Source organism: Coptis chinensis, chromosome 3, assembly GCF_015680905.1.
Source record: "Coptis chinensis isolate HL-2020 chromosome 3, ASM1568090v1, whole genome shotgun sequence".
In the NCBI taxonomy this organism is placed as follows: Eukaryota; Viridiplantae; Streptophyta; class Magnoliopsida; order Ranunculales; family Ranunculaceae; genus Coptis; species Coptis chinensis.
The window spans coordinates 2,032,497-2,303,530 of record NC_141458.1 but is presented as its reverse complement, the minus strand read 5'-3'; the positions used below and the strand labels follow the sequence as shown (position 1 = coordinate 2,303,530).

General features: G+C 36.7%; 22 protein-coding genes, 8 long non-coding RNA genes, 2 other non-coding genes and 1 pseudogene across 67 annotated transcripts; 17 read left to right on the top strand and 16 right to left on the bottom strand.

The window, feature by feature from the left end:
• Positions 1-24,684: 24,684 nt before the first annotated feature.
• Positions 24,685-25,549, top strand: LOC147507208 (uncharacterized). Its single transcript, XR_015217581.1, has 2 exons — positions 24,685-24,995; positions 25,181-25,549. It is a non-coding gene; the product is annotated as an uncharacterized LOC147507208 (long non-coding RNA).
• LOC147507207 (uncharacterized) lies at positions 24,850-31,219 on the bottom strand. Of its 2 annotated transcripts, XR_015217583.1 has the most exons (4): positions 30,750-31,219; positions 29,335-29,404; positions 28,201-28,397; positions 24,850-26,400 (listed from the first exon to the last, which is right to left on the bottom strand). It is a non-coding gene; the product is annotated as an uncharacterized LOC147507207 (long non-coding RNA). The 2 variants fall into 2 exon arrangements; XR_015217582.1 differs by lacking the exons at positions 29,335-29,404; positions 30,750-31,219 and having other exon boundaries at positions 28,201-29,320.
• An 11,958-nt stretch (positions 31,220-43,177) lies between these two features.
• LOC147507206 (uncharacterized) lies at positions 43,178-49,528 on the bottom strand. 5 transcript variants are annotated; one of them, XM_086599934.1, is made up of 15 exons: positions 49,396-49,528; positions 48,529-48,658; positions 48,299-48,448; positions 46,623-48,117; positions 46,352-46,549; positions 45,932-46,177; positions 45,748-45,843; positions 45,585-45,645; positions 45,447-45,505; positions 45,258-45,348; positions 45,085-45,161; positions 44,747-44,968; positions 44,591-44,664; positions 43,646-43,698; positions 43,178-43,466 (listed from the first exon to the last, which is right to left on the bottom strand). In XM_086599934.1, exons 5-14 carry the CDS (start codon positions 46,511-46,513, stop codon positions 43,695-43,697), a joined length of 1,092 nt encoding a protein of 363 aa, XP_086456060.1. In that variant the 5' UTR covers positions 46,514-46,549; positions 46,623-48,117; positions 48,299-48,448; positions 48,529-48,658; positions 49,396-49,528; the 3' UTR covers positions 43,178-43,466; positions 43,646-43,694. The 5 variants fall into 5 exon arrangements, with proteins under 5 accessions (XP_086456060.1, XP_086456057.1, XP_086456061.1 ...); XM_086599931.1 differs by lacking the exons at positions 48,299-48,448; positions 48,529-48,658; positions 49,396-49,528 and having other exon boundaries at positions 45,447-45,526; positions 46,623-47,478; XM_086599935.1 differs by lacking the exons at positions 48,299-48,448; positions 48,529-48,658; positions 49,396-49,528 and having other exon boundaries at positions 45,085-45,158; positions 46,623-47,470.
• Positions 49,529-52,190: 2,662 nt separating this feature from the next.
• Positions 52,191-54,991, top strand: LOC147507204 (GDSL esterase/lipase APG-like). Its single transcript, XM_086599929.1, has 5 exons — positions 52,191-52,575; positions 53,434-53,564; positions 53,871-54,104; positions 54,218-54,473; positions 54,588-54,991. The coding sequence occupies exons 1-5, from the start codon at positions 52,305-52,307 to the stop codon at positions 54,782-54,784; spliced, it is 1,089 nt and encodes a 362-aa protein (XP_086456055.1). The 5' UTR covers positions 52,191-52,304; the 3' UTR covers positions 54,785-54,991.
• TRNAW-CCA (transfer RNA tryptophan (anticodon CCA)) lies at positions 53,204-53,275 on the bottom strand. Its single transcript has one exon. It is a non-coding gene; the product is annotated as a tRNA-Trp (tRNA).
• Positions 54,992-55,444: 453 nt separating the features above from the next.
• Positions 55,445-58,872, bottom strand: AR791 (actin binding protein family). Its single transcript, XM_086599928.1, has 5 exons — positions 58,616-58,872; positions 58,164-58,441; positions 57,976-58,055; positions 56,761-57,522; positions 55,445-56,662 (listed from the first exon to the last, which is right to left on the bottom strand). The coding sequence occupies exons 2-5, from the start codon at positions 58,312-58,314 to the stop codon at positions 55,742-55,744; spliced, it is 1,914 nt and encodes a 637-aa protein (XP_086456054.1). The 5' UTR covers positions 58,315-58,441; positions 58,616-58,872; the 3' UTR covers positions 55,445-55,741.
• Positions 58,873-65,945: 7,073 nt separating this feature from the next.
• Positions 65,946-68,194, top strand: LOC147507202 (uncharacterized). 3 transcript variants are annotated; one of them, XR_015217577.1, is made up of 4 exons: positions 65,946-66,043; positions 66,185-66,251; positions 66,366-66,472; positions 67,494-68,194. It is a non-coding gene; the product is annotated as an uncharacterized LOC147507202 (long non-coding RNA). The 3 variants fall into 3 exon arrangements; XR_015217575.1 differs by having other exon boundaries at positions 66,360-66,472; XR_015217576.1 differs by having other exon boundaries at positions 66,360-66,472; positions 67,463-68,194.
• A 1,222-nt stretch (positions 68,195-69,416) lies between these two features.
• Positions 69,417-70,601, top strand: LOC147507201 (uncharacterized). 3 transcript variants are annotated; one of them, XR_015217579.1, is made up of 6 exons: positions 69,417-69,552; positions 69,606-69,656; positions 69,873-69,949; positions 70,073-70,180; positions 70,309-70,394; positions 70,460-70,601. It is a non-coding gene; the product is annotated as an uncharacterized LOC147507201 (long non-coding RNA). The 3 variants fall into 3 exon arrangements; XR_015217580.1 differs by lacking the exon at positions 69,417-69,552 and having other exon boundaries at positions 69,585-69,656; positions 70,469-70,601; XR_015217578.1 differs by lacking the exon at positions 69,417-69,552 and having other exon boundaries at positions 69,585-69,656.
• Positions 70,602-86,460: 15,859 nt separating this feature from the next.
• Positions 86,461-95,702, bottom strand: LOC147507200 (uncharacterized). 2 transcript variants are annotated; one of them, XM_086599927.1, is made up of 4 exons: positions 95,547-95,694; positions 94,990-95,470; positions 87,207-87,383; positions 86,461-87,111 (listed from the first exon to the last, which is right to left on the bottom strand). In XM_086599927.1, exons 2-4 carry the CDS (start codon positions 95,194-95,196, stop codon positions 86,572-86,574), a joined length of 924 nt encoding a protein of 307 aa, XP_086456053.1. In that variant the 5' UTR covers positions 95,197-95,470; positions 95,547-95,694; the 3' UTR covers positions 86,461-86,571. The 2 variants fall into 2 exon arrangements, 1 of the variants encoding a protein (XP_086456053.1); XR_015217574.1 differs by lacking the exons at positions 86,461-87,111; positions 87,207-87,383 and adding an exon at positions 94,288-94,900 and having other exon boundaries at positions 94,990-95,702.
• A 22,851-nt stretch (positions 95,703-118,553) lies between these two features.
• Positions 118,554-126,279, top strand: LOC147507199 (protein TRIGALACTOSYLDIACYLGLYCEROL 4, chloroplastic-like). 16 transcript variants are annotated; one of them, XM_086599914.1, is made up of 11 exons: positions 118,554-118,867; positions 118,979-119,101; positions 120,946-121,202; positions 121,399-121,836; positions 124,002-124,137; positions 124,262-124,463; positions 124,622-124,666; positions 125,051-125,112; positions 125,229-125,317; positions 125,644-125,746; positions 126,009-126,279. In XM_086599914.1, exons 4-5 carry the CDS (start codon positions 121,449-121,451, stop codon positions 124,007-124,009), a joined length of 396 nt encoding a protein of 131 aa, XP_086456040.1. In that variant the 5' UTR covers positions 118,554-118,867; positions 118,979-119,101; positions 120,946-121,202; positions 121,399-121,448; the 3' UTR covers positions 124,010-124,137; positions 124,262-124,463; positions 124,622-124,666; positions 125,051-125,112; positions 125,229-125,317; positions 125,644-125,746; positions 126,009-126,279. The 16 variants fall into 16 exon arrangements, 15 of the variants coding, with proteins under 15 accessions (XP_086456040.1, XP_086456042.1, XP_086456038.1 ...); XM_086599916.1 differs by lacking the exon at positions 124,622-124,666 and having other exon boundaries at positions 124,002-124,067; positions 125,051-125,317; XM_086599912.1 differs by lacking the exon at positions 124,622-124,666 and having other exon boundaries at positions 125,051-125,317.
• A 1,908-nt stretch (positions 126,280-128,187) lies between these two features.
• LOC147507198 (protein JINGUBANG-like) lies at positions 128,188-136,413 on the bottom strand (annotated as a pseudogene).
• Positions 136,414-137,807: 1,394 nt separating this feature from the next.
• LOC147507197 (uncharacterized) lies at positions 137,808-139,050 on the top strand. Of its 2 annotated transcripts, XR_015216155.1 has the most exons (4): positions 137,810-137,887; positions 138,384-138,506; positions 138,615-138,754; positions 138,850-139,050. It is a non-coding gene; the product is annotated as an uncharacterized LOC147507197 (long non-coding RNA). The 2 variants fall into 2 exon arrangements; XR_015216154.1 differs by having other exon boundaries at positions 137,808-138,506.
• A 2,108-nt stretch (positions 139,051-141,158) lies between these two features.
• Positions 141,159-142,083, top strand: LOC147507196 (uncharacterized). Its single transcript, XR_015216153.1, has 2 exons — positions 141,159-141,370; positions 141,491-142,083. It is a non-coding gene; the product is annotated as an uncharacterized LOC147507196 (long non-coding RNA).
• A 2,693-nt stretch (positions 142,084-144,776) lies between these two features.
• On the bottom strand, positions 144,777-154,662 carry LOC147507195 (Tetratricopeptide repeat (TPR)-like superfamily protein). Its single transcript, XM_086599673.1, has 19 exons — positions 154,598-154,662; positions 154,243-154,312; positions 153,902-154,021; positions 153,728-153,768; positions 153,249-153,460; positions 151,082-153,138; positions 150,244-150,456; positions 149,457-150,122; positions 149,058-149,293; positions 148,715-148,925; positions 148,428-148,583; positions 148,157-148,314; positions 147,872-148,064; positions 147,365-147,759; positions 147,073-147,253; positions 146,748-146,968; positions 146,008-146,668; positions 145,836-145,914; positions 144,777-145,759 (listed from the first exon to the last, which is right to left on the bottom strand). Exons 1-19 carry the CDS (start codon positions 154,660-154,662, stop codon positions 145,518-145,520), a joined length of 6,177 nt encoding a protein of 2,058 aa, XP_086455799.1. The 3' UTR covers positions 144,777-145,517.
• Positions 154,663-160,601: 5,939 nt separating this feature from the next.
• LOC147507194 (uncharacterized) lies at positions 160,602-161,201 on the top strand. Its single transcript, XM_086599672.1, has one exon. It carries the CDS (start codon positions 160,602-160,604, stop codon positions 161,199-161,201), a length of 600 nt encoding a protein of 199 aa, XP_086455798.1.
• A 1,970-nt stretch (positions 161,202-163,171) lies between these two features.
• On the bottom strand, positions 163,172-163,564 carry LOC147507193 (uncharacterized). The gene has a single exon (XM_086599671.1). The coding sequence runs from the start codon at positions 163,562-163,564 to the stop codon at positions 163,172-163,174; it is 393 nt and encodes a 130-aa protein (XP_086455797.1).
• Positions 163,565-166,578: 3,014 nt separating this feature from the next.
• On the bottom strand, positions 166,579-175,115 carry LOC147507192 (uncharacterized). 5 transcript variants are annotated; one of them, XR_015217570.1, is made up of 4 exons: positions 174,157-175,115; positions 173,236-173,956; positions 167,030-167,113; positions 166,579-166,954 (listed from the first exon to the last, which is right to left on the bottom strand). It is a non-coding gene; the product is annotated as an uncharacterized LOC147507192 (long non-coding RNA). The 5 variants fall into 5 exon arrangements; XR_015217572.1 differs by having other exon boundaries at positions 173,236-174,263; positions 174,445-175,115; XR_015217571.1 differs by having other exon boundaries at positions 173,236-173,513; positions 173,823-175,112.
• Positions 175,116-177,524: 2,409 nt separating this feature from the next.
• LOC147507191 (glutathione hydrolase 3-like) lies at positions 177,525-185,705 on the top strand. Its single transcript, XM_086599906.1, has 8 exons — positions 177,525-177,726; positions 177,903-178,073; positions 181,685-182,028; positions 182,371-182,889; positions 183,565-183,800; positions 183,919-184,183; positions 184,657-184,794; positions 185,198-185,705. The coding sequence occupies exons 2-8, from the start codon at positions 177,974-177,976 to the stop codon at positions 185,468-185,470; spliced, it is 1,875 nt and encodes a 624-aa protein (XP_086456032.1). The 5' UTR covers positions 177,525-177,726; positions 177,903-177,973; the 3' UTR covers positions 185,471-185,705.
• Positions 185,706-185,879: 174 nt separating this feature from the next.
• Positions 185,880-197,445, top strand: LOC147507190 (DNA repair protein RadA-like protein). Of its 2 annotated transcripts, none has more exons than XM_086599907.1 (15): positions 185,880-186,628; positions 186,978-187,033; positions 188,042-188,100; positions 188,348-188,419; positions 188,822-188,905; positions 189,915-190,022; positions 190,185-190,247; positions 191,348-191,428; positions 192,748-192,813; positions 193,291-193,446; positions 193,538-193,615; positions 194,907-194,945; positions 195,048-195,130; positions 195,648-195,735; positions 197,004-197,445. In XM_086599907.1, the coding sequence occupies exons 1-15, from the start codon at positions 185,985-185,987 to the stop codon at positions 197,169-197,171; spliced, it is 1,845 nt and encodes a 614-aa protein (XP_086456033.1). In that variant the 5' UTR covers positions 185,880-185,984; the 3' UTR covers positions 197,172-197,445. The 2 variants fall into 2 exon arrangements, with proteins under 2 accessions (XP_086456033.1, XP_086456035.1); XM_086599909.1 differs by having other exon boundaries at positions 185,884-186,628; positions 195,648-195,720.
• A 6,697-nt stretch (positions 197,446-204,142) lies between these two features.
• On the top strand, positions 204,143-206,557 carry LOC147507189 (uncharacterized). The gene has a single exon (XM_086599905.1). It carries the CDS (start codon positions 204,491-204,493, stop codon positions 206,426-206,428), a length of 1,938 nt encoding a protein of 645 aa, XP_086456031.1. The 5' UTR covers positions 204,143-204,490; the 3' UTR covers positions 206,429-206,557.
• A 4,973-nt stretch (positions 206,558-211,530) lies between these two features.
• LOC147507188 (acid phosphatase 1-like) lies at positions 211,531-212,660 on the bottom strand. The gene is made up of 3 exons (XM_086599904.1): positions 212,228-212,660; positions 211,948-212,157; positions 211,531-211,863 (listed from the first exon to the last, which is right to left on the bottom strand). The coding sequence occupies exons 1-3, from the start codon at positions 212,605-212,607 to the stop codon at positions 211,686-211,688; spliced, it is 768 nt and encodes a 255-aa protein (XP_086456030.1). The 5' UTR covers positions 212,608-212,660; the 3' UTR covers positions 211,531-211,685.
• Positions 212,661-213,519: 859 nt separating this feature from the next.
• On the top strand, positions 213,520-215,378 carry DER1 (DERLIN-1). The gene is made up of 6 exons (XM_086599899.1): positions 213,520-213,639; positions 213,744-213,879; positions 213,957-214,030; positions 214,150-214,243; positions 214,475-214,603; positions 214,762-215,378. The coding sequence occupies exons 1-6, from the start codon at positions 213,623-213,625 to the stop codon at positions 215,035-215,037; spliced, it is 726 nt and encodes a 241-aa protein (XP_086456025.1). The 5' UTR covers positions 213,520-213,622; the 3' UTR covers positions 215,038-215,378.
• A 2,171-nt stretch (positions 215,379-217,549) lies between these two features.
• Positions 217,550-219,502, top strand: LOC147507186 (PPR superfamily protein). Its single transcript, XM_086599894.1, has one exon. It carries the CDS (start codon positions 217,550-217,552, stop codon positions 219,356-219,358), a length of 1,809 nt encoding a protein of 602 aa, XP_086456020.1. The 3' UTR covers positions 219,359-219,502.
• A 162-nt stretch (positions 219,503-219,664) lies between these two features.
• On the bottom strand, positions 219,665-221,641 carry LOC147507185 (Integrase-type DNA-binding superfamily protein). The gene has a single exon (XM_086599900.1). It carries the CDS (start codon positions 220,873-220,875, stop codon positions 220,315-220,317), a length of 561 nt encoding a protein of 186 aa, XP_086456026.1. The 5' UTR covers positions 220,876-221,641; the 3' UTR covers positions 219,665-220,314.
• A 131-nt stretch (positions 221,642-221,772) lies between these two features.
• On the bottom strand, positions 221,773-223,855 carry LOC147507184 (uncharacterized). Of its 3 annotated transcripts, none has more exons than XM_086599901.1 (4): positions 223,710-223,855; positions 223,193-223,381; positions 222,811-222,958; positions 221,773-221,998 (listed from the first exon to the last, which is right to left on the bottom strand). In XM_086599901.1, exons 2-3 carry the CDS (start codon positions 223,352-223,354, stop codon positions 222,812-222,814), a joined length of 309 nt encoding a protein of 102 aa, XP_086456027.1. In that variant the 5' UTR covers positions 223,355-223,381; positions 223,710-223,855; the 3' UTR covers positions 221,773-221,998; position 222,811. The 3 variants fall into 3 exon arrangements, with proteins under 3 accessions (XP_086456027.1, XP_086456028.1, XP_086456029.1); XM_086599902.1 differs by having other exon boundaries at positions 223,193-223,405; positions 223,710-223,839; XM_086599903.1 differs by having other exon boundaries at positions 223,193-223,367; positions 223,710-223,793.
• Positions 223,856-224,345: 490 nt separating this feature from the next.
• RIP4 (ROP interactive partner 2) lies at positions 224,346-233,258 on the bottom strand. Of its 3 annotated transcripts, none has more exons than XM_086599897.1 (3): positions 233,041-233,258; positions 232,328-232,391; positions 224,346-225,730 (listed from the first exon to the last, which is right to left on the bottom strand). In XM_086599897.1, the coding sequence occupies exons 2-3, from the start codon at positions 232,339-232,341 to the stop codon at positions 224,569-224,571; spliced, it is 1,176 nt and encodes a 391-aa protein (XP_086456023.1). In that variant the 5' UTR covers positions 232,342-232,391; positions 233,041-233,258; the 3' UTR covers positions 224,346-224,568. The 3 variants fall into 3 exon arrangements, with proteins under 3 accessions (XP_086456023.1, XP_086456022.1, XP_086456024.1); XM_086599896.1 differs by having other exon boundaries at positions 233,045-233,257; XM_086599898.1 differs by lacking the exon at positions 233,041-233,258 and adding an exon at positions 232,538-232,587.
• On the top strand, positions 232,739-232,811 carry TRNAA-UGC (transfer RNA alanine (anticodon UGC)). The gene has a single exon. It is a non-coding gene; the product is annotated as a tRNA-Ala (tRNA).
• Positions 233,259-243,829: 10,571 nt separating the features above from the next.
• On the top strand, positions 243,830-246,148 carry LOC147507181 (gibberellin 2-beta-dioxygenase 1-like). The gene is made up of 3 exons (XM_086599028.1): positions 243,830-244,362; positions 245,172-245,520; positions 245,662-246,148. Exons 1-3 carry the CDS (start codon positions 243,965-243,967, stop codon positions 245,899-245,901), a joined length of 987 nt encoding a protein of 328 aa, XP_086455154.1. The 5' UTR covers positions 243,830-243,964; the 3' UTR covers positions 245,902-246,148.
• Positions 246,149-246,297: 149 nt separating this feature from the next.
• On the bottom strand, positions 246,298-248,675 carry LOC147507180 (transmembrane protein (DUF616)). Its single transcript, XM_086599027.1, has 4 exons — positions 248,341-248,675; positions 247,893-248,090; positions 247,129-247,689; positions 246,298-246,662 (listed from the first exon to the last, which is right to left on the bottom strand). Exons 1-4 carry the CDS (start codon positions 248,585-248,587, stop codon positions 246,322-246,324), a joined length of 1,347 nt encoding a protein of 448 aa, XP_086455153.1. The 5' UTR covers positions 248,588-248,675; the 3' UTR covers positions 246,298-246,321.
• Positions 248,676-250,628: 1,953 nt separating this feature from the next.
• Positions 250,629-255,117, bottom strand: LOC147507179 (O-Glycosyl hydrolases family 17 protein). Its single transcript, XM_086599890.1, has 4 exons — positions 254,890-255,117; positions 251,463-252,734; positions 251,173-251,203; positions 250,629-251,055 (listed from the first exon to the last, which is right to left on the bottom strand). Exons 1-4 carry the CDS (start codon positions 254,972-254,974, stop codon positions 250,935-250,937), a joined length of 1,509 nt encoding a protein of 502 aa, XP_086456016.1. The 5' UTR covers positions 254,975-255,117; the 3' UTR covers positions 250,629-250,934.
• A 4,625-nt stretch (positions 255,118-259,742) lies between these two features.
• On the bottom strand, positions 259,743-262,249 carry LOC147507178 (uncharacterized). Its single transcript, XR_015216152.1, has 3 exons — positions 261,492-262,249; positions 261,124-261,285; positions 259,743-259,911 (listed from the first exon to the last, which is right to left on the bottom strand). It is a non-coding gene; the product is annotated as an uncharacterized LOC147507178 (long non-coding RNA).
• A 4,312-nt stretch (positions 262,250-266,561) lies between these two features.
• On the top strand, positions 266,562-267,897 carry LOC147507177 (uncharacterized). Its single transcript, XM_086599670.1, has 4 exons — positions 266,562-266,790; positions 266,883-266,938; positions 267,017-267,457; positions 267,838-267,897. Exons 1-4 carry the CDS (start codon positions 266,562-266,564, stop codon positions 267,895-267,897), a joined length of 786 nt encoding a protein of 261 aa, XP_086455796.1.
• Positions 267,898-267,942: 45 nt separating this feature from the next.
• LOC147507176 (uncharacterized) lies at positions 267,943-268,530 on the top strand. Its single transcript, XM_086599668.1, has one exon. It carries the CDS (start codon positions 267,943-267,945, stop codon positions 268,528-268,530), a length of 588 nt encoding a protein of 195 aa, XP_086455794.1.
• The last annotated feature ends 2,504 nt before the right edge of the window (positions 268,531-271,034 follow it).

Genomic DNA, 271,034 nt, shown 5'->3' with positions numbered 1-271,034 from the left:
TGCAACATCAATGTTGTACCATGAAAAATCAATGGAATGGATGGTTTGCTATGAAGAAAAGATGATAATGGCAAAATAAAAATGAAAAATTGATAATGGAAAGAGACGAAGTGTTTTGAGTGAGAGAAAATAGATTTTTGGCTCTTATTTTCACCACAATGTTGCAACATGTCACGTCACTGTGTCTTGACTGCGTCATTTTTCCTGTGTCAGTGTAGTATTACTTAAATTTTTTCTTGTATAATTACTAGGGTGTGCCCGTGCCGTACGACACTGTAACCCAGCACCTCTGACCCATTCATATAACCAAATAGCCCATCAAAGTGTTGTCCCATCAAAAAGTGGATGCAAACTGGATGCACTCCTCTTCAAACACCTAGATTCTGCCACATCATATTTTGCTGAAAATGAATAACAACCATTGGATGGGGCCCTTCAGGCCCCCACACAGTTCTATTTTATTAGATAGATGTGATGGGCCTTTGGGTCAAGTGAGCCTTCGGGCTAGAGACAGGTGCTGCTACGATAGCTTGACCAAGGAGCGCAAGCAAGTCTTCATGGACAAGGTCGATGCGGTTGGGTCTGCTCAAAAGTGGCGTATTGGCGAGAGCTTTCGAGCTGGGTTCCCTTCGGGGTTGACGAGTCTCAGGCAATGTAAGTCATCGGGCAATGGTCCTTCAATGTACAAGTAATTGGGCTGGGAGCCCAATTTTCCAAAAAAATTCACCCTAAGTCCACTTGAATTTTAATTTCGCCCTAAGTCCAAAAACACGGGCCGAGGACTGACGTTAGTAATGTAAATTTAAATTTACATAGATAAAGAAAACTATGTAAATTTAAATGTTCATATGCAAATTTTAATTTACATATGATAACGTCAACCCAGTTTGTCCTTGAGCCGAAATTATTATTGAGAATGTGTCATTGAGCCAAAATTATAAGTAAAAAATGATGAAGTCAGCCTAATTTTCTTTAAATTTGAAATTAAAAATCAAAGTGGACTTGGGGCGAAATTATTATTGGGCTTTGTCCTTGGGCCGTACTCATTGTTCAATGTAACAGGTGTGTCGTGTGGGTCTGCATTAACTCTCAAAAAAAAAAACAAAACAAAAAAAACAACAACAACAACAACAACTTTTTGGTTCCACACTTCCGCTAAAAAGGCTTTAACTTTCAAATCCAAAATAGGCTAAACTAGATTTTGAGCCCGGGCATACGCCCAGGATCTTTTAAATATATTGCCTCTTAAAACTGGAATGTTCGGTCAATGCTTTTGTTAAAAAAAAACCATATTATATGCTAACTCCAAGTGCTTAAAAAACTTCAATGTTGTTTCCATGATCATGTAGTTGTGTGCTAAAAAAAAACATTATATACTTATTCTTGTGATTTGTATTGGTTTTCAGCTTGATATGTCATCCCTCTTTGTATGCTGAACCCCAAACACAATATGCTCTGAAATGAACTCATACACGTGATTATTATCATTTATGATACTCAGTGCTCTAAGAGAGTCATCTAATTCTCAATAGTTCCTGTTGTAAATTAAGTTAGATTATTTGTATTGTTATGAATACAGTTAAACAATAAATATAAATCACAAATACTTGCGTAAATATGAGTTTATTTACCTCTCTCTTGAATCTGCTAAGACGCAAGTAGCGTTCCTTATCCTCCATTATCTTGCGATTTGTATTGTCTAAGAGAATACTTCTTTGTTATGAAATGTCTAGACCACAATAAGCAATGTGGTATAATATCTTTAAATATTATAATACCTAAAAGATATATTATACATATCTTGATATTTATACAAATTCATCTCAATTTTGATATTGTAGGTTCTTGGAGGCTAATAAAATTGAAACTTTCCGTATAGAGAGTTTTGTAACTTCTGTATGAGAATGCAATTTGATTTTAGAAAGGATTATGCAGAGAATGCTCTTTCGTAGTAGTGATTTCTCGAGTACGTCTTCCTAAAGATGCAAACACCGCCCCTCGTGTTGATCTTTGACAATTAATCAACTACCCCGTTAAAAGCTAGCATTTGTCTCTATTCCTTCACTTCAGGTAGTTAATTGAATAAAAAAAATTATTCGCAAAAAGAGAATTTAATAAAAGAAACTCTCACCTGATCGCTTACCATAGACTCCTCCCGAATTTTTTTTGTTAAGGAATCAGGTAAGACAACATATAAAATTGTTGTTTTGTCCATTACAAATACTGGTGAGAATGGTTTCTACCTTTGTATTAATACACTAGATTTTGGACCCGGACATACGCCCGGGATCTATTAAATATTTTGTGTGCTGAAAAAGCTTTACAAAATGTCTCACACAAATTTTCGAATCAGAATATATTTTTATTAAAAATAAATCAAAATACGTTAATGAGCAGCGATTATGGTGCATAAGTACTTGGGAACTAAGGGATCAAATTGAGATAGCATATTCACTTTGTGGTTTAGGATATTAATCCGTAATTTTTAAATAGAATTATCTTAAACTCGGTCTAGCTTGTAGAATAGTTTTCTTAGATTTATAGTGATTTAGCGCAAATTTTGAATCGAGAATATATTTTTATTGAAAATAAACCGAAATATGTTAATGAGCAGCGATTATGGTGTATAAGTACTTGGAAACTAAGGGATTAAATTGAGATAACCTTTTCACTTTATGGTTTAGAATATTAATCCATAATTTTCAAATAGAATTATCTTAAACTTAATCTAGCTTGTATAATAGTTTTATTAGATTTATGATGATTTAGCTGTAAATCATCACCATTCAGGTTATGTACTAATGTGTACAAATCACTAAAACAGATTGATTATTTTCATATCATCAAAAAATACACTACTCTTATTTGAAAAGATTTATCACATGAACGTGTCCTATGAACGGGTGTCATTATATTAAATTATTCTAAAAAATATTAGCAACTATGCATAACTATGAAAAAATAAAAATTATATTAATTACTCATTTAAATTTCTTGCACCATTCTCTATAAAAAAGGAAGCACCAAACCTTGATAAAACTCATCGACTTCTTTTTATTGTTAGGTTTAATAATATAAGTTTGATTAAAGTTTTGTGAGAATGTCCAATGTGGCCAAAATAATATTGAAGCTGCTTGAATAGCAAGACATTTCCAATCACAATAAAAAAAATTATAATAAATACTATTTAAAATGTAAAACTATATTTGTCGAGACATTTATTCTCTCTACATATAATACAAATATGTTTTAGGGTTATTAGTTCAATGCATTTGCATCAAGTTTTTTATTTTCCATTAATTATATATTCTTTGAGATTAGTTTAATATAGTACGTTGCATCCAGTTTCTAATTTTTCATTAATTATTCTTTAAGGCTAGTTCAATGCAGTTGCATCAAGTTTCCAATTTTCTGTTAATTATTATTTGAGGTTAGTTCAGTGCAATTGTATTCACTTTATGATTTCCAGTTAGTTATTCATTAAGGTTAATTCAGTACAGTTGCATCCAATTTTCGATGTTTCGTTAATTAGTCTTTGAGATTAGTTCATTGTATTTGCATCCATGTTCCAATCTCCCGTTAATTACTCTTTGAGGTTAGTTTAATACATCTGTATCCAGTTTCTGATTTCCTATTAATTGTTTTTCTAGGTTAGTTCGATAGTTTACAATTTCTATACAGTTTACATATATGTAAGGGTCTGTTTTTATAAATTCACTTTCGTTTTGGGTTCCTAATTACTCGTAATTATTCATGTGAGAAGGCTAAAAAAGTGGACATTTATGCTTTGAGGTCAGTGCGATGCAGTTACATCCGACTTCCGATTTCTAGTTAACTATTTTTTGAGGTTATTTCAATGCATTTGCATTCAATTTTTTATTTTCCATTAGTTAATCTCTGATTTTAGTTTAATGTAATTGCATCCAGTTTTTGGTTTTCCGTTAATTATTCTTTGAGGTTAGTTCAATGCAATTGCATCCGATTTCCGATTTTATGTTAATTGTTTTTTGAGATTAGTTCAATGCATTTGCATCAAGTTTTCGATTTCCCATTAATTATTTTTTGAGGTTAGTTCAATGCAGTTACATCAAATTTATAATTTCCCGTTAATTATTCATTAAGGTTAGTTCAGTGCGGTTTCATCCATTTTTCAATGTTTCGTTAATTAGTCTTTGAGATTACTTCATTGCATTTGGATCCAGTTTTCAATTTCCCGTTAATAACTCTTTAAGGTTAGTTCAATGCATCTGCATCTAGTTTATGATTATTTATGCTTTGAGGTTAGTTCGATACAATTATATCCAGTTTCTGATTTCCCGTTAACTATTCTTTGAGGTTATTTCAATGCATTTGCATTTAGTTTCCAATTTCCCACCAATTATTCTATGAGGTTAGTTCAATGCAGTTGCATTCAGTTTTTTATTTTTTGTTTATTATTTTTTGAGTTAAGTTCAATGCATTTGCATCAAGTTTTTGGTTTCCCATTAATTATTATTTGAGGTTTGTTTGATATATTTGCATACTATTTCCGATTTTTCATTAAATATTTTTCAAAGATTTGCATCCAATTTCTAATTTCCCATTAATTATTCTCTGTCGTTAGTTTAATGCAATTTGTATAAAGTTTCTAATTTTCCGTTAATTACTCTTTGAGCTCAGTTATGTATTTGAATCCAGTTTTCGATTTCCTTATAATTATCTAATATGGTGTGTAATACCAAGTTCTACTGATCCATCTGTAGTGTCATTGCAAACATGACATAAAAAGTAAATTATGCTTAATTTACTATGTGGGATCATCGAAGATTATTCAGTTTTCGATTTCCAATTAATTATTCTTTAAATTATGCATGACTCACTATATGGAATCGATCTTCAAAGATTATCTACGAACGGGTGTTGTTATATTAATTATTCTGAAAAATATTTGCAAATATGCAGAACTATTATATATTAATATTATATTTATCACTAAACCAAATTTCTTATAACGTGAAAACCTCACTCTCCATTAAAAAAAAAACTTGCATTTAATAAAATCCTTCAACTTCATTTTGTTGTTTAATAATAGAAGTTTGATTGATGTTTTGTGAGGTTGCCTAATAAAGCGAAGTTCATATATATTGAAGCTACTTGAATACGAAAAGAGATAAGATAAACACCATTTTAAATACAAAACGATATTTATCGAGACATTCCCACAACATATAACCCAACTATGTTTTGAGGTTAGTTCAATGCATTTGCATCCAGTTTCTGATTTTCCGTTATTTATATTTTGAGGTTAGTTTAATGCAGTTGCATCCAATTTCCAATTCTCGTTATTTATTTTTTGAGATCAATTCAATGCCGTTGCATCCAGTTTCTGATTTATCGTTAATTATTTTTTTTGGTTAGTTTAATACATTTGCATCCAATTTCCAATTTCCTCAAGGTCAGTTCGATGCATTTGCATCCAGTTTTTGATTTTCCGTTAATTATTTTGTGAGATTAATTTAATGTATTTGCATCCAGTTTCTGATTTCTCGTTTATTATTTGATAAAGTTGTATTTGCATATAGTTTCCGATTTCCCGTTAATTATTTTTTAAGATTAGTTCCACGCATTTGCATTATGTTTCTAATTTATAATTAATTTTTCTTTGAGGTTAGTTCAATGCAGTTGTATTCAATTTTCGATTTCCTGTTAATTTAATCTTTGAGGGTTAGCTCAATGTATTTGCATCCAGTTTCCGATTTTATGACAATTATTTTTTAATATTAGTTTGATGTATTTGCATCCAAGTTTTGATTTTCTGTTAATTATTCTTTGAGGTTAGTTTAATGTAGTTGTATCCATATTCCGATTTTCTATTAATTAATTTTTAAGATTAGTTTAATGCTTGTATTTGCATCCAGTTTCCGATTTTCCATTAAATATTATTTGAGGTTAGTTTAATACATTTGCATCCAGTTTTTGGTTCCCCATTAATTGTTTTTTTTACGTTAGTTTCATTCAATATTATACATATTTTAAAATATTTGTCATTATTGCTTTGTCGTTATTATTTTTTTTTTTCATTTTCTATTATATATTTTGTGATGTTATTTTTAGTATAATTGTTACGCGTTAAAGATATATTCGAAATAAGTCGGTGTTTTATAATAGTCTCATAGACACTAAAATTGTATGATTTGTAATATAGAATTAGTTTCTACAAATCACTTATTTTTTAGCAATTTTTTTATTTGATCAAATATATAAAAATTAGAACAATAAAAGTGTTTGATTCGTAATATGAAATTACATTCTACAAATCACCTATTTTTTAGCAATTTTTTTTTATTTATTTTATCAAATATATAAGAATTGACAATACACTCAAACTCTCCAAATATAAGAATTAGAAATACACTCAAACTCTCCAAAGAGGTTCAATGTAGGTAGGATTGTAGGCTATTAGAAAATACTATCTTTCATATTATAGTGCCACATAGGATAGAGAAAAATCTAACTCTCATATTAGAGTGACACATAGGAGAGAGAAAATCCTCCTTTAAAGGTCTCTGTTTTAGTATATAGATAGTAGATACCTAATGGTACTATGATGTATGAACCTCATGAGCCTCATAAATCCAATTAGTATGTCCTTGGCAATTGGTGGATGGCCAAATTTAAGCCATCATAGTTTAGGTCCCGTCAAGGCTAACATATTGAATCCAATTAGAGCATGTGAATGGCGCCTAGCTATTATATTGCAAATCTAGCTCCAACCTTCCTATTGCAAGTCACCAACATACTACAAATTGGAAATTGTCAACCTTCCTATTGCAAACATTCCACAACTTTCAATGATAAAAAATTTGATTCCTAAGTTCATCCTAATTTGGTATGGAGGTGTAGATTGAAGAAACATAGATTTAAACACCTTATTTCATATATCCATGAATTCACTTTCTCTTTGTCTAATAACTTCACATTTGATATGCTCTAAAAACCTATCAACACTAGTAGAAAAAAGGCTTTTATGACTGTTTTAAAATGTTATTTGTGACTGTTCTATTTAAAACGGTAACAAATGGCATAAAAGAGTTTTTGTGACTGTTTTAGAATTTTTTTTGTCACGCGCGTTGTCTAAAGCGGGACAAATAGTATTTTCCTTTTGCGCTCAAGCACAAACAATGACCCGGGCCACAATTTGTCACTGTTTGTACTAAACATAAATGACTGGTGGTATTTCTCATCACTATTACGAAGGCTAGTGTAGTCATTTTGCCTAATAGTCCCGTGAAAGTCAGTTTCTTCAACTAAACCGACCACTCTCTCCACACTTCTCATCTTCTTCATTCAAATCGCCTTTCGAAGCACCTACGGTACAAAGCATTATCTTCTCTCTCTTCAATTCCAATTCTTAGTGGTTGTTCGATAATAATAATAAAAAAAAAAAAAACCCCTCTCTCCAGCTATTCGTTATAATTCTTTAATTTCCATTTCGGGGACAATAGTCTAAAGGTTTGAGCCACCTCGCTACTGATTCGAATCTCAACTTATCTAAATACGGAGAGTATTTATACGACAAACTATTTTTATTCTCACCAACTGTTCAAAATTTTGGTGGGTCTTTAGATTTGAATTCTGTTTTGGGGTTTGTTGATTCGGGTAGGGATTTGATTCTTGCGGTTGATGGGTCGGCCCCGAGTTGGTTAGAGATTGCTCTTGAATGTGGTGTTGATTTCGATGAGGATTCGTGGTGTGGTGATTGATCATGGGAGTTTTGCGAATGGAGATCATATGTTGATTGCCGATTGATGATTTTATTGATTTTATGATGTCATTTTGGGGAAGGAAAAATCGAAGCTCTCTGTACTATTCCAAGGGATTGGTCATGCATTCAATCTCGTTAATAGCCAAGTAAGATGTCATTAGCAAGTTTTAAGTACTTTATACTCTATATATACTTTGATTTGATTTCTTATGGTATGCTTGGTTTTTTTTAGGTTTTGAAAGTTCTACATGCTTCTCCTTCTGCATATTCTGCTAATCCAGAAAGCAAATTGTCTAGTCCTCCATCACTTACAGGATCTATAACTTCTTTGGTTTCAGGTGTGTCAGGTATGTACATGTCTCTCTCTGGTTCATATATACAGTGTTTAACTGGAAGCTTTTGTGGTGATATGACTACTCGACTAGAATATTGCAACGTCAATCCCACAGAGTGACTACTTTTTGGGTGGTTGACGACTTATTTGGGTTTTGCTACCTATATTTCATGTTAACTGAAATTAGTGTTAACATTAATCTCTTTGTTTCAATCAAGAATCCTTTAAGAAGTAAAGTTGTTTCATGTTTGAAAGAATGGTTCTATGCTTTCGTAGGACACACAACATTTTGAATCGAATAGTTAATTTTTGTTTTTAGTTATAGACTTGCAGCATCTTAAGTCCTTGATGGAATTTTCATTTGTATAGTTATATCAAATAGTGGGGCTTTCAAGTTATACCAATGCTTAACAGGTTGCCTTGCATTACATTCAATATAACACACCCGGAATGAGCTGTTACAAATTTTTCTTAGTGTATAAAATGAAGATATTGGTGCAGTTTCTTATTGAGACGTGTGTTATATATTAGTTGTTATATAGCACTAACTAGATGCCACTCACCCAATACATTATGTTCAATTTTCAGTTTCAGTTTTATTCAATCTATGATCACATACTGGGTGTGCAAAACGGAGGGGACTTTGTGTGTTGGAGTTGATTTGGGGTGGAATTGACGTTGGAGCTTATCTCTCGATGATGTAGTTATACAAGGTGTTAGCTCATTCATGATGTAGTTACTTATTTTATACAAGTTGTTAGCTCATTCATCTTTGTAATAACTTATTTTAGGAACACTGCTACCTGATCTACTTGATTTGGATGTCGAATTGAATGTTCAAATTCCGGTCCAGTTCTTAGAAGTTGTACATACCACTTCTTTTGCCACGTTGGATCTTTGCTTATTGGTTAGTATGTATTTTTATGTCAAGAGCAATTCACTCTTTTTTTAGTAGTCAAGATAACTTAATAGCTTAAGCCTAGTTTGGAATTTTATTTACCAAAATAGAAACTAAGAACTAACTTCTTCCACTACTATTCAAGCACTAGGTCTCATCGTCTTCACACTCCAGTTTCAGTTGAAGGTATTGAAGCTTCTCCCGAGTTCGGATCGAATGGCAAAGCATTTATTTGTCGCTCTCCTTTCTCTCTCTCGAGTTCACGAGTATCCTACAGTATGTATCTTGGTCCAAGTTATGCATTCAGGTATTTGTATCTTAGATGCATAGCCAATTAGTGGCATTTTCTGATAAATTTGTTCAGATGAAGAATGGTACCCGATGCAAGTGCTTCAATACCAGAATGGTATCATCTACCATTTTTGTTGTAGGTATTACAACTGCATGTTGCTTGTGTTGGTGCAGCCAAGTTTGTTGCACTCTCTTGCACTACAACTAGATTATTCGCTAAATGCAGTTTCCGAAGGCACCAAGTTTGTACTTAAGTTTACCAGTGTCTAAAAGGGTTTCTGGGATCTTGTTTAATGCTGATTTGAATGGTTTGTTCTTGTTATCAAGTTATTTCTTTGATGATCAGATTGGATGCTTGCATAGACAGGATAAAATTTCTTCATACTTAATGGTTGCTGATTTGAGGTGATTCTTTTTATATTAAATTGTTTAATGAATGAGTGTGGTGTATAAGATTTAGTTATTAGTACTAGTGATTATCAAGCGTTAGTTGCATTCAATAATTGCTTTACAAGTCCAATCTACGTAAAAGAAAGGAAGAGACGTATATGCTCTTTTGGGCTGACCATATCAGCTAGGAAGACCAAGTGAATCTGATGATCAAAGAACCAATCTCTCGCAGATGGATGAGCCATAGTAGGAGGTGGAAAGGATCCTTCACACAAATAGATAGGACTGATAGAGATGCTAGTGTCAGATAAGCTAGGAATCTCTGTGTCAGTTAAGACTAAGTCAGCCTTATACGCTAGGAAGCAAGTTATGATATGAACCTAGAGTCAATAGTGGCATTACGTGTAGGTGACCAAGATCTCGGAAGAAATAAAGGGGAGTCAATAGGCGCTGATGGAATACCTGTTATAGATAGAATTTTAAGTCAACTCGGTATATGAGAAGTGCAATCTACTGAGCCTGCCTATTGCGGTGTTTTGCAATCCCCATGGAACTAAAATTGGTTTCAATATGGGGTTACCTATTTTTTTTGTTTTCTTTATTTGGTTTGGGTATTTGCCCATAGGATATAAATAACTGAGATTGTCAATCTGGGCTTTTTCTCTTGATTGCTAGCATGAACTTTAAGATTCACTAGCCCTATTTTGCTAATATCGATGTTTCCTTTGTTGCTTTTCATTGACTTGTTTGCCTCATTTAAGTTCTACCCAAATGATTGAACTTTTATTATCCTCTCTTAATTTCATATTTTTGTAGGGCCCTATGCAACTAGAAAGTAAACAATATGGTATTCATGCAATGCGCTTCATGCGAGACATAATGCACATCATTCTTCTCCGTTGCCATTGAAAGTAAATAAACTATCTCTCTCATTTTAAATTAATTTATGTGTGATATCTTTACTCTTTAGCGATCATGTTTTATATTTCTTTTTCTCTATTTTGCAAAATATTAATGATGTTGTTTCTTATATTTCAGATAAAAAATCTTAGCAATAAAAAGGTTTTCACCGACAAAGAGGTAGATGAAGTTCGAATGAACTTTGTTAAGTTTATCCAAGAATGTATTATGAACCATCCTTAAGATGAAGATGAACGATAAAACTGAAAACATTCATGTGGGTGATCGACTTTGGCGAGATTAGGTTCTTTTGTTTTTTCATTTGGATTTGGATTTGGATTTGGATTTGGATTAAGCTGATTAAATTTTTATGTATTAGATTGGAAACGTGTTATTTATTTTATTATGTTCTATGATTAAGTACAAATATATATTGGTTATCCAAGATAATGGAATTAGTACTTTATGAATGCTACTTGAAGTTTAATTTATTATATTAAGGTGTGTAGTTTATTACTGGGAAATGTTTTTATATATTAGCACTATTTTATTATTTTTTTAAAAAAAATAAAAATAAAAACATAGTTCACGGTTTTGACAAAACCGTTATGAATAGTTAACCTATTTATGACTGTTATCAAATGAATACTTCACTGTTTTGTCAAAAGCGTCACAAAAGAGTTGATTTTTTGTGATGGTTTTTATATATTTGTCACTGTTTTATATGGTAGAAATAGGTAATCCATAAGAAATATTTGTCACGGTTTTGGGAAAAAAATAAATGACTCCCACTCCGTCACGGTTTTAGAAAAAAAAAAACAGTGACAAAAGACTTTTTGTCACTGTTTTTAACAGTGATATAAAGCCTTTTTTTCTTGTAGTGCAAATATTGAACTCTTCATCAGTTCCTCATATTTACTCACTGCAGCCAATGTGATCTAGGGGTGGGAATTTGGCCCTAACGACCCTAACTCGGCCCTGACCGACCCGACCCTAAGCCCTACAAAGCCCTTACAACTAAAGCCCTCACAGAGTTTTAGGGGCCGGCCGCCCTAATGTTTTAAAAGGCGGGGGTCGGGGGCTAAGGTTTCAAACATAGGCCCGACCCTAACTAAGCCCTAGTTATAATTTCACTATAAAATACACAACTAAAACTATCCAACTCCTTGTTACATATTTTCAATTAAAATAACACTGTCCTTTGTAATTTATCACTTACCGTATGGGTACTTCTAATAACTTGTCTTATATCATAAAAACTTGTAAACCTAATTGTTTCTATCTCACAACTCACGTACACCTCACAACTCCCCGTCTAACCTAGTCGCCAAGAACAATAATGAGCACTGGCCACTAGCCTAATGAAAAATAGGTTGACGTCAGTAAAAACTCATTCCATACTCTTATTTGTCTTTGTGTTCTTCAATGTTAAATGTAATTTTAGTGAGATTTGAGTACAAGAAATAACGGATTTATGTCAGTGAAGGCTCATTCCAAAATGTGTCTTGTGCATTTTAACTGTAATTTTGAAATATAAATATGAGTCTCTATGTACTTCAGTTTATTATATTGTGGATATGCATTTTAAATTGTTGGACTTATCAAGAATTATTACTAGATTGGTTGTTATTCAAATTTCAAAGTGGTGGGACTTTGAGTTTGCAAATCTTTGAAATTTTTTTGTAATATAAATGAGTTTTAAAACTGATGCAGTAAAAAGAAGAAAATATATAGGCCCGGCCCGACCCGACCCTAAACTGTTAAAGAGGGCTTAGGGTAGAGTCAGGGCTTGAAATTTAGACTTATGACCCGGCCCGACCCGGACTTTAGGGCCGGGCTGGCCCGGCCCTAATAACTGAAAGGCTTTAAATGTTTAGGGCCGGGCTAGCCCGACCCGGCCCATTGCCCACCCCTATTGTGATCAAACACCTTATCATAGAGACAAATGTAATTTTTCTGCAACCTAAACTACCAAACCATATAGAAAAAAGAAAATTGAACATTAATTTGGGAGTTTAGCAAACCATATAGGAAGGGATATTATCAACCAATTCTTCAATCAATATGCTTCCAACTCAAATCTTACATGAAGCTACAAACAAACAAATTTGCAATTGCACACATAATTAACTATAAGTTTTGTGACAATTAACATTTAGTTAAAAGGTGCAATATATACCTACTTGCCATATCCTATATAAAATTTGCGGAACGTGCGTCTCATAGATCACAGTGTACCATGGTCGATGTGGATTCTCTAAAACTCCTTAATCCTCACGGAGAATCATGCAGCCGTTGGTTTCATTCTTCTTTGTTGCGTTACCATAATAAAGGACTCGAGATCAACATTGTCCGATACTTAGCTTCAATCACAATGAGTATAGTATTAATATGTTTCCTTATCAGCAACAGTACCTTGAATTTCAACATACTTGTTATAATACATGATGTAGACCAGGCCAATTCCTAGAATGAATATAGAACACTCTCTAATCCACGTTCTCGTTGAAGATCATATCGAACAAAAAAAATATAAAAATTGACTGTGATCTTAGTCATATGTGCATACCTCATTGCCATTGAACATACATAGATAACGTACAATAGAAGTAAAGTCCGATATATTTATGAAGCGCAGTTGATGGAAGTTGCAAGCTAATTACCTAACACAACTTTTTTTAGTGTAGGCTCAAGGATGAGTCTAGTTGGTTTTTCAACCTCTTCCATCTTCAAATTGTTGCAAATACTATTGATGGAGGGATTTAGCAATTCGAATTCATCGTGCTTCTTTAGTTGGTGTGACTCAGGTTCTTCAGAAAAATCAATAGCATATTATGGCTTAATGCTCCATCCACAAAGAAGAACTTGGTTTATATATGCCCGGGTTGCAATGGTGTTTTAGGTTTTGTAAATTTGTTACGTGTTGGATATTGAAGTGTTGACCCCCGTCCTTTTTATTCAACTTGAGTTTTCCTTTATACTAGGCTAACTGGGGGATGCCAATAGTAGAGCTGACGACAGCGGGTTAGACTTGAACATCTTGCGTATGTCCAGGCCTAGCCCAAATAAGATTTAACTTAATTAGGTCCAAGTCCCTTTAATCTTGTTCTCATTACTTGACCTCCAAGATAATACTGATCTACCTGAATCTCAAGCTCAATGTAGCACGGGAACGACTGCGACATGACATTTTTAGTTAAAATAGATTTTGGACCTAGGCATATGCCCGGGATCTTTTAGATATTCTAAGTTTTAGAAGGCAAATAAGATTGAGTTTGGTAACTTCTGTATGAGAATGATTTTAGAAAGGATTATACAGAGAACGCTTTTTAAAAGCTAGCATTTGTATCTCTTCCTTCACTTCTGGTAGTTAATTGAATAAAAAAATTATTCGCAAAAATAAAAAGAAAAATAAAATGAATAAAAGAAACTCTCGCTTGATCGCTTACCAAAAACTCTTTTGGGAAATTTTTTGTTCAAGAATCAGGTAAGACAGCCGTATAAAATTGTTGTTTTGTCCGTTATAAATATTGGAGAGAATGGTTTCTACCTTTATATTAATACATACCTGATGGTACTATGAAGTATGAACCTCATGAGCCTGATAAATCCAATTAATTAGTATGTCTTTGGCACTCGGTGGCTAGATCGAATCCATCATAGTTTAGGTCCAGTCAAGACTAACAGATTGAATCCAATTAGTGCATGTAAATGGCACCTATTATATTACAAATCTCCAACCGTCCTATTGCAAGTCATCGCCAACATACTACAAACTGCCAACATACTACAAATTGCAAATTATCAACCTTCCTATTGCAAACATACTATAACTTTTGATGATCAAAAATTTGATTTCTTTCATCCTAATCTGGTATGGAGGCGTAGATTGAAGATACATAAATTTAAACACCTTATTTCCTCTATCCATGAATTCACTTTCTATGTGTCTAATAACTTCATAATATGCTCTGAAAATGTATCAAATATTGAACTCTTCATCATTTTCGCATATTTCCTCACTACTGCAGCCAATGTGACCACCTTATCATAGATACAAATGCAATTTTTCTGCAACCTAAGCTACCAAACCATATAGAAAAAGGACATTTGAGCATTAATTTAGGAGTTTAGCAAACCATATAGGAATAGGAAGGGACATTATCAACTAATTCTTCGATCAATATGCTTCCAATTCAAATCTTACATGAAGCTACAAACAAACAAATTTGCAGTTGCACACAGAATTAACTTTAAGTTTTGTGACAATTAACATTTAATTAAAAGGTGTGATATATACCTGCTTGTCATTTCCTCTATAAAATTTGTGTAACACGCATCTCACGGATCACAATGTACCGTGGTAGATGTGGATTCTCTAAAACTCCCGATCCTCATGGAGAAACATGCAGTCACCGCCTGGGATCTTTCATATAGTTTGCATGGTTAAAATGGATTCATTTTTGTGTTACACCCGTTTTATCCATTGGTGTTGACATAACTCATGTTATTTTGACAAAATGCGCTTTTCTAGTTGTGATTTCTCAAGTCTTCAATTCTTGAAGAAGAAAACACCGCCCTCATGAATTTCGATCTGGTGGTTAAACGAAACATATGACACACATTAGTGTTGGCCAGTCAGGTTTATTCCCATGAGCTATCAGCTAGAGGGAAGCGACCCATGTAACATCTCCTGGAGATCCATCACACCCGCTTGCTTGCAATTAAGTTATCAGAGTCAAACCTCTTAGGGCTCATGTATGCACTAACGCACAAGTCCGCGGCAGGAGTCACTTGCATCTACTATGCCTGCTATAAGTCGTCTAACCCTAAAGTCTGTAGTTTTTACGTCCCCTTGAGCATTGATTAGAAAATTTGATGGCTTAATGTCTCCGTGCATAATGTGGCAAAGCATGCATGTATTTGAGCCCTTCCAAGACTTGCTTCGCCATACCAGTAAGATCATTTTCCGGGAGTCTTCCATAAAAAAGCACAGATCCCCCTCTCTGCCACTATCAAACACGTGATAACATTTCACTACAATGATCTCTTGCTTTGCAACCAAGATAGATCCATATGAAAATGCTAGTGCCCATTTTGAGTATGTGACCAAGTAGATTATCTCCATTCCAGCACCATACCCTTAGCGAACCCAAGCTTAGTTCCAACGACACTGACTTTTCCAATAAATCAGCATATTTTGCAGCCAAATTACCCTTCGAAACGAAAGAAAAAACAGTTCTAATTGAACCAATAGCTTGTTGTGCAACACCGCCCGCTTCTCTATATGCAGCCTTTAAATGTACTCACCAGTAATCTCCACATGAACAATTCCCATTCCTAAAGTGATGGAACCTTGTCGTATCTCTAACAATGATTTCCCATCTTTCGATATTTGAGATGCACTTTATGGCATTGTTGCAGTCCCCGCAGATTCTAAGATTCTTAAACACTAGAATTCGAGTCCCTGGAGGTGAACTGATCAATCCAATCTCACTGTGCCTCATAAGTAGCATCTCTTTCTATTCCTCCCCAACATCGTGCAACGCAAAATCAAGATCTGGTTTGTACCATGCCAGCTTCATACTCTTCTCCAACTCATTTAACTTCTCGTGTATTAAAGCTAATTCAGGATGTAACTTGTCTCCTGATCTGAACTCATGAACCACACTCTTTATTTCTATCCAACTATACCCGGGACTTTTCACCACCATGTTGGGCAGTCTCATGCATGCTACTGTGCTACAGACCAAGTATTGTTATCGTTCTTTTGGCACTGCACAATGTTGGGCAGTCTCATAGATACCGAGCATAGAGATATACTAATAGAGGAAACAATTTCTAATAGAGTTGTAATTGTAATAGGAAACTACTTAACTCGCACTTACTCACACTTTTCTAATAGAGTTGTAATTGTAATAGGAAACTACTTAACTCCACTTACTCCACTCGCACTCAAATAGTAAGAAGAGTTTTAATTAGACTCAAAAGCTTTAATTACACGTGGCATAGTAGATTCAAAAACTTTAATAGTAGAGAGCCACCTAAGATAGAGAAAAATATGTCTTTCATAATAGAGTGCCACCTAGGAGAGAGAAAAATCTCTCTTAGAAGTCTCTGTTTTAGTATATAGATAGTAGATAACTTAATGTGGCTTTTACTAAGAATGTATCCTCAATACTTTATGTGTTTCTAGGCACCCAGCACCATTGCCGTGAAAAAAAAACACCAACATTGAGTTCTATGCTTCAATGTATGTATTTTACTGCACTATACTATTACTGCACTATACTATGCAAACAATTAAGTTGACAATCCGAAGGTTAATAGAGAAAAAAAAAATTAAAAATCTCTACTACTTATAAGTGGTGTGGTTGAGTTAGCCATTTGAGTTTTGTATCGGTTCAAATATTGTGAACGTGTATGTTATGGCTAGCCATGCGAGCCTATTTTAGTGTTCAGTTTTTTTTTTTTTTGGGCTATCAGAGAGAGAGAGGAAAAAAAATAAAATAAAAAAGGAGAGCGAGAGATAGAGTCGAGTTTTGCTATACTCAAGCTCAACTCACACATGGAGAAGCTCAACTCGAACTCGACTAGAACTTGCATTCGAGCTTAATATTGAAGCTCAAGCTCGACTCGTCTAGTTCTACTAATAGCTCGAGCTCGACTCGTTTTACATTTCGAGCTCGAGCTCATGTTTGAGCTCGAGTTCAGTTATGCTCGTTTCAACTCGAACTCGAGCTCAAACTCGAAAAAAAAGTATATAAAACATTAAAACTAGTATAAATTGTAAATTATAGTTGAGTATAAAGTATAAAATGACGTATAAATTATAAATTATATACTACATATGGGCTTATAAAACGAGTAGCTCGCGAACTACTCGAGCTCGAGCTCAACTCGAGTAGCTCATGAGTAGCTCGCGAGCTACTCGAACTTGAATTCGATCTACTCGCTATCTAGAATGAGCTTTAAATTAAGCTCAAACTCGACTCATACTTTTGTGCGGACGAGTTTGAGTCGAGCCGAGCTCAAGTTACTCACGAATAGCTCGACTCGATAACCAGCCCTAGCAAGAGAGACACTACCTGCGTGAACCACGTGTTAAGGCTAGTTAGTGTAAGGAAGGACGGCAATACAGAACTGCAAAGTCAAAGTCAACTCTTATGACTTTTGTCATACGTAAATGTGAAAGGCGCGATTGTGGACAACAGATCTGGGCGATTGCCATATCGTATATGTCACTCTCAAGAATTGGCAAGGGGTCTATAGCTGTGACTTAACTCTAATGCCCCAATGCTCGATCAGGACTCTATAAATGCAGGACTTATTCACCATTGGTAGAATCATATTAACAACCCCAAGGTACTGTTTGGTTGAATTCAATTCATTTTTATGAGAATGGAAATTAAATCTAAAGCCATTGCCATGGCTAGCCTACTCATTTTATGTCTTGTTCTATGTTCAATCTTCTCATGTGATGCAGCTCCGTCCACTCTACCTTATAAACCTGTATATTGTCCCCAATGTGTATGCTGCGAACCACCTCCAGCGAGAAGCTGTTGCAGATGTTGTGCTTCAGGTTCATCTCCATTGGTCGAAATTCAATCGAATTCTCTATAGCATCTGCTTTTTATGGTCGCATAAATAAAGACTATTATTTTAGATATATGTAATATTGAGCTGGTTCCATACCTCTGTATTAAGGGTGTTGATGGTACCAGTTTAATCGGAACCGAAACCGTAGAAAAAAATCATAATTCCGGTTCCTATTTTTAAAGAACCGTTTAAAAATGGCTACTAAAAAAACCATACCATAGAACTAGAATCGAATAGTTTTTTAAACAAAAAACCCATACCAAAACCGGAACGGAACGTTATGTACTTTTAACATAAAAAATATTGAAATAAAAAATATAAAAACTAAAAACGTTTATTTATATATTACTAAATTTTATTTATTAGTGTAATATATAGTTTTCATAGTACTTAATGTTATAAATAATATAAAAATATAGTTTACAATCTTAAATATATGATTTCATTTAACTTAACTTATTATTGAATGACATCATTACTTATATTAGTACTAAAAAAACTCATTCATGCAGTATTTTTGTATTTTTAGTACACTTTTTTTAATAAGACTAATAAAAAATGTGTATAAATAGTGAATCTCTTAAAAACTCAAATAAAGAACAGGAACCGGGAATATACCCGCTAGGAACCGATAGTTATGGGTATGGTTCCACAATTTTAATTACCGGAACCGTAAAATTAAATGGTTTTTAATTTTTACAACACTAAGAACCGGACCAGATCTAGACCGTTGACACCCTACTATGTATATGATTGTTTTCTTCTAATAGTAAGGGTATAATAATGAAAGTGTGCAACTTAATTTATTGATTTTTCTCCCCTATATAGTACTGAAATCATCACTTTTTATACCAACTATAACAACCATATCTCTACACCAACTACATTGTTTAGTCATATCTCGATCATGAGTCATCTTTTGTCATCATGACTCAAATCCGTACACCAGACTTTAAATATATATTTTACTTACATAGTTCACACAATGTTTAACCTAAGATATTATACCATAAATAATTTTTTTAAAAGAGTACGTTCTTATAGTACTTGTGACCTCAAAAGTTCATAATGCCAATGTTTCGAATGGTTGATTGAATAATTTGAGAGAGTTCAGCTTATGAGGGAATATTTGATGATGTTGTAAAATATAATAAGCTTGAAAGTGAAAGGAGTTTATAACTATTTAGTACTACGATTTTTTTTTTTTTTTTTTTTTTAAATGGTACTCGAATTTTGTTTCTCGTCTATAAGTATCACGTATTCTCAATTTGCTTCAATTTAGTACCTCAGTTGACTTGTTGTCTCAATCTATTTGATTTCCATAATGGCGAGCTCATGTAAAAGAGTTTTTAACTATTTAGTATCACAAATTTTCATTTTTTTTTTGCCTAAATGGTACACAAACGTTTTTTCTCGCCTATTAATACCATAAACTTCCAATTTCTTATGATTTGGTACTCATACAATTTTTCTGACTAAAATGTCATTATGTTTTTAATTTCTAAATTGTTAATCCATCACTTAAGCTACTAGAGTACGTCATCTAACTCGTCCCAATATAGTGAATCCGATGGTGATTATATATCTTATCTTCTTCATCCACCACCACACCTTCTTTTAGATGAAAAACGTTTTAGTTGGTGGTGGCAGAGGTGGAGGCGGTGGCATGGGTGGATGAAGAAGATACACTTAGTTGCAAATTAGAAAAAAAATCCGTGTACCATTCAGGAAAAAAAATGTAAGTTTATGGTACTAAATAGTTAAAAACTCTTTCACGTGCTTAAGCACGTGAAAGAGGCTTAAGCACGTGATCTCGCCATTATAGAAATCAAACAAATTGAGACAAGTTCAGGTACCATTTAGGAAAAAACAAATGAAAATTCATAGTACTAAATAGTTATAAATTCTGTGAAAGAATCGGATCAACTTATTGGATTGATTACTGCACTCCATAACTAAATTTAGCCATCAAGCTAGCCAAAACAAGTGGTATTGCAAACCCCACCTCCTCTAGTGTAAGGAACATCGTCTCAAACTAAAGTCAATGTCAAGAAGTTCAAATAAGAAGGCATGGTGTCCACCTCTATACACGAAAAACAAAAAAAAAAAAAACAAATTACAACTAATTCTATCCAATTAACTATAATTTGAAGAAGATTATTAAGAAAAAGATGAATATAGACTGGACAGCAGTGCAACTCCTCCGAATTTCAACTATAGCTATTCTGTCAAAAACAATGTGAACAATAGTCATACAATTTCCAAGAAGTGGACTCTGAAGTCTGAACCGACCACTTCGAGTACGTGGTCCATATATCTACTTAACATAACATTGATGACTTGATAATATGGAAGTGACACAACTACTATACAACTTTATTATCAACATTTTATCCTAGTTAAAACACAAAAACAAGAATGAAAAAAGTCATGGCGTTGAGTGTTAAATTGCCAATTTCTCCATAAATTTGAACTTATGTGAATGGTTAACTATATTAATATATTAGAGGCTCATATATGTCAATACTCCCCCTCAGCAGCACACGCTGAAAATACACAGGTAGAAAGATTGGACATCTTCACCTGATAGGAGTTGAACCCGAGACCTCTCAGAAATCAATGGCTCCGATAACATGGTATCATAGCGTCAGGTTCAAATCAAAGTTTAGCAGTATGCTAGGAGAGGAATCCTTCACCAACAATCAAAATCAAAATCATTTTTTTTTTCAATTTTTAGTATTCAATTCAAGTTTCAATCTTTCTCACAAGAAGAAGTATTCAAGATTCCGCAATTTCTCGTCTCATTATTCTCCATGGTTCAAAGTAAGTATTCAAGGATTCACAATATCTCTGTTTCATTATTCTCCATGGTTCAAAGTCAGTATTCAAGTTCTGCAATCTCTCTCTCTGTAATCTTTTTGTTTAGAAGTAAGTGAAATAGGGCGTGCACACCCTTTAGAGTGCCTTCGTCAAGGTGCGCATGCCCTCTTCAATATTCAAAGTTCATTTTATCTCGCAATTTCTAGTGGAAGGCACGCGACACGCTTTCGGTTAAAATATACGCTGGCGACGCCAGCTCTGGGTGAAATTCATCTCGTATCTCACGGTTTACGGTTTTCGTTTTGATATAGGGGCTCCCGCTCTCCAGAGTATATCGCGAATCATTATCTTTCCTCTGTTTCCAATACTGTTTCAGAAGTTCTCCACCTTGTTATCTTTGATTGGAGGTTTCTATTTCATCTTAGTTTTCTCGACAATTTGCACATTTCAGAAACTTTCCTTTATAAGGGTTTGACTCCCTTTCATGTCATGGTTCTGAGTTCTATAGTGTTTCACTAGCTTTATGTTTTAGCCTTCTTATTGAGGAGCTTATTATATGTTGCTGTCATTGATGGTTCAACTTTTCAAATTTTGATTTCTTTTATGCTGCAATGGTGCTCGGTACTCAGGTATTTCATTGACTCTTACTATCTCTTGTTGAGCTTTTTGGCTGAATAACACAAGCTTTCTATTCATCTCTCGGGTTGCAGTCACATCATCACTGCACTATTCATATTCATCTCTCAGGTTGCAGTCACATCATCACTGCCCTATTCAAATTCATCTCTTAGGTTGCAGTCCTATTACCACTGCACTATTCAATATTAATCTCTCAGGTTGCAGTCACATCATCACTGCACTATTCATATTCATCTCTCAGGTTGCAGTCACATCATCACTGCACTATTCAAATTCATCTCTCAGGTTGCAGTCACCTCACAGGTGTGTTATGTTTCCAGTTTGTGCCTGTGGTACAACTTCAGTATTCAGGTTAGGCCATTGTCTACACCGACAATTTCACTTTCCCAAAACATCTCGTCTCAACAATTGTTTGAGTTTTTCAACTAAAGGTAGTTCCATGCGAAAGGGGGAGATGTATTCTTATCTTTTCTTTCTGTCATTCAAGTTGTAATTTGTATAGTTTGCGGCATTACAGCTTGAGGGGGAGTATTAGAATATGTCCTATATGTAAAGTCTCACGTTTCTATAAGTGTGGACATCCATATCTAGTAGTTTCTATTCTCATGTGCTGGGTTACTTCACACTCAAGGTAGGTTAGTATAAATATGTAACTCTGGGTAAAGAACTCAATACTCAATCTCTCTAACCCTAATCAATCTCCAACCCAACTCTCTCAATCAATCAATCAATCTCTATTCTTCTCCATTGCTCTTCTTCTTGGTTTCTCTCAATATATCAATGTCAACTTTCCTAGTAGCACCACTAACACGAATTTAACATTGAGCTTAAACTCCATAAATATAATGTTCACCATTCTCACTATATATGATAATCATATCTCACTCCTTAGGATATACTCTTCAGTAAACTCGTACAAGATAGAAACCAAAACATTTATGACCATATTGCTTATCTTTTCATTTCTTCATCTATCCCATACATTACTATTAAAATATCAATTTCTCTATAAGCTCGAATTTATGTAAATGGTCAATTCTATTAATATATTAGAGATTCATATATATCAACACTCCCCCTCAGCGGGACACGCTGGAAATACACAGATAGAAGGAGTGGACATTTTCATATGGTAGGAGTTAAACCCAAGACCTCTCAGAAACTAGTGGCTCTGATACTATGTTAAATTGTCGATTTCTCCATAAGCTCGAACTTATGTAAATGGTACCATTATATATATAATAATAATAACTTATGTAAATGGGCAACTCTATTAATATATTAAAGGCTCATATATGTCAACAATTACCATGAAATATTGGTCGATCGGTTCAATTAAATAGGTTAGCTGTTAATTAGCTCATAATCTTTTCTACAATAAATCAGCCAACTCAAGAACGAAACCAAGATTCAATGTTTGGGGTGCAAGAGTATATGCAATCTAGTCATTTAATTAGGGGTTGCAGTAGTAGAGTTTCTGTAAAAAATTTGGGGGTGTGAATCTTTATTGTCTAGCCATTTTTATAACAAATTATTAACACATTAGAGCAAGTCTAATGGAATGTTATATGGGCTGCTAAAGGCCATATAACACCCCAAAAACCAAATAATTATTCCAATGGGACTATTAAAAGGGTCCTAAATTTGGCTCGTGTTATATATCCAACTAAATTTGTGGTCTTATTTAACCGCTGTCAAAATTATGTGTCGGGAGATGGGCAATACAATTTTTACCGTGTGTGCGTTAAATTTCGACGGGCAGTAGAAATTGTGTGGTATGTCTAATAAAATTTGACTTAAACTGGCAACTAATTGATGGTATGTATGTCTTTAGCACTTCAAATTAAGAAACCACATTAGAAAGGTTTTTGTGTTTTGCAGCTGCCAAATTTAAAACTCCTACCAAAAGGCAAAAAAAACACTTACCGTCGCTAAAAAACACTGACGGTCGCATCCTTTAGCAGCTTATTTTGAGAGTTGTTAATTGGACTCTTATGTGACTTTTACAAATCTTTAGGGATGGGAGCGCCCCCACACTCCTACCAAAAGGCCAAAAAAATTCTGACTAGCTCCTAATTTTGGCAGTTGTTGATTGGACCTTTATAAATCTTTGGGGGATGCGAGCGCCCCACAGGTCCCCTAGATCCAACTATTTGCCAACTTCATCACAAGTTATTTTATCACAACTAAGGGGTGGAGAGCGTTTGGCTGTTAGTGTGACTAAAATGGCAGCTAGAAGACGAAATCATAATCACAACACACCTAAATGAAGCACCTAAATAGTTTCTTAAAGATTTTTTAATTTTTTGTCAATCACAATTTTTATCTTGTAACTTTGTATCTTCGTTCCTATTGTTATTTATATTTTCCCATGGTGTTATACTGTTAGTGCAGAGCTTCTCGAGTCTTCTAAGTATGCATGCCCGGTTTGTTTGTGTTGCGTTGGCACCATGTTGTCAGCCCCAAGATCATGTTAAAAATATTGCAGTTCGAATTCTCCCGTCTCTACTGAAAAGACTTCTCCAAAATAAACAGTCCCAGATGTGGAATCAAACTATCAGTAATTAAATTTTAAAACTGAAATTACTTTAAGGAGCTCTGCAATGTTATGTTATAACATAAATAAAAGTATGATCGCCCCTATCTTAATGTTTCTCTGATCTTATTAGCAGTTTAGTACTTGCGACCTTTTCCAATGGAAAAAAATGTTTAGAAAAACGAGTGTTCCTTCCCATCTTATTTTAAATTGAGCTTGGCAAAGTTACCACAAAATTTTCATCCAATAAAATCACTCGCACTTTGAACGAGAAATGTGTGAAACAACTAAGGGGTACGTTCAAAAATTGCTATTGAATTGAAGTAGAAAAGCTGTCGCGTGGATTAATTCAAACAAAAAACACAAGAGGTTGACTACAACATATGGCCCAATTGTGATTGTCTGGTTAAGAGAGAGTTTGATTAGTTATTTTATTGCAAGCAGCCAATCAGCCCATCAGAATCGACTTAGGCCGTTTGGTTTTTTGTGCTAGACCATTTGTTCTATTAAGTTGGTGGATTAAGACATTAAAACTGAAGTATATTTGACAAATGCCGCCCATGTGGATATTAGATGCCACTGATTCTACCTAAATTGAAGGGTTGAAGACTGCTGTGACATTTGATTATTGGACTTATCACAAAATCAAGACAGTAACATCTCAACGTCTATAAGTACAGGATTCATCGTGTATTACCACCATCATCACACCAAGTCCTTCAGGCTTCAACAGTTCACTATACTTGCTACACCATGGAAATCAAATTTTTTGTGGCCACCATTTTCATCTTCTGCCTTGTTCTCTCTCCAGCACCATCTGATGCTGATAGGTTTAACCAACGAGGTGAGCTATGACGAACATTTTTATGAATATTTCACATGAATTCTCGAAAGTGAATAAGAGGACGGATACAATTTACACGCAAGAATTTAAGTCAAAATTAGATTTCGCATATTATTTTCAGCTTATAATTGTTTTGTTTGATGTTGTTGTTACTTATTATTTGACAAATGATGTTTCTTACACAGATCTCCTTCAGCGTAGACCCACATGTCCTGCCTGTGTGTGTTGCCCTGGGGTAGTAACTCCAGTTGGATCATGTTGTCGGTGTTGTAAAGGACCAATTGAAGACAAGGGCGGCCCTGAGAAGTTCGAACGCCAAGGCGATCTCTGAAATTCGGGGCCTTGTTTATATATTATATAAAAGTATCGCATTTTGATCAGTAATTGTGGAATAGCATTATACAAACCTTGTATTTTCCATAAACAGGTCCCTATACTGTCTTTGTTGTATTTTTCCTACTCTTGGCTGGAGCTAAAATATCAATTTTAGGGTGAAAGATACCACCAAAGAGGTTTCAACCCATGTCAATGCAAAGGCAGTATACATTACATTACTACAACCAGCTACAGTAAGATATATATATATATTGTTATAAATGACTAGCTTTGTGCACGTTTTTTAATGTTGAGTGGAGCGGAGCCCATAGATTGACAAACTTGTTTTGTTTTTTTGTTTGTTTGTTTTTATTTTTTTTAAAAAAAAACTAGCATCATGCACGTGCTACACACGTATTAGCAATACAGACAGACATCACATAGTTTTAATTGACACTAATTTGTTCAGTACATGGAAGGTCAACTTACTGACTTGACATGGTTATACATCAAATTATGTATTACTTGTTACAAACCTAAATTTAAATCAAATAATATTTTGGTGTTTACAACTAAGAGACACTGCCGAAATGAGAACAAATGCTTTTTTTCATTTTACATAAATGACTGATTACATATTCCTCTACTCTGCAAAACTATCAAAACTCAAGGAACACTAAACCTTAAGGCTTAGACCCATCCAACATGGATTTTCTTTTCTTCTGAAGCTTTCTTCATTTCAAATATATATGGTATGAAAGCCAAGGAAGACAATTATGACACTACTCTATTGCTTTGCTGACAGAGAAGCACTGAAGACTCTACGGTGCTCACAAATTTCCAAATAGTTGTGATGGTGGTGTTGGCAAGGGAGCCAAATCGGCATATGGTCAAAAAGATAAAGTTCTGCCCAACTGCCCCACACAAACAAAAGAGAAAAACATTCCATGCTGACTTTGGATGATCTCTACAAAACTGGACTGCCTCAAATCCACTTACACGTGGCCAGCTGAACATGTAGATAATGTTGTATATGGTATCTCATAAATTCATCCCTAGTATTATATCTCAAGCGCTCGTCTTAAGATACCTGTGTAACAGATTGCAAATTGGTTGAAATTTGGAGAGCATGAAAAAAAATATATGCACCGATGTATTAGATGATTGTGTTTCAAGAGAGTAATCAAATTGCATGAAAATCGATTTGCTAATAATGATCTATAACCCAAAGTTGGCAACTGTTTCTCGTTACCTAAAGCCATGGAAATCAATCTTGAAGTCTTTATAGGCAATAGGATTTCCTTAATCATAAAAAACAGTCTCTAGCAAAGTTACTGAAGATCCTAGCATAGCCTATTGGTACCTGTAACATAGAAAATGACAGTGCCTATAACATCTATGTGGATTCCGGATTCTAACCATTTTCCGTAACTTTGCTCGTATAAGTTCAATGAAGTTGGCTACTCATATGGAAAAACTCCATCCAAGGCCCAAGGCAACCTTGGTTCAAATGGAAAAAACCAAATAAGGCATGGTGGTCATCTCGAAGTAACTTGTTCAAATTATATACATGAACACAGGAATTAAGTAAGTACATAGAACCAACAATTTAATCCAAAGGCAGAGTTATCCCAAAAACTAATGTACGACAATCTACTTGATGCAATCTATGAAGTGAAACAATGAAAATTTTAATATAATGACCAAAACCATAACATAAAAGCCACGCATTTAAAAACCCTATCTATGACATTTTGAAATTCAATTATGCGATCTCATTGTTTGTTTTTCGGTGAAATTCCTCTTCTTACTTGTGCAGAAATAAAATGATGACCAACTCAAGTTACAATGACTAACGACAAATAATTGTAAGAATCCAAGTGGATAAACAGTATTATTAATAAAATTTATTGTAAGAAAAGCATACCTTGCAATATGGTAATCATGTGTGAAAGATTATGCAAACAACGAATGCCACTTTTGCATGATTATTTGTACTGAGGTCGAAACTCGAAAAACAATGAATTGAAATAATTATGTTTTTAACATAAACAAAGGGGAAAACTATAACTCCGCAAGTTTGCAGGAGATATATAGTCTAATTAATTCCATTGCAACAAACCCAAAGCTAAACTATTACTTCGTAACCTATTAGTGAATTATTTTTTCATCATCACAATCTCCATTGTCAAGCAATGGTTTTCTACTCAGACAAAAAATAAATTGAACATCTAAACAAATCAATAAACGTGGAAAAAAAATAGATTTAAAATTATCAATTTAGATAAATAAATCAATTGGAAAAAATATAAAAGCCATGAATTCAAGAAGCGCCAATAACGCATTGTAAGAGAATATATCTTGATCAATTCCTCTATTAACCATCTCATTCAGTGTTCATTATTCCGAATGGAATATAGGAATTCCGCCTAATATTTCGATTTTTCAAAAAACTGAAACCGAAAAAAATAGTATATAGTTGAAATATTGATAATTCCAAAATTAGTTGAAATTCCGAATATAGCATGGGTCGAAATATTATGAGTTTTGGGTTTTAAATTTGTTGGAATTACGATAATTCCGAAATCCCGAACTATGATCTCCTTTGCTTACTCCCACAACCCACTACGACTACACACATCAAAGACTCCTTATGAATATAAAATTTGGGATACTGAAATCCATCAAACGTCTCTCGACACACAAATGACTCAAATACAAAAAAAAATGGTGATTTGGTTTCGAATAAACAACATCAGGTTCAATCGAACTGGCTGCCAACATCAATATTCCACCCCGAGGCTTCCATCTCATTGGTCATTAACTTCAAAACTCTGAATTGACTTAATGACATGCCTTTGAACTGTAACAAAATGAGTGGGATTCAAACCTGAAATATGAAGATTGTTGAAAGCAGACAAAGTTGCATGCTGATAAAATCTCTTTGTTAGACTCCTCTGCCTTTACCCTTACAAAGTCAATCTCAGAGTCCTTGATCTTGAGCTAATTCCCCAATTTCTGACCGCACACTATTAGCTACCATTTCATAAAAAATAATCTCCACAGCTAAACTAAAATCCACGCCCCCTTTGCCAAAAGCATCAATGACAACATTATAAGTTGCCAAATAAGGAATCAACACAAACATTTCATCGAATTGAAAACCATAAGCGAGCTTGAGAAGAGAGAGTTTTAGAGATAAAAATAGTGAAAAGACTAAAATACCCCCACAATAGAAAGCGAAAATACAAAAATACCTCTGTGATGTGATGTGAATTGAAGTTCGTGAAAATATTGTTTATCGACCCCCATATTTTTCTAATATAGTAAGATATACAATCATTCTACGAAATCAAAACTTAAAACAAAACAAAAAACGTGGAGCTCATGTTTAACTTCAAGCTCCCCAACTAACCATTCGCCCCTCATAAATTACTTCTACTAACGTCGCTCACACTCAGGTGGAGACGTGGAGCAACAGAGAATATTAGCTACTCGCCTCCCTCTGCATGTACTTATCTTCAATAAAACTATACTTGTTTTCATTCATACGGATGGGGTATCCACGTCCACCCATGAGACACAAATTATGTATTTGCTTGATATTTTGTGGAAAAACTACTTGGTGTTGACTGGTTCTGGAGAATGGAGATACAAAAGACTTAATTTACTTTCCCTTTAACGAACAACATAGAAAAAGGTTCGGTTGTTTTGTTCCCAAAAAAAAAAAAAAAGGCTTATATATTTAAAGAAGCCATCTAATCTCTAGCGCTAACCCGTCTAATGGTAGTACCATTCAAGCACCATGATACAAAATTCAAGACCCAAAAGCAAACAATATATTTCATCGTAAGATGACAAAAGTAAAAGAATGCACATAAACAATTTAATAGACAGTCATGCCCAAAAGGTCAAATCTATAATCCTAAGAGTTTAAACATGAATATTGAATATCTTGAACAGTTAAAATAATTTTGATTACAAAAACCATACATATGCAAAGAAGAGAAAAGAACATTCATACCGAATTATTGGGTATATTTTTTTGAACAAAGATCCCCCGAGAACAGATGGCTTAAGTAGGTAATATCATACTGTAAATGCAATAAGGAAAAGATAGTCAGAAAAACACAAGAAATTCTAGGAAAGACAATGTGTAATGCCTATGAATTGACACAAATTCATTTATTTAACTTCAAAGATATAAACATATAACCCATCCAATTGCTTCCCTTGAAGTTACTTGCTACTGATCACGGAAAGGTTTAATTACCAATGCAGCTAATAACAGATGTATCCCAAAAACATACTTCAATGGCTCCAAGTATATAGCAACATGTATTATGCCTAGATGTATACTGTGATTTTTGAAAGAACATACAAAATGGGCATACCATTTTATATATAGCCTGAATCTAACTAATAGATAAAAAAAATACAACTAATCGTTATAATAAATTCAACCTTAAATTGTAGCAATGATTAAGAAATAAATAACAAAGAACTTATTCAACTAATACCCGCAACAAATTTCTCCAAAAAGGGCGGAGTTCTTAATCGAATGGCTATACATACAATATGGAAAGATTGTATTACCTATATAATAATCTGGAAGAATACAATCCTAATTAATTCATTAATTAAAAACTGTGATTAGGCTAATATGAAAACCCAAATAGTGGATAATCGATTAACCCAATCATATGGTCAACTGGCGCACCAACACAAAAACATTATCCATTTTAGTAAACACGATTTCATTGTAAAATTTAATCACCAATCCAATAAAACTCGGACCATAGAAACTTGGAACTAACACAACAACAAACATCATATGGATGAAAAGAAAACAAATCAACAAACGTGGAGAATGATCGACAGGACGAACCTTCGATTAATTAACTTATCGGATTTGAACCAATCTTTTGTTGAAGTTTTGAATAATAGTCTCACTACCAATATCTTCCATTTATTTGGATTATTTTTTCTCAGATAATGAAAGCTTCGTATTGATCTTCTCTACGAATCAGGACTGGAACAAAAAAATCATGAGGGATTGAATTTTGTGTAAGTCTTAATCTAGAAGATGAGGGGATAATCATTTGTAAAATTTCAAATGTATATGTCAATTATTAAATCCACGCATATCCTTTGCAAACACACAACGTGCAGTAATTCATCAAACTTCAAATAAAGTCAGCTACTTTGTTTAACGATCTACAACTACAACTCAACTACATTAAAAACAAAACAGATCTCGTACAAATACAAACAAATCCACATAAAAATTAACTAAATTTCCACTACACAGAGTTCAAATAAACACAAATCAAACTGATCCATCAATAAAAACAACAATCAAACATTTCTTAACAAAATATCGTGAATTAATCTAGAAATGAGAATCAATACGATAATTTACGTAGATTATATGTATACCTCTTGTTCAGATAAGGGTTTGCACTGCATGAGCTGAGAAATCTGTTCATCAATATGTCCATTGGAGTGTGTTGATACCGGATCCCCACTCTTTTGCTTCTTCTTTGGATTTGAATTATAAATAAAAACCCTAACCTTAGATTCGACCTTGTTTCTTTGAATTCGATCTCTCTTCTATTTTGTCAAGAAATGTTGTGTGTAGGTCTTAATCTAGAAGATGAGGGGCTAGTTAAGAAAACTGATCTCTCTTCTATTTTGTTAAGAAATGTTGTGTGTAGGTTTTATTTTAGACAAAGTCAAATTTCCCTTCCCTTCCCTTCCCTTCGTACTCTTTCTCTCTCTCTCTCTCTTCGTAATTTTTTTTTTTTTTTCTATCCTCTTGTGAATTGACGATTTTGGACCCACAATAGATAGCAAAAAGACAAAAATACCCATGTGACGTACGTGAAAATACTGTTCATCGACCCCCATATTTTTCTATATAGTAAGATAATACTTACAACTTTTTGAAATTGATGATATTAATAATTTGAAATTACTGTAAATATTTTCCGTTCCACACTACAGTGCACGTGTCCATATATCAGGTCGTCCACCTTCAGCTCGTCTCACACCATCAGATCGTATCCATGACCCAACACCCAGGTCATCCACAGCATCAGTTACAACCATTTATGGAAGCAAATCCATTAGCACAATCTCAGAGCTCAATCAACGCCACAATCAAGGAGACATTAACTTTGTAACAGCATAATAATGGCAAATTATCAAAATAGCACACAAGGTGGACCTACATTTCATAACGGTCAAAAGCAAATATGAAATGTCAGCTCAAACACCTATAAATAGAGAGAGATGAACTACGTAAGGCTTGATTCAAGTTTACCCCAAGAAACTTGATACGTAGGCAACTCTTATCCCAAAGAGAGTGCAGTCATTCCCTACCAATCAGATCATCAGGTCGTTGTCTAGTAAACACAATATCTACATTGGCGCCGTCTACCGGTTCGTTTTCTTGAGAAAACAACAAAAATGACACTTACTCTTTTCTCAAGCCCACGAAGCTGAAAGCCACCATGGATACATCTCTTCAAATATTGGCAGAAAAGATGAAAACGCTACAAGACGCTTTCACCACCTTACAACAAGAGAATCAAACGATGTGCGACCAGGCCACCTCCAACGCCAACAATGGCACCACAGAAGCAGTGGAGAACAACGCCGTCGCAGCCCTCACCAACACCATCAGCCAACACTTAGAAGACTTCGCCCAAAGATTAGAGAAGTCAAACGAAAAAGCTAGCGCAATTCAGATCGCCCAAAAGATGCTATAAACGTACAAGGCATCACCATTCACCACAGAAATCAGAGACAACCAGCCTCCTTCAGAGTTCATCCAGCCAAAGTTCCCGTTGTACGACGGTAGCTCCTGCCCAGGCGAGCACATAGCTCACTCCAGTAAAATCCTTGCACTCTACAGCCATCCAGACTACGACTACCTGAAGTGCAAACTTTTTCCAACCAGTTTGAAGGACGGAGCAATAGACTGGTTTTACACACTCCCTCCTTATTCGATCAACAACTTCGACAAACTAGCTGAGACGTTCGCAGCAGAGTTCGTCCACAACAGAAAGAAGTGAGCCGACCTAGATTATTTGTTCCAGCTCAAGCAAGCTCATGGTGAAACGATCCGCGTCTTCTTAAGACATTTTAAGAAGGACCTCATCTCGCTAGAATCAAGACTCAGTGACGGCTTTGCAATTTCTGCGTCACAAACGCCCTTTTAGACAACTCCGACCTAGCAGGGTCCCTCATGCGCAACAAGCTAGAAATCTCAGACAACCTGTATCACAGAGTCGACAAGTATATCCAGTACGAAGAATGGATGGCCTAGCACAAAGGCAAAGAGGTCATCACAGTTAGCAACGAGCAAGACCCCAAGGAAACCAAGGAATATTCAGCCAACAACAACAACAACAACAACAACAACAACAACAAGAGATCTAGCTCCAGCAAGCCTTCGTACACAAAGAGAGAATTCTCCAACTTCTCCAAGATGCCGAATCAGATCCTGAAGAAGATATATACAGCACCATACTTCAAACCCAACATCAACAAAGTGATCGCCATCCCAGAACGTCCATACTACCATTTCCACAAGCTCTACCACCATGACACCAATGATTGTTGGAGCATCAAGCACTACCTCCAAGACCTAGTGGAGGAAGGCAAATTGAAAGAGTTCTTGCCAGAAAGCTACCTAAGGCACAAGCTGGATGCCAAACGCCACAGAAGCAGGAGCCGCAGCAACGAACAACCTGCCAACAACAGAAGCAGGAGTAGAACAGCCCGATAATCTAAATCTCCAGGTCGGTCGAGGCACAACAGGAGACAACGCTCCTCTTACCATGATGAGGAGAAAGTAATCAAAATGATTACAGACACCTCAAACGACGAAACCTCAGGTCGGGAGAAGCGCATAAGAGTAGGAGCGCTTCAAGAAATCTACCACCTCTCACACAAAGCTGAGGTGATCAATGAGGACTCTTTTGATTGCGGATTGAGGTGATCAATCCCACCAATCCGCAAACAATAATAGCAATTTCATTCACTGAAGAGGATCTAGACAAGGTGTGCCTACCCCACAATGATTCCCTGGTAGTGCACGTCAAAATCAACGGATGGACAATCAAAAGAGTCCTTATCAATCCAGACAGCTCGTGCGACATACTTTTCTATCAAACTTACAAGGACATGCACTTGCCAGACTCGGTGATGATAGAATCAAATGCACCGCTCTACGGGTTCAACGGAGATCGCACAGATGCCATTGGAGATGTCATCCTACCAGTCTCCATTGGAGAAAAGGAAGGCATGGTCAAAACTTAAACACGCTTCAGTGTGATCGATGTCAGGTCGTTCTACACTGCCATTCTAGGACGCCGGTGGATTCACAAGATCCAAGCAATCCCATCAACCCTACATCAGGTACTGCAATTTCCCGGTCCCCGAGGCATCATGGAGCTCAGAAACAACCAACTAGAAGCTCACCGGTGCAATCACGTCAGCACAACGACCTCACCCAAGCCTCAGGTCTTTGAAGACAAAGATGTCCAAAAGAAGCAAGATCCTCAAACATCCATCCCTTCAGCAACTGCAGCAGACAAACTCAAAGGGACACAAGCTCAAATAGAACCAGGAGAAAAAAGTCAATTTGGGCACAACTGATGACCCAAAATTTGTCTATATAGGGGCTGATTTAAACCCCAAGCTCAAGGAGCAACTTGTCAAATTTCTATCTCTCAATAAAGATGTTTTTGTTTGGTCGTATATCGATATGCCAGGAATCGACCCTCAGGTCGCTTGCCACAAGTTAAATGTTGATCCAGCCGTCAAGCCTATCAAACAACGACCTAGGAAACTAGCACTCAAGTTTCAGAAAGCCATCAATGAAGAGATAGAAAAGCTCAAAAATGTTGGATTCATCAGAGAAGTCGAGTATCCGACCTGGCTAGCCAACATAGTAGCCATTCCAAAGAAAAATGGTCAGGTACGACTTTGCATAGACTTCACCAACGTCAACAAGCACTTCCCAAAGGACAATTTCCCCCTACCAAGGATTGACATACTGGTAGATCAAACTTGCGGCCATGAGCTCTTATCATTTATGGACGCATACAATGGATACAACCAAATACTGCTTGCAGAAGAAGACTAGGAAAAGATGTCCTTCATAACCGAGAAAGGTACGTTCTGCTATAACGTCCTACCATTCGGCTTGAAGAACGCAGGTGCGACATACCAAAGATTGGTCACCAAAATGTTCAAAAACGTGATATGAGATACTATGGAGGTCTACATAGACGACATGGTGGTCAAAAGCGAAAAGGCGGGCGATCACATCTCCTACCTGCAAGAGGCCTTTGAACGACTTTGCCAAAATAAGATGAAGCTCAACCCAGCTAAATGTGTATTTGGAGTAGCCTCAGGGAAATTCTTAGGTTACCTCATTTCACAAAGACACATTGAAGCAAACCCAGAATAGATACGAGCTCTCCTTGAAATGCCAGAACCAACTACAAAGCAACAAATCCAAAAATTATCTGGCATGGTTTCAGCCCTCAACAGGTTCATCTCAAGAGCATCTGACAAGTGCAGGACATTCCTGCAAATACTCAAAAAGGGCGCAACATTCACATGGACAAACGAGTGCCAGCAAACCTTCAACGACCTGAAAGCTTATTTTTCAACCCTACCCGTCCTGTCCAAACTAGAAGAAGGCAAAACACTGGGGCTGTACCTTGCAACTACCGACTTTGCAATTAGCTCAGTTCTTTTTTGCGAACATGAAGGAGTCGAAAAGCCGGTCTACTTCATCAACAAGACGTTGGCAGATTCAGAAAAGCACTACTCTCCGATGGAGAAAACAATGCTTTCATTACTCTACTCAGCTCGGAAGTTCCGACCTTACTTCCAATCCCACAGCATCAAGGTCATCACCGATGTACCCATCAAACAAATATTGAGTTCCAACAACAAAACAGCCCGCATGACCAAATGGGCTGAAGAACTCGGAGAACATCACATCGACTTCGTGCCCAGAACGCCTTGCAAAGGTCAGGTCGTTGCTGATTTCTTGGCAGATTTCCCCGTCGAGGACATCAACTGGGAACCCGAGACCATCACTTCACTCCATCAACAAGCCACCCCAGACACACGACACCTCTATGTAGATGGAGCGTGCAACAACAATGGCAGTGGACTAGGGGTTGTGTTAACTTTACCAGAAGGAACCAAGCTACAAAAATCAATCAAGATCGATTTCGCAACGTCCAACAATGAAGCGGAATACGAAGCATTAATCACAGGCCTCCGCATGGGACAGCAGCTACAAGTCCCGAAGCTTAAAGCTTACAACGACTCCCAGCTAATCGTCAAGCAGATCACCAAAGAATATGTCATTAATGGAGCAAACCTGGCAAAGTACGCTCAGGTCGTTAATGACCTCATCAGATCGTTCAAAACGTTCTCATTGGAGCACATTCCCAGGGAGGATAACAAACATGTTGACAGTCTGGCTTTCCTAGCCTCAAAGACACAAGAAACATGTCTGACCATAGTCTACATTGACATCCTGGAAAGACCCGCATACCAAAAAGAAAGTGTCAACAGCCTCACTGACTTTCATCCTTCATCCGAAGAAGAAATCATTCAATCTTGGATAGGCCCATTCCTGAAGTACATCTTACATGGCGAACTCCCATCAGAGACAAAGAACACTCGTGCCATATAATTTCGAACTCCTAGATACACCATAATCAACGGACAATTATTCCGCAAATCCACAGGAGGGCCCCACCTAAGGTGCATAACGCCACGCGAAGGCCAGCTCATTTTCGATGAAATCCACAAAGGTGAATGCGGCAACCATGCAGGTGCAAGATCTCTGGCACATAAAGCAATAGCCCAAGGGTATTATTGGCCAGGCATGCATATAGAGGCAAAAAAGTATGTTCTTAAATGCCTCCAATGTCAAACATTTGGCCACAACCACCTAAGTCCAGCAAGGGAGTTGATCAACATAGCCAGCACATGGCCTTTCCACATGTGGGGGCTAGACATCATGGGACCATTCATCCCACAAAAGAAAACAGGTCTCAAATACGTCCTAGCAGCCACAGATTACTTCACCAAATGGGTTAAAGCAATCCCACTAGTCCAGTTAAGTCAAGAAGGTCAACGTCATCAACTTCATATGGACCAATATCATCACAAGATTTGGTATACCCCACACCCTTGTCATGGACAACGGAACCCAATTTGCTAGCACACAAGTCAAGGCCTTTCTACAAAAATGGCGCATCACTCAAGCATTTTCTACACCTAGATATGCACAAAGCAATGGCCAAGCAGAAGCCACAAACAAGGCCATCAAAGAAAACCTCCAAAAGAAGTTGGAGAGCAAGAAAAGCCAATGCCAGAGTAGCTCGAGAACATTCTATGGGCATACAGAACAACAGCCAGAGCCAGTACAAATGAGTCTCCTTTCACACTTTGCTTCGGAACAGAAGCAGTAATACCATCAGAACTCACACTCACAACCACACGTTCTGACATCGTCGAATCAGAAGATAATGACACCATCTTGGCAAAAGAAGTTGATCTCCTAGAGGAATGAAGAGAAACAACTGCAATTTCCCTAGCTCGGTACCACCAAATGATCCAACGATCTTACAACAAGAAGGTCGTCCCAAGATCTTTTCAAGCTGGAGACCTAGTTCTCAAAAAGACACTAGCTCCATCCAAGCTCGATCCAACATGGGAAGGCCCCTACATTGTTAACAAAGTCGTTGGAAATGGCGTATACTGGATCAAAACTCAGCTCGGTGATACACTTCCCCGACCTTGGAATACAGCTCTCCTAAAGCGATTTTATCAATAAGTTTTTTTTCTCTCTCTCCAGTTCACAATCGATATGAATAAAATTTCATCAACATTTCAAATACTAATGTCATTTTTGAATTACATGAGTACAATGCATCTCACACTGTGCAACCTGACCTAAGCTAGGCATCACAATGTCAGGTCGTACATCAAAGGCGGAGTCTACAACGACCCAACTACAACCACACAGTGGTTAAATATCAATCAATTCAAACAAGGTCCCCCCAAAGGACCCTAAATCAACTTAACACCAACACCATGGTTAAGTATGATTCAACTGTAATTGCCACTCAAAGGCCAATTATCAGACAAATACAATCTAGGGGACCCCCAAAAGGACCCCAAGTCAACTTACGACCTTAAAAAGGGTTTAAGTTAGACTCAACTATAATGGTCATTCAAAGACTAATTATATCAATCAGAAGTTCCCCCAAAAAGAACAACTCAGGGCATACACCTTAGGACAAGACGAAGCCTAGATGCCAACTACGCAAATATATAAGGTCGTACACAAACATTTTACGACCTATACCAATCAGATGACCTAACAAAGTCAAGCAGTTCATCAGTACGACTACTATGCAACATATGTCGTCAAACAACAAATCCAAAGCAACAAAAGCAATCACATGCATGCTTCAAGCCAATTCAAACAAGTAAGTAATTTAAATATTTCTATTTATATACAATTTCGGTTAGATACATGAGGCCCCCAGGTTATCCCAGGAAAACGACCTCAGTATCCCCATCGTAAAAATGTATAGTATCAGTATCAACTCAGCCAAAAAGAAAATATTGTTCCAACACTTTACCACATCATAAACAACCAACAAACATAAGAAGATCAGTTAACAAACGAAAGATTCTCCACATTCAAAGGCTCCAGTGGTCCACCATCTTCACCTACTGGGCTACTAGCCGGATCAACAACAACTTCAGAAGCGTCCGAGACAGGAACAACAGGAGGAATAGCTAGAGCAGCACCTAGATCGGATGGCAGGTCAGATCGTCTACTAGCATCTGCACCAGTATCTTCAACAGACACTGTTGCAGCCCCACTTTCAACTGACATCTTCAGGAGCTCATACCTACGATCTAGCTCCAGATAATCATCTACTAGAACGTAAGTATCACCACCCTCCACCAAATCAAGCAGGATGTTATACTTTCAGTCTCAGCTCGTTCAGCAACTGCCCGACCTTCTTGCACTCGGCGACCCACTACTGAACCTCCAGCTTTGCAGAATCAATAGAGGGTTGCAACAGAGCCATTTTCCCACCCAGCTCTTGCACCTGAGTCCTCAACCCGCCTACCTCAGCCTTCTCCACCTGTTGCTCAGCCATCAGCTTGCCATAAGCCTTCTTGCTGGCATCCAACTCCTTTTTGTACATATCGGAGATAGATGCCATCTCCCTCAACTTTCTGTACATGGCCAGAACCTGACAAATTACAAATTAAGATCAGAACGGTTCAATATTGACAAAGCACACAGAAAACAGGCTTAGAACAAAAGAACACTCACATAGCACAACGACCGATCCATTTCCTTCAGGTTCACTTCCAGACTCTTCCCATCCAGCTTATGCCTATCTCCATCAAGAGCAATGCTATCCAGCAAGCCTCCAGCAACCAAGGTGGACTTGAAACTGTAATCCCCATTCTTCACAAACTTCTTCAGACAACTAATAGGGTCCTCAAACATGGCGAGCCTGCTCAGAACGTCATCATCACTCTTCACACTTGGGGCCACACTTCCTGACCCCTTGTACTGTTCAGCAGCAGGCTCAACATCATCAACCTTCTTCTTTCCACGGGCCTCAGCCACCCTAGCATCATCAGCAGCCAGATCAATCAGGTTCATCTTCTTCAGAGGTACCCAACCTGAAGAAGTACGACCCTCAACAGTACTAGGTCGTTCCTCAGACTCAGTTCGGGCCCTCTTAGCCCCCTCCGACTCAACCACTTCGGAGCGCCTCTTCAGAATAGGCCTCTGGAACAAAGTGGGAGCACCACCCTCTCCACCAAAGACTTCCACCAAAGAATAACACCACCAAGACTTCCAAAGACCCGTGATCTCCAGAGGAGAAGCAGGTGGATGCAGAGCGATCTGCATCATCAGAGGAGAAGCGGTTGGATGCAGAACATCCTCCGTCCCCTAGCTCAGAGCGTTGGGATGCCAAACCATTTGTGTCACCCAACTCAGAGTGTTTGGATGTAGAACGGCCTTCAGCAACTCCTCCAGCCATCCTAGCAGCCCCAGAACGGCTATCACCAACCCCTCCAGCCCTTTTTCCCTCTAGAAACAGGTGCTTTCTTTTGGCTCTCCCTCTCCATGACAAAATCCGAGCTAGAATCAGAAAGATCAACCACTACTTTGCGAGCCTTCGCCTTTTGCTCCAGCCTCTTATGGTTGATTTCCTTTCCTCCATGCCTCTTAAAATAATGAGCTAGCTCCCCCAACAAAGCTCGTTTCTCCTCCAAACTCAAACAAGCAAACCTTTCAATAACCCCGGCCTTAGTACAAAAACGAATGGAGATCTCTGCAAAAACAAAACAAATAAATCAGAACTAACGTCCAAACTATAACATACCATACACACATTACGATCTAAAACCAACGACCTACCAGCCAACTTTACAGCATGATTTTCAATCTCCAAACCACGAGGACAATATCTACCAACAGCCAACATCGGCCTACGCCCCCATTCCTCCTTACTTACCCCCACAATAACAGGAGATTTCCTCTTACCGACCTGAAAACTAAAATTCAGGGCACCCGATCTCCTCACAACAAAGTGCTCCAACACATCTGATAAACAGATGTTATAGCCCCTATCATTCAGCAAATCCAACACATGGAAAATCCTCCAACTATTCCCTACGAACTGATAAGAGCCGGGATTTTCCCAAAATATTCAACACCTCCACAGTAAAACGGGAAAAAGGCAACCTCATCCCAGCCTTCAACTGTCCATAACAAACAACTACTCCTCCACCATAAGGAACGTAGTCAATTACTATACAAATTCCTTCCTCATGCAGGTCGTACATGGCCAGGTCGGTCTCCACCCAACCGAACTCCTCCATCATAGAAGCATAACAATCTTTCGATCTAGGCCTCCTCTCATCCTTAGCCCTCGTCTGCAACGATGAAGACGATGAGGCCCCTGCACCACTACTGACCCTATCATCAATCTCTTCATCACTTATCGTTCTCTCTCTTCATTCATCAACTTCAACCTCACCACTCAAACTATCACTAGTCATAGACATTTAAAGTTCAAAGAAAGATTAAAGGATCAAATTTTTAAGTTGAAAAGACGCACCTGATAACAAAGGAAGAGAAAGTTCTTTCTTTTCTTTCTTTCTTTTTTTCTTTCTGTCGCTCTGGTTTTTCTTTTTTCCTTTTCTTGAAAAGTGAACAGACAAAAAACCTTTTACAAGTTAAAAACCCCTCAACTGCCAAATCCTTGAGAATATAAAAACATTTCGTTTTCCCAAAACCTAAATCATTACTCGCCCACAAAACGCCGTAATTTTGGGCCCACGAATCCAGCCCAATAGTTTCCGCACATTCTCCAAAACCTAAATTCAAAACAAAACAGCTGTCAGACACGTGCTTCCTAACTTTACTTTTTAACCGTTCTTTTACCACGCTACAGCTGTCCAAAGAACGAATAAAAAATAAAAGGGGCTGTGTAAGTACCCTCCGTTCCACACTACAGTGCACGTGTCCATACATCAGGTCGTCCACCTTCAGCTCGTCTCACACCATCAGATCGTATCCACGACCCAACACCCAGGTCGTCCGCATCATCAGTTACAGCCATTTATAGAAGCAAATCAACTAGCACAACCTCGGAGCTCAATCAACGCCACAATTAATGAGACATTAACTTTGTAACAGCATAATAATGACGAATCATCAAGATAGCACACAAGGTGGATCTACATTTCATAACGATCCAAAGCAAATATGGAAGGTCAGCTCAAACACCTATAAATAGAGAGAGATGAACTACGTAAGACTTGATTCAAATTTACCCCAAGAAACTTGATACGTAGGCAACTCTTATCCCAAGGAGAGTGCAGTCATTCCCTACCAATCAAATTATCAGGTCGTTGTCCAGTAAACACAACATTTACAATTGCCATGGGTAAGCTTTTCTACTGACACAGGGCTCACTTACACGACTCTTTTGACAAATAAAAACAAATTTTAGAATTGAAAAATTACATTTATGTCTTTAAAAACTCCAAAAAAATAAATAAATAAATAAAAACCAAAACAAACTGCGAAATTATACTTCTACCAGTTTGACAGAAATAGAATCTATTTTTGTTTGCACCCCAGATTTTCTATACTGTTTAGATTTCTACGTAATATCCATGCAATACGACTACTTAAGTTTCAGATGGATGGGACCCTAAAATGGGACAAAAGTTTGGGGGCCCTAGGCGACCGCCTAGCCTAGATGGTCTATGCCAGAGCCGACCACTGATGAATCGGCAAATTCCCCATGATACTTGCTTCAGTTCAGGGGACGACAAGTTCATCTTTCAGACTATTACCTTATACGTTCAGCATTGTTAAAACCAAAAATGCAATGTTTGAAATCAGTTCCCTCAACTTCCTAAACTCGTAAGCATTATATTTACCAAGTTTAAGTGCTCCACTGCTCCCGAGTTGACTTATACTACCAAGTACTGCCCATAACATTCTGGCTCTCTCACACACAACTTGGTCCTAAGTTCAATGTCGTACACCTTTGAGGCTCACCATCCACTTTAAGAACCCAGCCTGCCCAGAGGTTGAGAAAATTTACCTTGCAAGTAAATAGGCACTTAAAATAGTACCATTTGGACCTTCAAAGTGACTTTAGCCAAGCCAAATCAGTACCATTTCTCCTGATTTATATTACTGAAAACAAATGTGTGTAATCAATTAAATAGTCCCATACTCCCATTTATGCAAGCAATGAATGAAGTTTAGTGACAATTGTTCAGTTGTACTAACAATTAGCAAACCCTTCGAGGTAGGATCACGGATCACCTAACAAAAATAGGAATAGATAAAGCTAACCAAGCAATGAATTTGTGAATGTACATTACAATTTTGCTTTCGTTCATTAAGTATTTGCTTCGACCCCACCTACGTGGCAAACGTCTATTAGTAGGGGTTTCTATTTTATTTGTTTAATCGACAGAGCTAAAGCCCAATTTGCAATATTAGGGATTAATGTACAGGTCTATTAACTCATGTGTCTAAGGCTGAACTTTAGCCACATGGTTTGTCACTAATATACATTAATTTATGTCCAGATTCGTTTCTTATCAAAGAGATAATTATCAGTTGAGAGTTATATTCAATCACACACTACTACAAATATGATTTTTTGCCGCAGTCAATTGTGGTGGCAAAAAGCCCAAAATTCGTGGCAACATGTGTTTTTTTTGAAAAATTTTTAGCCTTTTCGAGGCAAAAAGGGTGTGGAAAGAAGTTTGTTGCCACGACTTTTGCCACCGCTGCAAGAGAATGAACATTTAGCCGCGACCATGTCGTGGCAAGACATTGTTTTTTATTTGAATTAGTTTAATTGTCAAAATAAATTAATTTCTTTTTGTCACAGGCACAGCCGCTTCGAAAAGTATTTATTGCCACAAGTCGTGGCAATAAATGTTTCTCCCGCCATTATTTTTGGTTCTTTTTTGCAGCAAATGTCCGCGACAAGACATTACTTTTGGTTTTTTTTGCAGCAAATGGCCGTGGCAAGATATTACTTTTGGTTTTTTTTTTGCAGCAAATGGCCGCAACAAGACATTACTTTTGGGTTTTGTTTTACAGCAAATGGCTGCGGCAAAAAGTGTTGTATATATATAATAATAATAATATTATTAATAATATTAATAATATTAATAATAATAATAATAATAATAATAATAATAATAATTTGTGTACTAAAACCACATAGAGATATGAATGAGAATCTAAACTGAAATTTCATTTTATATGGAAGCTACATAAACCAATTCCAATCACTACCAAAAATAAGAGAAATTAAACAACAATCCATCTTTGGAGTATTTTGGTATCATACAAACAAAAGTATCAAAATATCTACACAAAAAATCCTTATGATGGAAGTTCAAAATCCAGCAGTACGCATGCGCAGTAGTACCATATTCCGCCTATCAGCGCCAAAATCGCAAAAACCACGAAGTTCGGAATTGATCATGCATGTACAAGAAGCCATCGATGTGCATTTATTTCTGCATAAACAAACAACAAGAAAAGTTTAGAAATAACAAGAAAGACATAAACCGAAGACAATAATTAAAGGTTTATCACTCCAACAGTGCCTAGTCATCTACCAAGCTTAACATATGCTTCATTAGTGTCGACTCTATAAACCAAAATGTTCACTATAAGTTTTGTAGCTATTTCATACCTAAGACCCGAAAGACCAAGGATGATAACCACTCCCTACCATTTTTTACTCACCTGCCCAAAGGAAAAAGGAACAAGTCAAGACCGATCACTACTTGTAACATATATAGAATTCTAGATTCTAGATTCTATACAAAACAGAATAGATGTAGATGCAATTCCATTATTAGAAACTGAATAATAGAGATGGATAATATTATAATGTAGCAAACACATGGATTATGACGTAGTTGATAATACCCAATAATCGGCCTTGAACCCCATCAGTTATTCTACTTTAAGTAATTGAAAACAAGATACTACACAAAATAATCTCCGCAAATGAAACAAGATAATCTTTTTGCATGCGACTTCCGTAAATGAAAAACAAAAAGGTGATTTATACAAAAAAAGATCAAACTTCTTCTTTAGCCAAAGAGGCAAATGAGAATGGTCCGACTCTAGCCATAATAGTGGTAAAATGTTCCAGCCAATGAAACACGAGGCATGGAGGAAAGCACTTAGGGTCTCCATCATTAGTAATATAAAAGGTGTAGCAACTGCAAATACTACAACCCCCACCAATGATATGATTAGTTATCTTTTATACACATCTTTCACATCCCCAAAAATAATCAGTCCACAATCATTCCGGCAGTGGACCTACACATAAAAAGATTTTAAATGTATAGCTCTCAGAATTAGAGCCATAGGAAACATGGTACAAGCTGGTCTGGGAGACTGTTGGGGGTTCCCACCCGTGTTCATCATAATATTACTATGTTACATGGACACACCACGTGCCTGTGTCAGACACATTGTATGTGATATACCTCACTTTTTGATATTTTGTTGTGTCATGCATGGACACACCTAGCCGTGTCAATGTAACTTGACAATATTATGGTCAAAACAAATATTCAACGTGCTACCCATGAAAAAAATGAAGTACTTGAAGTATCCTTACCAAGTCATATCTTCCAACTTTAAAGTCTCATTCAGAAATAAGTTGCTCAATGCATGGCAGACATTCCATTGGACCTGTTATTTGATCTCGAATTTCAAATAAGCAAGAGATAGATAAAAGAAGACAAGCACAAATATATCGAGAACCAGAGATTACCTTCACATTTCTAGTCGTCACACATGAAACAAATGCTTGGACCATTTTTCCCAACCAATGAGGATCTCCCATAACTTCTTTTGAAGTTTGTGCATTGTGACTATCACTATAGATTCTCAGAGATGAACCTCCAAAATATGCTTCAGAATGTGAAGTTGGTAGACTAGTAAATCTGACAAATCTTGAAAGATTTCCAAGGGCTCTCACAACATTTGATTTTATCTAAAAGATAGATTTTCAGTGTTCGTGTGTATGCACAAGGGAGACAACAACAAATTATACTGGACAGTGAAGAAGGGCGTGAGCTAGGATGAAAAGAATAATAATAATAAATTTACCTTGTCACCATCCTTGCTCAATCTCAGAGCACATTCAGCTAAAAGAGCTATCCAAAGAGAATATGCCTTCGAATCTACTGAAAAGTAAAAGGAAGGAAAGGAAAGTAAGACGGAAAAACACAAAAACAAGATACAAATTGAATATTCACGAAGCTTTGTGACAATGAACCCACCAGTGGAAACCATATCCAAATTGAAATCACTTGCTCTGTGGCGTAGTAAATCACATATATTTGCTAAAGCCCAGGATGTTGTTATCCGAACCTGGAGAAAACCTATTTATATTCACATGGTCCAGAGATGCAGAGACAAAAAAAGTCATTTTGAATATTATTGCAAATTGGATATCACAAAACAATTACCGAGACCAAAGGATCGCGTGTGTTCATTTCAACAGCATGGATAAACTTGTCCAAAGTTTCTGCTCTAAAAGAACAAACATCTTTCGTAAGTGGCAAATAGATCAAGTTCAATAGATCTCATAACAAAATCAAATTTACCTACGAGAGATTTTTGGAAAACATGCAATGACACCAATGGCCCTACAAGCAGCTGACCTGACTGAAGGAACCTCATCGTTTAGTACAGTGCTGCACTGATCTACAAATGAAAAATATCCAAAGCATGCATTGACTAATGAGGAACATTATTATTCACACTTACAGAAGATGACAGCACAAAATCCCGCTTTTCTTTTGCTAGGGAGAAGAAAACATAGGAAGTTATACTTGCAAAGCAAGTTACAGACGCTGCTCTTACCTTCCAGGGAAAAAAAAGACTCAAATTTAATAATTAACATTGAATAGAAAAAATTGTATCAAAGATTAACAGACATTAGCAAACATACCATCGCAGAATTATGCCTTAAAATCAGTGGTAGATGCTTCTCAATAGCCTCACACCACTGCTCGCTTCCTGAAGAATCTTGTGTTGGGGTTCCTTCCTCTGGACCAACAAGTCCATATGATGGAGCAGATGAAATTCTTTTTGTTCTGGTACATTCAGATGTAAATGGGGTGTCCAGGGACCTATCATCTAGAACACCTTCGGTTCCTTTAAATCCAGATATTGCACGGAGACATTCATCTAATACCTAAATCAACATTTGTTTACAACCTTAGGTATGCAATAATAGTAGTAAAATTGTAGTTTACAGAACTTGACAGATGCAAAATATTTTGGAAGAGCACCTTGCCCATGTAGTGTAAATGTATCTATTTAAATATATATTGTTCAATGAGGAAAATGAAAGGCCAAAGTATTTTACCTTCACAGCAGCCGTTACGCATCTCTCTCCAAGTGAACCTACAGAATTTACAATATCATTCTTCAACAGCTTGGTTGAACACTCAGAGCTAGGGAATCCAGCAGTAGTTGCCCTCAGTACTCCAAACGAAATACTAGAAACTTGCCCCCAACAAGCTGCCATTATGCTTGGGTAATTATGTGATACTGCCCGAAGGACCTGCAAGAAACTATAGATGACATGTACCGTTCTCCATAAATAAACATGAGCACACAAACTAATGATGGATTACCTGAAGGTAAAGCAAGCGGTGGAGAAGGAGGCAGAAGCAGTGAAGAAGAAGGCGGCAACCGGTGAAGAAGAAGGCAATAACTGGTGTGGCAGCCGGTGAAAAATATTTGGGCTTTCTGTTTCTTCTTTTTCTTTTTGTTATTTGAGATTCAATTTTCACCAAAATAAACGAGGGAAACAACCCGCTGGAACGTTAACATCTATTTTCTGCCCTTTTTTTTTTTAATGAAAATAATTATTTAATGTTTTAAATAGCCTATTTGCCGCCATCGACGCCAAACACTTACCTAAAGCCACGGGCAAAACTTGTTCGCTACGAAAGGTGCGACTTAAAGCCACGACGACATTGAAACGGTTACAAAAAATGCACCTTTTGCTACAAAAAGATAAACACGAGGCAAAAAGGTACTTCTTGCCACATATTTGGTTTGTCATGGCAACAAGTAAGATATAGCCACCAAACCCCTGGCCGCGACAAAATGTCCGAGGCTAAAAGTCACTTTTTTTGTAGTGACAATTACTTAAACTACAAGAATACTTGAGCTACAAGGAGTCTCTACTCTACCTATATAAATATCAAACTATTTTTCATACAGAACTACGTTCTTGAGACTTGATCTCATCGATAATTTGGGTACGTAGGCAACCGAAAGGTACAGTCTCATCATTCACTCAATCACCATCACTTTTCTCATTACTTTTCTACGTTATTCATCTCTTTCGTCATCACTTAGTGTTTTGATCATATTTGGTCGAAACAATATCACAAGAGAAGAGTGTTAGGGAAGGATAGCCCATAGTCCCATGCAACTATTAGAAAACTTGCATATGTATACGATCTCAATAACAATTGGAGATCAAACAGTTTATACAAGAGGCCTGATTTTCTAATTTGTCAGTTCAACATGACCAGATACTGATTCTCTATCAATTTCACTTTCTGTTTGTTACGGTTCATATAAGTTTCTTTGTAGAGTAAAGGATCCATTTCTTCTATTAACTTACTAGTATACTGCATTGCAATGGGGGCATGAGCGGAGTAGTGCATTTCATTAATAATGCGTGTTTTTTATTATTTTTTCAGGCAAACTAAACACCCATTAATAAATAAAAACAATGTGTTTTGTCAACCAAGGAAAAAAATACTTGGTATTGGTGTTTCAAGGGAATGGTTCAATTCCCTTATATTAGGAATGTCTCTCTGTAAATTAGCCTACAAAAATAAGGGAAGCCACATCGACACTTGGGTAGACTAATCATCATACTACATGCAAAGGAGCTTGATATCAAAGCATAACCAACAAACAAGAAGTTAGATATTGTATGCACAACAGACTGAATATACCCCACAATAAATGTCAATCAAGTTTAACACAGGTAAATCAATTGTAAGGTAAGATGAACTCAATTTTTACTGACTTGCTAAGTACCAATATTCACAACTTTCACCAGCTCCTTTTCTAGTGGATAATGCTAGTTTAAATTGCTACTCTGTCCTACAAAAACCAACACAAGGAGATAACTAGATAAGGCTATGAATTAACCTAGATCACGACTGCTTCAATGTAAATACACAAGTTGACATACTCATATGAGGCATTGGAAGAAGTAATATTGCTGAAAAAAAATATATGTGCAAAGAATATATTGCAATGCAATGCACCTGCCTACCCATACCAATTCAATTGCTGCTCAAACCACATGCATTCATTTTGTAGTGCCCAATCTTTTTCCACACTAGCTTCAGCTCTTGCATAGCTTTATCATTTCCACGAGGATGGGCTCGAGAATATCAAATCAGCCACACAACACCGTACGTATATGAATCTATAGAATTATTATCAGATAAGATTGTCACCTAACATGTTTTTACCAAACTTCTAAAATTCAATTTACATGTTGCTTACCATATTCCTTTTATGAACCAACCACATTGAATTAGCAGCAAACACGAACAACGGTTTCATCACCATAACCCAATCATTCTTACGCTCATCCAACCCCCAAACAACGTGAACAACACCAAGATAACAATGTCTAACAAAACTAAACATCAATACCCACAGATTGACTTGAGAAAAACGCTGGACCTCTAAGATGTACTATGAAGTTCAAAAACAAAATCAAAATGTAAAAAATAAATAAATAAAATCATAGATTAGTTCTCTTGGTCGCACAATACCTTAACCACCGGATGCATGATACTTTCCATATGTCTTACAAGAGAAAACTCAAGAGTCCCCACTTCCAAAGAAACCCACCACCGTTACTACTAGTATACTACATTGCAATGGGGGCGTGACTAGTATACTACATTGCAATGAGAGAGACCTACATTTTGGGCCACATACCCCATTGCTGAAACGTTCGCTCCGCTCACTTGACCACTACCCCCACCCTCTATCCTTCTAGCTAGATAATTCAGTTTTGATGTTATTTTCGTACGCCGGGAAACTAGTGGTTGGTGATCATTGAAACATTCGTAGATTTGTAGTGGTGGCCGTGACTATTGCTGCTGTCGTTGCAATTTGAGAGTGTTGTTATTGAATTATAATTGTGGTTCTGTAGCGATGACGTTGGCTCCATTGAACTCATACTCGTATTCTAAAGTGAACAAATGAGTTCGATCAATTACCACCGAAATTTGAAGCCCCAATCACAATACTAATAATTCGAATCCACAATAGAGAGGGAGAAATGGGGGTTTTTTTATTATTATTATTGAACAACCAATAAGAAGTGGAAGTGAAGATAGAGAAGATAAAGATATGTACCCTAGCTAGGTGCGCAAGCGAACAATTTTCAATGAAGAAGATGAGGATTGTGAGAGAGTGGTGGGTTTAGTGGAAGAAATTGATTTTCACGGGCCTATTTTTCTTTTTTCGGTAAATTGACTTTACCAGCCTTGTAACAGTGATGAAAACGAAAATGCTATTTGTCACAGTTTCGACAACGCGCTTGACAAAAACCAAAATTTGTATTTTCGGATTTCTACTTAATTTTGGTATCAATGGCGCTTACAATTTAAATGATGTGTGGATTTGTTTTTTTTATTCACCAATACATGAAATGACTAGTTGCTCCTAAACCATATTTTAATTTAAAGACAATATGGGTATTAGAAATTTACAAATTTACAAAAGTGAAAAATACAAATTAGTCTTTCTAAATAGTATTTGGGTGTTTTTATTTAATTATTAATTTAGAGGTATTATGCATAAGAAAAATACTCGGATGAATTTAAGAGGTCATATTAATTATAGAAGAAACTATTAATAGAGATAGAAAATGAATAATCGTAACACCCACAAAATAAAAGAAAATTAAGCACAAAATTGAAGATCCATGAAACTTGGGTAAAACGGTTCGGTAGAAAACATATGACATCTACCACCCATTTGATTATTCACTGCGCCACGCTTTGTTAGTGGTGAATCAGTGAGTGTATGAGAGTGTCAACCTCCTTATCCTGAAGAAGTCTATGGGCCGAAAGATCCCACTGATGCAGGGGATCGCGAGGTGTGGGACTTCGGTGTTGTAGCCCTGCGGGGGACAATCTAATCCAACATACCAACCTAAGCCATTTTGATGGGGTTGAAGGGTAGTAAGCCAGTAAGGGCTTAAGAAAATTTGCATTCCCCCGCCGGCTCCAGCCTCAATACATGTGTAGGCCTCTTTACCAAAAAAAATACATGTGTAGGCCTTCCTGGTCCATTTGCCACCCCATGTCATCCTTAGGTCATTACTTTTTTCGTACACCCAGAATCCGTTTAAGCAAAGAAACACAAAACAAAGCAGCCACACTGTGGACTGATTCGTTTCAATCAAACTTTGAACTGATACATTTTGGGGTTTCTAAACCTGATCAAATCTAAATTTGGCACTGCCTTCGTGTATGCCCTATAACCCAATTTTAAGATCAACACCCCATCCATAAAAAGTCAATAATAAAAGTAAGTGATTTGAAGTTATAGTCAATGCGCGACGCACCGGCATGTGAGTATGTGACCAACATCTTGAATGCACTGTCTGCATAGCCGTGTGGCCCGATATCCCATTTGAAAAAGTCAGAGTTCGCTGATAAGTTCCAAAACTGTTGATCATTTTATTTTTCTCGTGATCCCGTTAAATGATATGATATGTATTCATATAAAGTATATATCGACAATGATTTCAAAAAGCCTGCAGAAAGGCTTGCATGATTTTGTTAAAGTACTAATAATAAGGAGCGTCCAAAGAAGTAAAAATATCTTCAGAAAATGTACTTTCACGATTAAATAGTTCACCCAATTGAGATCACTCTTAAATGTGGTAATGGGCTCACATGCACTACTAGTAAATTTGGCCCACATTAAAACAAATCCATTTCCTCAATCCTGAGTTCCACAGTGATATTCCAAGTTCCAACTATACTCTTGGGTTGGGGTGTGCATGGGTATCTGATAGTGGTTATGAGTTTTAAAATGTTAGACTATTAAAAGTGGATCTTCAAGAACTGAACCGATAAAAATCTCAATCCGTTGGAACCGAATAGTAAAAAATTGGAAATCCAAACCGAAACTGGAACCAATTAATATAATTTTGATATATAAAATTTAGTGTTATGTTACACTAATAAATAAATACAACCCCAAACATTATAATATATAGTTTTTTTTAAGTGTAAAAATTTACTAAATATATAGGGATAACATAATAATATAATAGTAAATGTATAATATGTTATTAAATGTATGTTTTGTAACATTACATTGAACACGTGTATTATAAATATTAATAATAATGTCAATGACTACACGCACATATACTGTGAATTAATTAACACACTGTATATATTAACTAATAAACGTGGACATGCATGATAATATTTATATAAGTGCACGTGTTTGATATATTACACGTGTATACGTGTATATATATTATGATAATAAATGCATGCAATGCTAACAACTATAGTACATGTACTTATTCTATATGTTAAAATTTAGTGTGTTATATATATTTATATAAGACATATATATGTATGTATAGTAATGTACATGTGTTCGATTTGAAATTCAAGTTAATACATACGTATATATAATTTATGAGATGTATTTAAAGTTTTTAGAAAATTTTCAAAGATTATTGAATTTAGGACCAATACAAGTGTTATTGTCGCACTAAAAACTAACTTTTAATTATATTATGTAATTAAAAATGTAATTTTAGTAATAATATATAACCCGAAAAGAAACCGAAACCCAAACTAGAACCGACTTAATTAATGGGTATGGTTTTAGGTTTTCTAAATATAAGAAAAAAACCAAAAAAATCAAACCCAATAGAAACCGTTATAAATATAACCGAATCCAAAACCAGTAAAAACCAAACCAGAACCGACCCATGAACACTCCTTACTCTTGAACACCCCTTCTCTTGGGATCCTTACTTCAAAGCAATCAAAACTTTCCAACTACCATGTGGCTTTAGTAGTTGAATGAATTCAATTCAGTGAGTGAAACAAAGCTAATTAGCAGAAAAAGCTGGTTTCTATAACAGGCTATAAATGCTATCAAGCAACTTCAAGGCTTATAGGTTCATCTATCTCCCAACACATTATTCAATACTCTGGGTCTTTTTGAGTCTCTTGTTTATAAGCGCTCTAGAGTTCTATTTTCAACCAGCAGCATTTTGAGCGAGGATGGTTTCTAAGCTTCGAAGCATGGGTTTTGTTTCAACATTGTGTTTGATGGTCTATTTGTCTATGTTTTTCGACAATGGATATGCGCAAGATTCAACAAGGTTGGTTCCAGCTATTATAACCTTTGGTGATTCTGTGGTTGATGTGGGAAACAATGACTATCTTCCATCTACCATCTTCAAGGCTAATTATCCTCCTTATGGAAGAGACTTTGCAAACAAAAGTCCTACAGGAAGGTTTTGTAATGGAAAACTTGCTACTGATTTCACTGGTATGTTTACATGCTTCTGCTTTCTGTACATAGAAAAACTTGAGACTTTCAAAATTGTGTAGTTCTAGCCTTTTGAGGTACCACTGTACCAGTGCGCTGCCACATGCATGCACTATGCCAAGTTAGCACATACACGTGGTCTGGTGGGCTTGTTTCTTTGTTTCTTAGGCCCACAGTGTCCAAAAGAGCAGTTAACAGTAGTTGGATACATCCTTGCAAACTCGATTTAGGTAATAGTACAATCTTTTGCACGTTCGATGAATGTCGTATGCTTGTGCCATCATTGAATTACAGTCCCTGGAAAGGAGCGGATTGCAATTACATCCAACGGGACTTGAATTCAAAAGTAGGTTTGTAGGGCAATCCAACGGTTGTTACTCCTAAATTGAACTAGAAACATTTAACAATAACAAATATAAAACATTCTTCTAATTGTCCATCCGAGGTACTAATCTATCGAAAAAAAATAATAAATAAATAAAATGTGTCCATCCGAGGATTAATTTTTAACATTATTAGAACCTTAGGGGAATTTGGCAGACTGAAAAAAACACAGTAGGGATTAGGGAACAAAGGAACCAAAAATGAACAAAAACATGCTTAATGACCAAAGGAACCTTAATGAACTTGAACCCGACGTGAATCGAACACGCAACCTTCTGATCTGGAGTCAGACGCGCTACCATTGCGCCACGGATCCAATGTTGACAATTAACGTTTGTTGACATATTAGATCTCAATCGATAAATGTATCTCAAAGTAATTTTTTATAGACAGAAGTAACATCTGCCTTCTACTATATACCATCTATTTCTAACCAGTTAACTAATTCGTCCATCATTAACTTATTTTTTGCAGCTGAGACTCTAGGCTTCACCACATACCCTCCAGCTTATCTTAGTCCCCAGGCATCAGGGAAGAACCTTCTCATAGGAACCAACTTTGCTTCTGCTGGTTCTGGTTACTACGATCAGACCGCTATCAACTCTGTAAGACTCTATCGTAATATTCTGCACGAATTAATTCATAGTCTATCCAGTTAAAGGCGCAAGCTCCGGCTAGATGCATGCTGGGGTGAGCCTAGGCAACAATAGTAGGCACCCATAAGCCGATAAGCGCAATCCTAGGCGGCCTTAGGTGTAAGTCTCTATATGGCTGCTGCTAGGCTCAGAATTGACTGCAAAGCTCATAGTCATTGTGTAGTCTATAGATGGTAGTCATGTTTAGACTCATAAGGCCATTATCAAATTTGTGATTCTGTTTCTAATTAATATTTCCTTTTTTATCTCGTACAGCATGTGATTTCATTGTCGCAACAACTTCAGTACTACAAGGAATACCAAAGGAAACTAGTCCAGGTTGCTGGGAATGCAAAAGCAGCGAGTATCATAAAGGATGCATTGTACATTGTTAGCTTTGGCGCTAGCGATTTTGTTCAGAATTATTACGTCAATCCTTTGCTTAATGGAGCCTATACTCCAGACCAGTTCTCATCATTCCTAGTTAGCATCTTCACCAACTTCATTAAGGTTTGTTCTGTTTCAAGTTTTCGTGTATTTCAGTTTTATTTTGTGGGCTAAGGCTACACTCTGATTTTTTTTTTTCAAGTCTGATTATGTTCTTACACTTCATTTTTTTAAAGAACTTGCATGGATTAGGAGCCCGAAGAATCGGAGCTACATCACTCCCACCAACTGGTTGTCTTCCTGCAGCAATCACATTGTTTGGATTAGGAAATAATGGATGCGTCTCAAGGCTCAACACTGACGCTCAAGGGTTCAATAAGAAGATTAATGCAGCCGCAACACAGCTTAAAAAGCAATTTCCTGACCTGAAGCTAGCTATATTTGATATCTACAAGCCTCTCTTGGACGTCGTTCAAAGTCCTTCAAAATATGGTACTGATGCTACTATATTGCTTTCTAGTCCTTACATAACAGCATGTATAACGCTTTTCAGTGCCCTCTTACTTAGTCCTCGATCTGTTGTAAAATATATTTTTTTGGATACAGGATTCTTCGAGGCTAGAAGAGGCTGCTGTGGAACAGGAACAGTAGAGACTACAGTGTACTTGTGCAATCCTCGTTCACCTGGAACATGTTCCAATGCCACACAATACATATTCTGGGACAGCGTCCATCCATCCGAAGCTACGAATCAGGTTCTTGCAGACGCATTGATCCTTGAAGGCATCTCCCTTATCGGATGATTTACATGGATTTATCACAAAAAAATGTACTCTAATGTATTACTGTTGTTTGCATCTCACATATTAGACGATTTTATCCTGTTTTTTTTTATCACAAGCAAATTTACTCATTTATGTACTACTATTATTTTCTGGCTTCGTGGTTTGAAATGTGATCACCACATTATATTCTATACATGAGAAAACTTGGTGAATTTTGTTGAAGCACGTCTATGTCCAATCATCTGGTGTTAGACAAATTTTAATTGGGTGTAAGCTTTTCGACAAGGGACTATTTTTGTTTGTTAAATAAGTGTTTGTTGAATTGTTGATTCTATTTTTCGGAAAGGCATGCTTTGGATGATGATAGAGCATACTGTAAGATCTCTGAACACTCAGGACAACGAGTACTTCACCAATTATGAAAGTTTAGGACTGATGTAGTCATTAAGCAACTTTATATAGCATGCAGCTGCCACATGGCCGCCAACTTCAGAGTTTGGGGTTATTTATAAAGTAAAATGGTAATAAGGAGAGACTTTCTAGTATTTGAGAATTCCCCAGATATGTCAGTTTCTAGCTTATTGTGCTTGAACTGTGGAAGGCAACATATTTGTGTTGCATAGATGAGATTTCCAGAAGCAGGTATTGATTTGTTTAATTAAGACCAATGCCCACATGTCCACAACGATGTAAATTTTCCTTCCTCAACAGTTATACCTTTACAGAAGGGATTTCTACAAAAAAATCAAATCGCTGTGGCAAAGGACAAGTTATCGTCATAATCAATTTACGCTACATTTGCAGAGTAATTTTCTATCATCTATGTAATAGGTAATACATAAAATAAGAATCTAATGACTAAATTTTGAATTCTCTAACCAGCGCGCCCCTTCTGTGAGATAAAATGCAGATTAGTGTGGAGAGAATTTGGACGGTGTAGTGTAAAGATGGATACGACGAGAACTTTGCTGCATGTTAAAAGTCATGAGAAACTATATTCTGGCTTCTGTGAGCTCTTGGGGATTTACTTGAGCCCTTCAAAACTTCTGCAAATTTCATTAACTCCAACTTCTCAGATGCTAGATCCTGTTCGACTGTATTATCCTTCCCTAGACCACTATGCCTTCCACCTTCTTTCAAAGACATTCTTTTGTAAAAAGACGAGGATCCCAAATCGCTGTTTCTCCGTTTTCCTTCCACCTCTTTTATACTTTCTAGGGTAAAGGCCCTTGGTCTATGATCAAAGGAAGTTCTCGACAAACTCTGGCATCGACGAGCGCACTTATTACTATGTTCATCAAACCTTACTTCACACACTGTGCTATCAATTGAGGACATACTTGAATTGTGGTGGGAAGAAACTGTACTGCCAGAATATGTCCCCATTTCTTCGAATGAGTTGGTGGACATTGATCTTCTCCCTGAAGAATGATGATGTTTTGGACTTTCTTTTCCGTGTACTAGTTTTCTAAGCTTGCTGAAGAATCTTGATTTTGAAGAACTATGGGTTCTTGTGGCATGTGAAACATCAATGGGTGAATCATCAAGGTCAAAAGATTCTGTGTTACTAGAATCCTGCGAGGATGACCAAAACTCAGAATCAAAATCCAACAGACCTTTATCACCATTACCTTCAGAGTTTGCATATTCGAGTATAAGTTGCTTGGCTTTCTCTTCTGACTTGGGGCTCAAGGTCTTACTTAGGTCCCTTGCTACAGTTTTACCACGCGGAGGTTGGTAGTTCCTCAGCTCATATCGTAAACAGGCATTCACCCACCTGAGATAGACCAGCTCCTCAACATCAGAACAGCGGTTTGCTTGGAGCTGCTCAACTTCCTTTGTCAAATCTTCATTTTCTTTTTTTAACCACTGATTTGCTTCCTGCAATGCTTCACACTACAATAGAACAACCAAACAGACAGTCATTCTAAGAGCACACGTAAAAGAAAAGTAGAACAGGCAAAATAACATTTCTTTTTTGCTTTTTTCTTTACCTCTGGAAGCTCCAAAACAGAAGTAGCAAGGACTTGAGTGGATTCGAGCCTCCTTAAAAGCTCAGAATTTTCACCCTGCAATCTTGAATTGGCCATTCTAAGCCCAGATGATTCTTCCTCCAACTCTTTTAATCTCTGTAAGCCTTTTCCAATGTCTACATCCCTCCCAACAGTGCCGTATTCCTGATCTTTTAAGTCGGAAACCTTGTGCTGAAGCATGGAGAGTTGTTCCTTGGTCTGCTCTTCATCTAACCTAATCTTTTTCTTCAGCATCTTTAGCTTCGTTCTTACTGACTCAAGTTCAGCTAAGACTTTTGAATGATCAGCCACTTGTGCCTCCAGTCTTTTCTTATCGGCCTGCAATGACTCAATCTTGAGAGTGAAAAGTTTAGCTTCCATAGAGTTTATCTTTATCCTGTTCCGGAGCTCCATAACAGCAGTCTCTTGCTCTTTGAGACCATAATACTCAAGCAGCTGCATCTCAAGGCTCCTCTCCCTTTCTTGAAGCATATGGACCATGTTTCGCAAATGATGAATCTCTTTCTCCGTCTCTTTATCTACAGCTATTTTCAGTGTCATGGATTTATCTGCATCTTTCCTTGGAGAACTAGTTTTATTATTGGAATGGACCTCAAACTCGTCTAGAACCAGATCATTGAACTCAGGCAAGAGGAAACTCTCTTCAACTCCCAAATGTTTTTTACACAGTGCGAACCCAAGAGGAGGAGCATCCATTGTGGCCTTCAGATGAGATGTCTCTTTCTACAAGAAGTACACAAGGAAATTCCATCAAATCAAATCACAGCCCTTCAGGAGCATACTTTCAGATTAACAGAATATACAATATCTTTTGAAATTTACATAAATAAATCATCAACCCCTTTATTGCTTATTATTTGAATTTTGATGCTTTTTTAATTTCCTTTCAAAATGTAAAATGAACAAATCAAAATTTTAACAAACCCCCCCCCCCCCCCAAAAAAAATGTCTTTCAAATGATTTCGTATAATTATTTTAAATTTCATTTTTAACTTTTCATGAATTTCTTACAAATCCATATTCATAACAAATGACATTCTTCGAAAGGGCACAGTAACAAGGTTTCACATAATTTACTCAAGCAATGAGCATACAGATAAAAATTCATTAGCATAAACCAACTAATTAGCATTAATCAAATGATACTACGAACTTTTGTAATCAAACTAATCATACCATGCTCTCTTGAGTGATTGAAGCAGCATCACAAGAAGTTGGTGTCGTGGACGTAGAACCTGAACTAATTTTCTTCTCACCTACAATAAAAAATGATACAAAATCAATACATAGCCAACAACATCATCATCATCATCATCAACAACAACAACAACAGAAAGATCACAGAAGAAGTGGAAACAACCAACCTGAAGAAGAAGAAGAATTGGAACTGATTCTTTTTGCTCTAAGATGAGAATAAAGAAAACCAACAAAGGAAATAGCCAAAACAACACCAAACTTCAAAAGTAAAGGCTTTATTCCTTTATTCTCCTTCATCATCTTTACCAACAACATCATAATAAACCATTTTCCTTAGTTTTCAAACCACCCCATCTCTTATTCATCAACAATAACCATAACCTCTTTGTACCATAACCCCTTCTTCAACCTTTTCTTCTCCATGTATATGCAATGATAAGTTAAACTACATGCAAAAAAATCAGAAAAGAAAAAAACTTTGTAATTAGTTATGTTCCAACTCAAAATTAAATCCAAAAAACAAACAGACCCCAAGATCAATATAATCTTAACTAACTTTCTAAAGATATAATGAAAGAGAGAAAGAAGGAAATGTAAAAAAAAGGCCTGAAGTTCTTACAGCTAATAAGGACTTTGCTTGTTGGCTTTTCTCTGTTTCTGGTTGGTTAAACGGTTGAATTTAAAACCCAACTAGAAAGGGGTTGGTTGTGTTGTTTTGTTTTGTTTAGATTGATTTTGGATTTTATTTTTTATTTTTAGAGTTTTAAGGTTAGAGAATTTAGAGACGGGTTTTTAGTTTTGAAAAAGGTGGGAATGTGTGTGTGGGGTGCTAGTTTTATGATCTTCCCTCCATTTTTAGTTCTCCTAGTTTCTACTTTCTTCTAGTTGTCCTACTTGCATTTTATATATTTTCTATGCGGAGGTACTATGGAACAACCCCTTTAAAGATTTTGTTCCGAGCAACTCTCGACATATAACTTTCTTTGCAAACATCGATTTTCCTTGTCAAAATAATGTGCTAAGAATTTTCGGTTTCCAGGTTCTGGTCCATCGTGGATCATCTATACATAAACTACATTTAGCTTACTGTCAAAAACGGGTGTCTTGTTGCAATATGCACCAAGGGATTGTCAAATTGTTGTGCAACTCTATAACGGGCTTGCTTGAGCGCACCTCGTTCTACTGCAAGTCTGCAACCAACCAATCAATTCAGACAACTAAATGCTGCCATATGGCCTGTCTTATTTTAATCAAATGCATTCAAATGCATGGACAGTGACTTCATGTGAGAATGCTTGATCCAACTCTACGGCTCTACCTGACGTCGGGTTTATTTCTAGTGGCAGATTGTTTCTCTTTTGTATTTTGTAAATTAAGTATGAGTTGTTGTAGCCTGTAGGCGGGGGTTTGACATATTGGCCAACTTCATTGTTTTAGTTCAGAAAATAGACCTTTCGAAGTTGGAACACACCGAGAAAAACCATGAACAATGGGCTAATTTGTTCGTAACTCCATATGAGCATGTCAAAATCCTTACCGTGCAACGCTTTCAGTGTGGTGCACAGTGCACTGGTGGCTTCTTATAGTTCTATTATCTTCTATGTGCTTAATAGTAACACGTACCCTCCGTCTCTCCTCTTGTTACAACTCATTAATTAGCTTACTCCTGGAGCACTAGTGATCTTTCATTTCTTCCTATGCATACTTTTCCTGTTTTCCACGATACACATACTTGGAACATATCCGAATATGTCTTATGTTCTCTAATCTCTACCCAATGGTGGTCTGCTCAATAAAAAAACAAGACTAATCGTTTCAAGATTTTTCTGTCTTATCAATTTTTCCGCATCCAACAAATTTGATGGTGGAGAGAATGTCAATTGGCATATAGTTTTCATAGAATACGAAAATAATTGTTAGGTTATACAATTGTGAAAATGCATGTTAGGTCAAGTAAGACGAAAATGTTTTGTGACAATGAGAGTGCCATCAACGACATTAGAAATTGTGTGACAGTTTTGTTATTAATCGTCCTGTTTATGGTTTCGTAGCTTTTGAACATAAAACCTTTTCATTGATAATAGCATCACTCAGAACATATGAGCTCAATTATTGATGAAGAAAAAAAAAACTTTAGAATAATCGACTTATGTCTTCTAATTAAGAATGTATCATATGCTAATATTCAATATATATATGTACCCCAACTTTTCTTCGGAACAAACTTCGACCGCACGTGGCTCCATCATAGTTATTGTTAGGGTTGAAAGTCACATTTAACGAACTGTGGTCCTCTCCTTACGTACGTTAAGTTCACCTACTTACGCTCCTGACTCCTGAGTTATAAACTTAATTGGTCACTTACATCTGTTCGCTTGAACCGAGTAATTGACCTGGGTGTTTTATGACTTATGTCTCAGCAAGGATCAAAATATCTCGGATATATCTGATATATTGCCGATATATATTGGTATTTTGGTACACTAATATCGATATTTTTTATATATATCTACGAATATATAATTATTTTTTTTTCGATATATATTAGAATTTCCGATATAAAATTTTATATCGCTGATATAATTGATATTTATGATATATATCAGTTGATTTTTTGACTATTTTTTAATATAAATCCGATATTTCTAATATATTTTCGATATTTCCGATATTATATATCTAATATTTCTAATATTTTAAATAGTTTAGACTTGTCACCAAAAAAAATAGATATATCTGATATATCGGTTTTTGGATACACCGATATATTAATCGATATTGATATTTTGAGCCTTGTGTCTCAAAGCCATAGTATAAGTGAGCTGGTTCGGTCTATATAATTTTATTACACCTTGATATTTTAGCATGAATTGGTGTTTGGATCGATCTTATATGAATATCTACCTATTTGGACCTATAGTCATTTGATGTGTGTAATCGACTTATTGTTTTTTTTATTTATAAAAATAATATCCAAACAATTGTTATTGAAACATTTTTTTGTTCCCATCTGTTCTTATTCTCGCAGAAAAATAATGAAGATTATTTTCTACGTACTTGCTCCAAAAGTCCTCTGACCCCATGTGTAAGAAATTAACATTTTCCTACAAAAAACGTTTGTTGGTTCAATTCTCGATCAGACCGATTCGTTTTGCTATCAAAGAGTTGCAGTGCATTTTCCCTGAAAAATATCTACATGGAAAAATGTAAATTTTCTACAGAAAAATATCCGCGCGTACAAGCCCAAGCATAATCACAAGGCAGATTTGCCTTGAAAAGTAGTGTTTTTTTTTTCTTTCGACAATGTCCTTTAAAAGCAACGTTAGGTTGCAACTTGCAAGACAACACCATGTACTTTTTAATGCTGGCCATAAATTCTTTTTTGCTAAAGGCTGGTCATAAATTCCAAATAGACATTTTATCACAGAGATATGACGGAAAATGAAGCACGGCACTGAAAATGTTGTAGAAATTGAACCCAAAACACGCACGAATACTACAGTACTACTAGTTAAGGATCCAAATAGTGCCACGTTGAATTTGGAACATTACTAGCTGAATGAACTACTGTATCAATTTCATGTACTCATAAGGGCATCTCCAATGGGGGTGTAAACCGTATATAGTGGAAATTTTACACCTCAAGTATCAAAAAACTCTCTCCAATGGGGGTGCTAAACCGTAGGTAATAGTGTATTAGCTAATAGAGAGAGTGGGGAATTCCCCCTCTCGCTATTAGTTAATAAAAAGCCCGGACGTCACTTAAAATAACGTGATGTTTAACTTAAAACTTCGGACGCCACTTCAACACACGTTTGAAGTTTTTATTTTTTTAACCCGGACGCCACCAAGCCGACGCCCCAGGTTTAAATTAAAGAGGGACGTCACTTGGAGTGACGTCCGAGTTTAAAATCTATTTTTTTTACACTCTTCCATTGGAGAGTATAGAGTGTAGATATTTATGAGTTATACAATACTATACAATTAGAGGTATAAAATCCTAATGGCACCTACGTGGAGGCGTGGAGCCTAAGTGGAGGTGTAATTTTACACCCCCCATTAGAGATGCCCTAAGAAGTAAGGATTCATATGCGATGATTTTAGGAACTGAGCGTTATAACAACTTTATATACACAATCGCTGATGGATATCAATCTCAAGGTGACACTACATAGTTTACACTTTCGAATTTTCGTCATAATGACCTAAAAATACAACGTAATTTGTAGCTTTTTACATTAAATACAATGTATTATTTTTTTTTGCCTAAAAATATAAGATACTTTCAATTTTTTATAATTGGTACCATCTGTTAACTAGACCTAAATAGAATACAATTTGGCCATTTAAAAAAAGCCACGTGGCTTGCACGCACCACGTTTTCTCAATTGTTTATAATGAGCATGCAACTAAGTTGCCCCTCAATTCTTCCCTCCAATTCTTATTTCCCGCCATTTTTCTCTTTATAATTTGATGTTGAGCCTCAAATAATTGACTAACTACTAATTCTTAAGTTATGTCTTCCAGTTCGGTCAACTCAAAACACATCTGTGAATGTGGATACTCAGCTGTTGTTAAGATTTCACGCACTGAAAGAAACACAGGAAGGAAGTTCTGGGGTTGTCGCAATTATGGCAATGAACCCTTTTGTGAATATTTTGTATGGGTCGATCAATCTTCTTCTAGAAGTGCTGATTCAACTTCTTCAAGGTTGGTTGAGTTACTGGCCATAATATCTGACATTACTGCGTAATATCAATGACCAATTAAATTTTGATGTGTTTCATCTTGAAAGAATGGAGTTAGAGTTGTTAAGGACGCTTGGAAAAGAGAAGAAAAAAACAGAAAAATGGAAGAAGTACAAAAGGATTTGTAGGTTAATGATTGCCCATTCTATCGGTTCTCCTTCTTTGGTTGATCATTTTGTTCAAGTGAATGCAGTTTATTTTGGTGTTGTTATTTAGTGTCTGTTGTTGTCCTTATTTTCAAGTTGATGTATTATGTTTTTTGTTGCAATTTAAGAGTTGTTTTGGTGTTCAGTGAAATGGCAATCATTCAATGATAAGATGTGTCATGTGTCACGACATTTATTCTGGAAGCCTAATTTTGTTGAATGAAAAGGACATGCGGCATTGGATGAAAGGGTTTTTTATGGAGGCTATCGTGTTTAGTGTGGTTGCGAACTTGCAATTCAACTATTGGCACATCCACAGATTGCATCATGTGCAAGTGGAGGCCAAACACTGAAACACTAACTTGCATTTGTGGTATCAAGCAATGGAAGTTTTCTTATCTATATCTCATGATGATCAGTGTGTGAATGAAATCAATTTTAAAAGTTGAAGCTTGATAAAGGCAAAATGATTTGCAACAAAGCAACTCAAGCTTTCGATTGAAAATGTTAACTTGAAAAAACATTCTAGTACCGCAGCATAAAGAAAAAATAAGACATACACACTAGCATTACAAAAACACAGACACAGTGAGAGGGATGATTGAGAAATTGGTTCTGCAACGAGCGAAGGTTGAGAAATTGGTTCTCCAACTTGTAACATACCAAAAGACCAAGACTAAAGACACCAAGAGAAATTGGTTTTGCAACAAGAGAGGGTTGACAAATTGGTTCTTGATAAGAGCCCAAAATTGTAGTTTTAACCCATTAATAATATTACATTTAGACTAATTATGTATATAATAAATAAGAGTTAGTATTGTTTACGTGTTTTTATGTATTTCAGGTATTAGAGTCAAATATGTGAAGAAATATGTCACTTTTGCGAGAAAGAAAAGCAAAGGTTAGTTGCTAAGAAGTTCTAGGATTTAAGCCCAAGTTTCAAGGAGAAAAAACCTATTTAAAGCTCGGTTAAAGCTGAAAAGTCAAAGTCAACGCGAGCAGAAATAGAGCATAAAAGTCAACAGAACTTCCACAGGCCGTATCTTTGGACTCAGACCTCGGGATTGGGCTTACTATATGTCAAAATGACTGGCTCAAAAAGAGCTTTCTAACGACAATCCAGGCCTTGATCCAATCAGAGGAGTAAAAGTAGACAAAAATGCTGTTACAGTAATTTCCAACAGAGAAACCCTTTTTGGACTTAAGTAATTAGGTTTTGGGCTTGATTTAATGGCCCAAAACATAGCTCCAATGCCCATGCATGAAATTGTAAACCTAGCCCTCTCCTATATAAAGGACTAAGACTAAACTCTAAAAAAGAACCCTTCCATTAGATATAATAATTTAGAGCTCCTCCCTATTACTTAGAATAAGAACCCCTTAGTTAATTAAGATTTCTATCATTAGTCTTCTTTAGTTTTAAAACCTAGTTATTGTTTTATTAGCCTAGCCACCATTAATTCAATTCAATTTATCTTTAATAAAGTAGTTCTTAATTATGTCTTTTTCTCTTTATTATTATGTTTATGATAGCCTCATGATTCATAGCTAAATCTCCATTAGAGGGGTTTGATTGAAGCTTGATGAAGACTTGATGTATTAGTGTAGAATGAGTTGTAGTAAAATATTCCACTCTAGGAGGTAGTTAATTCACCATGAGAATGAGTTTAAATTGTCTCACATGCTAATTATTAGTTGGTAGAGATTGTCATGAATAATTAGGGATTAAAAAGACCTAACATTTATGTGAAAACATAAAGATTAGAATTACAACAAACTCCATACTAGCATATTAAGAATTAATCAAGGTGGAATCAAATCCCCCTAATCTCTTCTTCTTATTCACATCTTAGTATTTCCATAGTATAAGCTAGAATATCTAAATTAGTTAATTTCACCATATTAGTATAATTCAATTATTGCTCTCATTGATATTGTAGGATTGTTTAATTTAGAAAAATTATTACGTCTAAGAAACTAGGAGTGGAACGAATTCTGACTCCCTTTTATTATAAGATAATAGATAGTAGAACTTTAATAATAACCATATAGTAAATCCCACTAGCTTTCTTATTCCTAGCATAAATCATTATTCATCATAGGGTAATAAACTGTCTTTTTATATTTATCAAATGGAACCACTGCCATCTTAGTTTTATTAGATTAGTTTCTGTTTGTGTTTGTGTTTTCAATTCTACCAATATACCACTTCACCCACCCACCCAATTGTTTGGTTCTAACTATGGTTGTTATTTTTCAGAATTTTTTTTTTGAGATAGTACCTTGAGCGCACCCGCCCTCTTGTTACTGGAAATTTTTTTTTGAACAGTACCTTGAGCGCGCCCGCGCCCCTTATGAAGAAAGCCCAATTCACATGTTAGTCACAGACTCTTGTTTTGTTCAAGTTATTTTTATTATTTAGTGGTCCGAACTTCTTCAATACACTGAGATCGAGTATCAAAGATGTTATTTATACGCGTAGCAAGGAGGCATTCAAGTACTCCTTCTTTCACTCCTCGTCTCTAGCTACTGTTAGAGGAGTTTTAATTCTGGCATATCAGGTTGTTGTTTGACTGCTACTAGTAGTTTTTTTTTTTTTCATATTGGCATTAGCCTTGCATGAGATTAAGGTCCAACAAGAGTAAACCATCTAACGTTATCTATCATAAACGTCAACGCACACGCCTATCTAGAATATCACACACTACACCGCACTAATGGTCAAGAAAAAGGAGACTCCTCTTTTCTCGATTTTTTACAAAGCCCTAAACAATAGCCCTAAGTCATGCATCGTTCTTGCAGACCCAGTGGGGGATTTTCGAATTCCCCCGAATATCACTACACCAAAAAGGTGATTTTGTAACGCACTTATTTTTCACTTAGTAACATTTTTTAACCGTTACACAATTATTAACGTTTATAAAGCGTTAGTATGTCACTTTATCCGTTACTTAAAATTCAGATAATTATCGAAATTAATTAGTCACGGTTGGCTAACACATGGATACCGTCAGAAATAAAATAAAAAAGACAAAAATAAAAAGAATAATAAGAAATAGTCTAAGACAAAAGGTTAGAATCCCGCACTCCTCTCTCATTTTCAGAGGGGCGAAGTGGTTGGCTCAAACCATGACTTCCTCATCTAAAACGAAGGTAAGTTTTTTTTTTCTTCTTCTTCAATTCTTCTTCTCTTTGTAGGGATTGGAAAACATAGGTTTTTATTTTCGTGCGTTCCTCTTTAATTCTCTTCTTTACTTTTTGTGCTTATATACCAAGGGTTTAATTGGATTTCAGATTTCGGGTTGAGAACGAGTTAGGTTCTCAATGCGCTCAACCTTTCTGATTTGGAAAACTAATTTCGGTAAGGGAACCAATTGTTTTCTGGCTGATCCATTGGTATGAATAACACTAACATGACTTTTATCCCTCATCTACTTTCTTCATCTTCTACTTCTTTTTGATTTTGAAGTTGCAGAGCTTAAATTTAAGGCAAAAAAAAAAAAAAAAAAAACAAAATGGGAAGGGGGAAGTTCAAAGGGAAGCCAACTGGGAAAAGGAACTTTTCTACTCATGAAGAGATGGGTAATAATAACTCTTCTTTCTCTCTTTTTCATTTCTATTTTGCAATAAATTCTGCTTTAAAGATTGGTTCTTTGAAGCTTTTCAATCTATTTATGTAAAAGGGTATACATGAATTTTACTCATATTGGAGTTTTAGTAATTTCAAGTGGAACTATGAACTTATTGTATACGTTGTGACTAGTTTATAAGGTTGTGAGTCTAAATTTATAAAAGGGTATGCTAAATATCGAAACTTTTTGTCATTTCTTCGATTTGACTGTTATGATTCTGGTTTTTAATATGAGGGGTTTCAAAAAAGTCTTGTGGACGCAATGGTTATTATGAGTTAAGTTTTGGTTGAAGAGAAGAGAGAGCTTTCCGTCCGTGAAAGGAATCAATATAGTTATTGTATAAGTATAACTTAGAAGAAATGACTTGTTCAGATTGTTATCTTACTGGTCCAAATCCCCAATTCTTGAAGCAGCATATATGCGTCTAATTTTACTTTATCAATTTGTGTGTTTGTTTGTACTAGATCTTGTATATGTTAGATTTTAGAGATAAAATGGTTTAGAGGTGGATTTTTACTGGGTACGTTTGAAAAAGGATTTTGAGAAAGAGTTGACATCTCTTGGGAGAAACAGAGAATAAGGGTGCATGAATTTAACATAATGAAAAGTATGGAACATTGGTGAGATGCTTGGAAGACTCTATTTTTACAGTGAGTGTGGTTGAATGGGCATTTTGAAGCTTGGGGCTCTGTTTTGCAGCTCACCTTTGAATTTCCACAACTTAATCATCCTCATGGTTGTGTTGTTATTCAATGTTATGTATATTGAGGTCATAGCTCTGTTCTTGTAGCTCTGTACTAGACTTTTTATATACACCTGTATCAGTGTTTAACCTGTATCAGTGTTTAACTATGTATATTGAGGTTCCACCCTATGTGAAAATTATCATAGAACATGGATTTTTTGTTGTTGTTGCTATTGCTATTGTTGTTGTTGCTAGTTCATGGAGAATCTGACGAGACCTTTGGCAGCTTGGATATGGTTCAAGAAATCCATTATGTGTTACTGGTTTTTTGCTTCTCAAGACGATGAAGGGCTGATTGTGCTGGTAAGAGTGTAATTGATGTAAAGAGATCGGTGCAAAGACCTTAATGGTGAAGGCAATGTATCGAATACTCTTTGTCATCTACGACCTTTGCCATGTCAGGTGCGCTTGCATGGCAGGTCAAAAATCATAATAAAATTTTCCTTTTCGGTTTCGGAGGAGGTCGCACCGGATTTTGCCGGGGACCTGCCTCTGGAGTGTGTGCTTGCTCCTTTATATTGCTCGTAGACAACTGCTAATGCATTCGGATCGATGACCTAACACTCACATGCACAAGGCGAACAATTGGAAATATCACTAGACATCCCAACACTTACAAGCAAGCACATGGCGAACAATTGGAATTTCCTCCAGACATATTTGAGGCATATTACAACTTGCAAGGTACATGATTAACTCCACCAATTTTCTTAATTGAGGTTTGCATTTACCTTCCATAAGATATGCATGCAAAGCCTCGTTAGGGGATGATTCACACCGGAGTTAGCCTGGAGCTTCTCCTGCTGTGTTGCCTGTATTTCATGTCATACTTCATTTAGTCATGTATAGGTAACTGCCTCTTAGTTAACTGCTAGTCAATTCAGAACAATGAATTAACACCAATAAGCAGAAGCGTACATTTGGATCTCTCTCACAACCAATAATCTGTGAATCCTACGGCAACATGGTTAGCTTTTGCAATTACTGCTTAATTGATTTATGCATTTATCCAAAAAAAAAAAAAAGTCTGCGGTACTCAATGCAACCCGGTTTCTTTATTAGTATTATGATGCATGAGAGGCTCAAAAATTAAGTGTCAGCCATTCGCTTAATGTTTCATGGTCCTCTTCAATGTGAAGTTTGGACAACCGAAATAGTTTTTGTAAGAAATCTGTATATTGCTAGTAGATGACGTTTTCCACTCGGTATTAGCACGAAACATCATAGATTATCTGCACATGGATATTATTTTTGGGCTTATAGCAGTGGTGTGTTGACATAGGCTGTATCTAATTATTAATCCGGTCCAACCTGGATTTTGAGTCCCTGCAATGATTAAATTGGATTTGTCATTCATGTTACTATGTGGGATGAGCACTGAACAAAAAATTAGCCTAATCCAACATGGCCTGGCCCGATTAGCACCCATATTATATTGCATTGGGCAGATAAAATTCCTTGAATAGTGTCTTAGGTTACTAATTGATGTGTTGTTACTATTTTGTATTGTCATGTTAACTGTTTACTAATTGATGTGTTGTTGCTATTTTGTATTGTCATGTTAACTGTTTGACTGTTTATGAATAAAGTTATATTGTGGATTTAGAAGAGATGGGTAATTTGTTGGATATTTATGTAAAGCTTGTGTATTGTAGTTCTGATGATTTTGTACTAGTTTTAGGAAGTTGGATGTCTCTGGCAATTGTCCAAAGTGTAAAATATATGGGTAGTAGATTAGATATTATGGTGGGATGGGTTGGAGCACCTTTGGCGAATGAGTGAGCTCCGGTTCAAATTGTGGAATTGCATGTCTAGCTGAAGGCCGAGTTGGTTTTGGGTCAAGACATGAAAGAATGCAGGGGAGGAGTTTAAAGAGGCTGGACGTGCTATTTTTTACAGTGAAAGAACTTGTTGATTTTCTAGCTTTTTAAAAGGTAACTAATCGTTCTTTGCTTTTGAGTTTTTCATTTCAGATTTTGTACTTATCTGTTTGTTGAACCTGTGTCCACCCTTGTTTTGAACAGTAAATCATTGATTCCCTTACCTAGTTATTATTCAAATCCCATTTTTGCACCCACACCCATTTTCTTATTACAGAGTTCTCCCTTTAGCTTAACTGTTGTGTAATGTGTCTATCTGTAGGTTATGTGGGATACTGGAGCAGCTCGAGTGCATTGTGGTGTGGAGTTTTGAAATATGGCTTATTACAAGAATTTGATTGTGAAATTGTCATTGCGAAGTTTTCAAGGGGTGAAGCTGTTGCAGCTGTTGAGTTCACGTACATGGTTACTAGTTTTGGCGCAATACATGAGAAAATGCAGGGAATGAATTTAAAGAGGCTATACATGCTATCTGTTACAGCACCATTTACTTTCCAGCTTAAGAGAAGGTAACTTTTCTTTGTTTGCTTTTCATTTTCAGATTTATCAACTTTCTTTTAGTAGAATCTGTAACCACCGTTGCTATTTCACCTGTTTGAGTGACAGTAATTTCATTGATTTCTATACTACAATATTGAAAGACCATGTTACAATCATTTCCAATCTAGATAGCTCTTCTTTTAGCTTCATTTAGTAATTATTGTTTAATATGCATGTTTCTCTAGGTTATGCAAGATAATGGAGCAGCTTGACCATCTGGTGTTGTGTTTTGATTTGCTTGGCTTCTTACAAGATTTTGATGGTAAAATTCTCATTGTGAAGTTCTTAAAGCTAATACATTTCCTTGCGTGCTATTGTCTTTTGCTACTTGAGGAGAATTAAATTTGAATTTAAGTCATTATCACCAATCTGTTGTTTATTGTAGAACGCAAGTTGTGATTATCTACATGGATTTGATGGTCCGAACTAATGCGGAGATGTACAAGAGATCATCACTACTGTAAATGTGTTGCAGTCACGGCTTTGTCATCAGGTAGCTTGAATGGCAGTTTTAGCCATATTAAGATTTCAATTTGAGTGTTTATGGTGGTTTTGACTGGGATCTGCCATCTGTGTATGGACTCATTCCAATGTTAAACATGAGCTTTACAATCATGCCAGGTGCGAGCTCCCTCCAGTGACATCAGTGTCTGGACTCATTCCCATGTTATCATGAGCTATACTGGAGGCTTGTCTTACTATTAAAGGTGCATATTGTCTTCTCTTATTCATTATGAGTTGTGACATGAGGCACCGTCTTATACAGTTACAGGTCATGTAGGAATATTGTTTGGGCATGACAAAATATTGTGGCTCACAAGCAAAATTGTGGGGGAAGCTGTGTATTCAAATGTTTTCCCGGGTGATCCCTGTTAATGGTCCAGAACTTATTATACTATGAACTTATGATAAGGTACTACTCGCACAACAACGATTACCTTGAAATATTTCGATTTTCCTAATGTACGATTCTTATCATCGGAGGTAATGCAGGAAGAAGGTGACCTTTTTGCACACCTGGTGATTGTAGTGTACAAGGTGTCCTATTAGCAGGTGCGCTCACTATTTTCTCTTTTTCTTCTTTATACCCGTTTTCGTCTTGATATGTTTTAGTAGGTTCTTGAGCTTAGGGTCAATGTTCTTCCTAAAGTTGCAAATGTTCATCATATGTTTTTACACAACTTAAAATATTACACAGTAGGTTTTTGAGCAGTTGAGCTTTTTATTAGTTGACACCCAGGATCATTTATTGCTGGCTGGGATGCTTTTTTTTATGTTCTTAGTTGTAATAGACTTTTCACTTTAGTGAATATTTGGTACTGTTACAACACTAAATAGTATGTTTATAGCATTATGCACTCATATATGTTTTGTCTTGCAAAAAATCATTTGACTGGAAAGTTTTTTGAGGTACTTGGGTAATATTTGGAATTAGACTTGAAATTAGCATTTACTAAATTCAGGTATGAATGTTTCTTTCATTTTGCCTGTCTTACGTATTTTAATTTATGTTATTCTCAGGACTCAAGATTTATGGAGTGTCGAGGCCTAGATAGTCGAAGAAGAAGATGATGAGTTCCCTTATAAATCTAAAATGTTTATTTCCTTGTGAATCAAATTTCCGCATGTTCTTTATATGTATGACTTTTTGGTTGCGATTTGTAGTAATATAAAGGAGTACGTACTTGATTGGATGTATTTGTGAGGTTTTCTGTGTATTGGTAACTTTTGTGGAATTTTCAAAAAAAAATGGGGGTATTTTATGCACGTGATTGATGAAGGTGGTAAATGTGTGGCAGGAGAAATTAATTTTTTTTCAATATGAAATTGTTTTGTAATGGCAAAAAAGCGTTACTAAGCTCTTAATTAAGTAACACTTATAAAGTAGGAAAAACGTTAGAAATGGGTGCAAAAACCGTTAGTAAATTATTCCATTAGCAACACATACTACACAAAAAAACGTTACTAATTTCTTATAACCGTTACTAATGTCTTCATTAAGCTACGTGTACAAACTGTTAGAAATTGAAGAAAACCGTTACTATTGTTGAAAATATTTAATGTGATTGAGTCTAGAAAACCGTTAGTAATTAATTTTAGTAATGTTAAATAACCGTTACTAAAAAGAATTTGTAACGGTTAAAAACCGTAAGTAAATAACTTAACATATTAATAACGCCCAAACAGTTACGGAAATAAACCGTTACAAAAAAATTTAGTAACGGTTTTGCGCCGTTAAGAATATCCTGTTTTGGTATAGTGTATATTTAATTTGTTACCGATTTTTCATGGGTTAGACCACGAGAAGCCTTATCAGTATATGCGTAGGATAGAACAAGTTCTTACCACATTTTATCATCCTACCGTAGGTTCGTAACAAATTAAACTAAGGGTGTTTCCTTTCACCCTAGCCGATAAGGCGACATCTTGGTTAACTGCCCAAACGCCTAATTATGTGGACTCATGGGCCAAACTTGTTCAATTGTTCATGAAACAGTTTTACCTACCACTGAAGACAGATGAAATGTTTCAAAATATTCATTTCTTCCGCCAGAATCCTCATGAATCCTTTTCAGAGGCCTGGAATCATTTCACTGATCTTCTCATCGAGTGTCCGCATTATAACCTTGCGAAAGACACGCTTGTTCGTGCCTTTTTCAAAGGGTTTTTACATCATTATAAAGAGATTCTTGATATAATGACTGGGGGTAGTTTTCTTAGTAAAAGAGCCTCAGAAGCTTATATGTTTTTAGAAAATCAATCTAAGCGTAATAATAACTAGGGGGTAATGACATCCCCCGCTCCGCTAATTCTTCTTCCACAGCCAAGGCTGTCAATATGTTTAAGGTTAAATCTGATCCCGAGCTTAGAACTCTAATCAAATCTCTCACAAAAAATGTAGAAGCCATTTCTATTCAACATAAGCCTACTCCTGTCATGAACATCAACTCTCTTCCATTTAATTTTTGTTATAGCCTTGATCATACCGACTCCTATTGTCCTCTTGTCTATGATCAACTATCACAACCACCATCACAGCCGGATAATGTTTGCTCCATTAATAGCCAACCTATAATACCTTGGAGACAAAACCCCAACTTTAGTTGGCGAAATAATCAACAAGTTACACCTCCAGGGTTTAATAATCAAAATGTTAGGCCAGCAAACAACTACAACCAAGCTCCACCGAGACATGGACAAGGTAATTATAATAATTATAATAATAATAGAGGTATCATTCCGGTTAATAACAACTATCACAACCTACCTGTTAATAATCAATGTGAGATAGTTCCTGTCACACCACCTATGGCAACTACACATTCACAACCGGATCGTTTCGAAGCCTACATGCAAGCTAACCAACAGATTTTACAATCCATACAACAGTTATCCCAAGAGAAAGCCCAATCGAAAGGTGTGCTTCTAGGTTAAGTTATACCAAATCTGAAAACGCAAAACACAGCCTTTGAAGTAACCGGTAATATTAGTAATGATAATTTTAACGTATATGAGTTAAATGTCATCACCACTCTCCGTTCTGGCAGAGTAGTTGATAACGCCGTAACTATGCCCATTAATACATCACCAGTGGTCGTTGAAAATGAAAAATTATTAGATATCGATATAGAAACTAAAGATCCTACTCCTATAGACGTACTAGTTAAACCATAACTTAAGAGGAAAGCGGTCAAGGTTAAAACTCATATTGATCCATATGCTAAATATAGAAAGAAACCACCGTTTCCCCAAAGACTAACCATATTAAAAAAGGATACAAATTTTGACGAGATTAGGAAAGTTTTTAAAAATCTAACGATAAACCTACCTTTTCTTGAAGCTATTAAAAAATTATCATAACATGCTAAGTCTCTAAAAGAGTTGTGCACTACTAGGCGGAAAACAAACTTTCCAAAAGATGCTTTTTTAACTAAACAGTTTCCCACTCTTTCTGAACATAATAGAATCGTTAAGTACAAGGACTCTGGTCTTCCTACTATATAATGCACCTTAGGGGAAACCCACATGACAATTGCTCTATTAAACCTGGGGGCGAGTGTTAACTTACTCCATTATTATCTATATAAACAAATAGGCTACAAGAGATGCAACCAACTAAAATGACGTCGCAATTAGCTGATCGTTCTATTAAGTATTATAAGGGTGTGGTTGAAAACGTGCTGGTTAAAGTTCAAAATTTTTACTACCTAGAAGACTTCGTTACCCTCGACACAGAAGTCGCTAACGACTCTGTTTCTATCATCTTAGGACTCTGTTTCTATCATCTTAGGGCATCCTTTCTTGGCAACTACCAACGCGCTCATAAACTGCCGCAATGGTTTGATGTTCATGTCCTTTGGCCATCTTTCTGTTGAGGTAAATATTTTCAAAATGATGCAACAGCTACCCGATACGACTATTGATAGAGAAGTTAGCATGATCGAGAGCATAGCTCAAGATTATTTCAACAACACGTTTTCAGAGAATCAGATGCACCAATTTCTTTCCTTTGGAAGTTTCGACTTCGATGATGACTCCTTCTTAGAAGAAGTTAACGCCATTTTCGAGTCTACTCCTATCTTAGATCTTTCAATAGCTCCATCTTCCAAGTTCGAAGACCTCTTACCTAAACAAGTCTTCACTACTCAAGATGAGGACCCTCTGAAAGCCTTTTTATTCATTCCTCCTACCCCTGTGCTTAAACCTCTTCCTGCTGAGTTGAAATATATTCAGCTTGATCTAGATGGTAATCATCCGGTGATCATATCTTCTCAATTATCTACTGATGAAGAGACACGTTTGATTAGGGTGATTAGGGAACATCGTTCCGCGATCGGTTGGTCCCTAAGCGACATTAAGGGGATTGATCCTAGTGTATTCACACATCGCATACATTTGGAGGATAATACGAAGACTTCACGCGAACCTCAGCGTCGCTTGAACCCTGCCATGAAAGAGGTGGTCAGGGAAGAAGTCTTATGGTTACTTGATGCGGGTATCATATATTCCATCTCCGATAGCGAATGGGTAAGCCCTATTCACGTATTTCCTAAAAAATTGGGGGTTACTATTGTGTAAAATGCAGCGGGTGAATATGTTTCTATACGATTTCCAATGAAATGGAGGATCTGTATTGATTACGGACACTTAAACGCTATGACACAGAAGGATCACTTTTCTTTACCTTTTATATACCAGATGCTCGAACGTTTTAGATGGCTACTCTGGCTATTTTTAGATCATTATCGATCCTGATGACCAAGACAAGACTACTTTTACATGTCCTTTTGAAACATATGCCTATAAACGAATGTCTTTCGGCCTTTGTAATGCTCATGGTATCTTCCAGCGGTGTATGCTTCATATATTTAGTGACATGGTAGAGCGCTTCATGAAAGTTTTCATAGATGATTTTTCTCTCTATGGAGACTCTTTCAGTGAATGTCTGTCTAACATTTCTAAGGTATTAATAAGTTGTGAGGAAAAGAATTTGGTTTTAAATTGGGAAAAATATCATTTTATGGTAAAAAAATAATAGTGCTACGTTAATTTCACCTACTTACGCTCCTGAGTCCTGACTCCTGAGTTATAAACTTAATTGGTCACTTACATATGTTCGCTTGAATCGAGTAATTGACCTGGGTGTTTTTTGACTTATGTCTCAGAGCCATAGTATAAGTGAGCTGGTTCGGTATATATAATTGTATTACACTGGTTCCTTGATATTTTAGCATGAATTGGTGTTTGGATCGATCTAATATATGAATATCTACCTATTTGGACCTATAGTCATTTGATCTGTGTAATCGACTTATTGTTTTTTTTATTTATAAAAATGATATCCAAAAAATTGTTATTGAAACATTTTTTTGTTCCCATCTGTTCTTATTCTAGCAGAAAAATAATGAAGATTATTTTCTACGTACTAGAAATTAACATTTTCCTACAAAAAAACGATTGTTGGTTCAAACACCAAATATTAAAAGTCTCTATCAGACCGATTCGTTTTGCTATCAAAGAGTTGCAATGCATTTTCCCTGAAAACTTAACTACATGAAAAAATGTAAATTTTCTACAGAAAAATATCCGAGCGTACAAGCCCAAGCATAATCACAACTCACAAGGCAGATTTGCCTTGAAAAGTAGTTTTTTTTTGCCTTTCGATAATGTCCTTTAAAAGCAGTGTTAGGTTGCAAGACAACACCATGTACTTTTTAATGCTGGTCATAAATTCTTTTTTGCTAAAGGTTGGTCATAAATTCCAAATAGACATTTTATCATAGATATGACGGGAAATGAAGCACGGCACTGAAAATGTTGTTGAAATTGAACCCAAAACACGCATGAATACTACTAGTTAAGGATCCAAATAGTGCCACGTTGAATTTGGAACATTTTACTAGCTGAATGTACTGTGTCAATTTCATGTCACAACTCATAAGAAGTAAGGATTCATATGCGATGACTTTAGGAACTGTGCGTTATAACTTATAACAACTTTATATACACAATCGCTGATGGATATCAATCTCAAGGTGACACTAAATATCGCAGATATATCCGATATATCACCGATATATATATATATATATATATATATATATATATATATATATATATATATATATATATATATATATATATCGATATTTTGGTACACTAACATTGATATTTTCGATATATATCCACCGAATATAAAACCATTTTTTTCCTGATATATATCAGAATTTCTGATATGACGATATATATCGACTGATATATCCGATATATCCGATTAAATTGTTGACTTTGATCGATATATTGTCGATATTTCTGATATAATCGACGATATTTCCGATATAATCGACGATATTTTCGATATATCGATATACAAAACAAAATTTTTACTAGTCTAAAAAAAAATGGAATGATCGAACTGCCTACGTATCCAGTTCTCCGGTGAACTGGAATCAAGTCTATCGTAGTTCATATTGAGTGATTGAATGATTGAATTCGAGAGAGCCAGCGTGTGAGTGTCTAGCTCTCCCCTCTGTTTGGTCACCCCTTTGTCCTTTTATCTTTCGATCTTTGGTGCTCCCTTCATTGCCTATTGAATGAGATCCACTTTTGGTGCTCCATTCATTGACTATTGCATGAGATCCACTTTTGGCACTTTCCATTCATTGATGATCTTTAATGCTCATGTGTAACCAAAGGTGACTTGTCTCTTGGGTTTCCTGGTTGACCATGAACTAAGTGTAACGTAACGATCTGATCAGCTATGGCTCAGGTCGCTTATTCTAGCGTGCTAGAGATGGTGGCTCTAGTTCGTTTAGTACGAGCTAATTGTCTTTAGTAATGGACACGTGTCTGATATTCATTGGATATGAATATTATGTACTCACACAACCCCCTATTTTGAAGTCACTGAGAGAATTGAAGGGACTTGAAAATAGACAGAAAAGAACACGTGACCAGCACGAATGTCTTATTTGAATCCGGAAATCGGCCTCGTGCTTTTTTGGCGAAATCATTGCGCTTTTCACCTGTATGCGTACTGAGTGGTACAATTTGGAGGTTTCTAATATGAAGCTCGAGAGAGCCTTGGAGCTCGAGTGAGCCTTGGAGTTCGAGTGAGCGTGTTACACGTTGTTGATCCTAGAAGTGTAGGTCTTCAACTTAGTGAGAAAGTTGTAGCTCAAGGGAGCCTTAGAGCTCGAGGGAGCATTGGCGCTCGAGTGAGCATAGGTCAAGGGACCATTTAGCGCTTATGCAAGCATTCTACTCGAGTGAGCATAGGTCAATGGACCAGGGAGCGTTCTGCACTGAGTCGGTCCTAGAAGTAGGTCCCCAACTAGCTAGTGAGAAGTGGTGACACTATGTAGCGTTTGAGCTCGAGTGAGTGTTATACTCAGGTGGGCATCGTGACCCGAGTGAGTCTGCTTGCTCTAGTGAGCTGGTGGCTCTAGTGAGTGTCCTGATTTGGAGATCGCCGTTGATAGCTTGCCCCAGTTTATTTTTGAAGTTTTAATTTATCTGTAAAAATGCGAGCTGGCACAAGAGTTAGTACGAACTAACGATAGTAATTCTGGAGATGCATAGAGCATTAAGCTCAAATAATTAGTGCATATCAATGGTACTAAAACTTGGAGCCATTGCATCATCTGAGTCATAGCTCAACATGTGTAGACAGCTGTGCTGTAACTTAGAGTATAATCGGCCTGCCATAGGTCGAGCTGTAGACATAGAAGTTAGCATTATTATCAAGGTTGATGTTTGATCGAACTCCTGTAAATCTGGAGGCCGATCTTTTTCCTATGCTTATAAGAAAATGGTGGAATCTCTGCTGCTGTGAGTCTAAATGATCAACATATCAATAGATCTAAGAGTCACCACCAAGTGCGTTCTCAATGTTGAGAAAGTAATAAACCATTGTCACACACTACATCAGAACATTCATTTTCTAACAGGCCAAAATTTCAGTTAGTAACGGATATATCCGTTATATAGTGTGTCACGGCTATATCTGTTACTTATGGAAGAAATCGTTAGGAAATATCGAGAATTAAAATTAAATAACCTGGTCACGGTTAGTTTGGCATTGTCTAACGTTTGTAACTGTGAGTAATATTTCAAAACAATAGAAATATATCCAAAAAACAAAAAAAAAAAGAAAAAATTGAATTACCGCTTTTTGGTCACGACGATCTCTCGTTCTTCTCTCCATCTCTTTTTCTGCTCCACCATTTTTATTCTTTCGCTCCTAACAGACAAAGGTAAACAATGGTTTCTCATTCTCTCTCTTTCCCACTAACCCCATTTCATTCTCTGTCTCTCTCCCAATTAATTGGAGATTTTCGATTATATTAGTTTAAATCTCAGAAATCCACCACCGTAGTTGAGAGGAAAAGTGAAAAATTTAGGAAGATCTGGAGAAAAAGAATGATCTTTAAAGGAATTATATAGAATGAACGCTGATCTCTGTTCTGTAATCAGGTACTCTCTATTTTATTCAAATTATTTCCCTTAAATTCTCTGTTAGCAGTTCTAGGGTTTCGATGTTGTAATTCTCTCTCTCTAAAAACAATTAACTAAGCATTTTGTTGTTTCTATTATTCTTTAATGTTTTATACTTCGTTGAGTTAAGGTTATCATTGGCCAAAACTAGCTTCAATTTAACAGGTTTGTTTCTTCATTATTATTTTTTATTTATTTAATTAGTATATTGGGTGATGCATCTTTCTTATGAAACATATTTGTTTTGCTAAGGGTTTGTTTCTGTTGGGGGTGAATTATTAAGTGAGGAGTTGTAAATTTGGTTTCGGTTGATTGGATTTATAAGAGATGAAAGATTGAAAAATGTTTTATTCTTGTTTTTGTGACTTTGATGTTGTTAACATCTACTGTATTTATGTATGTTCATCGATCTTATTTTTATCATCTGTCCAACTCTGAGCTTAGAATGAAATATCAGTTTCATAGTATTTCAGTTAATTAGTACTTGTTTGATCTTGTAGCGTGCAGTTTGTACTTGTTTGTTTTTGTTTAAGTTTGTACTTGTCTATTGTTTTTTTTTTTTTTTTTTTTTTTTCCATTAGGAGAATTTTTTTAATAGGACTAGTTTTTTTATGTGTTGAAATGCAACTGTGATAATCGGTTGATCAAGAGTTTGCTTGAGAACTCAAACTCACTATGATACAAAAATGAAAAAGAGCATAAAAAGTACATGAAAGTTTAATGGTTCATACTAGATTTTGGCCAAAGTTATGGCTCACACCTTAGGTACATCACACTGAATGGGCCATTTTTCCTTATGGAACAATAGATCTTTTATGGAAGGATATCCTGGTTAGTATGTTTTTCATTGGAAATATAAATATTTACAATTTACAATATCATTACGTCTTTTAACTAGAAGTGTATAGTAGCTGAGGTCGAAAATAGTCTTTAAAATTAGAAGTGTAAATTTATAATATTAGACTGCGTTTTTACTCCGTGTATCCATTTCGACTATTGTTGTGTTATCTGTGGTAGTTGTACAATTTCTTGCCTTGAGATTAGCAGCATATTTACTAGCTAGAGTTGGATCTTGTTCTCCTATTAGGGTATTCCAGTGAAATTGTAGAGTGGTTTGGTAAATGAGCTGCAAAGAGCAATTCTAATAGCGTGCGCGACTACATGCCTACAAATACCATTTGGAATGTTACTCCAAAAAAAAAAATTGTTCAAAACAATGGACACAGTAAACTACTTCTGCGTGTCAAATACCTGATAATAGTATGAGATCTCTTATGTTCAGTCCTTTTCTCCCAAATAGTATTTTGAGATTGGTGAAGTTGCTTGTTGCTTAGGAGATTGTTTAAGGCCCCGGAGGCTCTTGAAACAATCCCATCCTTACATCCTATTGGGACTTTCTAGAATCATCCTCCCCCAATAGATATGGCTTGAGATTTATTTTATGTTACTGCGTTGTCATGACATGGAATTATTTGGGGTTGGGTTTATATCCTGACTTTGAATTTTTAGAGTACATGACTTGTGTAGTAATTATAAAATAGCTCTTTAGTTTCCAACTATTTTTGTTCGTTATATATATCCTGATTTACCTTGTAATTAATAAAGGCCTCTTTTGTATTTATGATTAGGTTGCATATGACAACTAAAGTGGAGATGAAGAGATATTTGGAGCAATTAGTGGTCAGTCGAGGGATACGTATACCCTTTATGGTACTAAGAATGTCGTAGGTTCATAAAATGGGATTTGGATTGCTCCTGTTATCTTCCTGGTATGTTGGGTAAGCTTCTTTATTAGGTGGCTTATGATTATACTTGCATTGAATTGCATGTGTCATATGGATCTAAATGTTTTACTTCATTCCTAAGTATGTGTGAGCCAACTAAAGGGTGAAGCTTTATTGCATTTCCGAATGGTTACAAGTATTTGTTGCACTTTTGCTTATGTCTTGTCATTCTAGTATATTTGTTACTTTCGTTCTAGGAGACAATGTTATTGTCATTGGTTGATCTTCTTCCCTCCAGTTGTGTCCATGTTCTTGTCTCCTCTTTGTGCTAGATATATATTTGGTTCTTGCAAACATTATAGCGGTATAACAAGAAATCCATTTGACGGGCAGGAGGCAAAGCTGTAAGTTCTTATTGATTATCACGTAAGTTCTTAATTTGCATGTCATATTTTTTTCTTCTTGTTTATATACATTATATTTTCGTTTTCTTCTAAACTTTAGATAATGTGCAGCAGGTTAATGTGCCCAAGAGAGAATGAATGATGTACCATAACTGTTTGTCTCCTTAATTTTGGATATGACTGTATGTCTCACTCTATGCGCTGGACGAGGAAGCTTTTTAGTGGATTTGCTCCTACTAATTAATTTCTCCATTGTTGTGTATGAACATTTATATGTATGTTTAATTTGTAAATTGGGATTTGGATTGTTGGCTTTATTTTATTAATGTTTAATCGGTTGGTGTTTCTTGTTATTCATTTTTTTTCTTCAATAAGTGTTTCTAGTTATTCATTTGTCACTTGACTCATGGAATGTGATATCTTTGTATGTACAGGGTGAAAACTGTCCCCGGGAACATTTTGGCCCAATTTTTTTTTTATCATTGGACTGTGGTTTAGTAACGGATATAACCGTTACAAAAATTATTACTAATAAGTGCGCCAAATTTTACTAACGCTAGTATTCGTTACAAATAAACTATTCCAAGAGGCAATCACCCGTTGACTATTTGTTACAATATATATACTAACGGATATAACCGTTACTAAAATTAATTTAAGTAACGGATATATCTGTTACTAAAATTTGCATAAGGATCAGAATATTCCCGTGAGCTAACGGATATAACCGTTAGTAAAAATATAAGTAACGGTTATGGTCGTTACTAAACACCTTTTATGGTGTAGTGACACCTAGAAAATACATTGGTAAGTTGTACCAGATTTAGCTTCACGAGACACAAATTTTCGAGTTCTCACTTCGGTTGTAGATCAAGCTATGATAGTTCAAGTTGTAGTCATAGAAATTAGTAGTATAATCGAATCAAGGTCGATAATTTAACCGAATGCTTGCACATTTAAATCAGAAATCAAGTGGACTTTGCATAGTTCGGAGTGTAAGTAACTCGCGATTAGGTGTTCTTCTGGAGCTGGTGGTTCCCTTACTGTAACTTGCAGTTACATTTGAGGCCCTGTAAGAATTTGTTAAATAAACAAACTTTTGGTAGCCACTGTCAAAATGTGATCAACGCGCTGGAGAGGTCGCTTATCAAAATTGATAGTTCAATAGAATGTCTGCAATGGTTAAGTGACCTCCAATTTGGAGTGTAATTAATAAACCTGTAACAGGTTTAGTTACACAAGACAAAAAGCAATAGCTATCACGAATTTTTGAGTTCGCACTAGGTGGAGAATCAACCAGGTCGATCAGTTCTCCAATCAATTTGGTAGCAACCCTTAGTGGTATGCTGCTTCTATAAACCAAAATGTTGTAAGTGCATGCCTACCTTTGGTTGATCGAGGTTGCTGCTATTGTGGAAACACTTTCAAAAATGTTAGGGTCTGGATGAGTAAAATAATTAAATGTCCATGATGCCTGCCAAAGTGTTTAAGCTGACTTTAATAAGAGTCTGCAAGCCGATGCATGGGTTGAGTTGTGAACATCAGGTCGCATTCATCGGTAGTATAGTACTCCAACTGATCGATTGACACACCTTATGAAGTGCTGACCTCAATGAATTGAAAGTTGATCGTGGTAACTTAAGAAATAAGAAAACTTATCTAGCAGCATATCTAAAGTTGCAAATATCATGACCTGAGATGAAACAAAGGTTAAGTAGATGCTAAGATGTTCATATATAAAGGTACTAATAGCATGACCTCAGATGAACCAATAGTGGAAAATACTGAAAATTAGGTCGCTAGTATTAAGTCGTCCCATATGTAGACCTGCTATGCAAATGGAGAATTGGTAACTTGTTAACTCGGAGTAGGATAAAACTTTTGTAAATCTAGTAGCTAGTGATCTCATCACAACTGATATAGCCCCCAGCTTGGATGGCAATCGACCTGTAACAGTTTAGCGTCAAGTCGAGTTCGTATGGACAGAGTTCGACGCAATGTAAATTGAGAAGTGAACCAGCAGTCTCAATCTAAGTAGTTCGAAATGAATCGAGTGATCGCTGCATTTTTTGTATCTGCTTTCGCTTGCTGTCCTCCAATAGTCTAAGAATATAGAGCTAAAATATTGCATATATACAAGTGCATATATGAAAGAAAAAAAATACATAGATGGGTAACGAACTATACCCTGAATCAAACATTGGGGTTCAAACTTTTTTTTGAGCAAGTTTGGGTATCCATGCATGTCTACCACGTTTTGCAAAGTTTGGTTCTGTTTCACTTCCGTCCCTTTTTTTCACATGTGGCACACCTTTTTTTTTCATCAAATTATTTTCCTATGTGGCTATGTAAAAGTTGCCCTGTGGTATGCTGACATATAGAATCTTCCAAAATCGACATATATCGATTATTCGGCAGATACTGCCATAGCATCTAGTGAATATTTCAGGAAGAAAAAACATTATTTCGATCCTTCAAGCTTCTCTAATGGCAGAAAGAGAACTGACGGCGGTTTAAGGTGGCGGCTTCATTGTTTGAACTCCCCCACCATCTTTGGCTTTCAATTTATTACTTTCCGAAAAAACATGCGTTACACTATCAAAAAAAGAAAAAACATGGCGATAACAAAAGTTGATTAGTTTAGATAAAGCTATCACTACCCACAATAAATCATCAACTCAAAACTTTTCCGATTCCGATTAGAGATTTGGGTTTTCAATTTTCATTTTCCGATTCCAAAGTCCAAACTATAAGTTTGAAAGGAGGAATCAAGAAAGAAATAACTTTTAAGTGTTTGGGATTTGGATCTATTTCTATTGGTAAATGTTTGGGGTTTAGATCTTGAATAACTATTTAAGCCGCCACCTTCTTCTCAGATCTTTTTTTTTTTTGGGTCTTGAAGAATCGGGTTACCCGAAACTGAAACTGACAGAGTGCCCGACCCGACCTGAATGAACACCCCCTGCCGTGTGGCAACGATGTGGCAAGTTTTACATAGCCACATAGGAAAATACTTAGAGAAAATGAAAAATAGCATGCCACATGTAAAAAAAAATGGATGGAAATGAAATAGAACCAAACGTTGCAAAACGTAGTAGACATGGATACCCAAACTTGCTCAAAAAAAAAGTTTGAACCCCAATGTTTGATTAAGGGTATAATTCGTTACCCATCTATGCATTTTTTTTTATATGAAACAAGTCGAAAGGCAAGTTCTGAACATCATTATATGAATCTGATAAAACAGAAGTGATGGTCAACCTATAGCTATGTCAGTAGAGCAGGTTGAGCATTGTCATAGTTCGTAGCTTGCTATTTAAAGTATTACTGACCTACAAAAGATCAAATTTATGTCCTGGTAGAGTAGTAGATAATCTAGAATTGAACCAATGTAGCAAGATAATGCCACGGCTAGGCACTGAGATTCCAAGTTAAAATCTATAAAGAATTGATCCTCCAGGTCATATGTTGCTAGCTGTCTAGATCCCACTTGAAGAGGTGGGCTTGAGGTCGCTCAAGGGTCCATGTCGATTGAGGTCTGGCTTTGGCAATATTAAAGAACTTGTTTTTACATGCTAAACCACATAGACCAGTGTCATCCTAAACCGATTAAGTTTATTGTCATCCATTGAATGTCGTGATCCTGAATACTAAATAATTGATAGGAAACTCTGATGAGAGGCTCAGCCAGGAGTTTCGCAAAGCGACCTATTGACTTGGAGATATATACCGACCTGCTATATCGAACTGAAACTGGGGTGTCTTGTAGACTAATGGTACATCTAAAATACATATTCATCAATGATATGATGGTAGTAATAACGTAATTAGGCCATATGCCCATATATATGTACGCTTGCTAGTTCGTGTATGCTCATGTGATTTAACAAGACAATGAAAAAATCATCTGATACAAGATAGCATGAATCCAATAATTGAAATGTGTGTTTTAGCCTTTAATTCACATGTGAAGTTTTGAATAAAAGATTTTAGAGAAACTTATCATCATATTTATGAAGATCAAGTCTGGCTATAGAAAAATACAATGTTGATCAGCAGCATCATAGTCGTTAACTTTGAAATTTCGATATTCATCAGCAGCATCCATGACTTTTCACCAACGCTTCATGGGCTTGGAAATGAAAGTTTGTGTAGAGAATTATTCTCGAAGTAGACTGAATTTTCAAGAAATTCGATCTACAGACGGTGCCAATGTAAACGTGCGTTTTAGTCACGACCTTACAACTAGGGTGATGTTATGACTGAGTTCGAATGATCGAACTGCCTACGTATCCAGTTCTCCGGTGAACTGGAATCAAGTCTGTCGTAGTTCATATTGAATGATTGAATGATTGAATTCTAGAGAGCCAGCGTGTGAGTGTCCAGCTCTCCCCTCTGTTTGGTCACCCCCTTGTCCTTTTATCTTCCGATCTTTGGTGCTCCCTTCATTGCCTATTGAATGAGATCCACTTTTGGTGCCCCATTCATTGACTATTGCATGAGATCCACTTTTGGCGCTCTCCATTCATTGATGATCTTTAATGCTCATGTGTAACCGAAGGTGACTTGTCTCTTGGGTTGCCTGGTTAACCATGAACTAAGTGTAACGTAACAATCTGATCAGCTATGGCTCAGGTCACTTATTCTAGCATGCTGGAGATGGTGGCTCTAGTTCGTTTAGTACGAGCTAACTGTCTTTGGTGATGAACATGTGTCTGATATTCATTGGATATGAATATTAGGTACTCACAATGACATTGCAGAATATCAACAACCAATTAAATATTGATGTGTTTCGTCATAAAAGAAGGGAGTTAGAGTTGTTGAGGACGCTGGGAGAAGAGAAGAAAAAAATAGAAGAATGGAAGAAGAAGTACAAAAGGATCTGTTGGTTAATGAAATTATTGGCCATTCTATCGGTTCTCCTTCTTTGGTTGATCATTTTGTTCAAGTGAATGCAGTTTATTTTGGTGTTGTTATTTAGTGTCTGTTGTTGTCCTTATTTCCAAGTTGATGTATTATGCTTTTTGTTGCAATTTAAGAGTTGTTTTGGTGTTCAGTGAAATGGCAATCATTCAATGATAAGATGTGTCATGTGTCACGACATTTATTCTGGAAACGCCTAATTTTGTTGAATGAAAAGGACATGCGCCATTGGATGAAAGGGTTTTTATTGAGGCTATCGTATTCAGTGTGGTTGCGAACTTGCAATTCAACTATTGGCACATGCACGGATTGCATCATGTGCAAGTGGAGGCCAAACACTGAAACACTAACTTGCATTTGTGGTATCAAGCAATGGAAGTTTTCTTATCTATATCTCATGATGATTAGTGTGTGAATGAAATCAATTTTAAAAGCTGAAGCTTGATAAAGACAAAATGATTTGCAACAAAACAACTCAAGCTTTCGATTGAAAATGTTAACTTGAAAAAACATTCTAGTACCGCAACATAAAGAAAAAAGAAGACATACACACTAGCATTACAAAACACACAGACACAGTGCGAGGGGTGATCAAGAAATTGGTTCTACAACGAGCGAGGGTTGAGAAATTGGTTCTGTAACTTGCAACATACCAAAAGACCAAGACTAAAGACACCAAGAGAAATTGGTTCTGCAATGAGAGAGGGTTGACAAATTGGTTCTACGTACAACTTGCAACTTGTAACATACCAAAAGAAATTGGTTCTGCAACTTGCAGGATAGATACCATACTAAACCAAAAAGACAAAACCAAAAGAAAATTACAGCATGTCTCAATATATTGCAATTACATATCCAAACCAAAAGACAAAACCAAAAAGAAACTCCATTAAACAGCCAAAATTGACCACATTGCTTAGAGTGCTCTTTTCAACCCCCACTGTTTTGGTCCTTTTTGTTTTTGGTCTTGCTGCTTGCTTACTTGTCTGTGTCACTTCTTCAATTCTCACTGGTGGTGCCTTTTCTGGTGAGACGTCATCCATTAAAAGAGCTGGCAACCTTCTAGCATTAGCTACAGTCATTCTACAGGGTGTAGATAGACGTCCAACTTGACTTGCAGTTGTAACTTGACTACCAACTTGGTTTGATGCCTGAGATGGATTTTCCACTTCAGGTTCACCTGAAGGTTGAGCTTCACTTACAACTGTAGCTCGAGCTTTAGTTCTTCTAACTGTAGGTTTAGCTTTTGTCCTTCTAGCTGTAGGTTGAACTTCACTTACAACTATAGGTTGAGCTTGAGATGTCAGATTTGATCTTATGAAGGATTCTTCAGCAGCTTCATTAAAGTTGATTAGTCCACCTTGTCCTGGAGGCTAATGACATAAAAAAAAATCATAATAAAAAAATTATAAGACATGTCAAAACATAAATAATTGTCTATTTGTCTAAATAATTCAAGAATACTCACATTGATATAGTGTTCCCCACTGTTAGGGTCTTGGTACACTCCAATTCCAATTGGTATATGAGGTGCTCTACCCCTACCCCTACCCCTTCCCTTGCCTCTTGGTACTGCATTGGAATTCCTTGGAGGTGGTAGTAGGTTTTTCCTAGGCCTGCCCTTAGGTTTTCCAGACCTTGTCACCTACATGACAATCAACAAAAACATAGACACAAAAAAATGACAAAAAAAAAAAAAAAAAAAAAAAACACACACACACACACACACACACACACAATCAACCTAACATTCTTAAAATTGGAAATGACTATAATAAATAGATAAAAAAAAATGTGTACATGTTAACTTACAAGTTTATCAACTGTTGGTTCATTTATATTTGGACATGTCCTTATGTTGTGTCTAGAAATCTAACAATGTGCAGGTGATGACTCTATTATCTCTGGCTATTTGATTTCTCACTAAATGTCCTCTTGGTTCTTCATGCATTTCCTTTCTTCTACATTTCGTAGGCCTTCCTGGCATTCTTCTCTCCCTAGGTGGTAGACACTTTTCAGTTGTAAAGTGTGGCCAAAAGATCTCTCCGTTCAAAGGTTGCATGCAATGGTCATAAATCCTGATGTTGGTCTGCTTCTTGTACCAGTGTGCCACATAGTCATCTGGGTTTTCATTAAAAAAAATAAATGCCATTTATAGCATGGGGCAAGGAATGCCTGACAATTCCCACATTTTGCAAGTGCATGTCCTCCTTTCTACATCCACCACATAACTCTCTCCTTTACTATTTCTAACTTCAAACATTTTTTTCCCAGCAAGCAACTCCAATGCCTTCTTGATAACTTATTCTCTTCAAGTTTCATCCTAATCACAAGACATAAGGTGTCAGTCCATTTTTCCATGATCTCTCTCCTTAGCTGCATCCTTGTCACATGTTTAATTCTAATCAATTCAAGCATGTGAATAATTGGTTTTTGTCTTGCTTCCACCAATCTTGAATTAAAAGCTTCAGATAAGTTATTCTTGACTGAGTCACATGAAGAAGAGAACCCATAAAAAGCTTTAGACCATAACACATGATTTTGTTTCATAATATGATCATGAGCATGGAAGTTAATTGCATTCATCTCATTCATAACTTTTTTTAAATTCATGAGGATAACTAGCCTTACTTGCGTACCATAAAAGAGATTTCAGTTGTACTTCTGGATAAGATTTCCTAAAGTTGGCATATATATGCCTAGCACAACATCTGTGCTCAGCCAAAGGGAATGTTTCTACAATGGCTGGCAATAGTCCCTTATGTTGATCAATAATTAGAGTCAAACCAATCCTAAGTCCCAAATCCAAGTCATCATTCAACTTTTCTAGAAACCACAACCAACTATCTTTGTTCTCACCCTCAATCACTGCCTAAGCAATAGGAACATCTAGTTGTTCCCATCTCTTCCTACAGCAGTTAACAACTCCCCTTTACAAAAGATTTTCAAGAAAGTCCCATCAAGACCTATATAACTTTTCTACAACCATCTTTCCAACCACTCTTCAAAGCCTCAAAGCATACATAAAACCTCATAAAAAAGCCATTTTTATATGGTCAGGCCTATCAACTGCAATCTTAACAAAGCTTCCTGGGTTCGATAACAAAATCTCCTCTCCATAATCCCTTAACTTATCATGCATAGTGATCTCTCAAAGAACTCTCTACCTCAGCCATAGCTAACTTCTTGGCCCTATAACACTTCACTTCAGATACTACAATTTTGTATGTGTCATCCACATCTTGCTTAAACTCTCTCAGTTTCCAACATGCATGGGTTTGCAATAATCTTTGGTATGTACTTCTTACACAGCCACCTTGCATCTGCAATCTTTATCTTGAAATCTCTTTGGCATGTGTGATGATTACACAAACTCTTGATTTGAAAAGATTTCTCTTTCTGCATATAAGTTGTCCACAATCTCCAAGTACAATTTCTACACTCTACAGGCAAATATTTTTCTGCACTCTTAGAAAAACTCAGAGGAACAAGTTTGGCTACTGCATAATCTTTCAAGAAATCTCTCAATTGTTCACAATTTGCAAATCTCATGCCATTAACAGGTTCAAGAGTCATTGTATCACACCTAGGATTAAAAATAGGAAACACTAATTTCTTCCTAATTCTCTCGCCATCCTCATCAGTCAAAGGACTGTCATACTCATCAGAATCAACAAGTTCAGGTTCATTGCCATCCCCACCCATCGCTTCATAACCAATCCCACCAAATATATCAACACCACCATGCTCATTTTCAATAACATCACCATGCTCATTTTCAGTAACATCATCATGCTCATTTTCAGTAGGCATTTCAGTATTTTCAAACGGGACATCAACTACGCCACTTGGTTGCTCTAATCTCGATGATCTCCTCTTCAGCAACACTAATATGATCAAGGCTAGCAGCCTCAGATTCAGTGTCAGATTCCTCTTCAACCTCATAGTCATCATCACTCTCAGATCCCTCACACTCATCCTCTACCCCTTCCTCTACATAGTGGTCAAGATAATTGAACGTTTCAGCCACTGAAAAAATATAATCGTAAATGTTAATTCAACAATATGGAAATCAAGAATAGCATAAACAACTAAACGTTTGTTTGTTTGTTTTTCAGAAAATTAAAAGACAAAAAAATTTATAATAAATAAACCTTTAACAATCAACAGTAAACAATGGTTGATTGTCATTATAAAAAATAAACCTTTAACAACAAAGGCACGGCAAAAGACAAAGAAGGTGGACATCAACAATAAACAATCATTCTTCTATTGTAAATGCTTACTGTTGGCTCGGATCGAGATTTAGAAAGATGGAAGCTTCCTTTGTTCCTCAAAAAGCAAATTTGCGAAAAGATATTTAGGTTAGTCAATGAAAAATGGGAAGAATTGAGAGCAACATGGCAAATGTTTGGTGCTTAGTTGCGTGCTCATTGTAAACAATTGAGAAAACGTGGTGCATGCAAGTCACGTGGCCTTTTTTAAACGGCCAAATCGTATTCTGTTTAGGTCTAGTTAACAGATGGTACCAATTGCAAAAAATTGAAAGTATCTTGTATTTTTAGGCAAGACAAATAATACATTATATTTATTGTAAAAAGCTGCTTAAAGTACTATACGTTGTATTTTTAAGTCATTATGTCAAAAAGATAGCACCTAAAAAACGTCATCTTGTGTATTGCAAGTATAGTTCTATACTTGAAAGTTGAAAACCTTCACTAACTACTTACTGTTAAAAAGAAAATAAATGTCATTGTTGAATGATCAAGACTTACTTCCAGCAATGATTTTGTTCACATATTCACTCCTTTATCGTTGGAAAAGAGGAAATAGTAAAGTAAATGGAAAGAATAAAAGAAAGAAGAGAAATCCTTTCACTGGTGAGTTTCTGCATTCCCAGTTCTTATCAAGTCCCACGGCCTGATAATCTTCCTTCCCATCTTCCCTTCAAACTCATGATCACATGGTTTCTGTAAAATTACTGAACCAACAGAATTTACTTTTGTACTAGTCGAAGATGTATGTGGACTATGTGCTAATCAAGTAATCAGGATATTTAGAGTTTTAGACAACAAAAGACCGCTTTACAAAATCTCATCTATACATCTTTGTTATGTTCAGAAGTTAGAATCTATCTACTACAATCTTACCAAAAATAATCCTCGCCCTATTGACTGTAAGGTCTGGACCATCTTCCAATTGTTGGTGGAACTCGACAAAGTTACAGATCTCGGAGTACGATTTGATACACAATATACAAGAGCCCCAATGATGCACAGGCTGGCATACGAAGAGGAATGTACTCAACCTAGATGAACAGCCAATAAGGATTTGAAGCCCTGATGGTCAATGAGGCTCATATAAGAACATAGCAGATATAATGAGTTGTTATTGTTGGAGTTATCCCTCACATGAGGAGAGGAGAGAAACCAGTTTAGCTTGTGTGGAAAAGCAAGAGCGCGCCACGCGCCTTCCACAAGCTATTCTGAAGCGCGTCTCGCGCTAAAGTGCCTAAACATCGTCCAAGGAAAGAGCGCGCCTCGCACTCAAGCGCCTGGACATCGTCTAAGGTAAGAGCGCACCCCGCGCCCGTTGTGGCACAATTCTGAGCGAGCCCCGCGCTCATGCCTATTTTAACAGGATTCTATTTTTGCAGAACTGCGAGTTTTGCATTAGAAGTTGGGGTTTTTGGCAAAACCTAACATATGAGAGACACACAGAAGTAAGAGAAAACCCAATCTTAAAAGCTATCAAGATTGAGAGATAACATTTACAAAGAAACAACCCTGTAAAGAGAGAGGAGTGATCTAATAAGGTGAGAGGCTGCAAGGAGTGATTGTAATCTTCCTTCCTACTTTATAAAAGGACTAGCTCTTGTGAAAATAGGCATCATTGGCCGAACCACGGTATATCTTTGTGTTGTGGTTTGCTTTTACTGCTTTACATTATTATCTGTTGTTAATAGTTGTTTAGCAAGTTGGGCATGTTAGTTGGTTGTAGGGAATATTTAGATTGTTGATTGAAGTTGATATTGTTCAAATACAAGTTATCTGTGTAGTGGGGAATCGATTGGTATTGGTATTAACCCAAACAAGTGGTATCAGAGCCAGGTTAGATTAGCCTAGGGTGTTATCTAAATCTTGGTCGGAAGGTGTTTGGCAAAACTCCTGAGAGAAGATTTGAGTTTAAATAATTTGTAGAGATGGACAATTTTGTGAACACTCGCATGACAAGTTTGAATAGGAAGAACTACACCATTTGGAAAGCCAAGATGAAAGACTTGCTTTTATTGCAAAGACTTGGCACAACCCATTGAGAATGGAGGAGAAAGACCGGAAATGGTTGCTGTGGCTGAGTGGAGCAAGCTTGACAGAAAAGCGATTGGGTACATTCGACAGTGGATTGACGACAGTGTCTTTCACCATGTATCCCTAGAGACAACAGCTTTTGGCTTGTGGAAGAAACTCGAAGACCTTTATGAGAGGAAGTCGGGCGGAAACAAAGTGCTAGTCGTTAAGAAGTTTGCCAACACGAAGTACCAAGAAGGTTCTTCAATGTCTGAGCATTTTAACGAAGTACAGAATACCATCAATCAGATGCATTTGATGAAGATTAATTTGGGAGATGAAGTTGATGCTTTGTTCCTATTAGGCTCTCTACTCGAAAGTTGGGAGGCATTAGCAGTCTCTCTACACGGAGCAGCCAAGGATGGAATCGTTACCATGGAGATGGCTACCGCGTCTTTATTGAATAAGGAGACTAGAATGAGTTCAAAAGGCAGCTCCTCTCACTTAGAGATCCTTGTCACAGAGAAACGGGAGAGAGGTAGAAACATAAAACCATCTCGTTCTAGAGGTGATGACAGAAGTAAATATAAGGGTGATGCTAGAACTCCTAAGACAGATAGGCAATGTTACTATTGTGCCACCAAGGGCCACTTCAGGTATGAGTGCAGAACACTGAAGAGGGATGAGAAGAATAATTGTGTACATGAAGACATGGTGTAGAGGAACGGAAACACAGATAGAGATACTAACGCACTAGTTGACGACCTAGTGGAAATTGTGTCAGATTGTGGTGTGTACGGGTGCTGTCTTAGTACCTCATGCCAGGATACAGAGTGGGTGATAGATACAGGAGCATCCTATCACGTCACACCACACAGGGAATTCTTCATTACCTGGTATGCAAGCTGATAAAGAGCTTGTATGGGTTGAAGTAAGCACCGAGACAGTGGTACATAAAGTTTAATTCCTTTATGGTGAAGCAAGGATACAAGAAGTCTGCTTCCGATCATTATGTGTTTGTTCAGAGATTTCCAGATGGGGATTTCATAGTGCTCTTGCTGTATGTGGATGATATGTTGATAGTTGGCCCAAACATTAACAAGATATCCAAGCTGAAGAAAGAGTTGAGTAAGTCCTTTGAGATGAAAGATTTTGGTCAAGCAAAGTAGATACTTGGGATGCAGATCACTCGTGACAGAAAGCTAGAGTGGAAATTTGTGGCTTTCTCAAGATAGCTACATTGAGAAGGTGTTGAAGAGATTCAACATGGATCAAGCGAAGCCAGTTAGTTGTCCGCTTGGTGGCCAGTTCCGTATGACCAAAGAGATGTGTCCAAAGAGTGAGCATGAGCAGAGTCAGATAGAAAAAATTCCTTACGCATCCGCAGTGGTCAGTTTGATGTATGTAATGGTGTGTACAAGACCGGATATTGCTTTCGTCGTGGGCATTGTAAGCCGTTTTCTGTCAAATCCGGGGAAGGAGCATTGGGAAGGTGTTAAGTGGATATTAAGATATCTCAAGGGCACTTCTAAATCGTGTTTGAGTTTTGGTGGAAGAAAACCCTTACTTGAAGGCTACACTGATGCAGACATGGCAGGTGATGTTGACTCGATGAAGTCCACCTCTGGTTATCTGGTTACTTTTGTAGGGGGAGCAGTTTCTTGGCAATCTAAGTTGCAAAAGTGTGTTGCCCTCTCCACTACGAAGTTGAAGTATATTGCAGCCACTGAGTGTTGCAAAGGGATGCTATGGATGAAGAGGTTCTTCGACGAACTAGGGCTAAAGTAGAAACAGTTTGTAGTTCTATGTGATAGTCAGAACGCCATCCATTTGAGTAAGAATCCTAGTTTCCATTCTAGATCCAAGCACATACATGTGCGTTATCATTGGATTAGAGAAGTACTCGAAGACAAGCATTTGTGTATCGAGAAGATCCATACCGACAAAAACGGGTCGGATATGATGACCAAAGTCTTACCGAAAGGTAAGTTTGATGTTTGTTGTGCTACCGCCGAAATGGTAGCAGACTCCTCCTGTTGATTTGGAAATTGCATGGAGGTATCATCCTCATTGTTCGGGAGGGGGAGATTGTTGGAGTTATCCCTCACATGAGGAGAGGAGAGAAACCAGTTCAACTTGTGTGGAAAAGCAAGAGCGGGCCACGTTCTCTCCACAAGCTATTCTGAAGCGAGCCCCGCGTTAAAGTGCAAGGACATCGTCTAAGGCAAAAAGCGCCTCCCCACAACAAAACGCCGCCGCCGCGCTTTAAAGCGTCTGGACATCGTCCAAGGCAAAAGCGCGCCCCGTGCCCGTTGTGGCACAATTCCGAGCGCGCCCCGCGCCCATGCCTATTTTGGCAGGATTCTATTTTTGCGGAACCGCGAGTTTTGTATTAGAAGTTGGGGTTTTTGGCAAAACCTAACACACGAGAGACAACACAGAAATAAGAGAAAACTCAATCTTAAAAGCTATCAAGATTGAGAGATAACCTTTACACAAAAACAACCCTGTAAAGATAGAGAAGTGATCTAGTAAGGTGAGAGACTACAAGGAGTGATTGTAATCTTTCTTCTCGCTTTATAAAAAGATTAGCTCTTGTAGAAGTAGGCACCATTGGCCGAACCACGGTATATCTTTGTGTTGTAGTTTACTTTTACTGCTTTACATTATTATCTGTTGTTAATAATTGTTTAGCGAGTTGGACATGTTAGTTGGTTGTAGGAAATATTTAGATTGTTGATTGGAGTTGATATTGTTCAAATACAAGTTATCTCTGTAGTGGGGAATCGATTTATATTGGTATTAACCCCAACAGTTATTAGACCATTAAAGTTGCATTCAGTCACATATACTGCTGAGGAGACTGATTCTGTATCTGTAAATGAGAGCATCATGATCAAGCTCCAATCTAACTTGCTAGGGCTCGCATAGAGACTCAGAGAGAGAGAAATTAAAAACACTTACCTCCAAATCTGTCTCAAGGCATAAGATGGAGAAGATGCACCACCGCTTTTTATACAAGTTAAGTCTGCCCTTTATGGAGTTTATGCAGTACGAAACAACTTTGTGGTTGCTATTTACCTGCCCATTAAAACTAGCGAGAGACCCGGCAGTCTGGTTTTGCAATAAAGTCCCAAAATAGATGACATGCTCCAGGGTGACCCCCATCATAATAATTTGAACAACATGAAAAACGAAAAATCAATTGCCGTCATCGCCCTCTCCCTCTTGCGTGTCTGAGATGCTATTTTCTTTAGTTATATTGGTGCACTGGTGGAGCTGTGGGACATTGTTTTCACTCTTTTGTGCCTCAGCGGAACAAGCTGGTGTAGATGTGAGCTACGTGGTCCCTCACTTTCAGGAAAAGAAGCAGATGCCACCACAGATGACGGGTTAATCTCAGCATCACAACATTCAGTCTGAGCAACTTTATCTTTCCCACCACCTATGAGTGATACACATCAAAGTTTGAGAACATGTCATACAAAAGACAATCAAAAGATCAAAGTGATAGAAAGAACATGTATGAGTAGTAGTTGAAGTAGGTGGATTAATCGGCATGCGAGGAAGCAGATGATGTTACAGTTCCTTTTTTCATCTTTGACTGTCATACACCCACAAATCCATAGGAGTCATGTTTTATCCATTTTATTATATATCCAATAATTCTATTTACAGTGATCTGCGTTAAGTGTAAATTAAGAGTCAGGTCACCAATGGGGACCTTAAGTGAGAGAAAAGGGGTAATTTAAGTGTATTCTAACCCAGCGATCTGGTGCGCCTATATTGCCTAAAATAGAATTTTTAGATTAGGTTTCGCGATCCTATCTTCTACTCATTTCATTTTTTTTCCTATTCTGGGTAGCTTCCGACTAACTGAGATTTTAGTATGAGATAGATAGATTAACCTTCCTACAAGACGTTGATACCTGCTTTTATCAGTAGGAACTTGGTCAGACTGAATGACGAGTCGTGATTCATCTCAATGGGTGTCTCCATCGGTTTGCAATCTAACATCCCAGTTTCAGCAAGCAAATCAAGGACATACTTCCTCTGTGAGAGTGAAATCCCATTTTTAGACCTTGCAACTTCAATACCCAGAAAATACTTCAGTTGTCCTAGATCCTTCATTTCAAATTCCTTCGACAAATACTTATGCAATTCATTTATTTCCTTTGGATCATCTCCTGTAATGATCATATCATCAACATACACAATTAGAGCTGTAATCTTACCATCCTTGTGTTTGATAAACAAGATATGGTCAGAATTGCTCTGTTTGTACCTAAAAACTTTCATTGACTGTGTAAGTCTTCCAAACCAAGCTCTTGGAGATGTTTTCAGCCATACAAAGCCTTCTTCAGTTTACACACCTTCCCAACATCTTTGGGATGGTTCTTCACACCTAGAGGCATATCCATGTATACTTCTTCCTCCAAGTTCCCATTCAGGAATGCATTCTTCACATCAAGCTGGTGCAAGGGCCAGTCTCTATTTGCTGCAAGTGAAATTAAAATCCGGACTGTATTGATTTTCGCTACAGGTGCGAAAGTCTCCTCATAATCAATTCCATAACATTGTGTGTATCCTTTGGCAACTAATCTCGCCTTATATCTATCAATAGTTCCATCTACATTAAGCTTCACAGTAAACACCCAACGACATCCAACAGTCTTCATTCCAACAGGCATATCAACTACCACCCATGTTACATTCTTTTGAAGGGCTTCCAATTCTTCATTCATTGCTTTTTTCCATTTTGAATCTTTCAAAGCATCTTGCACATTACTAGGAATAGATACAGTAGACAATTGATTTATGACAAGTGCATGGATTTCAGAAAGCCTATGGTTAGACATAGAGTTAGCTATAGGGTATTTAGCATTGGCTTTGATGTCTGGTTCATATTGTTTCTTAGGAACTCCCTTACTAGCTCTTTGTGATTGTCTAGGTTCAAGACTTTCTATCCCAACAGACTCTGTAGACACCCCATTTTTGCACCCCAGACATAATTCATTCACGATTTTGCCTTGAATTAAATATGATCATATAAGGTGATTTGCTTTCTAGAGTCTTCATTTCTACATCAAACTTCTTTCTTTTCATCTTCTTTTAGCGTCTTTTAGACTCTCCTCATCATGTTCTAGCTATGGCTGAAGTTTCGTTGCTTTGCTTCGAAGTTTTGAGTCGAAAATGACCAAAATGCCCAGTAACCCTTTGGAGCCCAAATCTCGTTTTTTCACTCTTTCTTTGGATGAGATTATTTCATATTTGAATTCCCCTTGAAAAATCCTTCGAAATGAGTACAAGCTTGCCTAGGTTCCTTTTGGATTTCAGAAACCCTAATCTTGCCCTATCCCGCTTTCAAATTGGCCAGGCGGCGACTGTAGGGTGCAACGATTTTTTGGAGTAAGATTTCGACCCAAGGGTATTTTTAAAAGTTCATGGACCTTCCTAATGGATTAATTAACAATTTTTGTGAAGAAGAGTTTGCCTAATTTTGACCCAGTCAAAGGGAATTTGCAGTATTTGAAAATATGGTCAAAGTGGGCCTTTTTGTGGATTTTGGACCCGTGCTCATGGACTGTGGATCCAGCTCGAGTTGGACCTTTTTATTAGGGTTTCTAGCCCATTTTCAAGCCTCTAAAAACCTAGATAACCTTCCTTAATTGTTTGATTTGATTTAATCCCTAAAATCAAGAATATTCTAGAGAATATGTCATTTTGAAGCCAAGTTTGGAAACCCTGGATTATGGGCTCATTGAGGACGTGTAGGGCTTGTTTTTTTGCCCTAATCCATCTAAAATATCCAAAGATCAAGGGCCAAGATCGCACCCCTTATCCCACCCCTTGAATCAAGGGCCAAATTTAAGAGGTGCAACCAAAAAGATATCAAGCCATTGGATTTTTTTCTTCATCAATACTCAGCCATTGGATCAAACTCATTACCATATTTGAATCCATCCCAAAAATCTATAAATATGGGTCTCATTCACTCATAAAAAAACAATCTAGAGCAAGCTAGAGCTAGGAATTCGGAGTTAATAATCTGGACCTAGTTATTCAGAGCTAATAGCCTTCTTTCCTTTAGTGTTCTTCATTTTTTCTTCTAGTTCTTCATTTTAGCCTTCTTTTCTTCTTGTCGATCTTGAGTAGAAACTTCTTTTCACCAAAAGTTGTTTTTTTCCTCAAATCACCTGTTTCAATCCAAAAATCACAGTTGTCAATTCAAGATCAAGTTTATCATCAATCAATCTACAATCAAGTATGAGACAACATTCCAAACAAGGTGACATCTTTCTTTTTTTCTTTTATTTCCTTTAGCATTGCATATTAGGTTATATTTTTTTAGTTTTATTATAGCATATAGTTATTAGTTTTTTAATAATTTAGTGAGGATCATCCAACTTGATAGATTAATTTTTCAAGCTTTCTTCGTTTGCCTATCTTAACATGTTACACCTCAATAGAAGTAAATTTGGTTTTACCAGCGATTGTGGGTGCCTAACACCTTCCTACATCGTACCTTGACTCCCGAACCCAATAATCATCTAGTTTCGAGGGCTAGTCCTTCACATAGGTTTTACTAAACTTTTCCTTAATAAAGTTAGTGGCTTACTCTAAAATCAATTGCATAGACCTAGGTACACATTTTTTGCAGACAGTTTTGGCGACTCTGTTTGGGGACATCCCTAGAGAGTCAGACTTACGTTTTCTTTTGAGGTGTTTCAGTTAAGATAGGAAAGAAGAAGGCTTATCCGGAAGCCAGTTAGAATAGAAAGCCAGGGTTAAGGTTATCTTGTGCAACCGTTAACTCACTTATGGAAATGGAGAATCTACCGTTAATTCTCCTCAAGGCGGTCTTCTACTAGCGTGCCTCAACCCAATGGTTAGTTCCCCGCTTATCTCTCTCAAGGTGAACAATCAATCGCCTAGCAATGGACAACCACCCCAAGGAGGTGGTCAGAGTCCAACATCACCCCCTCCTGGATCGGAAAACTTATTAAAGCAAACCGTGGAAAGGATGGTCCAAGAAGTACTATCCAAACTTATGAACCAGGGGCAAGGACAACAATCTCAAGGGCAATCTGTTCCATCACCACCACCACCAAGGTTCGATCTTAACCTACCTACTCCACAAGCTCAGCTGCCTACTAGGAATTTCATACATCAATCCACCCAACTACAACTGCCTATACCAACTCAGACTCCAAGCCAACCCATCTCTTATATCGACCCTACCTATATGGCACAACCCACCGTTCACCATTCATACTATAACCCAAACCAATATACATCCACACCCATGTTCACCCCAAATATATCCCAACCCATGAGCTCTACACCATTCATGTTCCCTCCTCCATACATCACACAGACACCACAACCTACCACTTATATGAACACCCAAAATCAAATTCCTATCATCCAAGATCAATACCAAGGCCCAGTGGTAGACAGATTGAAAAAGATTGAGGAAGCACTGACAAAAATCAAAGCGGACGAGTTGGACTTGGATAGTCTCTGTCCATATCCACAAATCAGGGTTCCACATGGTTTCGAATTCCCTAAGATGGAGAGATATGACGGAACTGGGTGTCCTAAAGCCCATGTGAAAATGTACGCTTAGCTACTTGCTTGACCCTATGGGGATCGGGCCAGAACTATTGGTCCAATTATTCCAGAGGAGTTTAAAGGGTGCGGCACTGACTTGGTGGATGAACACAGACGCTCAGAATATGAGAACGTGGGCTGAACTTGCAACAGCTTTTGTGACCCATTTTTCATACAATACAAACATCCAGATGGGTCGAAGACAATTGGAGGCACTCAAGCAAGGTCCAACTGAGACATTCACCGAATATGTAACCAGGTGGAGGACAAAGGCAGCTCAGATTCTAGACAGGCCATCAGAGACAGAACAGATTCGAATGGTGGTAAAAAGTTTGAACTTCGAATATGCAAATCGATTGAGTCTCAGCTATCATCCATCTTTTCAGGCTTTGGTTTCAGCAGGGACTCAAATTGAAAATGCTTTAGCTTGTGGAACTATGACCTCAATTGTATCGTCAGGTTCAAATGATGCTCAGAAGAAGAAGCCACCTTCATTTACTGTCAATAAGCCGAAGGACACACATGCCATTGCCACACAAGTACAGTCTCAGCCACACACACAGATCCAGGCAGAGGTGACAACTCATCCTTTTTCCAATCAAGTCATTTTCCTCCAAGAGGCAAAGACGGGGTTTTCCTGTGCAAATGAGAGGCAGCTTCGAATTGGGCTTCCCATTACAAGTTGTATTGAGGGCTTTAGTCCAACAGGGCTTGATTACGTTAATGCAGCCGAGGCCTCCTCCAAATCCAATGCCATTTTGGTATGACGCTTCAAAACATTGTGACTTCCATCAGGCTCCAGGTCACACGACGAAGAGGTGCATGCTCCTTAAACATCTTATCCAAAACTTAATTGATGAGGGTAAGATAGATACGTCCAGTCTTGGCACTCCCAATATATCGACAAATCCATTACCAATGCATAATGGAAGAGTTAATACTTTGGAAGCTGTCAAGAAGGATCCAAAGATCGTTCATCATTCGATCGATGCGGGCCCAATGTTAGCACCACAAGGCCGGTTAATCTTCAAGATGCAGTCAGAAGATGCATGGAGCAAACAAAGCCTAAAGGTATCCAATTAAATGAGGTGGTAGCACCATTTCTACATACTCCACAGATTCAAAAGCCGTTCAAGTTGACTAGAGAGCATCTGGAAGCCTTTATGATGCAGAGGCCCATTACAAAATGGGTAGATCCTTTGAATACATCTCAATCCGCGGCGTCACAAGTTGGGTCAGAACCTCAAGGACCCGTGATTCGCCAGAACCTAACTCAGCAGCAGGTGATCCTAACTCCTATCACAATCCCCAAAGTCCAGTTTGTGCCAGCCAAGAATCACAATACCGAGGAGGTTTTAGGGAAGAAGTTAATTGAGCCCGAGAAAAGTACAGATGACTCAACAATCTCATTACATCAGTTGAAGCAATTAGAACCTAGTTTGGTAGAGGAATGTGTTGAGACTCACGGTTTGACAAGAGGAGGAAGGATATACAAGCCACCACACTTGCAGAAGGATCAGGTTTTGGCCCAATGACCTGACCTACCACTTGACCCGCGAGAAGCGGGGAGGGTAATGAAGTAATCCAACAATTGCAGAAAACCAAGTCCAACATTTCCATATGGGGTTTACTCATGGCATCACCCCAACATAGGCAAGCAGTTCTTCAAGTCTTGAACCAAGCTCATGTTCCAGCTTCTATCCAGCCGAATGACTTGCGCATCGCGCTTCCCTCGTGAAGACAAACTCCATAATATTTTTCGATGATGATCCGACTTGCATTTAATAACTCACACTAAAGCATTGACTATTACGGTGCATTGCAACAACTATAAGGTGCCATTTGTATTGATTGACAACGGATCCGGGTTTAAATATCGCCTCCGGTCAATTGCGAAAAGCCATTGGAATCATCTTAGGAAGACTTTACTTTCACTAAGGATACCTCGTGAGTCGTTCATGGGTTTGATAATCGAGAAGAGAAGCCCTTGGCGAGTTTACAACCGACGTCCAAATAGGTCCATCCGCGTTCAAAGTCACATTCTTGGCTATGGACATCGAGGCTAATTACAATTTCCTTTTAAGGACCATAGCTACACCGGGCGGCAATTCCCTACACTTCATAGAAAGCTTAAGTTCTTATGGCAAGGGAAGATTATCGCACATCGGTGATTCGGATGATTTGGATTCTTCAGAAGAGCATAAGGTAATACCAATGATTGAAGGAAAGTGTAACTACACTGAGGAACCATTAGGGATTGTGGAGTTTAGAGCACCCGACAAGGAGAAGCTCCCTACCCCGTTTTGCAATGGAAATCCCAAGACGATTCAGTTGTTCCGTGAGCAGAACTATTTTCCAGGACTTGGAATGGGAAAAAACCAAAACGGCATTTTAGAACCGCTGCATATTCCTAGTCGAGATGATCGAAAAGGGCTAGGCTATACTGAGGAGGTTGTGGAAGGACTGTCAGAATTGTTTATCAATGCTAGTGCCACGGTGAATTGTCTCGGATTGGCTCTACCTGATCTAGGGGCAGAGATTGAGGCTATTATTGATTCTAACATATTTTGGGGCGAAGACGATGACCCAGATCCAAACTCAGAAATTACTGTTTCAGAGCCAGATGTTAATTCCTATTCAGGATATCACCAACTTAGGTTGGATCATGAGGCTAGACAGTTTAGTTGGGTAAATGAGGTTGGATCGACATCCTCCTCGTCAGGTATGGACTATACTCCATCTTTTACTTTAGCCAGTTCCCCAGGGTTAGGATTTGACCCAGGAGACAAGACTGTCACACCTTATCATGTCCAATTGGACCCTCATACCATACTTGATTTGGATGATCTGTTGAATATGGAATCTATTGTTGACCCAGTTCCAATGTATGTTGAGAACATGCCACTTTCTGACTCCCAAATGCAATATGAGATTTGGGAAAGGTTTTTAGAGACTTTAGATTCTGATGAGGATCCATTCATTGATGGAGACTCTGATGATTGGGGAACGCAAGTCATTATTGATCCAATCCCCAGCCATCATATTGCTCCGGTTGAGCCACCGGATGAATCCGATAGGGCTCAAAGGCCGTGAACTTTTTGTTCTAACTCTTTTTGTATATAGTTATATTTCAAAAAAATCCAAAAAAATCAAATATTTCAAAAACCTAAAAAAATCCAGATATTTCAAAAAACAAAAAACAAAATTAAAAATTTTCAAAAATACAAAAAAAAAATCAAAAAAGTTTTCAAAATCCCACAGAATATAATTTACCCACTTGCCTTAGTGCAAGATGATTTAATGACTTGTGCAGATTATTATGATCCCCTCCCCCCGGCGATGAAGAAGGAATGGACAATGAAGCTGCTGAGTCCATTCTTTCTCATGAGCAGTCTGAGGATTGATAGACGCTAGTCATTATGGAGACAAAGACCATCAACCTTGGCACCACAGATGAACCACATTATGTGCAGATTGGTATAACCTTGATCCCCTCTGAGCGTTGAAGCCTGATCAAATTACTGAAAGAATCCATAGAAGTGTTAATCATACCTATGACAATCTATTGTCTTGAGGTGGTACATGATTTTCATGGTTCGAAGATGAGAGAATCACTCACCGAGAAGAAGAGATTGAGGAGGAAGAAAGTTCAGTGGTTATGTTTGAGAAGATTTTTCAAATGTCTAAGATCACCAACATTAACATCAGCATTCAGCATTATGCATTTACCCTTGTGGAGAGGGTAAAACTCCACAGCATCATTTGATCAACTACCCTACTGAAGAAGGGGAATATTCGGCATTCCATCAATCAATGGCTACTTAGCCAATCAACCAACCAGCTACCCTATCGCGGAGAGGGCAAACTCCATATTACATCATCAACATCCATTTGCATCCATCGAAGACATGAGAGCTATCTATCAAAGAAGTTAGCTGACTCGAACCTGACTACATCAAAGAGCATAATGCTAAGAGGAGTTCATCTATGATCAACATTCTTGAGAGCCGAGATATATGAAGGAGGGCATTAATGTTCTACTGGGACATAGATACCAATGGAGACAGATTGTTGCAAGTAAAGCTGAGCAAGCGAATCCAGACTAGAGTGGAATCAATGAACCAGAAAGTTCGAACCTAACAGTGAATGTCCATTCACTATGAAGATTCTACATGGAAAATCCTACCAATGCCGACTAATTAAAGAGGTACTACTTTTTACCCAACTTTGTTTATTTTAAGACGAAGAGTATAGTGGAAATCTTAGAGAGACGATGGAACAGGCCATCTTTGATCGTTTTGTTTTTAGCCTCATAAGCCCACCTAATGTCATATGCTACCATTAGAAGCCCATTTGAGCCTTAGCCTATTCTTTTATTTTCCACAATACAAGCCCATATCCTTTAGGAAGCCTAATAAATCTTTAGCCTACCCATAGATTACCCATACCTATTTTTATAGAACTTGTCATATTCCAGGGGCATCATTCCATCCATCTTTGATCACGAAATAATTATCCCCATGTTATTTATCCTAAGAAGGTGTCGAAAAAAAAAGAAGAAGAAAAAACTCCTAGTGCAAGGGGTTAAAAAAAAAAAAAAAAAAAAAAAAAAAAAAAAAACCCGTTAGAACTCAAAATGCTTAGAGTTGCACAAAATAATCAACACCGGTCCAAAATGGAAAACCTAAACAAGGGGCAGTTTCATTTGAGATTTGGGATCCGTATCATCATCTCACTACTATCATTCCAATTACTCCTCCCTTTATATGACAAGTTCTACTCCAAAAATAATTTTTTGATCCTATCCCTTCTTTCTGAGCCCATCACCTAAGCCTACATTATGGTCCTATGAAAGTCCGCTCTTGATCTCTAAGTCCACTATATCTCGTAGTTGAGAAGTACTCAAAAAAAAAAAAAAAAAAAAAAAAAAAAAAAAAATGGAAGGCATTGGAGAATTCACTACTAGTGATTGCGATGTATGAGGAAGTTGTCTCCAGAAGATTGGTCCTACGCTTTATGCTCTATCTGTTTTGGAAGAAAGTTTTTGGGTGTCATTCAGTACGTTGTGAAGGTCAAGCAATCAAAGGGACAAGAATATCATCTACTTCATAGGTGCCAAGTTTGATCGTACTTCTATCCTATGGTCATCTTCATGCTCATCTTCTTGTCGGTAATTCATTCCCCCACCTTCATTTGTTATTCAATCATTTGTGGTATTTCTTGTTCTATGTATAAAAAATTGTTTTGTTTTCCATTGTTTTCAAAATGAATTTCAAAAAAAAAAAAAATGATTTGTTTTCAAAAACTTGGTTTGCTTTGGATGGCTTATGATGAAAAATCTAGGATTTCAAGCACGTAGAAAATTCTGAAGCCAATATATCCTAACTGAACCATGCACTTTTTGTACTAACATAGCATTCAAATAATTTGGTCTATACATTCATCATAATCTGATCACTCATGCATATTCTAATAACATAGTTGTATTATGTATATCATGTATATTGTACTAACCTGTCATGCAGAGAAATAATGTCCGCGCCTAATCTTTGCCAAGAAATTGTTTTCTTAAAGCTCAAGTGTCATACATGACTACAAATTCCAAAAGTGCAGTGCAAAGTGAAAGAATAATTGCTGCCATTGGCAAATAAGGTAATTAATTAAGTGAGATTTGAATCATAGAGTTTGAGCTTACCACTGGCAGGCCGGCATTAGCATAGCGATAGCATCATCACTTAGTTACTTTTGCTTGGACGTGCGACAGGTATGATTTCCTTTTCTCTCTCCTTGTATATGTCGAACTAACCAGGTTTTGCATGTGAGTTTTTATTAGTATAGAACTATAGATGAAGTGTTTGATTTTACTGAAAAAAATAAAACAAGAAAAAAATTGTACTCGCTTACCATATGATGACTTTCGTGGTTACCATCTTCTCATCTGCTGGACGAGTCAGGATAGATACCATCAGCTAAATAATAACCCATATTATAACTATACTGATTTACATCAAAATAAACAGGTGGAGAAGTGTCATTGATCACATGCTCAAATACCGATGAGTTGTCCAACACGCCGTTGATGTCATTGTGTGACCTTGGCATCCTAAAGAAAGAATGGCATATCCACAGGTCTTCAGTTGCAACAACTTCGACAATAACAGATGGTTTTCCAGAACAACCACTATAATCACCTTGCCATCCAATTGGACAATTATGTCATTCCTAATGCATGCAATCATTGCTTCCCAACATACCCGGCCATCTACGTATGGCAGAATGTGCAAGCAAGCGTTCTGTATCTGCAATATTTGGCCTTCGCAAGTAGATTGAACCGTGCAATTTGATAATTGCATCACAAAAATGCCTCAACGCCTGGTTTCTAGTTTGCTCGGAAATGTATAATTGATCGTCAATTTGATCAGTCACCATACCATAACCAAGAATACACAAAGTTGCAGCCATCTTGATCAGAGGATCTATACCAGGTTTACCAGCATTGTTAAATTTAGGTTGAAAGTACTTAAAATGAGTCTGAATATCGTTGAAGATGTGAAGGAATAAAGATTTTTTCATACGAAAGCGTCGTTTGAAACCTCTTTCGGAAAAACAGGACAATCGACGAAGTAGTTAGCCTTCAAAATTTCCAAAGTCAAAGCATAGTTTCTATGTTTCACTTTTCGACCCTTCTTTGAACCACCATGTGGTGCCTTCAGAGCATGTACTTGTGCTTGTGCAAGTAGCCAAATGGTACTTTATAAGGGGAATGACGTTAACAAATTCTTCATCAAGACTATCTACCGAGTCTTCTGCTGGAGAAGATGAAGAAGAAGATGGCGATGAAGATGAAGATGAATATTGAAGGGGAAAAATCTCATACACTTCATGATCCATTTTTTGGCAATGTGTATGTGTTGTTTGTTGAGGATTGATGTGAAATGGTTGAGTTTTCTTATAAGAATGTTTGAGTTGAGTGTATGTAAAATGAAGAAGGAGATGAGTGTAGATATATAGATGTAGAATTCCGGCTATTTTTTGCCCGTAGAGCACGTGACATTGGCAAAAGCGCGCAACATTAGAGTGGCGTGCGACAGTACCACTGGCACGTGGTGCTGGTCAAAGTAAAAAAAAATTGTGGTGACATTTGCAATGGCACGCGACATTACCACTGTCGCTCTGCATCCGCATCCAAAATGCCAAATTTGTGAACAAGAATGCGCCTGGATAGGTGATGCGACCGAATTTGCTTCCACCTAGAGTTGGAATTCTGGGAAATTCCGAGTTTTGGAAGCAAATTTGAAGAATTTGGGAGGTGATACTACCACACAGAGATGCTCTAAGTTGTAGGAGCATTCAATATTCTTATCGAAATTGGTGATTGTCTATTGACATATGCACGTCTTCAGGGTAGCCTGTAGTATGCAATGTAGACATGACACCCTTGTCAGATTCCAACTCACGTAACTTTTGCCATGCAACATAGACCTTAATTACTTGATGCTTGAGACAATTTATGTGAAAAATTCACTTTTAATGTGTTGTTTTGCTTCCATTATTATTGTCTGGGATCCTCCTCTTCTAGGCTTACAACTTATCACCTAGTAGTAATAGCAAGTCCAATAGGGAGCAGCTATAATGGGCTACTAAAAGGTGCTACATATGCTCTTTAATTAGCAGCCCCAGCCAAATTTGGCAGCCCAAATTCGAAAAACCAGTCCAATAGACTTTTATTAATAGTTGTTAAGTTCGGGATACAGACGGCAGAGAGTATATGTGTGTACGTTAAATTGTAACGGACAACATAAACTCTGCCGTCTGTCTAGTCCAGATATCCCAACGGCTAGTTTTTCTAAAATTGCAAATTTAAAGCAACTACTTCACACAACTCTCTCACCATTTGCTCCTAATTCTCATACAATTTCTATCTACTCTAACTACAACAATCACTACTCAAAGTACAATAATGGATCCAAATGAACATGCAACCACATCAAAAAGAAAGAAATCTACAAGGTCCGCCAATTTTTCAATTCAAGAAGACGAGGCTCTTTGCAAACTGTGGATCTATATTAATGAAGATCCAATTGTTGGTGTGGGGCAACAAGTCACACACTATTGGGAGAGAATATTATAGACATTTTGAGAGAGTTGGCGAAAAGAACAAGAGAAGCAAGGATTTGGTGTCCACTCGATTTGGACACATCCAAAAAGCTTGCAACCGGTGGGCGGGAATCATCTCCTCTTTGGATAGGACTGCAAGAAGTAACACAACAATCCAAGATCGGTTAGCCGAGGCAAAAACAACATATATGTTGGCTCATAACACACACTTTCAATTTGAGCATTGTTGGGCCCTCCTCAAGGATAGCCCAAAATGGAATGAAGAATTTGAGAGCTGGTCCACAACTACACCGAGGAGACGAACCAATGTCATTCTCGATGTAGATGATGAAGTCGTGCCTTTAACACCCACAATGCCGTCGATAACTCTTGGTGGCATTCCAAATGATCCATTTTCTACACAAGTTGGGGATGGAATGAAGTGGAGGTGGAAGTGGAAGTGGAAATGCAAGTGGAAGTAGAACCAAGAAAAAACGACCATCGGGAACAAGGAGTGAGAAAGAAAGGATGAAGAAAGGAGGAGATAATTACAAGATGATGGAGAAGTATTTGGCACAAATGACGAATACCGCCGCTGATAGGTAGAAAATGATGGAGCTCAAGAAGTGGAAAGAAGACAACAAAATATTAGCACAAGATACTTCTACTCTTTAGACGGAAGTTGCCGAATACTTCAAGACGATGAAAATTGAGATAATTCGCCAAAGGGGAAAGAGTGGAACGTTTGGAACTCCAAGTGGTGCTTCTAGTGGTTGTGGTGCTTCTAGTGGGGGTGGTGCTTCTACTACTTAGATTAATTTCAATATATGTTGTTTTAGTTATTTCATTTCTATTGTTGTTATTAGTTCATTTCCAATATTGTAATTTCAATTTTAATTTAAATTGTCTTGAAACAACATAAAGTCAAATATAGATAATACTTAAACTATAAAACAAATATATATAATACTCAAACTACAAACATAGAAATATTCATACTACATTTCTTGATCCGCACGAAATTGCCAAAGGTGATTGATGAGGTCAACTCTTAGTTGAACATTAGTTTCTCTGCTCTGAATGTGACGAAGTGTGTTGAGTCTTCTTGCAATTTCCTCATTTCGATTCCCGACAACGTGTAATGCGACTGGTGGCTCCCAATTCATGTCAATTTGCCAATCTTCGATATCAATCTCTCGTTCATCCTCGACAATCATATTATGTAAAATTATACACGTCTTTATTATCCGATTAATGTCATCCCTACTCCACATTCGCGTCGGCCTCTTAATTATCCCCCATCTAGCTTGTAAGACACCAAATGCACGCTCCACATCTTTGTGACATGCTTCTTGCATCTTAGCAAAGAATCCCTCTATTTGAGTTGTTGGGTGAGGGATTGTTTGTACAAGTGTAGCCCATTTAGGATAAATCTCATCGGCTAGATAGTAACCCATTTTGTATTGGCGATCATTCACGGTGTAATTGCAACAAGGAGCATCACCACTCATAAAATTGTCAAAGAGGTGAGAACGTTGAAGCACGTTGACGTCGTTGTTTGAACCCGCTATACCAAAAAAAATATGCCAAATCCACAAGTCTTGATTGGCAACGGCTTCCAAAATAATTGTAGGTTTCTTTTTATGTCCTACATGTGTACCTTGTCATGCCGTAGAACACATTTTCCATTGCCAATGCATACAATCCAAACTTTCAATCATACCCGGGAAGCCACGATTTTCACTTTGTGCAAGTAGATGTTGAATGTCTTCTTCGTTTGGAGCCCTCAAATATTCTTCCTCAAAGACCGCCAACATGGCATCACAAAAATGCCTCAAGCTTTCGAAAAAGGTGTTCTTTGCGATTTGAACGTATTCATCCCACGCATCCGCACCACACCCATATGCAAACAAATGAATGCATGCAACCACCTTTTGCATACCCGACAAACATGGATTTCTAATGCCATCAACCTTGTATGTGAAGTATTTGTCATGGTTGGAGACGACTTTCAAGATTCGGAGGAAGAGATGGTGGTGCATCCTAAACCTCCTACGGAAGATATCATGGGGATACTTCGGGTATTGCACGAAATAATCCCTCATAATCTTATTGTGAGCGCGCATCAATTCGATCACGATAAATGTACTTTCTACCGGGGACCGAGCCTCGATGATCATGAGTAGCTTCGTGCATGTCTTGCAACAACGAGAAAATAGGTACGAACATGTTCTCATCGTCATTCATCATGTTCTCATCTTCGGATGAAGAGCTTGATTCAACATAGCGAGAAGAAGAAGTCATTTTGAATGTGAGAAAAAAAGTTGCAAAGTTGATAATAGTAATGCAAAAAGTGTGAGTGAAGGCAAAATTGATAAATTTGTGGTCTATAAAGTTGACACAAGAAATGAGATTGGTGGTTGAAGAGTTGATGGTTGAGGAGTTGAGGGTTGAGGCTTTGATGACAAGTAAATGTATGTGAGTGAAAAATTGGTTAAATTTGGCTAAGTCTAAATCGTGTTGAGTGTCTGGAAGGTACGGACAGCACAGTGGCTACCATCCGTCCATTTAATTAAAATGGGAGACAGACGGTATAGTTTCTGTCGTTTGTACATAAATAACCAACAGGCGGAAGAAACTATGTCGTCTGTCTCCCGGAATTTATTATGACAGCTGCTAGAGAAGGTCTTAACTTTTGCTGGGTTTTTTACTCCTTCCAAATTTAAGACCCTTTTAGCAGCCCATTGAAATGACATTTTTGTAGTTGGGGTACTATATTTGCCTTTAGCAGCCCATAACCCCCTATTAGACTTGTTCTAATCACGGGTTATTAGCATGAGTTTACATGTATACGGAGCGGTGGTGAGTGGGTTTTGTGGTAGGTCAGTAATTCAAGTTCCATTTCATTTTCATAAACATTTTTTTTTTTTATCAAGGAAGCATATTCAACTATGGAGCGTGCAGATTTGGTTACTTACCTTCGAATATATAATTTTTTTTTTCATTGCATATCCCCGTTATACTTCAGGTTTGAATATTTTCCCATGTATGCCATGTGCTCACGTGCATTCTTATATTTTCATAAACTTTTGAGTTATTTAGACCTGACCCCCCATTATTAATTGGAATTAGACTTGCCTTCCCCATATTAAGAGAAAATAGACCTGCCCATGTTGGCTTTATCTATGCTTCGACCTTAAAGTTTTTAATACAGGAAGAAGAGTTTAGTTCTCAATTCTGAAGATATATACATTTTTTTTCCAATTCCTACGATTAGTTAAGTGTACGTCATTTCTTCAATTACCATATATGGAAGGACTAGATGTGGGATCATACCTTACCTACAGGTGTAAAAGAGGTTGCTTGTTGATTACATTGATTTGCATCTGGGGTGGTCTGCCAAATGCCCAGAGCCCATTTACCCCCTATACTTCGAACTAGTGGTATTTTACTCTGCTTTGCTTCTCCCACTTTGGTGGTAGCACATGCTTTGCTCACTGGGTTATGCTTTAATTGTTTCAGGTGACAGGTATTTGAGACCATGGATTATTCCAGTGCCTGAAGTTACATTTACCACAAGGAGTGAAGAAGATGAGTGTTTGGTAGTTGCAAGCGATGGGCTCTGGGATGTGATGACAAATGATGAGGTAGGGGAAATAGCTTGTCACCTGTTGAAGCGTCTGAGGCGATCCACATTGGCTGATGAGACATCATCTCCTCCTGCACAAGCTGTTGCTGACCATCTCACTGATCTAGCATATAGGAAGAACAGCTTAGACAACATCTCGATCATTGTTGTTGATCTGAAATCAAAGATAAAACGTCAGCCGAGGCAGGCAAAATGAAAGTAAGACCAGAGTTTTTTATTTTACGTTTTTTGTTCCCATTGTCAGGGAGCAGCAGTGACAAAATGGTTTTACGAATTTAGTATGAAGGGGTTGTCTAGTGTTGGTATATTGATGTAGTCATCCTTAAATGGGCTTCTTTGAACAACCGCCAAAGTTGGCTCATGATCTCGAAGCCTGCGTAGTATGTGTTGCAGAATTTACCTCCATCTGGCATGGCCCGGCTCTGTACCTTCTGACAAATTGACATTGGTTTTGTTAGCAAATTACTAGACCAATCCTCAATTTTTTTTAGTTTGGCCCCAGAAGGAGTGAAGTAATTCTCTATTTCTTCTGAACGGTTCATTTAAAGTTTTTCCATCTCATGTCCAGATATCAGGTACTCTGTAATCTTGTAGTGTACAAAAATCGAAAGATAAGCAAAAAAAAGGAAAGAGAAAAAAAAAATGAAATTGAAAAAGAGAACATTTCGAATGTTTGGTTAATTGAAGCATATTTCCTTCTGTCACATGAATGTCCACTTTCTTATTTACTGTTGGGGTGTTATAATCTCGCTTGCTTAAGAAAATTTAATGTGCCAAGTTGCTTGTATTAAGCAATAATCAGCCCCAAGGTTCCTTCTGTAGTTGGTTGCCCGAGTACATTACTGCCCCTAGACAAGCCCAAATATTGTGATGTGATCATGTGATAGTGTGCAAACGTGACATTGGCAGACAGTATTTCTAAAGCAGCTCCTACACACGCAAGGAAAAATTGACATGCAAATCAATAGTGCATTAGAAACCTTGATACAAGATACAGTCAGTAAAAGTGTGTTTTTAGCTTAATTGTGAATTTGTGATTGAAATACGCAGAAATAACTTGAGTGAGAGGAATCAAGTGTGGTATTACAAATAAAAAGGGATCAGAAAGCCTAGCCGTACTAATAATGTTACTAAAAGTGCTGGTTGTTTTCACTTGATTACTAATTGGAGTAATTGCGAACCCCCATGAGTGTTCAAACTTCAAAATATGATTCACATCTTTAATGTTGCAGCTTAAAGCAAGTTTTCCACATCTGTCAGATTCTATAATGTAAATTTTGTGATTGGACGTCTTAAGGTTCAATGAACTGCGTGATCTTACCACGTTCATTGTCTACCATTTCCATACTGTAAGTGGCAGACACACAAGCCTTTGCGCTTGGTACTAGAGAGTTGTGTTGAAGACGTACTACTGTACTAGCAGTGCATTATGTATTTACAGGCCTCTTTTTAAATGGATTATCCGTTAACGGACATGGTGTTTTGGACAATATATTTAGTGTCTTGAACAGCTTTAAAACAAGTCTAATGGAGAGCTGTTAAATTGGGCTGCTAAAAGGTCTTTCAGCTTGCCCAGCCAAATTTGGCACCCCAAAATAAAAAAACTAATCCAACTACATTTTCTATTTTGAAGTGTTAAAATGATACGGACGGCATAGTTTCTACCTTCCGTCAATTATTTTTGAAATTTTTTTGGACAGACGACACAATTTCTGCCGTCCATTAAAATTTAACACACGGACGGCAGAAACTATGTTGTCCGTCTCCCGAACTTATTATAGCAGCTGCTAATGAAAGTCTTAATTTTGGCTGGGTTTTTAACTTCTTCCAAATTTAAGACCCTTTTAGCAGCTCCATTGGAATGACATTTTTGTTGTTAGGGTGTTATACTGTTATATTTGCCTTTAGCAGCCCATATAGCTTCCCATTGGACTTGCTCTTATATAGTATTTTAAACAATTTTTTCATTTATATTTATTATATGGTCGTGAACAAGACACTAAATAAACTATTCAAGACACTAAATAAGCTACGTAAATATATTATATAACATGGTAAAGATATTATATAACATGTCCGTAAATAGATAATCCGTTTAAAAGAATTTCGGTATGTATTTACATATGATCATCCAGGAGTACTTCTATGACTTTTGAGTTTGTGTTTGCCCAAGTGATTTGCAAATTAGACAGTGGGGACTTTTAGATTGTTTTTTAATAGCATTTTTGGCAGCTGCCTGACATGGCAGCACAGAGTCCGATATTAGATTTGATCCAACAAATAGTAAAAATCTGTTTCGAAATGTTATGTACCCGTGAACCATCTCAACCTGGTTAGAAGAGTCTTAGTCAAATTGAGAAGTACTGTATAACCTTTTTTTCTTTTATTTTTTTTTTAGTATAATAATTATTATAATTATTATTATTAAGTAAAACAAAATATATGATAACTATTAGTTAAGGATAAAAGCTCCGTAAGTAAATAGATAACTATCATCTTTGTTTTTCAGTTGGGGTTTTTAAAAAAATAAAAATGAGATTTCTCACGTAGAGTTTTTGGGGGAAAAACACAGAGAGTTATACACAGAAAAAAATAAGAGACGGAAGGAAGAGTAACATCAGTTAGTGGTTGCTGTTGGAGAGTAAAAAGAAAAGATTTTGAACGAGGAAGATCGTCTTTTTCGCGCGACAGTCGACTTCGGTCTTTCGGGGTTTTTCCACTTTCAGAAATCTAGCTGTTCGGTTTATAAACAGTAAGTAGTCTGAAGATGTTCTTTTAAATTTCTGTTTTCTGCTAATCATATCCGTAATAGTGATTTCCTTATTTGATATCTTGTAAACTCTGTTAATGGTGTCGGCTGTTAGATAGAATTTTGAAGTACTACAGTATATAAAATTCTGACGAATTTGAGAATTTAATTGTTTAGTGGCGTCGCCACAAGAACCAAATCGTCCTGATTTCTTTTGTGTTTGAATGATTTGTTTTGTTTGATTTTGTTGTGATGTTAGATTGTTGGTTTGATGTTGATTGTTGATTGTTGAAGGGTGATTGAGTGTTGGAGAGGAGTGGCGCTGTTGAATCTCTGTAAAGGCGTTAATGGAGGCGCGGACTCGAATTTGTAATGTTTAATTTTGTTGTTTGTTTGGTGGGTTATGCTGTGGTTCTAGTATGGAACTGTGTTGGTGATTGGAGAATTGATTTTGTAGTGAGTTGGGGGCTGTTGAAGCTTTTGCAGAGCATTAATGGTGTCGATCGCAATTTTTGCAGTATAAGGGAATTGAGATTTGAGGGTATAGTTGGGTTGGGTTTTTGCTAGGGAGCGAAACCGAACTGTTGGGAGGTGAGTGGTGGTCCGGCGAGCTCTGCGGTGGTGGAGGAAGTGTGGAAGAGATGACCTAGCATTTGATTGGAAATCTTGTTTTGTTGGTATCATTGGGTAGGGGTTTTCACAAGGAACCAAACCGCTGGAGTGAGGGTGGCGGATTAGTGGAGGCTGGTGGTGGTTGATTGGTGGTGGAGGCGCTGGAGAGTGGGAGAGAGGAAGATGAATAGTGAGGGTTTTTGTTGTTGGGCTTGGGCCGAACCTAGTGGGTGGGCTGGAGTGTTTTAATTTTTCGAATTTCATTTTTGGTCTTAAGTTTTAGACTTTAGGCTTTAGTCTTTGGGCTTTTGGGTTAGAAGAGTTTAGGTCCGGTTGACTGCTGTTGACCTGGCTGGTTGACTATTGTTGATCATTAGCAGGTTGACTTTGATTGTTGACCAGGGTTGACTTTGACCAGTTGACCCAGTTTGACTTTTAACTCGGATTATGATTTGGTCTTTTAGGATAGGTCTAGGGCTATTAGCATGCTTGACTTTAGGCTAAGACCTTTCTATATATACGTGTGTACGTATATTAACTACTATGTGATATTTTAGTTTTTCTGATATACGACGCTATGACACTTAGACATCTATCTAATTAATAACGCGTAAACAATAATACGTGAAACAAGTTACTACTTCTTTCTCTGAAATAATATATGCAATAAAGTTCAATAATGCGTAAACAAAGTTATCGCACATTTTTAGAGCTCTCCACGCCTCAAGTTTTTGAATTGAGTTTTATGACTGATGATGTCATGTGTTAGGTGGGCATTTATTGAATGTGCCATAAATGGTCTGTTAGCGTTATAAATGGGTATTCATTGAATGTGTCATGAATGACCTGCGTATTCATTGAATGTGCCATAAATGACCAGATTGTTTGGACTGCCCTAGATAGGAACTAAGGTATTCGTCTTGCGGGTTAGTTGTATTCTTTGAGTGTACGGGAATGTAGGGTTGGGTATTTCTTGAATGTGGCAGGAATGACCCAGGGCATTCATTGAATGTGTCATGAATGGCCTATTAGTGATATGATAGGTATTCCTTGAATGTGGCGGGAATGACCTAAGGTATTCATTGAATGTGCCATGAATGACCTGAGTTTTTATGCCCAAAGAGGCTATGAAATATGTGTATGAAAGCCCAGAGATGGTTATGATATCGTGGTATTCGGTGGGAGAGAGGCACACAGAAATGTGTGATTTGGCAAATATGTAGAGTGCAAATCGTGGAGTAGGTACTAAAGGGTGGGTGTATAAGAAAAGTAATTGATTAATTGATAAGAGAAATTGATTTGATTATGCGAGTGTGTTTGGGCTTACATTTGAATACCTATAGGATATCTACATATGTTATATAAAATTTATAACTTTCTTTTGCAGGAGGGTAGGACTTAATAATATTTTGTGCAGGGACGCGGTCCTACCCTTATACAAAAGGGGATATCGGTAAGTTTTTAATTCAATTACTTAGTTATTAAAACGAGTTATTATAATGAGTTAATAGAATGAAAGTCTTGCTTGGGAAGAAACTATGCCGGTTGAAATGACGGAACTACCTGTCTTCTAAGCTGAGAATGATTAATTTATGATATATTTAAAGTGGTAGTTTGATAAGTAAAGATTGGAAATGTTTATATGTGGTTAGTCTACTCATACCAAAGAAATTCCATTTTGCTGACCCATGTTTGCTTTGTTTTGGCAACGTGAGTGTGTTCTTGGGAACATAGGTGGAAGGCAGTGGAACCGCAGCGTGTGATTTGGATTCTTGCGAGCAGTCAGTTAGTTCTTTTATTAGGTCCGATTCTTATTGAAAGAATGTAATAACGTAGTTTACATTTCAGCATGACATGAGAATAAGATATTGAAAACTTTTATTCTTAGAGTTTGTTTGATGTTTTGTTTGGACGGAAGATAGCTTAATAAAGTGATGTCAGATAATTATGGGGATTGTGAAATTTTAAGTGGATTCTTTTATAATATGGCTTTTAAGGGGTTTTGTATGTGTTGTATCCACCCCGTCATAGTTTGGGTTTTGTATGTTTGAGATATTTATATTTTAAATATTCACTTTGTTATTGTTTAGAAATTTGGGCTGTGACATACTGCTCATCATCTTGACTGCAACCCAACACAAAAGTAGACATTTTATTGAACCACCACTCTTAAGGCGCATAGATACACATATCTGAACTGTACATAAATATTCCCATCGTCTCATGAAATGTTGTCAGTTGTCCAAGTCCATTTAATTTTATAGCATTCCTAACATACCTAGCAAGACTAACAACACATAAAAATTTCAAACTTGGAGCTTATAAGAGCAAGTCCAATGGGGGCCTATAGCACCCAAAAAACCAAAATGTCATTCCAATGGAGTTGGAAGGTGTTAAATTCTGTATTAGTGGTGATGCTAGGAGAGTTGTTATATTGATATACTAGAGAAACCAAGAATAAGAATTGAGAAGACTAGAGATTGATTAGGGTTGGAATATAGAATCTGATATTTATTTTTCTCTACCCAGAGTTACATACTTATACTAAAACTAAAACATGATAATAAAAACTACTAGATATGGATGTCTACATTTATAGAAACATAGAACTTTCCATATTGGACACATTCTAATACTGACATATTCTAATACTCCCTCAAACTGTAATTATGCAAACTATGCAAATTACAGCTTGGATTACAAAAAACAAAATATAAGAATACTGCTCCCCTTTCGCATAAAACTGTCTTTAGTTAAAGAACTTGAACAACTGTTGAGACGTTTTGGAGGTGAAACTATTGGTGTAGGCAATGACCTAACATGAATACTGAAGGTGTACCACAATCACAAATTGAAATCAGAACACCGGTTTAGTGGCGCGCTGCTTGGCTACTACTCACTCCATTCGATGTTATGGCTGTCATAATATAAATTGAAAACAATAACACTGACTTGATGTGCGCTTCTTGGCTGTTACTATCAATATCACTGTTAATGTAAACAAAATACTATTATGGGTACTCCTGAATACTGAATACTGGTGTAGTTATAAATTGACTGCTACCTGAAACATACGTGCAGTTTTGGCGTGACTACTACCTGAAATATATTGGCGCTTTAGGCGGATCGCTACGAAATATAATGGGCGCTTTTGGATCAAGCACTGAAACAAACCGGCGATTAAGGCTTGATCGCACGGAAACATATCTTGGCAGTTTAGGGCTCGATCAACACGAAATATAATTGGCGGTTTTGGCGTGGATCGCTACCGAAACATATTTGGAGTTAAGGCTTGATCAAGCACAAAACATACTGACAGTTTAGGCTTGACTGCTACCTAAAACTGAATACTGCAGTTTAGGCTTGACTATTACCTGAATACTGAAGACTGAATAGTAGATATGCTTTGTCATGAAGAGTTCGTCAAGGCATGCTGGAATATGGAGACATGAGTACTCTTTCTCATACGTCTCCATATTCTCCTTCCCTCATATACTACTGAATGTCTTCATATCTCCATATTCTCCCTCTCAAGTTGGAATATACAAGGCTGAGTAAGAACTTACAAAGATTTGTCTATTCCGACTTGAACTTGCACTACACCATAACAGTTTTTTTTTGTGACAGGGGCTTTTTTCATTTTGTGACGCCATAATGACGTCAGTGTGTGAGTTTTGCCGTCACAATTAATCAAATAATTTATTTAATTTATTTAAGAAATGTTTAGAAAATATACTGACTACAAGGTGGCATCAAAGAATTTAAAGATAACAACGCACGTGTTGGGCATGTGCGAGTGGACGAAACATCAACACGAAACTGTGTCCAAAGACTTCGATTTCTTCTCGACCTCAAATTAAGAACACCAAATGAGAAACTCTTGTTCTCCACCTTTCTCGATATATTCGAATTCCACCTGTTTATGTTTTTCCCAAAATTACACCTAACATGGATAAAGGGGTCTCAAAACCACTCGATCGAAAAACCAAAAAAATAAAACTGAAAATAGGGCAAAAAAACATAGCGCTAAATCTCCCTCTTTTCAATCGTCACTGTGGTTTCTTCTCTACGTCTCTCCTGGATGCAAGGCTCACTTCCAAAAAATCGTTTCGATTAATCTGGTAAGAATTCCTCGTTTTTAGTTAGAAATTTTTTATGGGTTTCTTTTTATTGTGATTTCAAAATATTTAATTCCTGATTATCGTCACATTATTTCCTTGTAATGTTGGCAGGAATGTTTTATATACTTTTGTTGAATAGGACATTCTAGGAACATATTCAGTTTAGGCAGCAGACCTTGTGTCAAATTCAAGTACAGGAAGCACCATTAGCTTATTTTAAGTTTTTATTGCAAGGTACATAACTCGTATGTCTTGATTCTCGCCCAGTCTTTGTTTCATACCCCTTTAAGGCCTTGGCATGAGGTTAATGCTGCTCTAGTGAGCAATTTGTGTTTGTGGCTTTTAGCTGTCTGGTTAAAACTATAGCACCAATACTAGTCACGATTAATGATCAAGAAGTGCATTCAATTGAGTCAAAAGATCCTGTCTTTCCTTGTAGGGAGCTTACTTACACTAGCCACTAGGGGTAACTTATTATTTGGATGGACCATTTTACTGATTGCTTATGGTGCTTCTAACTATGCAGATATAACACACCCCCATGAGATGATTATAGCAAAGAGAAAATGATAATAATGACAATAATAAAGCAATATCATAAGTCCATGACACATAGGCATATGCAAAAGTCATTTAAAATCATTTAGCTGTACCTAATTCACTATGTCCAAAAGAAAAAATGGAGCACAATAGGGAAAGGGATTATGCTCTTTTACCTATATCACTAAGTTTAAATAACATAATTTAATGCACAGAAATACCCTCCATTCACTGGCAGAAATATTTGGATTCATTGACCAGCTAGTAGTAACTCACTAGCAATGCTCAACTGTATGCCACAAGCATTTGTGAAATGTATTGTGGTTCCAATGAACATGTCCTTGTTCATATATTTTTTTTTCTATTTATATTGTACGTGAAGATGCTTTCATTTGGAAGGGCAGGTTTTTGGAAATATATGTAGCTTGTAGTCCAATATGGGGGAAAAAAGATGATTTCAGCACCATATAAAATCAGTTGGTATATTAGTCAAATGTGTTAGATTTATCAAGTCCAGGAAATATTACCAGGAAGGGAGAGTGAACAAAAGGATGATTCATCAATTATTCAATTTTCAGTTGTTACTATCAGTCCCTTTTTAGCCTTAGTAACATGAAAACTTCATATTCTTAAAATAATCTGTGTCGGACACACGGACACGTTATGCATACGAGTTCAAAGTATTTTTTCTGCACTCTAAAAGACTAATAAAATAATTTATTAACATAGTTACAACTCGATGATATGCCACTTTCATAATTATATATCTGTAAGGAGACGCTTTTTAAGGTCGTGAGCCCCATAATTATTTGTAACTATAAAAAAGGTAATAGTTTTATTTATAGTTAGCTGTATCCATGTCCTATTCATATAGGTCCCTGAGTCAGACACTCCGTATCCATGTCGGAAACTGACACGCATATCTGTGTCAATGTGACTTGGGTTCTAATCCGAGATCCATATGGGTTTTGTGGAAGGAAAGGAATAGCAGGGTTTTTCACAATGCTAAGAGAGATATGCACCGGATCATCCTAGAATCAAAAGGGAATTCTCTTTAGGCTTTTAGTGAGGTTTAGGGTTTAGGGTTTAGGGTTTAGGGTTTAGGATTTAAGGAACTTTTTTTATATAGTGGGAATATTTTGTAATTCATTTAATTTGGTTGTAGGGCTTTCTTAGTGCGCTGCTAAGGAAGCATGCTTTGTATTTCCTACATCTATAATGAAATTCTTGTTCTGTTGTTAGAAAATGTCAACCAGTTTTTCTTTGAACTTTTTTTTAAAAAATCATATAGTATCAAGACCATGTAACCTTAGGATTTCCTCGCTTTTTCCGCTCACAACCAAGAAAGAAAACTTATCAAATCCAGAGTATTCTGGAGAAGAAAGATAGACGACTTTGTTGGTCATCACTCATCAGGTCTTTTTTTTTTATCATAACACATCTGTCATCTTGTTACTCAATTGTTGTGCATATTTTTGTTGCTATCTTTCTCTCACACCATATCTCTACCAATTTCTCTCTTGATTCTTGTTATATAGCTTGCCTCGCAGCTGTCAGAGGTCTTGTCCTTTCTCTAAATCAGCTAGGGAATTTCAAGTCTCTTTGTCAAAGCTATACATAGACTAGCGAAGTTGCTGCTGTTTATCCCTCCTTCTGAATTGCATGCAACAAGGCTTTCATTTGTTTCATCATATTTAAGTGGTCTCCTCTCCTTGGTAATTGATCGTATGTCTTTTGAAAATCCTATATGCTTTCAAGGATAAGCTATGGAGAAAAACTATAACAAATCCATAAAGTATTTATTCCAAAAATGACACCCAAAAGACATAGGACTTGTGTATTGTCAAGTCTTTGATCCTCCATGGGATGATCCGACGCTTTTAATTAATTTATTTCTTTCTATATGTACTTTTGTGGTGGTGTTGAGGCAAAGATAAAATAATTGTTTCTTGGAACGTTTAACGACTTATGAGCTACTTTATTCCTGTAAGGTACTTGTTTATGAAAGATCTACCAGATCATTTCTCAGAGTTTCTTGAAAATGCAGCTACCTGAACATGATATTACAACGGAAGCAGCATGGCCTGAGCTTTTCATTGACCGTAACGGAAAATATTGGGATGTACCAGAGTCGATCTCATTGGATATGTCATCTCTCATTTCTGATTCTGGATTGAGATACCGGTTTGGTGTGAACAAAAATAGTGGCCATCCGCAGGCTGTTAATGCCATAAATGGTGACCCGCCTTTAGCTTTAATGCCTGGAATATGTGCAAAAGCTGCCTTCTCTTATGAGAAGAGCAGTGACATTTGGAGACAAGAAGAGAAACAAAAAGATATCATTATTACGACAGAGAAGGGTAAATTTTTGTGGCCTTCTTATGATGTACGTCTCAAAGAACCTCATGCTGCAATATCGGGAATCCTTGGTAATTTTCCTTCCTTATGCTCGGATAGTTCCTCCTATTCCTTCTTGTGAAATGTTACTGCCTTTCTTATTCATTACTTTGATTCTAAAAATTTCTAAACAATGTTTCTGCTGTAAGACTGGAAAACTGAAATTTGGTGAACTTTACCTGTGCATGTGATGCATGCCTTGTTTGCTTCAGTATGATGCCTATTTAGTTTACAGACTCTGCCTGCATGGTAAAACTAATTACTTGGTTCATTAGTTTCTTACTTTCTTTTAAAGGTAGGGTAGACTATGCTCCTCCCAAGAGAATAACATAAAGAATACATAGAGCAAAGTGTAGTATAGTTTCCTGTTTATTCAGTGACAGTGGTTCTCTATTTTGGAATCATCTTGCTCTCCATTTGGTTTGAATTCACCCACGTTAATTTCATATAAGACAAAATGGGGAGACCTTCCCCCACATCCCCGCAAGCATCGTCAAGAAGCTCCCCCACCCAACCCTTAGTACACACACACACCAGAATCAGCGTGGCTTAGGCGTCTCCCTATCTTGTCAGAAGGAGGCTAGGAGCTACGTTTTCCAACTGGCGTGTAGGGGCACCGACCTTGGCGACACCTTTGTCAACAAGCTGCATCAAGATTCACTAAATTTTCATTAATGTTTTTGTTGAATATGATGATGGATGACGTCCTAGAGACTTGAGGATGACAATTTTTTGGATACTTTAATATTTTGGGGGAATTCCTAAATTTGTAATGCGTGTCCTTTTGTCATGTTTTAATTTAGTTTCCATCGATACCATTACGGTTGCTACTATTTCCTCAAGCAAACAGATAATTGGTAGTTGAAGACTATTTAAGAGTTAAAAGTTGTAATAACGTTATTGGTAACAAGAATTCAAACTTATTGTGATTAGTTAAGAGTATACAATGCTTTATAATGTTTAAATTTAGGAATTCCTTACATTAATAAGTATTTCTATTCAGAAATAGTTTATAAATACATATTCTAGTTTTTGGCACCTTTTCTTGACTCTCACCTCTCACCTCAGGCGCTAGGAGGCTGTTGTGCCTTAAAGGTACTTAAGAACATAGAAGCAAGATGGCTTATATTGTGTACAATAAGTTTGCAAGTAAACTGGTTTGGGGTTTTTATTGCAACTGTTTAGGTTGTTTGGATTACTGTCAAGTTTTATTCAAGGTTCACCAAAGTGCGTTTCACACTATGTGGCCCTGATCATTGAGTTAATCTTTGATATGTCCTTGAGTCCAATGAGGCTAAAGAGTTAGAAGTCTTAGACTCCAAGAGCAGCAATGCATATCTAGTATAATAGGTTTCCGCTTCTACTTATCCGTTGTTTTATCTGCTCTTTCCTTTGTATCTGACTAGCTAGGCTGTTCCTAGTAGCTAGATATCTAGGTATCAAGTTCTATAGTCTTAGACTCATGAGACGCATCTGAGGCTGGATAGGCTTCCTCGCCTAGGTGGCTGGATGGGAAGAATCCTCGTCCAAAGCGAAAGGAAAGACAGGCGAAAGCCCGAGCGAGCATAACTTCTTGTAAGTGTAATTCACAAAGGTGCTTCCAGACATCCCGAAAAGCATCTTATCTTCATACGGAACATCTATATTTAACATTTTCAACGAAAATGCATCATATAGACTATAGAGCATAGATGTGAACAGTGAATGAGACTCTCGATTGAATTGTATTGGATGCAATCTGGATGCTATTGCAGACAACACCACCAAGCATGAATGCTTCTTGTACTTGAAGTGACTGATCTTATCATTGTTTTTCGCTATGCTTTTGAGGATATAAGACAGGGTTTGACTTCTGCTGGAAGGCTATGTAACGATAAAAGTATCGGAAGATTCTTTTTATCATTATGAATACACTGATTCCCTGAAAGGCTGAAACCATATTGATACACTGCATGGTCCATCCCTGTTTTTGGCCCTTGGAAGCATTTTAATACGGAACATTTATTTCAACCTTTTGAACGAAAATGCATAACTTAGAACAGGAATGTGTGAAGGTGATTTTTGACTGAACTAGATATGGCGTTGTGCTTCCATATTATGATACATGATCTGGATGCTAGTGCAGACACCGCTGACAATCATGAATACCACTCACATTTGATCTGCTTTTGTCATTGGTTTTTGCTATGCTTTTCAGGATATTAGACGGGATTGACTTCTGTTCGAAGGCTATGTCATGACCACAAGATCGTTGGAGTTCATGGTACAATTATAGAGTTGCTTAGTTGTGATGAGAAATTTTTCACTGCTGTTGAAGTTACTGCTGGAAACAGGTAGGGTGATGCTATACTGGTTCTTGGCAAACAAAAACAAAAAACAAAAATATAAAAAATCTTGTTCATTTTTGTATGCTTGCGTTTTAACTCATTCTCTACGGTAATTAATCTTTTTGTGCAGCTTATTCCATGTGGTGGTTGATTCTGATGAAATCTCAACCAGGATAATTAGGTCCCATAACTCAGAAAAAGGTGGACGTGTCACATTTATGACATTGAATAGGTTAAAGTCTCCAGATGTAAGGTACCCACAAAGTTCTGATGTGGTACCCCTGATAAAGAAATTGAAATTCTATTCTCACCTTACAAAAGCTTTTTACCAGGTATGGCCTTTAAATCTCTTTTTATATTTGATAGATCTTGTCATTACTTATATGTAAAAATAATGCTAATAGAAAAATGATAGAAATCTTAGCTTGTGGTCTCTTGCATTAACTCTTGTTTATCTTGTTGCCTTCCAAAACCTCTCAAACTGGTCCAGGAACTCCCAGACTGCTTTAGAGAAAGTACACTCCCGAAATAGGAGGTTGGAAGTTCTCCTCTTTTCGACAATATTAAATTGGTTCATGATGATTTTTTAATCAAATAAAGTCTGTAACGATTGCATAAGGTTTCTTAAAGTAATCAGAAAACTAATAAAGAAATAAAATAAATGGGTAAAATAAACAAAAATGGTCCACGCTTTGTTAATGAATCACATCATGATTCCCAACGAAGAAAAAAGCTTGCCCACGAGCTTCGAAGAGCAAAGACCTACATGTTATTTAAATAAAGAAGTGCACATCACTCTCGTAAGTGGTAAAATTCAACTATTAAGTCACTCTCTTTTGACCTTTCTTGTAAGTAGTACTAATTTTTTGTGACAATAAAATGAAGAGAACTACTCAAACCAGTTTTGTTTTCCCATTAGGTGGTCATGAGCTCCAACTTATCACCCTTGCAAAGACGAGAGCTGATTTATTTGTGATTATGGTCTCCTTTCCATGGGGGGCATCCTTGGAAGAATGTAGTTCATTTGCACAATTTGATCTGTTTATATATAAAAAAAGGCGCGAATGTTTATGGTGTTCCTTTATTGTGAACTTTAGAAACTAGGAGTATAGGAGCTGATATTTTGTGAGGATGATGACAGTGGCACTTATCTTCACTAAGAATTAGCACGCAAGGCTTAATTGAGGTTTCCACTTAATTCACTGTTGTACTATTAATTCACTAAAACTCTTACTTTACTAAAACACAGTCGAGCGTGTGTTACTTCACTAAAACACAGTCGAGCGTGTGTTATTATGATTAAACCTGAAAATTTATGCCTCATACCCATATTAAAAGCAAAGTATCTTGGCTGATTTTACGCAACATCTATGTTAATGTCTTGATGGTGCGCATGTGTACAAATTCTCATAATATGGGTTTCTTAAAGTCGATAAGTTTTTGTCCTACTAATGTTATATATCCTAGTTCATTATCACTTATCGACACCTTAAATGTATGTTTACTTCATAGGTGATAATTGAGACTCTAAGGATGGGGAACTACAGAGTTAATGTGCAAGGCCATGAAGATGTGGAGATTAGGGGTGGACTGTTTTCATATATTTTAAGTTCAGGTTTGAAAAATCTTTGTTTATTTTTCTCGGGTAACTTGTGGTTCATTGTGCTTACCAATATTTCAATACATTCACTAGTGTAAATAAATTGTGAAACGTTATGACATTGCTTTCGCCACCGGTTTTTGTTGCATCTTCAAACTTAGAAATTTTATGTTTAGTATGTTTTGACTATCTTTAGTGTAAAAATATGTTGGAACTAAACTATCTCTCGTTATAATTTAAGTAGATTAGTCTATCTAAACTCTGTTAAATGAAACAGGCAAAGCATGTGGCATCGGTTTGTTTCGCCTTGAAGAATGGAGGTGGTCCATATTGCAACAATTTGGGCACTTTCTAATAAGACTTTCTTTCTAGGTAGCTAGTTGTAAACACAATGTAATATAGCATAGTATTTTTGCTTGAGAAATATAAGTATTTAGTCTTGCAAGGGACTTCATAATTTTGAAAGGGATGGAATGAATATTATATATTCTTGAATGGGATTGATGGTGTAATTTTGTATTCTATAGAGTGGACGGTGTTTTAAATGAGTTTTTTTACAGGGTGTAAGACTATAAGGTGGATGTATAGCAACCATTTTTTTTTTTTTTTTTTCTAAAATATATTTTGTGACGCCAAAACGATGTCACAAAATTTGTGACACCTAACATTTTGTGACGCTATTTTGACGTCACAAATTTGTGACGTCAAAATGGCATCACTATATTTTGCGACGCCATTTTGGCGTCACAAATATTTGTGACGACAAAATGGCATCACAAAAATAATTGACGCCAAATTGTGACGCCAAAATGGTGTCACTAAAATTATTTGTGATGCCATTTTGGCATCACAAAAAAACTATTTTGGTGTAATGTTGAAACAGAGAAAACTAAATACTAACTTATACAACCAACCAATGCCCACTTAAAAAAAAAACAATACTTCTATACTCACTATAGAGGGTGGAGGACTGGAGGGTGGGCACGCCTTTTTATGACTGTGAATTTCTAGAACAGTGGAAGATGGAAAGAATATTTTCTCGTGAGATAGAGGTCATGTGCCTCAATAATATTTCAAACAAACAACTTGATCATGTTCTAGAAACTGAGACAGAAGACGACATCAATACCAACTGCGCGGAAGCTAAAAACCTAAACATCCATAATGGTATACAAACAATACTACCCCTCCAATCCTAGATGAGAGTACAAACTACCTTCTAAAGGCTTGATACTTCAAAAATCTCGAAAACTGATATGTGGAGGCATGGGTGTGGGCGCGCCCAAGATTGTCTGTGTAAGGGCGCAGGTGCGTTCTTGCTTGACGAGACTTCCAGTGTTTTTAGGGCGGGCGCGCTCAAACCTTAGGCAAAATAGGGGCATCCGCGCTCTCTACTTTTCCAACTTCTAGTACTCAGGGCGCGTGCGCCCCTTAGGCAAGGCTTTACTTGAGGGGGCACGCGTCCTCTTCTCTGAATACAAAACGAACAATACTAAAAACAACTTTTGGTGTGCGGACTGAGCGCGTGCGCGTCTCGTCCAATACTAACTTCAAAGACTCCGGGATAAAAAGAGGTTGTGCCCCTCTTTTCAGTACTAAGACAGAGAGATTGTGGAAGACATAGATTGCGAAAGCGAAACAATATTAAGAAACCAATACTGAGAAACTTCGGATCTCTCTCCAAGCATTCTTCAAACAAACTTTAAACACTATCGGAATCTTGAAAACTTACTTTAACATGACGATGAACAGTACCGGTGAACAGTAAATCCTTCTAGAGAAAGATTGAAACTTGAATTGAGATATAAGAACTTCTTCTTGTGAGAAATCCTTCTTCTTCTTGAAACTTGACTTGAATACTATACTAAAAAATTAAAAAGACTTGATTTTTTTCTTGGGATTCCTCTCCTAGCATACCACTGAACCTCGCTCTGATACCATGTTAAATTCTATGTTAGCGGTGATGTTAGGAGAGTTGTTACATTGATATACTAGATAAACCAAGAATAAGAACTGAGAAGACTAGAGATTGATTAGGGTTAGAATATAGAGTCTGAGATTTATTGTTCTCTACCCAGAGTTACATACTTATACTAAAACTAAAACATGATAATAGAAACTATTAGATATGGATGTCCACACTTATAGAAACATGGGACTTTCCATATTGGACATATTCTAATAGAAGACTCCTCAATTTGGCTAGTGTGATAAACCTAGTTAAATTTGTGGTCTTGTCTAGTAGTTGCCATAATAAGTTTCGAGAGAAAGACGACACAATTTTTGCCATCTGTGTATTAAATTTCGATGGACTGCAAAAACTGTGCCATCTATCCATTTCAACTTAAGTTTGCAACAACTAATGGACGGACGGCAGAAACTGTATTGTCCTTATCCCTTTAGCACCCCTATCTTCAACGCCACCATATATTAGAACTGATTTTGAGTTTTTTACCTCTCAAATTTAGTTGGGTGGCCAAAAATGCTAAAACTCCTACATGGCGGTACTATAGCAACCCGTTATAGCAGCTCTCCATTGGACTTGCTCTAATGAATCTTTATTTTAATGAAATAAATGGTCACCTTGGAGCTTCTTCTGTACCCAAGATGGAGACAACATTGGACTTATTTCATACTCCATGAATTTGGTGTTTAGATCACTGCTCTTCACTGTTTCATATTCCATGAGTTTCATCTTTGGATCACTCGACTGGACTCATCATCTTTGCTTTCGTGTTCTTTTCTTCAGGAAAAATCCTGACTCTCCACACCTTAAATGTTCCATCCATACTTGCACTAAATACTAAGAATCCCATAACAAAATTCTCCAGGCAAGCAGCCAAAGATCGAACAAGCCCTCGGTGTCCATCTTGTCAAAGATGTTTTACTGAATATTTCTGATAATCTTTATTGATGTTTCTAGTAGTATATATACATGAATACAGAGATCTCCTAGATCCACATATCTAGGAAAAGATAATACACTTACTAAGATTACAAGATACTTGCTAATATATCTATATCCTACAAGATACTTGCTAATACTAAACATAGTAACAAATTGTTACTCTAACACCCCCCCCCCCTTCAAGTTGGTGCGTGGATATCGCACATGCCCAACTTGAAAAGAGTTGAGTGCGCCCCGCGCTTGGATATATCGGCCAAAGGCGCCCCGCAAGGCCTTTGTCTTAGCGAACCTCCGGTGGTGGTTGGTACGGCGCCTACCTTATTTCAGTACCCCCTCAAGTTGGTGCGTGGATATCGCACATACCCAACTTGACAAGAGAATCATTAAACACCTTGCTAGCCACTGCTTTAGTAAGGATGTCTACTAGTTGGTCTTTAGACTTTACAAATGGAAAAGTAATAATTCCAGCTTCAAGTTTCTCTTTGATAAAATGTCTATCGATCTCCATATGCTTCGTCCGATCATGTTGAACAGGATTATGAGCTATCTCTATAGCTGACGTATTGTCACAATATAGATTCATTTCCACTCTTGGTTTAAAACCCAAGTCCTTCAACAAATTTCTCAACCATAACAATTCACATACCCCATATGCCATACCTCTATATTCAGTTTCAGCACTTGATCTTGATACTACTGGCTGTTTTTTACTCCTCCAAGTCACAAGGTGTCCACCTACAAAAGTGAAGTATCCTGAGGTAGACCTTCTGTTGTCGGCTGAACTTGCCCAATCTCCATCAGTGTAGCCTTCTACTTTTATGTGATCATGTTTCGAGAACAATAAGCCTTTACCCGGAGCAGATTTCAAATATCTCAATATGCGCTCTACAGCATCCATATGGGGTTTACGTGGGTCATGCATGAATTGACTTACGACACTAACTGCATACGCAATATCTGGCCTGGTATGCGATAAATAGATCAGTTTCCCTACAAGCTTTTGATATCTCCTCTTATCGGTTGGAGTTGCATTCAAACACAGAAACAACTTGTGGTTCTGCTCAATGGGAGTATCAACTGGCTTACATCCGAGCATTCCCGTCTCAGATAATAAATCAAGAATGTATTTCCACTGGGATAAGAAAATACCATTCTTTGATCGGGCTACCTCAATCCCAAGGAAATATTTAAGGTCTCCAAGCTGTTTCATTTCAAATTCAGAAGCCAAATACAGTTGTAAGCTAGAAATCTCCTCATGATCATTATTTGTCACCACTATATCATCAACATAGATAATCAAAGCAGTGATTTTACCTCTTCTATGTTTTAAAAACAAATTTAAGTGTGATCCGAGTTGCTCTGTTTGTATGATCATCACCTGTCACCACCATATCATCAACATAGATAATCAAAGTAGTGATTTTACCTCTTCTGTGTTTTAAAAACAAAGTGTGATCCGAGTTGCTCTGTTTGTATGATCATCACGTTTCACCACCATATCATCAACATAGATAATCAAAGCAGTGATTTTACCTCTTCTGTGTTTTAAAAACAAAGTGTGATCCGAGTTGCATTGTTTGTAGTCGAACTTCTTTATAGACATGGTAAACCTGCCGAACCAAGCTCTTGGAGACTGTTTTAACCCATACAATGCCTTCTTTAGTTTACAGCTCTAAAGCACGGACGCACCTCCTAATAGGTTGTGTTCGCGTTGGACGCGGACACGAACACGGACGCGCGTCGGACGCGGTCAACATGGTCAAGACACAGTCAACTAAATCGGACGCAGGTCAAGACACAGTCAAGACGCGGATTTTGACTTAAAAAATTAAAAAATAAATCAAAATAATATTAAAAAAACTCAATTTTTTCATTTTTTTTGTTTTGTTAAGACTTATGACATGTTTTTAAAGTTTGATTAGGAAATATTAAACTTAATTTTGTGGCTATTTATCTTTAATAGTTTTGAATTTATGAATGTTGATACATTTAATTTAGTTTTTAATGTTTAATTTATATAAAATAAAATTATAAATATTAATTAATTTCCGCATCCTTTGCCGCGTCCGCGTCCTACTTTTTTTAGATATAACCGAGTCGCCGCGTCCGTGTCCGTACAACATAGGTTTACAGACCATTGTTGTATCTGAGTATTCTGGTATACCTAGGGGAGGATCCATATATACTTCTTCAGTAAGATCTCCATGCAGGAAAACATTTTTTACATCAAACTGAAGAAGAGGCCAATCTTTGTTAGCTGCTAATGACAAAAGTACTCTCACAGTATTGAGTTTAGCAACCGGTGCAAAAGTTTCTTGATAATCTACACCATAAGATTGTGTATACCCTTCCGCAACCAGTCAAGCTTTGTATCTCTCAATAGCTCCATCTACTTTGAGCTTGACTATAAATACCCATCTGCACCCCACTGTCTTCTTTACCTTTGGTAAGATTACAAGTTTCCAAGTGGCATTCTTTTTCAGTGTTGCCATTTTTTCTGTCATAGCTTTGGTCCATCTAGAATCTGCTAAAACTTCTTGTATTTTACTAGGAATGGAGACAGATGATAACTAGAGTACATAAGATGCATATGACTTGGACAACTTGTGGGATGACACATGATTGCTTATGGGATATTTCACTTTAGCTTTAGGATCAGGTTCATATTTAATTGGTGGTTGGCCACGGTTAGATCGAGGTGGAAGATGATATTGAACTTGTTCAGAATTAAGACTAGGTAGGTTAACATCATGAATATTAGAATCAACAATAATAGAGTCAGGCGATATCTCTACTGAGTCTTCTAGAGAAGATTGTTCTGGAGAAGATTAGATTAGTTCCGTTGTAGGAGGTAATCTACTATCATGGATTTGATCTTCACATTCTTCATTTGAACACTCAGTGGGGGTTACATCGACTTCATTTAAGCACTCAGTGGGGGTTGCATCGACTTCTTCTATTGAGTTTTTATCACTAGGTGATTGTGGTCCCGATAAATCAAAGACCATTATATCATCATGATTCTGCATTTCATTCCTATTCTCCCCCTGAAGTAAAGAATCAGTTATCTCTGTATAAAAAAGGTCGTGTTCATGGAAAATGACATCCATTGAGACAAAAAAAAAAAATTAGACGATGGATGATAACTTTTATAACCCTTCTGAGTTGAGTCATACCCAATAAAGACACACTTCAACGCACGTGGATCAAGTTTGATGCGTTGTTGTGTATGTAAGTGAACATACACCACACACCCGAAGATATAGGGTGCTAAATGAACAATAGGCAGAAGCGTATAGTGATCAGAAAACACATCTAAGGGTCTCCAAAATTGGACAACACTAGAAGGTGTACGATTCATTAAGTAAACATCAGAGGTCAAAGCCTCGCCCCATAAGTGAGATGGGACATGACCACCAATTAATAAAGACTGAGTGATCTCCAAAAGATGTCTGTTTTTTCATTCTACAACCCCATTTTGCTGAGGGGAATAAGAGCAAGAGGTTTGATGTAGAATACCAGCCGAATGCATAAAACCAGTCAATTCCTTTTTGAAATACTCACCCCCATTATCAGAGCAAACAACCTTTACAGAGATGCCAAACTGTGTGAGCACTATCTGATGGAAAAGGGGGAAAAATGTACAGACATCACTTTTATGTTTCAAAAAATATACTCAGGTCATCCGAGTGCAGTCATCGACAAAAGTAATAAACCATTTCATCTCGTTATGTGTAGGACGTGGGGCAGGACCCCAAACATTTTAATGAACTAAAGAAAAAGGAGCATCAGCTCTATCATCACTCGAAGAGAAAACAATACGATGGTTTTTCGCCATTACACAGGTTTCACAAGCAAAATCAGAAGACTACAACCATTAAATAAAGATGGAAATAATCTCCTAAGATAACCAAATGAGGGATGTCCTAGTCGTTTATGCCAAAGCCAAATCTCGCATTTATTTTTATTAACCTTATCGTCACTCATAACATGAGCTTGGACTCCTTGATTGGACCGTTGAAAACCATCCTCCAAATAGTACAATCCTCCACTTTGTTTACCACTGCTAATCCTCTCCTTGGTAAGGGTGTTCTGAAAAATACAGTGAGTAGAAAAGAACAAGGCAACACAATTATGAGATTTGGTTAATTGGCTAACAGAGAAAAGGTTACAATTTATTGATGGAACAAATAAAACATCATGGATAGATAAAGAAAGGGACAGAGGTACAGTGCCAATACCAACAACTGGAGATGACACAACATTAGCATTAGTAATGACTGATTTGGAACAACTAAATAAGAAATGGTTAAATTTATAGCGATCGCAAGTCATATGATCAGTAGCACCCGTGTCAATTATCCAATCATTATTTTCAGTAAAAGCAATAAGAGCAGAGTTAGATATACCTGACTGGGCAACAAATCCGGCAGCAATGACTAAGTGACTCTTCGAGTTAGAAGACATGACAGTGGAATCGTTATTGGAATGCACAACAACAGAATCATTATTGGTAGGTAAGTCTGTCATTTTTGGTAGATCAATAGACAAACAATGACCAAAAAATAAGAAAAACAAAACACCAAAAAAAAACTCCGATTCCTATAGTAATGGGGTAATTGAAAGGTAATCGGAGTTGGCTCTTGATACCATGTCAAATATATTTTACTGAATATTTCTGATAATCTTTATTGATGTTTCTAATAGTATATATACATGAATACAGAGATCTCCTAAATCCACATATCTAAGAAAAGATAATACACTTACTAAGATTACAAAATACTTGTTAATATATCTATATCCTACAAGATACTTGCTAATACTAAACATAGTAACAAATTGTTACTCTAACACATCTAACACAGCTAAACATTCATGAAAACTACTGCCTTCTTCTCTCCTCCAAATCCTTACTGTAGTATCTTCTGAACCACTAAAGATCAATCTTTCCATAGCTACTACGCAAAGAACACTGTATTTAATTATTAATGACCTTGTAAGAATCCTTCATGGTTGAATCTACTTGAAATCTTCTCCTTTTTCCAGATGCTAATAAGTCCGTCCGAAGAGGCCGAGTAAAGGTAACAAGAGTTGAGAGAAGAACTTATGGCCAAGGCAATCACAGGTGAAAGTTGAAACTTGAGTGTCATAGTGAGTGTAGGTGAGTTCTCTCCATGCACCCTTCTCCATATCTTAACAGACCCATCAGATGAGCAGGTGAACACAGAGCCATCTTCTTGGTTTACAACAATTGCACTGATAGCATCTTTGAGCCGATACCCTCCAAGTTTTTACTGTTTTATCCCAGGAACCGGTGTATAGTAGCCCTTCTACATGGTAGTAAGCGAGGCATGAGATACAATCTTGGTGTTGTAACGTTTTCTTCCTTGAGAAGAGGCAAAATGAGTTTTGCGGAGGTAGCATTGTGAGTTTCCGTGAAGGAAAATCACCAGAGTTACTTGTCACGCTCCATACCCGAACTTTATGATCCTTGTGTGTTGTGAAGAGCATGTTACCATAAGCTACTATGGCACGAACATCGCTAGAATTGGTTTTAAGGTATCCCCTCTCTGCGAAATCCATCTGCTTCCATACACGAATATGACTGCTCTCTGAACCCGTAAACACACTGCCATGCAATACTGCAATGGAGAAAATGGCAATACTGCAATGGAGAAAATATTTCCTTCATGAAGGTGCAGTGATGCAATACATTGGTAGAGAAGAGTTGAAGGAGGTGAGGGATTTCAATCCTGTATGGCCAACACATACCTCAACTATTCAACCAATTGATCACCAGGCCAACCTCAGTTTCCTCTCTATATTCATGGAAATCTCTGACAATAGAACACTACTAAGTTTCATTAATAATGACGAAAAGAGCTCCCAAAAATCACCTCAGCATGAAATATATGAACCTGATCCTCAAAACAGTCGACGTCCTGCAAAATATTATACGACTTCATTGACGGACCCATATTCCCTTTAGCAATTACCCTTTAGCAAAAAAACGAACCCATATTCCCCTCCGAGTCCTTAGTCGCCATGGGCATGCACCCCTATTAATCCCTCACCTCTATTCACAGGTGAAAGTTGAAACTTGAGTGTCATAGTGAGTGTATGTAAGTTCTCTCCATGCACCCTTCTCCATATCTTAACAGACCCATCAGATGAGCAGGTGAACACAGAGCATCTTCTTGGTTTACAACAATTGCACTGATAGCATCATTGTGTGCTACAAATGAGTCCATGCATCTTTGATCCGATACCCAAGTTTTTACTGTTTTATCCCAGGAACCGGTGAATAGTAGCCCTTCTGCATGGTAGTAAGCGAGGCATGAGATACAATCTTGGTGTTGCATGGTAGTAAGCGAGGCATGGTATACAGGATTGAAATCCCTCACCTCCTTCAACTCTTCTCTACCAATGTATTGCATCACTGCACCGTCATGAAGGAAATATTTTCTCCATTGCAGTATTGCATGGCAGTGTGTTTACGGGTTCAGAGAGCAGTCATATTCGTGTATGGAAGCAGATGGATTTCGCAGAGAGGGGATACCTTAAAACCAATTCTGGCGATGTTCGTGCCATATTAGCTTACGGTAACATGCTTTTCACAACACACAAGGATCATAAAGTTCGGGTATCGAGCGTGACAAGTAACTCTGGTGATTTTCCTTCACGGAAACTCACAATGCTACCTCCGCAAAACTCATTCGCCTCTTCTCAAGGAAGAAAACGTTACAACACCAAGATTGTATCTCATGCCTCGCTTACTACCATGCAGAAGGGCTACTATATATACACCGGTTCCTGGGATAAAACAGTAAAAACTTGGAGGGTATCGGATCAAAGATGCATGGACTCATTTGTAGCACACAATGATGCTATCAGTGCAATTGTTGTAAACCAAGAAGATGGCTCTGTGTTCACCTGCTCATCTGATGGGTCTGTACGTTAAGATATGGAGATGGGTGCATGGAAAAAACTCACATACACTCACTATGACACTCAAGTTTCAACTTTCACCTGTGAATATAGGTGAGGGATTAATAGGGGTGCATGCCCATGGCGACTCAGGACTCGGAGGGGAATATGGGTCCGTCAATGAAGCCTTATAATATTTTGCAGGACGTCGACTGTTTTGAGGATCAGGTTCATATATTTCATGCTGAGGTGATTTTTGGGAGCTCTTTTCGTCACTTAATAGTGTTCTATAATTCTATTGCCAGAGATTTCCATGAATATAGAGAGGAAACTGAGGTTGGCCTGGTGATGGGTTGAATAGTTGAGGTATGTGTTGGCCAAAAAGGATTGAAATGGTGGGCTGAATATAAAGATGTTAATTCCCATATAATCCGTACGTGTTAGATTGGGAATATTGAAGGCATTGAAGGCTCTCAATAAATTCTGATGGTGATGATATATTAATATGGGCCATTCATTAGGCAATGGAGGAATTAGAATTAAGATGGAGGGAATAAGGAATTGAAAGCAACGTGACTAATTATGTTTCGTTATGTTTCTATCATCACGTTGCCCTTGGTGATAATTTTTTTTTTTAAAAATAAAATAAAAGATGAATAGGGTTAAGGCAGACCCGCCTTATCTGCATCTGAAACGTACATATATCATCGACCCTCCTTAATAGTTAGACGGGTACCATATAAAACTTTCATCGACATATAAAGAAATTAAGGCTAGCTAGCTAGCTAAGTAATCATCACTCTTGTTCACTTCTCTATAGAAGTGTATAGTTTACCTCCTGCATTTGTGTTGGAGTTATCCCTCACATGAGGAGAGAAACTCAAGTTCGGTTTGCGTGAAGAAGTCGGAGCATGTGCGCGTTAAAATTGGTCTTGCCCAAAAAACGCCCACGCCCATGCCGTGAACAACTTACAGTACTTTAAGGGCGCGTGCCCATGTCAATTTTCGTTGTTTCTGGTTGTTACAGTCAAGGCCCAAAATATCGATATCGATGAATATATCGGTGTACCCAAAAACCGATATATATCGGATATATCTATTTTTTTGGTGACTAGTCCAAACTATTTAAAATATCAGAAATATATTAGAAATATTGGATTTATATTAAAAAATGGTCAAAAAGTCAACCGATATATATCGTAAATATCGGATATATCGATTATATCAGCGATATAAAGTTTTATATCGGAAATTCCGATATATATCGGAAAAAAGGTTCTATATTCGGTGGATATATGTCGGAAATATCGATGTCGGTGTACCAAAATATCGTCGATATATCGGATATATCGGCGATATTTTGGTCCATGGTTACAGTAACTGCGAAATTGCGGGTTACTATATAAACAAAAACAAGGTTTTGGAAAAAAAAAAGAGACATGAACCAAGGCAACACAAAAGAGAGAAACCCCAATCTTGAAATCAATCAAGATTGAGAGATGACCTTTACAGAGAGACAAGCCCCGTAAAGTCAGAAAAAGAGACGAGTGATCTAAGTAAAGGAAATAATGAAAAGAGATATCAGAATCTTCCTTCCCACTTTATAAAAAGAAAGCTCTTGTGGAAGTAGCACCATCGCCAAACCACGATATATCTTTGTGTTGTGATATCGTTTTACTTCTTTACATTATTATTTGTTGTTAATAGTTGTTTAGAGAGTTGGACATGTTAGCTAGGTTGTAGTTGATATTTAGAATTTGTCTGAAGTTGTGTAGTTTTCATATAATACGAAAATAATTGTTAGGCTATACAATTGTAAAAATGCATGTTAGGTCAAGTAAGACGAAAATGTTTTGTGATAATCAGAGTGCCATCAACGACATTAGAAATTGTGTGACAGTTTTGTTATTAATCGTCCTGTTTATGGTTTCGTAGCTTTTGAACATAAAACCTTTTCATTGATAATAGCATCACTCATAACATATGAGCTCAATTATTGATGAAGAAAAAAAAACTTCGGAATAATCGACTTATGTCTTCTAATTAAGAATGTATCATATGCTAATATTCAATATCTATATTAACAATAGAGAGCAGTGTGGGGCCCGCAGGGCCCCCATCCTACGGTCCAAATCTGTTCTCTCAACTTATGACGGGGCAGCATGTAGTGTTGTTAGGGCGTATGCTGTTTTACTAAAACAAGTGACAGTCCGTCGGATCTTAATCTTCTCTCCTCAAACCTAAAACATCATTTTGTTATCCCCTTTCCTCTCCTCCGCCACTGAAAAGCTAGAGCCCTCTCTCGGCACTCTTCTCAGGTTCGATCGATCCTTATTTTGTTAGTAATTTTTTTCACATTAAACCTGGGGATCTCATTATCCCATCTCAAAAGTTAATGAATCTCATTAGTTTGTCTTGTTTTTTGTTCTCCCTCTGAAATTTGAACTCACTTGTTTTCGGTCCTGTAGAATATATCATTAGTGTGAAATTGGGTGGTCCTATCTAACTTTTTGTTTGGTGCCAGCACAAAAATAGCCTTGAAAAATACTTAGGCGCGCTTCAGTTACAGTAAAATCCAATTCTTTTATATAGTCAACTTGTTGCAAGGAGGAAAAGGTTTGTAAACTTCGAAGCTAGCAGATTCGGCTTCACGTGTAACTTACTGGAATTGCTCCTTTTTTACTTGGTCTACAACTACATAATTTCTAGAATGGAGTAGAGTCAAAGGTTTTTTTTTATGGAAATCTTATCCGTCTTTTGTATTTTATATATTTTGCCAACTTTTATCATTTTAAGATCGTGTGTAATTTGCAGAACTATTTCTCGGCACACTTCTAAGGGTTTACATTGCTCAAAAGGATGATAAAATGTTAAAATGCCATCAATTGAAGTCTTGCTTGCACCACTGAGGGGAAGATCGAGCTTTCCAGGATGGAGGTATATTTCCCCTGTTTTCTGGTTAATACAGAAACCTTATGGCATTGTCTCTTTTGACAAAATTTGAAAGGAACCTTTCCTATTATGTTCTACTGTTTTTTTTTGCAGATAGCAGTAACTGCAGGATGATAATGAATCATTATATCTTCAAAGTTGGTTTGCTTTTTATGAGTAAAGGAGGAAAAGACCTCTAAGATGGATGATCTTTAAATGGAAACCAGGCGTCATGAAAATGATTGCAATCTCAGGTATTCAATGTTCATATCTGCGCTTTCTTCTTCAAGTTAATTAGATAGTGTTGATCTATTGTGGGGGTAACATTTATACCGCTTGTCTGAATCAGGAAGTAAATAAGATCTTGGACAAAATGTGCCTCCAAAAAGCTGAAGTTGAAGAGATTGACGAGCCGGAAGAAGGTTGTTCTTCCTGGTGGTTCGCCGTCAATGCTGCGAGCGATTTTCAATGCCAAGTTGCGAGGATGAAAGTAACTCCTATACGTGATTGTATTCTCTTAACATAGTTTTGGGTTAAAAGGTTTCTTATGTTTTTATATCTATGGTTTGTAACAGTTTTTTTTTTTTAAACTAGGGTTATCATTCAATGTGATAAAAAGGCATAGGAAATCAAATACTATAGGGTTTGATTACCTGTTTTTGAATTTTTAAACCGATCACTTTGATTATTTTTTGTATTTTGAATATATATTTTTTCTTTTTTTAGGTTATTTTCTCTTTGGAGCTTCAGATTGAGTAATTTGGGGTCGACACCCGTGTGATATAATTTCATTGCTTTATCTTTCACTCTTCTTCGCTGCCTTCGCAAACACTTGGACTTTGTCAAACAGGTAACATCTCTTCACTTATAACATCTTTTTTATTTTCCATTTTCCCCTTGATCTATTTAACCACTCAAACACTTTGTAAGATCTATTTAATTACTTTGTGGGGGGTTTTTTTTTTGTTAGGTTATTATCTATTTCATGGAGATGGAGTATTCGTAGGGGTCTTCTCATATCCAACATGATTTGGCGTCCTTAATTAACTTAGGTATCTACTTTTCAATCTCAGTTTTAGTTTTGTTTTTAAAATGTACCTGTGATGTATGAACTTTTGAAGTATTCGTTGTTTCATGCCTAACATTTAATTGATATTTTTGTTAATGTGGTTCCTGAGTTGTGATTTTATTTTTTGGAAATGAATATCCCCCTGTTTAGTTGCCTTGGAACTCATCAAATTAACTTTGTATTCGTTGGATACTTTCTAAGCTTTTCACTCTCCTATTGTATTCGTTGGATACTTTCCGAGCTTTATGTATGACTATAATTGAAAAAAGTATTCGTTGTTTCATGCCTAACATTTAATTGATATTTTTGTTAATGTGGTTCCTGATTTGTGATTTTATTTTTTGGAAATGAATATCCCCCTGTTTAGTTGCCTTGGAACTCATCAAATTAACTTTGTATTCGTTGGATACTTTCTGAGCTTTTCACTCTCCTATTGCATTCGTTGGATACTTTCTGAGCTTTATGTATGACTATAATTGAAAAAAGTATTCGTTGTTTCATGCCTAACATTTAATTGATATTTTTGTTAATGTGGTTCCTGAGTTGTGATTTTATTTTTTGGAAATGAATATCCCCCTGTTTAGTTGCCTTGGAACTCATCAAATTAACTTTGTATTCGTTGGATACTTTCTGAGCTTTTCACTCTCCTATTGTATTCGTTGGATACTTTCCGAGCTTTATGTATGACTATAATTGAAAAACGAATGATAATGAGCAAGCAAAGATGCTCAAGTGCATACCTGACATGCTAACTTTGCTGATGTATGTATATCTTTTAAAGGATTCTTTTGTTAATCAAACTTTGAATGCTGGAAGACATTTTTATCATTTATTTATACAGGGTTTATTGGTCACTAAATTTTTGGTGAAAAATGGTTCTTATCTGGTTATACCGAATATTGATCTTGAGGTGTACACAAATTTATTTTATTGTTATTTTTTAGAGGAGGCACCACATTTAGTGGCTTCTCGGGTTGTGACTGCTTTTTTTAATTTAAAATTTAAATAAAAATTTGTCCTAAAAGTCATGTCTCATCTATAATCCATGATCACTCACGGGGAGTGGTATTATATCAAGAGGTTTTAGAGGAGAATTAGGACACTTGGAATTAGTTTCGGGTTTATGTGAAGCTTCTCTGATTCGCTAATCGATTTCATGTAAGTTTCTACCTCATTTTATTACTTTTATAACTAGGTGGCTTTTCCATGCTGATAGTAGCAACATGTCTATGCCAATGTAGTCATTTGGTTTTAATCAACTGTTGAACACACTTTTGATCTGACCATAACCTTATCATTCACATCCAATATCTAGGGCTTTAATTTATTGCATTTGCTGATAATGCTCAAAAGTCCTCTAATATTGTTCACTGTTATTAAATTAATAAACTTTAGATTCTCAATTGTAATTTGCACTACTTTTTGTTACTTTCATGTGCTTTATTTGGTTCACATGCAACTCAGTGTAGTAACTTCTAGCATACATGATGTATGAACTTATTCGGCTCATTTTGCTGATAATGGTTTTTATATAATTTTCAGAACGATTTTTTGGCTTCTAAATGATTGGTTGAACTTTATGAAGTTCACATCTGAAAACACAAACGTCCTCGGGGTAGAAGCAATAATCACCCAAGATACTGCTATGTACAGGTTGTGTCAAAGGAATATTTCGACCTTTGATCATGAGGCCCTAAATGAATTCCTAAACCAACTGATGTACAGAGTGTCGATCAAGGTGCCTGCCAAAGCTATGAGGGAGGCTCAAACCTACTGTAGAGCTTCCTATAAAGCATTGGTGGTAAGTAAGAAGTGGAAATACTTCCAATTAAAAATTTCATGTGTATGTTATTATTGTTCTCTAATTGATGTCAATGGTGCGGGGCAAAGATGGCTAACATGAGTTGGTGAACCATGGCAGTTCATTCTCCTGGAAGCCAGATGGCATCAAGTGTGAAGACGTTGGTTGTTTGCATCTTATTCCCAAAGAACTTTCCCTGAAAATTTTAAGTAAAATTGAAGCTGGAGAAAGGTTCACTGTCTATGTTGTGGTCCCAATGTGGCCAGAAGGGATACCAGAGAGTAGATCTGTTCAGGCAATCTTAGACTGGCAGAAGAGGACAATGGAGATGATGTACACTGACATTATTCAGTAGATAAAATGGTCTCTGTTTCTCCTGATGGCAATAAACTAATAATCACATCTTCCTTTTTCTGTGTCTCTGGCTCACTGCATTAGCAGTAGCAATAAGTTGGCCTTCTTCCGCCCTTCCCAGTTTGAAGTTGCTCATATCAGTCATACTTTGACTGATGATGCTTGTATGAGTTTGCTTAGAATTAAGCTTTTCTGCCAAGTAGCTCGAAAAGCTTTGATAAATGTTACTGTAAGCTGGTTGTGTAACTGTGGGTTGGTGTACTTTTAGCTTGTTGAATTCGCAGTTGTTGTTAAGGTTTACACACTGCCAATTACTGTTTAAAACAATAGTACTGCCAAGATGATTGAAATATGAGAAATTCTACTATGGTAGTCTTTGTAGTGTGCTATCGTGTTAATCTATTCTTTTTTCTTTTGGTTAAAGATCCTACATTAACTTTAAAATGAGGAATTAGTCATAAACCCGTACTGCAGAGGTACAAACACAGCATCTATGGCCGACTGCCCTACTTCATGAGTCTACCCCAGTGATTGCCCTACTGGCCCAAAAGAAAATAACTTGACTGCCATAGATTACAAAACAACAATTAATCAGCTAAGTCCTGGTCAGATGCCTCCTCCACTGATTAGAGAGTCTTCATAAGCTCCTCCACCACTTGTCTCATCTAGCGGCTACCACCTCAGCTTCAAGCCTCCAAACATTTATGCTTGAATGGGATTTTGAGCACTAACCAACTCAAATTCCATGCCCTAATCTTTCGCCCATTCAAACAGTCCTTGACTAAGATAACCTCTTCTTAATAAGAAAAAGTAGTTGTCGTTACATTTGAACAAGGTATTTGTCTGTGTCAGGGGGGTCGAGCGTCGAGGTAGCGCCGCAGGTGTGTCGACACCTCGCGGGCCGTAGGCACGGGCATACCCTAGTATATATATGTGCCCCAACTTTTCTTCGGAACAAACTTCGACCGCATGTGGCTCCATCATAGTTATTGTTATCGTTTTTTTTTTTGGTAAAACCACTGCATATATTTATATTTGCATTAAAGTGCGTCAGGTACCTGAATATTACATGTCATATGATCCTCCTGCAAGTGTCCTAGTAACCAAGAGGGTGCTTCCATCTCCCAGAAACAATCTCTGAGATGATGAGCTCCGGTCACTAATATACGTGCGACCTTATTACACGTTCTATCCACATGGATTACACTGAAGAAATCAATAGAGGAGATGAAGTATTGTGCATCTATAATTATATTAGCGGTTATCCTCTCGATGTTAGTAGCTAGGTGATTCCAAAAATCAGCTACTGTTTTGCAATCAATTTCAATGATAATCCTATTGTAGCCTAAGACATACGCCATTGGATAGCGCACTTGAGCCCTCGGCGTTTCGTCCACACATTTTGCTGGTACCTGTTGCTAAGAAAATTCTATTGTCATCTCCCATAACATAACCAATACCAACAGATTTAAATTCCGAATAAAAAACTATATCCATATTAATTTTGACATAGGATGATGGTGGTGCAAGCAAAATTTTGTTTATAGATAAATGAGTGGATGGTTTTGTTGGTGTTTTATGATGTTTAATGAGGGGGAGAGAACTGAGCTGGTTGGCAGTCACATTTAACTGGTCCTCTTCTTATGTACGTTAAGCTCACCTACTTACCCTCCTGACTCCTGAGTCATAAACTTAATTGGTCACTTACATCTGTTCGCTTGAATCGAGTAATTGACCTGGGTATTTTATGACTTATGTCTCAGAACCGTAGTATAAGTGAGCTGGTTCGGTCTATATAATTGTATTACACTGGTTCCTTGATATTTTAGCATGAATTGGTCTTTGGATCGATCTAATATATGAATATCTACCTATTTGGACCTATAGTCATTTGATCTGTGTAATCGACTTATTGTTTTTTTTATTTATAAAAATGGTATCCAAAAAATTGTTATTAAAACATTTTTTTGTTCCCATCTGTTCTTATTCTCGCACAAAAATAATGAAGATTATTTTCTACGTACTGTTCCAAAAGTCCTCTGACCCCATGTATAAGAAATTAACATTTTCCTACAAAAAACGTTTGTTGGTTCAATTCTCGATCAGACCGATTCGTTTTGCTATCAAAGAGTTGCAATGCATTTTCCCTGAAAACTTACTGAGATAATATCTACATGAAAAAATGTAAATTTTCTACAGAAAAATATCCGAGCGTACAAGCCCAAGCATAATCACAAGGCAGATTTGCCTTGAAAAGTAGTGTTTTTTTTTTCTTTCGACAATGTCCTTTAAAAGCAGTTGCAACTTGCAAGACAACACCATGTACTTTTTAATGCTGGTCATAAATTCTTTTTTGCTGAAGGCTGGTCATAAATTCCAAATAGACATTTTATCATAGATATGAAGGAAAATGAAGAACGGCACTGAAAATGTTGTTGAAATTGAACCCAAAACACGCATGAATACTACAGTACTACTAGTTAAGGATCCAAACGGTGCAACGTTGAATTTGGAACATTACTAGCTGAATGAACTACTGTGTAAATTCAATCTCAAGGTGACACTACAGAGTTCACACTTTCGAATTTTCGATTGCCTGCTCATTCCTTTCACATCACTTCAACTACTTTCATGCAGTAGTATAAGAAAAAGAAAAATATAGCACCTGAAAAACGTACATCTTGTGTATTGCAAGTATAGTTCTATACTTGAAAGTTGAAAACCTCCACTAACTACTTACTGTTAAAAAGAAAATAAATGCCATTGTTGAATAATCAAGACTTACTTCCAGCAATGATTTTGTTCACATATTCACTCCTTTATGTTGGAAAAGAGGAAATAGTAAAGTAAAAGGAAAGAATAAAAGAAAGAAGAGAAATCCTTTGGCTGGTGGGTTTCTGTTTGAGCCATTCCCAGTTCTTATCAAGTCCCACAGCCCTCCCATCTTCCCTCCCATCTTCCCTTCAAACTCATGATCACATGGTTTCTGTAAAATTACTGAACCAACAGAATTTACTTTTGTACTAGTCGAAGATGTATGTGGACTATGTGCTAATCAAGTAATCAGGATATTTTGAGTTTTAGACAACAAAAGACCGCTTTACAAAATCTCATCTATACAACCTTGTGATGTTCATAAGTTAGGTAATCTATCTACGACAATCTAACCAAAAATGATCCTAGCCCTATTGACTGTAAGGTCTAGACCATCTTCCAATTGTTGGTGGAACTCGACAAAGTTACAGATCTCTGAGTATGATTTGATACACAATATACAAGAGCCCCAATAATGCACAGGCTGGCATACGAGGAGGAACATACTCAACCTAGATGAACAGCCAATAAGGATTTGAAGCCCCGATGGTCAATAAGGCTCATATAAGAACATAGCAGATACAGTGAGTTGTTATTTGACCATTAAAGTTGCAGTCAGTCACATATACTGCTGAGGAGACTGATTCTGTATCTGTAAATGAGAGCATCATGATCAAGCTCCAATCTAACTTGCTAGGGCTCACACAGAGACTCAGAGAGAGAGAAATGAAAAACACTTACCTCCAAATCTGTCTCAAGGGCATAAGATGGAGAAGATGTACCGCCGTTTTTTATACAAGTCAAGTCTGCCCTTTATGGAGTTTATGCAGTACGAAACAACTTTGTGGTTGCTATTTACCTGCCCATTAAAACCAGCGAGAGACCCGGCAGTCTGGTTTTGCACTAAAGTCCCAAAATAGATGACATGCTCCAGGGTGATCCCCATGATAATAATTTGAACAACATGAAAAACGAGAAATCAATTGCCGTCATCACCCTCTCCCTCTTGCGTGTCTGAGATGCTCTTTTCTTTAGTTATATTGGTGCACTGGTGGAGCTGTGGGACATTGTTTTCACTCTTTTGTGCCTCAGCAGAACAAGGGTGTAGATGTGAGCTACGTGGTCCCTCACTTTCAGGAAAAGAAGCAGATGCCACCACAGATGACGGGTTAATCTCAGCATCACAACATTCAGTCTGAGCAACTTTATCTTTCCCACCACCTATGAGTGATACACATCAAAGTTTGAGAACATGTCATACAAAAGACAATCAAAAGATCAGAGTGATAGAAAGAACCTGTATGAGTAGTAGTTGAAGTAGATGGATTGGCATGCGAGGAAGCAGATGATGTCACAGTTCCTTTTTTCATCTTTGACTGTCATACACCCACAAATCCATAGGAGTCATGTTTTATCCATTTTATTATCCAATGTTTTTATTACAGTAGTAGATGAGTTAGTTATCACACCTTCGCAATTTCTTCGCAATGCTTTACAACAGCAAGGATATTTGTGTAACGGCCATAGACTAGAGTGTATGCCCACAAAAGAAGCTTCCGTGGGACGCTAAGATCTAAGTTGTCAGCCCCATCCATGCCTAGTTGACATGATGATTTTGTTGCTAGCGGAGACAGCACTGTATACAGATTTATACTGGACGGAAGGGTTCCACAGGAGCTCTCCCGATAGAAGTTGTAGCAAGATCTTAGTAAAGTGTTGGCAGACTCCACGTTCTCCGCCAATACTTGATTGATTACGATGCCATCAATTTTGGACAACACAATGCTCCACTTTGCCTCAAGACCTTTCAGATGGGTTTGATCCTCAAATAAAGAATTCCAAAGCTCACTCCCTTGAAGAGCAACACAAAGAAGAGTATTTTCTAAATTGTCACCTGCTAGATTAGGAACCTGAGGCACACTTGAGTCTGCAGAATGTAATGGTGTGATCAAAGCCAAGCTTATCACAATTGATCGACACCAAGCCACTGAAGCATGCTTGCATATTTTGGAACAGTTGTTATTTGACAACTTTGGATTTTTAAAACGTTTCCGAATCTTCTCATTTATTCCTTCAAGTGTGTCTAGCCTCAGATCTCTCTCCAAGGAATGAATATATTGATGGAGATAGCTGTGATAAGCAAGTAAGCAATGTTAAGAACATATGCAACCTAAGTAAGTATAGGATACAAAGAATTCAAGTAATTTACCCATAGAAACAGCTCTCGGATAACTCTGGGCTCTTGATTTCAGGTAAGTTATTTATATCAGTCCATAAGTTCCCCTGATCAATAAATAAGTTGAACATTCTCTCCAGGAATTGCTGGGGAAAGTTTTTGTCTAGCGATTCAGCTTGGCAGATGGATGACATGAGGGCCTGAATAAACCTGCCAAGGGCTACTGGAACAAGGTCTTCCAGGCACAACGAGAACTGCAATAAATCTTAAATGTATTAAAGATGTACTTCAATAGTCAATAGTTGAGTTTCAAACATAAACTTATGCTGCAGTAGTAAGTTAGAAAATGAACTATTACTCTTTTATCCGCTCGAAGAGATGCATAAGCCCGGTCAAGGGTGCAGATATCTCCAGACTCCAGCAATAGTCTCAAATAGAACAGAACATACTTTCGGATACAAGTAATAAATTTGCGGGAACTTTCTGGTAAGTTTACTTCCAAGGCCTTCTTGTTCCCAGCAAGACCAGGTGCTTTGCGCCTGAAACAAAGCAGAAGTCGGTGAAAAAGGTTTCCACCAGCACCCATGGAAAGCAAGCCAGACAGTAGTAGAAAAGAATAAAATAAAATTCAAATTGGTGTGTGTTAGTACCTTCCCTTTTTTACCGTACTATCAATCTCCCACATATTAATTGTAAATGAAGACCGAGATGACTTGAAACAAAATGAAAGTTCCTCCTTTGCCCTCTCAAGGCCTCCACTAGAACCCCTTCTGTACCATCCTTGTGCAAGCATATACCTTGCCTTGTGAAAATGTTTGAGCTCCCCTTCTACACATCCTTCAAGGGCAGAAAGACAATCACAATAAAGAATGTACCAAGCCTCTTCAAGACTATTAGACCCCTCATTCTTGCTCTGAGTAAGATCAGTCGAATTACAGGATTCTTTATCATCATTTCGCGACATTGGAATAACACAACTAGTCCGGTCAAGGATATCCCTGATGGTCCCACTAATTGACTGATCAAAGGAATAAGATACAACAACCTGAAAAGAGCATAGATATGTTTCACACAAGCTTCCATCTGGAAAGGAGATTGAGTCCTTGAGACAGAAAATTCAAATTTGACAAAGAAAATACAGGAATGCATGAAAAAACCTTCAGAGCCTCAACATTCTGTTTCCCACATGTAGAAAGTAATTTCAGACGTGAGGCATGCATCCTGTAGACTGGATCCACAGCTGAGGGGTTCAAAGTAATGGCCTTGATATAATATGAAAATGCCTCCTCAGGAGGAAATCCTAGCTTCTCACAAAGTTTCCCCAAGTAGAACGCATGCGACCAATCTGGCCTGCAATTAGTAAAGGCCATATTATGCTGAAATTCATGAGTAATAACTCAAAGATAAACACAGTAATCAAGAGTCGAGGCAAGATAAAGTACTTGTGCGCAAAAGCCTTCTCAAAGTGTTTCTTTGAATTTCGACAAAACATCATCCATAACGCATCCTTCGTGGGTACAACAGATCGTTGATCATAAATTGGTACAACATTTTGAATGCCATCGTAGTACACAAGTGCCAACATTTCATGTATCTCAGTCTGAAACCAAAAAGATCTCTTTAGTATCCAGATAAGGGCATGGTTCACTAAAGGAATAGAACAATGGACAATTATTCAAGAGGATGGGGAAGTTTGAGAAAAACAGAGGAAACCTGCTGAGCAGGTGTCTTTGCTAATGCCAAACTCATTAACAAACACCGCCTACTTCGTCTTCGACTACTCTCAACTCTTTGAGGTAAAAATGGATTTTTCCTCCATCCCACAACATTTATGTGCTTACTTCCATCATTCAGCAGCAAGTCCACTTCCTGTATTTAATGCAAGAAAGCTAATTTTAAAAGGATGGAATATGTGCAACCATGCCATTATGGGACTGATGTAAATATTCAAATTTTTTCCACCACTCACCAAAACCCATGATAGCTACTTAATATTATACCTCATCATATATATTTGCTAGCAGCTGCCAGCTCTCAAAACGTGATGGATTTAACAGTAAATCATACTTTAGAAGGTTTGCATTTTGCTCAACAAATTCCTCTCCTTCTATGTTGAGTACAAAACCAGAACATTTATCCGTTGCACTTGTTTCTTCAGCTTGGGCTAGATAATAGTACAAGTTGCCATAAACTTCCAAATATGGCTCACAGCTGCATCAAAGTTTTCATCATATTGACAACATAAATCAATATTTAGGGCTGGGAGCGAATTCATTGACTTAGCCAAACAAATATATTAAGCAAATTCTAGAAGGGGACAACAATTGTAATTTCGGGGCATACCTTTCAATTGCCGGTTTCATGCAATGCTTGAAGCTTCTCCCATTTGGAAAAAGTATACTCATAATATATTCCAGAAATCCATCAGCTCCAGCCTCTTCAAAGATTTTGTCCTCACATAAATCAGGGTTATCTAGGAAGTTGTCTATCGAATTTTCTCTCAACATATCTTCTGGTGGCTGCTGGAAGTGCTTCCGAATTGCTCTCAGTACTCTTCGTAGTTTGATCAAGCCAGTCCTCTAGTGGAGAAAGAGTCAAGAAAATAAGAACTAATGTATGTGCTAAAAGAAATAACAAAGAATTTGCTATCAACCCAAAAAAAATAACAAATAACACACAGAAATAAATAAGTGGAAAACATCTTAAACCAGCAAGGGGATGAAGGAAAAACTACATGCTTACAGATGAAGCCTTCGCATATGGTAATATATACTGAAACACATCAGCACACTGTTCTTTCGTCTGATAATCTCCACGACTAGTATTTTTGTGTATGGCTAGGTCATCTTCACTGTATGAATCCGAAGATCTAAGATTCAATCCATATAAGCAGAAGAAACACTGATCCAAAGCATTATCAATTCCAAATTCGAACTTTGTTTCAGTATCAAAACATTGGTCTTCATGTTCAACAACTTGATTGCTTGCTTTGTCTTCCTGTGTTTGGTCAAACTTGCTGTCACTGCTATGTTTTCCCTCTTTTACTGCACCATCCTTAGCAAGAGCATGAGGTGGAACACATTCAGACATTATTTCACAAGAATGTTTCGTGACAGCAGCATTTTCACCCTTTTCAACCAGATCAGTCTTAACAACCAAAGTACTACTCAACTTCGACGGACAAGCAGATATTTTATCATAGTTATGATGGGAAAGAGACTCGACACAAGGAGGTGCTTCCAATTGATTGTTCGAAGACTGAATACTAGCCTTCGTTTTCATGTCTAAAACCAGAAGATGCCTTATTGCAAATTTAAGAAATGTCCCTTCCTCTCCTTCACTATCTTTACCAGAACAGCAAAGCCCGTATTCAGCAAGTAAATCATGGATTGCTACAATCAATTCAACCTGAGATAGCAACTCAAAAATCAAATAAAAACAAAAACAAAAAACGCCACCCTATTTAGGAATATGCATTGCAAAAACTGAAAAACATCAAGTTCTTCGTAAATTTCCAGCTTGGACTCACTTGAGTTTTAACAGGTACAGACTGATTGAGGTGTTGAAGTTTGCAGAAGGCAATGACAGCATCCAGAAAAGAGCAGCTTTCCATTTGTTCGGTATCGGAAACTCCTAATCCCGAGGATTTCTTACAGAGAAATATGCTAATGATATTACGTATGAAGATAAGGAGAAGAGCTTGAATGTCACCTATAATGCTCAGAGGAACAGAAATACCATCCTAGAAGGATGAAATGGCGACGTTTCGTGGCACATAAGCATGCAAGAGTAAAGAAAGAATTCATATGAGAGGAAGAAGACATAAAATAGAATAATAATACAGAAAGAAAGAACGAAATAATAATAGGAATAAAAATAAAATATACACAGGTTTATAGTTAGACATTCAAAATAGCAACACAAAGGTCCAGAGTTAGACGACAAATCCTTAAAACATAGCTACAGCATCAGTAGTATACCACTCTAAGTTGTAGGAGTATTCAATATTCTTATCAAAATTGGTGATTGTTTATTGACATATGCACGTCTTAAGGGTAGCCGTCCAGCGCAACGCTACAGCAGTGTTTTTTTTTTTTTTGGATTGGCAAGCCTGTTTCTGAGATCAGTAACTCTTTGATGTTGGCGGGGTTCGAGCCCCAGACCTTTGGTATCATCACCCAAAGGTTTTACCAACTTTGCTAGTTGGCACCTGCTTTGTGCAGCAGAATTTAGTGCCTCACAGCCAGCGCTGCATGACACCTCTCCTCAGTACAAGCACAGCAACCGTGGGTACATATGCAAATGTTGTTCAAAACGTATTCTATGAAAGCAAGCAACAGAATTTTGAAAAACAAGTATCAACTTACGTAGTTCCCTAATTGATTAATAAAATTCTTCACTTGTGAGGCACACTGAGATACTTCCTTGACTTCCTCTGCAACCATCTGGCTCCAATGCTGGGATATGCTTTCCACAGTCTTCATTTCAGACACAAAACCAGATCTTGCTACAGCTGTCTTGCACTCTGTTATACCAGCTGCAACCAATAGAACTTGTAGCCTCCGCCGATGACATTTTAAATATACCTCAATGTCCATTGGTTTAGCTTTCTCACATGCCTTGATTAGTATATCTAGTGCTGATAATTCAATTGATACAACCTCTTCGCTTCTAATACAGCCACCAGGCAAAAAGTTCAGGTAAACTTCTTCAGTGGAGAGCAAAAGGGGTGCAAGCAAGTATACACAGTCTAAATACATTTCCTTTTCAATCATCTCCTTTAAAGTCTTCATAAGTAAGGAATCAACTTTCAATAAGTGAATTTCATGCAGAACTCTATCAACTGTTAATTCTCTAGTAAACTTGCAATGGCGCCGAAGGACGGAACCTACAAGACCATCAGCAGTTTTGTTCTTTCTCAAAAGTACTAGTGACATACAAAAATCTTCGTAAGCTTTTTCTTTATCACCAGAGGAAATCGACAAACATCCACTTAACCAGAAAAAGCGGATCCAAAAGTAAGATTTAGACGTTGAGATAGAGTTATCAGAAAGTATCTCGTTGGAAACCGAAGCATCAGCTGTTTCCATACCAGTATCTCGAGAACAATTGGCTGATACTTGTCCTCCACTTACATTTAATTCACTCGTATAAGGGGCCATCCCTGCATCCCTGCTGAGATTGAGTACACCCTTCCAGTCTACAGGAGAATCCAAAGCAACCAACTCAATGACTTTACACAGATGATACGACGCCTCACTTACTAGGAGTGACTTCTTCGCCTCATCACCAGAACAGAGTCCAAAATCATAATAAAGTTCTGCAAGAAAAAGACAACACTCAATAGACCTGTCTCGACCCCAGTGTCTAGTCAATTTGTCCAACTCCAGGAATTTAACAAAACCTTCCTGATATGTCAGGGTTTTATGTGCAACATCTTCCAAAAGCAAATGACCTATATGGTAAGCACCATAATTTTTCGAAACACCTAAAATAAACCTTCTAACTTCATCCTGTTCATTATCTGATATATTTGCCAGAACGTTAGGACATGGTGCATCATTTACAGCTTGATCAAATTCTTTAGATCCTGACCTACTAGTAATGAAAGGTTCTAAAACTCGAATGACAACTTTGGCTAGGTCCTTACTGGTAGCAAAATCTGATTCTTCTTTTCCTGGTTTGCGACTTCTCAGCCTTTCCAGGCGAGTACTACGCCTTTCCTGAGGATGTTCTTCATCAATACAGACTTCCTTTTCCTTTACCTTATTTGCCTTTTCCATTCCACATTCACTGACAGAAGCGATTTCACCAGTTGGAACTACAATTTGGCCTTTTCCATCTGATGATGTGGTACAAATTTCTGTATTGGAGGGCAAGTGTATGCTTAGTCTGACATCTTCACATTTATCCAGATAATTATTGTGACGTATGCACTCCGGTGTTTGAACAGACCCTATTCCACTCTCCTGTACATTTGTGTCATCAACAAGAGCCATACCCAGCCTGGAATCTACCTTATCATTAACCAGATCATCTTGTCTAAATACATTCTCCGGATCAGAAGCCCTTCTATTCGACGGGAGCAAGATTCCCAAGATTGAATCTGCAAGTGCTTCCCAAGAGGCTTCTCCCAGGTGGAGCTCTAGGTTCTTAGCGGTCCTTTTCGATGCATTTCCCTCCTTTAAGTTAAAATCCATTCTTTTTCTCTTTCCTGGAAACTTTAAACGGACATGCTTTGGTTCCAGTTTATCAATGCCTCTTGGAGAAAATGAAATTGGATCTGACTCCTGAATGGTATTCTTTACATGCAAAGCACGAGAATGTGATGGCCAGTGCCTCAGAATCAACTCTGCTACGGAAAGACAAGCGGTTTCATCACGAATTGCAACAAGTACTTCCAACAGTTTCTCCATGCAGTTCCCTACATCCAGCATAAAAAAAAAAGTCATTTGAGTGAGGACGTATCAGACAACACGGATAGTGCACTGATAAAAAAAGCAATAAACAATAAGCAAAATTGTAAATCATTACAATTGTTGGGACTGCAATATAGCCCTTGTTCAAATGCCCAGCGAGAAATACTCAATAAACCCATTGAACATGATAGTGTTCCCAGTTGATTCCAGACAACAGAGTCCTTAGTATCAATCTCAACAGCTTGAAGGTAGCAATTCAGAGCACTCTCATCATGAACGGAACCTTGTTGAAGGAAAACGTTTGCAAGATTCTTTAGTGCCAAGAACCTGTTAAAAAGCATGTCTGCTGTTTAAAGGAAAAGTAATGAAATGACAATAAGAGTTTGGTTGGGTTTAGAGAAAGTTAAAGACTATATCGGCTGGGTGATGAACTTAACTTTCACTGAAAGAACGGAAATGAGAGGTTTGCTAATGTACCGCCAAGATAATGCACACACACAATCACACAAAATCGGACTTCATGTTTATCAAAAGAATCACTAGTAATATGAAGAAAATACTTTCAATAATAAGAGAAGTTCTGAATATCTCAACCTGAGCTGTGATAGATGACCATCACTAGCATTACTATCTGCCTGAAATGCAACAGAGGAATACTCAGTGAGATAAAAAATGCACGCACACTTTAACAGACACACTACCATGGGCACCACTAACAAAGTAACCAGGCCCATGACTTCTTTAAAAAAACTCGCAAACTACCAGTACCTGAGCACTCGTTATCAAAGGATCTTTTAAGACGGCTTCTAAAAGGTCACGAGCATTTGCATATTCTTTGGCTTGTAACTTAAGAAGTCCTTCATGATAAGTTTGGGAAAGATGAAATTCCTGAAGTAAGCGAAAATAAACGATGTCATAGAATGCAAGGTAATAACAAAGGAGGTGAGGGGAAGAAAAAGTGCACATGGACAAAAGAAGAAAATTAGAGATTTTTCATCATCAAAGTTAATTTTCTGGGTTTGCCTAATAATGCCAGTTAAAGGACTCTGTGTACATGTATAACTAGTTGTCCATAACTTAAAAGCCACCTTTTCATATAAAGATCCTACCAAAGCTTCCACTGAAAGTAGAAACGTAAAACCTGACAAGGTATTGATTTGTCTTACACCTTGCAAACTTCTAAAGAACAATGCAGCAACCATTTAGATAAATCCAAGAAGATTTGCATACTTCCAAGAAACACAGTCTCAAATGACATAGTTGTACACATTCTAGTCTACTTCACACACCATCTCCAATGTTCAACTCCTCTTTGTGGCATAAATATTTTAACTTCATCTAAATTTTGTCTTCCGAAAGTAGAAGCTTCTGGTGCAAGAAATATCCTCGGCACTTCCTACTTGGACTAAATTAATTATGTCTCAGAATTTTTGTGAGAAATCTTCCATCCCAAATCCTAATCACCTGGGAAACATCCTCGCCTTGACATTCTTTAAATTACATGGGAAAATCATCTGGTCCAGAACCATTTTTCTAGGATTATGTTTATGAACTGCTCTAGAAACTGGCATTACTCAAACTCAATACCTCTAGAATGTCATTCCTTTTCTTATTATACAAAAATAAGTGTCCCAACCTTCATCAAGAGACAAGTAAAGGGTTTCTTACTTTTTACATACTCTTTCCCCACAACGCGACATCGTCACACTTCTCCAGTATTACCATCCTTATAAAACCACCTCCAACACTTGTGTATCAATATTTTAACCATTCTAACCCTAGAACTAATACACCAATAAAGAACCATACCAATGCCTTTTAAATAATTACCATTTTCTCCAACCATATAACACTAACACCATTACTTCCATCAACACTTAAAACAAAAAAAATCTAATCTTTATTCACAAGTAAAAACTACATTAAAGTTGAAAACCAAATTACTAAAGAAAACTGAGTGAAACCAAATGGTTACAATAACAAAGTTTGAGTAAATGTCTAGAATAAAAAGAGAATTAACATGCCTGAGCTTCTTTGGTTGGTGCTAATGGCTCCCATTGACCTTTAGAATCTGTATCGTTTATTGCAGCAATGGAAAACTGAAACAAAAAAAAAATCATTCAATGTTACTGAAGTTAATTCAAGCTTTTCATGAAAATGAATTGAATTGAAAGAGAGAGAGAGAGAGAGAGAGAGAGAAGAATTAGTCTCACCATGATTGAAGAGTAAATAGTTCAGTGCAAAGGTTTTAAGAAAGGTTTTTGGTTTCGCGTTCCATCAATTTTTCTACAAGTTCTGTTATAAACTGGAAAAGACTAATAAGGAGTTTCAACTTCGAAGAGAGAATGTGAAAGTAACACTGATTATAAATTCAAGCCCAAATATTGGCCCAATGAATTTTACCATTTCTCGTTTACAAACATTGGATTAGTGAATAGTAATTTTCATTGTATAAAGAGCAACAATATGCTACAGCAGGACAGTTGCAATGAGAATGAGGAAATTAATGGTTTGGGGCCGTTAAAGAGTTAAATCAATAACTTTGCACAGATTCTTTAGAGCATTTCCAATGGGGGTGTAAACCATATAGAATAGAAAGTTTACACTCTAATTGTCAAAAAACTCTATCCAATGGGGGCTATTAGTTGATAGAAAGGGCAGGAAATTCCCAATCTCCCTAATAAATAGTCCTTACGACACTTGAACACAACGTCTGAACAAAAAAAACATTCGGACGTCACTTGGAGTGTCGTCTCTATCTATTTATAAAGTCACAATTTGAAAATTTTAAAGTGGGACGACACTTACTTTAAAGATAGACGTCACTTCAAGTGTCATCCGAGTTTAAAATTGAACTTTTTTGCACTTCTCCGTTGGAAACAATAGAGAATGGATATTTATGGACTATACAATAATTTGTAATTAGAGCTATAAAATCCTAATGGCATCTAGATGGAGCCTATGTAGAGGTATAATTTTACACCCTCCATTAGAGATGCCCTTAACAAATTATGTAAGGATTTAGCCATTTAGATATAAAATTATAGTAATTTTGGCAGTAGAAGTATAGAGTTTGGTTCATTTTGTATTTTACTTTCACCACTCCATATCAGTAAAGAGGCATAAAACATCAAAAGAAAATTTTAGCTCTAGGTTTTGCCTTTCAAAATCATTGACGCAAAGAAGACTTGATTAGTTGATTATCGTACGAATAAAATTTCTTTAATTTAAGGGGTTTTAAAACTTTGGTCATCCTAATAATATAGGCTTTGGTCCAAATTTTATCATTTATTAGACTTTGATCCTCCTGACCGTGAGTCAGCCCTAGTGACTAACATGTGGCATTGTGGCGTTAGTCTATCTCTTACTTTCTTCTAATACCCAGAGTGCCCTTTACGTACGCACACATGAATCTTTGAAAGAACACATAAATTAGTTTTTAGTCCCTCTGTAAATATCTTCGTTTAGACTTTAGTCTTTCTAAACTAAATTTTTTAAATTGTTGATATTTTGTTAAAGGCACAAGAAAATTTGGATATTTTATGCTAATTCCTATTACATAAATTATATTATAAATAGGTTGTTTAGTTCACCCACTTTTTAACCAACACAAGGTGAAGATTGGCCTTATAAACGGTTGTAGCAACTGAGCACCTAAATATACTTACACAATGTGTTCACGCTACATTCTATATTGTTGAGGTACAATTCTATGCCACAATGCGACACCTGAATAACTAAGGCGAAGCAAGGGTGCTAGCCCTTAGCGTTGCCGCATGATAAAACCTAAGTCTATTTCATCTTACACTACTTATTGTACCTAAGCAATCAAGCATGTCATAATATGACCCTCGCTCCTTTCTCCAGGCTTGAGCTCTAGGTGCTAAAATTAAGCTAATGACAGCTTCAGTGAACCTCCATTACAACCCATATATATTCTCTTTAAATTGAATTTTTGTTTCTTTACAATGCTAAGTCTTGAGCATATAAATGAATGTTTATTATATGTGCACAATAGATAATTGATCGAGTACAAGTTTCTCCTCCCAATCTTATAAGTGCCCCCAAAGTTACAGTTTCCTTTTATGAGGGCATGTACCATAATAAAAGCATATAATTTGACTTAGGGTGCCTTGCAACCAACAAATAGGCTAGGTGACAATGAAATGCTACACCATTTCTTTTTGTGTAAGATTATCCAAGAGACTACAAGCTAAGTCAACCATACATGTTGGCGTGTAGGGAAGTTAAAGCTATGTTAGATGTTCTCTCAAGGGCTCTTAGTTGTTAATCCTCTCATCTTCAACTAGCTCTTAACTTCCAATGTTTGCTTCAGGTTAATGATATTGATGGTTGAGTTGCAGCCAACCGTAGCCACCTTGAACTAACCTTCTTCCCACAGTAGGCAATCTTGATAGAAAGTAATTGTTTGCCAATACAAATGACCACAAATATAAAAAAAAATTAGTTTAGTAGGACTAAAGTCTAAATGAAGATATTTACAAAATGGCTAAAAACAAATTTATGTGTTCTTTCAAAGACTTACGTGTGTGGCACGTTAAGGGCACTCTGGGTATTAGAAGAAAGTAGGAGATAGACTAATGCCACATGTTAGTTAACGGGGCTGACTCACGGTCAGGAGGATCAAAGTCTAATAAACGATAAAGTTTGGACCAAAGTCTAATACCCCTATTATTAGGAGGATCAAAATTTAAGAAACCTTTAATTTAAAGGTTAAAATATCTCAACTGATCAGAATAGAAACAAAATACTAGCATATGGTGATCCACTATACCCTGTGGGCTAAGGATCATTTGTTCACGTTCCATAAGTCACAGCCTCGCTCTCAACATGTATGGAATTTTTAGATGCATGTAGATCCATTCATCCACTAACACTTGAAAATGAGTAAACAAAAACAAAAAGTGTGGATCCACCATCAACGATATATGAGATAGACTATCAATTTCACGTTCCAAGCTACAAGTACTTCATATGCACACCTAATGCATCTAAAGATGCTCCACTTCGGCCATGCATCCCAACTACCCTTCCAAGAGCAGCAAAGTAAAGTATGTGCCTATCTCACTTCCAAATGGTCCATATTTTCCCTTGCTTGAGAAGAATGTAAGTGAGCTCACTGCATCAAGCCCTCCATTTCCGGCCAAAGGTCCATAGAACACTAGGTTTCATCATAAATTCACTCGGGATACTCCAATTTGATATGCAATGAAAAAACACTAGTGTAAGATAGGAGCATCCAACATGATACATGGGTTCTCTATATAATAATTATAACACGGACACAAAAACGAAAGCAAACTTCTATAAACAAAAGGGTGGAAGTGTCTGTTAAAGTGTGAAAAGATTACCACGAGTTCAATTTTCAGAGGACAATGAGGGGTCGTTTGTTTTTCTGAGCCTTTGAATGTTGAATGCTAAAAGGCCCACCCTATGAATGCTGATTGCTAAACTCTAATAAACATGTTTGTTTTTTGTCAGAATGATCTGACTTTGAGTGCTGAATATAAATCATGTGGACAATTTTATCCTTGTTATCTATTTTGAATACAAACTTGATTGTTTATAAAACCAAAAAATCGGGAAATTTTTTAATAGAGTTTATTTTGTTTATTCAACTTTGAGCACTTGTATGACAATAATTTAATTGGCTATATAAAATTTAATAAATAATCTATTTCATTTGTTTATATAAGTCAATATGAAACACAAAACATTTTTCAATTTTAAACAATTAAATTTTGAACTTGGAAATAATAAGACACCAAACAACTTTATTTATTGGTTTGCACGCCATTCCCACAAGTGATTAATTAAGCGTTGTTCTAATTCTCTATGCTCAGCTCGATTGTGCATGTGAGCTAAACGTTGCAGGACTCTTATAAATTCAACATTACTAGTGTCTCGTTCAACAACAATATGTGGGACAACCAGGGGCGGATGTAAAGGTTGGCTGACAGGGGCTGTAGCCCCCCCCCAAACTTCTCCCAAAAAAAAAATAGTAGTAGGAATACTAGCCGTCTAGCCCATAGGCCCACAAGTGACAAACACACACAATTCCAGTTTGACCGTCCTGTTTGTTTGCTGTTCCCACTTCCCAACTTCCTATTAGCGAAAACAAAGAAAAAAAAGAAATCACAACTCACAATAGAGGCCCACCGCCCACAAGTCACTATCTGTCTATTCCACTTTCTCACAATTTACAATCAGAGATTCTCCAAAAAGTAAAACCGAACAAAAAAAACCAAAAGGTCAAAAAAAAAAAAAAACTGAAAGTTCGTTACTTTGTGTCGCACACTCGTACAGACGGTACTATTCACAAAAGAAAATTTTGTTCTATATTATTATCTTCTTCCAGTCGGCAGTTCCAATTCCGCGCCTAATCTATTTATCATTTTATTTCATATTCGGCTATTCATTAGCTAAGGACTAAGGTAAATTGTTTTGTATTATGCCTATATTTTTTATTTCGTTATTGTTTTTCAATTTTCAAATACTAATGTGTTCTCTATTTGACTTATTGCCTTGTTAACTTATAGTTTATATTGGAGTATTAGATTGTCATTTAATTTTTTGTCTTATTTAATTAGTTGAATATTATTGTAGTTATTATTGTATTTTTTTTTTTTTTTTTAGTATAGAGCAAACTATTGATTATGAAATTATTATGATTTATCTTAGGTAAGAATGTCTGAACATCAAGCTCGTATGAAAATGAAAACCATGTTTTCCTTCTTTAAACCTAAAGATGTCACCCCAGAAAATGATGTAACTTCTACATCATCTAGTCTTGATATTTCAAGACTTGATAGAGATGGCCAACCTCCTTCACAAGTTCAAGTTGTTGAAATTGAGCAAGTTGAACCTTCTCCTCAAGCCCAAAGAGTTAGTGTTGAAGAAGTTGACTCCACATCTTTATTTGAACGTGATCCAGGTAAACGTACTCCAATATATAATTACCTGGTTAATCAACAAGATGATGTTCGACGAGCTTTTCTTGGAAAGGCGTTGGTTACTTGAACTCGGTGAGAAAGAGTATCCATCCACCATATTCGAAAGCAAACTCGCCCGGTTCAACTCCTCTTGGTTCACACTATTTCCTTGGCTAGAGTACTCACTCCATACGGATAGAGCTTATTGTTTTCCATGTTTTATATTTGAAACAAAATCACCAAGCCGGCCCCGCATTCACTGTTGAAGGTTTTAAATGTTGGAAGAAGATTAATAATGGAAAGAAGTGTTCCTTTTGCAACATGAAGGAGGTCCATGCTCACCTCATAGGTCGGCGATGATAGCTTGTGAAAATTTCATGAATCCTTTTCTCGACATATAGATAATATGTTAAATACATTATCTAAAGAAGAGGTTGTTAAGAACCGTTTGCTAGTCAAAGCTATTCTTCAGTGTATTCAATTTCTTGCACTACAAGGGATTTCTTTTAAAGGCCATGACGAGTCCAAAAAGTCAAAAAAATGGTGGAAATTTCAAAGGGAGTGTTGGGATTTGCAAAGTGATGTTGAATGACAAGGTTGCAGAATTATTAAAAGATGCTCCGAGAAATGCCACATATACCTCACATTCAATTCAAAAGACACTTTTGCATATCTATGCCGATAAAGTGAGAGAGAGAATTTGTGAGGAAATTGGTGATGCAAAATTTTGTGTCCTTGTTGATGAAGCACAAGATAATTCAAACAAGGAGCAAATGGCGATTGTCCTAAGATTTGTTGATAGAGGTGGTTTTGTTAGAGAGTATTTTCTTGGTATTGTTAGTGTTAAAGACACTTGTGCTTTAACTTTGAAAGAAGCTATATGCAATATCCTTGCTCGCCATAATTTGCATATTATAAATATGAGAGGTCAAGGTTATGATGGTGCTAGCAATATGCGTGGTCAATGGAATGGATTACAGGCATTGTTTCTGAAGGAGTGTCCATATGCATATTATGTGCATTGCTTTGCACATCGTCTACAACTTGCTCTAGTTGCGGCTTCTAAAGATGTTTCGATGTTTGGTTATTTTTTCCAAGTTGGCTTCTATTGTTAATCTTCATGTTGCTCTGCCGAAAACAGGAGTTGGAAGATACTCGGAAAAATGAAATTGATATCTTTGGTAGCTAGTGGTGAACTTGTTCTTTGGAAAAGGAGCTAATCAAGTTTCTACTTTGCAACGAGCAGGAGATACTAGATGGAGTTCTCATTTTGCTTCGGTTTGTAGTCTGAAAGAGATGTTTGATTCAATTTGTATAGTTCTTGAAAGCGCCATGAAGAACGGGTCAAGCAACTCTATGGAGAAGCTAAAGGTGCTATTCTTGCAATGAAAAGTTTTGAGTTTGTCTTTCTTTTTCATTTATTGCATAAGACTATGGGAATTACTAATGTCTTGTGTAAAGCCCCGCAAGAAAAGTCCCAAGACATTTTAAATGCTATCGGCTTAGTCTCCAAAGATTTAAAGCACTTCTTCAAGAATTAAGAGGATCTTCTTGGGACGCTTTCCTTAGTGATGTGATTTTGTTTTGCAAAAACATGACATTGATATGCCTCGATATGGGTGCTCGACACACACATGGCGGTACAGTCGTTCTTGCCCAGAAAGATTACATTACGGTTGAGCACCACTACCGCGCCGAAGTTATTTAATGTTTGTAATAGATTACCGGTTGGTGGAATTAAATAACAGATTTCCGTAAGAAACAATAGAGCTTCTTTATCTTAGTTCGCTTTGGATCCGAAAGATGCTTTTAAGTCCTTCAAAGATTGATGACATTTGCAAACTCATGAGAAAAGTTTTATTGTGGAGACTTCACTTAAACAAGAGATACATCTTTTGAGAAGTCAACGCAACATTACAAACTTGATGTGCTCAAGCATCCTCTTTTTCGAAGTTGTCTACCATCTCCGAATTATGTCAAAGACTAGTTGAAACAAGAAAGATCAATATCTATTATTTGATTGATAGATTGATTCGCCTTGTCTTGACACTTCTGTTTTCCACGGCAAGAACTGAGCCAGCATTCTCGGCTATGAAATTGCTCAAAACACGACTTCGTAACAAGATGGGGGATGAATTTCTTGCAGATTGCATGACTATTTACATTGAACGGGAATTTGCTAAAGAAGTTGATTTGGATGCAATAATAGATGTATTTGATAAGAATCCACGCAGGTCAAAACTTCACTAGTGTGATGCTAATGTGCTATGTTATTCTTGCACATTTCTTTGTTATATTTGTCTAGGTCTATAGTGAAAACACTATTTTGTCCATTTTGGGTAAGGTAATAAAAGCGATAATTCTTTTGTTTATCAATGCTAGTTTATTGGTATTGGTTCCTAAAAAAATCTTTAAAGGTTAACTCCATGGCAGCCCCCCCTTATCTAAAATCCTAGATCCGCCCCTGGGGACAACAGCCTCTTCATAATTATAGTTCCTAAGCTAGTAGGTGGTAAATCTTCAAACTCTTTTGCATGCACATATGTATGTCTTTCTTCTTCCACAATCATGTTATGCATAATTATACATGCTGACATAACATCCTGTACATTTTTCTCCCATAGGTGAGCTCGACCCCTAACAATGACAAATCTTTTTTGAAGAACTCCAAATGCTCATTCAACATCTTTCATGTAACACTCTTGCATCTATATAAAAAATTGTTCTCTTTCACCTCTAGGTTTTTTTATCGCTTTCATTAGTGTAGACCATTTAGGATATATACCATCCATCAGATAGAAAACAATGGTGTAGTTTCTACCCATGAGAGTGTAGTTTGTAGGAGGGGTAAGAGCAAACATGAGATTATTGAAAAGAGTAGAGCACCACAAAACATTAACGTCATTATTAATACCTGGTAGGCCAAAGTAAGCGTGTCATATCCACATATCGTAAGAAGCAATTGCCTCGAGTACGATGATTGCAACTTTATGTCTTCCAGTGTATTGTCCTGCCCACTCTGTTGGACATGCTTTCCAAGTCTAGTGCATACAGTCGAGACTACCAAACATTCCTGGAAACCCCCTTAAATTAGCTCAGCAACGTTAAGCAACCTTACAATGTCCTCCAGGTTTGGTTCTCTCAAATATTCGGGACCAAATGCCTCCACTATATGTTGGCAGAACAATTTTACATATAAGAGTATGGTTGATTTAGCAATGCGAAAATACTGATCCAGTAAATCAGCTGGGGTTCCGTAAGCTACCGTTTGCAACGCACACAACATTTTTCCTCGAGACGACAATCCGACTTTACCAGCTGCGTCATATTTCTTCTTCCAAACATCACTATGTTGCTTTAGGCGACTCCTAATCTTCAAGAATAGCTGACTACTCATTCGGTTGCGACTGTTGAAAATGCCTTCATTATATGTGGGATTCGGACCAAAGTAATCAGCCTTTAGACGAGTATTGCCCATGGCTCTATTATGGTTACGATACTTGATTGCGTCCTGCAATAGACCCTAGACGGGGACTTTCAGGTTGAATGACATTATTATAGATAGCAACCGCTGCAGCAAGATTTGCTTGGATGTCATTAGCTGTGGTATCCAAAAAATCTTGATCTTGTTGGTAAAATTGAAGAAAACAATTTCTTCGATTAATAGCATTATTGTCTTCATTATCAGAAGAGCTTGAAGAATGATGATGAGAAGGACCAGCTCCAGAGGCCATTTTTCTTAAGGTTATACAAGAAAGAGAAAATAATGAATGGAGTAAGAAGGTACATTGGAATGGTATATGTTTAGGCTTGTTTTTATAGACAAATGAAATCTAAAATTGAGGTCCAAATTTTTTGAGAATAAGATTTTGGAGATTGGAGCGAGTGCCACATTTATTTCCTTGGAGTGAGTGCCACATTTATTTTCTGACTTGGAGCGAGTGCCACATTTATTTCCTGACTTGGAGCGAGTGCCACATTAATGATTTTTTAGTTATAAATACATATCCATTCTCATCATACAATTCACACATTTCTCATTCTGTTTTGAACCAACAAAAAACAAAATCTCATTCTCTAAGTTTTATTCTCATTTAGGATTAAGCTTGTTTTATAGCAAAGTCTTATAGGAAATCGTCATTTAACCCAATGGAAGACACAATTTTGATTGAAGCATGGTTACAGTTCTCTATTGATCCAATTACCAAGATCAACCAGTCCTATAACATGCTATGGGATAATATTGCGAATCACTACGAGACAGAGAGATTAAAATTATATTATATTCATCGAACCAAGAAAAGCTTGGAAGGTCATTGGGGAATTATCAACAAAGCTATAACTTTGTTTCGTGGTTGTGTCCATTAAGCTGAATTTTTTAACATTTCTGGAGCAAACGATACACATATTGTAAGTATTGATTGTAAATTCACTAGTATTGTTAAATTTAATTTGTATTTCATTTTGTGTTATAGTTTGTATAATTTTTCTTAATAGATTGCACAAGCAAAACAGATGTATGTCGAAAGGTCAACGGGTCACAAAAATTTCACCATAGATCACGCATGGGAACTATTGAAAGACAACCAAAAATGGGTTCCACATGAAGTCCCACCGACACCTGGCATCTCCATTAACAATATGAATTTCACATCACCCGCATCGGTAAACATTGGTGTCGAGACTGGGGCAACACCTGATTCCGGTATGCCAGGAAATTCTTCATCGACAAGGGTACGTGGGCGAGACAAAGCAAAACAAGTGAAAATAATTGAATTACAAAATGCACCCAGCCTGAAGAATATTATCGACGAGCGATGAAGGTCATTGAAGACTCGCGTGACCGTGAGAAAAAAGCCTATGAAGTTTACGAATCTAGTGAAAAAAATTCTTCACGTGGTAAAAATAAAGAGAATGAGCCAACCCTCGCAAGATTGGAGTGGGAGTAAAAAATCATGAGTACAAATACTTCAGATATGACACCATAAGGGAAAATGTATTATAAGGGGATGAAACGCCAAATTAACCTGGACATGCAAGCACGTATGTTTGGTGTATCAAAGAACCTAACTTCACCGAATGCGATGAAGATTTCGATTGAAATTGAATATATTTTGGAAGTGTTGTATTTATTTTATGTTATTTTAACTTGTGTGTGTTGTAATAATGGAATGTGTTTTTTTTTTTATGTTATGTAATTTGTTTTATTTTATAATTGTCAATTAATTTGGAAAATTTTGTTTTAATTACACAAAAACACCGCAAAATTAAATTAAATTGAGTAATAGGATACATCCGTAATAAAATAGAAATAGTGGGGGTAGTGTAGTAATTCATTGTTCTCATAATTACCATGTGATTTAGTGGGGCTGGGACACTTTTCAAACCACTCCATTTCAAATGGCGTGGTATAAAATTGTATTTTGCATTCCACGCCACTTCAAGTGACGCCGTTTATTTCTCAATAATACTCTTTATATATAGAGAGTATTATAGAGATAGGGGGCAAAAACCACCACCACTCTCTCCGCTTTTGAGGAAATGGAGAGTAATTGCACCCAGCCTTAGGTTTTTTTCTTTTTTCTGTTCTACCAATCAATTGGTATAGGGAAATGGGGTTTAAATCCTTCGCGCTCATGCGAGAGTGCTCACTCTTAAATTGTTCAAGCTATGATAGGCTGCCATCTAATTAAGGAGGTAACTTTGCTACAATCGTGTGTTTGGCATGTGGCTTGCCGCTTACCTTCAGCCTCCAGTACAATTTAACTGGCATAGATTTTGGAAACATTAGTCCACCTCTTCTTTAAATGTAACTGGACAAGATCAGTGAGTTCTCTATAAGAGATTGGCTGGATAGAATCATGTTGTGGTGTAACAGTAAGTGCTATTGCTGGTACCCACGCATACACATCCACTTTGTTACAGAATCTCCAAGATACTAGGAATGAAGCCAAGTTTGACAGGAAGGCTGCTAACAGGGAGAGGGTCCTTAGAAAAAGCATGTCAGAAGCGCAACCAATAATTAATGCTGTCAAGCATCAAGAGAAGATCCTTCTATATTCTGCCCCCCCCCCCCCCTCTCTCTATCTTATACTAATTAATCCAGATGACCTGGATATCTATTCCCAGTTTTCCCCAATGATCAATGATTGTATACTAATCAGGTTTTATGCCTCTTATACTAGGGACATTGGGTGGGCTGGAACAGTGAGAGGGACAATGTAGGAGCAACAGTAACTCAGTAAGAAAGCTAAAGGCTGAGGAAGCAGAAATGCACATTCAAAAATTGCACAAAAATTGCAGATTCAACCTTGTTATTGAATTCCTTCCGAAGCTTCAAAAAAAATGCACGTACGATATAGATTTATAGAACAGGGCAGCGAAATGCAAAAAGATAGGATCTTTAAAAGGTTCTAACATCCAAACTAAACTTGAACCAAGTGAAGATAGAAAATCTATGAAGGACCGAAATGAACAATAGGCAGACAAACGTTAGAAATTCAATTTTTACAATGACAGAAGAAACTACAACTCTTCACAACATGAAGAACACATGCCAAGAAAGATTATTTTAGCTTTATATGGTTCCACATCAATATAATGCTCTCTTTTTGCTTTGAGAAATGGTTAGAAGAAAAATGAGCCTTTGAGTCAGATATCCCACTCCGCTTGTCCGTGGAAACGTCTTCCTTAAACATTTTGGCATCAACACCTTTAAGATCACTATTTTTTACTTTTAAATTAGCCCCTGAGGTCCCAGCTTCAGCTCTGCAAGCAATTTGGCTGGCGTTTTCATTTTCCTTGTTATATGAGTGAGTGCACCTTGCAGCCATGGTAGCTCTTTGTTCTTGGTGTTGAAGTGCATTAGCTGTAAATTAGATTATAATAATTCGGGAAGATAGAACGAAAACCAGCGAGTAACAAAGAAAAGAAGAGGCATTACCATGCTTTTCTTTTTCCTATATATCTTCATATGACAAAGAAATTGCTCATATGATTTCTGCAACTCCTAGCTGGCTCTGCAAGACTGTTCAAGTGGTTTAGACAAAGATACTGCTTCAGTGGAACAATTACTGATATCATTGAGGAAAAGAAGTAAAGTTAAGTGTCAAAAAAGTATTATCTGATAAAAGACCACAAGGGACATGATGGTGTTGGGGATTACACCAATACCAATCGGTTCCCCCACTACACAGATAACTTGTATGAACACACTTCAACTCTAGATAAATCTCAAATATCACAAACTACCTATACTAACATGCCCAACTCGCTAAACAACTATCAACAACAAATAATAATGTAAAGCAGTTAAACAACAAACCACAACACAAAGATTTACCGTGGTTCGGCCAATGATGCCTACTTCCACAAGAGCCGTTCTTAATAAAATGGGAAGGAAGATTACAATCTCTCCTTTCGGTCTCTCACCTTACTAGATCACTCTTATCTCTTTCTGTGGTTGTATCTCTCGTAAAGGTTCTCTTTTGTTTTAGTCCGATTCCAATCCTTTCCGACTTGTTTGGTTCTCGTTAGGTTAGGTTTTCCAAAACCTTGATTTTTGGTTTTATCTCCAAAACCAAATTCGCGGTATCTTGTAGCAAGGGCCCACGAAAAAATATGCTCGAAAGCGCTGGGCGCTTCACTCGAGCGCGAAGTCGCTGAAGGCTGACTGACGACTGAAGCGGGGCGCGCCACTTTGAGCTGGTCGCCTCTATGTTATCGGAGCTCGAAGCGCCGAAGTCGCGCTTTATCGAGCTGGCGCTGGCCTCGACTTCAGGCGATGCCGAATTTGCCCGTTCTTCCTCTCGTTTCTCTCCTCATGTGAGGGATAACTAACAATCTCCCCCTCCCGAACGGTGAGGGGGCTACCTCCATGCAATTACCAAATCAACAGGAGGAGGTGTCGCCATTCCGCAATAAGACAAAGAACATCAAACTTACCTTTCGGTAAGACTTTGGTCATCATATCCGACCCGTTCTTGTCGGTATGGATCTTCTCGATACACAAATGCTTGTCTTCGAAAGTACTTCTAATCCAATGATAACGCGTGTATGTGCTTGGATCTAGAATGAAAACTCGGATTCTTGCTCAAGTGGATGGCGCCTCGACCATCACATGTAACTACAAACTGTTTTCGCTTTTTAGCCCTAGTTCGTCGAAGAACCTCTTCATCCATAGCAACTCTTTGCAACACTCGCTGGCTCGCAATATACTTCGGCTTCAGAAGTGGAGAGGGCAACACACTTTTGCAACTTAGATTGCCAAGAAACCGCTCCCCGCAAAAGTAACCGGATAACCTGAGGTGGACTTCATCGAGTCAACATCACCGCCATGTCCAGATCGGTGTAGCCTTCAAGTAAGGGCTTACTTCCACCAAAGCACAAACATGATTTGGAAGTGCCTTTGAGATATCTCAATATCCACTTAACACCTTCCCAATGCTCTTTACCCGGATTTGATGTAAATCGCTTACCACCCCAACGGCGAAAAGCAATGTCCGGTCTAGTACACACCATGGCATACATCAAACCGCCCCCATCTGCGGATGCATAAGGAATCTTTTCCATCCGACTCGCTCATGCTCACCCTTAGGACACATCTCTTTGGTCATGCTGAACCGCCACCAAGCGGATTAACCGATCGGGTTTTCATTGATCCATGTTGAATCTCTTCAACACCTTTCTCAATGTAGCTTTTTGAGAAAGCCACAACTTTCCACTCTTTTTCATCACGAGTGATCCGCGATCCCAAGTATCCGCTTTGCTTGACCCAAATCCTTCATCTCAAAGGACTTACTCAAGTCTTTCTTCATTTTGATATCTTGTTGATGTTTGGGCCAACTATCAACATATCATCCACATACAAAGAATAAGCACTATGAAATCCCCATCCGGAAATCTCTCAACAAACGCGACAATGATCTGGAAGCGGACTTCTTGTATCCTTGCTTCACCATAAAGGAATCAAACTTTATGTACCAATCGTCTCCGGTGCTTGCTTCAATCCATACAAGCTCTTTATCACTTGCATACTAGGTGCTCCTTGCCTTTGACCTCAAACCCTCGGGTGGTCCATGTAGACATCTTCTTCAAGGTCTCCATGAAGAAAAGCCGTCTTAACATCTAGTCGCTTCAACCTCTAGGTTCATACTTGCGGCCATACCCAATACCACCCGGATAGAAGTCATCTTCACTACAGAGAGAAAATCTCATCAAAGTCAATCCCTTTCCTTTGACCGAATCCCTTCACAACAAGGCGAAGCCTTTGTGCCTTGGGTGAGATTATTCTCCCCTCATGCTTGACTTTGTATATCCACTTATTCTTGAGAACTTTTCCCCGTGGGTTTCTCAACTAACTTCATAAGTGTGATTCTTATGCAAAGAATCCATCTCGTCATGCATGGCCTTCAACCACTTTTCTTTTGTCGTACCTTCAAGTGCCTCTTGATAGTACATAGGTTCTCCACCATCCGATAGTAGCACGACGATGTGGTGGATACCGGGTTGAAGCTAGTCTCTCTCTGTCCGACCTCCTTGCCCCATCGGCCGGGTGCCTCGGGAGGATGCACTTCGCTTTGCTCGGTGGTGGTTCATGCATCTCATCGCATCTTCTATACCAATAGGTTCTATCCCATCATGAAAGCAATAGATTTCATCATGAGCTTCAAACTCATGGTTCTCTCGTGATTCTCAATGCCTTCGCGACGTTCCACGGTAGGGAACTTCCGGTTCAATCAACAAGGTCATTGGTGAAAGCTTGTAGCTTCACCCTCCTCAAAGTCCGCTATGGTTTGGTCTTCTAAGAACACAACATCTCGACTTCGGATTACCTTCTTGTTAATCGGATCATAGAGTTTGTAACCAAACTTTTCATCTCCATAACCCAGAAAAATGCACCGCTTGGCTTTGTCATCAAGCTTGGATCTCTCATCCTTCGGAATATGCACAAATGCCCCGCACCCAAATACCCCAAGTATCCATAATCAACATCTCGCCCGACCACTCTCTCGGATAATCACTATTCAGAGCTTTTGCGGGTGACACAGTTGATCACATGCACTAACAGACGCATTGCTTCTACCCAAGAGTTTCTAGGTAGCTTAGAGTGAGATAGCATGCATCTTATCCTCTCTACAATGGTACGGTTCATTCTCTCGCTATTCCATTCTCATTTGCGTGTGTCTTGGGAACGGTCCGCTTCATGATTTAATCCCATGACTCGCAATACTCTTCAAATGGCCCAATGTACTCACCCCCATTATCCGAGCGAATACACTTCAACAACTTCCCAGCCTCTTTCCACCATGCCGTGGAATTTTCAAACACGCCAAGTACTTCATCCTTGGTCTTCGTGACTATAGGCCCATATCTTTCTTTGACGCATCATCAATGAATGTCAAGAAGCACGGCCCCCCGCGGGACTTCACTCTCATAGGACCACATAAGTCCGGTGCACTAGTTCAAGGACGTTGTCCTTTTCGTGAGACGGGAATCTTTGGAAAGACACCCCGTGTTGCTTTCCTACCAAACAATGAGTACATGTACTTAAATGTGTACCTTTAATGTCCGGCATGGCCTTTTGCTTAGCAAGAACTTCCATCCCTTTTTATGCCCATGTGACCGCGTCTCTTGTGCCACAGATTCGGATGAAGCTTCTTCTTCTACACAGATTCGCTTCGCTTTTACACAAACTAGCCCGTGTTTTGTAAAGAGAGCAAGTTTTCTTTTTCCGGCGGCCGCTACAATGGAACCCTCTTTCGGTTTCCATACCCCGCTACCAAACGAGTTTACAAAGTTATCATCATCTAATTTCCCCAAATTAAATTAGGCTTTAACCGTATGTCGGGGACATGTCTTACATCCTTGAGTGTCAAGGTGTAGCCGACATTGGTTTCTACATGAACATCTCCAATGCCTATAATCTTCGAGGGACGCCATCGTTACCCATCCTCACTTCACCATATTCACCACAACCGTAGGTAGTGAAGAATCCCCTCGCGGCGGTGTGACGCGGATAGGATGCTCCCTCGTATCTATCACCCACTCAGATCCCCGACATGAGGTACTCGGACAAAGACACACCACACCGACACAATTCCCACTAGGTCGCCGACTAGTGCGGTGAAGTATCTCGCGTGTTTCCGCCTCCGCACCATGTCTTCATGTACACGCTTATTCTTTCTCATCCCTCTTCGTTCTTTAGACTCATATCCGGAAGTGGCCTTTGGTGGCACAATAGTAACATTGCCTCTCCGCCTTTTAGGAGTTCTAGCTTCACCCCTAGATTTACTTCGCCATCACCTCTAGAACGAGATGGTTTTTTCGCCGACCTCTCCCCGTTTCTCGTGAAAAGGACCTCCGAAGTTAGAAGAGTCGCTCCTCAGACTCCTTCTAGTCTCCTCATTCAACAAAGAAGTGGTAGCCATCTCCATGGTAACAATTCCATCCTTGGTCGCTCCATGTAGAGAAACCGCTAATGTCTCTCCCAACTTTAGCAGAGCCTAATAGAAACAAAGCCTCAACTTCGCCTCCCAAATTGATCTTCATCAAATGCATCCGATTGATGATATTCTCAGACTTCATTAAGATCTTTCGGACATTGAAGAACCTTCTTGGTACTTCGTGGTTCCGCAAACTTCTTAACGACTAGCACTTTGTTTCCACCGACTTCCTCTCATAAAGGTCTTCGAAGTTTCTTCCATGACCAAGCGTCAGTGTAGTCTCGGGGCCACATGGTGAAAGACATCGGCGTCTATCCATTGTCGAATGTACCCAATAGCTTTTTCGTCAAGCTTTTTCCATTCAAATTTCATCGCCTTTTCTCGGTTTTACTCCCTCATTCTCAATGGGAAGTGCCAAGTCCCTTGCGGTATAGCAAGTCTTCCATCTTGGCTTTCCGGATGGTGTAGTTCTTCCTATTCGGACTCATCATACGAAAGTGTTCACGGAATGGTCCATCTCTACAAGTTATTTAACCTCAAATCTTCTCTCGTGAATTTCACAAACACCTTCCGACAAAGATTCGGATAACACCCTAAAGCTATTCTAACCAAGGCTCTGATACCACTTGTTGGGGATTACACCAATACCAATCGGTTCCCCCACTACACAGATAACTTGTATGAACACACTTCAACTCTAGATAAATCTCAAATATCACAAACTACCTATACTAACATGCCCAACTCGCTAAACAACTATCAACAACAAATAATAATGTAAAGCAGTTAAACAACAAACCACAACACAAAGATTTACCGTGGTTCGGCCAATGATGCCTACTTCCACAAGAGCCAGTTCTTAATAAAATGGGAAGGAAGATTACAATCTCTCCTTTCAGTCTCTCACCTTACTAGATCACTCTTATCTCTTTCTGAGGGTCAGATCTCTCGTAAAAGGTTCTCTCTTTGTTTTAGTCTGGATTCCAATCCTTCTGACTTGTTTGGTTCTGTTAGGTTAGGTTTTCCAAAACCTTGATTTTTGGTTTTATCTCCAAAAACCAAATTCGCGGGTACTGTAGCAAGGGCCCACGAAAATATGCTGGCGCTGGGCGCGCACTCTGGAAAGCGAGAAGTCGCAATAAGGGGAAGGACATCGGGCTGGGCTGGCCACTTTGAGCTGGTCAGCTCTATGTTATTGGAGCTCGAAGCGCGAAGAAGTCGCGCTTCTATCGAGCGCTGGCGCTGGCCTCGACTTCAGGCGATGCCGAATTTGCCCGTTTCTGTCCAGCTCCAGTTTCTCTCCTCATGTGAGGGATAACTCCAACAGATGGTGTCCTTGAAACAAATTTTTCATATGCAACAGACTCAGTACCACATGTTTTTAAGACTCCACATCGTAATCTTCAACTACAAAAGTGCTAAAGAAGTACAATGAAGTAGGACATTCTGAAGGCATTATAACAAATCTTCTCATCACACACTGAAATATGTCAACTCTCAAAATTTATGTGAACCTTTTGAGAAAGTCATTGAAGTATGCAGAACATAATGCAGAACATAAGATTCAAGTTCGAAAATTATATATAGAGACGTGGGAATCGAGTTTGAAATAAAGAGACGTAGGAAAATATCATATCATATAATGTATTCTAATCTACCCAATTAAATTAATCGAGCAATAGTAAATTGGTGCACCATTTCTTACCATTTCTCGCCATCAGTTTTAGTTCTGTCTTCGATCTAATAGTCACCTGGCTCAATCAAGTTGTTTGGCAATTAAAGTTTTATCAGAGTCAATGAGGTATTGAAACCTTGTGCCGCCCCACCTGAAGGGGTGATCAAGTGTATACAATCAAGTACAAATTCAGATTCATCGGATTGTTCTCATAAGCTTAAATTTTGCAATGAAGATAGTGACAGTGTAATTTAAACTACACAACATTAATAGCTCAGCAGTCAGCTGTGGTGCACAATGCTTGGCCACTACATCAAGATAAGAGAGAGTCAATCATCAGTGTAAAGTTGCTACGAAGTTTCTTAGAAAATCTATGCTTTCTATTAATTAAAACATACGTGGCCAAAGCCTACAGTTGGAACATCAAACCACATACGTGGATACTTAAGACTATTGAGCATTTTGTGTGTTGGAGAGCAAGAAAGCTAACAACTCACAATATACTGATAGATTAGGTTTTTTAGAAGCTCAACTCCATCTCAATCTCGAGAGAGGTGTTATTAAAAAAAGATGAAATATGCAAAGAATTAGTAAAAAATAAAGTGCTGAAACCTTACAATATTCCACGAATAACCACTCCCAAAGGGTTTTCATCCGTGATAGTCCGAAGTGGTCATGAACATCAAGAAACACATATTTTAGACATCTGTAATTTTGTTTCTTACTTGGCTCTTGTCATCCCCAGTGTAAGCTGTCCAGTTTTTGCACAGTTCATAAGAGGGTGTGCAAATCAAATGTGCTTGTACAATATTAAGTCCAGAGAATATATCCAGAAAAGAACATGGAAATAATGGAAGACATATATGGCTTGTAATATTGAGGGATTGATAGAGTTCTCAGGCTGAATAATGATCAATATTGACATCTTTTTTGAGGCAGAAACTTATATACCTCATGAAAGCATTAACCATTCTGACAGAACTTGAAACTTCTGCTTTTTCAAGACAAAACTCATAAACTTTGTGGCAGATTTAACTGCAGAGCGGAGGACTTCTTTGCTATTCATATAAATGCAAGAGTATGAAGAGGGTATGGGAGGGAACTCTAGAACGGAGCAGTTCCAACCATATTTTACTTCTTTTTTTGGCAGAGGATGTCACCAAAGAAGGAAATTAAACAGGTTTGCATTAAGAGATATGGTTTTACCAAAATGACAAATTGTATTTATGATCTACTCACTTGAACAGAGGTTCTGTTGAGACTCTGAGACTGAATATTGTCTGGCTTTATTCTTGCCCATCTTCATGATTTATGTGACATAGCAAAAAGCATGAATAACCACCACTTAACCCTCTGAATTAGGTCCACAACCAAAGCACTGTACATCAATTCTTTAATTCAAAGCTTCAAAACTCTGCAAAACATAATCGACTTAGAAGGGAAATTTGCAACGCAAATCAAAAACGAAAAAAAACTCTTAAAAAATGAGACAATGAAGAATCATCACATCCACTAATATGGATCATGAAACCTTCGCGTAACAATATCCAAAGAAGCGAAGATACAAATTTAGAAGACAATAATATTTTCAACATGTGGTCTATTCCAACGAAGTCCATTAAAAAATAAGACTAATATAGTATACAAAAAGTTCCACTGTAATAAGAACGAAAGTATGTTTTGTATATTGACTTAAGAACATGACAAAATATAGAATTTCAACAGAGAATATTCCCTCTCAAAATCAATCTAAACATATCTTGTTAGTGTTTGGTCATAGATTCTTCAACACTACTAAAAAAAGGGTTGTTGTGTCGGTTTTTGGTATGTCGGGTAAGTAGGAAACCGACACATCAACTTTTTGTGTCGGTTTGAGGTTTGTTTGTATTAGAATCAGGTTTGTTGCATCACTTCATTGAAAACCGACACTACAAGTTTTTCAATTGTGTTAGTTCTACTAAAACCGACACTACAAAACAAGCTGTTGTGTCACTTTGGTGAAAACTTTGAGTGTAGTGTTTTCGATGCTTCATGAGACCGACACATCAAAATTTCGGCAATGAAATGTTTAATGTATCCGGCTCCAAAAATATTTTTGTCTCTCTCCTCTTCGTCTCTTTCACACTACAAAAAAAACTCTAGCTTCATGTAAACAATGGTTTATATTTTGGGTAAATTCAATGTACCGTGGGCAATAAAAGTTCATGCCAAAGTCCAAAACCCTCTTGCTAGAAAAAAAACAAGAAAGGGATCCACTCGAAATTGTTGTGCGCTCAAGCTATTTTTCTCTGCAATTTCGAACCCTAACTTAGACTAATTAGTTTGATTCACATCGTTTTCAATTCATCTGGTAACTTTTACAAATCTGATTCTCGGTTTGTGCTTCCAAAAAGTCATCCTACTCACTTTGTGTTTGATTCACATCATTTTCAATCCATCTGGTAAGAATTTATCGTTTTTAGTTCAAAATTTATTACGAGTTTCTTTTTATTGCGATTTCAACATTTTTAAATTAAATTTCTCTTTTTTAATTCAGAACTCATGGTGCATAATCCCTGATTATCCTGCTCCTTTGAGAAATCCTAATGAGTCTTCTTGCCAATGAACTTTGAAAGGGTCGTCCTTTTTCTGTTCTTTCCTTGTTGGTTTGGGAAATTTTATTGTAGTTGTACCAATCTGAAACTTAGATTGCATCATCTATAAGTTGTCTTGTTCTTAACTTCTTAATTTGCTTAACTGAAATAATGTGTTGGTTGGGTGAAGTGGTTTAGATCGAATTAGGCAGCAACAGACATAGTAGCACATTATCTCTCACCTAGTTCAATGATATGTGCTGACTGATTACAGTCCTTGAAAACAGCTTTTGCCCTCTTACAGTACCAGCAGAGTAACAAAGATTGATAGTAAACACAAAGAGTGGAGGAAATTAATCAGCTATATGTATATACTTTCAACACGAACAGACCATTTGCTATTTTTTTTTTACATTCTTATGAGTATTCATTTATGTGCGAACAGTAGCGCTCGAAGATTGAAGATGGTTAGAGCATTTCCAATACAACTAACTTTGAGGGGAAATAATAACTTGTCACCCTTATGAGCCAAAAACAATGGCCAAATGTAAGAGTGACAATGAGAGTAGCTTTTCACTAAGTTACAATGAGGGTAACACTTGCTATTGAGATACTTGCCGACTTGTGATATTTGGACGGAACATTTTATTTTGTCTACGTTTTTTTTTTTTTTTTTTTTTCCAGACAGGATATTTCATTCCGTCCTAGCGTGTTTATTCCATTTGAATTTTAAATTCACCTTTGCATTGGGCAAATAGCTTCTCACCAAAAAAAGTAACTATGAGGGGAAATAGCCCCATGTGGCGCCTATGTGGAGGTAACAAGTTGTTGCGTGCATTGAGAATACTCTTAAAGATAGAGCGAAAGCAGGAGAAGAAGAAAGGGAACTTGTGGACAATAGAGATAATACATTTTATCTAGATAATACTTTTTATCTAGTGAAAAGACTAATAATACCTCCAAAATAGATAGTGAAATGACTACTATGCCCCTGGAATGTACACCAAAATAGTAAGATAAAATAGCAGTTTTAGAGTACACGGGATGTATTGGTGCGCAATCATCTCGTCCTTTAGTTATAGACTTTGTGGGGCAATACACCCTCACCCCTCTTTGGTTATTAGAGGACCCATATGCTGCTGGAGTCCAGGTACATGCAGCAGGCGTATGCTATATTTTGCAAAATAAAATACTTGCTAGAAACTCACAGATGAACCAAGTAAGTTCCATAACTCTTGTTGTCAAACATTAGTGAATAAACACTGCCTCATTGTTTATTATTTTTATTATTATATACTTAATTTTTATTTTATTTTATTTTTTGGCTCACTGTTACTGTTTCATAGAATAATAATAATAGTCAATAAGATGCCTAACTTATATCTAACACATTCCTATCACCGAATCCAACACACACAAAAAAAAATAGAGAAAATCCCCTCCAATCATTCTCTATTCTCAATTTTATAAATAATTCTAGGAGTTTATAAGACCTACCCAACTACACTAAACTTGTCAATGTGATGGAAACACCTAACCAAGAATTTTAAGAAGAGCGAACTACCCATCACATTTCCAACAACTTTAGGTTCTCTATCAGCTGCACATAGCTATTCTAAGCATCATATATAGAAAATTAGAAAGGAACATAAAAGAAAGTTACACTAGCCAATCAAACTTTATGAAAATTTCTGTATAATACTTAAAAAATTGGGTTATTAGCAAGTTTCGTCATAAAGAGCAATCGATTAAATGGTCGACCTAGTAGGTCCTGAAACTTTCATTCGGTCTGGGACTCGACATCAATAGAGAAGAACCAATGATGATGAGTGATGATGATGGTGATATTATAGATGCTATTTTTGAGAATTCTCCATTGAAATATTTTATTTAAAAAATTATTATGCCAACTGCCAAGTAATTGACGGCATTCAGCCATGAGAAGAGAGTAAGTACTGTACAATCTGACAAAACGTCAGTCCAAATTTGGATATTTTTATTCAAGATGCTATGTACTCTAGATTTTGGCTTCTAAAAAAGAGTGTGGTCATTTAATCGTTTATAACCAAGTAGTATCTAATTTGTCTACTTCTTTTTATGCTCGACTTTCTTCCTATTTGTTAGGCTCTCCTTTCACAGTTTCACCAGCCCAAAAGTCCTCACTTTCCATCCCTCTCTAGCCTCCGTATCTTCAGATGGAGCAACAAGGCCTTGGAACTCCACTTTTGGAATCATACAAAAAGAAGAGTTGGACTAGAATTTTATGGCTCTTGTTTGCAGTCCTAATATTCACAAGTGAGTTTTCTTTCATTTGGTTGATGATAATCTCATTTAACTTCTTCTCTGCTTGTATGTTAGCTTATAGATTCTGCTTTATATTCTTAGAACTTGGATCAACTGTGTACTTTAGAGTTCAGATTTCAGATCACTCTTGTTTGAGCGATGACAATTATATTTCTCCAAAATTTCTCATAGTCTTCTTATGTTATCTGGGTACTTTTGCTTCTCCCTGGTCTTTCTCTCTCTTTCCATTAGTTGATTTCGGCCCCATGTAGTCGTCACTAGTTGGTAGATGGTATCTGTGACAAGTAAAGTGGGTCAGTGACGAGAACAAATTTGCTCCTATGCGATTAGGAGCGAACCGGTCCACTATTTTTTAACTATTCATTAACTCCACTCCAGTTAATTAAAATCTAATTAAATATTTATTTTATTTTTTCTTCAAATTATTATATTTTATAATAATAACTAGCCATGCAGTCTGACCTGTGGCCGGGCCTGTTATTCTTAAACCCATCATGTCTGGGCCTATATTTAAGGGAAGCACTTGGAAGTTTAACATATCCATATCCAATAAGTAATCCATATCCATATCTATTAACTAATACATATCCATATCTATTAACTAATACATATCCATATCCATATCCAATAACTAATACATATCAATTAACTAATCCATTGTTTTTTAGAATTTGTTTTTTTTATCCCATGCGTACATTTGAAATAATGAAATAATGCGTAGCTTTGTTTTTTGTTTTAGCATAACACATGAAGGACAATTTTAATTTATATTAAATTAGAGAGCAGGCCAAATTCAGGGTTAGTTTGGTAAGAAAACAAGTAATTATTTTTCAAATAGAGACTATTTTAAAAACTTTGCTGATGTGGCTCATTATGAGCATCTTGGGAGAAACGGATATTAATATAGGTAGGATAATAAAATGAAAGATACACTACCATTTATAAAAAAAACTCTTAAATAAATTTTATCATAATTCTTAAAGAAACATAAATGCAATTACAAATTGCTACTTTATTACAACCCAAAATATTGACGATAATAGTTAATATAAAATAAAATTACTCCTTGAAAAATATGCAACACAAAATTAAAAATTTATTCACAAATTTTTAAATTTTAATTTTAGTTAATAATTTGTTTTTTATTTTATTTTTATAGAAACACAAAAAAAAAATGAACAATTTGTAGAAAAAAATATATAATGATTTGGAGAGACAATCAAATAAATATTAGTTTAGATTTTAATTAACTAAAATTAATCACTAGTTAAAAAAAATAGTGGATATGTGTGGTGGATGGGTGCTCAGGATAGGGGTGTAATCTGAGTCAAGGTCAATGTGGGTCAAATAGTGATGATGGGAGGGCGGGTCTAGGGGGATAAATTGATGGTCCCGGGCGGGCTGGAAATAAATGTCATGTCTTAAGTCATCACCCGACCACTGTAGGGAATGGGTTTATGGGGTTTTTTGGTAGGTCATCGAGTCGGGTGAAAATTATCATTTTAACCCAATTTCACTCAAAAAAAACTTTATAATTCTGCAAGTAATATATTTCCTCACAACATAGAGAAAAAAATGAAATCAATCAATAAAAAATAAACAAATATAAAAAAACTTGAATTTGAACCCAAAACCATATATGCAAATTTGAAACTTCTTTCTCGTGATTTACCATTTGTAAATTGATTATTTTCCATAGCATGATAAAATAAATATGGGAGCGAGATTTTATGATACAAAACAATAAAATATAAACTAAAAGAATTCAAAATTAATACAAGGATGAATGATTCATCTTCTCCAAAATTCGAAAGTTGAATTTGAACTTTTGATATTTGTCAAATGTTCAAACTTGAATATTTGAAATTAATGTTCAACTCATAAGTTTGTGTTCATATCTCTCAAATTCCTATAAAAGTTAAAACAAAATATAAACAAAATACAAAAATATTAGAGTTAGAGTCTTGAAATTGTGCGGGTCAACGGGGTTGGGTCAACGACTTTTGACACGATGCGGGTCGGGCGGCTTGACGGGTCGAATTTGAGTATAGAACCTACACCCATAGCCCGACTGCGTAAAAACGGTGGCGGGACGGGCATATCTATTTTCGGGTCGGTGCGGGTTTGAGTGGCGGGTGAAAATCGGGTACCTTATCGGATGATGGGTCAACGATTTTTTTTTTACACTCCTATCTCAGGAGACTTTTCGCTCCTAAACGCCTAGGAGCGAATTTTTCTCGTCAGTGGCCGTCATTAACAATAACTAGGGCCCTTAAGTTTGTGGGCTATAGTTATATATGCTCAATAATTTGAGCATACTAAATGTGCTTTTTGAGAGTGATGGGCAACTAGGGCTGTCAATGGATCGGTTTGGGTCAGATTTTGGAAAATTCAAGCCCGAACCGATAAGAAAATTAGGAATCCGAAACCAAATCGAACCAATAAAAAAATCGAGAATCCGAAACCGAACCGAACCAAACCGAACCTATAAGAAATATTACAAACCAAGTTCAAACCGACCCGAACCAAAAACTATAAAATCAATTAAATTTTAAATTAAATCAATTAATTTCAATCACATAATTGATAAACATATACAAAATTAATCATAAATATTACTAAAATGTCATCTTATCGGTTCGGGTTCATATCGGTTCGGTGGATCCGAAACCAAACCAATATCTTATCGGTTCAGTTCGGTTTCGGGTCAGTAGAAAATAAATCAAAATTTTCCAACCCAAACCATTTTTTATCGGTTTGGTTCGGATCGGTTATCTGGTTATCGAAACCCATTGACAGCCCTATGGGCAACCCAATGCCCTAATTCGTATGCCACACGCCCGCACGGTCACCCCAATCATTTGACGATACTAAAACAGCCCTGGAAGAGTTGCACCGAGCAACCCCTCACGGCCTAAGTGCTAATTGCTTCTTAAGCATTTTACTGCATAAGTCTATATATGGTCCTTGGTTCGATAGTTTTTGCTTCTTCGAACCCAGGTCGACATTGTTTAATTTACATGTGTGAAATTAAAGAGGCTAATGAATGGGTGTGTCTTCTCTTAATTGAGAGAAGACGATGTACATCATTGATATATATATATTACATCTAAGGTTTAAGGTTCCAAAATAAGTAGCCGCTTCCAATACAAGAAACAGTATTAATATAGGAAACTTCTAATACAAGAAATAAAAGACCGACTCTGTTAGTCGTACGTGATGAGGCCATGAGGGTGGCTGCCCTCTAATTAGGCAGAAGATAAGGGCGTGCGCCCCTTGAACGTTCAGCAGCAGCAACAGATACGTGTGCACATTAACCTGTTCATGAACAAGTTGACACATTGCTCAAAAAGTTGAAGCTAAAATTTTACATTCTGGCTATATTTTAAAGAGGTATGGACTCATGGTCGAGTAAAATGAATATTTCATTTGAACCAGCTATATTTGAGCCAATAAAACCAAAAAAAAAAACATTGATAAGAAAGTGCCCAACTTTTTTTTTACTGATAGTACAACTGTAGAAATAGAATTTTAAGATATTATATTCTTACACAAACAGTAGTGTTTGATTCATGGAGTGACATTTTTTGGGTGAAATGTAGTTCCAGGCCTTGTTGTGTACATCAATTCAGATCCATGGAGACAGGGGAATGTAAACACCAACAATCACAAGTACAGAAAAGAGAGAGAAGTGAAGGATGTGGTGGAGTCAGAGCATGGTGTAGTAGCAGCAGATGATGGGCGTTGCTCAGAAATTGGTGCTTCAACACTTAGACAAGGTGGGCATGCAGTTGATGCAGCAGTTGCAACAGCATTGTGCCTTGGTGTTGTAAACCCAATGTCCAGTGGTATTGGTGGTGGTGGTTTTATGATCGTCCGATCTTCATCATCACAAACTGCCCAAGCTTTTGATTTGAGAGAGACTGCTCCATTAGCTGCTACGAAGGTTGACAACATTTCTTTGTTACATTTGCACTCGTAGTGTTACAAGATCTGTATCATGACTTAATCACTTACTACATACATAGAGAAACGATAGGGAGCAACTCTCTTGGGAGTTTTATAAAGGCCACCCATTTTAAAGGACAATATTTGTCTTGGGTATCCTTGAAGTTAAGTGGATTGGCTGGTCTAAAATCGATATAAAGACAAAAACTTTGTGCTTGTATTGGCTGGTCTCTAAGAAACTATGCATCCAAAGTTGCACTCCAAGCTCTACATTACTTTGCAAAGTCTTACAGTGTTTTGAATGTATATTGGTTTATAAGGGAAAAAAATGTGTTAACAGGACATGTATGCAAAGAACCCGAAAGCCAAGTATTTGGGTGCACTCTCAATGGGAGTTCCAGGAGAAATAGCAGGTTTGCATGAAGCTTGGTTGAAATATGGGAAACTTGCTTGGAGAACTCTATGCCAACCTGCTATAGCACTCGCCCGAGATGGCTTTGTGGTCACTCCTTACTTTGCAAGTGCCATAAAGAAATCTGGGGATATGATCTTGACTGACCTTGGCCTGCGTCAAGTGTTAGCACCAAATGGGGAATTGTTGCAAAAAGGTGATACCTGCTACAATATTGAACTTGCTTGCACTTTGGAGGCAATAGCAGAATACGGGCCTCAAGCATTCTACAATGGGACTGTTGGTGAGAACTTTGTCAAGGATGTGAGAGAAGCTGGTGGGATTTTGACAATGGAGGACCTCAGGAGCTACAAAGTGGAAGTAATGGATGCAATGGCTGTGGATGTAATGAGCTACACCATCTTAGGAATGCCACCTCCTTCAAGTGGTACTGTTGGACTCTCTTTGGTAAATGATTCTCCTCATCTTAACTGTGTTTTAGTCAACCTGCTGCCAACAGCTTGTAGGTTAGCCGCAGGTACACATATTGGGTTTGATTTCCTCGTTCGAATTAAAGCTTTTCAGGCTTGCAATGTGTCAGCGTAACTGGGAGTTTTGAGGCTCTTTCCCTTGAGAATTATAGCATCTACCACATCAAACCATCTCCTTACTAGAGGTAAATTACAGTCCATAAAAAAACTGTACTTTGCACTTGCTTAAATTAACTTATGGGGATGGTATTATGTAGTAAAAGCTCTAAATTTCAAGGGAAAGTGGCTTATCTCTTCGGCCTTACTCCCAACATACTTAATGGTTATTTCGTTGTTCTGCAAATGCTATAACGTGCATGTTCATCATTTAGACAATAGAAAGTACATGAAGAATAATCTGACATAAGGTACTATTAGGAACTTGCCACTTCTGCTTAATAAGCAATCTAATACCTTGGTCCATTTTAGATAAGGAAAGTTGCTTTTGCTTGCATAGCAAAAAGAGCGTTACAAATATTTTGAATGGCTATGGGACACATGATACTGTAAAGGGTCTTAACAGTCGTTACGAATAATGTTTAACAGATGTTATAATATATCTATTTTTTCTTTGAGCATATGTTCTTTACAGATATTAACTTTTGATAATCAGGTTATGAATATTTTGGATAGCTATGGGACTCCTGATGCTGTAAAGGGTCCTTTGGGTCTTCATCGCCTAATCGAAGCTCTAAAGCACATGTTTGCTATTCGAATGAATCTTGGTGATCCAGATTTCATAAATGAAGCAAGTTATGTTTCTGACATGCTCTCCCCATCTTTTGCTAAGGAACTTCGGGAAAAGATATTCGACAACACCACCTTTCCTTCTGAGTACTATATGAGCAGGTTAAGACAGAAAACTGAAGATATACAAAACTATTTTGTTTATAATCCATTTTAACTTGCGGAAATACTACCCCATAAGACTGTTACTAATGAGTTCTAACTATATCTTTATTGTCAGATGGAGCCAACTAAAAGATCATGGGACGAGTCATTTCTGCATCGTCGATGCAGAGAGAAATGCAGTATCAATGACAACTACAGTAAATTATGCTTTTGGAGCGAAGGTGCTCTCACCATCTACTGGTATTGTGCTCAACAATGAGATGGATGACTTTTCAACACCAACTGAAAAATCTAAGGACAAACTTCCTCCTGCTCCATCAAATTATATTGAACCGAACAAGAGACCTTTATCTTCCATGACACCACTTATCATTCTTAAGGTATATTATCCATAGCATCAAACCAACAGGCCATTTTTATCTATTTAGAAGGAGTTGAAACCTTTATGGCATGCAATGTCTGGTGAAAATGATATATCTGACTGAATAATTTCATATCATTTGTGGACAGAATTAGGTTGTTTGCAGTTTGTAGGTGAAGTGGTAACCAAGGGTGTTGTCCAATAAAGGAAACTTTTCTCTTATCTTGTTGCAGAAGTGTGTTCTTATGAATTACTGAGTTATGATATTCGACAGTTTGTTTTCAGTAGAGCTTTTGAACAATGCCTACTAAATGAAATGAACTGCCCAACTGCATATCGCTTTTGCACAAATTTGATGCGGAAAGATATTCAAATTCTAGTACTTATAGGTGAAACAAAAATGGTGACTGTAACCTTCATGAGAATTGCTGATAACAGACTTTTTTTTTTTGTATATACTATATTTCTTATGTTAGTTACCTGTATCTGCAGGACGATCAATTAGCTGGGGTGATTGGGGGTAGCGGTGGTATGAAAATAGTTCCGGCAGTAATTCAGGTCTTCCTTAATTATTATTTTTTGGGAATGGATCCTCTAGCTGCTGTTCAACATCCAAGGGTTTACCACGAGGTTGTGAGCAGTCTCTTTAATCTATGTGCTTCAGCAGTAATATAGTAAATATAATAAATTTTCCGAGTATAAATACTACAGGTAATTTGTATTACAATCTGTGCTTAGATAGGCAGTCTATAGTCAAAAGGCCAACAAGAGGATTAGGTAGGCGACTTGTACATATTACTTCACTCGCCTCTTGAGTTCAGTCATATTTCTATCGGTTTCTAGGAGACGCGTGATTCTGTAATTTCAAGCTCACTGTGTTGACGTTATTCAAATCCATATGAAATTCGAGTGGGAGTTCTAGATATATACTTTTGATCCCAAGTTGGAGATGCAACTACCATTGAATATTCTTTTTATCCATTCCAATATATCAGTCATGCACTATGCACTACTAAAAGCTACTTTTGTGCAGCTAATACCGAATGTGGTGTTGTATGAGAACTGGACGCTGATCGACGGTGACCACATTGAGCTTTCATTAGGAAAAAGGTTATTCTTGATGGAGAGAGGCCATGAATTGAAGGGTGAAGCAGCTGGAGCCATCTGCCAGCTTGTTGTGCAAACCATTCACACACCAAACAACACAGTAGAAGAAAACAAGATAGGGACTAGAAAACAAGTGTTTCAGGGAATGCTTACTGCTGTTAGTGATCCAAGGAAAGGTGGACGACCTGCAGCAGTTTGAACAGCTCACAGTATTTGTGATGATCACCATTTCTTTCTTTACATAAATCATAATATAAATAGCCTAGCTTCAAGTAGACAAATTCCAAGCATAAATGTGTACAAGAAGAAGGATTCTCTACATGTACAAAAAAATTTAGTCTAATTTACAATTTTACTTGAAAGAGTTTATAACTATTTAGTATTACGAACTTTCATTTTTTTTCCTAAATGATATCCAAATTTTTTTTCTCGTCTATCAGTATCCAATTTTGTACAATTTAGTACCTCTAGACGATTTGATACTTTTATTTAACCAAAATAGTTCCACCCTCAAATTAAAGACATAACGATATTTTGGTCAAATAAATATATGAAGTACCAGATAGGAAAGTCAAACGGCTGTTCAAAATATCACAGACAAAAGTACCAAACTAACCCTGGAAAAGAAGTTTTTAGAATCATTTTCGAATTTCGCGGGGTTTTGTGTCAGTCAAAACCCTAAACCCTAAAAAAAAAAAAAAAATTGACAATTGATGCAAATCGTCGAAATGAGGACATATCGAAACCTCTGTTATAAAAAAGACCTTCTCAATAACATCAAACACAAATTCATCTCAAACCCTAACATTTCCTTCATCTCAAATGTCAATAGGTCTTTTCATTCAAGCAGTAGTAATAATAATAGATCATGGGCTTTTTCTAATTCCAATTCAGGCCCAGATGTTGATGATAATGAAGTTAGTTTATCTTCATTTGTTGAAGATTTAAAACCAGAAAATGAAAATAAGAGTAACAATGAGCCCGAGGAAGAAGAAGGCAAAACACGCAAGTTTTGGTCCAAGGCGTATTCGGGGGGAGGTGGTGAGAATTTGAGGAATAATAATAAGGCTGGGGAGTTGGGAATGAAGATGAAGAAGAAGGGGAAGAGTAAGACGCATTGGGTATGTTCGAATTGTGGAGAGTCTTTTGGACAATGGTGGGGAGGTTGTAGGCATTGTGATGCAATTGGTACACTTAAGGTGTTTACGGAAGATGAGGATTTCGCGAGTAAGTTGACGGGGTTTGGTTCGGAAAAGGGGGCTGGGTCGTGGTTTCATCAGAATCGTGGAGATATGCTACCTCAGAGGTTGACGGATGTTAATAAGGGGATAAATCAGATGACGTGGAGAATCCCATTGTAAGTTTTTCATGTTAGATAATAATTTGTTACAGATGGAAATCACTTTTATATCTGATTATTTATATTGGGTCAATGTAAGAAATGCGTAGAAACCCATGATTATTGTTCATATAGCGTACAAACATCCCACAAATTTCTTATTGTTGTCGGGATACCACACCCAAAAGTAAAAAATACTGGTGGTTCCATCTGCCTCTAATTGATGATAACCTGGTCTGGGCATTTGAGTTTTGTCTACTCTCAATATTAGATGTTGAACGTTCAAAGTCATTCATATTAAACCTATGATTATGCATTTGGTTCTCTTGGGAGGTAACTTCTTCCTAAGAATTTACTGGATTTGCAGGGATGGACTGTTTGGATCTGAAGTTGGGAGGGTTCTTGGTGGTGGTCTTGTACCTGGTATGGTTTTATTTATCATACTTCCTTGTTAACTCAAGTGTTTTGTCTTCATCTTCTCATGTGCGCTTCATTTCTTATCCTAGTAGCTATATTCCTTAAATTGCTTGTTTAAACATGTCCTTTTAAAGACAATGGGGTTTGGGTGAAAACTGTCATGTAATTATATGACCTGTTAACATATTACTAGAAAACAAAGTTTGAGTGACAAAAAAGGGGAAAGTGGGAAACAAGATTGCAATTAATGAAACCAAGTTTGATGATTCAGGGCCTCAATCCAAGCTAGATCACCTTCCACTCTTAGACTATATGATTTGAAGAAGAGGGCAGAAAAATTCACAAGAAGTGCTGCTCTAATGGGTGTATGGGCAACTAGGAGAAAGAATGTGTTTGATGCATCAAATGTATGGACAACTACCTTGACAGTTTATTTTGACAGCTTATTTTGACATCCAAAACCTAAAAGTGAATTTGTACATTAAACTAAGGGCTGATTTTTTGTAGAGAAGATCTTCCTATCTTGGATAGAATCTCCACCAAAACTTGTCTCAATTGGATATGTCTAGCTTTATTAAAAAGAGTGCTATAATTGTGGACCGTTAGGTATTGAACTTAAACACAACTTTTGACAAGGTTAGACATGTTCAAATGTCTTGATAATTTGTGGAGATGATCTCTATTGTATGGAGAACATATTCCCAAAAAATCAGCTCTTAGTTCATTGTGTAAGTTGTGGATGTCAAGATAAGCTGTCAAGGTAGCCAGCCCCTATATATATATATATATATAGACCAAATCTGGTTTCCATTTTTTTATTTTCTCTGGAAATACCCAAAGTACTAATTTATGAGTTGGTTCATTGTAAAAAAAAGGAAAAGTTAGAGATCTATCATCAAAATTTTACCATTCTTGTGATAAATTGGTTTTTGTTCTTATGAACTTTAACTTCATCTTTTGTAGTTTATAGTGTAACTATGGGTTAATGCATATACCTTTTTATTGTTTTGTTAGGATCCTTGGTTTTAGTTGGCGGCGACCCAGGTGTTGGCAAAAGTACATTTTTGTTGCAGGTAGTAGATTTATTTTTTTTGATTAATTATATTTTACGGTACCAGCCTCCTCAGATTTGTAGGGGATCACCCTAGTTGTTTATTCTTTAGTTTTTATTTCATTTTATTTATTTGGTTTTTAAAATTTTGGGATCCCTATGATTCTGTCTCCTTGAGTGGTTGATTATGAAATTTTGTAACTACTTCTGCCTCGTCTTCTCATTTAATAGATCTTTGCTTGTTTGAAAATTTCTTTTTGGTTTGAAAGCTCGCTGCAATGATAGCTGAAGGGAGCAATTCTGGTCGGGCTGGTCCAGCTATTTATGTTTCGGGTGAAGAGGTCAGATTTATTCCAGGTTACATGGCAATCTTGATTTGAGGCTTTTAATTTAACGAATGTTGTTATTTTAGATTGTCAATGTGTTGAATGGGCACTGGTTCCTCATGTCTTAGCTTATTTGGAATGCACCCTTGACCCATCCTGTTTGATTTTTAGAATTCTGTTCCGTCAAGATCTGTACTTGTATCAGACTGTATACACATAGTATACATGCGAGTATGCACCGTAGAATAACTCTTTGTCTTATGCTATTGAATTTAAAATGGGAATATTAGATGACACACAAAACATTTAGTTTTTCTTTTAAATTTTAAAATCATGTACGGATTGCAAGGATGCTTCTGTATTGCTAACTTTGAAGTGTAAAACAACAACTTATTAGGATTCTATAATTTGTGGCAGAGTGTTGAACAGATCGGAAACAGAGCAGATCGGATGAGAATTGGAACAGAGGACCTTTTCTTATATTCAAACACTGATATTGAGGTGTATTTTTTTGTTCTTTGTTCTTTTTGTATTTAGGTTTGATAGTCCTGCTTAACACTCTTAAGAGTTTTCAAATTGACATACTTTGAATTTGGTATTGTTATTCATGGGAGTTTCTTGCTGGTAATACTCAAGAGGAGAACGGTTCTTCCAATTTCTGGAAGTATTTTGTTGGATGGTCCTAAGTATTGGCGTAAAACAAACCTGGACTATCCAATGAGTGTGAATTGCGGTGTTTCTTCCCCTCAGAATGATGTCAACGTGGCTATTATTTGCCTTGTTTAATATTTCTTATCCTTTAGTTCTCCCGCGAGAGATGCCTATATTTTGACTTGCTTTGCATCAGAAAGGTCTTCCCTCTTTCTGCGTACTATATGTAGAAATTGATCCTCATTGATGTTTGTGTACTCAATTTGGAAATGCTTCCAATGATCTACAGATAAGGTAAATTGTATATTTTGGTCAGATGAAGAGAGTGGTTTGTACTGTCTATTCGATATTGTCACGAAGGGCTGCTGATAAGGAATGTAACCTGCATGTCATTCATACAGTTAGACCTGCTAATTCATGGAAACTTTTCCTGCCTTAGAGATATCTTCCTTGCTTTGGAAATGTTCCCAAGAAATATGATAATATGTCACCAAAATCTCTTTATATTTATATTTATATTCTTTTTTATTGTGTGTTTAACTTGGTTAAAGGTACACCATCTTATGGACTACAGGGGGTTGAGAATGTTGCCATTTTTCCTTCTTGTGCATGACGTATCAAAATTTGATAACAACTGAATTGGGAAGTGATTTTATTGAATGATTTTTTTTCCCTGACAGGTAAAATAGATTATATTAATATCTGAATCAAAAGAAAGTAGGATGAGATATTGAGATATCCTACGAGTACAATGATCACAAAGAGAAGAGAACAAACAAAACAAGTAAAGAGCAAATGATTGGAGAAGTGATTTTAATGAACAACTGATGACGTAAATTACTGTTTGCTCTTATTTCAGGACATTCTGGAAAAAATTCAAGTTCTCTCACCTCGTGTTCTAATCATTGACTCAATTCAGACAGTCTATATGAAAGGAGTGACTGGAAGTCCTGGAGGTCTTGTGCAGGTTGGTTTTTGAAATCTTTGATTTCATGGCATCTGAGTAACAAAGATACAGTGTGTTTACTGTAGATGTTTTATGTACCCTAGTCATCTAAACCTTTTACGATTTTTAATCTTGATCTGTAAAGAGTTTCATTGAAGGTTTAATAATATCGCTATTCAACAGGTGAAAGAATGCACCTCATCGTTGCTGCGATTTGCAAAGAAGACAAACATACCTGTCTTATTGGTGAGCTGATCTAGCGTATTTACAATTGACAATGTATTTATATTTGAAAAATCATTATTAGACTAGGAATCAGTTAATACTTGACTTAGGTTTGCTATAGACTTGGTATGGGTACAATTGACAATGTATTTATAGTTGAGAAACCATTATTCCACCTTATTTACATAGCATTAGCCTTTACAAGATATGGAATAATAGTTTATTCTGCTGTAGGTTTCATCTTAGTATCTTGATTGAATATTGAGGTGTGGTTGTTGAAGTGAAATCTGTACTTAATTGCCCAGCATGTGGTTGATTGAGCAGAATTTGAATCGTTTGCTAAAGTGAAGAATTTCTGTACTTGTCAAATGTTTATCACGATTTTGAGTATGTACCTATACCTAGGAGTAGGAAGCATGGGTATGGGTACAAGTATCGCATCCGATATGACAGACACTGCAATACACCAAATCCTGAAAAACTAGTAGACGTGCATGCAAAGGATACATTAATAAAATACTATTTTATTGCTATGTTTATATCATATATACACAAAACATCCATATGTTTGCCAATTTATCTATTACTTACAATATCAATATTCAATTGATGTATTCTCTAACTTATCTTATCTACAAGGGAGCTATCATTTATCAGCCGCTAAACAAATAATTAAAGTATTCAAAGAAAACAATTGTGAGTACCTAAATGGAATATATGACACGTACGGGAGGTGAATCATAACTAGTGCATCAGGCGCGGAATCTGATCCGGTCACAGGTCCTTGTGACTTAGGCAGTATAACTTGGCTGAGTGCTTCCTAGCCTATAACTTGGCTGATCATTATATATCGTGTTACATGTATTCCCAGTTATATTATATTACTAGGCACAATCATTTCGGTGAAGCAATTAGACTTTTTATATCATTTGGATATTAGGTTCATTTTATTTCTTCTGTCAGGCGGTTCATCACTATGTTGACTCTATCACATGTGACCATCTTTGTGACTTAGGTAGTATGCCTTGAGACTTTGGTCGTGCATTATTTGGTATAGTAATTTACATGTTCATAATGCTATTTTTCTTGATAGAGTTTATGCTCTGGTTCATGCATTTCAGATTGGACATGTGACAAAAACTGGGGATATAGCAGGACCCCGTGTCTTGGAGCACATTGTGGATGTTGTCTTATATATGGAAGTTAGTACTTTGTTTCTTCACTATCAAGATTGTTATGAATCAGATTCTTTAATTATGCTTTTGCCAGATACAAGGCTATTTTTCTGTTGCTAGTAAAAGATAAAAATGTGATTAAGGAATTAAGAAGCTTCATCTTGTCCATTTAAGTTGATAACTCTGCTGTAGTGTTGTGTACAGTAAATTGGTTTTGTCATGAGGGAGTAACATATTGTAATGGTAAGATCTTTGAGGATTTGCTTTTGGGTCATTTTCGTTAATGTTAGCCAGAAGATGCAAATAGAATAAGGTAAAGAAAAGTAAAAGATGCACATAGACTTGTAGATCCTCAGGGTACACCATCAATGTTCATTTCGTGTTGCCAATGACATGAGGAATTCCAGAGGTTCCTAAAACTCTAAATATATTTTCCATCAGTTCTCAGTGAAACTACCGATGAATATAAAAAACACTATATAAAAAAACACTACCTTTTTTTTTTCTTTGCGTTAATGAAAAAAGAAAACACTTAGTCAGTGATGTTCTCCATTCTTTTTTCTATTTGGTATTTTCATGATCCATAAAATTATAAAAAAGAGCTTCTGATTTTCCCTTTCCTCTTTGGCATTTAAAGAATTTAAAAGTATGTCACACCTCCTTTATCCCACGGTTGTAGTGAACGTATGAAGGATTATAAACTGCTTACCTGCTTAAAGTGTTTGGTTAATTTTAATGGCTCATGGTTTAGCGGCTTTAAATGAGAAAGAAAAAGAAATAGACACGGCTAGTAACGCATATTTTCCTGCTATACAAATGCGATCTTTTATTGATTTAATATTGGGTTAACTAGTATTACCCTCCCACTAGATGAGCCAATTAGGATTTCCCCCCTACTAGATGGGGAAATTAGGATCTCCCCCCCAAGTACACACGAAAAAAAGTCAACTTGGGTTGACCGTGTTTTTTTTGTGTGTATTTGAGGGGGAGACCCTAATTGCCCATCTAGTGTGTGTGTGTGTGTGTGTGGGGCTAACTAACCCTTTAATATTTCCCAATGAGATTCAAACAAGTTCTGAATGATAAGTATAAGTAATGGTGCATCATTTTTCCAATGTCTTCCTGATATATAGACTTAGATATCGCTTTTGAAACTCATTAATATTAAAATAGAAAAACTGTTCATAATTTGAATCTATTTTTGTTTTTCGCATTTTATCAATTCTGTCTGACTTATGACGTGAAAGATGATTGTAGTGTTTGGACAGCTCCACCTAAGAAATAGGATTGGAAAAGTATTGTTCTACCTTATTTGCTGTGCCTCATGCTGTATATGTTTCTGTCAGGGGGAGAAGTATTCAGCTCATCGTTTCCTTCGATCCGTGAAGAACCGTTTTGGTTCCACTGATGAGGTAAATTTTTTTATAGAATTTCCATTGTGCTGTGTGCGTTTGTATGTAGGCTATACACCGAAACCATCTAATACAGAATGATTATCACCTAACTATGTGGTTCGCGTTTTGAAGAAAATTCTTTAAATCTATCAATCTTCTAAGATTTTACCTGCCCTCAATGTAAACGTGTAAATTGGGAAAAATAAAAACACCAAAAGAAGATAACAAATCAGTAGTCTCGAGTTGTTTTAGATTAATAAGATTTGTAAACGCAACCACATAGGTTTTTTTACTGTTAGAAAATGAATGATGGAATAAATGTTCTGTAATAACTAATAAGGGTGCTATGAGGGTAAGTGAAAGTTTTTCATGTCCATGGCCTATTGATATGGAAGTACACCATAGATGGTTTAGGCATATTATCAAGTTATAACGTTATGCATTTGTTATGACTATAATTTTCTTGATCGATATTGATTACTTTATTTTTCCTAGCTTGGAGTATTTGAAATGTCACAGGAAGGCCTTCAAGCTGTGTCAAACCCCAGTGACATATTCTTAAGTGAACAACACTCTGATTCTGCGGTTTTAGCTGGACATGCTGTTGCTGTAATTATTGATGGATCTCGAAGTTTTCTCCTCGAAATTCAGGTACTTCAGGATGAATAAGGTTTGATTGTTCTTTCTAAACTACATGCCTGGCCATTTTTTTTATTTTGATTGCTTTTAAACTGCTGGACAGGCATTGTGTTTATCTGACTCTTCAGTTGCAAGACAGTTTAATGGGGTTCAACACAACAGAGCTGAAATGATAATCGCAGTAAGTGGCTCTATCCCTATTATAGTATTATGCATGTGTTTCAGAGTGAGATGCTTTTAGTTGTTATCATATTTTTTCAATTGCAATTTACAAGACATCAGATTGCAGTTCAAGGGTTCAACAAGATACCGTTATGGGGACATGGTGATTGGCAGGCTGTTGATAATGGTCCTTTACCCCTCCTGTTTGTGCCCAAGACTTTCTTGCTTGATCATATTATCCTAACCCTGTCACTTGATGAATGTTAAAATAGTCTTAACGATTATAGATCTCGTATTTTTTTTTTTTTTAAGAATGATGGGAATATGTACCCCTAGAAGCTTCAGGAGACATCCATCTATTCAAATTTTGGATATGTGGTCTTCTGGATGGAATATGCCAATTACATGATGTACAACTATAGTTTGGTGTCTTGGAAAGAACAATCTGTATACGATAAATTAGGACACATATGGAGGAAAACCCAAGATTCTGGGAAGAAAGTGACAGTAAGAGTGAAGTCTGTATGATAGGAGGAATCAAACAAATAAGGTTGCGATTTTATTGGATGACAGTTAGCTGTGGTGTACTGGAGTTGGGTGGAGATTTACTCTTCCACTTAAATAGGGAATATAAGAAGTTAAAAGGAATTGGTTTTTCGTTGACTTTCCACTGGATGCTCATTTGACCCAGCCAGCATGAGGTGCGTTATGACTACAAGTATGGTGCATTAAAGATAAATTAACCGTATGGCAATGCAGAGTATCCATATTCCATTAATAGGTAGCCTGTTGCATAAAACCGTTAATGAGTGAAATCCACTGCAATAAGTACCAGTGTCATTGTTTTTGGTTACTGCTATTATTGTTGACCAAAAACATCTCAACGTGCTTTACAAGCCTCAATGCACTTATTTGCTGCTTCTTTTTTTGGATTTTAAAAGTTCACCGTATTGTCGTGTCAGTGAACTGTATTTGATATATCAATGTTCTGTCAGTGTGTAATCTTGTTAGCATGCAATTATGAAGGACTACAGATACTAATTGTTATACTTATTTTTGGTGGTTGAATATATCAGTAATCCAAAGAATCTGAACCGGCCTTACAAAATTCAGTGTAAATTTTCTCTTTTTCCAGATTTATAATTCATCCACTATACCGTTGTTACCTCAGACCTGAATGTATATTTAAGATCTTGTTATTTAGTGTTTTTTTGTTACTCATGTTCATTGTGATGAAGTAACATATCAGTTGTGGACTTGTGGAGCTATATATTTATAAAGGTTGTTTCTTTTGGTTTTTGACTTTCTAGGTTCTTATTAAGCAAGCAGGGCTAAAGCTACAAAACAATGTAAAGCCATTCTTTCTTTATCTCCTTGGCTTTTCTAGTGCTTACATATCTTATCGGATAGATTTTCTATTAAGCACTAGGTGATATTCGTTTCTCTTGTAGGCCATTTTTGTCAATGTTGTTAGCGGGGTGAAATTACAAGAGACTGCTGGGGATCTTGCAATTGCAGCTGCTGTTTGCAGCAGGTAGATTCTCCTTGTACACATGATTTACCGATACCAGATAACAACAATCTGGAGATTATTTTTCTAGTCAAGCTGTAATTAGAGCAATATCTATAATGTTTCATGCTTGCGTCTCCTTTATTTGGTTTGTTAGTAAATTTTCTTTGGCTTATGTATATTAATGTGTCAATTGTGCATCAAGTGACAAACTATGATGCATACAACTATATGGTCATTATTTGTTGACTACTGCCTAGTATCTACACCACTTCGTATGAATAATTTTTTTCTTTTAACATAATGTTTTCCAACACATCAATAACTATTAAACCTACTTGATCTCCTTTTATGTTTCATCTTAGTCAATCAATTGTCAAAGTATGCCATTGTGATCACCATCTCTCTGAGTTCTATATGTTGGCATTCTTAACTAATTATTTTAAACCTCCCAACCAATCTCAAAGGGTTATTGAGATTCAATGATTATTGGCCAGCAACAAAAATTGTTTCTGATCACTATTCTTCTCTATTCTTGTAGTTTCTTGGACGTCCCCATTCCTAATGATGTTGCATTCATCGGAGAGATTGGCCTTGCAGGCGAGTTACGTCCGGTATGCATCTTCATGGTACTTTAACTTGTAGTTATTTCACAAGATATTTTGCACGTAAATATATTTTCAACACATTTACTTTGGTTATTTGCCATTGTCTGGTTTTATGATTTATTATTATTATTATTTATTTTATTTTTTTCTTTTTGGAATAAATATATACTGGGTAACGTCTTCAAGTGCAAAAACACGTCGTTACACTTTTTGACAACAAGCAAGGGAACCAGTAATGTAGAGTGTATATTTCCTTGATCTTTCAAGGTTCTTCTGAGATACCGAAACATTATCCTCAGTAAATATCTATTACAGTATGGGCTTTTCAGGTCACCAATTTGAACCATTAAGTTATGAACTGCAATATTTCATACAGTTAAGCAAAATGTCTTGGCTCAATAAACAGTTGCTGCAAGCCATCTTTCAGTCCTCTAAGGACCAAATTGACCTTTTTAATTTCTTTTAGATATCCGAAATATTAGATTTATGCTATGTTACAATGTTACAAGGACACACAATAGTTTTTTAAAAATCCGTGTCGCGTGACACGGACACATTGTATGTGATATACCTCAATTTTTTATATTCCGCCACGGCAGACACTTTGTGTCCGTGTCGAATACCAACGCACGTATCTGTGTCAATGTGACTTAGGTTTCATGAAGGATACCTGTCCTATCCTATGAGGTTTAAAAAAAAGAAACAAAAGAGATATGGTAGCAGCTATAGCTTCTGTGGAGATCGGGAAAGTATTAAAATAATCATAGATACTATGGTTGGAATTAAAACCAGAAGACTTAACTTCATTAGTTTGAAAATATTACAGAATGCATGAGTTTGTCTGCCAGAATAGTAGTGATAAACTAGGAGGGGGAGAATCCTAAAATGATTTAAAGCTTCCTAACTAAAAAGCGTGTGTATGCATACAGCCTGCAACAGAGAGTATTATCTTCGAATCTATGGCCAAATCGGTGCCCATACCCAACAGTATTTCAGCTTGTTTATATTCCCAGTTGAATCAATTTGACTTTATAGATGACCAATTACATTTATGCAAACAATTGAGGAAATTTTGTTAGATGCACTTCCATATTCTGGGGATGCCTGTGTCCTACTACGTGTAATTGACTAATTAAGCATTCCTTCTACAGATGTATCTGTACTTATTGTGCCAGTAGTCTAAGCATATCTGTGTGGTAATTTTCACTTTCTGTAAGGAAATGCTCTCAATCATTCTGTAATATTCCTAACTTTTGTCATCTTCAATTTTTTTGCTTCTGCTCCCAAAGGTCCCTAGAATGGAAAAGAGGGTGAATGCCTTGGTGAAATTGGGTTACAAGAAGTGTGTTGTCCCTCAATCAACTGAGAAATCACTTGCTACTCTTGACCTGGATGGAATGATGGTTTTGGGCTGCAAGAATTTGAAGGAGGTGATCAACATTGTATTTTCAGGCTGAATGAGATGCTCCAAACTGTGTCATTTCAGTTTGTGTTGAAGTTAAAATGCCTTCGTGACTTGTATATATGAAAAAAATATATTGAAAGTTTGTCTCGAACACTAAGCAACCCTTGTGAAGAAGCACCATTAATTTTGCTGTACATTTTTCAGTGTCAGTAGCAGATTAGGAGATGGGGGAGCATCCAAGATGAGATGCATTTTGTAATAGATGGAATATCTTACTACAATAGTGAAAATGGATTGACGTACAGGAAATTTTGCAACGTCTCAAATTTTGTCTTGACTCTTAATAGAGTTGCCCCTGTTGCAGCACAGATCAACTCTTCCTGCATTCTTTAACAGGAAACCAAGTTCTTGACTGTACTCTCAATCATATCTTCCATTTCTGCTTCAATGTGCTTCTATTTCTGAACTTTGTTTATCAAGTGTACTACGTAAAGTTTCACACAAGCTTGATGCAGCTGATATCACCTTTAACTTCAAATAAGAATATATCAAAGAAAGTGTAACCTATATGGTGAATACCGGTGTAAAAAGCACTAAAAAGTCCGCGATCACCTACTAGCTTCTAAATCCTATAGAAATGGTGTTGAGATACATAGGTATAAGCAACCAAGAACAATTATGAATACTATAAAAAATGAACACACGAATAGCGTGTTCTCATGCTTTGCGTGTGTCTGTAGTTGTGAAAATTACGTTGATTGGTTTGTAGAAGTTAGAATGAACTAAACTTATCAGCGTAGAGATCGGTTGAATGTGTGACCACATAACCTAAATTGTAAGATTCAAATGCACAAAAATATTGATAAACTCGAAAAATTCATCAATTCCTTATTCAGTAAATAAAAATGCTTTTAACAATACATTGCAAAGTACAGTTCTTGTGATTGCACTCATTGAACTACAAGGACTTGAACAAGGCCGGGCTCCAACTTGCAACAAGCAAGCAGATCAGGCGAGTAGCAGCACAAACAGATTCACAAACATTATGATGGCCAACATTAGGAAGTTGAAAGGAAGCTTTGAGTTTTTCTCTATTAAGCATGTTTTTAGGGAGGTGAATAAACTAGCAACATGCACTAGCGTCAAATGTACCATCTATCAAGTTTATAGAGTTAGGGGTCGTTTGTTTTTCTGAGCCTATGAATGCTGAATGCTGAATGCTAAATGACTCATCCTCTGAATGCTAAATGCTGATTGCTGAATTCTAAAAAACATGTTTGTTTTTCTCGTTAGAATAAACACAGCTCAAGAAATTTGAATATAAATCATTCGGACAATTTTACTCATGCTATCTATTTTAAACACTAACTTGATTTCTTGTTAAACAAAATATATATTATATTTGAGGAGAAGAGATGGATTATCAAAAAAAATAAATGATAAATAAATTTATTTAAAATATGCTTTCACAAATATATTTTAACGGTTTATTTTCATATTTTGTTTATTTTCAGAATATATATATATGTAATTCTATTTTTAACAAAGTGGATATCATTCACAAAAAAAAAATGAAAAAACCCGTGACGCCAACATCAAATTTTGAAGAACCTATTTTGAAACCATAAAAGTCAAGGTAGGAAAGTAGATGGGTTCTTAAGATTGGGTTCTTAAGAAAGGGTAAGAAGGGACTTTTTTGTTTCAAGTATTAGAATTCAAAGATTAGGAAGAAATTTTGGTCTTTGAATCTTTGAATGCTAAAAGTACCACTTAATGCTTAAACTACTTAAAAAAAACAAACAAGTTTTGAGCCTCTGAATGCTTAAAACTTAAGTTTAAGAGGCTCTGAATGCTGAATTCAAAAAAAACAAACAACCCCTTAGTTCCTAGTTTTTTATCGGAGGATATTAGGAAAATAGTCTATGATGATGCCAATGGCAAAATGTATGTCAGAATGTAACCAACTTGTTCTATCTTAATGAAAAGTCGTAGGGGACCTCTCAAAAACCTCGCTTGCCAATCAAAAAAAAAAAGGGGTTAACTAGTATTACCCCCCACTAGATGAGCCAATTAGGATTTCCCCACCTCCCCCCCTCCTAAACACATGGTCAACTTGGTTTGACCGTTAACTTTTAAGTCAAATAATTAAATATTACACAAATGCCATCATTGTTAACAAAAAGAAAATATTCAATTTTAATTAGGTAGGGGCATTTATGTCATTTTCAGTTGTTTGACTTGAAAATTAACGGTCAAACCAAGTTGACCGTGTGTTTAGGGGGGAGACCCTAATTTTCCATCTAGTAGGGGGGAAATCCTAATTGACTCATCTAGTAGGGGGGTAACACTAGTTCACCCAAAAAAATATAGTTCTTGTGAATAAGTTAATTATCAGTGCAATTCACAAAGTGTATACCATGGAAAGGAAGAAGTAATAGATTTATGGTGAAGATGATTTAATAAAGAATGTTAAGAAGTGATGTTGCATGACACTTTTAATAGATTTATAGTTAGTGTTATAGCACATTTCTAGCCTATTGATCCTAAAGGTCAATGGTATGGGGGTGAAGTAACTTGGCACCAAAGGAAGTCCACATACTTGACCTAGAGTAGGCAAAGTGTGTTATGGTCAAGAAAAGTCTGTTGACCAGGAGTACGCAGAGGGTATAGAGTTTTGCACGAAACAATTGAGAGTGGCAGTGATATGTATGTGACACGTCTATGATATAGGAGTGGACTGACCCATGGGTGTACATAATAAAAGGTTAAAGGGCGGTTGCTTGATTGGTGAGCAAAGTGACATGTGGGTACAACAAGATGGATGGATGAGAAAACAAATCAAGGGCTGAGCATAGACCACAGAGTGACCTGATATAAATAAGTGAGAACAACCTTAGAAGGAGGGGGGCGATCACAAATTAGACTAGAGCAAAACACTAGAGAAATCAGGTCATAACAGTGAGAGATGGAGGAGTAGCCGAGTAGATGTATGTCCTTCAATTCACTTGTTTACCTTTTGTAATCATAACAATAAGTAATTAGATATTCTAGATTTGTAATTAGAATTTGTTTTATATTTTCATTTTCCTCATCATTTTGTTGGGCGAGGGAGGTAGGGTAAGAATTTGCAAACTAGTTTTGATGGACAAGTGTCGATTTCCTATTCATCCCATAAGTCCTCATAGAAAATGTGCCCGGCCACATATAAAATTCAAGTTAGTCCATAGTACTATTCAAACTTCTTTTCATTATCAAGATGCTTCTATTACTATATATATATATATATATATATATATATATATATATATATATATATATATATATATATATATATATATAGCCAATTAGCTACTTCTTTATATATCTCATTCTTGGCAACACAATAAGCACTTCAACTCCAAAGAAAGAAATAATAAAAAACCTAGCTTCCTCTAGAATCTCACTACTTATACTTGTTTTTCTGTTAATGTAAGTTCAACATAGTAGTCGCTCATTGAAAATGATAAAATGTGAAGTACATGTTATAATGATCTATCCTCATTATTACATTAATGTGGTTCTTAAAACCTTGAGCCACTGTCTGGATCATTGATGCATTTTATACATGCAAAACAAAATACTATCATCTCTGTGGAGATGGTAGTGTTATGTTACCTTAATAAAGTGTTTTGGTTTATGAATGTTCAAAGAATGGATTGGCCGGTTATTTTTTTAGAAAAAAAAATATCTATCACTTTTGTGTTTAGGCAAATGGCTTCTAAAATTATTGTTAGTTACTTAAGTACGTCCAACACATGGGCTTTATATGACTCCAACACAATGCCGCATGAAACGGACACGATAAACAACTTAAGTACGTCAAAGTATGTCATATACTGATACACATGTAGTACAGGAAAAAAAAATGAACCAATGACCGTCAAAGATTCCTAGCCAACAAAAAGAAAGGTATGTTTTGAGACTACATAATCGCTCACCTCCACGTGCATGAAAGTCAAGATGGTGAATTTTAATTACATTGCCTGCTACGACAACAGAACTAGGAGTCGCTAGTCCATTATGGACAATGCCTTTCTCATTGCAGAAAATGGCAATATCAACCAGGACATCAAATATGCTTTTCAGCAAAGGAGGCGGGCAGATGACTACTTTGCCATTAGGAGATCGCATCCAGAAGACCCCATCTTGTCCATCGTCAAGCAAGTTCTTTAAGGACTTCTCAAAAGTCCCATGAGACAATATCGCTACTTTTCCAGCTACGAAGGAGTGCGTATCCAACAGGTTACTGTGAGTTAGTTTTGGCGATGTCTTCACACGCTCCTACACCACAACAAATTCAATATTAATATAAGATACTCTGTGTTAATACAAAATAACAACAAATTTACCTACAAGTCATTTAGCTTTTGAGTAACACTCTTAACTTCATTACCCATCGTTGCAATCATTTTCTGAGAATTCTCGTCTTTGTCCTATTTTCTGAATAGAAAAACAAAACAACATAATCATTAATGTAAAACAAGGTAATACGAACTGTGAGTTAGTTTTGGCGATGTCTTCACACGCTCCTACACCACAACAAATTTAGTATTAATATAAGATACTCTGTGTTAATACAAAATAACAAAAAATTTATCTGCAAGTCATTTAGCTTTTGAGTAACACTCTTAACTTCATTGCCCAGCGTTGCAATCATTTTCTGATAATTCTCGTCTTTGTCCTATTTTATGAATAGAAAAACAAAACAACATAATCATTAATGTAAAACAAGGTAATACGAACTGTGAGTTAGTTTTGGCGATGTCTTCACACGCTCCTACACCACAACAAATTTAGTATTAATATAAGATACTCTGTGTTAATACAAAATAACAAAAATTTATCGCAAGTCATTTAGCTTTTGAGTAACACTCTTAACTTCATTGCCAGTTGCAATGCAATCATTTTCTGATAATTCTCGTCTTTGTCCTATTTTATGAATAGAAAAACAAAACAACATAATCATTAATGTAAAACAAGGTAATACGAATAACAAACATACACTTACTATTAAATTGATTAAAGACTGCACATTTCATTACACATTTTGCACAGTTACCATCTATAATACAAAACTAAATGGTAAAAACGAAAAGAAAAAACTTAGTGGGTGTTTGGTTCTTATTTTTTCAAAAAATCATTTTTTCTTAAAAAGCATTTTTATGAAAAAATATTTATTCTAAAAGCATTTTTTGAATAAATATGTTTGGTTGTGATTTTTCTTAAAAGCTATTTTATCGAACCATATTTCACACTATCTTTTTCGACATATTTCAGCATATAGCGGCATAAAGTACTAAAGTTTAAAACATCTGGACAGTTCATTTGCCTTGAGCGCCTAAAGTGTTTCCCTCAAAGAAAAACATTTTTTTAACTTGAAAAATAAGTTTTACCTAATTATCATAAAACTAGTTTTTGGGACCAAAAATTGTTTTTTGTATGAAAAACTTTTTTTTTTAAAAAAAATAGATACCAAACGCATTTATTTTTTCAAAAATGTTTTTTCACTAATAAATACTTTTTCGCAATAAATAAATAGGATCCAAACACCCAAGGTTCTTGAAATTCATAAAACTAATTAAAGAATGCGCACACTAAGCCATTGATATAATATATATATATATATATATATATATAAAAAGATTCACATACCTTGAAGAAATTACATTTTTGTAACAGTGCAAGATTGGTTTTGTCAAGATTCTCCATGTAACAGTGCACATTTCAACACACTGCTAAAAAAATTGTGACACATCAGCTTTTTGTGTTAGTAAAAATTGTTAAAATCATATTATGTACCAACACATTTTTTTCAAATTTTTGGTTTCTATTTCGGACGGGAATACTTGTCTCGTCCCAATTTTAATTTCAATTTTTTTTTTTTACACGAGCAAACTCGTCCCGTCCATTATTCCCTCCATTTCCTTGGTGCCTATCATTTCCCTCCATTTTCTAGGCTATATGATAGTGAAACACCATTCATCCATATCAAAAGCCTAGCTTCCTCTAAAATCTCACTACTTATACTTGTTTTTTCTGTTAATGTAAGTTCAACATAATCATCACTCATTGAAAATAATGAAATGTGAAGTTATAATGATCTATATTACATTAATGTGGTTCTTAAAACCCCGAGCCACGTACTGTCTGGATCATTGATGCATTTCATACGTGCACAACAAAATATGTCCATCTCTGTGGAGATGGTAGTATTATGTAACCTTAATAAAGTGTTTTGGTTTATGAATGTTCAAAGAATGGATTGGCTGGTTGTTGTTATATTTTTATTTTTTTAGAAAAAAAAAAATATCTATCACTTTTGTGTTTAGGCAAATGACTTCTAAAATTATTGTCAGTTACTTATCCGAATTAAATTGTGAAAAACAATCCAAAGTGTGTTGTTCTAAGGCATAGTTAACCATTCAAAATCCGAGCACTAGCTAGCCACCCATCTACAATTTACTGTGTCGATTGTTTGAAATATTATGAAATCTTTTAATTTTTCATAAATCTTTTTTTTATGATAATCTTTTCCATACATCTAAATCTACAAGAAGTGTTGTTTTGAACATACATAACACCAAAAACCTATTCACTTAAAATAATTAATGTGGATAATATAAAGATTGATACAATCATTATAAGTAGAAATAATTATCTTTTTAAAACTAATTCTAACATAAATAATTTTGAGATAATTCCTTATGGTAGAAATAATACCAAACAACCTACAAATCAAATTTTTGTTTCTCATTTTTTTTTAATAGATTATCTCATTTTGAGAATAAAATAATAGTTTTGAAAAAACTTTACTAAACAATATTTTTTACATCCAAAATCAATTTTGAGACTCATAATAGATTATTTGTGATTAGCAGAATGGTTGCAAAAGGGCTCGCAGCTAATCTTCAGCATCAGCTTTACTATCCTAGCCCATGGGCTTCATTTCATATTCTAAACCCACACAACCCGTTTCCTATCTCAACTAACCGTGAAAAAAAGAGAAAAAACCGCCAAAAAAGATAGAGAAAGAAGTATAGAAGATTCTGGACTCTTCCTCAAATATCATAATTAGGAGGGTTCCGTGTACTTCTCAATCTCACCACCCCATTTAATATTCCCACATTACAATCTTTGGTTTCTTCTCAATTTCATGTTTTGTGTGGTGAGTTTCATTCTTTTACATTCCAAATTTAGGGTTTATCTCGTTTTCATGAAATTTGATTAAAAGGAATAAACTTTACATCATAAACACTAGGAGAGAGAGAGAGAGAGTGTGTGTGTGAAAACTAATGGTGTTGTTATTATGGTTTATTAATTTGGTTTTTTGTTATGGGTTTGGCATTGATCTCATTTGTTCAAAATCACTGGCCATTTACACCGCGAAAGCTCGACGATGTAAAACTATCTGAACAGTTAGTTAATCGTCTTTCGATACCTGATAATACGAAAAGATTTGTTTTTGCAATTGTTGAACCTGAAAATGAGGCTGTTGTTTATATACTAGCTGCACAGAATTTGTCTAAGCAATCAGCTATTGATGCTGAGTTTCTTATTAAGGAAGTGAAGCCTGATGTTGTTGTTGCGCAAGTTGCGCCTTCTTCGCTGAGTGAGATTAAGAGTGAGGAAAAGATTAATAAGAGTGATAATGAGGCGGGGAATGCGATACCAACTTCGTATCTTGGAGTACTTAAAGGTTGTTTTGTTGATAAGAGTAATAAGGATAAGTATGAGCGTTTAGCTGGGGGTGTTGTTTTGAAGGAGATTTTTGGGGTTGGATTCTATGGAAATTTTTTGGCTGCGAAAAGGGTGGCGAAGGAAGTAGGTTCTTCGTTTTTGTTGATTGAATCACCTTTTGTGAGAAGTTGTGCGGATGACCCTCTGCCTCCGCGGGCTTCTGAAAATAGTGAGGGAAAGAACAACTTTCAAGGTTTAGGGCTGAAGTCGAGTAGTTTGGTTCCTCAGACAGTGGGTTCGGGTGTTTCTTCAAGTTCAAGGCGGTTACTCTCTTCCACTGATATACATCCAGAGACCGCAAAGTCATTAGTTTCAGCTTTGTCTCAGTTGAACCCGAAACCAAGTATTTCTGGTGCTGCTTCAGAGGAAGGGAAGGGAGATTGTCATCTGATACAGAATTACCAGGTTCCGTCTTTTGCTCAAAATGTTTACTCCTTGCTGACCGATCTGCATATTGTGTTTGATAATCTTCCATATATTGGAAAGGCATTGGCTCATGCACAAAAGATGCTCCACAATGTTGATAACGGAGAAAAGGTAGATACCCAACTCCTATCTGAGGTTCAGACCTTTCAAATTGCTGTGGAGGGTATGAGAATTGGACTGAACAATGCTGGGCGGTGTCCTATAGCCAAAAATGAAAATGATGCCTGTTCTAAACTGGGATTCTCTGAAATGCCTACTGAGGATAAATCACAAGCTGTTTTTGCTCAAGCAATCCGCTGCCAGACAAAGAAATTCAAATCGGTAGTAGCTATAGTAGATGCCAGTAGCCTAGGCGGTCTCAGGAAACATTGGAATACTTGTGTGCCTCCTGAGGTCGAGGATTTGATTGGACAGTTTGTAACAAAATATGAAGTTGAAGGAGAAATACCGGACGCTGAAAATTCAGATAAAAAGAGGTTAATACCCAACAAGCCAGTCGTAGCAGTTGGTGCAGGTGCAACAGCTGTTTTAGGAGCTTCATCCCTTTCTAAAGCTCTTCCTGCATCAACTTTCATGAAGCTGGTCACTTACAAGATACCTGCTTCACTAAAACTTGCTTTGGTTCAAACACAAAAGGCAGTGGCAATTTCCCTCGGCAAAGCACTTGGTCCATCACAAGTGTTAGGTCCTGGAATATTGACTTCTGGAGCCAAGTCCACCTCGGCCGTGAAAGCCGCAGCTTCTGCAACAAAGATTCGTGCTGTGGCTCACAGTGTTCTAGCTTCTGCTGAACGTACTAGCTTTTCAGCAATGAGAACTGCCTTTTATGAAATAATGAGGAAACGTCGTTTTCAGTCGATTGGATATCGGTCTTGGATCAAGTTTGGGTGTAGTTTCTCTGCTTGTGCCGGGCTTCTTACGTATGGAGATGGGATCGAGTGTGCTGCAGAGTCAATTCCAGTGGCCCCTTCTATAGTCTCTTTAGGCCGTGGATTGCAAAATTTACACCAGGCATCTCAAGTGGTCAGGCAGGCAGATCATGGCACGAAGATACAGGAAGCTATACATTCCCTTTTGTACAGTTTGAAGAAAGATAAAACTCCATAGACTAAGATTTTGAAATTTCTATTGTGTACATACTGATGACGCTGTTCTTAAACTAATTTATGCATGCGTTAGAGCTCACAAACGATTCTTTGTTCAAGTAATAATAGTATTGGGATATTGGTTGCATTATTCTATACTTATTTGTAGTCATACTGTTAGTGATCAGAATAGGTGAATGTGGTCTCTGTTCTCCTTCATCGCATGTCAATCTTCAGGGTAAGTCTGGTAGTCAAAATGGAGGTGAATGTGGTTTCTGTTCTCCTTCATCGCATGTCAATCTTCAGGGTAAGTCTGGTAGTCAAATTGGTGTACAATATGCTATGTAGTTGCGGATGCTAATCAGGTGATAGCAATGGCTATAAGATTCAGGGCAAAGCTCCTTATTGCTGCCGTGGTGTTCTCTGCATAATTGAATAGGTGAAGGTTCCCTAGCTTAGAAGCCCAAGTGTATTCATCTAAAGTTCTCTATTTAAAGTAATTTCAAACTCAAAATCTAAAATGGATGTTAGCACCTGTAAAGGAAGTGAAACCATCTCGGGATGTTTGTCAATGCAACAAAAACTGTGATAAACATCCGTTTCTTTGAAATATGGGAGTGCCATACTGCCATCCCATCCCTCGCCTGTCCCAAAACTCTCTTAGCCTTGCAAGTGTGTAGATATTTTTTTTGTTCGTTAAATGTGTGTAGATATTTACAAACAACTTGATCTCAATAAACAACAGTTGTGGGTGCATGGTGAGGATGTATGGAAGCTTTCTTTTGAAAAAGCTGGGGTTAGTCTGTAAGTACCCCACTAGCTTTTGAACCCGTCCTACGAACGGGTGTCGTTATATTAAATTATTTTAAAAAATATTAGCGATTATGCATAGCTATGAGATATGAAAATTATATTAATCACTCATTCAAATTTATATCACCACTCTCTATAAAAAGAAAGCACCAAACCTTGATAAAACCAATCAACATAATTTTGTTGTTAGATTTAATAATAGAAGTTTGATTGAAGTTTTGTGAGAATGTCCAATGTGGCGAAGATGATATTGAAGCTACTTGAATAGCAAAACATTTTCAATCATAATAAAAGAATTACAATAACTACTACTTAAAATGTAAAACTATACTTTCCGATTTAATGTAAAACTATGTTTCGGGGTTAGTTCAATGCATTTGCATCAAGTTTCTGATTTTACGTTAATTATTTTTTGAGGCTAGTTCAATATAGTTGCATCTAGTTTCCGATTTCTCATTAATTATTCTTTGAGGTTAATTAAATGTAGTTGTATCAAGTTTCTGATTTTCCGTTAATTATTTTTTGAGGTTAATTCAGTGTAGTTGCACCAAGTTTACGATTTCCCGTTAGTTATTCATTCATTAAGGTTAATTCAGTGCAGTTGCATATAGTTTTCAATGTTTTGTTAATTGTTTATTGAGATTAGTTCATTGAATTTGCATCCAGATTTTAATTTCCCGTTAATTATTCTTTGAGGTTAGTTCAATACATCTGCATCCAGTTTCTGATTTCCCGTTAATTATTTTTTGAGGTTAGTTTAATGCATTTATATATAATTTTCAATTTCCGGTTATTTATGCTTTGAGGGTAGTTCGATCACGATTACATCCGGTTTTCGATTTCAGATTAACTATTTTTTTAGGTTATTTCAATGCATAGCATCCAGTTTCCGATTTTTCGTTAAATATTCTTCAAGGATATTGCTTCCAATTTATGATTTCCTAGCATGTTAGTTAATATATGATTTTAGTATAATACAGTTGCATCCAGTTTACGATTTTCTAGTTAATTATTATTTGAGGTTAGTTCAATGCAGTTATATCCAATTTTCGATTTCCCATTAATTGTTCTTTTAGGTTAGTTCAATGCATTTGCAGCAAGTTTTCAATTTCCCGTTAATTATTTATTGAGGTTAGTTCAGTGCAGTTGCATCCAGTCTTCGATGTTTTGTTAATTAGTCTTTAAGATTAATTCATTGCATTTGTATCCAGTTCCAATTTGTTATTAATAATTATTTGAGGTTAGTTCAATACATCTGCATCTAGTTTATGATTTCTAATTATTTATGTTTTGAGGTTACTTCGATGTAATTTCACCCAGTTTTTGATTTTCTGTTAACTATTATTTGAAGTTATTTAAATGCATTTGCATCTAGTTTCTAATTTCCTGCCAATTATTCTATGAGGTTAGTTCAATGCAGTTGCATTCAGTTTTTTATTCCATGTTAATTATTTTTTTAGGTTAGTTTAATGCATTTGTATCCAGTTTTCGATTCCCCGTTAATTATTATTTGAGGTTTATTTGATGCATTTGCATACCGTTTTTCGATTTCCTGTTAAATATTTTTCAAGGATTTGCATCCAATTTCTAATTTCCCGTTAGCTATTGACGTTAGTTTAATTCAGTTGCATCTAGATTCTGATTTCTAATTAATTACTTGTTGAGTTTAGTTTATTGCATTTGCATAAAGTTTACGATTTTCCGTTAATTACTCTTTGAGCTCAGTTTAATGTATTTGAATCTAGATTTCAACTTTCTTTTAATTATCCAATGTAGTGTGTAATACTAACTTTCTACTAATCCACTTGTAGTGTTCTTGCAAACATGACATAAAAATAAATTATGCTTGATTTACTATATGGGATTATCAAAGATTATCCAGTTCTCGATTTTCCATTAGTTATTCTTTTAAATTATATCTAACTCACTATGTGAGATCTTCAAAGATTATCTACTTAACGAGTCCTCTCATATTAATTATTCTGAAAAATATATGCAACTATATATGCAAAACTATTATATACAAATTTTATATTGATCACTCATCCAAATTTCTAATAACATGAAAACCCCGCGACGCATCTCCTCTAAAAAAAAAAAACTCACCATTGATAAAACCCTTCAACTTCATTTTGTTATTTAATAATGGATGTTTGATTGAAGTTTTGTGAGATTATCTAATAAGCTACTTGAAGTTACTTGAATAGTAAGACGTTTTCAATCATACGAAAAAAAATAATAAAAACACCATTTTAAATATAAAACTATACTTATCGAAACATTCTCACAACATATAACACAACTATATTTTGAGATTAGTTCAATGCATTTGCATCCAATTTTTGATTTTATGTTATTTATTTTTTGAAGTTATTTCAATGCAATTGCATCCAGTTTCTGATTTCTTGTTAATTATTTTTTGCAATTAGTTCAATGCATTCCAATTTCCAATTTTATGTTAATTATTCTTTGAGATCAGTTCAATGCGTTTGCATCCAACATCTAATTTTTCGTTAATTATTCTTTGAGATCAGTTCAATACATTTGCATCCAGTTTATGATTTCTCATTTATTATTCGATAAGGTTGCATTTGCATCTAGTTTCTGATTTAACATTAATTATTGTTTGAGGTTAGTTCAATGAATTTGTATCCAATTTCCGATTTTCCGTTAATTATTTCTTAAGGTTAGTTCAATGCATATGCATTTTTATTTTTATTTTTTTAGATTAGTTTAGTGTAGTACTGTAGTTGCATATGGTTTCCGATTTCCAGTTAATTATTTTTTAAGATTAGTTATACGCTTGCATTTGCATCATGTTTCTAATTTATAGTTAACTTTTTTAGGTTAGTTCAATACAATTGCATTCAGTTTCCGATTTCCCGTTAATTTAATCTCTGAGGGTTAATTCAATGCATTTGCATCCAATTTTCGATTTCCCCACAATTATTTTTTGATGTCAATTCGATGTATTTGCATCCAAGTTTTGATTTCATGTTAATTATTATTATTTTTTCGATAACCCAACGTTAATTATTTTTTGAGGGTAGTTTAATGCAGTTCTATCAATATTTTGACTGTGCATTAATTACTTTTTAAGATTAGTTTAATGCTTGCATGTGCATCCAATTTCCGATTTTCCGTTAAATATTATTTGAGGTTAGTTCGATGTATTTGCATCTAGTTTTCTGTTTTCAATTAATTGTTCTTTGACGGTAGTTTCATGTAGTATTATATATATTTTAAAATATTTGTCAATATTGGTTTGCCGTTATTTATTATTTATTTTTATTTTCTATTATATATTTTGTGATGTTATTTTTTGTATAATTTAATTTTCCATATGTATAGTAATTTGTTTTGGTTTGATATATAATTTATTTAAGCCCAACTTCCACTTTAACTAAATCCATAGTTATATAATTTATTTAAGTCAACGTCAAACTAAATCTCGTTATTCCGTTAAAATTGGAAATTATAAAATTCATAAATGTAATTGGAATATGTTGTAATTATTGTGGCCGGAATTGTGATTTTTGAAATTCTTAACTACGACTAAATGTCTAAATCCCACAGTGGATGACACATTAAATTGATCCAACTTTATTTTCTAGGCCCATATATATAGTGCATACAATACAATTTTATTTGTTTTGGGTGTATACTGTTACTTATTTTATAATTCGTTGACTTTTTTCTTTTTTTTCAGTCACATGTGTGGTAAATGTTCAAGCAACTCAATTCATTTATTTATTTGTTCTTTCATAGATTCATTGTCATTTTCTAGAAAGAAACTTTGTTATGTTAAACTTCATCTGAGATTAGTGTGGAAACTATTTTTTGTAGCGTAAGAGTTTTAGAAAAACCGTTTTTTTGTTGAAACTACTGTTTTTAGCAATTTAGTTGTATGTCTCAATTTTTTTCCGTAATTAGTTATATTATTTAGGAAAAGTTAGAGACTCTCTGAAATTTTAGATAAAATTGTTTTTTTATTTATATCTTGCTTTTTCGTAATTAGTAATAGAATTTAGAAAAAACTAGAGTCTGGATATGTGAGTGCTCCAAAAAATAGATTGGTGACGGTATAACTATAATATATATCTAATGATTTGGAATTCCTTTTTTTTTTTGGTAATTAGTGTTAGAGTTTATAAAAAATTGGAAACTCTATGAAGTCTTGAAAAATAGAGCCAAGAGGGTATAGCTATAATATATATCTAAAGACAACTGAGCTTAGACTAGTGTTGAGGTTGCAAACTTGCTTCACCCCACATATAAATAGCCTAAATAAATACTAACTCCCAAGAATCCTTTAGTTTCCAACAATGAGTTCATCTTTACTGAAGAAACGCAAATCAGACATTCTTAACATAAAAAAAAACAGTTGATTTGATTTACAAAGTTAAATACCATTTCTTGCTTAACAATCGAATCAACAAATATTCAATACTAGAATGAAATTATTATCATGCAATGTAGTACATAGGATTTGGAAGTTTGAAAGACCGAGTAGCTGTTGGTGCACCAAACAAATCACTCCACTGATCTCCAGAGTTTCCATGAATTCTATAGCCTTCATTTTCCAGCTCCTTTCTCTTCTCCGATTTATATACCTCAGCTATTTTCCCGTGATCCGAAGGCTCCCTACGCCCCACATTATAATTTTAATTAAACATTACTCATCCTCATAAAAACACCAGAAAAAGAAAGAAAGAATAGAGACCATACCGTAATATAAGACTCTGATAGCCACTGTACCCTGCTATTAAAAGATTTTTGATAGTGGAACTCCTTTGGTGTTCATCTCGTCCTGTCAATAGAATTATAGTAAATCCTAAGCGTCGGAGCTCATTGTACAACTTTAGACTTGCTGGAATTGCAGGGCACTCCGCCGAATCCACCCACTGATTGAATGCAATGTCATTGAATATCTCCGTCCTATATATAAAGCAAAACCATCAAGTTCATATAGCATGATACGACAACTACATTAATAATAATGACATACCCGAATCCATGTTCAGCATAATATGGCAAGTTGGAAAGCAAAGTCTCATCAATATCAAAAATCCAAACATCCTTTCCATCACCACGAATCTCAACAGTCTTTGCAAACTCTAACGAATCATAAGCAACTAAACCAGAATCAGAAACATACTGATCCCCAGTAACATAGTTTTTCACAAATTCAAGACACCTTTCTGGAACTTGTTTCCATGACCCAGCGTCATTAGCTTCAACACTAAACTTCCAACTGTTACAATAGACCACATCATCTTTTGCGACTTTTCGATTACCTGAGATGAGAATTGATTGTGGTATTACGCCGGATATTAGGATGGAAATTATTATTAGTAGATTAATCAGGAGAGTTTGACCGGAATTCATTGGTGATTATTATTAAATTCTGGTCCACCCTCAAATTCAACACTAATAAAACTTTTGAGGGTCGGGTTGAGGCATAACCCGAGTTCAAACAGAGTTTCAAATGTTTCAACCCGAGCCTGAGACCAAGCTCTAATCGGTCTTTAAATTTTCAGCCTAAGTCTTAGCCCGACCAATTCGGGTTGGGTCGGGTTGGTCAAACTTCTCTGGTTTTTTTTAGAATGATGAGATAAAAAACACTAAAATTAAAATCTTCTAATAAAATCAACTTTATTTTTTACAAAAATAGAATAATTGGAAGATATACGCACATATGCACACGGCTCGGGTTTTTTTGTTTTTTGATATTCTAACTCGAGCCCAATCTAAAACCAAGTCGGATTTTGATTTTACAAAACCAAGCCCGGACCACAGATATGACATGTTAGTCCAAGACCAATAAAAATCGGGTTTTAATCCATCGGGCTTGCGCTAACCAGACCCAAATTAAAATCTTCTAATGAAATAAAAAAGATTTAATTGTTTGAAAGAGAAACTAACCTTGTTGATTATATTATTTTATCTAAAATAGAGATTCTTAACCGTATTTTTTTACAAAAATAGAATGATTGAAAAATATACCTACATATGCACACCGACTCAGGTTTTTCGATTTTTTGATATTCTAATCCGAACCCATTCCAAAACCAAGTCGGATTTTGATTTTACAAAACCAAGCCCAGACCACAAATCTGACATGTTAGCCCAAGAGGCCAGAACCAACAAAAATTGGGTTTTTATCTATCGGGCTTGGGCTAACCCGACCCAAGTTCCACCCCTACTTAAAACTACATTTACCAATTTTGGGCCGGGAAAAAGCCCATTAAAGACGAAGCACGATTATTTAGTATCTACCTGGAGTAACTGATCATTAAAGATTAATAAAAAGTGCGTCACGTCATCAGAACCAATCAGAGAAAAGCATATGTGTTTCTATTTAAAGCCTGTAGAAAACTCTTGAAAGTTGAAGCTTCCAATAATGTCATCTCCATCAGAGTAATTCCTATGTCTCAATTTCATCTTCTATTTTTTTTCCTTTTTCTTTTGCATAGTAATGTCAATTTTAACCATCGCTGTTTTTGTTTTTGTTGTTGTTACAGATTCTACAATTCACTTCCTCCGATCAGCAAGGCATATGGGACGGTCTGTTTTTTGGCCACTGCAGCATATCAATTGGGAATATATAATCCTTTTCATATTGCGTTAATACATGAACTGGTCTTTTCACGCTTTCAGGTATGACCTTTTTATTATGTCTATCAGTCTAGTACATATACAAGAGTTATTCATCTCTACTTGTTGTATTATTTCAGTTGTGGAGGCTGTTTACAAACTTTTTTTTCCTTGGCCCATTTTCTGTGAATTTCGCTATTCGTCTCTTAATGATGTAAGTAGAAAATCTACTGTCCAATTCATCCTCACAGTTGAATTTTTATGATGTAAGAATTCTAGGAAAACAAGGGAGCTAATAGGGAAACTTTTGTGTTAATGTCTTTGATGTTACAGAGCAAGGTATGGGGTTCAGGTTGAAAGAGGACCTTTCGATAGACGACCGGCAGATTTCCTATGGATGATGTTTTTTGGAGCTTTTTCGATGCTGGTGCGTTAGGCAAATCTGCTACCTTCTTGTTTAGTATCTATATATCTTTGTCTGTCATACGTGTGGAGATATTTTGGAATTGTGATATAAGGGAAGATATTTAATATGGTGATATGGATATTATGCATTTCAATTTGTGTCTCTTTTTTGTTTTCTTCCAATTTTCATATCTAGATCAATGTGGGATGCTCTTTAGCTGTTGCATGACCATCTTATGATTTTTTGTCTCAGATATTTTCAGCCATCCCTTGGTTCCGGTCTCCCTTTTTAGGCGTCTCCCTCGTCTTCATGCTTGTTTATGTCTGGAGTAGGGAATTCCCGAATGCCAAAGTTAATATATATGGCCTTGTGGCACTAAGGGTACTCTTCTGCTATTCCTGTTTTTTTAAGTTTCTTCTTTTCTTTTCTGAAATGCACAAGCTATCAAATAATAATGCGTCTCTTGTGCAGACATGTTTGGTATTAACCATATGACATGTGACATTCTGCTAAATGCATTTACGAATATTTGCTTGCAGGCATTTTATCTCCCATGGGCAATGCTTGCTTTGGATGTTATTTTTGGCTCATCACCCATGCCAGACCTGTTGGGCATCCTAGCTGGACATCTGCATTACTTTCTGACAGTCTTGCATCCACTGGCCGGTGGAAAGAATGTATTGAAGACTCCTAACTGGGTGCATAAACTTGTCCGGCGATGGGGGATTGCATATCATCCAACTGGCCAAGCTGTCCAGCCTGATAGGAATGCAGGTACAGCTTTCAGAGGAAGAAGCTATCGACTCAGTGGATAGAACTGCCTTCTCATTCATAGATGTGAATGGCCATGCACCATCTCAAGTTTCTTTTCAGATTTCAATTGACTACCGACATGCAACTGAAGCACCTGTTCCTAGAAGTATCCTACGAACTGTTTGATAGATGTTCTAACGGCACTAGGGAATTAAACCTTTCTCAAAGATTCAAACTACCAGAAGGAAGTTCTCTTTTCGTTCATTTTCCTTTTGGATTGGTTCAGTGGAAGGCAAACTTGAATGAAAAAGAGAAAATGATTGGTAATTATTGCTTGACTATTATCGATCTTTGCCTTTTTGAATATATTGAGGAGAAATACATACAGAAACTATTACTGATCTTCGTTGTTGTTGTTTTTTTTTTTTTTTTTTACCATTTCCTATCTTTATTATAATATAACTTCCTTTAGTGGGTTTAATCATGTCATGGTATGAGACACAGATCCTTTATAATAATAAAGTTAAGGAACAAAACCTACTAGTTTCTAATGCATGATCAGTTTAAGTGGGACTGTGAAAATAAGTTAAATCCAGACATTGGTAAAACGATCTTCTTCTATAAGGAGTCAAGCTGAGAAGTTGTTTCAAGTGGGTCAACACGGGTGGCGTTCGCCTCCCAGGATAAACAATGAAAGGGGTACTCCAAGTTGACATGTCTTGATGAACTCTCCATAACGTAGAAATCTCATTAAATTGATACAAGAAAGACGATGTTAAGTGTAGTAAATGCTCCTCTGATTCTCTCTTACCTCAACCTCGATGTGCAAATGCATGTGAGGGAATGGCGTCACTTTAAAGAGTCACTACACTTTTTCAAAGAGGTCTCTCCAAAAGGTACATCCCCTGAACGATACATCTTTTGAGCCTAACCACCATAAGACACATGGGAGCCAATCGATGACTTCCATTCTGGATTAGCAGCCTGGTCAGAAGCCATCTTTGCAAAAGAATCATAAATAAGAGTAGTAATCTCCCAAGGAAACGAGTGATTGTCATCTCTAATGCAGTGGAAAAGATGCATGTCTAGATTTTTTGGGCACCCAAGTACCCAACTTTCATCCGGACCTTGTCAATGTTTTGGAGCTCTTCCATGAAAAAATTGTTTTGGAGGCTGCTGAACATTATTTTTAAACCTCGAAGGAGCACGTTCTCACAACTTTGATGTACACTTTTAAGGGTGGTCACACCTTAACTCACACGCATGCCACTGATACATTATCATGAGCCATCATGAGATTGCACATAATTTCAGATTCCAAGTTTGCTTTATTCTTACTATTCATTTCAACTAGATAAACCCCATCATACAACCATTCACCTTACACATGCATTTCTCTGGTTCAGGGCTTCATGGAGGTATCTACTCAATACTCAATTTTGGTTCTCACATATATATAAATCATTTCCATACATTTTGCATTGTCTGTTTTCAGATGATTGAGCTCAAAGTTCGGTTGCATTGCAAGGCTTGTGAGAAAGCTGTTCGCAGGTCCTTAACCAAGATAAAAGGCAAGTAGTTATTATGAGTGGCAATATATTATTACACATCAAGTGAGTACAATGCAGCGCAAATGGTCTCTGTTGAATGAATATCAATTATGTTTTTAGCTTCAACAAGTAATTAAGTACAGCCTAAGTAAGATCATGTTGATTGTCTTCAATTAACAATGGCCTCGTTTCTTACAATACTCTCTGATAGGAATACCTTCTGAAAATATATTTGCATGCTCATGGTTACAGGTGTTAGATGTGTAGAAATAGACCAGACGCTCAGCAAAATCACTGTCTTGGGCTACGTCGCCCACAAACTGGTCGTAAAAACTATTCGCAGGACCGGAAGGAGAGCTGAGATGTGGCCAACCTCATGTCTCAAGGAGGCTTCTGGTGTAACTTTGAAGTAAGATTTAAAGAGGAGCCAAGGAATCTTAGAAATATGGGTTTGTCATGTGTAAAAATATTATAGATATGTGCACGAATTGTACTGTGTTCCCTACTGCTGTCTTGATCCGTATATTCGAGTGAGCAGAGCAAACGATTTTGGCAGAAGGGGGCTATGCGAGACAAAAACCATCTTCTCTCTTATTTTTTTTTTCGCCCAAATACTTTTCTCCTTCACCCATCTCTCTCTCCCCCCGCATCACCCAACTCTCTCTCTCCGCCGCAGCTCCGCTCACTCCCCACTGCCATGCAGTATACTAGTAATCAAGTGAGCGGAGCGACGTTCTGGGCCGACAGGGTCTAAAAAGTATTTTGGTTGGTTTCTGTCTGTCCTCATTCTCGAGCAATTTCTTCTTCACTCTCCCTCTCCTTCCTTCCTTCTCAACCAAACCCAACTCTCTCTCTCTTCTCCACCTCCGCTCACGCCCCCACTGCTTACAATTATCTAGTATACTGAACAATGAAGCACACCCCCTTCTGAGTCTAATATGTTTAGGTCCAGATAAATGAAGCAGGATTGACAATTGTTACAGGGTTCCAAACAAACAAAAAGTTTCTCAAATCTAGTGTGACAATGAATCAGCAAATAAATCGTTTTATATCAAATGCTAGTTCTACACTATCAGTGGCTATTAGTGAAGTCCAAAACTTGGTCTCAAAGGGATTGTTTCAGCAGGCACTTGAATTCTACAGAAAAGAAGTCCATCCATGTCAATTCCATGAAAAACATTTCATACTCCCCTCAGTTATCAAAGCCTGTTCTACAGCTCAGTTCCTGCATTTTGGAATTCAACTACACTGCATGGTCCTGAAAACTGGTTCAGTATTAGATATCGTTATAGCAAACTCGCTTATCAGTATGTATGCTAAGTGTTCGAGCACCGAAACAGCATCTCAATTGTTTGATGCAATGCCTGTAAGGGACATGGTTACATGGAACTCAATCATAACCTGTTATGTCCAGAATGGGTATGTCACAGAAGCTATAACAAAGTTCAAGCAAATGTGTTCCTACAGTATTCATCCGAAACCTGAGTTGATTGCCAGTATTCTCTCAGTTTGTGGTCGAACTGGAAATTTGAGATTAGGGAAAGAAATACATGCTCGTGCTGTTAGTAATGGAGAAATCAATCAGTGCACATTCACATCCACAGCTCTCATAGACATGTACTCAAAGTGTTTCGACTCGAAGGCAGGTTATCAAATATTTGAATGCATGAAACAAAGGAATGAAGTTTCATGGACAGCGATGATTACAGGATGCACCACAAATGAGCGTTACAGTATTTCACTTGATTTGTTTCGCGCAATGCTTGTTGAAGGATTCAGACCAAACCGCGTGACGCTAATTGCAGTTTTACCAGCTTGTGCTGAATTAAGTTATCTAAAACATGGGAAACAGATTCATGGGTATGCAATCCGTAGCCACTGTGAGTCAGAATCTAGACTTGCGGCAGCATTAATAGACATGTACTGCAAATGTGAGGGAACACAAGGTGCTGCTACCCTTATTTTTGAAACATCACAGAGACGAGATGTTGTGATGTGGAGTTCTATGATTGGAAGCTATTCAAAGAATGGAGACAGCGCGAATGCAATTAAACTTTTCAATCAAATGCGTATGGAGGGGATCAATCCTAACTCCATAACTCTGCTGGCAATCATCATTCCACACTCAGTAAACCATGGGCGAGCAGTCCATGGATACATCTTGAAAACTGGTTTTGGTTCGGACACTTACGTTGGGAATTCTCTCATAGACATGTATGCCAAATGTGGTCACCTAAATGCTTCACACCAGATTTTCAAAGAGATTCCAATAAGAGATTCAGTATCTTGGAGTGCTCTAATTCGTGCTCATGGCCTATATGGTTACAGTGCAGAAGCTCTGCAACTCTTTAATCAGATGCTAGAGGAAGATATTGAACCTGACAATATCACGTTCCTTGCTATTTTATCAGCATGCAGCCATGGGGGATTCATAGAACAGGCATGCAAGCTCTTTGAACAAATCCAACAGGATAACAGGATAGATCTCACACTAGAGCATTATGCTTGCTATATTGATCTTCTAGGACGTTCTGGAAATGTTGAAAATGCATATACGATCATCACAGGCATGCCCTATAAACCAAGTCCTGCCATTTGGAGCAGTTTGGTATCAGCATGCAAGACCCATGGTAGACTGGATGTGGCAAAGCAGTTGGTTCATCGCCTTATTGCTTCTGAACCAGACAACCCAGCAAGCTATATGTTATCACGAATGGTATATGCAGAAAACGGTGACTGGTATGGCGCTGAAGAAGTCCAAAAAGTCATGAGAAAGAGGGGCCTGACGAAAAGCTCTGGATACAGTCAACTAGAGCCTGAATTTTGTTGTTGAATAAGAAGAAATGGCATTCAACAGAAAGAACAGTACTTTCTGTTGGATACTTGCATATTAGCTCATGATTCTCTAACAGTATTTATTTACTCAGTATGAATCTATAGGACCTTTCTTGCTTATTCAGAGTTAATTTCTTCAGTGCCCCTTAATTGTATAATGTAGACGGCTTTACCGGTCATTATAAATTGTTACTGCAATTATATCTATGATAAATATACTGATTATCAGATTAGTAAAAGAACATAAGGATAAAAGTACAACAATGTCAGCGTTCAACCTAACTTTACCTAATCTTCCATGAGATCATCAAACCAACAGCTTACTAACATATATAGAAATAAATGTAAAGAAAACCCTTACACAAGGAGAAAACACTTTTAAACAACATAGCTTAACTTTCTGAGCACCATAATCTACATTTTACGATGCAGATTACCAGCAGAGAGAAATTTGGATATATTTCATGTTTAACAGAAGCAGGAATTCATCAAGAACTCTGGTCCTCAAGAGCATCATATTTCTCCCCCTATGAATCTGCGTTCAGATAATATTTTAAGAAAAGCCACTCAACCGATTTCACCGGGTTGGATTCTGCCATAATTAAACGCTTTAGTCAACATAATTAAACGCTTCTGCCATGCAATTGAACACGTTCTTCCATTTGAGCAAACAACATATACTACAAATAACATCTACATCCACGTAGCAAATTGATGTCCAGGAGCACCCGTTAGCAACTTGGATTCTGTATTTTTTTACCTTGTTTCCTAGAAAGACACTTGTCATTTTTACCATAAGAACTACAGTTTTATGCTTCTCAAGATCTTTACCATAAATCATATAATTTCATACCATGTACAACGATTACAGTAAACACATACTACTTTAAGATATATTTATGAGATGGAACATATTCTTTCTACTTTAACCATGCACTAATCTTGCACTAAGTTTCATAGACTGTCACTGAAATTTGTTGTTTCCTCTAGTGCAGACCATATGGAATCAGGGTCAAGCGTGAATGGCTCATCCAACAGGAAACTGTCTGCAAAAAATGTATCATGATTCATAACACCAGATCCACAAAACGATTCACAAACATCAAACGTGTTTTCAACTTCATATCCCCTATCCACCACCTTAGGAGGGTTCACAGCAGTAAATGCAGGTGTTGAGGGCTCTACTGACATGCAATCAGGTGATGCAAACCTTGCAGCAACTGCCTTTATTTCTGTTGTGGATGGTGGGTTCAGTGAATCACCAGGTATCTCTGGGCGTTCGTCGTCGGGAAAATTAAATTTTCCTTTTGAACCCCGTAGGCAGTAGAGTGCTGCATCATAGGCACGAGCAGCCATCTCTGCAGTGTCATAAGAACCTAACCAAATTCGTTCTTTGCTCTGTGGTACTCGTATCTCTGAAACCCATCTTCCCCATGTTCTCATTCGGACACCTTTGAAGGGCCCGAGGGTTTTTCCTCGCTTGCCAGCTTTTGCCTTGTTTGACGGAGAACCCATTTTCCAGTTTTGGATGGAAAGAGCTAAAAAGAGTATCACAGAACCTAATTTGTGAGCAGGCAAGTTTTGGTCGGGTGAGGTGGGACCGATGGGACGGAGATGTTTGGAGGAAGGTGGAGAACGGGGTATTTAAGAGCAAATCAGGTTGAGTTTATCTAATGCCTAGAGATAAGTAATGCGGCTCACGTGCCTGATAACTCACACGTGGAGACTAATTGACGGTGGCACGTGATACTGAAGTCTGCACTTGGCAATTTAGGTAACTGTCGCCTAGTCTGCGTGGCCAACAGATATTAATGCAGCTATTGGAGTGTAGTTCCTTTACTCCAATTACAATGAATGGTGAGTAGCCAGCCATGAATGAGTTGTTCTCACCACTTGTACTTCTTATTTGGAAAACTAGACTGATGTCACGTTTAAAATTTTTCACCAAAATCTAAAACTCTAATTTGCACTACATGTCTAAACTCACATTTAAGGAAAAATCACACATAAAATCAATATTGGACAAAAATGCAGGCTGGCTCTGATTAACTCTTGTTTTTCTCCACTTTTCAATTTTACAATGGCTTTGCATGTTTGTGATTGCTAATAATTTTACTCTGGATAAGCAACTATCAACGAAAACCTTGCTATTTGTTCTGCAGCTGATGTTTATTTGTACATCATCGCATTAGTGAGGCCTACAGCCTACTACAGTAGACGGCAAGGACAACTTAGGTCACATCTTGGTAGCATGAGGACTACCTACCTGAATTACTTCAAAACCTATGTCATGACATCACGTTTTTGTTGAAATAATCAGTCCCTACATGATTATTGTGAAGGTGAATTTGTTACCATTCTGTAGGCCAAAAACATGCAAATATTGGGCTCATCAAAAGAAGAGACAAAGAATGCTAAGAAAAAAGTGCCCATCAAATAAAAGGATGACATAATAATTTTTTATGAATAGATTCTTTGACATGTCCTTCCTTGCAAACAAAAGTACAAACCAAGACTACAGAACATATTTTTCTCCATCACTTACCTGGCTAAGAAATGATGTTAATCCCGCCAACATCCTAATTGCTTCTAGTCTTATCGATGAATACATGAATCATATATATCAGGATGGCTTTACCTGGAGAGCAAACAAAAAAACCCAGTAAAACAGCAGTCACATAAAGCATTCAATTAAAGATGGGTATAATTGTGAATTTCCATTTGTTATTATGAATATCTCGTATTGGATGGAAAACACGCCATGGAATAAGGATATAATGCACCAATCACATATAACTGAAGAAAGAAGGAAAGGAAATAAGAGTACATATTCTTCTAATAGAACTATGGTCTGAATAACATTATGAAGTATGAAGTATCTATTTGGAAGTTCGACAGGAAAAAAAATGGATGACTTAATGTTGGTTAAAACTGCCTATGCATGGTAAGACTCGACTTTCTCATTCACAACGATATATGGCATTATGGTTCATGCGAGATATAAATAAAAGATACTCCACGAAACCAGAAAGGTTCAGACAAATTACAGAGCATTAACATAAAAGAAACTGAAAAGTGTGAGACATAATTATAGTAGAAGAAGGAACCAAATTACTTCAAGAAATCCTTATAAAATAGAAATCGAACCAAAAGTTTCATATGATTTTTTTTTTTCTCGGTAAAAGTTAAATTGTATTATATCAAAGAAAACGTAGGTCGAGATAACCTACCATTACAAAGGACATATAAAAACAACCCAAAAGTAAACCAACCACCCTACTCAAGACTCTCTATACATAATATCTTCCCATCTAGCTGCAAAAGTTTCATATGAATCAATACAGTATTAACTTCTTGGACCCTGAGACGATTGACAGTGTATTTAAGTGGAACCAAAGAATGTGGAAAAAATAGTGAGTGTTTACAAGAAAGTATACGGTATATATTAACCTTAAGAAGAACCAGAAGCTACTCCAGTTTGGGTGTTTGAATCAGCGACACGAGCAGCTGGTGGAACATAGATACGTGCTTTCTTTAGGATTTCTGCCACAATCCAATTTTTCCTTTTGCTTAATGGCCTTGAAGGATCCAATCTAACCTGGAACACAAGTTGGACAGACAAATCCAAATCACTTTCATTTACATATAGTGTCTAACAGTCTGTATTACAATATAAGTATATAACAACATCAACATTCATTTTCATATGAGCAACAATTTCCCGATAAACAATTTTCATATAACAACATCAAGTCACAGTATTCATAATCGTTATTTAGAGATTATAAAAGATTATGAATGCTTGAATAGGGAAGTAGGATAAAAGACATACCCGATCACCAATATTGCACTCGTTTCTCTCATCATGGGCCATGAACTTGCTGGTTCTTTTTACATAACGATTGTACATTTTGTGATGGAAGAGTCTATCAACAGCCACCACTACTGATTTTTGCATCTTATTTGAGACCACCATTCCCACCACCGGCTTCATTGCTTATTAATCTCTTGAGTTTCAAACCTCCAAAAAAAAATCTACTTTACTCTTTTTTGACAAGTAAAAATATAGATACTTATCAATAGCAAGCAAGAGAAACCTAGGAATGTGAACATTAACACAATGCCAACCAAAAAGCTCCTACATAGTCATTGCAGTACATTTGACAAACTCCAAAGTCCTCTTATGGGCATTTTGTCAAACAACTAAACGCATATAATAACAATCAACCCAAACGCTAAAAATTTGTTGATAATAAATGCTTAAAAGAATGATTTTTTTTTTTTTGTATATAAGAAGAAATAGTCAAAACTTGTTGGACAGAATATATCGTCAAAAATTTTGAACTTACCGGAAAATACGAAATTCCGAACGAAGGAAGAGCCTGGGGGGAGAAGGGGTTTTGGAAAAGAGGACGAGTCATGAGTGTCCAGGGTTTATTACTGATTGGATAATTAAATATTGTGGGCTTTGGTTGGTCCTACTAACTTTATCTATATTTTGGGCTTCGGCCCAAACATTTATAAATAGTATATTCCTATGCAGTGGGGGCGGCGTGAGCGGAGAGGGAGAGGGAGAAATTGAGAGGTGTGGAGACGGAGAGGAGAGGGACGAAGAATGAGAATAGACAGAAACCAACCAAATGACTTTTTGTCCACGTACCCTCTCTCGGCCCAGAACGTGGAATGAGGACAGACAAAAACCAACAAAATAATTTTTTGTCCACATCCCCTCTCATACCCTCTCTCGGCCCAGTGGAATGAGGACAGACAAAAACCAACCAAATAATTTTTTGTCCACATATCCCCTCAGCCTAAAACGTTCGCTCCGTTCACTTGATTAGCTTTGGTCCTACTACTGTTTTTATGAGGTGAGTGACTGAGCGGTGAGCCTTATTTCTTGTTTATTCTTTACAATTAGCAGGTAACTAGTCGAATAGTCTGACTCATCTTACTAATGGGAATGCAGATTAGTCTACTAAAAAATGTTGAGCAGCAAAGACTATGATAAACAGCAATTGGAATGTTAACAGCAGCAGGAGCTACTCGAACATACCAAATTAGATAGCACATACATAAGCTGTTTAACGAGATATTACAGCACAAGAAGCTAAAAGGAGCAGTCATACAAAAGAAGCAAAATACAAAGGAGAGCCTAGCTAGCTCCTACTTCTGACAAAATAAGGAGGACTAGATGGGAGAGTTTAGCTCCTATTTCTGACCTTTCTTTTTCCAAAGATCTCCAAACATCCTAATACCAGATCCCTTCCTTTTGGTATTTCCATACCTATCATCTAAATCGTCGTGCATTAGAGGCGACCCTTCATATCCACTGTATGCACCAGCCAACTCGAACACACCACCACTTACAATATGTTTGTCCATAGACCCACACCTCCCAGCATATTTCCCATTCATATCCATTCCACCAGATAACACGGCTGCAGCGGCATCAGCTGCCTTCCTCCACTGATCTGTCTGAACCCTCAGCGTCTTCATCTCTGACTCTAAAGTTTCTTTTGCAGTTCCCATGGTTTCAAGCTCCTGCTTCAGGCGTGCTACATTTACTTTGCTTGTTTCCAGCTCCACTCCTGATTGACTCAGCTTTAGTTCACTTTCCTCCTCCTTGACTCTTGCTGATGTGACCTCAGCTTCCATTTCATTTACCTTTGTATTCAGACTCAAGTTCTCTGCCTGAAGCTCACCTACCTCCTTATCCCTCTCTTCTAACTTGCCTTTCAGCAAATTTATCTCATCCTTAAGTAAAACCATATCTTCCACTGATGGCTTCTCTTCCTCCGGAAGTAACTGTTCAGAAGATTTCTCTACTGATTTCGTTTCATTATCCTCTTGCTCATTTGTGTTGCTCTCTTGCGTCATAGTCTTATCTAGCACAGTTGGCATTGGAACTTCAAAAACATCAGTTTCGCCTGAGTTTTCATCATAGGTATCAGTTACACTGCTGTCATTCCCATGACTATTCTCTTGGACTTGTGGAGGCGGAGGTGGCGGTGGAGCAGTAGGATCCTGCCCATCTTCACTTTCAGGAATAACTGGCTCCTTTTTGTTTTTCTCAAGTTCTTCTTGAGCTTCCCTTTTGGCAGCTTCAGTAGAAGCTAACTGGTCTTTCAGTTTCTTAAGCTCTTCTTGTGCCTGGCCCAGTTGGGATTCCAAATCTGCAACTCGTGTCCCGAGTTTCTTCTGTTGTAATGAATCAGCTGGGGAACCTCGTGGTGAGCGACGATCACCTAGCTTAGGGCTGCTGCGATCAACTATTGGTCGTTGATGGAGTGGATCAGAATCGGAACCTGATGTCCTCACCTGAAATGGAACCTTAGAAGATTGCCTTTGAGGCACATCTGAAACTCTTTCCCTGGCAGCAAAGTAAACAACATTTCATATATCCAACTGTGTATAATCCAACTATACTAACATGCAGATGAACAAACGGTAAAAAAAGATAAATGACGCACTGTACTTGAACTTGTAAGCTAACAGTTAATGGCTTGAGAGAACAATTTTCTCCCGCACAATTTTCAACGGCTCAAGCATTTCACCATTATTACAGTCATTGTTTACCCTAAACAAATTCACAATACAGTATATTGTTTTTAACTGCTTATGCCCGCTCAACTAGTTCCAGTATGTTGCCTAGGCACCTAGCCGAGTATAAAGAATGAAAACCAAAAAGCCTTGCAACATGGTTAAAAAAAAAGAAAAATGCAACAGGAGAAGTTGCCAGCTTTCTTTTATTACCATCTCAGCTACTATAATGAACTATTGAAATACCATGTCACTGATGTCATGGTTACTATCATTGCCCCTCAGTTTCATTACACACTGGCATCAGTTTCAAGCAAATTTGCATATCAAAGTTGAAGACTGGAAATCACATTTTAGGCACAAGCAATATATATCCTAAACATAAGTATATCATCAATGTACAGCCAAGTTGTAGAGAAAATTCTGTTTCTCACGGTCGAGGCCAAGGCCGAGTGAACCGCGACTTCACTCCACTCCGATGTTTTAAGCGCCATTTTCAAAGAAGCGGCGCCCGCTCATGGCTTTAATACTGTAGCGCCAGGCCAGAGAGAGCGGCGCCGGCGGCCTTCAGTTTTTTTTGCGGGCCTCGCTACAGTAACCGCGATTTTTGGTTTTTTGGTATAAAAACAAAATCAGTTTTTTGGAAAACCTAACTTTTCCAAAACCAAGAAAGAGAGTGATTACAAGAGAACAATTCTTTGTGAGTTGAGTGTTCATTCTTTGTGAGTGAATTAGAGAGAGACTTGTGTCGCCATTCTTCAGGACATCTAGTAAAGCTTGGAACTTCGCGGTGTGGAAGTAGGCAAGTGCGTCGAACCACGATATATATATCTCGTCTTGTGGTTTGTTCTTCTTTACATTGATTGTTTTATTTCATATGTTTGTTATTTGATATTGAGAAGTGTTGGGATATTGCCCGGAGGGTGTTGAAGTCTTGTCTATCGAGAAAGATCAATCTTTGTGTAGGATTGATCCGTTTGGTGTGGGTAACGTTGTTTCCGCAGATTAATTATTCACAACAATTGGTATCGGGCGTAGGTATAACGACTAGGATTTTGAGTTTAGTACTAAAAATTTGTGTAGACAAGGTGTTCGATTAAATTCGAGGTGAAATTGTTTCTTTTGGGTTATTGTGTGTAACTTGAAAGATGGCTCCCAAGATGTCAAACGCAAGGTTTGAAGTAGAAGTTTAATGGGAAGAATAACTTTTGGGATTTGGCAAGTCCAAGTAAAGGACATCCTTATCCAACAAGGTTTGCCTGAAGGCCTGAAGGGGATTAAATCTAAGCGGAAAGTATGGCTTGATGATGATGATTGGGAAGAGTTCGATCTTGGGCTTGTTCATCAATCCGGTTATGTCTTGCTAATGAGGTCATGTATAGTGTGATGGGAGAAAATACCGCCGGTATTTGGCTCAAACTAGAGTCTATGTATATGACAAAGAGCATGACGAACAAGATGTACCTTAAGAAGCGTCTTTATGCTCGGTACATGATGGTCGATGGTTCAACGATGCAAGAGAGCACGTTAGTGAGTTCGTCGACGTCTAGCGGATTATTTGAATGTTGGTATGAAGATGGATGATGAGGATCAAGCGGCATGTTTGATATTCTCCCTTGCCGAAAAGTTATGAGCATCTAATGACTACATTCATGAACGAGAAGTCGTCGATCTTGATGAAGTTCGAGTGCACTTCTTTCTTATGAGTTGATGAAGAAGACACGTGTAGAGAATAGCATTGATGCAAGTCGGGGCTAGTGGCAAAGAGGAAATTGATCCGAACGTAATTATTCAAGTAATGATAATTCTAGGTCCAAGTCAAAAAGCCTTTAAAACATGTGCGATCTTCTAATTGCGTAAATGAAAAAAGGACATTACGCAGAAGTAATTGTCCTCACCCAAGAAAGAGAACAAAGAGATGGGTCGAAGAAAGGTAAGGCAAAATTTTGAGGCAAATTATGCTTCGTGCTCTGAAGAGGATGAGTTAGATCTCTGTGTCCACAAAAACTATATGACCGGAGAGGTGGATTCTTGATTCCGGGATGTTCCTATCATATGTGCCCGAATAGAAAGTGGTTTACTTCTTTATGAAAGCATTGATGGCGGTTCATTTTAATGGGTAATGGCGTTGCTTGTAAGGCGGTAGGAATTGGAACTATACGGTCAAGATGTATGATGGTGTAGTGAGGACTCTAACCGATGTGAGACATGTTCCCGAGCTAAAGAAAAGTCTTATTTCTCTTGGTACCTTGGATTCCAAAGGCCACAAGTTTGTGATGGCGAAGGTGGAGTCCTAAATATTGTTCATGGCTCTTGGTTGTTATGGCGGTCAAAAATATGGAACCTTGTATACTCGATTGGTAGTACGGTGATGGCGATGTAGCGGTGGCATGTAGTAATGATTCCGAAAGTGCACTAAGATGTGGCATATCGTTTTAGGGCATATGAGAAAAAAGGGTTTGTCCGAAGTTATGCAAGCGAGGGTTCTTGAAGAACTTGAAGAAGCCAAGTATGGGGTTCGTGCGGAGCATTGCGTCCTATGAAAGCGAAAGCAGTCAGAGTTCAAGTCAAGCAAGCACACGACAAAAACAAAGCATCCTTGATTATGTGCATACAGATGTTTGGGGACCCTCCGGGGGGCTTCAAGGAGGTAACCGCTTATTATGTCATTCATTCATTGATGATCATACTCTATTTATGTGTGGGTGTATATGATGAAATCGAAAGATGAAGTGTTTGAGACATTTAAGAAGTGGGAAGCGAGGGTTGAGAATCGCACGGATAGGAAGGTAAAGACATTACGGTCCGACAATGGTAATCGAGTATACCTATGGACCTTTCCAGGAGTTAAATGCTAACGGTGGAATTGCGACACCGACACCGGAGGGCACGCCATACGCCAGAATGGAATGGGAGAGGATGAATAGAACTTTGCTTGAAAGAGCAAGATGTTTATTATCAATGCGGTCCCCCAGGCCAAAAGAGTATTAGGCGGATGCACGGTCCATGGCATGTTACTGTCTGATAGGTCACCGATTACAAACTATAGATTGCGGGACACCTTTATGAGGTGTGGTCGTAACCGGGTGATTATAGTATATTTGCGAAGTGTTTGGATCGATGACTTACTACCATGTGAGGGACAATGAAGCTAGATCCCAGAGCTAAGAAGGCCATATTCTTAGCTTTCGCAAATGGGGTAAAGGGATACGATTGTGGTGTCTAGAAGCCCACAAGTTCCGGTCACAGAGATGTTACTTTTGATGAGACTTCCGTGTTATCTTTCGAAGCAGTTCCGGAAGTAAATGGGCGTAATGGCGAAGTCTATAGAAGTTCAAGCTACCGAGCTTGAGTTGTCCGACGGCAGGATGACCGGTTAGATCATGATGAGGTACCAAATCATGGAACCACACAAAGAACGGGAAGAAGAGCAAGAGCATCCGCGAACTTGTAGCCGGGGTGACCACAGCCACGAGAGACAAGTTAAAGAAGTGCACAAGTATGGGCACGAAGTTCGGTGAAACACTATGGTCGTGGATTTAGTGGCATATGCGACTTTTGAATATCGAAGATGATGAGCGGATAGCTTCGAGGAAGCATTAGAGATGCTCATTACTGAGAGATTGGTTGGTATTTATATGCAAGCAGAGATGGAATCTCTTGATAAAAATCACACATGGGACCTAGTTTTATTGCCAAAGCGGCAAAAGGACTATCGGCGATAAATGGGTGTTGAGAAAAGAAAGAGGTCCTTCCCCGAAGTCCGACAAGATCGGGTACAAGGCAAAGAGTGGTAGCAAGGGTTTTTCACGAAGGAAGGAGTTGACTACTGATGAGGTATTTTTCCCGGTGGTCAAACATACGTCCATTCGTGTGTTATTAAGTTTAGTTGCTCACTATTTTGGGAGTTAAGCAACTTGATGTGAAAACCGCTTTCTTGCATGGGGACTTGGAAGAAGAGATCTATATGAGACAACCTGAAGGGTTTGTCGCGTTCTTTGAAAGAAGATTATGTATGCAAATTGAATCGGTCATCATGACGGGTTAAAGCAATCGCCAGTGCAATGGTACAATGCTTTGACACATTCATGATAAACATGAGTACACCCGGGTAAGTATGACCGTGTGGTCTACTTTAGAAGGCTTCGTGGTAATGACTTCATCTATCTCCCCGCTTTATGTGGATGACATGCTTATTGCTTCCAAAAGCATGGTGGAGATAGACAAGTTGAAATCTCAACTTAGCTCGAAGTTTGAGATGAAAGACTTAGGTGGAGCCAAGAAGATCTTGAGCATGGAGATTGAGAGATAGGAAGAAGCGACGGATAGTTGTATCTCGGAAGAAATACATTGAGAAAGTAATTTCGATTTGGTATGGAGAATGCAAAGTCGGTTTCTACTCCTTTATTTGGGCATTTTAGGCTTTCGACTAAGTTCTCTCCTAGTTCGATTGGAGGAACAAAAGCATATGGCTAATGTTCCTTTATGCAAGTGCCGGGTAGTAGTTTGATGTATGCTATGGTGTGCACACGCGGACATTTCACGCAAAGTTAGTGTTGTGGCGGTATATGGCAAATCGGGAAGCGGCATTGGGGAAGCGATGAAATGGGTACTAAGGTACTTGAAGGGTACTTTGGATGTGGGATTAGCTTATGGTGGAGGCACTTGTTATGTCGATGGGTTTGTGGATTCTCGATTATGCAGGTGATCTAGATAGACGACGATCGACTTTCTTGGTTATGTGTTTATGATGCATGGTGCACCGGTTAGTTGGAGGTCATCTTGCTACAAATTTCTGATTGCTCTATCTACTACCGAGGCAGATATATGGGGCAGAGGTGTTGAAAGAGGCACTATGGCTTCGAGGTCTTCTAGATGATTTGGGTATTGAGCAGAACGTTGTTTCCGCAGTTAATTATTCACAACACAAGTAATACTCCTTGGCTTTTAACTTACCATAAATATTAAATCACTGGCTTTTCATTTTTTGAATCATAGATTAACACCACACACCCTGTGTATGATATTGCAAGTCAAGTCCTGTGTCATCAAAATTCTCATGCCACTATCGTGGAGCCTGTCTCAGACCCTCAGGCCATATAATGTTTAACAGAAGCTATATGTTTTGTAGTCATGAGTCTTGAAACGGTATAAAAACCCATTAGTTCTAATAAATTTCCTGTTTCTAAACCATCATTTAGAAGACTTTCTTGCGTCCATCTAACTTAAAAACAAATTAAACGACACAGAGGCAAGAAACATTATTTTAAGTGCAACAAGTGCATGTTTTAACTTTATCTTTGGTAACCATGATGCAATTCGGCAAATCATTTACAGCCTCTTCCAAGAAAGTAGGTAGTACAAAAGGTGTATGTTTGCAAAAAGTACTTCCAATCTGGTAAGCAATCCCAAAACAGCACTTTTACACCCGTCTTACATAACATTATTTGCACTGGAATACACGCGTGTATCTCAATACAAATCAACAATCACCAATTAGTATGTATAATAAGTAGGTAAGAATAGAATTACTGATCCAAAAAAACAATAAGAGCCCCTCATATCGCCTCGAAACACGTTTAAAAAATGACTTGAATGAGGGGATCTAACATATTTGGACGCCCGCCCGTTTCAAGATACTGCCTAAAGTTTAGTTTTTGTCACAACTGTAAAATTAATTATTTCTGGATTTCAGATCCATGCCAAGGAAATTGTAGAAATCATGGGAACAAATAGATCTAAAGTGGGACTCACATTATTGATAAAGAACCTTCATCTCTTGTTTCAACCAATCTGGATAGGAAAAATTAATGCTTTGTTTTCTATTTGGTATACAACTTGGGTCATTATGAGTTGTGCCATTACTCATTAGATCATATGTGGAATATTACCATATTTTTCAAACACCCTCTAGTTCATTTTCTTTTATCCTAGTTATCAAATGGGTAAAAGACATTCTGTCCCCACTCTTCACTGACCATTTCATTAAATGGCCAGGTCTCTAAGACTCCAAGTCTCTAGCTACTACATCCCAACTCCTATACAGTACCTTTTACAGTTCTAAGCAGAAAGTCGAATTTAAGATTGTAAGCAGAATGGGAAAAAGAAAAACCAACAACTTGCCATATGGCACAAATTTGAATTCAAATGGCTGTATAAGGATATAGCACTTTCCTTAATGGGCATTGGGCTAAAGTAGTAAACACATACAGAAACAAGTCATAAATTTCACTCCTTGTAGATTTTAAGAAATAAATCAAATAATACAGTGATGTTTGAATTGGGGGCCCATTAAGCAAGCCAGGACCACACATCACTAGTCCACTAGTTCACTACATAGAGTGGTGAGTTAATTGACACTGTGCCACATGCCCACATGACAAATTATGGTTGGTATATTAATTGAATGAGACTCAGCTTTGCATACCTTGTTCTTGGCATTTGTTCTTCTATGCTCTAACCAAGAAAAACAAACCAGAGACTGTGAAAGTCTGCATAAAACAGTAAAAAAAGACAAGAGTTAGAAAAGAAGGACAAAAGTTAACATACTATTTGCTTTTTTGGATATTTGTATACTTTAAGCCTCCTCAAAAGACGGGCATGTTCTCATTTCTCAATCAAAAAATGGAACACTCACACATTAATCTACAGACACAAATGCCCCTTGCATCCTTTGCACTAGAGTAATCTACAAATGGCAAGCTAAACTATACAGATGTCTAGGCGTCTAATCCACCTCTCTTTTGAACAAAATATTTAAATGCAAATCTTGATAGAGCAGCATCCATGCAATCGAAGTGTTAAGTTGAAGGACTGATTCCAAATGCAAAATAGAAACGGGGATGTAGCTCAAATGGTAGAGCGCCCGCTTTGCATGCGGGAGGTACAGGGTTCGATCCCCTGCATCTCCACTAATTTTGGCTTTTGATTCAAAACAAAAAATGATTCAAAAACTGGAAACATGGAGTAGCATTGGATGCATCAACTTTAAGAGTTGTAATCGTAGCCCATACAGAAAGTAGAAATCATAGTGAAAACATGGATATGATTTTGAGGCTAGTGAAGAACGGGCTTCTTACTTGAAGTTGAAGTAGACAGAAATGAAAAATAAAACAAGTAGAGTGTGGGAGAAAATCATACTTACAACTGAGATTTCTAAAAGATATATGCTACTACAATCACTTTCGATCTCTTAGGAAAAGTATGAAATCTCCATGATAGTGAAGAAAAGAGAGACTTGAAAAGTTGTGAAGTGGAAAGAGTGAACTAGTATTTAATGCAGAGTGGGAGTGTAGGCGTTATGTTTTTGAAGTAGAGTAGGATTTTGAATTAAAGTTGAACATTTGAACGTGTGTGGGAACAGAGACGAATCTTAGCTAGAAGACAACAAGTAAATTTTATATCAGAAGAAAAGGCCTTTTTTTTTCTTGAGATTAGATCTTTCGACCTTTCACAAAATCCCAAAAGTCGCCAATACTTGAAACTTGCTTAGGCTAACTCCAATGGTGCTGCAAAACATCAAATTTAACGTAAAATGTGATCCAATGGTACGTTAAAACGTTATACCGCCAACGCTATCTTCATAAATTTCTCTATTTTTGCAGTCAATTTTAACGTTATAGCGTATGCTCTGTACGCCATTGCCAATGGCGGGCAATCAAAAAAATCCAAATTAGTCTTGCACGCCGTAGCCAGTGGCGGGTAGGAATGTGAATTAATTCAAATAATAACTTACACGCCACTCACAATGGCGTCCAGAATTCAATTATGATTTTCCACCCGCCACTCCCAATGGCGGTTAGAATTGATTCTTTTTTTTTTCGTTTTTTTAATAACTTAATTTATGCAATTACCATTCTATCCTACCCTTTTAAATTTTTTTGATTTATTTGTATCTCTTTGTTATAATTTCAATTTTAAGATTAAATTTATTCCGATTTGCAACAACTTAATTAATTATTTAAATAAAACATTTATTGAAAATAAAAAAAACAACAAATTAAAAGGAAATACATTAAAAATACATCAAATACGTACGAAACATTTAAAATCTTAATCAAATTAATCAATCGCTTTCTCCGTATTCTTCAAAGTGCAAATTTCTTGAAGGAGTCCGTGAATTGCGAAGAGTTGGTCTTTCAAAATTTGTTTCTTTGCGTTTTTGTACCATTCTTTTTCTTGAGGTGTCATAGTCGATGTATTTGTGCTCATGATCTCCTTTTCCCATGCCAATGTCTCACGGAATTCTTTTTTTTCTGCAAGTTTAATCCTTGAAGGATTAAATGCTTCACTTTCATAGAATTTTTTCCCACGGTCAGTTGCTGCCTCAATGGCCTCTATCGCCCGTTGAGATTGTCGCGTTAATTCTTTGAGAGAAGTTTCATTTTGACTATCAACTTTTTTTTTTGTTTTGATTTGTCTCTTCCACAATCCGGTCTTTTTGATGACCAGGTCTTTGCATTTCAGAATCAGGTGTTCCCCCCATGCCATCTTGTTCGTTTAATGGTATGACACAAAACTAGACCACACTATAGTATTCTACGTATATCAACACACAATCGTATTGCTGAGACTTAGACAATGTGTTTCTAACCTTGGCTTCAAATGAAGGAGCAACTCGCTAATATGTATTGAGAATCCAAGTCAAACTGCTTGAAGAACTGGCTTGCAGGGAAGTTATTAGTGACTAAATTGTCCCACAAAAACTTGTAGCACATCAATTGAAACCTGCCATGGTTTTATAACACATCATTATAAATTAACGAAAATCTAACCAAATTATAAAAGCATAATTGTGTATGATAAGAAAGTGAAATTATAAAAGCAAAATTGAGAGAACAACATCAAAGTGAAATATTGATAAATAACAATTGAAGCTCTTAGAGATTGAACATTTCGGCTATCACATAAAGATGACTGATTGTACATACTATAGCACTTAGATTCCTATAAGATTGTACTGAATACCTTCGCAAAGCCAATACTATTAACTAACAATAAAAATATCACAAACTAATAAAGTCTTGCAATAAAAACATTCCCCATAACCACATGCATCAACAAGATTATTGTAACTAAGCGTGCATTTGGAATTATATTGCATAAAAAATTTACTACATTTTCATAACATAGGTATAAAATCGAGATTTATCTTTGCAAAGAATAACAAAGTTTCACCACTATAACACATCACATAGAATCATTTTTGCCAACACTTGATTATGAATGGTTAAGTACAATGTGACTAGCTCGAATCATCCCAAAGTAGTAAAACGGTATACATATGATATTATACCCTACCACTTGAGACCCATTTTATTTGCAAGTGGTGGACTCTCAACCAAAAGATTAGTGTGACTCACATTTGATCACACTTGAACACTTGATCTTGCCAAACTATTTTATTTTGATGACAAACATCCATACACTCGGTATCACATATTATCAAAGAAGCAAAACCGTTTAGCCAATCTTTGTTTTGTCATTAGTACTACATTTTAGCGGGGAAACTTACCTTGCCGAACCAAAGCGGTGAATAAAAATTAAAACATTAAGTAAGCTATTACCGCCTACCCTTTCTGATTGTGAAACCAAACACCATCAACGAGAGATACGAAATGAGTACTTACCATTTCTCTCATTAGGAGGTTGACAAGCAAGAGAGAGCGAAAAGAGTTTTTTTTTTTGTTTGGTAAGCCTTTGTTTTAAATGAGATCAAGAACTCTTTGATCTTTGGCGGGATTCGAGCCCCGGACCTCTGGTATCATCACCAAAAAGTTTTACCGACTTTGCTAGTCGGCACTGCGACTTATAAAGAGTTTTGAGAGGCGGGACTCTGCAAGTCTGCAACTGAATTCAATGCAAATACTTTGGCTATGTTTCAACTGCATTGAAGAAAGTCCTTACAATTAACCATGTTACTTGAAAAGATTGAACCGCGAACCCATTCTTTTAAATTTTACCAAATTCCAGGTTAGTCGAGGCTACCAAATTCCAGGTTTATTTTGAAAAGTTATTTGTGAAACCTTATGCTTGAATTGGTAACTTGACGTTTCTGAAGAGTGAAATTGTTTTTTAACTTGGAGAATTAAAACAACTATAAAAAAAAAAAAAAACAAAGGGATTTCAAGCACAAGAGTACTATAAACAAGCTTGTAGAATTACCTGCTGCAGTTTTTTTGCCTCCCTCTTTTTCAAGCCATTTTTGTGGGAAGTGTTGAACGGTGAGAGTGAGAGTGCCCGCGGAAGTGTTGAACGGTGAGAGTGAGAGCGATTTTTTTTTTAGTGAGAGAGAGTGATTTTTTTTTTTTTTTCTTTTTGTGTTCTTGGGGGGTTTTTTTTGGGAGATAAATAACTACACGCCACTGGTGATGGCGTACAAAAACTTGGTTTTTTAGTTTTTTTTTTTTTGTGTTCTGGGGGGTTTTTTTTTTAAAGGGTAATATTGGAAGATAAATAACTACACGCCACTGGTGATGGCGTACAAAAAAGTTTGGTTTTTTTTTTTTTTTTTATTTCTTGCCCGCCACTGGTGATGGCGTACAAAAAAGCTTGGTTTTTTTTTAACCGATATTTAATATTTTGTGTTGGACGCCATTGTCACTGGCGGCTGGAAAAATAAACCATTGGATTTGATTTCGCTATCCCACTAACTGTATCTACTGTGTTATTGTGGTTTGGTGTTTTGGTGCACCAAACCATTGGAGTTAGCCTTAGAGCAAGTCAAATGGAGAGCCAAAAGTTGCTACTTGCTACACAGGATTTTTACTTTTTTTTTGGCTTGCAAAACTAAATTTGGCATCCCAAAATAAAAAAACCTATCCAATTGTGTTTTCTGTTTGAAGTGCTAAATGGATACAGCCGTTGTAATTTTTGCTATCTGTCTATTATTTTATAATTTAAGTTGAATTTTTTTTGAACGGTTGGTACAGTTTGTATTGTCTGTTGAAATTTAACACACGGACGGTAAAAACTATGTCGTCCGTCTCCCAAATTTATTATAGCAACTGCTAGCGAAAACTTAACTTTGGCTGGATTTTTTAGCAGTTCCATTGGAATGACACTTTTGTTGGGTGCTATATTTGACTTTAACAGCCTATATAACTCTTTATTGGACTTGCTCTTATTTGAACTCAACAAATATTGAACTAGACCTACTCACCATCACTTACATTATACTGCCCATAGTACAAAATATCCCGATATATCGCAATATTTGAAGATATCTATCTAGATTTCAGATTTCAGATATATAAATATCACGATATGTCCAGAGATATATACTATTATAAATATCGGTGATATTTTGATGATATTTGCGATATTTGTGATATTTGGAGATATTTGACGATATTTTGTGTATATAACACTTTTATTTAATATTTACCATTATATTTCAAATAAATATAAATAATATATCATGATATATCAAAAAATATCTACAATATTTGTCGATATTTTGGATATATCCACGATATTTGCATGTGAAACAATGTCAAATACAGAATAAATTTGTGGACAAGCAAAGCGTTTTCGTCCACGCGGGATCTCGATTCGATTGGTGGAGTGGTTGCCCAAAAACACTGTGTAACTGACCGAAAATGGATTTAACCAATGGGAATGTGCTGTTTGTGGACAAGTCTGTCCACAAATTCGGACTCATGTCAAATATCTCCAAAGAGGAGGATATATCCACGATACATATCCAGAAATTAAATATCGATAAATACCCATATCCTGATATTTTATACTATGATACTGATACAAGAAATTAGGCTATAGAACTGCTTCAAAAATAAAATTACTTTTAAAGACCCGGAAGTATTATTTTTGGTTTTAATACCATTTTGGTTATTTTCATTGCTAAAAGTCGTTATTTTTTAAAATCTTTTAGAATTTGGGGATATGACTCGAGACTGCCTGCGAAACTTCTTTTTTCAAAAAAAAACCGTCTTCTCTTTTTACCCTTTAACCGTTTTTCATAGGGAAAAAACAAAAAAAAACTTAACATTTTAAAATGCAGATGCACCACGTTATAAACTTGTACATTTTAAAATGCAGATGCACCATGTTATAAATTTATATATTTTAAAATGCAGATGCACCACGTTATAAACTTATACATTTTTAAATGCATACACACCACGCATTTTAAAATGCAGATACATAATATATTTGATTATTTATTTTGTGGGTTTGATTAACTACTATTAAATACAACGGGTTGGTTTAGGGTTTAATGTTTAGAAATTTAGGATATAGGGGTTAGGGTTTAGTGTCTTAAGGTTTAGGGTTTAGGCTTAGGGTCTAGTTTATAGGGGTTAAGATTTAGTGTCTTAAGGTTTAGGGTTTGGGCTTAGGGTCTAGTTTATAAAGATTTTGGGTTTAGTGTCTAGTGGTTTAGGGTTTAGACTTAACGACTAGTGTCAAAGACCTCCACAAAATATTGGAGGCATAATATTTTTAGTTTTTTCATTATATGCATTTTTAAATGTAAAGGCGGGTGGTTATAAGTGAAATTTTTGTGTGAAATTCAAATTTTTGTTTTGCATCCCACTACGTTACTGGATAGATAGTCGTTATGCTTGTTTCCAAGTGAAGATATTTTCGTCTATTCCTGGTAAAGTTGGGTAACATGTGGTCAATTCCATATTCTGGTCAAATTGGAGTATTAAATTCTAAAAAAATTCAAGAGGAGTCTTAAGACTACTAAAATGCAGATGCACCATGTTATAAATTTATATATTTTAAAATGCAGATGCCCTTAATGGTATCAAAATCATCAACGTGTTGGATAAATGAGCTTGCTAATGTCCCTACAGCACTTGGGAAGAAGATGGTTGCAGCCATGTACATTATAACTAGTTTTACAAAATCTCCCAATGCATACATATCGCGTCTAATTAATGAGTTCTTTATTGCATCTACCACAACAGATTTCTGTAAGACTCCTTCCCCCTCAAAATTCCTCAAATAGATATCACTCTTTAGCGCTTTGTATGTGTTCCTTGGGAAATCTTATACCATTTTTCCTTCTAGTGGTAGCCCAAACGTTAATGCAATATCTTTCTCCGATAGTTTCAAGAGTTTATCACCAATTCTAAAGGCATCTTCCTCATAAGAGTATGTTCCTATAACAGAGATTATGCCGCTTGCTGTTTTGGTCACGATAGAGTCCCTATCGGATCTTTTTTCGTAGAACAACATGAAGAAACTCCCAAAAGGTGTACCTCTAAATAAGTACAAGTAGTGCTCATTGATTTTGTCCCGGATCCCATTGATTAAGTCGTATAGTCCCTTGAGATTGCATCGACATTCTCCAAATGAGCTACTTTTTGTATCTTCTTCAACTGGTTTTGGAATCTCCTTCTGAACTTTATGTTTTGGATCATCTTCAAAATCTGAGTCAGAGTTTTCCCCATCTGCACTGCTAAAATGAAATACAAAATGAATTTGCATTTTGAAATGTATGACCAATGAAGTGATTTTACATTTTTAAATGTTGCCAGAGAATTCACATTTCAAAAAGTTGGCATACGCATTCCTAAAACAAATTGAAACCTTTATTTACTAATTACAATGTAAGTAATGCTTATAAACAATTCAGTTTTTTTTTTTTTTTTTTTTTTTTTTTTCACAATGACAGTTAATGCTAACCAATCAAATAAAAGTTTTATAAGGAAAGTGAGTGAAATATCTACGTTTTTGAAAATATTTTTGAAAATATGAATTCTGATTTTGGAAATAAATGAGAAATTAATGGAAGATGCTAATTGCTATACGTTGAATTCACTAATTAATAAATTTCTATATATGATAATATTAAAATTTGTTAAAATTGGAAACAAATTTATTACATACCTTTGATCGCGATTCGCAATTGACGTCTTCTTCATTTTTGATCTCTAACAAACTTAATTTTCTCGAGAATTTAGTTATTTAAATTGAGTAACTTTTCATATCTAAAAATATTGATTCAGTTTCTTTTTTTGTGTGAAAATCAAATTTTTGTTTTGCATCCCACTACTGGGTAGTTGGGGTCATTTTTGCTGCAATGTTTGCCAAGCTTAGTTTGCTTCCCACCCAGTTAAAAATCTCCACGTGACAATAATTACGGACCACAAAACTCATCCCGTTTCTCCTCCCCCAAAAAGTTGACTTTGTGAATTCTTAGTAGTGTACTATTGGGGGCCCACTACTAGTGCTACTACTATTATTACTGTACTGTTCTTGCAAAAATAGACAAAACTAAAACAATCCGGAGTAAGGCAAAATAAATAAAGACAGTTAAACAAAATATGTTTTTAGTTTTTAATTTTTTATCAGTTGAATGAATTAGTAGAGATACAGAACGTAGAAAATTTTGGAGGAAAATTGTGAGTGGGCGATTTCATTTTGTATTGTTGGAACAGAGTAAAAAATATCGCGATATATTGTGAAATATCACGATAAATATTGAGATTTAAATCAAAGATACATAAATATTGCGATAAGTTTAGAGATATATACAACTGCAAATATCGGCGATATTTATGATATTTTAATATATATTGCGATATTTGACGATATTTTGTTTAGATAATAATTTTATTTAATATTTACCATTATATTTTAAATAAATATAAATGATATATCGTGATATATCAATAAATATCTACAATATTTACGATATTTTAGATATTTTAGATATATCTACGATATTTGCATATCAAACAATGTAAAATATCTCCAAAGAGAGGGATATATCCACGATACATATCAAGAAATTGAGTATCGATAAACACCCATATCCTGATATTTTATACTATGGTTGGAACTAGGGGTGTCAACAGTCCGGTTCTGGTCCGGTTCTTAGTGTTGTAAGAACCAAGAACCATTTAATTTCTGATTTCTTGGTTATGGTTCGAGGGTTCTTTCTGGTTATTAAAATTGTGGAACCATATCCGTAACCATTGGTTCCTAGTGGGTATTCCCGGTTTCGGTTCTTCATTTCGGTTTACCATCTTTTCATTTTTCATCCGGTATTTCATTTCATTTCATTTCATTCGGTATTTCATTTTTCATTCGGTATTTCATTTCGGTTTACCATCTTTTCATTTTTCATATCAAACTCAAATGAAAAGATGGTAAACCGAAATGAAGAACCGAAATGAAGAACCGAAACCGGGAATACCCACTAGGAACCAATGGTTACGGATATGGTTCCACAATTTTAATAACCGTAAAGAACCTGAACCATAACCGAAGAAACTGTAAAATTAAATGGTTCTTGGTTCTTACAACACTAAGAACCGGACCAGAACCGGACTGTTGACACCCCTAGTTCCAACCATAGTATAAAATATCAGGATATGGGTGTTTATCGATACTCAATTTCTTGATATGTATCGTGGATATATCCCTCTCTTTGGAGATATTTTACATTGTTTGATATGCAAATATCGTAGATATATCTAAAATATCTAAAATATCGTAAATATTGTAGATATTTATTGATATATCACGATATATCATTTATATTTATTTAAAATATAATGGTAAATATTAAATAAAAAATTATTATCTAAACAAAATATCACAAATATCGCAATATATATTAAAATATCATAAATATCGCCGATATTTGCAGTTGTATATATCTCTAAACTTATCGCAATATTTATGTATCTTTGATTTAAATCTCAATATTTATCGTGATATTTCACAATATATCGCGATATTTTTTACTCTGTTCCAACAATACAAAATGAAATCGCCCACTCACAATTTTCCTCCAAAATTTTCTACGTTCTGTATCTCTACTAATTCATTCAACTGATAAAAAATTAAAAACTAAAAACATATTTTGTTTAACTGTCTTTATTTATTTTGCCTTACTCCGGATTGTTTTAGTTTTGTCTATTTTTGCAAGAACAGTACAGTAATAATAGTAGTAGCACTAGTAGTGGGCCCCCAATAGTACACTACTAAGAATTCACAAAGTCAACTTTTTGGGGGAGGAGAAACGGGATGAGTTTTGTGGTCCGTAATTATTGTCACGTGGAGATTTTTAACTGGGTGGGAAGCAAACTAAGCTTGGCAAACATTGCAGCAAAAATGACCCCCTGGGTAGTTAGTCGGTTATGCTGGTTTATAAGTGAAGATATTTTCGTCTATTCATGGTAAAATTGGATAACAGGTGTCAGTTCTATATTCTAGTCAAATTGGGGTATTAAATTCTAAAAAAGTTTAAGAGGAATATTAGGACTACTAAATATTTATAACTAACTCCTCCAGACTAATTTTCTAGATACTGATACTGCCATCATCGTCTCCTTCCCTTCCCCCCTTCCATATTATATGGAAAAGCCCAATGACTATGGTTCCCTCTTGTTAGGCGGATTTGAGCATAGGTTCTCCCCCTCCCCCCATCTTATATGGAAAGCCCAATGACCATGATCCCCTCTTGTTAGGCGGATTTGAGCATATAGAATGAGAATGACAGCAGTAGCCGTTAACGAAGAAGAACAAAAACAAGAACATTGTCGTCGAAACAATCACAACAACAACATTAACATAAAAACACAAAAACACCAAAAAACAAGAAGTTGCTACTCGTCTATATTCGCCATGAAATTGTTGTCCACTTGAATACTTGATACTTGGGAATTGGGATATATGACAGGCTATTATTGAGATGAAAATACTGTTCAGGAAAATTTCAGGTGTATTTTATTTGTTGAGTTTTATATAAATCATATTGCACCAAATGTAAAAACAAACACGTATGAGCTTATTGTTACGTAAGATACATTCATATGATAAATATTCCATTCTCTTCGAGCAACTTCACCACACACTAGTAAAATTAATATAATGTTTGTCAATTCTTCAAGTGCTTTCTGTTGAGCTATACGAACATCTATACACCCTGACACACTGATGATTTCGATCATGTTTTCTTACATGGCGTCACAGTAATTTATCATTAGGGCCGCTCAACGATAAGGCGGAGCCCAAAATATGGCCTTCTTCACAAACACTTTGTGAACAATCTCTAAGATTTCCGAATTAAAAGTTTTAATAGAAATAAGGTTAATTTCTAATAGCATTTCTAGGTGGTGGAGGCATCAAGTGTCGTAGTTAATAGTGACCCATGTTAAAAATGGATTCCGAATTAGTTTTTTTAATTATTAAAACTTTGTTTTGCCTAAAAAAGTGGTAAGAGTTGTCCCAAAAATAAAAATCCCACATGACATTCTCACTATCGCCCAATGCGGCTAAACACTTGATGCCTCTATGTTTGCTTCTACTTTGAATGGTTTTTGCCGAAATTCTAAATAGTGAAGACAAATTAACACTCAATACCTATCCATAGAAGATCTCTCTGATATCCATTGGAGGTCTATTTAAGTGAATATCATTGGATAGAACTAAAACGCATGGCCCAGCACAAAAATAAACGTCCGAAATTGACTGTGATTGATTAGTAGAAATAAAATAAGAAGTCAAACTCTTTTTCTATCTCCTCTCTCCTGTTTTCTCTCTCTACACCAGCCAACCGACTTCGGATGGTTTTTTTGTGCTGGACCATGTAGTGTAGTCGCCCCCAATATTATTGGCCTAACCTAATTAATAGGCATATTGTAAGCCAAATATTTAGGGATAGTTTTTCACATGTCCAGACCAATCAGACTTGAGAATCATGTCTTTCCATTTTTAAGAAAACTAACATTTGGAGATTTTGTTAAGAGGCCTCCCTTGACGTGAGTACTTAGGCGGTCGCTTTTTCCGCCTAATGGATGAGCCGACAATATCTAACAATGTGCACTTGGCATTAAGAGAGGTGGTTTCGTAGTGTCCAACAAATGAGCATATTATAAAAGAGTGCCCATTATAAAAACCTCTATCCTAAAAAATTCCATACTCTTGGGTAATCTTTTTAGTTAGTTACCAAAAACGTTCTGTAAAATTAATTATGTAGATTTTCCAAGTATCTCATGGCTTTATACTCACTATATATATGTTAATTATAATTTCTGGCAAAATTATCTCACTCAAATATTGATTTTCTTCTTCAACAACCATGGAGGTATTCTCTAAACCATCATTTGATCAACTTACTCTAATGCAAAGTTGCAAAACCACTTGTCCCTTCAGTGGTTTACCTGTAGTAGACCTTTCAATGCCACATTCAGAGACAATTGTTAAGGCTTGTGAAGAGTTTGGATTCTTCAAGGTAATCAACCATGGTATTCCAATGGAGGTCATTAATAGGTTAGAGTGTGAAACTATGAAGTTCTTCTCCTTAACCATTTTTGAGAAAGAGAAAGTTGGACACTCTAAGTCGGGAAGATATGGAATCAACAAAGTGGGAAGCAAAGGAGATCAAAGTTGGATTGAGTATCTTCTCATGACATGCAATCCTAGACCTGTTTTTGAAATTTTTTTAGAGAACATTGGAGATAATCGGGAAAAGTTTGCGTAAGTTACAACTTTTTTTTTCGAACATGTTATATGAATTCCGCCCATCAAAAGCATATTTATAAGATGAATTGAGGGCGGATTTTTGGTGAAAATAGTTTTCTCATAATGGAGAATCTCCCTACAAAAAATCAGTCCAAACGAAAATATTTAAGTGATTTTGAAATTTGAAAAATCTAGACTGATTATGGGAAAACATCTCCTCCAAAAATCAGCTTCTAATTAATTGTTTTTAATGGTAGATGTTTTTTTGGAGTTCGTATAAGTAGAGTTCATGTAACGGGCAGTTTTTTGTTTTGGTACCAGTAAGTTACAGCTTCAATGTTGTTTTATGACCAACATATTTTTGTAGGGTCTAACCCCCTCCCCTTTCAATTCATTAATGTCTTATATATACACGACCATCTTTGATGTCCTCCTCCCCTGGGTGTGACAACTTTAGGTCCAAAACAGACCTGATTTTTATCGAAAAATTGTATCATAAAAAAAAAAAAAAAAAAAAAAAACAGGCGTGCATGTTAAGATAAAAACCACGTCTGTAATGTTACGTTTGATGATTCAATTTGGTATTAGATTATTTTATTTCTATTTTTCATCAAGCTTTACCCCAAAACCAAACAAATGAAAGAAGCCATTCTGATTCATTTCTAATTGTTAGACGCGTAACCTGCGAATTCTTGATGTCTCTTGGCATTTGGCAATGCACTGCCATATTGTCCACTTGTCCTGACAATATATAGACTAGAGCTAGCCAAATTGTTAATACATACTTAACATGGTCTCACAGGGGTCGTGAATCCTTTTTGTAGGTCTGATATGAGAGATTATGTCTCAGCTGTGAGGATATTGGCTTATGAAGTACTTGAATTATTAGCGGAAGGATTGAAAATTCAACCCAAGGATGTCTTCAGTAAGCTTTTAAGGGACGAAAATAGTGACTCTTTCTTCAGGATCAATCACTACCCTCCCTGTCCAGAGCTTCAGGGACTAAATGGCCTAGACTTGATTGGTTTCGGAGAGCACACAGATCCACAATTAATATCGGTTCTAAGATCCAACAATGTAGAAGGATTGCAAATATGCCTCAAAGACGGGAATTGGGTCTCAGTCCCAGCTGATGAGAAAAGCTTCTTCTTCATTGTTGGTGATATTATGCAGGTACACATCATGACACCAATTCCCATGTTTATACGCGACAAACGTTCATCACTTAATATTGTGATCATTGTGCCAATCAACTGATAGAAATCAATATATACATGCATTTAAATTTCGTTGTTGGTTGTTGATATTTTGTAGGTTATGACTAATGGAAGGTTTAAAAGTGTGAAGCACAGGGTTTTGGCTAATTCTTTCAAATCTAGAATTTCTATGACTTATTTTGGAGGACCACCTTTAAATAAGCTAATATCACCTTTACAGTCCCTCTTGGAAGGAGAGGAAAGCTTGTATAAAGAGCTCACATGGGGTGATTACATTGGAGCAGCTCTTATGTCAAATATGGTTGATAATAGGATTAGCCTCTTTGAGAAAAAATAATGCAGTTCCATCCAAGTAAATTAAATTGTAGTAAAATAATAACATGCTTTAGAAAAATACATGCTTACGTAAAGCATCATTCATTTTTCTTTTTCTTTACTAAAAATAATTTAAGAATTCTGTGAAAACAAAGAATGACATTCTATAACGTTAGATTAACGGCACCTTTAACCTTTTGATTTGCTCACTGTTTTTTCGACAACTAACATAATGCGCCTTGCATTTGTAATGCGAGTTTCATTAGTCATTAGTCTGTGGCTGTTGAGTTTTGTGTGGAGCACATTCAATTTCATGATTAGAGTACATCTACCCCCCACAAGATTTTATTTACAGAGTGGGCGTGGACGCCATGATTTTCCAATTAATCCTACATTCACATGAAGAAAGCGAGTCGGATTCTTGTCAGGTTGAACTTCTGTTTCATTTATGGGATTCACCCCACATTTCCAGAAGGTACTTCTCACATCGACTGTCACTCTCGTTGACTGATAAATGTGATCTTGCCCTTTTAGTTTTTGACACCCTCGACACAAAATTTTGCTCACCTTTTTTGATGTTGTGTCTGTACTCAACTGCGACTTGTTCAAACACTTCTACCTCAAACATGTTCAATTTCATCTTGGGGTTCATGTGGTCTCTTACAAAAGAGAAAGCCAGTTGATCTCTTGGGTTAAATGCTTCCAATTCATTGAACAAGAGACAGGAGAATAGATTGCTTCCAACACCATGTTTCCTAAGTATAAGAGCGGTATCAGGTACATCTGCGACACATAAGTAAATTCAGATTAATACTCACACAATAACAGTTAGTCTACATTAATAACTGAGAATTTAGAACCAAGTGCATGCTCTGGCAGCCTTCTGTAAGGACAGAGTCATAAAGTCTGCTATATATGGAGTTCATCGAAAGCACCAACAGTCTCAAACTGATTACTAACACACACTAAAAACCAATTTAAGTAGTTCATGCCCACCAATATTTCTGGACTTGAGAGTAACTGAGTAAGTGTGTTGTAGGATCTATTGTGCATCCCTCTGTTCCGTCTAAACTATCAGGCAGTTATATATATAGTACATCAGCGTATGACATCTCTCACAACTTTCAGTGCCCATAAAGCACCAAAGAAAGGTAAAATATCATCTGGAGAGATCCTATACGAGTTAACCTCCTTACTGCAAGTCAGCGATAAATCCAACTCCATATACAAAGAGTTGTATACAACGTACCTGAAGTATATGGGAGCTTATCAGCTGTCCATGGCCGCATACCATTGTCACAGTATGTCTCCATTTGCATATTTAAGGACCCTATGTCATCCCATTTCTTCCATCTTGCAGTTGCCATTGCCTCTTCCATAGCGTGAATGTAGTAAGGATGTTTCGAGATAGCCATGTCTGCGTCCTCTTTAATTATAAGAGAATGAATCAACAACAGTGGGTCGACTGTTAATTGTATTTTCGCGTCCACCCAAATGCTAAATCTTGAATTAGGAAAAAGCCTATGAACTAGATGTTTTGGTATTACTCCATTCATTGCTGGACTATTGTATGGAAGCACACCTGAAACTTGAACTACTCTCCATGCCCCCAAGTTATGTTCTTGTGCTTGGTTTGTAAGAAGATTGTGAGAGTTTAAAACCTTGAAAGTGTGATCGTCTACGAACATGAAAAAACAAACCGTTTGCAATGTTTTCGATCCAAGACCTCTCGGCTGGCGGATTTTGTCATGGTCTCCAAAAACTGCTGATACTACCACTACTCCCCTACAGCTCTCCATTGAAATTCTATCTGAATCCAAAATATCCAAGAAAGAACATTTTCACTTCGTTATTACATGTACAAGAAAAAAGTGTAAGAAAATGGAAACAAGAATTGCAGAAGCATTCTGCTTTCACTTTTCTGCAAAGTACATACATTATATGTCAATGACAAAGCTCGAGCCACAAAAGTAAAAACCAAGAAGCAAAATAACGCCAGTGAATGCAACTAACCATAATGACTGACAGGAAATTCCTTCATGAATCCACAAGGAACCTTCATTTGCTTATCACTTTGATCAAAATATGAAAATCTCTCTTGGGTACTTAAATTCCCACTAAAACTTTCTCTCCCCATCTCTGTATATCTCAAAACTGGTGTCGAAGAATTCTTCAATATATCATGGATCTCTTTCAACACAACCCAATAATCTAATCACAAAAAAAAAAAAAAAACACAAAATGTAATCAAACAACATATGGAGAAAAAAAACATAGAGAAATCCAAGAAAACAAACTAGTGGATTACAGCCTAATACTTGTAACAGAAAAGTAAAAGCTACCCATTAAAGAGAACACTGAGATTAATCCAATGTATTCTAAAAAATCACAGATGACATAAAAAAAAACAATCAAATTGCATTGGGCCAAAAAAAAAAAAAGAGGACAGATGGAATGGAACCTGTGAAGTAAAGAGGAGAAATGCATGCAGAACGAAGGGTAGGAATAGCATATTTGTGTTCACCATAAGTAGAAGGGTAAGAAAAAAGTGGAGATTGAATTGGATCAAAAGGTGAAGATCTAAACATGCATTTTGTTTGAGAAAGAGAAGAGTAAAGAGCAAGAAATAGAGTTGTGAAAAGATAAAACAGAGAAAAACAGAGGAGTTTTGATTGGAAAAGCAGGGGAGTCTTGTATGCTTTCTCCATCAAAGAGATGATTTGTGAGTTGTGATTTTCTATGTCATTGTTTTTAGTGAAATAAGATTCATAGAAAGTGTTGTTTTGGATTACACTTGTAACATTGGTGGTTGGAAGATATCACAAAAAGTGGCATATCTGTCAGACAGTTCCATTTTTTTATAAGACGAGGTAGTTGGTCAATTTCATGTTTTGTTTTATGTGGCCTGCTTTTAAAAAAAAACAACTCGTGTGAAGTTATTTATTGGCAGTCGTTTGGAGTTGTAGGGCTGTCAACGGCCGGACTTGAACAACACTCACATATATTCAAGTCCCGTTCAAATTATATTTACATTTAGAATGTTCAAATTCCAATCTAAGTCCCATTGGACATGAGGCCTAGGTCTAATAAGATTACATGGAAGTAAAACTCGAACCGAAGTCTTATATGTGGCACTACAACACTAATCCATCAAGCCTCTTATTATTTTACGTAAACTAGTAGTTACAAATTTAATAGTATTTATTTGAAAAACTAAAAAAATAATCTTAATTTTCGGGCCAGACTATTATCAAGTCCGATGGGATATGTCCATAACTGGCTCAATAGTCTTATTTAAATTCTCAGTACCTATCTTATCGGTTCGGATTTAATCGGGCATTGAGTCGCCCGGCCCATTGACAACCCTAAGAATCTCTAACGGATCTTTAGGAGGAAAATTTCTCAACTAAACTGTGTATTTGTAATCTTTCTATTTTATGATTTTAGAATCACCTCCCTTAATTATTCTAATCAGCTCCTTCCTTTTTAAACAATTAACCAAAAACTCTCTCACTTTATTGAAATTAGAATTAGTTTCATATTATTTAAAATAATTTAGAAAATCTCATTCACGTCACTCAAATTATATTCAACCCCTCCTAATGTTTTTATATTATTTTTTAGATTATAACTAGAATTCAAAAAATCATACTATCAACACTATATGATAGCCGGATAATCTCTCTATTTTATTATTTTAGAACCACCTCCCTTAATTATTCTAATTATCTCCCTCATTTTTAAACAATTTACCAAAAACTCTCTCACTTTATTGAAATTAGAGTTAGTTTCATATTATTTAAAATAATTTAGAAAATCTCATTCACGTCACTCAAATTATATTCAACATCTCTTAATGTTTTTATATTATTTTTTAGATTATAACTAGAATTCAAAAAATCATACTATCAGAGAAATGTTAGAGCGACAGATTTAAAGATTTGAAAAAACACCGATGCGTACCACGGTTCAAGTTCCGTCCAAATTATATTTACATTTAGAAAGTTCAAATTCCAATCTAAATCCCATTGGACATGATCAGATTCGGGCCTAGCCTAGGTCTAATAAGGTTATATGGAAATAGTGTATTTTTTTTATTATTTCTCTAAAAAAAACTAAAAATAATAAGACTCGAACTGAAGCCTTATATGTGGCACTACAACACTAATCCATCAAGCCTCTTATTATTTTAGGTAAACTAGTAGTTACAAATTTAATAGTATTTATTTAAAAAACTAAAAAAATAATTTTAATTTTCGGGCCGGACCGTTATTGGGTCGGATGGGATATGTCCATAACTGGCTCAATAGTCTTATTTAAATTCTCAGTACCTATCGTTCGGATTTAATGTCAATGGGACATGGTACCAAATTGCACGAGATATTAGTCAATGTACGCCGATATTTGTCGAAATCAAAATAAATGGTGATCAAGATGTTAAGTTATACACAGTCGGTATGCGATGCACTTGCTGAGATTCGACATTGTCCAAAGAGCACATTTACCATTGCAGTTTCCACTTCCGATTGGTTATTTTCTAAGCAACGTCTGTCTCTAATGAAAGTCAACTAGAGATGATTAACCATAAATCAAATCAACTGATTATTTATTCTTTACACACTTAGGGTCCACCAATACGTTTAGGGAATACCCCCCCCCTGGGTTCGTTCAGTGAATTGGCATCACCGAACTGTATGGCAGTGTCCACATGATGATATGCTAATTTTCAGTTCCATGTAGCGTTGAATATCAACACTAATATTTTTCAGCCATCAAATTTCAACTAAAACAGTAGTTTGTACAAAGGATATGACACTAACAAGTAGCTGGGAATAATCTATACCGGTTTTCAACCTATCCTCTTCCCATGAACGATGTATGAACATGCATGCTACGACACCAACTCATACAACCTAGCGGACTTCTCCGCATCTACAATAAAGAAACATAGACCACGCAGCCCCCAACACCAGCACCAAAATTCCTGTCTTCTCCATTTTTTGAGCACAATGTCATGAAGTTTCCAAAATCTGGTTTCTGATTCGATGCCAGGAATCAGAAGAGTAAAAGAAATACGATAAGCAAGTAACCAGGTAACAACACCGAAATACTGTAGTTGACTGTTGATGAGGCAGTTGGTGTGGCAGTAAAATTTTTTGCTGTTCTGTTGTTGCTCCTGTTTGGGGGGGGGGGAGGAGAGCAGAAATGTCAATTAGTTCCAGAAGAACTCAAAGAAATGAATCTAGAAAAATAATGGAAACACAATGGAGTTGTTATTACACGATATACATACCCGAATGTGATATACAAACAGTTGTCGTAACCTGCACATAAACAAATATGTAAATCCTATAATCTTGATGAGATAGATATATGTTGCCAACAAGAACATTTGTACAAATTACAGTCTTACACAAGATATATTTTTCCTTGGTCAACTGTATGCAACATATTGCTAGGCAGCCATCGAAGGCGTTACAGTGTAAGCCACATAAAAGGATTTAACCAAATAATGATATCAAAGAAAAAAGGAGGAATGGTTCAGTAAGAGATGCACATGTTTTATGATGCAAGCGTACTTACTTGGGTTCTTGTTAGTTTTCAGTCCCGCACCTCCAAAACTGCAAGCAACATCACTAGCTCCATTTTGCTGGTAATAACTATTGAATACAAACGATGCATGAGAAACTAAAGTATCCGGCTGATAACAAGGCTGGCTAGGCTGGACGGCTGAGCAATCCACGTTTCCAGCACCACATGCCCAATCCAAAGCACTCTGCAAATCCAACTCCGAAGCAGTAGAAGCAGCAATACACCATGTTCCATTAGAACTCGTAATGTTTGATTCAGATGTCATGTCAATAGCCCCTCGTCCAGTCAAATCCAGGCTATATACACTAGTTTGATCAGGATAAAACATACCCCAGTTTCTCTCAGATTCCAACCCAGGCTTCCTGTTCTCATTGAATAATGAAAAGACGTACACATCAAGTTCCTCTCCAGGCTTTGCAGGAGTTCCCGTGTCATTGATCACATGACGAATCAGATTGGTGTTATAAGTTTGAGCATTGTCGGGAGTTGCAGCAGTCTCGTTTGGAGATCCTTTGGATGGCCAGCCAGTCTCAGTTACCATGATTTTAACTGTTCTAAAATTCAAAGCCATCAGAGCAAAGTAAAGAGCATCGATCTGCGCATCGAACATGTTTGTGTAGATCAAACCAGTGTTTGGATCAATGACTTCTGAGGAAGACTCAAATAGAGCATAATCTAGAGATACATTACTCGCAGAATCTCTATAAGCATAATAAGGATAAATATCTATCATGAATGGCGACTGATTTTCAGCAAGAAATTCCAGCATAGGTTTAAGAAAGGAGGCATGTTTGCTGCTGAAAGCTCCAGCTGATGGTGGGAATGATCGAGATAAAACCCCAAGAGAATGGGTGCTGGAGACTTTGATTTTTTTCTGGAGACCAGCTTTCCTCAGCGCTGTATGAATATTTTGCATAGCAGGCACCACAAGCGCAGATATGTTTTCTGAGCTTTCTGTGACTTCGGCACCTACTGTTATGTATGTAATCTTTGTGGCAGGATAGTAGGGCAGGATGTTATTCTTTAACCATGTGTCTGCATTGGACTGAAATTGTGAGAATGGCAACAGATCTAAATTTGCAATCCCAATCATGAGTTCCACTCCGGTGTTGGCAAAGGCCTTGAGAACCTGAATATTTGCGTCATAAATCCTAAGGTACTTAATCTTGTGAAGTTGAACAAGCTGAGCAACTTTATCTGGGGTGGGGAGATCATCAGCGTTCCTTCCGTAGCAGACTCCAATTGTACTCCCTTCGCAAAAGTCTGACACATAATTTGAAATATGTTAGATTTCCGAAGTTGGATTTGCATAGTAAATTATACAGCTGTAGACCTAAAAATAGGAGTTATGAACACAGCAACTCACTCTTTGTAATGAAAAACACAATCAATAAAAGGATTTCAAAACAGATATCATATTTTGTGAGTTTTCTGAGAAGTGATCACCCATCTTCTGATCATTTCTTTACATTCACATGGAGAAACATAAAAGAAAAGACAAAAACTAAGATCGTTTAAACGCAATAGTAGGCATGCTAACAAACTGACAATAGCTCCATACTTGGATTTCGTGATGAACAAGAAGCTTGTTCTGTTGCTCATGTCATATTTAGGGGAAAGAAGTTGGTTGCTCATTCTTTTCTTTACCATAACAACATCCTTATCCTATGGAAACAGTGTGGAATAATGAGCTACAAATTATGGTTGTCCAGCTAATAATAATCTATGAAACCCACAAGCAACTTAAATCTTGAAATTTTCATCATAAAATGTGATGCAACACTTTGGGGGATTATATAAGCAACACTACTATTCTGGCTGAAGGATCAATATTCCTAGATTGAGGTCACGACTCTAGAAAATGGTGGAAAGGGCATTTCTGATGAAGGTATTACACATGTTAAGAGCGAAAAAGAATGGAGGGGATGGTGGGGCCGAGGGCAGGGGCATAACAAAGTTATAGATAACTGTCAGAATTTATAAACTACAGAAAATGATATTTCAACAGAATCCAACTCAAAAGCCTTAATCACTATGAAATACTTTATGTATCTGATCAGTAAGAAATATAGGCAAAAGTAAAAATTTCAGGATAATCTAGAAGAAAGGATACATGAGCAAGTTGTGTGAGAAATGAGATCACAAGCAAGACAAGCAAACGATAAACCGGTAACTAATTAAAGAGCATGGAAAAAATTAGTTCAGAAGCAGATTTGCAGTTTTAGACCCTTATCAACTGCAACAAGCCCAACATTTTAGCACGTACAACATTTTAGACATCTTAACACGTACAACTTAAACTTCACAATCTCTACAGTTCTTATAATCTCAGACGTCCATAGAAAGCTCAAATGATGGACATACTTTAAGGATGTGCCATGAAGCAATAAATACATGGCTCTTTTGAACCTAGATTAGTACCAAGCTGAACCACCCTTAGGTCAAATCCAACTGAAAATTTAGACAGAGAACAAGGCTAGGATTGTTGATTAATTACTTTTAGCTTAGTTGCAGCAATATTAGTGAAACACTTGGGATCAGGTTTCATGTCTAAGGACAAAAGCCTAAAAGACATTCACACTCCTAAATGTGTTTTCCTACAACAACCTCACGACCACATCCCTCAGAACGCCTGATATCGACCTCGCATGAAACCACGGTACCTCAACCTCCACAATCAGATTGCAGAAGGAGCACCGTTTTTCTATAATGGCAAGTTCAGATTACTAAATACTTCATCATTGGGATATGTGGAAATACAGTAGAATAAAATTTATAATACTCATATGGATAAATTCAGGTAAGACCTAGCCTACAACTTCTTCCTTTCTTCCACATTGTGTTTCCAGTTTCGACAGGGATAAAACAGCTTTCCATATGGATACACCTCAAATTCGAAGACAAACTCTCCGCGTGCTATAGTACCCGTCGCCACTGTTCTTGAAAAACAAATTCAGTAGTACCATAGATTGAAAATTTCAAGCATATATCACACATTTAGGCTATCGGGGTTCACAGATCCTTAAATTGCAAATACTCACTTCATTAAAGATATAGCTGTGTGGGTACATTGTTAAGTAGTCAAGTCCTAATTCCTAAAAACCCCTCATATAATCACTAAAAAGGACTAGCCTACTTAGAAAGTTCATATCTGTGATCACAGTCCATGAGACACTAAGTCTGCTTAATTGGTCAGTTATTAGCACTGTTTCAGAACCCTTAAAAAAATCCCAACATAGCAGAGCTAAATAGAACCTTAATAGTCACTAAAGTGTGTAAACTGTCATGGGTTGATGGGTACATTTCAAAATGCAAACTTGAACACCCCAAACAAAATGTTAGCACAAGAATGAAACTTTACTTCAAAAACCATAAATTGCAGTTGAGAAGTAAACAGAAAGTAGAAGAAGAATGTTACCAGTACTGAAACAAGAAAGAAGAATAAGCAGACAAATAACTGTAGCTCTCTTCATGCCTTTTAACATTATTCCTTCGTTTAGCATAATGAGTGAGGAATAAGTGAAGAGTGTGTTGTTGTTGGTGGTGAAGCGGACGTGAGAGAGTATTATCAAATGGAATTTTATGAGGAATTGCCTCGGTTCTGGAAATGAATAACACTGAGCTGAGCAGCATGTCTGTTTGTCCTTTCTTCTTCATTACTTTTTTTGAGATTGCAACTAGATACTACTGTTCTTTTTAGTCACTTCTGTCCTACACTACACGCCACCTCAACGGTAACAAAATATAAACATTTTCTTGGATTCTTGTGTTTTGGAATTTGTTCTTTTTTAAGTTTTTTTTTTTTTTTTTTTTTTTTTTTTTTTTTTTTTTTTCTTTTTTAAGTTTTTTTTTCATGTTTTCATTATATTCTCTCTCCTTTTGCCAATTTTCAAAATACTCGAAATTCTAAAAAGTGGAAAAACCCAAAATAATGACACAATAGGATAGCAAAGAAAGAGAGGATTATATGAACTCCACCTTATGGGTTTATCGGAAAAAAAAATACTTGATTGTCAGACTCCAAAGTTATAATCCATTTTCAATGTGACAGTAGACAATTTATTTGGCAATTTTCGTCACCAACGCATTATCAAAACATCGTTTTCATTTTAATAATTGTCAAATTTGAAACCAAATTCGTCAATAATATAGAAATGACTCGCACGGGACAAGCTGTCCCGTCCAAGAGTGGGACAGGACAAGTTTTGTCGTTCAACATTTTTTTCCTTTTTTTTTAATAAAAAATTAAAACTTTTCGATTTTGCATGTGGGGACCAAGATGTTGGACGGGACAAGTTTTGCCGTCTATAACTTTTTCAATTTTTTTTAATAAAAAATTAAAATTAACAAATTAAAACGGGCTATATTTTTTTGGGCCCAAGATGTTGGACGAGATAACTATTCTCGTCTGAAATAGAAACCCCAAATTCGTCGAAAATGCATTGGCACTTGACACGAAAATAGTAATTTTGATCGAAAACTGATGTGTCACAATTTTTTTTAACAACGCGTTGATGATGCTCTTAGTATCATCTCTAAATTTCTCCAAATTTATTTCCAAATCTCATAATTTCACGGAAAACTAACTCTATATGGAAGCAAATCCGGTTGTATGTCTAGCCGCATCCGTGGAAGTAAATTTGGGATTTCAGATGCAGATGTAGCACGATAGTAGTAATATCACACGCCACTCCTAATGTCGCCCAATCTTTTTTTTTATTATTTTGACCAGCACACCGCGCCATTGCCAATGTCGCATGGGATTTTTTTTTTTTTTTTTTCAATTTGGAGCGATAGTGGGAATGTCGCATGGGTTTTTCCTTTTTAACTTGGGGCGACATTGGTAATGGCACGCGACAGTACCACTGTCGCGCACCATTATTACCAATGGCGTGCGTGGTAGATCCTACATACAGATTTGCGTCCGATATTTGCGACCACCTAGAGTTGGTCAAAATTTGAGAATACTTTCTTCAAATTTCGTCTTCAAGCTTGCAGGTGATACTACCACCACATAGAGATGCTCTTACAAGATGAATTGAAAGCTAATTTTTTTGTGGAGATATACATTACATGATGGAGAACATTCATACAAAAAATCAACTCGATTGAATATGTTTGATCTTGTCAAAAATTGTATGAAATTAAAAAAATCATGGGCAGTTGGATAATTTCATGACCTTCTATACTATTTTTTACGAGATTCTACATCTTCAAATTAATTGATTTTGTGTGAGGATGATTTCTATTGTTTGGAGAACATCTTCACCAAAAATCAACTTCTAATTAATTGTATTTATTTATGATTTTTTTTTAGTCACTTTAAGTGGAGTTTATATAACCATTTCATATGAAGAAAATGCAAAAAACTCAATTGGTGAGAGTTTGACATTATTATAATAACGGCCAGGCTACGTTGACACTCCTAAATGACACCTTGAATTGACACCCCTACCAAAAAGTGCACTTCTACAATGAATTAATGGTTAATTTTTGGTGAAGATGACCCTCTTACCATATTGATCATGTCTACAAAATTTCAATTCATTTCGACATCTCTAGCCTTGTCAAATTTATTTACAAAACTCAAAAAATATAGACCGTTAAAAAAATTGTAAATTTCAACACAACTTTTGACAATGTTACACATATTAAAATGAGCTGATTTTTTTTGGAGATCATATCCACAGTGGGAAGATCATATCTACCAAAAATCGGTTATTAAATCATTGTGTTTAGTAGGAGTGTCATTTAGAGGTGTCAACGTAGCCTGACCATTATAATAAACGTGATGGAAGTAGTTATTGGATCTTAAACTTACCTAGGTGTTAAGTAGTTTGTGGATCACAATGCTTGAAATATATAAATTTCTTATTTCAACTTTGTGGGTAAAGAGTAGGGGTGCCAATAGGTATCCGATTACCTGGAATCGAAATCGAATGTTCTGGTTATGGGTCTTAAAAAATTAGACCTATTTAAAATGGGTCATTAAGAACCGAACCGATAAAGAACCGAAACTGTAAAACCGAATAGTAAAAAACCCGTGGGTACCCGAACTGAAACTGATTAGTATGATTTCGATATATAAAATTTAGTATTATATTATATTTAAAATAATCAAACTCATACATTATAATATAAAATATGTTTTTTACATGTAAAAGTCTATTAAATATATATAGCATAATAGTAAATGTGTGTTGTTAAATGTGTATTTAATTTATAACAATATGTTAACACAAGTGTATCATAGATGTTAATAATAATGTCAACGTGTATATTATGAATTAATTAATACATTTTAGATTTATTAACTCATGCACGTGTATATTTAAATATGATACACATGCTTGATATATTGTGATACACGCACTTATTATAAACCAATATATAATGTTCATGTTAAAAATTAGTGGTGAGATGTAATTGTAAGACGCATGTACTCGCATGTTCGATTTAAAATGTGAGTTAATACACGTGTACAAATAATGTGTATGCACGTAAAATATATCAATGTAGAAAATATATGTGATTGCATAACAAATATATGTGATTGCACGTGTACATGTACGATCGAGTTAATACAAGAAAACAAATATATGTGTATGTACATAAAAAAAAATCAATTTTTTGGGGTTAGATATTTGACTATTTAAATTTTAATATCAAAGCTTGAAATTATCACATGAATGGTAAATATTTTAACATGTATGATTGATATATGTTCATAGATTGATGTAAATATGATTGTTGATACATCACTAATTATACATAAAATATTATCACGTAGGAAAAGGAAAAAATAAAAATAAAAACAAAAACAAGTTTTAGTGTTTTAAATTATTGAAATTGCTTAATAATCATAATAAATAATAAAAACCTTAATTAGAACCGAAACCGATAAAAAACTGTGGGTTTTGATAGTTTTGGGTTAGGTTCTATAATTATTATATTTAAAACCGTTGAGAACCAAAACCGATAGAACCACAAATAGTAAAACCCAAACCGAAACTGTTAAAGCCCGACCCAAAACCGACCCATTGGCACCTAGTAAAGAGTAAAGATGTCTAATTCAGTTTAACCCAACTACCCGACACACGAGCTCACCAACTGGCAACTACGGATAAGGGCTGGGCCTTCTTGTACCAACCCATGGGCTTGAATGCTAATTTGGCAGTCATGATGTAAACGCAACTTAAAAAATTCCAGTATAAGTCACCATCCCAATCTCATTCATCTATATAATAAAACACAATGGTGTGGGGCCCGCAAGGCCTCCATCCAGTGGTTACCATTGTCTTTTCTAAGTTGTGACATGGCAGATCCAAGTGTTTGGAGAGTTTGTGTAATTTTGTTAAGTGTAATCAATACTATGGGATCTATCCAAAAATCAACTAAAAGTCAACAATTTAAATTTGGACTTATAAATTGTTGGGCCCATAAACCATAAAGCGCCTCTAATTGATTTGGGCTTATAGATAATGGGTAATTGGGATGGCCTTGCGGCTGTAATTATAAATTGAGTTGTTTCGCTGGTCTTGTACCGAATATTTTACGCCTAAAATGCGTGTACGCCTTGCGACGAAGGCGCGATGAGTTGTCGGAGTAATATCGCAGGCGCGTCGAGGTCTCGCGGGCCGTAGTTACGGGCATACCCTAGTTTCGTATAAATTTGCTTGATTTTGAGACACAAAATTGTGCCCCGCGAGGCTTTCAGTGTTCAGGAAATACTCCTTGTTCGACTCCATACTTCATAGCATAGTGACATAGTCCATTAATTCCACAAAGCACTATATCTGTTCGACTATGTGAATATATGACACTAGCATCATGCACGTGCACGTCTTAACAATATGCCACTTCACCAGAAAATTTCCAAAAATAAGAAAAGAAAAAGGAGCGTCTTAACAATATGCCACTTCACCAGAAAATTTCCAAAAATAAGAAAAGAAAAAGGAGGTCCTTTTCTCATCTCACAATCAAAATCATTGAATGAGACCACAAATAATTCAAATCTGGAAGTAAAATTGGATATATGTCACAACCAAGTGAAGAAAGAAAGACAGAAAGTCAGCAAATGACACACATGAAATTCAATTTTTACATTGACAGAAGGAACCATAGTTGTTTGCAACATCAAGAAGACATTACTCATTCGAACATCAAAAATTAAGGGGGAACATAAATAGATTTACATATGAAGCTTTAAACTGCAGTTCCACACTTGGGACCTTGCAAACAAATCCCCCCTATAATATCTGGTTCAAACCAACAAAACTTCTCCTCCGCTTGGTTGAAATAAAATCTTGCTTTATCAATCTGAACTTTCATGAGCTCTCTTCTCCAATCCTAACTCTTTCTTAAAAAAAACATTTTCGTCATACAACCCAAATTGCACAAGCTCATCTTGTGGAAAATATAATCTCTCTCTCTTAAAGTACTGTTAAGAAAAGTAAAACAATGTTAAGGGCATCTCCAATGGGGGGTGTAAAATTACACCTCCACCTAGGCTCCACGTAGGTGCCATTAGGATTTTACACCTCTAATTGTATAGTATTGTATAGTTTATAAATATCCACACTCTATACTCTCCAATGGAAGAGTGTAAAAAAAATAGATTTTAAACTCGGACGTCACTCCAAATGACGTCTCTCTTTAATTTAAACTCGGACGTCACTTAGAGTGACGTCCGAGTTAAAAAATTACTTTAGAATTAGAAAAGGGACGTTACTCCAAGTGACGTCCGAAAATTATTTCACTCGGGCGTCGGTTCGAAAGTGTAAGCCGGTTTTTATTAACTAATAGCGAGAGGGGGAATTCCACACCCTCTCTATTAGCTAATACACTATTACCTACGGTATAGCACCCCCATTGGAGAGAGTTTTTTTATATTTGGAGTATAAAATTTCCACTCTATACGGTTTACACCCCCCATTGGAGATGCCCTAATGGGTAGAATGGTAGGATTAATATAAGTATTGCTACAATGAAACAACTGCTTGTCATCTTGTAATATTATAAGCATTGCTACATACTTCTAGGAATGAAATTTGATTTAGCCTATGACAACTGGTGTAAAAATTCTTAAGACCACCATTTAACACCAATGAAAAGGGACTTATTGTATATAATGTTACCAATACATTGAATGGCTAGCAATCTTGAACAAGCCAAATTTAAGTCATAAGAACTGAAATGAAGTTTATATATATAGGCATTAATGCTTACTCTTCTACGACGTCTCTGAGGATGTTTGTAAGTTGAGTACCAATACCTGAGCACAACACTACGTTATAGAATTTGTGGACTGAAGTTGGAGATTCTGGCGCAATCCCCATTAATGGGACACTCATTAGGCCAACAGTTCTAGTCACATAGTAGCAATACAGATAAAGCTCTTGAAAATTCTCGTATATAGATTTCCTTGTATCTATTCTCATCCCTCCAATCATGTCTGGAAAAGCCTACATATCATATGATCTTCCATTCAAGATATAATAAAGTCTCTATTCCCATCTATGAAGAACAACATATAACTCATGTAGCAGCCACATATTTAGGTCCATTAAAAACCTTCTATAACAATTTTCCACAAAATAAAATGGCGAAACTGATAAAATATAATACATTTTTTAGGGAGAGTATAACTTACCAACAAAAAATTCAAAGACGACCACGACAGTTAACACGACCACCAAAGAATGAATTGTGGTGCAGGATGCCAATTAACTTTGTGATTCCCTTCTCCATGAATTCTCATCCTTCCTCCAAAGTCTAAACCATTAATTTTGATAGGTGGCTCCACAATCTAGAACTTTAAGCAAAGAAGTGCAAAGGAAAAAAGTTTAAATCAAATAAACAAAGCTCTATTGAATGAAAATCTTCTCCTAAAAATGAATCAGGCACAATATGTTATATTTGCATTGCCTAAATCCTGATATACCAACATCAAACTCTATTATCTCGAGAAAGAAAAAAGAAGCATAACATGACATAACATGATTACAGAAGAAAGTTTACCTGCAAGCAAGCATTCAAAATAGCTGAGAAGGTGACAACATTAGGTTTTATATTCAGTTCATGCATTTTGTGGAAAAGTCCCAAGATGCACAATATCTCCTGAGATTCTCCTTTGGCTGCGTCCTTCAAAGGATGTGCTTTTTCAACAGCTAACTGCTCAAACAGTTGCATAACCCTATCAGCATTGCTCTCCTTTTCTTCATTAGCATTTTGGAGAACCACACAAACAGACGATTCATTCATTAACTCATCAGTTTCAGAGGCAACACCTTCTTGAAATTTTGTAATCACAGACCTACTAAAGGCATCAACAATAGAATTATAAGTAACAACATTGGACAGTTTTCCTTCCCTTGTCATTTCATCGATCTAACAATGACACAGCGGACTTTACTAGTTCATTCTTACATAAGGCGTCAATCAAGGCACTATATAAGACAACGTCAGCCTCCAATCCTGCTTATTTAAACTCTCTAAAAATCTTCATTGCCTCTTGATAGAGACCCCCTTTCGAATACACATCAATCAAAGTTGGGCAAGTCAATAAATTAGGACTCAAGTTTTCTTATTTCATCTCTCTGAACAACTTTTTAACCTCATCAAAAATACCCTGCTTTCCATAATTTCTCAAAAGCACATTATAAACAGGGGAAATTTAACTGGAAAATTGGGGGTGGGTAATCAAAGGCCTTGGCACAAAGCAATTGCTAATCGAAAAATGAGAAATAGGTGGTGAAGTAAAAACTACTTGGTGAATTTTTGGTGAATTTGTTATACTTTTCTGTTGTTTGAACTTTCTCCATTATCTCATCATCACTTCCAAGTTCCAACAACATCCAGGAGTGGATACTCTCTCACATGTAGTAGGATCAAATATGCGAACATGGAACTTCAAACCATCTTCAAGTTTGAAAACCAATAAATCACCAATACATAGATCATGCGCACTTGCAAAATCTTCCCAACCTTCTTGAAACCAAAACCCTATTCATGCTAACAGTCAACACTTGCTACTTCTACTGGTCCTCAATGCGACATTTCCTTCACTGCACTCCTTTTCTAAGTGTTGGTTCTTGAAAGCAGGGAGAATTGACTACAACAAATAAAAAAAAAAAAACAATCCAGCTAAATAGAGAACAAAGCACTTTCGAGCTACACATAAGAAAATAGTAGAAAATAAGAGGTGCTCACAATTTCTTTAAGTGAACCAGGAACGATGACCTTGAAGAAATGGGGTTCGCTTTATCGGATTGTGGTCTTCGCCATTTTACAGTAATGAACTAGTGTGTTAGAACCACTCAGGACTGACCAGGAACACACAACCTTTTACTATCCGTAGGATAGGGCGTTGGGCTCAAGCCTCAAGCTTCCTCTAATTTTCCAGCTTTGGCACAACCATTAATCATGGTGCTAAAAGTTACAACATTAGGCAATACATTCTTCACTGTCATCTACCCCCATTTTTCTACTAGTATACTGCTAAACAGTGGGGGCGTGAGCGGAGAGGGAGAGGGAGGAGTGCTTATATGACCTGAAAATGAAAGCGCGACTGAAATCAGCTGACAAGATGCTTCAATGATATATTAAACTTAAACACGACACTAACTATAAAAAGCCTTATAGCATATCCACTGTAAAGTTTTGCAAGCACCAGCCTAGATATATTTCATATTTTTCTTGAGTGGTTATACATATAAAATCCAAGTCAGGCATTTCCATAGATTGAGCTACAACATTGCAAGTGAAGAAAGAAAGATACATACCAAAGCCACGAGGTTCTGAGTTCCCATTGTGGTAGCCTTTGAATGAAGGATGAAGGATGAAGGATGAAGGATCACTTTGGGTACCCCAGTTGCTATTGGAATAAGAATATTGAATATGCAGGAACAAAACAATAATTGATGTGAGAGAAAAATACTACTTCTTACTGTGTAAGTTCAATTGTAGCTTTCTCTCAATCTTAAACAGTATTATCAATTTCAGGACCAAAGACTCCCCCATTTAGGTAATTTCATAACCTAGAGGAAGCTATCAATTTCAAGTGAGCGGAGCGAACGATCTTGGGCCGGGTGGGGGACTCGTGGCCCAAAATGTCAATTGGTTGGTTTCTGTCTGTCCTCTTTTCTTTCTTGCACAAACTTTGCGAATTTCTCCTCGCTCGTTCTCTCCGTCTAACCGATTGGAGGAGGAAGACGAACATCTCTCAGTTGCAGACGAATAACAGCTCAGTAGTAGACAAACCGGGTCAACGATAGATTGAAGGAGGAAGACAAACCAAGTAAATCTCCACTATTATTGTTTAAAACTTAAGGTGTTGTTCTTGGACTTTGCTTCTTCAATTTCAATTCGATTTTTTGATAGCTTCCTCTAGGTTATGAAATCACCTAAATGGGGGAGTCTTTGGTCCTGAAATTGATAATACTGTTTAAGATTGAGAGAAGGCTACAATTGAACTTACACAGTAAGAAGTGGTATTTTTCTCTCACATAAATTATTGTTTTGTTCCTGCATATTCAATATTCTTATTCCAACAGCAACTGGGGTACCCAAAGTGATCCTTCATCCTTCATCCTTCATTCAAAGGCTACCACAATGGGAACTCAGAACCTCGTGGCTTTGGTATGTATCTTTCTTTCTTCACTTGCAATGTTATAGCTCAATCTATGGAAATGCCTGACTTGGATTTTATATGTATAACCACTCAAGAAAAATATGAAATATATCTAGGTTGGTACTTGCAAAACTTTACAGTGGATATGCTATAAGGCTTTTTATAGTTAGTGTCGTGTTTAAGTTTAATATATCATTGAAGCATCTTGTCAGCTGATTTCAGTCGCCGCTTTCATTTTCAGGTCATATAAGCACTCCTCCCTCTCCCTCTTCGCTCACGCCCCCACTGCTTAGCAGTATACTAGTAAGATAAAGTGATAGACCTTAGGGTTTCGGGCAGGGCTTCTAAAGATTGGACCGGGTTGAGTCGAGTTTGGGTAATTTTGTCTGAGTCCCCCATGGTCAGCTTTAGTGGGAATCCAATTTTTTTTAATCATTGTTCTTCTTCTTATCCTTTTGTTGATTTGTTTAACATATACATAAACTTTTCATTTTCAAAAAAAAAAAAAAAAAAAAAAAAAAAAATAGTTGTTGATGTAGTGGCCCCATCTGCAGAATCGAAGGATCAACGGTGAAGGGATCCTGGAGTGAGACATTAAATGGAGATGAGGAGTACTGTATGAGTGCCGCATACACCTAGGACTGAGAGGCCATGGTGGAGTAGCAACAGTGATAGTTGGGACTGGGAGCAGGGCATTAAAGGGAGTTGGGGAGTACCGTATTTGGGCCGCGAATATAACCCTCATAGTGTAGGGGCAAACATGGAGAAGCAAGGTCGATGGATGAGACGACAGATGGACGGCTGGTGAGAGAAGGAGTGGGGCATAAAGAAGAAAAAGACCCAGGGAAAGAGGGGAAAAAAGGAAAAAAGAAAGGCGTGACCTAAAAAGAGAGAAAAAAGGGAGAAGAGTGAGGAAAGAAAAGTGAGTAGCAACATTTGGCGCCATTTGTGAGGACCGAGATCAAGCAACTTGAAAGATGGCAACATTGGCGAAAAGAGGAGTAGGAAGACCGAGAAAGGTGGTGGTGCCAGAGGAGGATGGGGAGTTGGTAAGGAGTGATAGGGGAGAGCAAGACGGAGAAGAGACCACGACGTCAGTTTCAAAGGGAACAAGGTTGTTGCATGAAGAAATAGCAAGATTGAGGGAAGAAAACGATGGGCTTCAGAGGGAGAAGGAAACAGTAGAGGAGTCGGAGAGAGTGGAGCCGGAGGAAAGAGAGGAAGAGGAGGCGGAAAGGCCAAATCCGGTGGACAATGTGATGGTTGGAATCACAATGGAGCAGGTTATGGAAATGATTGCCAACGACCGAGTGGCAAATCTTCAACAAGTTAGCCCAGAATTGAGAGGTTTGACGGGAAAGGAGATCCAGCTGATCACATCCACCAGTTTCAGTATGAGATGCTATTATGGTAGGAACCCTGGTATGACGGGCTGCGGTGCATGATGTTCCCCGCTAGCTTAAAAAGCGCGGGGTTGGATTAGTATTATCGCTTGCCTCCGAAGAGTATAAGCAACTTTCAAGAGTTGGAGCAGGCTTTCATATATCACTTCATACATCAGAAGAAGCGTACAGTAGACATCACATCCTTGTTCAATGTGCAACAGAGATCCGCAGAATCAGTGAGGGATTACATGTGTAGGTTCAAAGTTGAGACCCTGAAGGTGGAGAATTTGGATGAGAGGACAACGATGATAGCGTTTGAAAGGGGATTACGCCCAGGAACCAAAGAACGAGATCGCTACCTTACACGACCTTTATCCAAGAGTGGAGAAGTACATAAGGTATGAGGACACCATGCAGAAAGAGGTTAGAAGAACGGGGAAGGTCGTGCTCTCCTTGGAAAGAAGCAGTGAACATAGGAGAAGTGAGACATCGGAGAAAGAAAGGAAGGGGTACCGTGGGGACTCATCGTGGCCTGAGAGAAATAAAGATGTGATTAGAAGAGAAAGTAGAGACCGAAAACCATACTGCGGGGTAGAAAACACCCCTCTGAATAGGCCGTTGGAAGAGATCTTGCCTCTCATAAAAAACCTCCTGCACTATGAGGGACCGCGAAGCACACCGGCAGAGATTTCAAGTAAACCCTATTGTGCTTACCATCATATTAGAAACCACGAGATGAATGATGTTATGCATTAAAATGGTTAGTTCAGAGGTTGATAGAAAAGGGGATGTTGGCGGAATTTGTAAAGGAGGCTCCGGATGGTAAACAGGAGCCGGCAATGGCCAAGATTTGAGGCACAATCAATGTCATATTCAACGGTGAGATATTGAGCCGCAATGCTCACAGGAAAACAGTCCGTCGTACTGCAAGCATACAACAGGTTAATGAAGTGAGTGGGTCCTCGCCGGCTTGTTCCTTGGTCAACGGTAGTGAAGGATCAGATTATCTTTTCAGCAGCAGACCTTAAGGCAATAGACCTTTCCCATGACGATGCTTTGGTAATTACGGTAGCAATGGGTAACTACTTGGTAAAGCGAGTGTTGATTGATTGTGGAAGCTCTGTGGATTTATTGTTTAAGGGGGCAATGGAAGAAATGAGTATAGATGTGAAACAGTTGAGGCCGCCGTTAACTAACCTGTATGGTTTCAACAGAAGCATGACAGAGCCTATGGGAGAGCTCCTGCTCTCGGTAATGATGGGACCCGTGATGGTGTTCACCAGGTTCATGGTTGTGGACTCGGGTTTGTAGTATAACGTGATTCTGGGGAGGTGATGGATCATGAGATCAGAGCGGTGCCTTCTACGTATTACCACGTGATATGTTTCCCAACAGCTAGTGGAATGCAGGAAGTCTGCGGTGATCAAGTGTCAGCAAAAAATATCCACCAGGTAACGGTGAAAAGTATGATCCACGAAGTCTCTGGGAAGGTGTCAGACCAGGAGAAAGGGCCCGCCTAGCAATTACAGAATGAGGCCGCAGATGAAGAGGTTGGCCCTGGTGAGGAGGCGAGAACCTTGGACGACATTGAGATAGTGAACGTGGGAGTGGGGAGTGAAGAGAAGTTCATGTCAATAGGGTCGAATTTACCAGAGGAATGGAAGAGAAAGATGACTAAGTTTCTGGCGGAGAGTCAAGACATGTTCGCATGGGGAATTGAGGATATATTGGGCGTGGACCCGGAATTCGCATGTCACCACCTGAACATGAAGGCAGACGCAAAGCCGGTTATACAAAAAATGAGAAGTATAAGACCGAAGTTTGCAGAAGGCATACGAGAGGAGATTGTAAAACTGAAAGGAGCAGGGATTATCAAGGAGGTGGAATATACAGAGTGGTTATCCAATGTGGTCGCGGTACAGAAAAAAAATGGAAAGGTCAGGATGTGTATAGACCAATATGTTCAACAAGTATGTTTTAATACCTTATGTGAACGACTTCAAGAAAGAGGTTTGAATGCTAGTAGGTGGGTTTCTGTGAAAGAACAAGTGGCAATGTTTCTTTACATTTTAGGCCACGATACACGTATATGATAAGGTCACAAGAAACTATTCACCGACATTTTCATAGAGTTTTGCAATCTGTATTGAGGCTTGGTAGGGAATACATATGACAGGCACATCAAACAAACTCCCCAGCAACAGGAAGTAATATGAAGCCTTGGACCATGAGATATTTTAAGGTAAACCGAGTAAAATACTTACTCTTAAACCTAGCTAGCATTTGTCTTAAAGGTATAAAGTTAGTCATATATTTTTTTTATTTTTATTTTTATTTCCTCGTTTTATAGGATTGTGTTGGTGCAATTGATGGTACTTTCATACCAGCAGTGGCACCTATAGCAGACTAACCACGGTATCGCAACCGGAAGGGGAATTTAGCGCATAACGTTCTAATGGCTTGTACATTTGATATGAAAATATCATATGTATTGGCCGGATGGGAGGGTTGTGCTTATGATAGTCGGATATTGAGAGCTGCTCTAAACCATCCAAGGGAGAGCTTGTTTGTTCCACATGGTAAATATTACTTAGCTGATGCCGATTACCCACTTGCCCCAGGCTTCTTAGTTTCGTACCGGGCAACAAGGTATCATTTATCTGAAATTGGAGAAATGGCGACACGAAACGAGAAAGAGTTATTTAACTTTAGACATTCTTCACTGCGTAATGTAGTCGAGCGTACTTTTGGACTTCTGAAAAAACGGTTTGCTTATTTGAGGGTAATTCCTTTTTACAATGTGGATATACAAGCTGATTTAATCATAGCTTGTTGTATACTACATAATTTCATACGAGAGGTTGATCCTGTCGATGTTGGTGGTTGGCCGGATGAACCGAATGTGGAGGAACCTAGAGATATGGGTAGCCAAGCTCAGGATTATAGTGCATTGATGCCAACTAATGAGTGGAAGTTGTTCAGGATCAACCTTACTGAGAGCATGTGGAATGAGCGTCATATGTTTCAAACACAAAGAGAGTGATCGATTACTTTTATGTTTTTTAGTTATTTATATGTTGTATTTGTTTTTGGGTGGTAAGAATATGTACTTGCATTTGACATTTATGCAAAGTGTGAATTGCAAATGCTATGGTTTGATTATATGTTGTTGATTAAAACAATGAAATCTAAATTTTATGGATCTTTTCAATTCCTATGTACTATATTTTTTTAATAATTTATATTGTGGAAATAGATATGTGTTATGATCATATAATAATTTTAATAGGGATGGCAACACAAGCAACACCACAAACACTAGTACGCGGTCAGAAAGGGAGACTAGTTTGGACTAAATCTATGGATGATGTCATGTTAGAAGTTTTCTTGGAACATCTTGCGAAGGGTTTAAGGGGAATCGGTGGATGGAAGAAAGAAATCACATTCTTCGCTGTCACTGAGGCAATGAGAGATCAATTGGGTTTTGCTGATATTGAACACGTTGAAAACCGAATCAAGACAAAGAGGGCTGCGGTTAAATCATTCAAAGATTTGAGATCTTTTTCTCATAGTGGTTCTGGTTGGAATCCGGATACAATGATGATAGAAAGTGATGCTTCAGTATGGGCGCAATTAAGGTAAGAATGTTTGTGCGAACAAGTTTTGTTAGTTATTGTAGTATAGTGAGTACTTTAATTATTTGATTCTTTGATAACATAGTTATTAGTGCCCAAGCTAAGATTTTATGTTCCTCTAATTTTGTGACAAATAATATAGTGTGTAAGCAGTTTTTGTTGGTTTAATTTATGGTGTTGGTTCAGAAGATTCTTGAAAAATTGTGCTTGAGAATTTGGTCTCGGGGCTTGAATAAGATTTTTAGATCTGCGAGTCTACTTTCCAATACAATTGGATTCATCTTGTTTCGATATTTGCACACTAAGTTACGACTGTTTTATCACATAATGGTCAGCCTAGATTTTTCTGATGAAGTTCTGTGTTTGGTGGCGTTCTGTGCATTTTCTGTTGGGAACATCCTTTCATGGCCGAAATTTAGTAGTAGACAATTTAGTGTAGTTTCATTAGGGGTGTTCATGGGTCGGTTCTGGGTCGGTTTTTATCGGTTTTGGTTCTGGGTCTATTTTTAGCGATTCCTATCGGGTTCGGTTCTTTCGGGTTTTTTTTCTATATTTTGAAAATCCAGACCCATACCCATTAAATAAGTCGGTTCCGGTTCCGGTTTCGGTTCCTTATCGGGTTATATATTTTTATTACTAAAATTATTTTTTTTAGTTATATAACCGATATAAAAGTTGGTTTACGGGGACTATAACACTTGTCATCGATATTTTTGTCCTCTCATAAGAAGTAATGGTCCTAAATTCAATAATAATATTTGAAAGTTATCTAAAAATTTTAAATACATTCTCATACATTATATGTATGTGTATATTTTAAATCGAACATATGTATATTATACTATACGTAATGCGTCATATATAGAATAAATACCACATGTACCACAATTGTTAGTTAGCATTGCACGTATTCGTTATCTAATATATATACATGTAATATATCAAGCACGTACACGTTCATGTATTAGTTAATATAGACAGTGCATAAGTTAATTCATAGTATACGACTATACGTATAGACGTAGACACGTAAATATTATTATTAATATTTATAATACACATATTTAATGTAATATTATAAAAGATGTATTTAATAACACACATTTACTATTATGTTAAATGTTATATATATTTAGTATAATTTTACACCTAACAAATATAGACTATATATAATACTATATATAATAATAATGTTTGGGTTTGTTTTTATTTAGTGTAATATAATACTAAATTCTATATATCAAAATCAAACTAATCGGTTCAGGTTTCGGTTCGGGTACCCATCGGTTTTTTACTATTCGGTTCTAACGGGTTCGGTTCTTTATCGGGTCGGTTCTTGAAGATCCACTTTAAATGGGTATAACATTTTAGGACCCAGACCAACTATAAATGGTTCCGATTCCGATTCGGGTTCGGGTAATTGGGTACCCATGCACACCCCTAAGTTTCATACCCAATTTACCTTGTACTAATCCGAGTTATACAAATAAAGTTATGACAGTTTTAGTGCAGATAGGTCAACCAGGATTTTTCCGACGAAGTTCTATGTTTGGTGGTGTTCTGTGCATTTTCTGTTGGGAACCTCTTTTCATGGCCTGAAAGTTAGTTGTAGACAATTTAATGTAGTTTTATACCCAATTTACCTTGTACTAATCTAAGTTATACAAATAAAATTATGACAGATTTAGTGCAGATTGGTTCAATATTTTTTATTGAAATCCAACAAATATTTTTTTATGTCACAGGCAAACCTGAAAAGGAAGACCTATAAGGTAAGCAAATACCTAGGTTGTTGGAGTGGGTTGAAGTGCTCGGAGACAATATTGCTTGTGGTAACATACAAAAAATTGGTCTTACGGTGGATGAAGACGCTATAATGGCAAGTGAGATGGACATATCATCACAGGTTCAG

What these genes read in the sequence shown, in the direction of transcription:
- LOC147507206 (XM_086599931.1), bottom strand. Translation starts at nt 46,513, where the DNA reads ATGGCAGCTTGTTGGGGGCAAGTTTCTAGTATTTCGTTTGGAGTACTG. An exon ending in TAAGGCATAATTCTGCGATG is followed by an intron (nt 45,844 to 45,931) that starts GTATGTTTGCTA and finishes TTTCCCTGGAAG; the next exon opens with GTAAGAGCAGCGTCTGTAAC. An exon ending in TTTGGATATGGTTTCCACTG is followed by an intron (nt 45,162 to 45,257) that starts GTGGGTTCATTG and finishes TTTACTTTTCAG; the next exon opens with TAGATTCGAAGGCATATTCT.
- LOC147507204 (XM_086599929.1), top strand. Translation starts at nt 52,305, where the DNA reads ATGGTTTCTAAGCTTCGAAGCATGGGTTTTGTTTCAACATTGTGTTTG. An exon ending in ACTTGCTACTGATTTCACTG is followed by an intron (nt 52,576 to 53,433) that starts GTATGTTTACAT and finishes TATTTTTTGCAG; the next exon opens with CTGAGACTCTAGGCTTCACC. An exon ending in TCTTCACCAACTTCATTAAG is followed by an intron (nt 54,105 to 54,217) that starts GTTTGTTCTGTT and finishes ATTTTTTTAAAG; the next exon opens with AACTTGCATGGATTAGGAGC.
- AR791 (XM_086599928.1), bottom strand. Translation starts at nt 58,314, where the DNA reads ATGATGTTGTTGGTAAAGATGATGAAGGAGAATAAAGGAATAAAGCCT. An exon ending in CAATCACTCAAGAGAGCATG is followed by an intron (nt 57,523 to 57,975) that starts GTATGATTAGTT and finishes TACTTCTTGTAG; the next exon opens with AAAGAGACATCTCATCTGAA. An exon ending in CTGTTTTGGAGCTTCCAGAG is followed by an intron (nt 56,663 to 56,760) that starts GTAAAGAAAAAA and finishes GTTCTATTGTAG; the next exon opens with TGTGAAGCATTGCAGGAAGC.
- LOC147507200 (XM_086599927.1), bottom strand. Translation starts at nt 95,196, where the DNA reads ATGATGGGGGTCACCCTGGAGCATGTCATCTATTTTGGGACTTTATTG. An exon ending in GCCTTGAGACAGATTTGGAG is followed by an intron (nt 87,384 to 94,989) that starts GTAAGTGTTTTT and finishes ATTGTCATGTAG; the next exon opens with GTGACAAGGTCTGGAAAACC. An exon ending in GTGGGGAACACTATATCAAT is followed by an intron (nt 87,112 to 87,206) that starts GTGAGTATTCTT and finishes TTATGTCATTAG; the next exon opens with CCTCCAGGACAAGGTGGACT.
- LOC147507199 (XM_086599911.1), top strand. Translation starts at nt 121,449, where the DNA reads ATGCAGCTACCTGAACATGATATTACAACGGAAGCAGCATGGCCTGAG. An exon ending in TGCAATATCGGGAATCCTTG is followed by an intron (nt 121,837 to 123,210) that starts GTAATTTTCCTT and finishes GTATCTGACTAG; the next exon opens with CTAGGCTGTTCCTAGTAGCT.
- LOC147507195 (XM_086599673.1), bottom strand. Translation starts at nt 154,662, where the DNA reads ATGGTTCTGGACCAGATGATTTTCCCATGTAATTTAAAGAATGTCAAG. An exon ending in CTTTGATAACGAGTGCTCAG is followed by an intron (nt 153,769 to 153,901) that starts GTACTGGTAGTT and finishes GTTGCATTTCAG; the next exon opens with GCAGATAGTAATGCTAGTGA. An exon ending in AGAATGTTGAGGCTCTGAAG is followed by an intron (nt 147,760 to 147,871) that starts GTTTTTTCATGC and finishes TGCTCTTTTCAG; the next exon opens with GTTGTTGTATCTTATTCCTT.
- LOC147507194 (XM_086599672.1), top strand. Translation starts at nt 160,602, where the DNA reads ATGACGAGTCCAAAAAGTCAAAAAAATGGTGGAAATTTCAAAGGGAGT.
- LOC147507193 (XM_086599671.1), bottom strand. Translation starts at nt 163,564, where the DNA reads ATGGGCAATACTCGTCTAAAGGCTGATTACTTTGGTCCGAATCCCACA.
- LOC147507191 (XM_086599906.1), top strand. Translation starts at nt 177,974, where the DNA reads ATGGAGCAACAAGGCCTTGGAACTCCACTTTTGGAATCATACAAAAAG. An exon ending in TGCAGTCCTAATATTCACAA is followed by an intron (nt 178,074 to 181,684) that starts GTGAGTTTTCTT and finishes GGTGAAATGTAG; the next exon opens with TTCCAGGCCTTGTTGTGTAC. An exon ending in CTCCATTAGCTGCTACGAAG is followed by an intron (nt 182,029 to 182,370) that starts GTTGACAACATT and finishes ATGTGTTAACAG; the next exon opens with GACATGTATGCAAAGAACCC.
- LOC147507190 (XM_086599907.1), top strand. Translation starts at nt 185,985, where the DNA reads ATGCAAATCGTCGAAATGAGGACATATCGAAACCTCTGTTATAAAAAA. An exon ending in ATGACGTGGAGAATCCCATT is followed by an intron (nt 186,629 to 186,977) that starts GTAAGTTTTTCA and finishes CTGGATTTGCAG; the next exon opens with GGATGGACTGTTTGGATCTG. An exon ending in ATGTTGTCTTATATATGGAA is followed by an intron (nt 191,429 to 192,747) that starts GTTAGTACTTTG and finishes TGTTTCTGTCAG; the next exon opens with GGGGAGAAGTATTCAGCTCA.
- LOC147507189 (XM_086599905.1), top strand. Translation starts at nt 204,491, where the DNA reads ATGGGTTTGGCATTGATCTCATTTGTTCAAAATCACTGGCCATTTACA.
- LOC147507188 (XM_086599904.1), bottom strand. Translation starts at nt 212,607, where the DNA reads ATGAATTCCGGTCAAACTCTCCTGATTAATCTACTAATAATAATTTCC. An exon ending in TATGCTGAACATGGATTCGG is followed by an intron (nt 212,158 to 212,227) that starts GTATGTCATTAT and finishes CTTTATATATAG; the next exon opens with GACGGAGATATTCAATGACA. An exon ending in TATCAGAGTCTTATATTACG is followed by an intron (nt 211,864 to 211,947) that starts GTATGGTCTCTA and finishes TGTGGGGCGTAG; the next exon opens with GGAGCCTTCGGATCACGGGA.
- DER1 (XM_086599899.1), top strand. An exon ending in TTGGAGCTTTTTCGATGCTG is followed by an intron (nt 214,244 to 214,474) that starts GTGCGTTAGGCA and finishes TTTTTGTCTCAG; the next exon opens with ATATTTTCAGCCATCCCTTG. An exon ending in ATGGCCTTGTGGCACTAAGG is followed by an intron (nt 214,604 to 214,761) that starts GTACTCTTCTGC and finishes ATTTGCTTGCAG; the next exon opens with GCATTTTATCTCCCATGGGC.
- LOC147507186 (XM_086599894.1), top strand. Translation starts at nt 217,550, where the DNA reads ATGAATCAGCAAATAAATCGTTTTATATCAAATGCTAGTTCTACACTA.
- LOC147507185 (XM_086599900.1), bottom strand. Translation starts at nt 220,875, where the DNA reads ATGGGTTCTCCGTCAAACAAGGCAAAAGCTGGCAAGCGAGGAAAAACC.
- LOC147507184 (XM_086599901.1), bottom strand. Translation starts at nt 223,354, where the DNA reads ATGAAGCCGGTGGTGGGAATGGTGGTCTCAAATAAGATGCAAAAATCA. An exon ending in AGTGCAATATTGGTGATCGG is followed by an intron (nt 222,959 to 223,192) that starts GTATGTCTTTTA and finishes CTTGTGTTCCAG; the next exon opens with GTTAGATTGGATCCTTCAAG.
- LOC147507181 (XM_086599028.1), top strand. Translation starts at nt 243,965, where the DNA reads ATGGAGGTATTCTCTAAACCATCATTTGATCAACTTACTCTAATGCAA. An exon ending in GATAATCGGGAAAAGTTTGC is followed by an intron (nt 244,363 to 245,171) that starts GTAAGTTACAAC and finishes TCCTTTTTGTAG; the next exon opens with GTCTGATATGAGAGATTATG. An exon ending in TTGTTGGTGATATTATGCAG is followed by an intron (nt 245,521 to 245,661) that starts GTACACATCATG and finishes GATATTTTGTAG; the next exon opens with GTTATGACTAATGGAAGGTT.
- LOC147507180 (XM_086599027.1), bottom strand. Translation starts at nt 248,587, where the DNA reads ATGGAGAAAGCATACAAGACTCCCCTGCTTTTCCAATCAAAACTCCTC. An exon ending in ATTTCCTGTCAGTCATTATG is followed by an intron (nt 247,690 to 247,892) that starts GTTAGTTGCATT and finishes TTTTGGATTCAG; the next exon opens with ATAGAATTTCAATGGAGAGC. An exon ending in TAAGCTCCCATATACTTCAG is followed by an intron (nt 246,663 to 247,128) that starts GTACGTTGTATA and finishes TATGTGTCGCAG; the next exon opens with ATGTACCTGATACCGCTCTT.
- LOC147507179 (XM_086599890.1), bottom strand. Translation starts at nt 254,974, where the DNA reads ATGCTAAACGAAGGAATAATGTTAAAAGGCATGAAGAGAGCTACAGTT. An exon ending in TCTTTCTTGTTTCAGTACTG is followed by an intron (nt 252,735 to 254,889) that starts GTAACATTCTTC and finishes ATTATGTGTCAG; the next exon opens with ACTTTTGCGAAGGGAGTACA. An exon ending in GAAAACTAACAAGAACCCAA is followed by an intron (nt 251,204 to 251,462) that starts GTAAGTACGCTT and finishes GTTTATGTGCAG; the next exon opens with GTTACGACAACTGTTTGTAT.
- LOC147507177 (XM_086599670.1), top strand. Translation starts at nt 266,562, where the DNA reads ATGGGTAACTACTTGGTAAAGCGAGTGTTGATTGATTGTGGAAGCTCT. An exon ending in GTTCATGGTTGTGGACTCGG is followed by an intron (nt 266,791 to 266,882) that starts GTTTGTAGTATA and finishes GTTTCCCAACAG; the next exon opens with CTAGTGGAATGCAGGAAGTC. An exon ending in TAGACCAATATGTTCAACAA is followed by an intron (nt 267,458 to 267,837) that starts GTATGTTTTAAT and finishes CTCGTTTTATAG; the next exon opens with GATTGTGTTGGTGCAATTGA.
- LOC147507176 (XM_086599668.1), top strand. Translation starts at nt 267,943, where the DNA reads ATGGCTTGTACATTTGATATGAAAATATCATATGTATTGGCCGGATGG.